The following is a 246931-nucleotide window of genomic DNA, read 5'->3' as shown; positions in this document are numbered from 1 at the left end:
TACCTGCTCCATCAGGAACCCTTCCCTCTGCCACGGCTTCTCTCCCTCTCTCTTTCTCTCCAGGCTGATGCAAAATACAAAATTTATGTTGAAATGCAAAATGTATCAGTGGATACATTTTGGATAAACAGAGTGGGGTCCACCTGTGCAGTGGAACATTATTCAGCCACACAAAGGAATGAAGCATCAATCAAGATGTGACTGTACCTCAAAGACATTATGCCAAGTGAAAGAAGCCAGATTCCAAAGGCCACCTGTTATATGATTCCATTTATATGAAATGTCAGCAATAGATAAATTCACAGAGAAAGAAAGCATGTTAGTGGTCATCAAGGAATGTGGGTGGGCTGGACTAAGGAGTGCTTACCTAAGGGTATGAGGTTTCCTTTCAGAGTGGTGAAAGTGTCTTGGAACTATGTAGACATGGTGGTTGCACAACACTGGGCATAAATTAAATGCCACTGAATTATGCATTTTAAAATGCTGAATAGTTAATGTTTTGTTCATAATTTAACATGAATCAGAAAAAAAAAAGAAAGAAGTACTGATCCATGCTACAAGATGATAAATCTCGAAAACATCAGGCCAAGCAAAAGAAGCCAGGCACAAGAGGTCACATACGTTGTGATTCTATTTATATAAAATATATACAACAGGCGAATGCAGGCTGGGGGAGGGGGACTGACTGCTACTGAGTGTGGGTTTCCTTTGGGGCTGATGAAAATATTTGAAAACTAGGTAGAGATGGTGGTTGCACAATGGTGTGAATGTACTTAATGCCAGTGAATCGTGCACTTTAATGAAATGGCTAAGTCTGCATTATGTGAATTTTATCTCAACTTTTTTAAAAGCACTCTGGACCTCCCTGAGGTCCCTGAGCCTCCCTGAGCCCTGCTCCACCTCTTCCTTTCACAACACTGTGTTCCCAGCCCAGCCTGTCCCCAGAAAGTGAGAGAACTTAAAGGTCTTAAAGGTCTTGAAGTGTTGAAGGCCAGCCAGAGCTGAGAGGGGGAGAGCCCATGGTGCCTCCTAGCTCAGCCTTCCTGCTTCTGAGGCTAAACCCAGGTATTTCTGAGAGCAGAGGGGGAGGCTCCTCAGGAAAGCTCTGCTCAGGGATGGGAGGCCCTACCTCTACACACAGACACTGGTGCCTACTGCACCCCCAAACATCTGCATCCATCTGCCTCCTCTCTCTACATGCTCAGGTACTGTAGGCTCTGTCACTAGCGCCAAACATACACATGACCTGCACGTGTCCCCACCGCTGTGCTCAAACCCAGGCCCTTACACGCCTTACAGAGGCAGAGACTCTGCCCACAGAGATGGACACACACGTGCAGAGGGTCCCGGAGGTGCACGCAGACATGCACACGCAGAGCACCACACAGTGGAAACGCGGCCGTGTCCCTCCCACTCAGCTTTCACTCTGCGACCTGTGGTGACAAGCACACAGTGATCCCAGGTGCAGACTTCAGCAAGGTAGAGCCATCCCTGAGGCTCAGTCCACCTCGGACATCATTTGGCCCCTTCTAGGTCCAAGATCCACCTCCAACATTCTGATTAGCCTTTCCCCAGACCCTGTGTCACCTCATCCAGGAAAGCAGCCTGAGGCACACACACCTCTCTTGAAAGCAGCAGGGACTGTCCTGAGAGGGGAGCAGAGGAAACAGGAGCCCCCTCACCCACACAGTGAGTTCAGAAGGTGGTGGGCAGCTGCACCTTTACTTTATCCCTGTCTTCTCCAGCAGCATGTTCCAAAGGAATCTCAGGGGACCTGATTGGTGCTGGACGCTGGTGGGGCCACCCTCAGGACCCAGAAGGTGGATGGGGGTCTCAAGGAGCCTTTAGGGGGGCCTTTGGGGAATGTCAGGATTCCCTGGAATCAGCCCATCTGTACAGGCACCCCCCAAACCTTCCCTCACAGTGCTCTATGCCCAAGTCAGACCTGGACCCTTCAGAGGTCCCAAAATGGACTGTTTAGTCCAGGTGGTGGGAATGACAGATTGTCCCTGGGAAGTCTGAACCAGAACTGGAATAGTCCCTAGGTCAGAATAGGATACAAAAGGAGGCTCATGCCCCTCCCCTTCTCTCCTAAACCTTCCCTTGCTGGGAGGGACTAGTGTGTAGACACCCCAAAACCCAAGCTCTAGTCACACTCCCCAGCAGCAAGCCCTGGACCATCCCTGGGAAGACAGCACAGGCTCCAGGAGCAGATGGAGACCCACTTGGATCGGAAGGGTCCCGCTACAGAAAGAGTCTATGAGAGTGGCAGGGACTAGTCTGGTGTACCTACCGTGCTAAGGAAGCTGAGAGATGGGGTCAGAGCTGGAGCCTCAAATGCAGCCCCTTCCCAAGACCCAGCTGTCCAGCTCTGAAGAACTGGATGGGGAAGAAGGAAACGGCATTAGACCCAGGCCTCTCAGCCTGAGGCTGGGGCAGAATTCCCAACTTGTCTGGCTTTGGGGTCAAAATGGAACTCAGAGGCCAGCCCGGCCCCCTACCTGTTTACTCCTCATCCCCTAAACCCCAGCCTGGTGCAGACACTTCTACCTTCTAACCTGGAAGACAACGTCAATCTCTGTATTAGTTTTCTGGGGTTGCCATGACAAACTAGGTATCTTACAAAAATCTTAAAAAAAAAACAGAAATTTTACTAGGTACAATGGCATGTACCTGTAGTCGCAGCTACAGGCTGGGACTCCAAAGGCTGAGGCAGAAGGATCCCTTGAGCCCAGGACTTTGTGGCCAACCTGAGAAACATAGGGAGACCCTCAACTCTAAAGAAAAAATAAACAGAAATTTATTTGTTGTGTTCCACAGGCCAGAAATAGGCGTTGGCAGGGTTTCTTGAGTCCAGAGACATTGAGGGGGAATTTGTTCCATTCCATTTCCCTGGATTTTGGTGGCCGGTGGCAGTCTTTGGCAGTTCCTTGGTGCGGGGACATGGTCCCTCTGTTTTCACATGGCCATCTTCTCTGTGTCTCTGCTGTCCTCTCTATTTCTAGCAGGGACATTAGTCATTGGTTTAGGGTAGCCCCCAAACCCAAGACGGTCTCAATGGATTACATCTGAAAAGACCACCTATTCAAATGACTTCACATTCTGAGGGTCCAGGTGGACACGAATTTCTGGGGTGACCCTATGACGCCCCCACTACTTCATCTCTCACCCGTGCGGTCTGTGTCCTACACAGCACCAGAAAGATCCTGCTGAACAAACCCGATTACATGCACCTCCCGCAGAGAACCACATGCCTTACTGAGACTTAGGAGTCTCTGTGAAGTCTGCTCCCGGTTATTTTCTCCAATCCCTTCTCTCAGCTCCTTCCCCCGCTTCCAAAGCCCTATTTTCCCTTTTAATCTCTAGGCTAAAACGAGACTGGGACATTTTAAGTATCTGGTATGTGCCAACCTCTCTCTCACCCCGGGTCCCTGCAAATCCCTCACTCCTCACTCCCATCTGACTCACCCAAACAGACCCTGATCTCATGTCACCTCTTCCAGGAAGCCTTCCATGACTGCCCAACCCTATACTGGTCCAAGTGTCTTTCTGGCTCTCAGCTTCCTCTGGGCCCGGCAGCACATGGTGTTGTCATTGCTCAGTTACAAGTCTCTGTCCCCTGCTAAACTGTCACATGCTGAGAACAAGGGCAGCATCTTGCTGCCAGCACCTGGAATGGCTCCTGCACACAGTGAATATTCAACAGATATACAGCGACAGAAATAATGAATGAGGGCATGCATGACGGCATGAGATCCTATAAGGCAGGTGAGCAAATGGGGGAGGTGGCATTTGCACTGAACTTTGGAAGGTGAGCAGGAGTCCCCAGGCACACAGAGCAAGACAGGGCACCCCAGGCAGAGGGGCCAGCATGAGCAGAGGCACTGAGGACAAGGGATAGGGGGAAGGAGCCCTGGGGCCAGCCTTTGAAAAGCTTTAAAGCAGTGGCTCTCAACCTTCCTAATGCCACGATCCTTTAATACAGTTCCTCCTGTTGTGGTGAACCCCAACCATAAAATTATTTTCATTGCTACTTCATAACTATAATTTTGCTACTTTTATGAATCATAATGTAAATATCTGATATGCAGGAAACCCCTAAAGGGGTGGCGACCCACAGGTTGAGAACTGCTGCTGTAGAGGCATCTTAGCACCGTTGCTTTGGGGCCCAGGGGTGGGAAGGGCTGGAAGGAGAGGCCAGAAAGGGGCTGGAGGCCTTTGGCCTGGAAGGGGCAGATGTCAGCCTGGATTGAGGGTCCAGCCAACACTTGCCTCTAAGCTCTAGCCTCCTGGAACAGCAGAAAACCCAGAATTTGGAGGAATTGGGCTGGACCCACAGATGTTCTCTCTTAAGACATTTCTTTGCCACAGCCTATACCAGGAAGGGACATCAGAGGGACAAATATTCAGACAATAGATGGAGCCAGGATTAGGAGAAAGATCTTTTATTGCTGCTTCTGGAAGCCCAGAGAGATAGGACACAGGGTTGGGTAAACAGGGAACGGGCTGCAGGGGCCTAGGGCATAAATACCATGGAGCATCTTGCCACTCTGCCTGATGACGGCGCTGTGGCCTGGAACCTGCACCTTGTCCTCTCTGGACCTCACTTTCTCTTTTGTAAAATGGGGCTGGATTATTGGGATGAGAGAGGAATTAACTGTGTGCCTCCTGGAGCAGAGTAGGTACTTGCTCCCAGTGAACTCCCTGCCCTCCTCTCATTTTAAATTTTTCTTGAACAATGTGCCAAGCAGTGTGTGGTCACTGGAGAAACACCAGCGAGTAGCCAAGTCCCTTTAACCACAGCCTCTTAGCTTTGCTCAGGGTTTCTCCCAGGCAGGACCCAAGACCCATATTTCTCGGTCCCCCAGTGGCCTTGGCCCAGAGATGACAGATAAATACGAGTTCACGTCATTTCATTCTCCAGACATGCACCAGCCCTAACTGTGTTCCAGATCCTGTGCGCACAGATGCAGGGAGGAGAGGGGTCACACACCAGCCCTCCCTCAGGGGAAAAATCTCTGCCTACTTCCCTTCACTGCACCTGCCCTTAAGCTAGGAAGTCTGTGGCAATTTCCCTGTTTCTTCATCCTGATCTTAAATATATGAAATCTGGCAGATACACTTTAGGGTTTGTTGTGATTTATTTGCAGATGAATTCTCTTTTTGGATCTTTTTACCTGGAGGAGTTTCAGAGAAGGAAAAAGGTCTTTAACCACCCCAGGAGCCTGTCCCATCTCCATGGTATTTATGTCCCAGTATCGGAATGACTTATGTGCCCATTTGTCATCTCCCTCCCTTGCCCAGGAGCTCTTAGAGGTGGATCCCACTGGAGATTGGAAGTTTGAGTTGGGTTGAAGGACTCTGCAATGCCTTGGTCAATCTCTTGTTTAAGAGGTCTCCTCCTTTTTCTGAGATCAGCAGCTGCCTGAAGATAAACAGGGGCAGGAAACCTCTGCCTGATTTGCTTTTTGGTAGCCGGGAGGCATCAGAACAGCTACACTAGCTGCTTATTATGATAATAGATGACCAGCCTTAGTACCTAAAGACTATGTACAGGATAACTCTTACCTCCAGCTTGGATGAAATCCAGCCCCAACTACCTGTTCAAAAAATGTATCCCAAGCATCTGAACCCATGGCTGAATCAGGATCTGGGGAGAACACAGTGGCAGGCACAGATGCGATACTGTCCTTGTGGGATTTACAGTGGAGGGAAGATGGATGATGGATAACTGAATTTAAGACAAGAATGTGAGGAGTATGAAGAAGTGATGGCAGGGGCCATGACAGTGGAAAAACCAATCCTTGGAAAACCAGGGAAGCTGATGGGGAGGGCTTGACGGAGGAGGTGACATTTCATTTGAGACTTTCTGCTCCAGGGGCAGAGGCAGAAGGAAGAGCATGTGCAAAGGACCTGAGGTGGGATGATGATTGGCCATCTGAAGAATGGGAAAGGTCCATATGAAGAGAGCTTGCACAGCAAGGGTTAGGGAGTAGCACATGGGGCCTAAGAATACAGCCAGGACCTCTCAGGACCTTCTTCCCTCATAATCCCAACAGCCTGAAATGACAGCCATCTACACTGGAGATACTGTCCCTGATACGTGCACAAGGACAGGTGAGTTCTAGTGATGTCAACCACATCTGAAAATGAATTCCGGGTAAATTAGGGAGTAGGCACACACAATTCAGAATATTTCAGAAGGATTTTGAAACTCCAAGGCTCTCCATAGTGTTGTCATGAGAGGGCCATTTGCTTGTTTTCTCAGCAAGTATTTATTAAGCGCCTATTAGGTACCAGACCAGGAGCACAAGGTTGAGTAAGCCCCCTGTGGTCCTATTCTCTTAGGAGAATTTAAGAGGGTTTAATGGGGAAAGAAGGTGGGTATTGAACAAGTAATTTAAATAACAGAGTGTGGCAAGTGTTAAAGATGGAGGATGTAGAAGCCTCGGCCTCCCTCAGAGCCCTGGAGACCTTCACCTCCACCTGTGCCAGCAGCATGGAGAGTTCACAGGCACCACACCCAGCACCAAGTGCTTTGCATTCCTTGGCTCTGTTGTCCATGATGCCATGGTCTGGTCTGCACTCAGAGGATTGGAGCTCTAGGACTCTTGTGTCTTAGGAAAAGAGAGGTCCACCTCCAGTTCCTACCTACACCTCTTGCTGATTTTCAATCACCTAAGTTTGACCTTGAGGCTAAGGGAAAAACTATCTGGGGACCATTCCTCCAGAGTGGGGTGAAACTGACTCTGCCTCCACCTTAGTTCTCAGTTGTGGATCAAGCCTCATCTGCCTGCAGCTCTGCAGCTAGTCCTAGAGGGACTCTGAAATTTACTCAGATGAAATGGAGATGGGAATTGAGTGTCAAATTTTAATGAGCCCCCAGGTGTCACTGAAAATCCCTTGGCTTTCTCACTAAAAAAAAACTTGGAATTGGCTTCCTGGGGACTATTATGGCCATAAAGTTCACCAGGTTGTGCAGGCAGGTGTCCCACTGGGCTCTTTAAGCCAGCCAAACTCTAATCCTGTTCTCTGATGTGCTCTTCAGGAAGGATGCCCGGAGGCTTTGTGTGAGGACACAGAGAACTTAGAAGCAGGACTGGAGGCGGTGAGTTCAGACAAATTCTACTAATTACCTACCTCAAAGACTCCATGACATCACTTTCATTGAATTCTCTGGGGGATTCTTGTTTTCCTCTTTAAACAGAGATCATTATCACTGGTGTAAGTGATCATTATCACTTGTTTCTCTTTGGGTTCTTGGCACAGATTACTAAGAGGAGACTTGTGGAGTATCCTGGAAAACTCCCTGCTGCAGAGCACGGATGAATATCAGATAGACTGTGGTTCAAATCCTGACTCAGTCAATTCCCGGCTATGACCTTGGTGAAGTGAAGTGTCCTCTCTGAGCCTCCATCTGCAAATACAGAGGAAAATAATAATAGCACCTGCCTTACAATGAGATGCTTATAAACTTGCTGGCACCTAGGAAATGCTCAGTAAGTGCTGGATAGTATCGTTCCATCACTCAGTGGAGTCCTATAGGTGCTTTCCCACCAGGTGCTTCATTTATCATATTTCATGCCTTTATCCATTTATTCATCATTCAATAAATAGTACTGAGCAATTTCTGTGTTCCAAGCTTTGGGAATTCAAGCATAGACCAGGCAAGGTGAAGTCTTCTGACCTGATATTTGCCTCCTAAAAGAAAGAAAATAATTCAAGAGAATATGAGTAAGTGAATAAAATAGCTGTACATATGTATTAGTGTCTCGAGGGAATAAAAGGGTGTGTAATTTTAAAATGAGGAAACCAATATTAGCAATAGTGAGCCCGGATATATTCTCAGAGAAGGTGCCAGTAAGAAAAGAGAGAGGGACACGGGTGTATGGAGAGCTGGACGAGAGTTATTCCAGGCAGAGAGGGCAGCAAAGTTAATAGTAGCAAAAATGATAATAAATAGGGTGTTCTAGGCATTGGACTAAACGTATGTCCTATTCATGAGATGTTTGCACTGCACACCTGGATGAGTGACTGTTTGAGACCTGGAAGTTCCATGAGTGAAAGAGTTTTCCCATGATTAGACACATCCAAAGAGGAAATGACCCAGGAACAAGGACAGTAGACTTTAAAAAGTGACCACACCTCCATATGATTGGAGCTATGGCTCCTAATTGGATGTGAAAGAGGTGACGAACTCCTAAGTTATGTGTTGCTTCGGTGGGAACTGTTTCAGTCCTCAGGGACAGAAATGTAAATTATAGGCTGAAAAAAGCCCTCATGAGAATCTAATGCCTCCTGTGCTAGGACATGAAGAAACTGGGGGAGATGGCCTCAGGGCCTCAAACTGTGTCCTCCAGGCTCTCTTATTGCTGCTTTTCCAACTTTATTGTATGCTTCGATCTCATGCTCCCTTTGTGCAGAAAAGTCGCATCTCAATCACCCTAGATGGTGAGCTCCACAGAGTGAAAAGAGCTCTCTCTCATGCTATCCATATTCAGAACCCTAGAGAAATTTTCAGATTGACCTGGGTTATGTCACACCATATATGGGCAAATCCTAGCAACACATTCCTATAATATTTGCATAGTTAAATTACAAAATAAAATGCACCTACAAATCACACAAAAATCCACCTAACTGGGAGTTTTGCCACGCACAGCCCGCCCTCATGACTCTTCTGATGTACATTCATGCAACATGTCAGGTAGGATTTGGAATGGGTGTGGAAGGGCTGCTGTGAACATAAACTTCAAGGTTCAGTGAACTGATTTAATGAATTAGCAAAGGATCCAAAATATTGGAAAGAAGATACCTGTCCTGGCCAGGTGCCTATAGCTCACCAGCTAAGGGTGTCAGCCACATACACTGAAGCTGGCGGGTTCAAACCCAGCCCTGGCCTGCCAAACAACAATGACAACTATAACCAAAAAATAGCTAGGCATTGTGGCGGGTGCCTGTAGTCCTGGCTACTTGGGAGGCTGAAGCAAGAGAATCACCTAAGCCCAAAAGCTGGAGGTTGCTGTGAGCTGTGACGCCATAGCACTCTACCAAGGATGACATAGTGAGACTCTGTCTCAAAAAAAAAAAGATACCTGTCCAGTGCAGAGCTAGATCACATAGTGCTATGTGATCACTCATAGCAGCTTCCCTCTGCCCTCAGCTGCTAGTGATGCTGTCATTGTGGCAGAGAGTGTCTAAAATGGCCCCAAATAATCCCCACACAAGATATTTGTGGCCTTGTGCAATCCCTTTCCCTTGCCTGTGGACAGGACCTGTGATTTACTTCTAACTTATGAAAGACAGGAAAAGTGACAAGGTGTCATTTTCCTGATTAGGTTCCACATGACCGTGACTTCCACCTTCTTAGCTGACCCCCCTATTGCCTCCATGGCTTGAACACTTTGATGAAACTGTTGCAGGAAAATGGCAAATTAAAACAGACAGACACTTCCAGCAACAAGATAGAGAAAGGAACCTTTAATTGCCGGTGAGAACTCAGGGCCTCAAGGCATGAAATGCTGAGTTCCAAGAAATGCACAGTTTCTTTCCAGGCTCTTTTATACCTTTTGTTTTTTTCTTCAGTTCAACATCAGCTATACAGTTATGGCTAGAGATGTTAGAAACCAGGGTATTGTTATTACAGAGTCTTTTTTTTTTTTCAAGGTTATTTTAGCTCAGTGTAAAGTTTGTTTTTATCTTTGGAGGAGGAGTTCTTCTGCAGCTGCCTGCTGCTTTCTCAGGATCACTAAGAACCATAACATGTATCTCTCCTTCCTCATTCCTCCCTTTGAGACCCCATCAATCAGGAATGGGGCCTCATCTCATTCATAATCGGTATCTCTAGCTACTTGATAATATCATTGAGCCATGACCTGCGTTCTCTTTTATCACAACTGCAGAGATTATGCCTTTGAGAAATTGAACACAGATAGGTAATAAACAGGCAAAAGCAAACGTCTTTTAATTATAAAAATAAAATTTATAATCATAGTTTTAAATCCTTCTATTTTCACATCACACTTTTGTCTTTTCAGTTTAAAAGCATAAACTGGAAAACTTAACAATTCTTCAGTCTTTTGGGACAGTAGGAAGAAGGAAGGTTTGATTATACCTATTACACAACTCCCATACCATCTGTCAGGAAGCTTAATTAGGCCCAGTGTCTGCAGATCCAGCAGAGACCTGGTGGAGCTGTCCGTTGATGCTGATCCCGGATAGTCCCACGCAGCTTTGAGCTTTGGGAATCTACTCAGGGGCGTTAGTTTAGTTAGGTCCTTGCTCCGCCAGGTAGTACTATTGGTACTTTCTTTACACATTTTTAGGCCTACACATGACAGCTTCCTTACCAGGATGGTGAAGTTGTTTTCTTCTCTGACTAAATAGCATTGACCTATAACACACATTTTTAGTGTCCACAAGCTTACTCCCACTACATGCTTATAGTGAGTGACATTAGGAGTAGGATCTGAGGGAATGACTGCTCTGGATTCCAGGGCCATTTGCTGCTCGTCATTATCCCACCACAGACAAAGTAAGGTCTTATATTTAAAGACTGAGCGATGTTTTCTGCCAGGTGGAGGAATACGCTTTTAGCTTTAGGAGGAAGGTCTGAAGCAGGTTGTTATAATTTATCATAGAAAGTCTAGTACATAGGCTTTGATTTTCTTTTGGTTATTTTACTTTTAATTGTTATACCTATGATAGGGTCTTTTTCATGTATATTTATTTCTGCCCATCTAGGGTCAGAAGAGTTGGTTATATTTAGTATATTTAGTATCAGTTTCCCCAGTTACAACTAGGGGAAGGAGACTTACCCTTAGATGAGTAACCATTTCCAGGGGTACAAGGAGAAGGAGCTTTCCCTTTTATTAAATGTACTGCATTACTGTCATTGGGATTAATCCATGTGGCCCAAATTATCCAAGGCCAGTACATACCTCCCGCACAGGTGCCTAACCTGTGGCATATGTACTTATCTCTTTTAGTATATTGTCTTTCCCAAGATGGATTCGTTCATGCTCTTTTAAACGTTATGTTATTAAAAATTTGGCGTGCGTCAAAAGTTAGTAATACTTGTTTAGGTATTTCTTCTCTTATAACTCAGGTTACTGTCTTTCTAGGGATATCAGTATATCACATAGCAAATTCAGTGGGCTCTGGGTGTTCAGAAGGATTGTAGCAAACAGCAGGCCCCTTGGGGGCACACATACCTGATATTGGGGATGATTATATAGGCAGATTTTCCTATACATTTATAATAAGAGTAAACTAATAACATTGTTTTGACAGTTTGTCTAGTTTGGGTTACTTCTTGGATACATTTTTCACAACCTTTACTATGTCTTACATCTAAGATTAAAGAAGGAAGGAAGGAAGAGAGGGAGGCGCCCATAGCTCAGTGACTAGGTCACGGGCCACATACACTGGGACTGGCGGGTTCAAACCCAGCCCGGGCCTGCTAAATAATAATGACAACAATCACAAAAAAAAAAGAAAAATAGCCAGGCATTGTGGTGGGCACCTGTAGTCCCAGCTACTTGGGAGACTGAGATAAGAGAATTGCTTGAGCCCAAGAGTTTGAGGTTGCTGTGAGCTGTGACGCCACGACACTCTACCAGGGGCGACATGGTAAGACTCTGTCTCAAAAAAATAAAAAAATAATAATAATAGTAAAGAAGGAAGGTGGAAAAAATGCAAAGCAAAGAATCAGTCCTGTGCCGCTGTTGCTTATCTTCAAGTTTCTGCCATGCATTGACCAGTCAGCGCCCAGTACATGATGGGGCAAGGCTACAGTCCTTTTTCTCAGGGTAAGGCGGTGGGGATGCTCTGGGTGTCATTGGACCGTCCACTCTTGGTCACTGGCTGGTTTTACATGCATCCAGGCTGGAATGCCGTTCACCTTCACTGCTGTTGGTGTGGACAGGATCACCAAGGAGGGGCCTTTTTACCGTGGTTTCAGTGGGCTCAGGCTTTAATCTCTATTCTACACCTGGTTACCTGGAGAATAAGGATGGATTGGGGGAGATAAACTATCTATGACATCTATTGTTCACCACTTCTGAAATCTTTTTTTTAAATTATTTTTCTCAGTGACATTAGTTGGTTAGTAAGTTAGTAAGTTCTGTTTCTCTCAGTTCTCTCAGGGCCCCTGGTAAATTTCTTAAAATGGGAGGGGGCCTGTGATACAGTTAACAATGCCAGTAGTAAAGCCTGGATCCACTGAAGTTTAGATTCTTGGCATATTTTTTCTATACTTGCCTTTAATGTTCTACTTATTCTTTCAACTTTTCCAGAACTCTGGCCTGTAGGCAGCATGCAGTTTCCAGTCAATTTCCAACATGGTAGCAGTTATTTGTTAAGAACATGTCCCATTACTATAAGAGCCAGACAGAGAAATGCCAATTCCAAAAGAAAAGCAGCTGCTGGTTCAAAAATAAAGAGGACTCTTTTTTTTTTCTTTAGTTTCAAATGAGACCCAACTGACCTTGGGTCTTTTGCTGAGTGCTGGTACCTTATCTCAAGGCTATTCATAACATAGTAACCAACATTTTTAGCAAGCAAAGAGATAGAGAAAGAATTTTTAACAAACTTTGTATTAACTCTATAATGGTAAATTGACCCTTTGAGTTCTGACTTCCGATGCTTTTTTCTTGTTACTTTAAGTATGTATACAAGAATAGAAATTTAAGAGGCTTTAAGAGTAAGTCTTATAAACTGAGAACAGATAACTTTGTGGTTTTAACTAGAGATTTCCTTTTCATTATAATTAACTTAATCACATACAAAATTCTTTCTAAATTCTTCTTTACAAACCTTTACAACTTACACGCACCATCTTTCAACATTTTAAAATTTCTCATTTTCATCTTAAATTTTCTTTTTTAAAACCATCAGTTACTTTAAGACAAAATATTTTCATACAAGATTCTTTCCTATATAAAATTATTCTCTTTTCTTTTATCCTTCCTTATCAAAAGTATTTCTTCATATCCATGTCTTTCTACACCAGCAGTTCTCAACTTGTGGGTCGCGACCCCTTTACGGGTTGAACAACCCTTTCACAGGGGTCTCCTAAGACCATCCTGCATATCAGATATTTACATTATGATTCATACCAGTAGCAAAATTATAGTTATGAAGTAGCAACAAAAATAATCTTATGGTTGGGGGTCACCACAACATGAGGAACTATATTAAAGGGTTGTGGCATTAGGAAGGTTGAGAACCACTGTTCTACACATTTCTCTTTCTTTCTTTCCTACTTACTGGTTGTTTTTATTATTTATTTATTTATTGCAGTTTTTGGCCTGGGGCTGGGTTTGAACCCACCACCTCCAGTATATGGGGCCCAGCGCCCAACTCCTTTGAGCCACAGGTGCCACCCCAGGTTCTTTTTATTTTTAATTCTAAACTTAGGAAAAGGAAAATTGTATATAAAGTCTTGGTCAAGCTTCCTTAAAAGCCTGCAATGTTAAAATAGCCAGATGTTTAACTTAACCTTAAGATTCTGTCCAAACAGTGGGGTAGAGCAATTAAACTCCAACTCTCAAGGGCAGAGAAGCTGTGGGGGTTCTTTACAGGGGGTTGTATTTTACCTTCTACTTCAGAAATGGAGCCACAAAAGCAGGTCTATCATCAAAGCCTATGTAAAGAGGCAGGCCATATTTAGGGATGATTTCCCTTAAGTAGAAAACGTGTGACATCTTTGACTTTTCCACTTCGAGTGGGAAAAGCTTTGACTCACCCTGAGTTGTATCAGCAGATATTTTTTCTTCTGCTTGGAGGCATTTCAGTAAGGTCCACTTGAAGGTTTTCAAAAGGTGTAGTTCTTACACTTAGAATGCCTGGTGGCAGATGGGGGCCTTATTTGACATTAAATTGGCTACAGGTAACACATCTTTGACTTATTGTTTTTGCCTGGCTTCCTAGATGTTTTATATAGAAATACTTCCCTATACAAAATCCCAAGACCAGAGATGTTGGCGTGGATGTGGAGAAAAGGGAACACTTCTACATTGCTGGCGGGAATGCAAATTATACATTCCTTTTGGAAAGAAGTTTGGAGAACACTTAAGAGATCTAAAACTAGATCTGCCATTCAATCCTATAATTCCTCTACTAGGCATATACCCAGAAGACCAAAAATCACATCATAACAAAGATATTTGTACCAGAATGTTTATTGCAGCCCAATTCATAATTGCTAAGTCATGGAAAAAGCCCAAGTGCCCATCTATCCATGAATGGATTAATAAATTGTGGTGTATGTACACCATGGAATATTATGCAGCCTTAAAGAAAGATGGAGACTTTACCTCTTTCATGTTTACATGGATGGAGCTGGAACATATTCTTCTTAGTAAAGTATCTCAAGAATGGAAGGAAAAGTATCCAATGTACTCAGTTCTACTGTGAAACTAATTTATGGTTTTCACATGAAAGCTATAACCCAGTTATAACTTAAGAATATGGGGAAGGGGGAAAGGGAGGGGAAGGAGGAGGGAGGTAAGTGGAGGGAGGGTGATTGGTGGGATTACACCTGCAGTGCATCTTACAAGGGTACATGTGAAACTTAGTAAATGTAGAATATAAATGTCTTAACACAATAACTAAAAAAGTGCCAGGAAGGCTATGTTAACCGGTGTGATGAAAATGTGTCAAACGGTCTATAAAACCAGTGTATGGTGCCCCATGATCACATTAATGTACACAGCTATGATTTAATAAATAAAAGAAGAAAGAAAGAAGAAATACTTCCCTAGTAGTTGGAGTGCAGTGTCCTAGATGGGTGGTTTCATGCACATCCTGCACTACAGTAGTTCCCAATAAGTCGAGCACAACTGTTCTTCCATCTGGTAAACACATCCAACCATCATCTATGGCAAATGTTTGCTCTTGTGCTATTTCAACTCTTTTCTTTGTTGTTTTTTTTTTTTTTTTTTGGATGTTTGTTTTTTCTTGTTTTTTCCTGTATACTGGTGTTACATTTGGGACCCAAGGTAGTAGGGCTGCAAATATACATTGGCTTGCCACTACCCAGGTGCATCTGTATCAGTTTTAGTATTCTTTAAAATAACATGTCCTTGCCTCTTTTGACGTCCTTCATAATGTATTACTGCTACTTTGCTAGGTTTTCACACAGTCTTCAATAAGCTTTATATTTCTTGGTGATACTTTACTTCTTTTCCAGCTGAGTTTAATAGTCCTTTTTCTCTATACAGTGGACCATGCATATACAGAATTAAAAAGGCATACTTTGAATCAGTATAAATGTTGACTGTCTTCTCGATACATAATTTCAGAGCTTTGGTGAGTGCTATACTTTCTGCCTTTGGGGCAGATATCCCAGGTCAGACTTCTTTTCTTTAATGGCTTGGAATGCTTTTTCCCGAGGCCTTTCACACTAGGGCCTCCTTACCACCCCCCCTTATAACTTCATACAAGGGCTTAGCAAGCACAACAAAATTTAGGATCCATAAGCAACAGAAGCCAGCTGCCACTAAAAATTTTCACAACTGCCACCTGGCCTTGGGAACAGGCAGGTTACAAATTACCTGTTTTATTTCAGGAAATTTTATGTCCACAGTTCTCTAAATGTTTTAACAACATTTCAGTTCCTTGAGCACATCCTTTCCTAGTCTCATGGCCTAATAGTAAATCACCACATATTGCAATAAGGTACACTGTAACTGCTGTGCAGGAAAGGTTGGCAGGTCCCTGGCCAGTGCTTCGTTAAAGATCATAGGGGAGTTTTTGAACCCTTGTGGCAACTGAGTCCAGGTATGTTGTCGAACAACTCTGTTTTGGGAGTTTTCCCACTGGAAGGCAAATAGCTTCTGACTTACTGGAGCCACTCGAAGAAAGAAATCATCTTTCAAATCCAAACAAGTGAACCAAGCAACCTCTGCTGATACCAAGCTAAGAAGAGTGTATGGGTTTAGCACCGTTGGCTGAAAAGTTACAGTAACTTGATTAGTCTTAAGTCCTGCACAGGGCAATACTCTGTGGTCCCGGCTTTGGTCCTGTCAAAAGAGGGTGTTCCATTGTGACTGGCAGGGGTGGATAATTCCATAAGCCCTAACCCTGTTCAAAGGGGCCTGAATTCCCTCCAGTGCCACCTTTGGCATTGGATACTGCCTTTGTCTGATAGGTTGTTGCCCTGTCTTTAGTTTCACATACACAGGTTCCTAGTTTATGGCCAGTCCAGGGGGGTTGTTTTCTGCCCATATCTTAGCCCGCTGAGCAATTAACTCTGACTCTAAGTTTTCTTGTTCTAGCCTCATGAAAAATCTCCATTCTTCTTCCTGGGGCACAGTTACAGTTAAAAATAGATGTGGTGTAGGATCCTTAAGATCAACAGTTCTCTTGTCGGTAACTTACTGTGGCCTTATTTGTATTTCAGGTGTGTCCTCTGGATTAGGATCTGCTAGAACATGGCCTTTTAGTTTGTCACCAGGTCTTTTAATCTTTTGTTCCTCTGCTTTAGCTACCATTGCAATTGCCGCCTGTCCTCTCAGACACAGGGGTGGCTCTAACACTAATGTCAGCCAAGGGTCTACGTATGGGAACTGATCGGGGTGTCCAGGCTTACCAGTCCCTACTCTCCATACCTCCTTTACTAGACCTACATCTAAACTCCCTTCTAGTGGCCAGCCTACTCCAAAGGATGGCCAATCTAGTTCACAAAGTTTTCTCAACCTTTTAGGGGTCATAGTAACTCCATAGTCCCCTACAAAGGCTTTTTTAAAATTCTGTACCATTAACCCTAGGGGAGTTTCCTTAAATACGGGACCTATCCCTGTGGCACAGACAGACAAGGGGGTGTGTTGAAGATCTCCCTGGCACCCGCCTGGCTGCACCTCTCCCAAGGCTTTAAGGAATCTTGCTAAGGTGCACCCATATAAACCACAGGCCTGGTTGCTGCTATGCCACAAGTCACTATTATGCCTATGCCTTTATGATGTCTCCACAGAACCGCAGGTTAGCTCCGTAACTGTGACCAGTCATGGAGTTGTACAAACAGTCACTCAGGGTGGCACCTGTGGCTGAGTGGGAAGGGCGCCTGCTCCATATACCAAGGGTGGTGGGTTCGAACCCGGCCCAGGCCAGCTAAAACAGCAATGGCAGGTGCCTGTAGTCCCAACTTCTCAGGAGGCTGAGGCAAGAGAATCACCGTAGCCCAAGAGCTGGAGGTTGCTGTGAGCTGTGATGCCATGGCACTCTACCGAGGGCAACAAAGTGAGACTTTGTCTCTAAAAAAAAAAAAAAAAGCAAAACAAACAGTCACTAACTCTTCAGATACCACTTATTCACTGAGGCTAAAACTTCTCTTAATCCCTTTTACTTTTGTTGAGGCCCTCTGCCTCCTCTCATTTCTTTTAATCCCTCTTTCTGAGGCCCACCGCCTCATGGAGGTCAATTCCTTTTCCAATTCCTTTCCTTTTTTACTGAGGCTCCTGCCTCAAGGAGGTGATCAAGCTCCTCTTCCACTCTCTGGGGTGGGCTTTACCAGTATTTTACTAGTAATAATACTAGTTCTTTTTAAATCCAATTCTTACCTAAGTCTGGACATGCTCTTCCCCCGTATGTTCATTCCTCCATCAGTGAGCTGCCGCCACAGAGGACCACCGTAGGAACTCCCCACCCTTCTGCCAAGGACCTCCATCCGTGTAATCTGCAGGGAGTACTCTTAGGGAATGGCGTCAGTCAGGGTGCCAGGGAATACCCCCAAAAGATGCTACACCCAGCATGGAGAAGCCCCCAGAGTCTCTTGGTTCTAATCTGCCTGCTTGTTTTCCCACTCCAGGAACCAAAATGTCGCAGGAAAATGGGGAATTGAAACAGATACTTAACACCAACAATACAGAGGATGGAACCTTTATTTATTTATTTATTTATTTTTGTGTAGCCTTAAAGAAGGAACCTTTAATTGCCTGTGAGAACTCAGGTGCCTCAAGGCATAAAATGCTGAGTTCTGAGGAACAGTTTTTTTCCAGGCTCTTTTATACCTTTTTTTTCTTCAATTCCATATCAACTATATAGTTATGGCTAGAGATGTTAGAAACAAGAGTATTGTTGCTAGTTCTGAAGTCTTTTTTTTTTTTCAAGGTTATTTCAGCTCAGTGTAAAGTTTGTTCTTATCTTTACAGGAAGCTGCCTGCTGCTTTTTCAAGATTACTAAGAAGTGTAAGATTTATTTCTCCTTCCTCAAAACAAGCTGGCCAGTGAAGATATCCACATGGCCAGAAACACAGTTAGGTTCCCATCTAGCAGCCAGCAAGGAACTGAGTCCTGCTAACACCTACGTGAGGGGGCACCAGACTTTCCCCAATTGAGCCATCACATGAGACCCCAGCCCTGGCTGATTCCTGGATTGCTGCCTTGTGAAGGACCCTGAAACAGAGGAACCAGCTGAGCTGTTCCTGGAATCCTGGTCCATGAAATGGTGAGACAACAAATGTATGTTGACTTTTTACTTATGGCAATTTTGATAGGGGTACAAAAGGAATTAAATCATGTCTTTTACAGCAACTTAGATGAAACTGACAAAACTGGAGACCATTATTCTTTTTTCTTTTTCTTTCTTTTTTTTTTTTTTCCGAGACAGACTCTTACTCTTTTGCCCTGGGTAGAGTGTTATGGTATCATCATAGCTCATAGTAACCTCAACTCTGGGCTCAAGTGATCCTCCTGCCTCAGCCTTCCAAGTAGCTGGGACTACAGGCACCTGCCATAATGCCCAGCTAGCTTTTCTATTTTTAGTAGAGACAGGGTTTCACTCTTGCTCAGGCTGGTCTTGAATTCCTCACTTTAAGCAACCTACTCTCCTCAGCTTCCCAGAGTGAGGTTGGCTATAGGTTGAGCCACTGTGCCCAGCTTGGAGACCATCATTCTTTTTTTTTTTATTTTATTTTATTATTAAATCATAGCTGTGTACATTAATGCAATCATGGGGCACCATACACTGGTTTTATAGACCATTTGACATATTTTCATCACACTGGTTAACATAGCCTTCCTGGCATTTTCTTAGTTATTGTGTTAAGACATTTATATTTTACATTTACTAAGTTTCACATGTACCCTTGTAAGATGCACCTTAGGCGTGATCCCACCAATCACCCTCCCTCCCCTCTCTCTCCCCTTTCCTCATATTCTTAGGTTATAACTGGGTTATAGCTTTCATATGAAAGCCATAAATTAGTTTCATAGTAGGGCTGAGTACATTGGATACTTTTTCTTCCATTCTTGAGATACTTTACTAAGAAGAAGTATGTTCCAGCTCCATCCATGTAAACATGAAAGAGGTAAAGTCTCCATCTTTCTTTAAGGCTGCATAATATTCCATGGTGTACATATACCACAATTTATTAATCCATTCGTGGATCAATGGGCACTTGGGCATTTTCCATGACTTAGCAATTATGAATTGGGCTGCAATAAACATTCTGGTACAAATATCTTTGTTATAATGTGATTTTTGGGCTTCTGGGTATATACTTAGTAGAGGAATTATAGGTTTGAAAGGCAGATCTATTTTTAGATCTCTAAGTGTTCTCCAAACAACTTTCCAAAAGGAATGTATTAATTTGCATTCCCACCAGCAGTATAGAAGTGTTCCCTTTTCTCCACATCCACGCCAACATCTCTGGTCTTGGGATTTTGTGATATGGGCTAATGTTACTGGAGTTAGATAATATCTCAAAGTAGTTTGGATTTGCATTTCTCTGATGATTAAGGATGATGAGAATTTTTTCATATTTCTGTAGGCCGTGTACCTGTCTTCTTCATAGACGTTTCTCTTCAAGTCCCTTGCCCAGCCTGCAATGGGATCACTTGTTCTTTTCTTGCTTATACATTTGAGTTCTCTGTGGATTCTGGTTATTAAACCTTTGTTGGAGACATAACCTGCAAATATCTTCTCCCATTCTGAGGGCTGTCTGCTTGCTTTACTTACTGTGTTCTTGGCTGTGCAGAAGCTTTTTAGTTTGACCAGGTCCCCAGAGTGTATTTTTGAAGCTGCTTCAATTGCCCGGGGTTCCTCCTCATAAAATATTCACCCAGACCAATTTCTTCAAGAGAAGACCATCATTCTAAAGTGAAGAATCTCAGAATCTCAGAAAACAGATACCAAATGTTCTCACTTATGAGTAAGAACTAAACAAAGGACATATATATGGTAATAAAGAAATATAGTGAACATTGGAAACTAATAAAGGGGAGGGTGGGCAGGTGAGGAATAAATATCTACTTATATCAGATACAGTGTACACTGCTCTGGTGATGGTTATACCACAAGCCCTGACTTCAGTTTTACATAATTCATCCATGTAACAAAACACTTGTACCCTGTACATTTGCTTTTTTTTGGAATAATATCAAAAAAAGTGCGTTCTTTTCAGCTGCTAAGTTTATGGTTTATTATGCAGTAATAAATAACTCACAAGGGTCTTTCCTCCTGACTATCCATTCATGACATACCATGGACCTTGAACACTGAGGCTGTGCACCACTATTCAGGAAGCATTTATACTAAAAGAAAATATAGGCCCTTACTAGAAAATATTTAGGGACATCTTAGACCCTTCTCTTCTTCCAGTCAAGTTCAGCACCAAAGAGACTCGCTCCTCGTGGGGGTGAGGACAGAGTCAGTGACTTCCTACTCCTTAACAAGTGCCAGAAATTGCCTTTTTCAAAGCCCACTCTCTGATCCTAATTTAATATCCATTTATCTGGGCTTGGCACCGTAGCACAGTGGTTAGGGCACCAGCCACATGCACCAGGGCTGGTGGGTTCGAACCTGGCCCAGACCCGCTAAACAAGCCGGGTATTGTGGCAGGCATCTGGAATCACAGCTACTTAGGAGGCTGAGGCAAGAGAATTCCTTAAGCCCAAGAGTTTGAGGTTGCTGTGAGCTGTGATCCCATGGCACACTACCAAGAGGTACATAGTGAGACTCTGTCTCAAAAAATATATATATATATATATGTATATATATATTCATTTAGCTGGGTGATTCTGATGCTGACTTCAGTCCAAGAAGACCCATGACATATCCTTTCTCTGAAATTAGTAATTATCTCACTAGTTGTTGAAGCCAGTTCCTGTAAGCACCCACTCACACTGCACTGTGAAGATACCCTGAGGGCAGGCAAGGTGTCAGGTTAGTTCCTTCTTAGGATAAAGAAGGGTTAAATATGAAAATGCATTTCAGAAAATATAGTAATCAAATTGCACATAAAAAAACCTGATACAAACATCATAATATTGTATCTAGTAAAATGCAAGGCAAAAATTATCTTAAGTCAAAAAGAGGGATTAATTAATAATACAAGGAAAATCTACCTATAAAATATCAAATAAATTACAACCATTATAAAAGTTATTCATGTAAGAAAAATATTTGTACCCTTTTTAATATTTTAAAATTTAAAAAAACTCAGATTGTTGTTTGACCACACCACACAAATCAAATTAGAACTTAAATAGCACAGCCTTTAAAAACTCCACATTTGGGGCCAACTATAGTGGCTTATGCCGATAATCCTAGCACTTTGGGAGGCCAAAGCAGGAAGATCACTTGAGGCCAGGAACGTGAGACCTCCTCTCCACTGAAAATACAAAAATTAGCCAGATGTGGTGACCTTGAGCCTATAGTCCTAGCTGCTCAGGAGGCTGAGGCAGGAGGATCACTTGAGCCCAGGAGTTTGAGGTTGCTGTGAGCTATGATGATGCTACTGTACTCTAGCCTGGGCAACAGAGTGAGACCTTGTCTCAAACAAACAAATAAATAAACAAATGAACTCCCTGACTTCTGAAAACTTAGTAAATGGTAATATAACTTTCTGAGGCTAGCGGAAAAGCAGGTTGGATAAAATTCAAAAATTTTAGCTTTCATGGTATAGCAAAAACCTATTGAAAAAAGCAGTGTGAATATTTTATAGGTGCATTGGGAGGAGAGGTACTGTCTTCTACATACCAGGTTTTCCAGCTGTACTGTTTTTCCTGCCTTTTACTAATTCTGATGTATTTTTGTGTCTTCTTTCACATAATGTTGGTAAGATTTACCATACTCGTATGACTAGCCATAATGTATTTATTTAATGTATTCATTTTTGAGCCTGTGTTGTATAATACTGAGTAAATTCATCATCCCTTACCTAATTTTATTTATTTATTTATTTATTTATTGTAGAGACAGAGTCTCACTTTGTTGCCCTTGGAAGAGTGCCATGACGTCACAGCTCACAGCAACCCCCAGCTCTTGGGCTTACGCGATTCTCTTGCCTCAGACTCCCGAGCAGCTGGGACTACAGGCGCCCGCCGTAACACCCAGCTATTTTTTGGTTGCAGTTTGGCTAGGGCAGGGTTTGAACTCACAGCCCTTGGTATATAGGGCTGGCGTCCTACTCACTGAGTCACAGGCGCAGCCCCCTAATTTCATTTTTTAAGACAAGGTTGCACTCTGGCTAGAGTGCAGTGGCATCATCATAGTTCACAGCAACCTCAAACTTCTGGGCTCAGGTGATCCTTTCTGCCTTAACCTTCCAAATAGCTGGGACTACACATGTGCACCACAACACCCAACTAATTGTTTTTCTATTTTTAGTAGAGACAGAGTCATACTGTTGTTCGGGCTGGTCTCAACAACTTATCTATTTTAATACTATGGATCTCTATTATTTCCTTTTGGCAGTTTCCAACAACGCTGCACTGAAAATTCACATACACCTTCCATTACACACATTTCCCTAAGGTGTGTGCCAGTGTGTGAAAGTCCAGGTTCTTGGGATACGTGCATTTTTACGTGTCCTAATTGATGCTGAGATCGCCTCTCATGTCACTGTGTGGGTTTACACTTCCACCCACGGTGTAGGAGAGTCCCTGAGACTCCACAGACGCCCCATGCTTTTTATGACCAACTGTTGAACTTTTCATCATCATCATCTCATTGCCCATTTATCCGATGGTATCTCATTCTGATTTTAATTTTAACTTCCCTAATGAGATTGGGTGTGTTTTCATTTTCGTATGTCTAGTGGTAGTTTGATATTATTTTGTGATGTGTGTATTCAAATTCTGTTCCCTGTTTCTCTCGTCCCTTTATAGGACACCAATTTCTTCTCATATAATGTGCTTCAAATATAATTTCCAAATCTTAAACTTATATTTTCACTGTCAAGGCTGGGGTGGCAGCTCACCACTGTAATCCTAGCAAGCTGGGAAGCCAAGGCGGGAGAATCGCTTGAGGTGAAGAGTTGGAGAACAGCCTCAACAAGAGCAAAACCCCATTTCTACTAAAAATAGAAAAATTAGCCAGGTGAGGTGGTCACAGCTCTTGTCCCAGCTACTCAGGAGGATAAGGTGGAGGGTCACCTCAGTCTAGGAGGATGAGGGTGCAGTGACCCATGATGATGCTACTCACTGTAGCCCAGGCAGCAGAGCGAGACACTATCTCAAACAAGCAAACAAAAAGACTGACCTTGAGTCACCTCAGCCTCTGAGTTGTATTTATTATGAAAAGGATGAAACTGTAGCTCGGTGAAATTAAGCATCTCACCCAAGTGTGTGGGAGCTAAACAAGGGACATGTATGGTACTAATGTTGTAAGAGGCAATACTAGGATGTGGACCAGCTCGCTCTGCCTGGCTCCAGCGCCTGAGTTCTTACCATCACAATACATTCCCCCAGGAGACTCCACTGTCCTGATGCTGCTCACAACTGGCTGTTTGTCAGGACAGCACTTAATGTTTACCGTTGAATCCTCCTCCTACTTCAGTTAACTAAACACTCAAGGTGCCTCCAAAGCTGGGGATAAAGAGAGAGACACAGCTTCCCTCTGCACCCCTCCAACCCCACTGCCTTCCCTCCTTCCCATCTCCATCCCAGCTCCATGAGAAGGGAATGAAGGGTCTTGGATCACTCTTATTCCCCCAAACCCTACCAAGCCATTCCTGCCCCCTGTCAGTATAATGCCAAGGAAAGTGAGTACCAGCAACAGCATCAGGTTCATTGTCAGGCAAAGAACTCCAGGGATTAAATGCTCATCCCCTCATCCTGGGGAGAAATTAGTTCAAGGGAGGTCAAGGGGTAGAGACCTCACCTAGATTCCAGATTCTAGGTTGAAGAAGCATGACTTAAATTGAGGATTTAAAATGCCTGACACACCTAGCTGAGCCTCCTGCACAGAGAAATGTTGGGCGTGGAGGCTAGCAAGGTCAAAGGAGAAGATAAACCACACCCCACCTTATCACAGTGAGTGAACAGCCCACCTTGCCCAACCCTTATCCATCTTACCCACTTCCCATGACCTGGGTGGAGGTTTGATCCCCAGGACTATGAACTTGTATGAAATTGTGTGGAGCCCTCCACCCCGCACCTGCCCTCTGACCAGTCTGCAGCTCACTCTGCTCTGAGCTGCCCTTACTCTGCGCAGATGTTTTCCAGACCTTGAAAAGAAACTGTTCCCTTCAACTTTCACATATTTGTCCTCCTTCTTTGCCCAGTACACTGAGCAAGGTCTCTCCATAGCTTATCATCAAAGACTGGGAGGGAGAAAACTCAGGCAGCGAGCACAGATAGGAGTGAGCAACAAGCTTCCTGTGCAAACATGACTCTCTGGACAGCCCCTGGACTCTTCCAGAACATGTGCCTCATGCTAGGCTTCCAATCACCTTAGCATCCAAGGTCTCCCATCTTCCTCCAGATGTATTAATACCCTATTTCCCCGAAAATAAGACGTCCCCTGAAAATAAGACCTAGCGCATCTTTGGGAGCATACCTTAAAATAAGACACTGTCTTATTTTCGGGAAAACAGGGTAGCTGTGGTCATTTCAGCTTCAGCAGTTGTGCTTGGGAATCTTCTCCAAAAACAATTGGCTTTACCCCCAACACTTATTTACTTTAATTTGTATTGTGAAATTAAACACTGGATTGAACAAGAAGACAGAGGAGAATCACAATTATTGAGAGGCTTCTAATTACAATTTCTCATGTAATTTATTATAGCACTGGGGTTATGAGAGCTCTAAATTCCTTTCTCAAGGTTCCTAACTAGTAAGTGCTTCTGCTACATTTGAAATATAATGTCATGGAGTTTACAGTGAGTTTTCTTTCCTGTATGCCACTCTACCTAGCTAATCTTAAAAATAATCTCTTTAAACTACCTGTGGGATTTACCTAACTACATTGTTCATAATGTCTTTCAATCCTTATATTTATTGTGCTAAATATTTTACACATTTATTACATAAGTATATAAATGACACATAAAGGCCCTATGTGCCTTCATGAACTTTATGAATTTACTGGCTACATAATATTGGATCATGCTTATAATCATTCACCCTCGATAGATCCAAAATATATGATAAAGGAGAATGAAAGAATTAAAAACCAAAGAAACTACCAATAGACAATCAGAATAGGCCTATAACTATTAAAAACTGAATCAATAATTAATAACCTTCCAAAACAGAAAGCCTTTGGCACAAATTGGTTCACTGATAAATTCAACAAAACATGTAAGGAATAAACTTCTAAATTTCTACTGTCTCTTTAGGAAGATAGAGCAGACAGAATATTTCTTATCTTATTATCTGAGGCCAGTAGGACTCTAATAACCATACAAATGTATTATAAGAAAAAAGAAAGAAGGAAAAAAAGGAAATTATACTGACCAAAAGCTCTCATGGGCATAGATGCAGTCATTAACAAAATGTTATGCAATTGAATTCAACAATGTATAAAAAGAATTATATATAAAAAATAAAAATAAATAAATAAAAAAGAATTATACACCACAACCAAATGGAATTTATCCCAGGTAGACAAGACAGATTCAGTTTTGTAAACCATCATATCACCAGGCTAAAAAAGAAAAACCACGTTATTTTATCAATAGATGCCAAAAAAATCATTTGGAAAATCAAACACCAATTCATGATTTTTTAAAAAGTCTCAGTAGAATAGGGGTGAAAGGGAGCACCCTCAATCTGAGAAAGAATATCTATAAAAAGCCTAGAGATAGCATCATACCTAATGGCGAGAAACTAAAAGCTTTCCTACTAAGATCAGCAACAAGGCAGATGTCCCTTTTGACCATTCCTTTTCAACATGGTGCTGGAAGTCATAGTGAATGCAATAAAAGAAGAGAAGAAAATAAAAGGTACACAAATTGAAAGGAAGAGACAAAAATGTCTTTGTTCACAGACAGCATAATTATCTATATTAAAAAGTCGAAAGAATCATCAGAAACACTCCTGGAACTTATCAGACTTTAGAGCAAAACACTGGAAGATATTGGCCTGGGGAAAGACTTCATGAAGAAGACTGCCATGGCAATTGCAACAACAACAAAAATAAACAAATGGGACTTCATTAAACTGAAAAGCTTCTGTACAGCTAAGGAGACAACAACCAAAGCAAAGAGACAACCTACACAATGGGAAAGGATATTTGCATAGTTTGAATCAGACAAAAGCTTGATAACTAGGATCTATGGAGAACTCAAATTAATCCACATGAAAAAAGCCAACAATCCCATATATCAATGGGCAAGAGACATGAATAGAACCTTCTCTAAAGAAGGCAGACGAATGGCTAACAAACATATGAAATATTGTTAATCATCCCTACCTATTAGAAAAATGCAAATCAAAACTACTCCGAGATACCATCTGATCCCAGCGAAAATGGCCCACATCACAAAATCTCAAAACTGCAGATGCTGGCGTGGATGTGGAGAGAAGGGAACACTTTTACACTGCTGGTGGGACTGCAAACTAGTACAACCTTTCTGGAAGGAAGTATGGAGAAACCTCAAAGCACTCAAGCTAGACCTCCCATTTGATCCTGCAATCCCATTACTGGGCATCTACCCAGAAGGAAAAGAATCTTTTTATCATAAGGACACTTGTACTAGACTGTTTATTGCAGCTCAATTTACAATCACCAAAATGTGGAAACCACCTAAATGCCCACCAACCCAGGAATGGATTAACAAGCTGTGGTATATGTATACCATGGAATACTATTCAGCTATTTAAAAAAAATGGAGACTTTACATCCTTCGTATTAACCTGGATGGAAGTGGAAGACATTATTCTTAGTAAAGCATCACAAGAATGGAGAAGCATGAATCCTATGTACTCAACTATGATATGAATACAATTAATGACAATTAAGATCATGGGGGGGGAGGAAAAGCAGAGAGAGGGAAGGAGGGAAAGGGGTGGGGCCTTGGTGTGTGCCACACCTTCTGGGGGCAAGACATGATTGCAAGAGGGACTTTACCTAATAAATGCTATCAGTGTAACCTGGCTTATTGTACCCTCAATGAATCCCCAACAATAAAAATAAATTAAAAAATAACAATAATAAATAAAAAAAAGACTTTAGGGCAAATTTGCAGGACACAGGTTAACATACAAAAGTCAATCACTTTCTTACGTGCCAGCACTAAACAAGTGGAATTTGAAATCAAAAATGTAATACTATTGACATTAGCACCCCCCAAAATGAGATATGTAAGTGTAAATCCAACAAGATATGTACAAGATCTATATGAGGAAACCTACAAAACTCTGATGAAAGAAATCCAAAAAGTAAATGAATGGAAAAAAATATTCCATGTTCATGGGTAGGAGAACAATACTGTCCATATGTCAGTACTTCCCAACCTGTTCTATAGATTCATTGCAATCCTAGTAAAAATTTTGGGAAGTTAATTTGTGGGTATCAAAATAGATTCAAAAAACTGAATCTAAAGTTTATATGGAGAGGAAAAATATTCAGAATAGCTATTAAAAGAGTAGAACAAAGTTGGAGGACTGACATATTCCACTTTAAAACTTACCATAAAGCTACAATAATCAAGACAGTATGAGATTGGTGAAGGAAAAGACAAAGGCCAATGGAATAAAAAAGAAAGCTTAGAAATAGATCCACACAAACATAGTCAACTTATGCAAAAATGCAGATTCAATACAATGAAGAAAAGATAGTTTTTTCAACCAATGCTGCTGAAATGACCAGACATCCACTCACAGATAAATGAATCGAGACACAGACCTTACACCTTTCATAAAGTTAACTCAAAATGGACCACAGAACTAAATGTAAAACACAAAATTATAAAATTCTTAAAAGATGAAATAGCCAGCACAGTGGCTCACACCTGTAATCCCAGCACTGTGGGAGACTGAGGTGGGAGAATTGCTTGAGCTAAGGAGTTTGAGACTTGTCTAAGCGAGAGTGAGACCCCAACTTATAAAAAAATGAAAAACCCAGCAAGACACCATGGTGAGCACCTGTAATTCCAGCAGCTTCCAGAGGCTGAGGCAGGATGCCCACAGCCCAAGTCTGAGGTTGCAGTGAGCTATGATGCCATTATACTCTGCTCAGGGCATAGGGTGGAACTCTGTCTCAACAAAAACATCAAAAAAAAAAAAAAAAGCAAGGAAATAAAAAGAAAAAAATTGAAAAAAACAAGGAAATAAAATGAAAAAAGAAACAAAAAGAAATCTTAAGAAAGATAAAATAAAAAATCTAAGATTTTGACTTTGGCAATTAATTTTTAGATATTATACCAAAAGCATAATTTATAAAAGAAAAAGTTGACAAGCTAGACCTCAATAAAATCTTTTCCTCTGCAAGAGATAGTCAAGAGAATAAAAATAGAAGCCACAGACTGAGAAAAAATATTTCCAAGAGACATATCTGATAAAGAATTGTTATTCAAAACACACAAAGAACTCTTTAAAACCAACCATAAAATTTTATGTTAAAAATAGGCAGAAGTCTGGGCAGTGCCTGTGGCTGAACGAGTAGGGTACCGGCCCCATATGCCAGAGGTGCTGGGTTCAAACCCAGCCCCGGCCAAAAACTGCAACCAAAAAAAAAAAAAAAAAAATAGGCGGAAGTCTGAATAAACACCTCATCAAAGAATAGGTGGCCACACCGTTTGGGGCAAGACACGATTGCAAGAGGGACTTTGCCTAACAAACGCAATCAGTGTAATCTGGTTTATTGTACCCTTAATGATTCCCCAACAATAAAAAAATAAATTAATTAAAAAAAACACTGCTATAGTTTTTTTCAGATGGGAAATAAGCATATGAAAAGATGCTCCATATCATATGTCATAAGGGAAATGAAAATTAAATTAACAATGAGAATACCACTACACACATTTTGGAATGGCCCAAATTCAGAAAACTTACAGCACCAAGTGTTGGAGAGGATGTGGAACAAAAGGAACTCTCACTCATTGCTGTGGGAATGCAAAATGATACAGCCACTTTGGAAGACAATTTGGCTATTTCTTAAAAAACCAAACACACACTTACCATACAACCCAGCATCATACTCCTTAATACACAGCCAATGGAGTTATTAACATATGTCCACACCCTGTTCTAAGCAGCACAGGATGTTTATAGCAATGTTTTTTTTTAATTAATTTATTTTTTTATTGTTGGGGAATCATTAAGGGTACAATAAACCAGATTACACTGATTGCGTTTGTTAGGCAAAGTCCCTCTTGCAATCCTGTCTTGCCCCCAAACGGTGTGGCACACACCAAGGCCCCACACCCCTTCCTCCTTCCCTCTCTCTGCTCTTCCTTTCTCTACCCCTCCCTCCTTATTTCTCTCTCTGCTCTCCCCTTCCCCCACCCCCACCGTGACCTTAATTGTCTTTAATTGTCCTCATATCAAAATTTAGTACATAGAATTCATGCTTCTCCATTCTTGTGATGCTTTACTAAGAATAATGTCTTCCACTTCCATCCAGGTTAATACAAAGGATGTAAAGTCTCCATTTTTTTAATGGCTGAATAGTATTCCATTGAAACCTTAGTCCACAGGCACGGAACTTAAAGAGCAAGAGGAACTGAAAGGAAAATTAGGGCAAGGAAACAGATAAAGGAAATCATTCATGAGGAAGAATCAGCAGAAAACTCCAGGCAACATGAAGAACCTGTCCAGAGCAACCCCTCCAAGGGACCATGAGATAGCTACTGCAGAGGATTTCACCTATAAAGAAATGTTAGGAATGACAGAAAGGGAATTTAGAATACACATGATGAAAACAATGAAAGAAATGATGGAAACAATGAAGGGAACTGCTAATAAAGTGGTAAATAACCAAAAGGAAATCCCAAAACAGAATCAAATAAGAGATGAACAATATGAAGAATATAGAAAGGATATAGCAGAGCTGAAGGAACTGAAACAGTCAATTAGGGAACTTAAAGATGCAATGGAAAGTATCAGCAACAGGTTAGACCATGCAGAAGAAAGAATGTCGGAGGTAGAGGACAAAGTGCTTGAGATAACTCAGATAGTAAAAGAGGCAGAAAAGAAGAGAGAGAAAACAGAACGTTCACTGTCAGAATTATGGGACTTTATGAAGCGTTCCAACATACGAGTTATAGGAATCCCAGTAGGGGAAGAAGAATGCCCCAGAGGAATGGAAGCCATACTAGAGGATATTATAAATGAAACTTTCCCAAATATCAGCAAAGATTCTGACACACTTCTTTCAGAGGGATATCAGACCCCAGGTCACCTCAACTCTAACCGAGCTTCTCCAAGACACATTGTGATGAACCTATCCAAAGTCAAGACAAAAGAAAAGATTCTTCAAGCTGCCAGCAGTAAGCGCCAGTTGACCTACAGGGGCAAATCCAATCAGAGTGATTGCTGGCTTCTCTAATGAAACTTTCCAAGCAAGAAGACAATGGTCATCTACCTTTAATCTACGTAAACAGAACAATTTCCAGCCCAGAATTCTGTACCCTGCTAAGCTAAGCTTTAAAATTGATGGAAAAACCAAATCATTTATGGATATAAAAACATTGAGGAAATTCACCACAACAAGACCAGCTCCACAGGAAATACGTCAACCTGTTCTACACACTGACCATCACAATGGATCAGCAGCAAAGTAAGAACTCAAAAATTAAAGGACAAAACCTAACCTCCACATTGATGCAAAAGATAAAACTAAGCAATGGACTCTCACAAAATAAGATGAATCGAATATTAACACACTTATCAATTATCTCAATAAATGTTAATGGCTTGAATTCCCCACTGAAGAGACATAGATTGGCTGACTGGATTAAAAAACACAAGCCTCCATTTGCTGTCTGCAGGAAACACGCCTGGCTTCAAAAGACGAATTAAAACTCTGAGTCAAGGGTTGGAAGACAATTTTTCAGGCAAATGGAATTCAGAAGAAAAGAGGAGTTGCAATCTTATTTTCAGATACATGTAGATTTAAAGCAACTAAGGTCAAAAAAGACAAAGATGGTCACTTTATATTGGTCAAGGGAAAAATACAACAAGAAGACTTTTCAATTCTAAATATTTATGCACCCAATTTAAGTGCTCCCAGATTCTTTAAACACACCTTACTCAGTCTGAGCAATATGATATCTGATAATACCATAATAACAGGGGACTTTAACACTCCTCTTCAGAGCTGGACAGATCCTCTAAACAGAAATTAAACAAAGATATAAGAGATTTAAATGAAACCCTAGAACAACTGTGCTTGATAGACACATATAGAACACTCCATCTCAAAGATAAAGAATATACATTCTTCTCATCACCCCTTGGAACATTCTCCAAAATTGATCATATCCTGGGACACAAAACAAATATCAACAGAATCAAAAGAATTGAAATTTTACCTTGTATCTTCTGAGACCATAAGGCACTAAAGGTGGAACTCAACTCTAACAAAAACGTTCAACCCCACGCAAAGCATGGAAATTAAACAACCTTCTGTTGAATGACAGATGGGTGCAGGAAGAAATAAAACAGGAAATCATTAACTTCCTAGAACATAACAACAATGAAGACACAAGCTACCAAAACCTGTGGGATACTGCAAAAGCAGTTTTGAGAGGAAAATTTATCACTTTAGATGCCTACATTCAAAAAACAGAGAGTGCATCAACGAACTCACAACCCATCTTATGGAATTGGAAAAAGAAGAACAATCTAAGCCTAAACCCAGTAGAAGAAAAGAAATATTCAAAATCAAATCAGAGATCAATGAAATTGAAAACAAAAGGATCATTCAGAAAATTAATGAAACAAGGAGTTGGTTTTTTGAAAAAATAAATAAAATAGATAAACCATTGACCACACTAACTAGAAATAGAAAAGTAAAATCTCTAGTAACCTCAATCAGAAATGATAAAGGGGAAATAACAATTGATCCCGCAGAGATACAAGAGATCATGTCTGAATACTACCAGAAACTCTATGCCCAGAAATTTGACAATGTGAAGGAAATGGATCAATATTTGGAATCACACCCTCTCCCTAGACTGAGCCAGGAAGATATAGAGCTCCTGAACAGACTGATTTCAAGCACTGAGATTAAAGAAACAATAAAACACTTTCAACCAAAAAATGCCCTTGTTCAGATGGCTTCACACCAGAATTCTATCAAACCTTCAAGGAAGAGCTTTTTCCTGTACTGCAGAAATTATTCCAAAAAACTGAGGAAGAAGGAATCTTCCCCAACACATTCTATGAAGCAAACATCACCCTGATACCAAAACCAGGAAAAGACCCAACCAAAAAGGAGAATTTCAGACCAATCTCACCCATGAATATAGATGCAAAAATTCTCATCAAAATTCTACCCAACAGATTATAGCTTATCATCAAAAAAAATCATACATCATGATCAAGTAGGTTTCATCCCAGGAATGCAAGGCCGGTTTAACATACACAAGTCCATAAACATTATCCAGCACATTAAGAGAGGCAAAAATAAAGATCATATGATTCTCTCAATAGATGCAGAAAAAGCATTCAAAAAAATCCAGCGTCCTTTTCTAATTAGAACACTGAAGAGTATAGGCATAGGTGGCACATTTCTAAAACTGATTGAAGCTATCTATGACAAACCCTTAGCTAATATTTTACTGAATGGAGTAAAACTGAAAGCTTTTCCTCTTAGAACTGGAACCAGACAAGGTTGTCCTCTGTCACCTTTACTATTCAACATAGTGCTGGAATTTCTAGCCAATACAATTAGGCAAGACAAGGAAATAAAGGGAATCCACATGGGAGCAGAGGAGGTCAAACTCTCCCTCTCTGCTGATGATATGATCTTATACTTAGAGAACTCCAAAGACACACCCACAAGACTCCTAGAAGTCATCAAAAAATACAGTAAGGTTTCAGGATATAAAATCAATGTCCACAAGTCAGTAGCCTTTGTATACGCCAATAACAGTCAAGATGAGAAGCTAATTAAGGACACAACTCCCTTCACCATAGTTTCAAAGAAAATGAAATACCTAGGAATATACCTAACGAAGGAGGTGAAGGACCTCTATAAAGAAAATTATGAAATCCTCAGAAAGGAAATAGCAGAGGATATTAACAAATGGAGGAACATGCCATGCTCATGGATTGGAAGAATCAACATTGTTAAAATGTCTATACTTCCCAAAGCAATCTACCTATTCAATGCCATTCCTATCAAAATACCAACATCGTACTTTCAAGATTTGGAGAAAATGATTCTGCGTTTTGTATGGAACCAGAAAAAACCCCGTATAGCTAAGGCAGTTCTTTGTAATAAAAATAAAGCTGGGGGCATCAGCATACCAGATTTTAGTCTGTACTACAAAGCCATAGTGGTCAAGACAGCATGGTACTGGCACAAAAATAGAGACATAGACACTGGGAATCGAATAGAAAAACAGGAAATGAAACTAACATCTTCCAACCACCTAATCTTTGATAAACCAAACAAGGACATACCTTGGGGGAAAGACTCCCTATTCAATAAATGGTATTGGGAGAACTGGATATGCACATGTAAAAGACTGAAACTGGACCCACACCTTTCCCCACTCACAAAAATTGATTCAAGATGGATAAAGGACTTAAATTTAAGGCATGAAACAATAAAAATCCTCAAAGAAAGCATAGGAAAAACACTGGAAGATATTGGCCTGGGGAAAGACTTCATGAAGAAGACTGCCATGGCAATTGCAACAACAACAAAAATAAACAAATGGGACTTCATTAAACTGAAAAGCTTCTGTACAGCTAAGGAGACAACAACCAAAGCAAAGAGACAACCCACACAATGGGAAAGGATATTTGCATATTTTGAATCAGACAAAAGCTTGATAACTAGAATCTATAGAGAACTCAAATTAATCCACATGATAAAAAGCCAACAATCCCATATATCAATGGGCCAGAGACATGAATAGAACCTTCTCTAAAGAAGACAGACGAATGGCTAACAAACATATGAAAAAATTTTCATCATCCCTATCTATTAGAGAAATGCAAATCAAAACCACCCTGAGATACCATCTAACCCCAGCAAGAATGGCCCACATCACAAAGTCTCAAAACTGCAGATGCTGGCGTGGATGTGGAGAGAAGGGAACACTTTTACACTGCTGGTGGGACTGCAAGCTAGTACAACCTTTCTGGAAGGAAGTATGGAGAAACCTCAAAGCACTCAAGCTAGACCTCCCATTTGATCCTGCAATCCCATTACTGGGCATCTACCCAGAAGGAAAAAAATCCTTTTATCCTTGTACTAGACTGTTTATTGCAGCTCAATTTACAATCACCAAAATGTGGAAACCGCCTAAATGCCCACCAACCCAGGAATGGATTAGCAAGCTGTGGTATATGTATACCGTGGAATACTATTCAGCTATTTAAAAAAATGGAGACTTTACATCCTTCATATTAACCTGGATGGAAGTGGAAGACATTATTCTTAGTAAAGCATCACAAGAATGGAGAAGCATGAATCCTATGTACTGAATTTTGATATGAGGACAATTAATGACAATTAAGGTCACGGGGGAATGGGGGTGGGGGAAGGAAAAGCAGAAAGAGGGAAGGAGGGAGTGGGTGGGGCCTTGGTGTGTGCCACACCTTCTGGGGGCAAGACATGATTGCAAGAGGGACTTTACCTAACAAATGCAATCACTGTAACCTGGCTTATTGTACCCTCAATGAATCCCCAACAATAAAAAAAAAAACCTCTTGGGGTGCTGGGTTGGGTGGTTCCCTTGAGGTCATCAGCTCTTTGCTAGCCTGATCAGATACAGTACCCCACATCCAGCAAGTAAAGAGGAAATATAAAAATGCTATAAATCAAACCAAAACAAGCAAACAGAAAATTTTATGGGATAAAATTGGGGGTAAAAACAAATAATAGGGGTAGAAACACTAGCAAAAATGAAGTTCTAATTATTGAAAATGGCAACAATGGGAAATTGTATTTAGAAAAATGGAGAAAAAGAAGAAAAATCTATAGGGAAAAGGTTGAAATTTAAAAACAACAACAACAACAACAACAAAAAAAGCAATATATATCTTGTTGAATATTGTCTGGGCACCAGGTGATCTTCTAGGGTATGAGATGTTAATCACAATGCTGATATGACTGGAGGCCGCTGCTGATTTCTCAAACCCCGCAGGGTGGAGACCCTAACTCTCTCCTCAGCCCGCTTAAAGGGCACTTTAAACTTCTAAACTTGGCTAAGCCGAAGCTTTCCCAGGAAAGCTCTTGTCGCTAGGATCACTGCTGAAGTGGCTATTCACTTACCCAGTGTGCCAAAACTGGTCTCACTTTGCCCCTTTGGTTAAGGCTGTAAGGTGGCTTGGTCCCCCACCTTTAGGCTGCTCAGTCACTAGATTACTAGCTCCCGTGTGATCCTTGCTCTGCGACCCTGAGGGCGGAGCTTGCCGGGGCAGTTCTCTCACAATGGCTCCACATGGCCCCCAGCAGAACATTATTAGCTCCGTCAGGCTCAGCAGCTCAGTCTGGGGCCCTAGACAATGCCAAAAGTTCTCCACGCTCCTGCCCAAGCTCTCCCAAGGCAGTTCAACTGATCCCGCCCAAGCTCTCCCAAGGCAGTTCAACTGAGTACCAAGTCCAAAAACACCAAAACAGCTCACAGTCTCTCCAGGATCCAGTCTCACTGCTGCTGTACTCACAGTTTCCAGCAGGATCAGACTGAACAAACACACACAACCACTTGCCAGTTTTCCACTGCTTTTGTCCTCCTCTTGGGGTCCTGAAAACTTTTGCTGACTCTCTGTGTCCTCAAAGGGATGATTATAGGCAGGTCGCACCAGCCAGAGATGCCTGGAGTCTCGTCTCCCCAGATTCACCGTGCCCAATTGCAAGGAAACTGTTACTCCTCCACCATCTTACTCGGATCACCCCTAGAGCACCTATCTTACAAAATTACACCTCTGCTAGGATTTGGATGTTTGTACCCTCCAAACCTCGTGTTGAAATTTCACTCTTTATAGCAGTTTTATTCATGATTACCCAGACTTGGAAGCAACCAACATGTCCTTCGATAGCTGAAGGGATAAATATCTGATATCTTGAGTCAATGGAATATTATAGAGCACTAATAAGAAATGAGCTATGAAGATATGAAAAGACATGGAGGAAACTTAAATGTACATTACCAACTGAAAGAAGCCAAACTGAAAAGGTTGCATACTGCGTGATTCCACCTAAATGGCGTTCTGGACAAGGAGAAACTATGGAGACAGTGGTGGCCTGGAGAAAGAGAGGAGAGAGAGAGGAACAGAGTAAGTAAAGCATAGGGGATTTTTAGGGCAATGAAGCTACTCTGTATGACACTATCATGGTGGATACATTTCATACATTTGTCCAAACCCACAGAATGTACAACACCATGAGTGAAGATTTGTGTGAAATAGGACTCTGAGTGATAATGATATCTCAGTGTAACTTCACTCATAGTAACAAATGAACGGCTTTGGCAAGGGATGTCAACATTGGAGAGGCTCTCATGTGGGGACAGGCAAGGGTAGATAGGAATTCTCTGTACTTCCTGGTCAATTTTGCTGTAAAATGCCCTAAAAAATAAAGTCTATTTTTTTTTTTTGAGACAGAGTCTCACTTGTCACCCTCAGTAGGGTGCTGTGGCATCACAGCTCACAACAATCTGAAACTCTTGGGCTCAAGCGATTCTCTTGCCTCAGCCTCCCAAGTAGCTGGGACTACAGGCACCTACCAAAATGCCCAGTTTTTTTTTTTTTTTTTTTTTGCAGTTTTTGGCCAGGGCTGGGTGTGAACTCGCTACCTCCAGTATATGGGACTGGTGCCCTACTCCTTTGAGCCACAGGTGCCGTCCAATGCCCAGCTATTTTTAGAGATGAGGTCTCCCTCTTGCTCAGGCTGGTCTCAAGCTCCTGAGCTCAAACAATCCACCTGCCTCAGCCTCCCAGAGTGCGAGGATTACAGGCATGAGCCCCCATGCCCAGCCTATAAAATCTATTTTCAATAATTTTTAATAGATGCAAGGAAAACACACATACACAAGAGACCAGATATCACAAAGTGATCTGTGAAAGCTAAATAACTTTTGTAAAACTAGAATCTCCAAGGACAACACCAAGGAAACCCTCAGAGCTTTATTACCAGTTTTCTTTCCCAGATACCCTGTACAATCTTCTTGTCCAGTACCAGGAATATCCTGATGGGATTTTTATTTGTCCTGCAACGAATCTGTAAATTAGTTCAGGCATCTTCCCATTTAATGTTGCATTTGTAATTTATGAAAACTCCTTGTTTTAATAACACTGTTTTCTTCTCTGGATGCACTGCCATTTCAATCCCTCTATAGAATTGTGAGGAATCCAGCTCCAGGTTAAAACCTCTATGTGATCTTTCAAGACTGACTATGAGCAATTAGTGGTTATTACCTGGCAGGGCTTATGAGGAAAACTGCCCTCCACACATCAGACTTGGTGCATAATCAATGCACCGCAGTCTCCCAGGAGAGTTGCAGGCAAGGACTGCCACTGTCTTACACTTATTTGCATTTCCTGCTCAGGCACTTGCGTTCAAAGTTCTCTTTATCAGGAGCCTTCAGCAAATGGCTTTCTTATGCATCTCTGCCAAGACCTCCTTAATCAAACAAAGAAAAAGAAAGGAAAGGTGAAGATGCTTTTCTCACACTATGACTCAGTACTTAGTATATAAATATTTCCGCCTCTAACCTTTCACCCATTTCCTCCCTCAAGACTGCAGGTCCATAAAACTGCAGGAGCCTTTTGTTGAGGGATTCCACAGTAGTGAGACAATCCCCACATCTGTATGATCCACCCAACCCTCAAATGGCAGGGGGAAAAGTGGATTAGGGGAGCTGGTACTCTCTGGTACAGTTCATGCTTACACTATCACAGTAAGTGATGAGAGTCTTGACTGTTACTGTAATTGGGACTTGTTATCTTACTTGGCTTCTTCAACCCTTGATAGAGAGTCCTCTCCTGCTCATCTGTGCTTGTGACAAATAGAAATGAGCAAATTCTTAGGCTGTTTTCTCTTTCTTCCATTGCATCTGTACCTTGTGGGTCAGTTCTATTTCATCTGGTTCTTTCTCTTTCATGCACTTAGGAAAATGCTGGGTGACTGTGGGTTGCCCTGTTAATGAGTGAGTGACTGTGTGGGTTATTGTTGCATTTGTTCTCTTTGTGTTTAGTTCACCTCCCCATCAGGCCCCTTTGTAGGCAGGAGGTGGGTCTTGATGGTATCAATAGTCATGGATGAAAGGGTGGGGTGACTGTCAATTTAAAAAACCCTTCCAATTTGCTCAGCATGGGAAGACTTTGCTTGAGGAGGCTGAGGGTCTAGTGAATTTCCTTTAGTGTCCTGCCCTTTCCATTTTCTCTCTATTGTGGAGATCTGGAGGAACCACAAGTTACAGGAGTCTCTCCCCAACCTCCAACACCCACTGGGATACACCATGTACACCCTTCTAGAAAGAAAGGGAGGAGAGAAAGAGGAAGAGGCAGAGGCAGAAGGTTGAGAGAGAGGAAGAGAAGCAGTATCTGTCCTTTCTGAGGGAATTCCTGGGCTGTGCCAGACAGATTCTGCAGATTTGTTTTTAAGGGGTGGAGCTAGATATTACAAAGGATGTCTCTATTAATTTCCTGATGGGCACCACACTGAACCTTCCTTTCCTCCCATGAGTTCACTTTAAGCTTTCAATTTCTGCAGGGCTCTAATTAGAATCATGACACCTAATTCTGTACCTAATTCAAATCCCACCTTCCGTTATGGGCTAGGCAACCTAGGCTTTGACTTCTATATTATGGTATGACTGATGCATAGTAGATGCTTAGTAAATGTTAATCACCTTGTTTTACCAACTCTATTTGCAAAACAGCCATGATTGGACTCTGTTGAAACTCTCAGCCACATTAGAATTTCAAATGCCTTTAGAAGTCCTACCAGAAATGTCTATTTACCTGTGCAAAACTCAAGAATTCCAAATATTTGTAACTGTGGATCCATACATTTTTTTCACAACAGCTTTTAATGTGTGGTTTTACATAACACTGCATGGCAGACTCTGCCCTGGAGACTTGTGAAATTTCTGTCCGACACTGAATCTCTTAATGAAGGTAAAAAAGGATTTCTGGGCCACTTGTCCAGTTCCATGCTTTGGGCCATCTGAGCACCAAAAGTCTTTGCAGTTTCTCCTAAATATCATTATAACTATTTTAACAATAGTAAATATTTCACATAATCAACAAACAAACAAGATCATTTCAGATGATGCCAAGACCTAAAAGGAAAATAAATGGAATAACAGAACAGAAATTACCAAGGTAGCTAGTACTTTGATAGCAAAGAAAGAACCTCTCATGCAAAGAAAAGAGATGAACATTGGTAGAAGGATTTTATTTTGAGATACTGGCTGTGAATTCTTTATTCTCTTACCCTCTTGCACTTCCAAGTGCCCCCACTGCTCTCAGACAATAATGATTCCTATATGCAAAGCCTTCTGTGGGAAGGGAGATGATTCAAGGAGCACAAATGTTAGTATCTTGCCTCTGAGTTCCAAGGCACACTGGTAAAACTCATGGCAGAAATAACTATCTTGAAAGGCAACATGCTTTAACAACAAGGCTTTCTGAGAGAGGAACTGATAATGGACATATTAGATCATTTCACTGTGCATCAGCCACAGCTCTAAATCCTTTACATTTAGTCCTCAAGACAATCCTGAGTTGGGTAGTGCTACTGTTTCCACGATTGTATTTGGGGAAACTGAGACACAGAGAGGCGAATCAACTTGCCTAAGTCCCCAAAAAGTTCCTACTGGAGCCCCAAGCAGTCTGCCTCCAGATCCCTTAGGGTTGGTGTCTGTGTCCAGTGGTCTCAAATCTCAAGAGTTGAACAGGATGGTACTCCATCCCAAGATGAGCCAGGGTGGGGTGAAGGAGGAACATGCAGGTTAAAAAAGGTGGGGGATGAGCCCTCCCCTAACCCTCTGGTGAGAGCTCCTGAGTGGCCTCAATCAGTATGTGATGTCCAGGCTTCCTGGGCAGCATCAAGGGACCAGAAGAGAAAAGGGAGGGATTCCTTGAAGGTAGGGCAAGAGGTCACAGATGGGACCACTGGGGGGTGGGGAGGTGGACGCAGAGGTGGGATGCTGACAAAAGCAGGAACGGAACTAAGGCTCCTTGACAGGCTGCCAGAGTGGAAGCTGTAAACCTCTTCCCCTGTGCTGTGGGCTGAGCAAGAGGCTCTGTCTTGAGGAGGAATGTTGCTGTCCACCAGCCCAATCAACAACACAGAGATATCACTGCAGACGGAATCATTTATTAAGGGAAAACTGAGGTTTACTCAGTCCTACAGCGATTGTTCATCTTTATTCATTGTATTATATATCCAAACTCATCAGATAAGAATAAGTAAGAATGAAAAACAAAAGCATTAATTGAGACTGCCATAAAAAGGTCCTCCTCAGCATAAATGTTGCAAAGCACGTACATGTCATTTCTAATTCTGGAGCATATAACTTACAGATAAACTACAAGGACACCAGGCTGTCTGTTTCTGTTCGCCCACCTCCCTGACAGGTTAAATGAAACTTTTGTGTAATTTGAAGTTAGGGAATGAAGAGCAACAGTTCAGCTCCAGGCAGGTGCTAAATCTCCAGCTATGACTTGGCAGGGATCTCAGGGGAACATTTCCCAAGACCTTTTCAGCTAGCAGGGAGGAATTAACCCCTGCGTCTCTGCTGTTTTAGCAAGCAGGGAGGAATTAACCCCCGAGTCTCGCTTATAGCCGAGAATGGAATTTTCCCGTCTTAGGTTCTGGTACCACAAGGAGCACATATGAGACAAAGCCACCTTTCTGGGGTGCTGAAAACCGTGCACCTTTAGAGGAATTTTCAGACAGACTAAGAGATCTGCCTCTGCTGTTGAACTCCCTGACTCAGAGCCTCAATCTTGCCCCTTGAATCCTTCCTAAACCTTGGCAACTGTCCTACTTAAACACGTTCAATGGCTCCTTATTCCCCACAGGAGGAAGTCTATACTTGGGCTCTGAGAGAACCCGGGATCTGCTGAGGGCCTTGTGCTCAGCCAGAGAGGCAGTCAGAATTGGGGGCTCAGGTCTCCAACCCCACCTCAACCCACCCACGCACACTCCCCGGGTCCCCGCAGTCCCCAAGCCTCCACCACCACCACCACCACCCCACCACCCCCTCTCTGGCTGTAGACAAGGCTCAGGCAGAGGGAACAGCACAGTTTTATACACGAGAATGTGCAAAGGCAGGTAGGTGGGATCACAATGGGTCTAAAGCCAGGCGGGAGTGAGTCACTGACGGCCGCTTAGCGGCTCCACCCGCAGCCAAAGTCCACCCTCAGCTCGCAAGACCAGCTCCGGCTTCCTGCGCGACTCGGTGTCTTCTCGCAGGACGCGGAAGCGCTGCAGCGTGAGCGCCAGGATCACCTTCATCTCGGTCATGGCGAAGGTCTGCCCGATGCAGTTCCTGGCGGCGGGGGTGGGGACTCTGACTGCACCCAGGACCCTCATCCAGGCCCCAGGGTGCCTGGAACTTGACCTAGAACCCCCATCCCAACCCTAATAAGCCTGAAGAGCAGAGGGGGGTATAACCAGGCGTGGGACCCTCATATAGGCTTACAGGTACCCCGGCCCTGGTTCACATTCCATCCCCCAACTCAAAGCAGCAAACGGGGGAAGAGTGTTCTGAGAGCACTCTGTCCTCTATTGGACCTACACAACCCCAGAGGACGGCTAGGAAAGAGGGAGAGAACTCTGACCACCTACAAGAAACTCCTTTTGCCCACTGCCACGCCCAGACTCCCACTTCCCTCACCTGGGCCCTGCCGAGAAGGGAACGAATGCCAGAGGTGACCTCTCCTTGATGTTGTCTGGGTCAAAGCGGGAGGGGTCATAGACCTGGAGGAGAAAGTGAGACAGACTGGCTGGGTGAGGTCTCCCAGGACAGCCAGCCTTGGAGAGACAGTTGAGTATATCTACTAGTGGGGGGAGAGAGACAACCTCCAATTTAACTGTCAAAGCCCTGACCCCTCCTCTAGGATCCATGGATGGATATAGAAGGGAGGGTAGTAGTCGGCACCTCAGGGTCTGGCCACACAGCTGGGTTGTGATGGATTCCAAAGATACTGATGAGGCAGATGACTCCTGTGGGGAGGAGGGGACAGTCAGGACAGGGCCCCACTGCCTGACTGGACCCTCTTCCTGCCCAGGAGCCTCCTCCCCCTGCCATTGTGGGCACCTTTGGGAATGACTCGGCCATCCGGGAGCTCAATGTTCTGGGTACAGTAGCGGGAGATCACTGGAACCGGGGGATGCATCCGCAGACTCTCCTTAATGCACATGGTCAGGAAGGGCAGCTGGGCCAGGTCATCCCTAAGGAAACAAAAAAATACAGTTGTGCAGGGAGCAAAGACAGAAACAGAATCCCCCAGCACTGTGTTTCCCAGTGAGATCTTTTATCCCCTATGACAAAGTAAGCTCCACGGGAATCAAATATTTGAGAATTAGTATAGCAGGAAAAAATCAGAAAAACAGAGAATTAGAAAAGTGCCAGAAAAAAAACAAATATTTTTTTTAAAAAAATGCCAAATGCCAACTGTAAAAAGTTAACAAATTTACATAAAAACAAAGAAAAAACACACAGATCCAATGTTTTACTCTTATTTATCATTGTACTTGAAATACTACAAATGCAATTAGATAGGAATAAAAGGAGAATAATACAATTTGATATGGGGGGGTAAAAATGTCATTTTGGCAGATAGTAATTTTATAATTAGAAAACACAAGAAGGGAGGTTGTGGCTCAGTGGGCCCTGGCCCCTGGCCAAACTGCAACAAAAAAATAGCCGGGCATTTTGGCAGGCAGGCGCCTGTAGTCCCAGCTACTCAGAGGCTGAGGCAAGAGAATCGCCTAAGCCCAGGAGTTGCAGGTTGCTGTGAGCCATGACACCATGGCACTCTACCAAGGGTGATAAAGTTAGACTGTGTCTCTAAAAAAAAAAAAGAAAAGAAAGAAAACACAAAAGATTACACTGGACAACTCTTACAAACATTGATGATCCATAAGGGAGCACAATTCTTTTCATTAATGTTTCTTCTTTTTGTTTGGCTATTTAAAACATTAATACTTGACACACTTAACTATTTTTAAATTTGAAAACTATACAATGTTACCCACTTACATGTCTCAAACCACCTATTTCCTATGTACACAAATGCAGGTTGCCTACGATTTTTTAATACATTCTTTAATCCATAGCTACTTTTCAATATAAAAAAAGCCTACTAGCAATATATATTAGCATACTGTATATTATATGTGCTATTTTGTGTCATTTCTAATTTATCAATCTATTCTTGTGTATCTCCTGGGACTTGTGTCAAAATAGGATTTTCCCTACTCTGGAGCTATAAAAAATTTTTCCCATTGTTTAGGGCTTTTAAGTTTCCTTGTTCTTAGCCAGGCATTGTGGTGGGCACCTGTAGTCTCAGCTATTTGGGAGGCTGAAGCAGGAGGATCATTTGAACTCAGGAATTTTAGGTTGCCGTGAGCTTGGCTGATGACACTGCACTCTAGCCTGGGAAACAGAGTGAGACTCTGTCTCAAAAAAAAAAATTAAACAGATTCCTTGTTTTATAAATTTCAAATAATTGATGTATTGTGGACATTATCTTTTTACAGGACAGGAGAAGAAGGTTAATTTGACTTTTTTCCAGGCAGTTCCCAGTTGTGCCAAGAGCTTTTATCAAATGACCTATAATTCTCCTATTGATATGAGACATCATATTAGGATTTACTACATTCATTGGGCACAAAAATTATATGTATAAATCATTTTTTTTTTTGGCAGTTTTGGCTGGGTCTGGGTTTAACTTGCCACCTCCAGTATATGGGGCCTGCGCCCTCCTCCTTTGAGCCACAGGTGCCACCCAATCATTAGTTTTTATGTAGACATACAACCAACTAGGAAAGATAATAAAAGATGCTAATAATAATACTATAAAATACTTACATTAAACTTAGCAAAAGACTCAGAGCAATGGCTCACACCTATAATCCTAGCACTCTGGGAGGCCAAGCTGGGTGGATCACTTGATCTCAGGAGTCTGAGACCAGCCTGAGCAAGAGCAAGACCCCATCTCTACTAAAAATAGACAAATTATCCAGGCATTGTGGTGGGTGCCTATAGTCCCAGCTACTTGGGAGGCTGAGGTACGATGATCACTTGAGCCTAAGAGTTTGAGGTTGCTTTGAGCTATGATGATGCCATGGCACTCAAGCTAGGGCCACAGAGTGAGACTCTGTATCAGGGGAAAAAAAAAAAGACTTAGCATAAAAACATGACATCTCTATATTTCAAATGAACTTATAAATTTCACTTAACACAAATAAAAGATACATTTCTCCATAGCAATGAAAGCATCTAAGGGTTAATTTAATGAAACATGCATAAGCTCTCAAGAAAATGAGAGCTTAAACTCCATCAAAAGACTAAAAGATTTTTTGGCTAGATTAGTATCACTTCTACACTTTAGGATAGTGTGTGTCAATATTATGCAGTAACCGATTTTTAATATCAACCAGATATTAAAATCAACCAATAAAATATATTTAATTCAAATTAAAACTTGCCTAATGTTTTTTAGGAACTTAATAAACTTACTCTAAAATTTTTCTGGAAGAATAAAAGACAATGAAGAGCTTAGTCAATATGAAAATACATGTAAATTTTAAAGAGGGAGAAGTCTCTCTATCAGATTTCAAGACATATTACAAAGTTCCAGTAATAAAAATGGTGTGGAACTGCTGCAAAAACAGAAAAAACAGACCCGTGGAATGCAATGGAAAGCTTAAAGACAGATATGTGAATAGTGAAAACTTCACATATGGCAAAAAAAAAAAAATCCCTGTAGGACATTATGCTAAGTGAATGGAAGCACAAAAAAGACAAATATTGCACAATCTTACTTATCTGTGGCATTTAAAGTAGTCAAACTTGTAGAAGTACCCTCACATATTGTCACTAATACTCTTAGCAGCCCAGATCTTTTTGTTCCCAAAGCTTGCAACCTTTGCCCCTGCTAAGGCAAGCTACATATCAAGCCCTACCTATGCTCTCTGCTTCTATTCCCCCTAGGCCATAGTAGCAAAATCAGCAAAAGCATCTTTCCCTTTTCCCACCTGGGGAACAGAGCCAATGAGACAGGCTCAGGAACAGGCCATGAGGACCTGCACTCACCATTCAATCTCTTTAGGCTCACGGTCCCTCAGAAGCTCTTGCACCTCCTGCCGGCAGCGCTCCTGATATTCTGGGTGCCTTGCAAGGTGGTATAGGACCCAGGAGAGACCACTGGCTGTGGTGTCATGGCCTGAGGGGGAGCCCAAAAAGTTTGAGTCTCTGGGCTGCTTCAGCACCAGGATGTGGACAGCACCCAGGAATTGAAGCCCTTAGCGAGGATGGGAGGAGGGACAAAAATGGGCAGAATGGGGTGATCCAGGGTCCATCCATCAAGTCCCTGGGATAGAAAGACCCCTGTCCCCACGTAGTCCCACACTGGGACACTCACCTTCAAACATGAAGGTGTCAGCTTCTGCTCTTATGTCCTCATCTGACAACTGCTTCCCATCTTCATCCTGGAGAAAAGGCAAGAACCCCCAAATCACACTAGCTCTGAGGGTTCCAATTCTAACTTGAGACAATTTCAAAGATTCATCCTCCTTCTAAAAACCCAAGCCTACCTTCCACTCCTAGACCTCTCTTGGTCCCCCTCACCAGAGCCTTCACCCCACAGGCTTCCTCCCTGGCTTGCTTGCCTCTTCTTTTGTCTTTAGTGGCAGGAATCACTGATATATTAATATTTTTATATTTCTGTATTGTGACAGCCTTCTGAGGAATAAAGTTACAGTAATCTGAGTTACAGGATGATTAAATGGTCATTTGCCTGGGAAGTCACAGATTAAGTACTGCTCCAAAGATATCTATCTGCTCACATTCTGGAGTAATCCAGAGAATCTTATCTCCCCTGGAAACATTTAGGTTGTAAACCCATAGACTTTGGCATCTCACTGGAGAGGATTTTTTTATGCTTTAGAGAATTAAAAAATGTTTCTCTCTCTCTCTCTGTCTCTCTCTCTCTAACTCAAAATTTGTTCATCCATCCTATGTAAGTACCAAGACATAGTGCAAACTATGGTGCAAACTCTGTTTCACATACTTAGAAGCACCATATCACCCTCGGAAGAGTTTGGGATTGGGGAGCCAGTGCTGCAGTCTAACTCTGGCTATTATTGCTGTGAATAAGAAGTGGGCTTCCCTGATCCAGGGTTTTCATCTGTCAGATTAGATATAGACATAGACGCAGAAAAAGACACAAAGACATAGAGAACCACACACACGCACATAGAGAAAGGTAGACATAGATGAAAACATAGGCAAGGACATAGAGACACTGACACAAAGGCAGTAGACACAGACACGTACACATAAACTAAGACACAGAGATACGAAGACATAGACACAGAGAAAGACTCAGAGACGTAGACAAACACAATGATGTATCATAGACAGACCTAGACATACACATAGACATAGACGAAAATGTAAACATAGATGTAGATGCTGATGTAGAGATAAAAATGTGGTGACTCACTTCTTAACTTGGAAATAGAGTAAAATCTCAGACAATTCACAGCTTCAGACACAGCAGTCTCTGCTGGCTGCATTTTAGACTGTCATCTCTAAAACCTACTTCTGACCTGTCCCTCCCATACTCAAAAAAATTTTCCATGGATACCCAGTACCCTCTGGATCAAGTCCACATTCTTTGATCTAAATCCATTCTAACTCTTTTTTCATTTGTTGGATTTTTTTAATAGATAATGTCTTGGTGTGATGCCCAGGCTGGAGTGAAGGAGCTACTCATGTGCACGATTGCAGTGCACCATAGCTTCAAACTACTGGGCTCAAGCAATCCTCTTTCCACCTTCCAAGTATCTAGGACAGCTGACATGCACCACTGCACCATTCATCATTCTAACACTTGAATTCATATCCCAGAGAAGCCCACCTTGCTCAGCAAGAGCACATCAATGAAGTCCAAAGTCTTGGTCTTGGCTTTGGTCTTGAGGAAGTCATCAATACCCTGACTTGGAAGGCTGCAGCGTCGCTCCTGGATGACAGCATCTGTGAAGTCATGTACCAGCTTACAGGCCTTGTGGAAGTGCCGCCCATCTGGAGTAAGACGGTACAGGAAGTCCGGATGAAGGAGAATTTGCTGATGCCTTTTTGCCACAAGGGCACTGAGCTCCAAGATGGCAGCAATATATTCACTGGGCCTCCTGCAGCATGAGGGAACAAGGAAGGAAAGAATATGTAACCCATTTGAAGGCCCAAGAGCACCTCCCACCAGCAGCCAGGATTTACCTCCCATCAAGAAACTGAGTATCTTGAAACCAATGGCACTATAGATACACAGAATGGATCGGCCGTGTGACTTGGCTCTTCGAGCCCTATTCTCACCTTGCATTCAACCTGTGTGAGCTGCCTATGTACCAGAAGGCTCCCAGAGCATAGTTTGGACATAATGTTTCTCTGCTTCTCTGTCTCCTATCCAGTATCCAGTCTAGCCCCTTCTTCTTTCTGAAACTGTGCATGGTGCTAAGACTTCATCCTCTTCCAACCGGTCCGTGATCCAGTCCCCCCCACCAAGCCTCCTGCATCCAGAGACAATTCCATCTAGTGTCTACATGACAGTTCTCCCCAGAGCTTAGCTCTGACCATGCCCATCATTAGCTCAATCATCTTCAATGGCTCCCTGGAAACCTCATGATAAAATTCATACCACTCTCCTAGGGTTTTCAATGCCCTGGAGATCTAGCCCCTGTCTACCTCTACAACCTCAATCCTAGTGTGCTGCACATGCTCTGCTTATCCTAGACTCCTTGCTTTACTCAAACAATTTCAACTACCTGTAAAAATGCTTTCACTCTTCCTTTCCCTGTCGTTCCAAGCAGAGCTATGACACAACTCTTCCAAGAAGGCTCTGGTTTCCCTGGTCTGTCCTCCTACCCCCACCTATACTCTTGGGTCCATGGCCAACATTCCCAGGCTGTGGGCAAAGACTCACTCCTGACAGTTGCTGTCAAAGCTGAAGACACATTTCTGCAGGCTGTCCAAGGTCATGAGGCTGATGTGCTCAAACATGTCCAGATAGCCACTGCCCTCTGAGACCAGGCGCTGCCATTTGGCCTAGACACATAAGAAGACAGAGCTATCATAGGACCCTGACTCCCTTGAGCTCTTTGTCAACCCTACCCATAAACAGCTTCTTGGTCCTCTGTCCCAAGAACCCATCCCCAGGGACAAAAAGCCTTGGGGAGAGGGGGAGCAGAAGCTGTTATTATTTGAAGATGAAGACTCAAGGCTGGGAGTCAGGATAGCTGGGTTCCTGTTCCAGCTGTGCATCCTGTGCTCTGAGTGCCCTTGGTCAACTCCTTGCCCTCCCCCAATTTCCACTTGTCAAATATTCAGTAACAGTTGAGTTGACCGGCTTTAGTGCCAGATAAACAAGCCAGGTTAGAATCCCCTCTCCACACTCCTAACTCACTTACTAGCTGGGTAGACTTGGGAAAACTCCCCAGTCTCTCTGACCCTTCATTTCATCATCTATATTGGGGCAAAAATAATTGCTCCTTCACAGAGTTGTTAAAATTGAATTATAAAATTTATGTTCATATCACGGAATTGGCAAATGACATTGTTTCTGGAATAAGGAGAGTTCAGAATAAATGTTTCAATTTCTTGGATGTATTTCTACAAATGTAATATAAAACTATCCCTATGTTGGGACAGGTAGTCTTCTATGGGCCCTGAGTATCCTTTCTGGGCAAGCCAAAGATGTGAGGCACTGATGTTCTTAGAAGTGTCTTTGCAGAGAATGACCTTGAGGGGTAAGGTAAGGACTCCCTCTGGACACATATCAGGCTTGTGTCTTCTTGCTAAGAAAATAGATTCCCTAAGCCTAATGCTCCTTCCATGTAATGCAATATACTCCATGAGCAGATATCAGGGCTCACCATGTCACTCCCCTGGGATTTGGGTGGCTTGAAGAAAGAATGCAAATAAACAAGAAGCACATGTTGCTTGCAGTGCCATGAGTAATAAACTACCCTTTGTCTCTAACCCTGGAGTCTCATGTCTTCTGGCAGAATCCATGAAATAGGAATCAATTAACTTATCAGCTTTCACATTAAAAACAAAAAACCCTAGACACTTCATGAAACCCACTTATTCCCAATTCTTCACTTCTGCCCATAGCCACACCCTTGGCAATGTTATTTCTCAGCAACGTCCATTAAGACATGGAGCGTATTTTACCCCTCTTTGATTGATTCTATCCTGAACTTTGGCTTCCTATGGCCAAATCCAATGTAGACAAAATGATCAGGTAATAAATAATATTTCTAAGATTCAAGAGGCATTGCAACCTCCTCTCACTCCCTAGAACCCTGTCTCCGCCATGTGAGCAGCACTGGGATTCCTTCCTGAGGGAGAGAACAAATGGAAGACAGTCTAGTTGTCCCAGTTAGGACCATCCTAGATCATCCTGAATATAGCCAAGCCCCACACATGACAGAACTGAGGCAGGATCAGCAATATTGCCTAATGGAACTCCATACATCCTATGACTCTCTACATCCTACCTACATAAAGAAGAATCAGCCAACTGTCCCATGTACATAGTAACCATCACAGACCCTTATTGCTTTAAACTAATAAACCCTTCTGTACTCAGAAATGGTTACTATGCAATCATCATCATTGTTCTCTTGAGTTTACAAAGATTCTGTGAGAAACTGACACCTCTGGGCATCTTTTATGTACTGGGATCATCACTCCACTACCACTTTTTAACTAGGGATTATTATCCCCATTTTACAGATGAGGAAACGAAGGCTCAGAGAGGAAGAGCAGTGGCCCTGAGCCACCCAGTAGACCTAAAATTCCAGACCAGAACTGTCTGAGGCCCCTTTGACTCCAAAGATTCAGTTGGGACCTTGGGCTGAAGGAACTCACATGCATGATGTTTGCGCTTTCATTGAAAATCTTCATATAGGGCTTCAGGATGTTGAAATGGAAGGCAGGTGTCAGCATGCGACGGTGGCGGCTCCACTTATCACCAGCACTCAGCAGGAGCCCATCCCCTAGTGAGGCAGCCAAGGGCAGTGGACATGGAAAGTGCCTTCCTGTGACCTGACCAGTTGTCCCTACCCTCTTCGTCTGCAGTTACTCACCCAGCCAGGGTTTCAGGAAGGTGTAGAAGACCAGGTCCTTCAGTGCAATGTTGGCTGGCCAGAACAAAGACCATAAGGGGATGGGCAGAGGGGCAGGGAAGGGACTTGGGGAAGGGGTGGAGGCTCCCAGTCTGGGGTTTGCACTTTTCCTCTCCAAGCCCAGCGTAGCAGGAAGGGAGGCTAGGGGTAAAGGAAGCATGGAGGTTGGAAGAGAGGAGGGTATCAGACACAGCTGCAGAAGCACAGTAGAGCAATGACACCTCCTAACAGGACATGCCCCAACACAACTTGACATACATCCTTAAGGGTGTAACATGTTCTGCAATACCCAAGCATAACTCAGCAATCTACAAAACACATTTACGGGGACTTAAGACATCCTCTCTGCACCAAAACTATCGACATCTGACATGGACCTGGGACATGTGATATGCCCCAGACATATAAATACATGACAACCCTGACCGTGACACAATGTGTTCTAACATGGACCTGAGATTGTCTCGCATGACCTAAGTGTGCCATATAGACAGTCCCCGCAGGGTTTAAACATGGTTGCTTTAATGTCCCAGAGGTGGCACAGGTGTGACCCAGACTATTCCTCAAGCATGACATGAACCTGCCCCCAAGACCTTCCTCAAACAATATTCAAAACATTTCTCAGACAGTTCAAAAAAGGACTCTGGTTCCCAGACTTTGAACAAAGCTCAAACATGTCCTAGACATGACCAGCAAGAGAAAAAGACTATCTCAGAAAAGTTCAGAAAATCACCAGAAGCATCTCGAGATAGCTGAAATGTCTTTCACTACACTTGAGGCCCAGACATGATCAGCTCATGTAATGCTAGGTGTAACCTGTACCCAGGTATAAATATAAATATTTACATATGTGGCCTTACAGCAGACATGACCCTATAGTAGATTTCACACAGACATGCCTCAAACATGAGCAGATAAGACCAGAGGCCAGACTGGAAGTCAAGGGGATACAGTGTCCTCTCCACCTCAGTCCCTCCTGTCTACATTCAGGTCACCAGACCAGGCAGAGGCAACACAGGGACCTCAGCAGCAGGCAAGCTGCAGACAGAGAATGTCTACCTGGAGCAAAGAGCATGGGCCTGATGAATGTAGGATGGAAGATGCTAATGACTGCATGCAAGGGGCCCACCTGTCAGAGGCACACAGCCCCAAAGGTGCTTGCCAGGCCCTGTGTGTACAGGATACCTTCCTCTGAGTTCTGAGTCTGCAGAAGAACAAACAAGACCCAAGTCATGCTCTTCTAGGCTTCCAGAGAGAAAAACCTTCGAGGTAGAGACTAGACTGGAGCCTTCATCGTGCAGCATCTCATCCTTGGCTCCCTCACCATGTCCTCCACATATGACACTCTGGGTCCTTCAGTTGCAGGAATAGAAAAGATAATTTCCCATTTGCATACAAATCACCATGTTCACCTGGGTTCTCCTCCCTCTCATTGAGTCCCTTAACTGTGGCCTCTTCCATAGTAAGGGCATCCCTGATCCCTCAGTCCATCTGTCTGAATCCAGGGCCTGAGTCCTTATCCGTCAGGCTCACTTGCACTACCAAAGTAATAACTCTGGAAGCTCCACATGTGCCAAGGCAATCAGAGTCACAGTGATTGGATGATAATTTAGACCTGTGGCTCAGGCCAGAAAAACTAAAGTGAATCACAGCCCATCTATGGGACTATGGGAGAAAGGAGAACTTTCCCAAGAACACTGAGCTTTAGGGACTCATCGTTGACACCAAAAGGAAAGGACTGCCTGAAAAGAAAAGTAATACAGAGAAAGGTAAAACTGAAAGGGGGCAGATTACCTATGACACAGAGGCCTGGATCCAGCTGTGCCTGAAGGCCACCTTCCCTGGAATATACACTAGATAGATTCCCTTTCTTTGCTTAGAATAGGTGGCATTGAGTTTCCATCTCTCAAAACTGAAAAAGACCTCAGAAGGCAGAGGAAGCCAGGACCTGTACAGAGCCACTCAATGTTCTGGAGTCTGAACCATGATATCTATTGCTCTGGGCCTGGAGATTGATGTTAGGCCAGGCAGCAGACCTTCAGTACTAACAGTGCCCACTTCCTCTCTCTATTTTCTTCTTTAAGAAAATTCCTGCTCATTGTTCCAGACCCAGCTCCAGAAACTCCTCTTCCAAGAAGTCTGCCAACCTGCCCCAAGGATTCTCTTCAAAGCTGTCACAGGTGGAGGACAGTCCCAGTTAGGACCATCCTAGATCATCCTGAATATAGCCGAGCCCCACACATGACAGAACTAGACAGGATCAGCAATATTGCCTAATGGAACTCCATAGCTGACTCTCTACATCCCATCTACATACAAAAGAATCAGCCAAATGTCCCATGTACTGGCCTATTCCTGACCAAGTGAAGTTGGGTATGTCTTCATCCACACACATTTCCTGAATGTTGATGTTTCCTCAGGGCAGGTCTTTGATTGAGAACTAGGACTCCAGAGGTGCCCAGAACACCAGGGAACAGGGAAAGATGGCAGTGCAGAGAGGGGACACTGAGGTGAAGGTTGATGAATATATGAAGGAAAAACAGTGATGGCTAAGAGAGGGGAAAGAAAGAAGGACTGGGGTGCTGCAGGGGATGTGAGGAAGCTCAGGGAGGAGGGCCTGGAAGCTCTGGATGTGCTTTGGCACCCACCATCAGGCATTCCAGATGAGTACCTGAGGCGTTGAGAACAGACCGGATAATGTCGGGGTGGCACAAATTGACGATGGGGAAGACAGGGCCCATCCAGGTTACAAAACCCTGGGGGTAGGTGGCCACCAGCTGAGTCAGTTCCCTCATTCCCTGCTCCGTGGGGTTTACCTGCAAGCAAGGCAGGGCTGTCACCTCCTATGATGGTTAATTTTAGGTGCCAACATGACTGGGCAAAGGGATGCCCAAATAGCTGGTAAACATTATTTCTGGAGAAGATATTAGCAATTGAATTGCTAAACTAAGGAAGGAAGATCCGCCCTTCCCATTCTCTTCATCCAATCCATTGAGGGACAGAAAGCAATAAGAAGACAGAGAAAGGGGGACTTGGCTCTGTCTTCTGGAGCTGGGATAGCCATCTTCTCCTGCCCTTGGACATCAGAACTCTGGCTTCCCAAGTCTTTGGATTCAGGCTGAATTATACCATCAGTGTCTCTGGTTCTCCAGCTTACAGATGGGATATTATTGGGTTTCTTGACATAACTATGCTAGCTTATTCCCATAATAAATTCTCTGCCTTGCTGTCATTGTCTCACTATGACTCTCTCTCACACATACACATATACATACATACATATATATGCATAAAAGATAATAGGGGCAATAACCTATTGGTTCAGCTTCTAAGGAGAACCCTAATACAGCAGGTCCCCCCCCCAACCTTGCACTGCACCAACGAAGTGTAGCCTCTACAGTGAATAGTGTGCTCTGATTCTGCAGATGGAGGGAATCTCTGCTTCCTCCTGCTCTTTCTCTTGGGGATGTCTCCAAGCCCCAAAGGTGTATCCCAGGACAGAGGGAGAAGATACCGCCTGCTCTGAGATTAGCCCACTTTAGCCCAGAGGATGGATTTTCTTATCCTGGGAGTAGTTGCAGACCAGGGGAAGCCATATGGGGTGAGCTACCTCTCTCACTTCTCAGCTTTCCACACTCCAGCCCACCCTCAACCCCCATCTCCCTGAGTCCACCCACCTTGATACTGCAGACCCATCCTGCTGCCACACTCACCAGGCCCTGGTGACCCCAAAACCAGCTTAGTTTGGGGGGCTGTGGGAAACAGCGGAGGTGACGGTAGTTGTCATAGAAGGTGTAAGTCCAGGCCAGGATGCGGGCCAAGAGCCATGACGCCCCAACCAGTAGCAGCAGCATCCATGGGGAGGCTGCCACCGGCCCCAGGCCCAGCCAGGATAGGTTCAGCTGTGACATCTATAGAACAGAGGGTTGAAAAGGGAAATCTGGAAGTCCAGGAGAGGCCAAGGAGGCTCCAAGGCCAGTGCAGAGGGGCAGGAACGGGGAGGGCTCAGAGATAAGTAAACAGTGCCTGAGAGCTAAAAGTCCAGAAAGTCCCAGCCAGAATCTGCAGCCAATTGGCCTCCAGTTGTCTAGTAAGCACACACTTTATGGACAGCACCTGGCACACAGTAAACAGAATTTATACACAGCACCTGGCATGCAGAGAGACGCTTATGATAGTCAGAAAAGCCTAGCCTGGAATCACTTCAAGGTCGCCAAAGGCTCAGTTACCAGGAAACCACCATTCCAGGGCCACATCCCTGGAGTTGCCCCAGCTTTGACAGCCCCTCCTCATCTCTGGCCAGAACCCTCCAGTCCCACCACCCCTAGCCACCACCTTTTCTCAGAAGCTGCTTGTCCACACAAGCTTCTCTCCCTTCTGCTGGGAGGTCTTTGTCCCAGCCCCTTATAAGGAGTGGCTTCAAGAGAGCTGGGCTGGGCTGGACCATGCCCAGGAGGGTAGCAAAAATACGGGGTAGGTAAACAGCTGGATGCACTGGAACAAGCTCAGGATGACACAGCATGGGCACTGGGTTGTCAAGGTTCAGCACCTCCCAGCAGTGGGGTGGAGGGTAAATTAGAGGTGATCAAAGGTGACTCTGAGCCACAAGGTTTACAGCCACCGCTGCTGTGCATTGAGACATGATTTCTATTAACAGGGACAAAGTGGGCAGCCTCAGGTCAAATTCTGGCAATGAACAGCCCAGATGCAAGGGCAAACGTGGAGGCTAGACTCAGTGTCAGAGGACAGAACAGAAAAATGAAGACTGAGAGGGGTCATGAGAAGATCGGATCCAGGGAAGGGAGGGCAGAACCAGGGGACCCTGCATGGAGTCCACATTCTACCCCATCATTGCTCTGACTATGGGCAGTGCCAGCCAACCTGGACTCAGTCTTCCCATCTGGGAAGTGGGACACCAGCTGAGAGACTTAGAGGGGGACAGTGAAGGGCCCCACAGACAAGGGATCCCCCAAAAGAGGGAATGAAGGGAAAGTGCTAAAAACAGCACTTGAGCTGATGTTGGCCATCATTCTACCCCGTGCAAAAAACTGTACCTAAAGTCCTTCTACTGTGTGCTGATACTCCCCATAAATAGTGCTTACTGTGTGTCAGGCACATTATATAAAGTACACTTACTCCGTACCAGGTAATCTATGTAAATCCTTTTATTTACCATGTGCCAAGCATTCTTCATAACGTGCATCTATTGTGTGATGAGCATTATACATGAAGTGTGCCTACAGTATGCCAGGTGCCTACTCTGTGTCAGATACTCTATAGAAATCCAGTTTACTACACCAGCGGTGCATCTTACAAGGGTATATGTGAAACTTGGTAAACGGTCTGTGAAGCTAGTGAATGATGCCCCATGATCATATCAATGTACACAGCTATGATTTAATAAAAAAAAAAAAAAGAAAGAAATCCAGTTTACTTTATGCAGGTGCTTTATATATATCGCACCTACTATGTGCCAGGTGCTCTACCTGAAGTAAGCATACAATGTGTTAGGTACTTGACATAAGGCATGCATACTATGTGGCAAGTATGCTGCATCATGTGCACCTACTATGTGCCATGTACTCTACATAAGTGAACATACTGTGCCAGGTCCTGTACATAACATGTGCCTACTCTCTGTACTTGACATAAAGCATGCCTACTGTGTGCCAGGTATGTTAAATAAAATGCAGCTACTGTGTGCCAGATATACTACATAACATACGACCACTGTGTGCCAAATATTCTACCTAAAGTTTGCCTACTACGTGCCAGGTGCTGTAGGTAAAGTTCACCTGTTTTGTGTCAGTTGTTCACATGCATCACAATACCCATATCCTTCCTATCACCCTTCCTTTAGCTTTCTAGGCCAAAGCCCTGTAGAGTGGATGGAGAGACCCAAGTGACAGCATCCATAGGAAGGATGATGCCCATTTAACAGACGAGCGAACTGAAGCTCTGAGAGGGCAAGTCTCTAGCTCAAGTTGCAGAGCTCAAAGGAACCCAGGTCTATCAGACCATCAAGAGAGAAGAGTTGGACCTGGGAGGATGGGGTCAGGGAGAATGCCCGGTCTCCATGTATGACCTTTGTCAAAAAGGGCCTCTGTGTGTCTCTTCTGATCATGGAGTAACCCTCAAGCTCATCTGTCCAGTGCCCTCCTGGGGACCTGGATCACTTTCTGGTCTTTTTACTCTTCTGGCTGGTTAAGGTCACATGCAGAGGCCAGGTTCTCTCTGACCCCAGGCTCGCCCGCCCACCCGCCCAGTGCCTCATGTTTGGGGATGCCTTCTTGTAGGCCTGTGCTCTGGCTGGTTCCCTAGCCTCACCCTTCTGATACCCTACTGTGGGCCTAGACCCCTCTGGCCCCAAACACAAGGCACAGGTAGGCAAGCCTGGCTTGCTGGGGTGGCCGGGGCTGAGATCAGGGAAGCAAGACCTCCACGTGTGAAACCAGCTAGAAAAAAATGGAAGAAAAGGAAGTAAGAGATCCAGAGATGGTGACAGAGGGAAAGAGGAAGTTAAGAGTAGAGGATGGGAAGAGAGCTTAAAAAAAAAAAAAAGTTAGAAAAGGAGTTTTAAACAAAAAAGCTCACCATTAAATGGATGAAGTTTAGGCAGGGTTGGAGAGGTTTTCCATTTTCTTTTCTCTCACCAGAAGGACGGTCTGTCTAGCTGGGTCCAATGGGATATACTTCAGCCCCCCCAAAGAGGCTTCTCCCCATTCCAGGTTCAGCACCAAATGAAAGATGAAAGATTATTCCGAGGCACAAGGTGAAAGGAAAACGGAGGCCTGGTTTGTGCAATTAAAATGGCTTATTCTTAGGTTGTAACTGGGTTATAGCTTTCATGTGAAAACCCTAAATTAGTTTCATAGTAGGGCTGAGTACATTGGGTACTTTTTCTTCCATTCTTGAGATACTTTACTAAGAAGAATATATTCCAGCTCCATCCATGTAAACATGAAAGAGGTAAAGTCTCCATCTTTCTTTAAGGCTGCATAGTATTCCATGGTGTACATATACCACAATTTATTAATCCATTCGTGGATCGATGGGCACTTGGGCTTTTTCCATGACTTAGCAATTATGTAAGAATAGGGGGAGGGGGAAAGTGAGGGAAGGGAGGGGGGAGGTGGGTAGAGGGAAGGGGATTGGTGGGATTACACCAGAGGTGCATCTTACAAGGGTATATGTGAAACTTGGTAAATGTGGAATGTAATTGTCTTGGCACAGTAACTGAGAGAATGCCAGGAAGGCTATGTTAACCAGTGTGATGAAAGTGTGTCAAACACTCTGTGAAGCTAGTGAATGATGCCCCATGATCATATCAATGTACACAGCTATGATTTAATAAAAAAAAATAAAATAAAATAAAATGGCTTTATTGCATGCAGGTGGGGAGGATCTCCAACCGGACCAGGAAGAAATCCACACGTGGGTAATGGCAAACAGGGATTTTAAAGGTCAGGAGGGTGGGGGTTTGGGACATTTTCTTTCCTGGGTTGGGCATCTGTTGTAAGAGTGGGGGTTGGCCCATTTACCTTTCCCAGGTGGGACATCCTGTGGAATAGGGTAGGGGTTCACTCATTCATCTATCTTAGTTGGGACATCCTGTGGGAGAGGGTAGGAGGTTGATTCTTTTAGGCAGATCCACCCTCTTTGGGTGGGGTTTGACCCTATCAGATATATGGGGGGCAGTTAGAGGTTCCTCAGAGGAGGGCGATCCAGGGTTCACAGTAAATTGAAATCCAGTTTGATCCCTCTAGCTTTGGGTAAAATGTTAGGATATACTCTTCATGAAATTGCCCAGGCCCAGGAAACTGGGGTCCCTTGTCCAGGCTTGAATAGGGGGACCCTGTATCATAGAAGGGTACAGTTAGGGTTTCTCCAGATGAACAGCGATTCAGGGGTCTGCAATAGAGTCAGGTTTGGGGCTGGAACTGTTTTCGCTGTTTGTGATCTGATGATCTCTTGCTGGCTTCTAAATAACTTCAAATCTTCTTTAGTCTCACAAGTGTAGGTGGACTGTGGTTGATTCTCTTCATGGTCTGCTTATGTAGAAGGTGGTGGGTTCTAGGATTTCACTTGTGAATGATGTATCCATGAATCTATTCTCATAACTTTAACAGCTATAGAAGAAGACAAGATAACAGGAAAGGGACCCTCCCAAGTTGGGGTAATTAGATCTCTTCTGAAAGTTAGTTTAATTGCCTCCGGGGTTAGGAGGACCACAGCTGCTACTACTCGCAGACAATGCGGCCATCCCTTGGCCATGGAGTCAATTTCTTTACTAAGATAAGCTACAGGTTTCAAAACTGAACCCCTGTGTTGGGTCAAGAGCCCTAGGGCAATTCCAGTTCACTCTGTAAAGTACAGATTATTGTTGTCCCATAGGAAGACCTAAAGCAGGGGCTTATAAAAAGGGTATTTTTTAGCTGTTGGAATGCCTTATCCGCCTCTGGTTCCCATTCTAGAGTGACCAGGCACTCTTTGGGGGCATTTTTAATTAAACAATGGAGTGGTCTAACTATTTCACTATATCCAGGAATCCACAGTCTGCAGAAGCCTGTAATTGCTAGGAAGCCTTGAAGCTGTCTGAGACTTCGAGTTTTAGGGTGAGCCAATATTGGTTCTATTCTTTCTTTACCCATGCATGGCTCTCTTTCCCTGTGAAAGTTGGAGACCCAAATAGGGCACTTCAGGTACATGTAATTGGGCTTTAGCCTTTGAAACTTTGTACCTGCTATCAACTAGAGCTTGGGTAGCTTTGTAGCATTCCTCAGCATCTGGTGCTCTCAAAAGAGGGTCATCTAATACTGAGTAAGAGTCGCTGTGGGATATGAGAAAGTACTCAAGTCCTCAAGTATGGGGCTAAGGCTAATTTCTGTCTCTAATAAGGGAAGGCTTTGTATAGGTTCCCGTCCCATACTTATATAAATGGTTGTTCCCTTGGCTCAGCACCCATAGCTCAGTGAGTAGGGCTCCAGCCACCTACACCAAAGCTGGCGGGTTCAAGCCCAGCCCCGGCCTGCTTAAACAACAATGACAACTGCAACCATAAAATAGCTGTGCATTGTGGTGGGCGCCTGCAGTCCCAGCTACTTGGAAGGCTGAGGCAAGAGAATCACTTAAGCCCAAGAGTTTGAGGTTGCTGTGAGCTGAGACGCCACCAGAGGGCCACATAGTGAGAATCTGTATCAAGAAAAAAATGGTTGCTCCCAGATTAGTTAGTATGTCCCTTCCCAAAGAAGGACTTTCAGACATGATCAGGAAGTCGTGAGAGAAGCCAGTCACCCCAGTGGCAGCTTAAAGCTGAGAGAAGAATTTGATAACTGGCAATCTAGACACCCCTGTATAGTTACAGATTTGGGGGATAGAAGACCATGGTTAGGGAGGAGTACAGAACAGGTTACTCCAATGTCCAGAAGAAATTCTGACTCCTGGCCTCCCACTATGAGGCAGACCTGGAGCTCTTGAGGAGTGATGACATAAGCTGGAGCCATGAAAATCTGTCCTGGGTACCTTCAGTCCAGTTCAGGGGCTGACGGGGGTCACTGTCCAAGGAGATGTTCACATCTGCGGACATGCTGCCCTCCAGTGGTCACCCTTGCATTCTGGACAGGGGCCCAGTGGCTTGTGGGCAGACAGTGCTGCCAGGGGCAATCTCTCTTGAATCAGCCAGTCTGACCACATTAGAAGCATTTGTCCTTAGCTCCTCTGGCTTCCCTCTGCCCCTGAATGGTGTCCATTTGTCAGAGTGCCATTACTGGGGATGTCATTCCTTTTTTATCTCTTCTTTCTTTTTTTCTCTTCTTCCTCCTGATCTTGATTATAAAAGACCACTGGGGCCAGTTTAAGAAGATTCTACCATTTGGGCCTAGAGCCAATTTCTAGAGTTTTCTTTGAATGTCTGGGGCTGCCTGAATGATAATTATCTTTTAAAATAATTTGGCTCTCTAAAGACTCGGGTGTCAACTTGGTGTGTTTTCTCATTGCCTCCCTAAGCCATTCAAGAAAGGCTGAGGGACTTCCATTTTGCCCCTGGCAAGTAGTAGACCACTTAAAATAATTCATAGGCTTTTTCTTGGATCAACATAAACCTTCCAGGATAAATATTAGGAAATGTTTACACAGCCAGTCACCTTATTTCTAAGGGCCCATTCAGGGTCCTCAAAGGGAACTGCCTGTCTTCTTGTGGGGTATCTGTCCCTTTCCTCAGAGGGAAAGTATTGGACATGAACCACAAATCACCACACTTTCTAGCCTCATCTAAGTCTTTGTTTTTCTCATTTAAAGTGATCACATTAATGTACACAGCTATAAAAATAAATAAATAAATAAAATAAAATAAAGTTTGTTCTAGTAGTAGAATTACATCTCTCCCAGAGAGGTCAAAGCTTTGTCCTAACCTTTGGAGAACATCTGTATACCTATCTGGGTCATCAGAAATTTTCCCTAAATCAACCTTGATTTGTTTTAAATCTGCCAGAGAAAATGGAGTGAATACTCATGCATTTCCAATCTCACCACCTGCAGTCTGAACCAAGGGACACAAAGGTTACAGTTGCTTTCTGCGGGTCCCAGTAGGACGGGAAGAAATTCTTGGAACAGAATTCTTGGGGTTTTCTAAATGCACAGAGAAAGGTGTGGGAGAAGTAGATGGCGCGTTTGAACTAGGTGGTGATGGCATCTCTCTCAGGAATGCTTGCTCATTTAGGGGAGTTACTACAGCCAGGAGAATCTATCTGACAGGTTTTACAAGTTGGGAGTTTTCTCTGAGAAGAAAGAAAGCTTGCACATAGGTAATTCAGACCATTTCCTCTCTTGTTTACCATAATTTAGAGTCCCATCTGGTGGGGTTATTGTTCACTATTGAAGACTCGATACTAAGGCCAGACTTGGGTGCAGAAGAAAACCATACTTTTTTTTTTTTTTTCAGTGTCTGGGGATCAAACATGTCCTAATATATCCCAACGCGGTGTTCTGGCAGCACAGGCTGTAAAATCAGGTATCTGGGAGCCTGGACCCACCTGATGAAAGTTCTCTTGGCTAGAGAACATGTACCTGGGTGTTCTTTTAGATAGAGAACATTACCCATCTGTGGGGAAGAACAAACATCCAGTTTCTTAATCAATACCACCCTGTGTTCCTGGGTTGTCAAAGCATCCTCTGACCAACCTATAAACCCTTCCAGCCAAACAAAAAAGAAGCATTCCTCCAATGCCTGGGGAAGAATCCCTGAGGAGAGTGGTCTCCTCAGCCCCTGCGCTTGTCTGGATTTAGCCACAGTGTAGTGCTTCATACCCACTGGCTCTCCTGTGCTTATTACTTGCTGACAGCACAGCTGGAGAAATCAGGTATCCATGAGCCTGGTCCCACCTGATGCAAGTTCTGCACCTTTCTGCATTTGTGAATGATTATATTCCTGTCAATCAAAGTGGCGATGAGCCCCACCCTGGAGAAAATGGCTACATGGTGCTTACACATTTAACCCTTTATCATTTTTTACAAGCTTTTTCAAAGACCCCAGTAACAAAAGAAAGCAGGCTTTCTATCATGAGTAGGTCTTAAATGCTATGTTTTCCAACCTCCTTTCTTCCCCAAAAATTGGATGGGCAACAATAATTAAACTCAGGGTTGAGAGACACTTTAAAATTATTACATTAGAATTAGCTACCACTAGGGGAAGTCTTAGAAAAACCTAGAATTATTTTGAACCTTTCCATTTATGCCAATAGGCCAGGAAAAAATCAAATATCCAGGATCATTTTCTTTGCCTTTCTTCATTTTTAAAGGTTTTCTTTCTTTCCTTTTTTCTTTTAAAGAGACTGAACTGTAGCCTAGGGCTTAGGGCCACACTTGCCACAGGGAATTGCCTCGGGCTTCCCTTTGCCATTTTGCCCTTTGTTTGGAGCTGGCTTCTTGGTCTCTAATCATTAGCGCAGTTCAACTTTTTCTCATACATGTGGCAAGCCAATTGAATTTAATCTTGGAGGAAAGGACCTTTTTGACTGGAAAATACCAGAAAGAGCCAGTACCAATCCTTTACCATAATTCCAACAAAGCATGCAAACCACAAGGAAAGAGAGAAAAAGTGGCAGGGGTCTGTAGAGATAAGTAGAAGAGGTTTGGGACCATGGGAAAAAGGAGCAGATAGTAAATGACCTGGGAGAGCACATTTTTTTCAGAAGGCCCTCCAGTGCCATGGGGTCAGAGCCATTGCTAGGTACCCCAGGACCTCTGGGCACTTCTTCTGTTTGCTCATCTCTCAAGCCTTCTAACATTCCCTTTCACTCCTCTCTTTGAAACCAAGGGGAATTAGAAAGTTTGTTCCCCAAAAGCCTCTCACCTGGAGATCAGCAGCCACACTATGCTGATAGCTTTTAGGGGCTGACAGGCATCCGAATTATTAGTTTCCATTTCATGATTATAGAGAAAACAAGATACAGGTAAGTAGTTCCATTGCTTACCACAGATCTTCAGTCCCAGACAAGCCCCCAAAATATGATACCAGAATTTCTTCTTCAGTAGGTCCTCGATCTTGGAGATTCAAAGAATGAACCCACAGACCACAGATCAGTGGTAAGACAGGATTTTATTAGACAGAAAGGAATACAAAAGTAGTAAAAAGTCACCAGAACCTCTGGAAAAGGGAAAGACCTAAGTTGGAAGTGTCTCCCAAAAATCACTCTTTACCTTCAAAAAGTAGGAAGACACAATTCAAATGAGAACAGAAACATAGAGATAAAAGTAACATAAATTATATATTCACTCTGGAGGCATTTTTCAAATTAGGAAAATGTGAATCTTGTTTCAATGTCCTCATGATGAGAAAAGGGGGAAAATCAAAGCCCTTGGATGATACAAGAAGGTGAATTTGGAAAAATACCTTTCTCACACAAGTGGAGCCTTCAAAAGGCTGTATCTCTCAGGGTGAGAATAAACTGAAGTGAAGGAGCCTGCAAGAGCAACTTCATCTTAAATTTAAACTGCCTTAGTAACCTTGAGCCCCACAGCCCCTGAACTTCATTTAACATGATCTTCAACAAACAGGATCCAAGGCCTCTTCTCTTCAAATTCTACAAATATTATTTCAAATATGACGATCAATGTGCAGGCAAAGATAACCAGGCAAGTGAAATCACTGACCCTGCGAGTGAAAACCAGCAGAAATGACAAGCAATATAATAGATACAGATACTGCCATGATCAGACACACTATAAAACAACCAGACTAATTTACTAACCATGGAAACACAGTGAAGAACCCCCAAATGTGAAAAGACAGGGTTTATTAGCAGATTGGAATCTAGGTCACGGCAGTGTAAGTGGAGTGCTTCTACGGGTTCACTTTTGTGACTCGTGTAAGTCTAAAGCTTCCCACTATGTCTCTTCTAAATCCTGATTCCCTATGCCGCTCAAACACTCCCCATGGCTCCCTATCACTCACAAAGAAAAATATCCATACTTGGGCTTTGGGACAACCTGCCATCAGCGTAGGGACCCTGTGGCCAGCCAGAGAGGCAGGCAGGTTCTTGGGCACATGGATGTACATCACATCGCCTCCACCCAGCCGTTCTCACCCCGCGTACTCCTACAGTCCTTGAGCGCCCCCCGCTGGCTCTGGGTGAGGCTCAAGCAGAGGTGACAGTTTTATTCTTAAGAACCTGAAAAGGTAGGTGGATGGCTGGGTTCCGAGTGGGTCTAAAGACAGGCAGCAGTGAATCACTACTGGCCCGCGCTCAGCGGCTCCACCCGCAGCCAAAGGCCGTCCTCCGTGCGCATGACCAGCTCCGGCTTCCTGCGCGGCTCTGTGTTGTCACACAGGACGCGGAAGCGCAGCAGCGTGAGCGCCAGGACCACCTTCATCTCGGCCATGGCAAAGGTCTGCCCGATGCAGTTCCTGGGAAAAGAGGGGGAACCGCGACTGCACCTAGCATTCCCCATCACGCCTGGAATCTGACCCGGGAACCCCACACCATCTAGTTCATATTTGATAAGAAGGCAGGATCTGAGCTCCCTGCGACAAACCCCCTCCCCCGCCATGTGGCCTAGCGTTTCCCCGGATCCTGCCTGGTCCAAATGCAGCTCCCTAACTCAGACCAGAAGATGAGAGAGGGGACTCTGAGCACAACTCTTTTCTGATCTTATTTAAGCCCCTGAAACACATTGCCCAGCAAGTCAAGTTCTGACCAGGTCGCCACCCGGACAACCCTCACCCCATCCCTGCCTCAGATCCCCACTGGTCTCACCTGGGCCCCGCCGAGAAGGGAATAAAAGCCAGAGGTGACCTGGTCTGAAGGTTTTCCGGGTCGAAACGGGAGGGGTCATAGACCTGGGGATGGGGTGAGACAGGGCTGCTGGATGGGATCACTCAAGACACCCAGCCACCCCGAGAAAAGACGAATGTGGACACAGTGGAGGGAAGAGTCTGGTTTCTCTGGTCAGAGCTCCTCCCCAGACCAGATCCCAGGATGGAGAACGGGAAGGAGCAGCACCTCGGGATCCGACCAGACTGACGGGTTGTGATGAATCCCAAAGATGCTGATGACACAGATGTTCCCTGTGAGGAGGAGAGGACAGTCAAGACAAGGTCCACTCTGCCTGATGGGACCGCCAACCTGCCCAGGAGTCTCCTCCCCCTGCCATTGTGGGTACCTTTGGGGATGACTCTGCCATCTGGGAGCACAATGTCCTGGTTACAGCAGCGGGACATGACAGTGACTGGGGGATGCAGCCGCAAACTCTCTTTGATGCACATGGTCAGGAAGGGCAGCTGGGCTAGGTCCTCCCTATGGAAACACCCCAACTGTTGTCCAGGGAGTAAACACAGCCATGCTGATGCCCCCATGAGACCCTCTCAGCACCTCCCTCTGACCTTCAGTCCTATAACAAAATTAATTCGAAGAATCAAGGTTGTAGGCATCAGAAAATCAAAGTCGCAAAAGTACTAGAAGAAAACTTGGCCTTCATTTTTCTATGCATTTCTGAGCAAAATACAACACTCAGAAGGTATCCTTTAACACATTGGCATGAAAAACTTTACAAACATTTTTTTATAATCAGCTAACAAAAACAAAAAGAAATCTCTTAAAGAGCTTATTAAGTTATTTTGATAAATAAGATTCAGTCCACACTGTAGGGTAGGATGACTTAATATTTTAAAAGTGTCAGTTATTTCTAAATTAATCAACATATTCAGTGAAATCCAATAAAAATCTAGCTAGGTTTTTGTTTTTTAAATGCCAGTATTGTTAGAAGAACAAAGTTCATCAAGACTAGGTTAATTTAAAAATAAAAGATCAAAAGTCATCTTAATCTTCCCCATAATGTTTAATTTCATGAAAAAAAGAAAAAATGCTCCCATGATTGATTTTATAATTCAGAATTAGTATTTCAAATCTTTATGTTGAAAACAATAAAAAGATCTTGAAACTATATTGTCATTGTGCCTGCCTGAGTACTCTGCATTCAGAAAAAGAGAGAATGAAAGAACATACAAGAAGAGAGAAACTATAAATAGATGAATGTAAATATAAAATAAACATTGCCTAGAAGCACACAGGAAGCCATCAAAGGTAGGAATGGGTTCAAAGTGCTGGCACAAAATAGAGGTTTATATTCATTGTAACCTTTTAAAATCTTACTGGGGGTATAATTTTTTGAAGTTGGAAGATACATAAAATCATCTCTCCACATCATAGGACTGCTATGCAAAGCCTTGAAGTTGAGGGTACTACCTGAGCTATGTCCCTCTACTTTGCCCACAGAGAGATACAGATCTAGCCTTGCACTCCCCTGCTCAAACATCTCCCATGGCTTCCCATTTCCTTCCTATGATAGCCATGGGCATTCCTTCAAGAAAGAACTTGCTTTCCAGCTGTAAGAGTGAAATGAGCTGCCAGTCCCCAGATATAGGGTCTTCAAGTTCTGCTGCACCGTTCAACCAAGTGCACACTTCAGGGCTGCCCCCAGCCAATGAATGAGCATGGTTGGGCCCTAGAGCCTCACCATTTCCCCTCAATGTCTGACTTCCCTAACAGCAGCCTCCCTCCTCACATTTAGCTCTGATATCACATCAGCTTCCCAAAGGACTTGAACTGGCATGCTTCCCAAAGCATTCCAAGAGGGGCTTCCGTCACCTGCTCTAGCCTCATTGGGAACTCCTACCTGTTCCACACATTGTGCATTTCACAAGGATACAGGCATTATTACTTCTCCTTATCCCCCAAGATACACCAAGATTTTTTGTGCATGCCTCCAACCTGAATTATGCATATCTTTCCCCTTCGGTGGAAGCACTGTCCTATAGTCACACCCAACACAGTGAATTTACATTCACTGTTTGACTTCCCACTCTTGTCTTCTTTTCCTTCTGCTCCAGCTTTGCTGACATAGGATTAATATAGGCCTGAACACTGAGCAGGGAAGGGGGCTCATGAGGCCACCAGTGTGGATGTGTTTACTAAACAAAGAGATCAATGATGTTTACTCACTAGGATTTTTGTTAATCTGTAGAATAGATGATAAAGTGAGAATTACATGGAAGAGCAAAAATGGAAGGAAATAAGTCTTGGAATATAATGCAACTTTATCCAGAAAAGCAAGGGCATGGAGGAACAGTTGCTTCACAGAATCCATGGTAGGAGACATCTGCTGTACATACATTGTCACCAATTTTTCAAGCATTCCTGGGGGCTACAGACTTCTCCCAATTTACAGAAGACAAAGTAGTTCAGAATAGGGAATTTATTTCTCTAAGGTCGCATAGCAAGTTAGCAAGGCAATAAATATGGATGTCTCAATGGTTCTGTTCCCTTGCTATTCAGGCTGAGTACAGGGCCTGCTTCTGGGCTCTACCCCTATTTCCACTAGGCAATAGTAGTTGCAAAATAAAAACAGAAAAACCATCTTACTCCTTTCTACCTGAGGAGCAGAGCCAATGAGAGAGCTCAGGAATAGACCATGAAGACCTGCACTCACCATTCAATCTCTTTAGGCTCCCGATCTCTTAAGAGCACTTGCACCTCCTCCCGGCAGCGCTCCTGGTATTCTGAGTGCCTTGCGAGGTGGTACAGGACCCAGGAGAGAGCACTGGCTGTTGTGTCATGGCCTGAGGAGCAGCGAGGCAGGCTTGACTCTCTGGGCTGCTTCAGCACCCAAGATATTCTCAGAGAGGATGAGGGGTGGAGGAGGATAGGCAGAATGGAGTGATCCAGGGTCCACCCACCACATCCCTGGAATAGAGGGACTACTCCCCGCACTGTAGTTCCACAGTGGGACCCTCACCTGCAAACATGAAGGTATCAGCCTCTGCTCGTATATCCTTGTCTGACAACTCCTTCCCATTTTCATCCTAGAGACAAGGCAAGATGTGAGTCACACTATCTTTGAGAGCACCTGAGTCTAACCTGAAACAATCCCTAAAGACTCATCATCCAAGAAGGATGCCTCCCTTGCCATCTCCAAACCTGCTTCTCAGGCTCCTACCTGCTCTGCTGCCTCCTCTTTTCCTCCCCCTAGGCCAGCTTCTACTGAGTCACCTCAAAAATTTATCTGTCTTGTCTCTGCCTTCTTCAAGCATCATCTATAGTTCCCCAGTGCCTTCTGAATAAAAACCAAGTTTCTCCAATATTTGAAATCAAGCTCCATTCTGACTCTTGGATTCAGATCCCAGAGATGCCCACCTTGGCCAGTAGTAACACATCAATGAAGTCCAAAGTCTTGGACTTGGCTTTGGCTTTGAGGAAATCATCAATACCCTGGCTCTCAAGGGTACGGCGCCTTTCCTGGATTACAGCATCTGTGAACTCGTGCACCAGGTCACAATCCCTGCGGAAGCGCTTTCCATCAGGAGTGAGGTAGTACAGGAAATCTGTATAAAGGAAGATCTGCCGATTTCGTTTCATTACAAGGGCACTGAGCTCCAAGATGGCAGCAATATATTCACTGGGATTCCTGCAGGGCCAGGGCAAAGAGAGGAGGCACATCCTTAACACACATGAAACCCTGAGAGCACCTTCCAGCACCAATCCAGGACCATATTCCATTCATAAAAGGGTGCCTCCAAGCCCGCTTCTCTCTCTGCCTCCCACTCTCTCTGAGCCACCTCATGCCCCAGGTAGAGCTTGGGTATCGTGCTTATTTTATCTCTTTCTTACTTGGGATCTGTTCCTACCTATTTTTCCTCATTTTTTCCTGAAATCTGCTCCATTTTCTCCACCAAACTCAGACCTCTTCTTCTCCAGGTCTCTCTACATCCTGTCTCTATATAACAGTCATTCCTCTACAGAGTTAAATGTCCAAGCTCAGCTCTGATCAAGCCCTTTGCCTGGCTTTCAGTGTACTTGAGATCTAGCCAGTGCTGACCCCTCCACCCTCATTGCCAAGGTGTCTAATGCCTGTTCCAAATGTTCTGCTCATCCTAGCTTCCTTACCTTCACTCACACACTTCCACCTACCTGAAAGAGCTGCTCTGTCTCTCTCACCTTCCCTATCCAATGCCCAGCTATGATCCACCTCCTCCAAAAAGGCTTTTCTAATTGCTCTGGCCAGTGCCCCTCCTCACATTTGCAATTGCAAGGACTCACTCCTGACAATTGCTGTTGAAGCCGAAGACACATTTCTGAAGACTGTCCAAGGTCATGAGGCTGACATGCTCAAACATGTCCAGATAGATACTGTCTTCCGAGGCCAGACGCTGCCACTTGTCCTGACCAAAGAAGGGGACAAAGCTAAGGTTGAACCCTGGATCCCTGAGCCCCTCCCCAAACCCAGATACCAGGATGGACTCTCCAGAACCAGCCTCCTGGTCCTCTGCCCCACGCACCCTTCCCCAGGGAGCACCAGGCTTGGGTGGGAGAGGAAGACCCAAAATCTGGGAGACAGGAGACCTCAGTTCAAGTTTCACCTCTGTCTCCTATGCTTGAAATGCCCTTGGTCAACTCATTAGCCTCCCCTAGGCCCCACCTGTCAAATCTTCATTACCACTTAAATTGACCTGCTTTAGTGCCAGATAAATAAAACCAGGACCCCTGCTCTACCACTCCTAACTCACTTATTAGCTGGACAATCTTGGTCAACCTCCATCATCTCCTTGGCCCCCAGTTTCATCATGCATAATGTGGTGATTGCAATCATCTCTACCTTATAGGGTTGTGAAAATTAAATTAGACAATGTTTACTATGGATTGGCACGTAGTCTTGTTTTTTACATAAGGTGAATGCTTAATAAATTAGCTTTCCTCATCTCTACTGATTACAAAAATATCCTTTTGTTGGAAGAGGTAGTTCCTCTATTGGCTCTAAACATCCTCGCTGTATGTGCTAAATATGTGAGTCCCTTATGTTCTTAACCTGGGCCATTTCTCAGACTTCTGTTTGCACAGAACAGCCTTGAGGGATAAAGTAATGAATCCCCCTTTACTGTCTTGAGCTTACAGGGATTCTGAGAGAGAAACACAGAAACTGACACCTTTTGGTGCCAAGGACAGGGCTCAATGACATCATCTTGACCTCCTTTTAAATAGGTATTATTACCCCCATTTTACAGATGAGGAAACCAAGGCTTGGAGAGGAAAGCAATGGTGCCAAAGCCAACCAGCAAAGCCAAAACTTCAGACCAAATCTGTCTGAGGCCACTTCCTTTCTGAGAGGCTTCAGCTGGGACCCAAGGCTCAAGGAACTCACATGCATGAAGTTTGCACTCTCATTGAAAACTTTCACATAGGGCTTCAGGATGTTGAAATGGAAGGCAGGTGTCAGCATGCGACGGTGATGGCTCCATTTGTCACCACCACTCAGCAGGAGCCCATCCCCTAGTAGTGAAGTCAAGGGCAGTGGGCAAGGAAAATGCCTTCCTGTGACCCAACAAGGTTGTCCACACCCTAGTCACCTGTAGTTACTCACCCAGCCAGGGCTTCAGGAAGCTACTGAAGATCACATCCTTGGATGCAATGGCGGCTGACATGAATGAGGACCATCAGAGGACATGGAAAGGTGGAAGGAAGAGGCTCAGGGAGGAGGTGGAGGCTCCCAACCAGGGTTTTGCACTTGCTCCCCTCCAAGCCCAGCATAGCAGGAGGGGAGCTGAGGGCAGAGGAAGCAGGGAGGAAAGGAAGAAGAGAGAGGGAGCCCAGAGCAGGCTGCAGAAGCACAGGAGAGCAATGAAATGTCCTAACAAGGCACAGCACACCCCATCATAGCTTGCCATGGCTCTTACATGGTCCAGCATGTCTTGCAATATGGGAGTATAGCTCAAAGCACTAAAAAATGCCTTTAGAGTAGCGGTTCTCAAACTGTGGGTCATGACCCACAGGAACTGTGTTAAAGGGTTGCAGCATTAGGAAGGTTGAGAATCACTGCTTTAGAGGAAGCCAGGACACCCTGTCTCCTCCAGAACTTTCTGACTTCTGACATGGCCCTGACATGTGTTGGCATATCCTGACAGGACTACTAAATACATGAATACCCCTTGCATCACAGAAGATGCTCAAAATAGACCTGAGATGATTTGACACAATCTCAACATACTGCAAAGATGGACCCCAAACAGGATGTAAATATGGTCCCTTTAATGTCCCAGACAGGGGCTAAGTGTGACCCAAATTGTTCCTCAAGCATGATAGGAACATACCCTCCATCAGCCACATGTTCTCCTTATTGCTCTGGGTCTGGAGACCAAGAAGGTTTATGCCAGCCCCGGCAGGAGACCTTGAATACCAATGATGCCTGCTGCATCACTGTGCTTTCTGCTTTAAAAAATCCCTACTCTTGGCTTGGCACCTGTAGCTTAGTGGCTAGGGTGCCAGCCACATACACTGGAGCTGGTGGGTTCAAACCAGCTCAGGCCTGCCAAACAACAATGATAACTACAACCAAAAACTAGCTAGGCGTTGTGGCAGGCACCTGTAGTCCCAGCTACTTGGGAGGCTGAGGCAAGAGAATCACTTGAACCCAAGAGTTTGAGGTTGCTGCGAGTTGTGATGACACACACTCTACCGAGGGTGACATAGTGAGACTCTGTCTCAAAAAAATAAAATAAAATAAACTCCCTATTCTTTATTTCAGACCCAGCTTCAATAACTCCTCCTCTCCTCTGCCTCAGCAAAGACCTTATTTCTCATTTGAGCTGTCACAGCCCATTCCTAACCACACAAAGTTGGGGGTCCTCTGTCCAGATCCATTCCTCTAGCTTGGGGATTCTTCGAGGACAGAGCCCTGGGTTGAGGCCTCCTGAGGCCCCTGCCCAAAGCACCAGGGAGGGCGTGAGGCAGATGGCAGAGCAGGGAGGACACACTGGGGGGGGGTGCTGGTGAGTACGCGAAGGGAAGAGAAAGTTGGATGAGGGTGGAGGGGGGGCTGGTGAATACGTGAAGGGAAGAGAAAGTTGGATGAGGGTGGAGAGGGAAGGAGGGATCGGGGTCCTGCAGGGGCCACCCAGGAACTTGAAGAAGGCATCAGATGTATCACAGTGACAACCACCACAAGCTCTGTATAGATACCTGAAGCATTGAGGACAGACCGGACGAAGTCAGGGTGGTACAAAGTGATGATGGGGACGATGGGACCCATCCACCTCTTAAAGCCCCAGGGGTAGGTGGCCACCAGGTGAGTCAGGTCCCTCATGCCCTCCTCCGTGGGGGGGATCTGCAAGCAAGGCAGGAGCTGTCACCTCCTATGGTGGTTAATTATAGGTGCCAACATGACCGGGCTAAGGGATGGCCAGAGGGGTGGCACGACATTACTTCTGGTGTATCCCTGAAAGTTTCTGGAAGAGATCAGCATTTGAATTGGTAATCTGAGGAAGGGAGATCCACCCTCCCCAGTGTGGGTGGGCACCATCCACTGAAGGGCATAATAGAACAAAAAAGCAGAGGATGGGGGCCTTGGCTCTGTCTTCAGAGCTGGGACACCTCCTGCCCTTGGACATCGGAACTCCAGTTTCTCAGGTCTTTGGACTCAGAATTACAGCATTGGCATCTGTGGTTCTCCAGCCTGCAGATAGGGTATCATGGAACTTCTAGGCCCCCATAAATACATGAGGCAATTCTTAATATAAATTCCCTCTTCTCTCAGTAGATAGGAAGATAGAAAAGTAGACAGGTAGGTAGACAATAATTAGATAGATGACTGGATGATAGATAGATGGTCGATAGATAGATCAATCCTACTGATTCTTTTTCTGTGGCAAACCCTGATTAATACATTTCCCCAAGAGAAGCCACAGCAGGTTTTCCTCGCAACCTGCAGAGGTGGGGAGGCCTCTGCAGTGAACGGTGTATCCAGATTCTGCACAGGAGGGAATATCTGCTTCCTCCTGCTCCTTCACTCAGAGCCATCTCAAAGTCCCCAAGGGTGCATTTCAAGGCACCGGGAGACGACATGTCATCTGCTCACAAAGAGGTACACTTTAGCTGAAGAGAAGGGATTTTTCTTGTTCTTGGAGCAGTTCCAGCCCAGAAGCAGCCATATGGGGAGTTTATAGGCAGCAGTGTGATCTCATAGCATATCCCTAGGGCTTGCTTCAACAAACTTGCGTGTCCTGGCTGGTCCATACAGGCTTCAGTTCCTTTCAAGAAGGATGAGCATAGCAGGAACATTCCAGCCTCAGCAGACACCAGAAGTGCAGAGATGAATTCTAACTATCTGTCAGGATGGTGAGTCCCACCTGTGAGCACCTTGGGCTCATGATAGACTCTGTGTATTGTTCATCCTCTTCACCCTCCTACTGAACCTATGGACACTCCCATCCCTCCTGCCATTGCAAATGAACAGACTGAAGCCTAGTCCCACAAAGGAGAGACCAGATCTAAGTCAGAGGGCAAAGACTAGGGGAGAAGGGTTAAGAAAGGCTCCTGAAAGGGGAAGCTAGTGGCCAACACTTATCCAGGTTGCACAGCAGGGCCCAATGTGTCATCTTTGTGGGGAAGAGCAGCATAAAAGGAAGGTGCCCCAGGAAGGGCAGGGGGTGGGACACTGCTCACACTTTTCTCCTGGCCCAGCTGTGCCCCTGTGTATTTGAGACGGGGTTCAGAGTGTGGTAGCTAATTCCTGTGGAAAGCAGCAGCCCAGGGAGGGGCAGACAGAGGAAATGGACCAGGCAGGAAGCAGACCTAAAACAGAGCCCCTCAGGAGGGCTCAAGTTCAACAGTGGAGACTATAGAAACACCAGGGGGTCCCTGGTCTGGGTAGCCTCCTAAGGAGCCCCTCAAGTGCGCCAGTGTAAGAAGATAGGCAGGGAAAGGATCCTAAGGGGGGTCAGGACAAGGGGGCGAGAGAGGCCTTGGGCATTTCAACAGAGCAATGAGGGGGTGAGCAGAGGAATGAGGGAGCTGTCTCCCTTGCTTCTCTGTCCTTCCAGACTCCAGACCACCTGGACTCCCAGCTCCCTGAGCCCCTTTTCTGACCCCAGGAAAAGTCCACCCACCCTGACACCACAGATTCATCCTGCTGCCACACTCACCAGGCCCAGGTGACCCCAAAACCAGCTCCGCATGGGAGGCTGTGGGAAACAGTAGAGGCGGCGGCAGTTGTCATAGAAGGTGTAGGTCCAGGCCAGGATGCGGGCCAACAGCCAGGAGGCCCCGACCAGCAACAGCAGCAGCCATGGGGAGGCTGCCACCGGCCCCAGGCCCAGCCAGAATAAGCTCAGCTGTGGCATTCTGCAGGACAGAGGGATGGAGGGGGAGTTCCTGAGGCTCAGGAGAGAGGAAGGTGTCGGGCCAGCGCAGAGGGACAGGGACAGGAAGGGCTCAGAGACAGGGAAGCAGGGACTGAGAGCAGAGGAGACTCAGGGACCCAAGGGGAAGAGGCAGAGTGAGAGAGAGGAAAAGAAATAAGAGGAGGAGGAGGGAAAAAGGGGGAGGGGAAAGAGGAGGAGGAAAGTAACAAGAGAGAAAGCTGATTACAGTCCAGTAAGGCCCAGTCTGAATCACTGACACATTGCCAGGGGCTCAGTTACCAGGAAGCCACCATTCCCAGGGCCACATCTCTGGAGCCAACCCAGCCTTGTGCAGCCCCTCCCCATTCCAGGCCAAGACCCTCCAGCACCATCTGCCCCACCCCCAGTACTTTCCACCTTCTCTCCAGAGCAACTTGCTTCACACAATCTGCTATCCCCCAGACCCCGCCTCTGTGTTGGGAAATCTTTGCCCCTGGCCCCTGATCCAGGAAACACTGCTGGGGGGATGAAGTGGACTGAAACTGGCTATTTCTTCCATGGCCAGGCAAGAGGCCAAAACATAGAGTATAGGAAAGTCTGGGTGCAGAGGAATGCACTTGGGTGACCTAGCATAGGCACCGGATCCCCAGGACTCGGCCTTACTCACATGGCGTGGGAGTAAGCTGGAGCTCCAAAGTTTATAGAAACCCTGCCCTTTCAGGGCCAGGGTGCAGCACATAAAAGCATGAAAGAACTTGAGAGTTTGGGTGGCAGATGAGCAGAGCCAGGCCAACCCTTGCCCCACATCAGCTCCTGAGCTCTTGTCCCAGCGTGGGCCAGGGTACCATTTCTTGGTGCAGAATTAGGAGGTTGAGAGACCAAAGCCTCTGATCACTGCTGCATAGCCTGTCAGGCTGCAGACATGACTGCTAGGAGGAGGAACAAAGAATTCAGCCTCCCTGAGGGTTACCTGGGTCAGATTCTGGCAATGAAAAGCCCAGCTGTAAGGGCAAACCCAGAGACTGGACTTAGTGTCCAAGGACAGAGGGGAGACATGGAGGGGTAAGACTGAGATGGGCCATGAACAGACAGGGTCCATGCAGGGGAGGGCAGAGCTAGGGGATGCTGAATGGAGTCTGCATACTGCCTTGTCTTTGCTCTGAGTGTATGCAGTGCTAGCCATCCTGGACTCTTCCAGGAAGAGCCTGACCTCATGTCAGATAAGGTCCTTAGTGGGGGACAGAGGAATACTGCAGAAAGGAGGGAGCCTCAAAAAGAGGTAGTGAAGTGGGGAGGCTAAAAACTAGCACTTGAGCTGCTGTGGACAATGCTGTACTCTGTACAAAAGGCTGCATCAAAGTATTTCTACTGTGTCTAAACACTTTCCATAAATTGGGCTTACTGTACACAAGGCTCACTCTATAAAGTGCATGTACTGTGTGCCAGGTGCTGTCCATTTAGTGTACCTACTGTGTGTCAGGTACTTTACATAAATGCTATATACTGAGTGCCTGATATTCTAAATAAAGCATGCCTACTGTGTGCCTGCTGTCCTATATCAAGCATACCTAGTGGGTGCTGGCTGCTCTATATAAAGTCTCCCTCTGTGTGTTGGCTGCTCAATGTAAAGTAAACCTACTCGGTGCAAAGTACTTCATATCAGCATGCTTACTGTATCTCAGGTTCACTACTTGAAGTGCACCTACTCCGCCAGATCCACTCCATGAAGTGTGCCTACTGTGTGCCAGGCATTCTACATGAAGTTCACCTGTTTTTTGTCAGATGTTCACATGCTTCACAATACCCACAGCCTTCCCACCACCCTCCCTTCAGCACCCTGAGACAGAGCCCTGTGGATTGGGTGGAGAGATCCAAGTGACAGCATCCAGAGGAGGAAAGATGCCCATTTACCAGAAGAACAGACTGAGGCTCAGAGAGGATATGCTTCTAGCCTGTTTCCCCGAAAATAAGACATCCTCCGAAAATAAGACCTACTTACAGGAAAGATAAGACGTCCCCTGAAAATAAGACCTAGCACATCTTTGAGAGCACAATTTAAAATAAGACACTGTCTTATTTTGGGGGGAACAGGGTAGTTGCAGAGCTCAACAGAACTTGGGTCTATCAGACCATCAAGCCCAGACGCTTTTCCTCTGCCACACTGTTCCATCACCATTGGTACAGACAATGCTATATTGATCCAGAGACATTTACAATAAGGGTGGAATCTCAGGTCTGGTGGTGACTGCAGAGAGGAAATATCACGAGGCCCTTTTATCACCACATGCCTCCTCCTCCCACAACTGGGATACTCCACCCAAGAATCCAATGCCCCCCTCTAGGGCCTCTCTGGATCCTGCCCAGAATTGTGCTGTGGGGTAATCTCAGGCGGGGGTGGGGAGACAGCTCTCCTGACACTGGTACAATGAGGGAGACCTCTCCCCAACCCTCTTTTCCACTGCCAGCTCAATTGGCTAAGAAATTCAAGCAGCTGGCCCTAGAGCCCTCAGTAGGGTGGGGTGCAAACCCTACCCCCGGAATCTCCTCACCACTACAAGGATAGACCCTACCTGCTGGAAGTTCCATCCACGCCAGGGGCAATTCCAGAGTCTGAGAAACCAGAGGGTCCTAGAGATACAGAAGAGAAAGCCCCCCAGTGGCCAGAGAGGCTCAACTCACTGTAGACCTACCATGTGCCTGGGACGGGCAGGCAGCTTAGAGCAGGAAGAGTGGCCACCAACATTTGCCAAATCCCTTCACCAGTTGACTGTGCTCTTCTTGTCTGTAAATGGGCATTTCAGTAGCACCCACCTCACAAGACTGTGTAACAAGTGAAGAAACAGTGCGTGTAAAATGCATAAGCAGAGTGAGGGCTCAATCAATGCTACCCATTGACTTTGCTGCTACCGTTGTCATTTGGTGGTCATCCAGCAGCCCTGCGGTATCACCCTCATGAGCCCATTTTTACAGAAGAGGAATCAGAGATTCAGAATCAGAGGATCAACAACTTGCTCCAGTCCCACAGCAAATTAGGTAAGTGTCATAGTACAGGTGACAGCAAAGCCTAGAACATGGTAGGTGATTATTAAATATCTGAAGAGGAAAGAGATGTTTGCAGCCATGAGCTCAAAGGCTCAGCTATTCAGGGTGGTTCACACACCTGCATCATCAGTGTCACCTAAGAGCTTGCAAGAATGTAAAATCTCACATCTCTGCACAAAAATGCCAACTCGTCATTGCATCCACAGGAGATTGGTATATATTCCTTCAAGTTTAAGGAGGTTTGCTTTAAGATTCCCAGCTTGAGGCTTTGCAGGGTGCTGGCAGGGGACCCTCTTAACAGCTCTAATTCTTTTTTTTTTTTAAAGGTCTTCCAAATTTTTATTATTTTAAACAATTAACATGCAGAGGTTTTGTTAGTTTTTTTCAATTCCTATGTTTCATATTCATTTTTTGGTTAGTTTTTTTCAATTCATATTATTTACTTTTTATTAAGTCATATAAGTCATATATACATAGATCATGAATACATTTATGCCTTTGTGGGATTCAATGTTGATTATATTTGTACAAATTGGAGTGCTTACATCCTACTAATTAACATAGCTTTCACCTCATTTACTTAACCACAGTGTTAAGACATTTGTGTTCTATACTTGATAGATTTGACTTGTACCCTTGCAATATGCTCCATAGGTGTGGTCCCACCATTAACCCTCCATCTATCAAACCACCCCCCCTCCCTTTCCATCCCCTTCCCCTTCCCTCCTTCATCCTGGGCTATAGTTGTGATTCATCTTTCATATGAAAGTGTGAGTGATTATAAATTGGTTTCACAGTAGTACTGACTACATTGGATTTTTTTTTCTATTTCTGAGATACTTTACTAAGAAGAATATTTTCCAGCTCCATCCATGTAAACATAAAAAAGGTAAAATCTCCATCTTTTTTAATGCTGCATAGTATTCCATGGTATACATATACCATAATTTATTAATCCATTCATGGGTTGATGGGCACTTGGGCTTTTTCCATGACTTGGCAATTATTACTTGAGCTGCAATGAACAATCTGGTGCAAATATCTTTTTTACAAAGTGATTTTTGGTCTTTTGGATATACACCTAGTAGAGGAATTGCAGAATCAAATGGTCTACTTTTAGATCCCTGAGTGTTCTCCAAACTTCTTTCCAAAAGGAAAGTACTAGCTGGCATTCCCACCAGCACTGCTGAAGTGTTCCCTTTTCTCCACATCCATGCAAACATCTGTAGTTTTGGGGTTTTGTGATGTGGGCTACTCTTACTGGAGTTAGATGATATCTCAAAGTAGTTTTGGTTTGCATTCTCTGATGATTAAAGATGAGGAGCATTTTGTCATGTGTCTGTAGACAGTGTGTCTGTCTTCTTCAGAGAAGCTTCTGTTCAAGTCTCTTTCCCACAATGAAATGAGATCACCTATTCTTTTCTTATTAAAAAGTTTGAGTTCTCTGTGGATTCTGGTTATTAGACCTTTGTCGGAAATGTAACCTGCAAAAATCCTCTCCCATTCTGAGGGCTGTCTGCTTGCTTTATTTACTGTGTTCTTGGCGGTGCAGAAGCTTTTTAGTTTGATCAAATCCCAGTAATGTATTTTTGATGTTGCGTCAATTGCCTCAGGGCTCCTCCTCATAAAGTATTCTCCCGGGCCAATTTTTTTCAAGTGTTTCCCCTGCACTATCTCCAAGAACTATGAAACTCTGAGAAAAGAAATAGCTGAAGATGTTAACAAATGGAAAAATATACCATGCTCATGGCTGGGAAGAATTAACATTGTTAAAATGTCTATACTACCCAAAGCAATCTACAGATTTAATGCAATCCCTATTAAAGAACCTCTGTCATATTTTAAATATCTGGAGAAATTAGTACTTTGTTTTATATGGAAACAGAGAAACCCTCGAATAGGCAAGACATTACTCAGAAATAAAAACAAAGCAGGAGGAATCATGCTATCAGACTTCAGACTATACTATAAATCGATAGTGATCAAAACTGCATGGTACTGGCACAAAAATAGAGGTAGATGTATGGAACAGAATTGAGAACCAAGAGATGAACCCAGACACTTATCATCATTTGATCTTTGATAAGCCTATCAAAAATATAAATGGGGGAAAAACTCCCTATTTAACAAATGGTGCTGGGCGAATTGGCTGGCAACTTGTAGAAGACTGAAACTGAACCCTCACCTTTCTCCTCTAACAAAAATTGACTCTCAGCGGTTAAAGGACTTAAACAGCTCTGATTCTTCAGGCTTTTTTCAGTTCTAAAATAAGGAGAAAAATCTGCACCCTTTATGGCTGTTCATGCAATGCCACATTTATTGAGCATCTATAATGCTGTCTGGCACTGCTTTTGGCCCCAGGGATGCAAAGGTGGGTACTCTTCTGTCAAAGGGATCACATCTCATGGAGAGATGGGTGATGATCCAAAAACAATAGTATGATCAAATAAACCAAACACTCAGGAAGAGTTTCCAGGAGGAGGTGATCTTTTAGCAGAGCCATGAGTGAAGAGGAAGAACCTTCAAGGGCAGCTGGGGGATGGGGTACCCAGGCTACACAAAAAGGCAAGAGATATCTCATTCCTTTGAAATTCATACTAAGATCACAAACATATGGGACCATACAATTTGTCCTTGGGAAGGCTGAGATGAGAAGCAAAATGGGGTCTGCTATTGAAGCTGTAAGATGTTGAACTTTCATTAGACACAAGGAAGAACTAATACCCCTGCTGGACTCTGCAGCCGGTACAATGAGGGAGGTAAGGTAAGGCAGGATTTATCACAGGGACTCTCAAATCCTGGATCTGGTGGGAGGAAGGAATCCTTAAGAGAAAACTCTCTGCTCCAGAAACTTTTTGCCTGAGGAGGTGGGAGATTCCCCAAAGGGGTCAAATTACACAAGCCTGGGTTATAGACCGGCCCCCAGAAAGTGTTGGAGGGAGAGAAGCCGCCATAAGAAGAGGGAAGCTGGTGCTTCTCTCTACGTGCTCTTCCACCCTCACCCAGAACATGGCAGTGGACAAGTGCATGGGACCACAGAATGACCAGCCTCAGGCACTACCCTCAACCTCTGAACCTCAGTCTTCACATCTCAAAATAGGTCTTGCCAGGGTTCTTTCAGACACAGGAAGAGAAGAGTAGGAAAGAGTAAGTTTCAAATGATAATGTGAGCAATGGTATCCATATATGAAACTTACGAGTATATATGTGTGTGTGTGCGTATTTCTATATACATTTGCATAAACAGCGAAATAAAATCCAGAAGACACTGTGTGAAAAAAACTTAATCGTGTTTTCCTCTACTCCCACACCACAAAAACAAACACACAGAAGAGCTTTGTAACCAGACGTATGCAGATTTCTCCCCACCAACAAGCAAGCAAGCAATTCTGCCACACACACCAGCTAGGTGTCTCCAATTCTGACAGTATCTACCTGGAGATATTGTCAGATCCCCAAGAATGAGGTCCCAACCCCCAACACTGCCCCCTTTCCAACACCAGATATAAGTCTAGACTTCTAGAATTTCTGGCCAAACAGCTTCAAGTTGGGGTTCTTACGACTTCCCCTTTGGGTCTGATTAATTTGCTAGAGCAGCTTACAAAACTCAGGAAAATGCTTACTTATCTTTTTCAGTTTATTATGAAGGATATTTTAAAGAATATAAACTGCCAGATGAAGAGATATACAGGGTGAGATCTGAGAGGGTCTAGAATGCAGGAGCTTCTGTCTCCACTGAGTTGGGCTGTGCCCTGCCCCTACATGTGGATGAGTTCTCTGCCTCCCATGTTCAGCAGCTACCTGAAAACTCCCCCAAACCTATCCTCTTACACCTGTTATGGGGACTGAAGCATTTACAATCAGGTTGAAATGTGATTGGACAAAAAGATAAGGCCTGTCTGTTCAGATTCCTCTTGTCCTCTCTGGACCGCATTCCTCCCTCCAGGGTGTAGAGCAGGACCCTCTCTGGAATGGGTCTTAGTACCCACAATCAGAAAGGTGGGGGAATATAAGAGTCCTGCCATGGGCAAGCAGAAAGAGGGCAGGAGAAAGTAGAGAGAGAGAGATTCTGTTTTCCAGGCCTGTTTCTGCTGTTGAAAATGCTCCCCAAATTATATTAAAAGTCTCTAACAAGGGCCATGGGAGTTATAAGCTGGGAACTGTGAATAAAAAACTGGTATAATACATTATGTATCTCATAAAATCACACAGTGGAATTGGGGGAAAGAGAATTGGAGCAAACACCCTTTTAACCTTTTACACATCTCTATTGCTTTGTTTTTCACATTGACATACTATAAATTTAATTATTACAACAAACCAGGCTGGTGCTGTGGTTCATGCCTGTAATACCATCACTCCAGGAGGGGGAGGTCTGAGGATTCCTTGAGGCCAGGAGTGTGAGACCAGCCTGGGCAACATAGTGAGACCTTGTCTCTATAAGAATAATAAGTAAATAATTTAGCCAGGCATGAGGTAGTCCCAGCTACTCAGAAGGCTGAGGTAGGAGGATCCCTTGAGCTCAGGAGTTTGAAGTTATAGTAAGCTATGATCAAAGCACTACATTCCGGCCTAGGCAATACAGTGACACCCTGTCTCTAAAAAAAAATTTTTTTTTTTTTAAGAAATAGGGGTTAAGATAGTGGGGGCACACTGCTGGTACACAACACTGGTGACCACCTCTTATTTTGAGTCACCATGAAGAAGATGAAGACACGTCTCCCAGGATCCACCTAAGGTCTCTCTAGACAAGCAGGAAGGCCGCCCACTAGCTGGAGTTTCACTTTTCTTTTGTTGAGTGTCAGGGAGAAACACATTCAGGATTTAGCAGAACTGAGTTTAATCCACACTCTGTCACTGGCCAGCTGTGCAACCCTGGGTAAGTTGCTTGCCGTCTCTGAACCTCACATCATCTTTGGCGAAATGGTAAGGTGGAGTTATACCTCTCAGGTAGTTGATTTACTTGAACACTAGGCATAGTGCTAAGGTCAGGGACACAGAATGACAAAACGGACAAGGTCTCTGGCATTGTGATGCTCATGTCAGATGGGGGAAACTCTCAGGCAATATGACCAAGTCACATTGATGGTGGTTATGAAAGAAATGACCAGAGTGAGACAAGCTAGAAAGTGATTGAGGAGATTGGTCTGGACACTGTAACCAGGGAGGGACTCCCCAAGAGGTGACACTTGAGCAGAAAAGTGACATGAAAGAGTGGGTCAGGTATAAGGACCCCCACTCTCCGGACCCATATTCAGAGCATAAAGACCCAGCAGCGCATGGGGCAACCAGATGACATAAAAGGTATGTTCATTCTTCCCGCCTTCCTCAGTCCTTCTAAGATCTAAGGCTATTTCACTCAGGGTTTTGGCAGGGGCGGGGGGTGGGGAGGGGAAACAGGGGCAGGAACCAGCCACACTGAGGACCCACAGTGGTAGGGAAATCTGGTCCAACATTCAAGCCAGAAGTAGTTGCTGCATTCCACTCACCACAATAGAGGTCAGGAATATAACCAGCTCTTGAAGGCACATTCAGGGCCAGATCAGCCATTTGGATATGCCAACATCTTGGCAGAGGTCCTAGGGAATCATATGTGCTAATTTGTGGGGAAAGGGCCTAAGATAAGCTTTGGAACAGTCCAGAGTGTCCACAATAGTTGATAAGAAACTCCCTGGGTGGGATCTACTGGCTGGGGCCAGTCCTGAGTGGTTGGCCCCCCACCGCCCTCACCAGTCCCAGCCCCAGAAGGGGAGGATAAAAAGTGGGGTCCACAGAGACCATCCCTATGGAGTGGGAAAGGGTATTTCTCATCCAAACTCCAGGGAAGAGACTCCAAGCACATCACTCAAAGGAGAAGCCAGGCATAGTGACACACTCCTGCAGTCCTAGCAGCTTGGGAGGCTGAGGCCAGAAGACCCCTTGAGCCCAGGAATTTGAGTCCAGCTGGGGCAACATAGGAGGTCTTGTTTCAATTTCATTAAAAAAGGAACAGAGGGGAGGTGGGTAGAGGGAAGGGGATTGGTGGGATTACACCAGCGGTGCATCTTACAAGGGTATATGTGAAACTTGGTAAACGGTCTGTAAAGCTAGTGAATGATGCCCCATGATCATATCAATGTACACAGCTATGATTTAATAAAAAAAATAAATAAATAAAAAATAAAAAAGGAACAGAGGAGGTCTGCATGTTAGTGTAGGTGACGGTCCAAGACATCGCCGCCAACCTGGGAACCAGGGAGATAGCCAAGACTGACCCCAAGATGGGGCAGAATCTGGCCTCAGTGGTGCAGACCCTCCTGCAGCAGATGCAAGATAAATTTCAGACCATGTCTGACCAGATTATTGGAAGAATTGATGATCTGAGTAGGTGCATTGATGATCTGGAGAAAAACATCGCAGACTTCATGACACAGGCTGGAGAGGAAGAACTGGAAGGTGAAAGCAAAATACCTGCCTCACAAAGGAGTTGAAGGTTGCTAACTTACACTGAAATCCGAAGCACCTTTCTTCCAAGCCAAGAGAAGACTGAATGGCTTTTTGCAACTAACTACCATGTGTAGACAGGTTTTATATTATAAAATGTGCATTCTTATCACATACTATATGGTTAGTTTTTAGAGTGATTTACCCCCTAGTTGCTTGAACATAGTATCTTCATATCCTGGACCCTGGTCAGTTGTGCTATTAATTATAAAACACTAAAACTTTGGCAGTTCCTGAAAAAAATAGAAATTGGCAAAATTTCAAAAAAAATAAATAAATAAAAGGAATAGAAGAACCCGTGGGGTAGGGAGTAGAGATAGAATTTTGCTCCTCAGTTGGGTATCTGAATGACCAGCAGACAAAGACCACCTAGGGCAGAGGTGCTGAGCGAACCCCTCTCTGCAAGGGCACGTGGAGCCAGTGCTGACCCACTGTGGGCAATGAGTTGCTATGGGAGTCTATGAACACCTGCTGCAGCCTCTCCACTCAGATCAGTAGGTGGGGGTTGTGGGGGTTTGTTGTTGTTGTTTTTGGTTTATCAGGCCCAAGTGAGGCTCAAACCCACCACTCCTGGTGTGCGGGGCTGGCACGCTATCCACTGACCTACAGTGGCCAGCTAGTAGGTGGTGATTTGATCAGTGGGTACATCCAGAGGAGATGAGAGGAAACAGGAGACTAATGTCTGTCCTCTGCCTTCCTCGATCAGCTGCGGATTTTGCCTCTAGGTTCTAGGAACAGCTGCTCTTTGGCCCCGCCAGCCTGGGGTGGTGAAAGCTCTCAGCTGACGCTACCCCCAGGGTGCTGCACCCTCCCTCATGACTTCCCTGGACCTTGCCACATCGTTGTTGCCACATCTGCTTTTTTAAACTCTCCCCTTTAGCCCATTTGAGGTCTTTGAGAGGACCCAACTGCTACATTCCCCCAAAGGGATGGGATGCCCCAACAAACCAGTTATGTGAGTGTTAATGTTTGTATAGGAACACAGAAGAAAACCACTATCAATTGTTGAAATGATATGAAAAGTCCTCATATATAAATGTCTATACTAACCAATTGTTTTCTTTTCTTAATGCAAAAGCTGTTTGATACTTTTGATTATAACTGCTAATCTATATAATTATAATTACATTTTTTAAGACAGAGTCTAACTCTATTGCCCCAGGCTACAGTGCCATGGCCTCAGCCTAGTTCACAGCAAACTCAAAGGCCTGGACGCAAATAATCCTCCTGTTTCAGCCTTCCAAGTAGCTGGGACTACAGACACGTGCCACCAGGCCCAGCTAATTTTTCTATTTTTAGTAGAGATGGGGGTCTCACTTTGCTCAGGCTGATCTCAAACTCCTGAACTCAAGCGATCCTCCCAACTTGGCCTCCCAGAGTGTTAGGATTACAGGTGCCCAGCCTTATAAATTACATTTTTTTAAATCTTTCTCCATTTATTTCTTTTTTTTTATTGTTTGGTATTCATTGAGGATACAAAGAATTAGGTCACACGGACTGCATTTGTTAGATTAAAGTCCCTCTTATAATTGTGTCCCACCCCCAAGAGGTTATAAATTACATTTTTAAAAGAAAGTGCTTAGTGCCACGCCTGACTCAATCTGTGTGACTGGTGACAAGCCAGAGAGCATCATAGGTAGACCCAGAATATCAGGTGCATACTGCTTGATTCAACCCATTCCATGAGCTCCTAAAAGGCGCTCAGTCATTGGACTCTGGGATGGGCCAGAGCCCCCCACCAACGACGGACAGTGGGGAGACTCTGACAGCTGCTGTCCCTGGTACTGAAAGGAGGGACACTCCTCCCCACTCCCACCCCATCTGCCTTCATCTCACTATTGAAAACTCATAAAACCTCCACTTCCTTTTAGGTCACTGTGCCCATCCTAAAATTCCACCTTTTTAAAAACAAGCCAGACATGCTGGTAGTCCCAGGAAAGCAAGAGGCTGAGGTGGAAAAATTGCTTGAGCAATACTACGATGAGCTGTGATTGTGTCACAAAACTTCAGGGGGAAAAACAATTCTCAAAACTGAATGTTTTCCCAAGTCCTTATATGAATAAATGACATGAAAGGAAAATTAAAAATTATAAAAACATAAATCACACGAAAATAGAATCTGAAATATATATAAATTATACTTTTACACTAGGGTAGTGGTTCTCAACCTGTGGGTTGCAACCCCTTTGTAACAATGAAAATACATCCTGCATATCAGGTATTTACATTACAGTTCATAACAGTAGCAAAATTACAGTTATGAAGTAGCAACAAAAATAATTTTATGGTTGGGGTTCACCACAACATGAGGAACTGTATTAAAGGGTCGCAGCATTAGGAGGCATTAAGAAGGCTGAGAACCACTGCACTAGGGGCATTTCTCAAATTAAGAAAAGGTGAAACTATTTTAAAGGCCTCATGGTGCAGGGGGGCAGGAATCAAAGCCAAAGGCTGGGCTGGGTGCAGTAGCTCACTCCTGTAATCTCAGCACTTTGGGAGCCTAAGGTGGGAGAGTCACTTGAGACCAGGAGTTTAAGACCAGCTTGAGCAAGAACAAGATGCTGTCTCTATTAAAAAAAAAAAAAAGGGGGCGGCGCCTGTAGCTCAAGGAGTAGGGCGCCAGTCCCATATGCCAGAGGTGGTGGGTTCAAACCCAGCCCCGGCCAAAAACCACAGAAAAAAAAAAAGGAAAATAGCCAAGTATGGTGGTGTGCACCTGTATAGTCCTAGCTAATGGAAGGGTGAGGCAAGAGGATCCCTTGAGCCCAGAAGCTTGAGGTTGCACTGAGCTATGATGGTGCCTCTGCACTGTAACCCAGGCAAAAGCGCAAACAAACAGACAAAGCCCAGGGGTGATACAAGGAGGGGAATTTAGAAGAAGTCCCTGGTCACATAAGTGGAGCCCTTGAAGGGTAACATCTCTTAGGGTGAGAGTAAACTAAAGTGAAAGAACCTGCAAGTGTCATTTCAGCTTAAATTTAAACTCCTTTAGCAACCTTGTGCCCAACAAGCCGTAAACTCATTTAACACAAATCAAATTTTACAAAATATTACTCAAAATACAACAGCCAATAACCAGGTGAAGGCAACCAGGCACACAAAAACACTGACCCCATGAGTGAAAATCAGCAAAGAAAAAAAAGCAGAAAATACGGTGGATACGAACACTGCAATGATCAGACACACTATAAAACAACTGGCCTTATTATGTTTAATGAACTAAGTATTTTAGTAACCATAGAAACACAGTGAAGAAACTTTAGGAGAGAAAAGGCTGGGTGTTGCAGATCAGAAAAGAGTTAGTTCACTGTAGCAGAAGTGGACTGCCTTTATGGGTTTGCCTCCCTGACTCAGCCCCTCAAATCTGCCTCCTAAATCCCTCCTTAATCCTGGTTCCTCTCCTGCTCAAACACCTCCCATGGCTCCTTCTCGCCCACAGAAGAAAAGACCATACCTGGGCTCTGGGACAAACTGCCATCAGCGTGGGGGCCCTGAAGTCAGCCAGAGAGGCAGTCAAGCTCTCAAGGTACATGGACACCACCCCGCCTCCACCCAGCCGCTCTCACCCTGCAAACTCCTGCAGTCCCCGTGCGCCCCCTACTGGTTCTCGGGCTCTGAGCGAGGCTCAGGCAGAGGACAGCAGTTTTATTCCTGAGAATATGAAAAGGCAGGGGGTGGGGGTGGATTGGGTCAAAGGCCAAGAGGGAGTGAATCACTGAGGGTCTGCACTCAGCGGCTCCACCCGCAGCCAAAGGCCTCCCTCAGCCCGGAGGATCAGCTCCGGCTTCCTGCGCGCCTCGGTGTTGTCAGGCAGGACGCGGAAGCGCAGCAGCGTGAGCGCCAGAACCACCTTCATCTCGGTCATCGCGAAGGTCTGCCCGATGCAGTTCCTGAGGAAAGAGGTGGGGACTGTAACTGTACCTAGGACTCCCATCACACCTGGAATCTGGCCGGGACCCTCGCCCTCACCCTGATCAGTTTGAGGAGCCGGTGGTGCCTGGAACTCCCGAGGGGGCTTGCATATTTCCAGAGCCTAGCTCGGACTCCAGCCCTCAACTCAGTCAATAGACAGGGGAGAAGGCGCTGAACCTTCATAGGATCTGCTTTAAGTCTCTGACTCCCTGAAACGAGCGTCCCACAATTTCAGACACGGGAGGTCTCGGACAAGGCCACTACCTGGACCACCCATCCAGCCTCAGACCCCCACTGGCCTCACCTGGGCCCTGCGGAGAAAGGAATAAATGCCAATGGTGACCTCTTCTGGGGATTTTCAGGATCAAAGCGGAAGGGGTCATAAACCTGGGGATAGGCAAGACAGGGTTGCTGGATAAGGTCTCTCAAGAATCACAGCCACCCCTAGAAAAGACAGATGTGGGAGCTGGAGCGGGGGAAGGAGAAGAGGAAAGGTGAAGGGAAGGGCTCTTTGCTAGTATCTCCATATCTAGAAGATGGTTTTAGATTATAACCATAGGTCTATACGTGCATTTTTAGTAAAGTATCTGTGTTTGTTGTGGACAGAGTTCATTATTTTGCAACATCAAAGCTTTGGAGATGTCCTGAGGTGACATTGTATGATAAAAAGTAGAATTAGTGAATTAGCCATTTTGTGAGTCTTTTTTTGTTATAATTGATAGAAAAGATGCATCTTGGACGTGGACTTGTTAAACCACCTCTGAGCTATGATAGGCTGGCAGCACAGGGGCAGAAGGAAGCCTGATAGGGGAGGTGTGTGCAGGTGTGTTCACATTACGTTTTGACGGTAGCCACCGATGCATGTGCATCCCTTTTGGCTATACTATAAAAATATATAGATTAAGTCATTCAGTGGAAACATGCCTTCTTGCTAATATTTTAATGGTATACATCTGATAATTATAAACATTATACTTAGTGTACTTTTGCTTTATGTTTCATTTTAAAGTGAGCATTAAGGGAATGCAGTAATTTTTTTTTTGGAATGCAGTATTTTAATCGGAACTCTGCCAGTACTTTTATCTAGAGGCTTGTTGCCATTTTTGTCTTCTATGAAATTTTCGTCCCAAGAAAGGCAGGATTACACTCTTTCCTAACAGATTGAGTTGGTGTAGTATATTCTTGGTTATCAAAATACTCTTAGAGCTTTGAGATTGGGATTGGTAAATATTCATGATGTGTGAAAAAGCATGACACATAATGTGCAATCTCAATCCCAGGAAATCGGGTATTGTGTGTGTACACTCGGGATCTGGAAGGATGTGTCAAATAAAACTGCTTGTGATTGTGGATGACTTTGTTCTTTGCTTCCTGTGTTTTTCAGTTTCCTATACTGCATATATTAACTTTAAGAAAATAAAAGTTATTGTAAAAACTAAAAAAAAAAAAAAAGACAGATGTGGGCACAGTAGACGGGGGTATCTTATTTCCCCAGACAGGACCGCTCTCTTTCACCAGGTCTTAGGGTGGAGAGGGGGCAGAGGAAGAACCTTGGGATCCAACCAGACTGACGGATTATGATGAATCCCGAAGATGCTGACCATACAGATGTTTCCTGTAGGGAGAACGGGACAGTCAGAATAAGGTCCACTCTGCCTGATGGGACCTCCAAGCTGCCCAGAAGCCTCCTCCCCCTGCCATTGTGGGTACCTTTGGGGATGACTCGACCATCTGGGAGCACAACATCCTGGGTACAGCAGCGGGACATGACAGTGACTGGGGGATGCAGCCGCAGACTCTCTTTGATGCACATGGTCAGGAAGGGCAGCTGGGCCAGATCCTCCCTAAGGATAGTTATTCAGGGAGCAAACAGCCCTATTGGTCCCCAGTGAGACTCTCTCAGTACCTCCCTCTAACCCTCAGCCCTATAACAAAATTAATTCCAGAAGAATCAAGGATGTAAACATCAGAAAATCAAAGTCACAAAAATACTAGAAGAAAATTTGGCCTGGTATTATTAGAAGCATTTCTGAACAAACAACAAGTAGAAAATATCCTTTAAAGTGTTAATGCATTTGCATGAGCATTAAAACATTTTAAAAACTATAAAATAGGGCGGTGCCTGTGGCTCAAGGAGTAGGGCGCCGGTCCCATATGCCAGAGGTGGAGGGTTCAAACCCAGCCCTGGCCAAAAACCAAAAAAAAAAAAAAAAAAACTATAAAATAAACTAACAAGGGCAGGAGGAAAATCTCCAAGAGGGCTTATAAGTTTAATTGAATAAGTAAAATCCACTTCACACTCCAGGGTGAAATGACCTATTATCATAAAGGTGTCAATTCTTTCTAAAGTAATCAATATATTCAACACAATCCAATATATATCTAGCTGAATTTTTTTTAGAATTTGACATCCTTATTCTGATTAGAAGAAATAAACTTTGGCTAGAGTTAGGTAAATTTAAAAATGAAAGAAAAAAATACAATCCACCAGATATTATGACCTATAACAAAGGCATAGTAATAAAAGTGACATAAAACAATATTTTATATCCATGGTACTGCTACAAGAACAAAAGAACAGGCCCATGAAGCAGGATAGGAAGCTTGCAGACAGGATGTCATAGGGAAAAACTTAGCATCTGATAAAGAAGGATCCACACATCCTTTGGCAATGGATACTTTGGTGGAAGGTGTTCAGACAATTAGCAAAATGGAGACAAAAAGACCCAGATCCTTGTCTACTCTATATACAGGGTGGAGTCTCTTCCTGGATGAGAAAGTTAAAACCACAAAGTGAAAAGAAGATAACATCCCAAAAGCACAAGCAGAAGGATTTTTTTTTTAAAGGAAATACATACATGAAAATTAAGAATTTCTGTGTAATAAAAGAAACAATTGGGGCGAAGCATAATGGCGGATGGGAAAGACATTTAGCCGAGCTCTCCTGTAGCAATAGGGGAGAGGAAGAGGGCTGGATCGTACCCAGAGTGGAATACTGTGAAGGAGTGATAGTTAGAAGTGTGCAGTGAGATGGTGGACTATGGGAGTTGGAGTGCAAGCCAGAGCTGAGGAAACCCAGCACATGGGAGACCCATGCAAATTTCTGCAAGCCTGCCCTGGCTGCAGGGGTAGCCAGCCCCCAACAGAGGTCTCAGAAGAAGCCTTTTGCAGTTTTTGGTTCTTGGAGGAAGCGAAGCACAAGATTGGAGAAGTGTGCACTCCTGAGCAGAATTTGGTAGCCAGACTGGGGTACTGTCTGGAGCCATTCTGTGGTGGTTTGGCAGTGGGTAAAACATCCATACTGGGGAAAGTTCCAGGACATGGGGCTACCATTGTCCTAAAGGTCGCCAGAAGGCTGTGAGGGTGGGCCTCTTGCTGGGAGGGTAAGGCATCCAGTCTGAGTTCCTTGTGCAGGAAGCAGTCCTAAACTCATGACAGGCCCAGGGACTCCCGCAGGCCACAGGAACTGTTGTAGGAGGAATCTGTAAGACCTGCCTCTGAAGAATTTTTGAGAGCTGTGGAATCCCAAATCAGGAGGGTCTGAACAATTAAGCTAGGAAACAGGTCTAAGCATAGGAACCAGAGAAAGGTTAACAGCTGTGTTGTTCATCCCCCAAATTCACTGCGCCCCCTGGTGTTCAGGAAATATATTGCAACATAAATATATTCCTGCTAAAGTTGGACCCCTATGTCATATATACGTGTGTATAGTTTTATACACATTTAAATATTTTTTGTTGTTGTTGTTTCTTTTTTCTTTTCTCCTTTTCTCTTTCTTGTAGTTGTCATTGTTAATTTTTTTCTCTTCTTTCCTTCCTCTATTGGTTGCTGAGATTGTTTACATCAGGCTATTTGAGCTTTTTTTTTTTTTAATCTTGTTTCAGTGTGTTTTGTTTTTTGCTAAGTTGTTTGGGTGGTTCTTACATTCAACAAGAGCAAGGTCTCCTGTATTTTTTTTTTTCTGCAGAATTTTAGCTTGATTTATTCTCTCTCCCTACTTCACTCCGTGGCATTCTCTCAGTTGATAGAGACTCTTCTACTCTTCTCATCTCTTCTCTGGTGCTTCTGCATCAGTGAAGATATTCTCCCCTTTTTTCTTTTTTTTTTTTTCTTTCTTCTTGGTGTGTTGTCTTTCTTCTTTATTTATTTCTTCCTTTTCCTGCCCTCTCCTTTATTTAATTCAATGGTACATTTAATTTCCTTTATCTATTCTTATTTTAATATTTTTTCTTTTTTTCCAATTTTGTATTTTGTATTTTTTTTCTTCTTTTTCCATCCTTTCTTTGCTGAGGGCGTATGTGACACAGCTATGGTCTGGCAGGTAGACAGCTGTAGTCTGGTTCAAGGAGGCCAGGAGAACTTTCTACCATTGGCCTCAGGAAGAAAGTATTAGGAAGATCACATTGCAGAACTTTTCTATTTTTCTTTCCTTTTTTGTTTTTTTTATCCTTACTCAATTTTTCCTTCCTGTTTTTGGTGTTTTCTCTTTTTCTTCTCTTTCTAATTTTGGCAGAGGACAAATCTGGCTGCGTAAAGGCTGGCAAGGAGTGCCTGATTTCAAGGAACCCACCCAGCTCAGCTCCTCAAAACCCTTGAGCTATAGGCATGGCCTTAGCACCATTCTGAACAATAACATTAACTCCTATCATTCTCATCCTTCCTTCCTGTCCTCCTTCTCTCCTGTTCTTCCCCCTTCCCCCTTTTTCTTTTATTTCATTTCTTTTTCTTTCTTTTTCTTTTCTCTTATTGTTTCCTTCTTTTTATTTTCTTCCTTTTTCTCTTTCCTCTTTGTTCTCCTTGCTTGCTCCAACCCTTTTCCACTTCTGACCCCATAGTCTCCAGGCATAGTCTCCAGTAGGGCTTCCATACCTTTGGACACTGAGCCACACTTTTCTGGCTTGGAAAGTTTCATCACCCAAACTCTGAGACAAGGCAATGTGAGGAAGTGAGAAGGAAAAATGTACGCAAAGAGGTGAACAAAAAGAAAGCACACATGAGAAGGAACAAAAAGAAAAGTTCATGTACTATGAAGAACCAAAATAGAGCAACTCCTCCAAGGGACTATGAGGCATCTTTTACAGAAGACTCATCCTATAAATAATTAATGGATGTGACAGAAAGGGAATTTAAAATATGGATGATTAATACAATAAAGGGAATGAATGAGAAAACAAAAAGACAGAACCAAAAGTCAGATAAGAGATGTGTAGAATATAGAAAAGATATGGATGAGCTTAATTAAATGAAGGAGACAATCAGGGAATGTAAAGAAGCAGTAGAAAGTATTGAAAATAGATTAGACCACAGAGAAGAAAGAACATCAGTGTTAACACAGGTAGTTACAGAGTCAGAAAAGAAGAGACGGAAAGCACACAGGCACTTAGAGAACTATGAGATACCATGAAGCATTCAAACACATGGATAATAGAAATCCCTGAAGGGGAAGAAGATTGTCCCAAAGGTATGGAAGCCCTACTGGAGACTATCTTAAATGAAAACTTCCCAAGTTTTACTAAAGATTCTGACACACTCTCCAAAGTCAAGATAAAGGAGAAAATTCTGCAAGCAGCTAGGAATAAGCACCAATTGACCTACAAGGGCAGAGCTATTAGGATGACAGCAGACTTTTCAACTGAAACTTTCCAAGCCAGAAGAGTATGGTCATCTACCTTCAACATCCTTAAACAAAATAATTTTCAGCCCAGAATCCTGTATCCTGCTAAACTTAGCCTCAAAATTGATGGAAAAATCAATCTTTTGCAGATATAGAAGCACTGAGGAGGAAATTCATCACAACAAGACCAGCTCTACAGGAAATACTTAGACCTATTTTCAATTCTGAACACCACAATGGACCACCACCAAAGTAAACACATACAAGACAAAAGTCAGAGCTTAGATTCCACAATGGCACAAAGGATAAAACTACACAACAATCTCATAATAAGATGAATAGAATTCCACCACACTCATTGATATTCTCAATAAATGTCAATGGACTGAATTCCCCACTGAAGAGGCACAGGCTGGCTGATTGTATAAAAAAAATCAGCCAGCTCAGCACCCATAGCACAGTGGTTATAGTGCCAGCTGGCCACATACACCGAGGCTGGTGGGTTCAAACCCAGCCCAGGCCAGCTAAACAACAATGACAACTGCAACAACAACAAAAAATAGCCAGACATTATGGTGGGTGCCTGTAGTCCAGCTACTTGGGAGGCTGAGGTAAGAGAATCACTTAAGCCCAAGAGTTTGAGGTTGCTGTGAGCTGTGACACCACAGCACTCTACCAAGGGTGACATAGTGAGACTCTGTCAAAATAAAAACACAAGCTATCCATATGCTGTCTCTAGGAGACACACCCATCCCTGAGGGACAAATCAAAACTCAGCGTTAAGGGATGGAAAACAGTGTTTCAAGAAAATGGAAATTAGAAGAAAGGAGGGGTAGCAATCTTATTCTCAGATACAATTCAGATACAGATACAGATTCAAAGCAACATTAGTTAAGAAAGACAAAGATAGACCCTTCATACTGGTCAAAGGAACAATACAACAAGAAAACATCTCAATTTTAAACATTTATGCACCCAACTTAAATGCTCCCAGATTTATGAAACAGACCTTGAGGAGTCTGAGCAATATGATTTCCCATAACACCTTAATAGTCGGGATCTTCAACACCCACTGACAGAACTGGAAAGATCCTCTAAACAGAACTAAACAAGGATACAAAGGACTTAACTGTGACCCTAGAACAAATGTGATTAATAGACATACACAGAACACACCATCTCAAAGCAAAAGAATATACTTTTTCTCATCAGCTCATGGAACATACTCCAAAATAGATCACATCCTAGTATACAAATCAAACCTCAGCAAAATTAAAGGAATAGAAATTATACCATGTCTCTTCTCAGACCACAAAGCTATAATGGCAAAGCTCAACTCCAACAAAAATGTTCACCCCACACAAAGTCTTGGAAACTAAACAACATTATGTTGAATGATAGTTGGATTCAGGAAGAGATAAAAGAGGAATTTTTTAATTTCCTCAAACATAACAACAATGAAGACAAAAGTTACCAAAACCTCTGGGATACAGCAGAAGCAGTCCTGAGAGGACAATTTATTGTGCTAGATGCCCACCATCAAAAAATAGAAAGTGAGTGCATCAGCACACTCACAAACCATTTTACAGAATTGGAAAAAGAAGAACAATCTAATCCTAAACCCAGCAGAAGAAAAGAAATAGCCAAAATTAAATCAGAGAATAATAAAATTAAAAACAAAAAAAAATTGACAAAAATTAATGAAACAAAAGTTGTTTTTTTGAAAAAGTAAATAAAATAGATAAATGTTTGGCCAGACTAGACACAGAAAAGCAAAATCTCTGGTAACCTCAATCAGGAACGATAAAGGGGAAATAACAACAGATGCCACAGAAATACAAGAGATTATCTCTGAATACTACAAGAAACTCTATGCCCAGAAATTTGACAATGTGGAGGAAATGAATCAATACTTGGAATCATACCCTCTCCCTAGACTTAATCAAGAAGAAATAGATCTGCTGAACAGACCAATTTCAAGCACTGAGATCAAAGAAACAATAAAAAACCTCCCCTCCAAAAACTGCCCTAGTCCAGATGACTTCACACCAGAATACTATCAAATCTTCAAAGGAGAACTTATATCCATACTGCAGAAATTATTCCAAAAAATTGAGGAGGAAAGAATCTTCCCCAACACATTCTATGAAACAAACATCACCCTGATACCAAAACCAGGAAAAGATCCAACTAAAAAAGAGAACTACAGACGAATTTCACTAATGAATACAGATGCAAAAATTCTCAATAAAATCCCAGCCAATAGATAACAGCTTATCATTAAAAAAATTATACATCATAATCAAGTAGGTTTTATCCCAGGGATGCAAGGCTGGTTTAACATATGCAAATCCATAAATGTAATTCACCATATCAACAGAAGCAAAAACAAAGACCATATGATCCTCTCAATAGATGCAGAAAAAGCATTCAATAAAATTCAACATCCTTTTCTAATTAGAACTCTGAAGAATACAGTCATTGGTGGCACGTGATCAAAGCCATTTATGACAAACCCACAGCTAATATTATACTAAATGGAACAAAACTGAAAGCTTTTCTACTCAGAACTGGAACAAGACAAGGTTGTTGTCTATCACCACTACTATTCAACATAGTTCTGGAAGTTCTAGCCAATACAATCAGACAAGAGAAGGAAATAAAGGGCATCCAAATAGGGGAGGAGGAAGTGAAACTCTTCCTCTTTGCCACTGATATGATCTTATACTTAGAGAACCCCCAAGATGCAACCATAAGACTCCTAGAAGTGATCAAAAAATATAGTAATGTCTCAGAATATAAAATGAATGTCCACAAATCAGTACCCTTTGTATACACCAGTAACAGCCAAGATGAGAAGGTAATCAAGGACACAATTCCCTTCTCAGTAGCTTCAAAGAAAATAAAATACCCAGCAATATACCTCATAAAAGAGGTGAAGGATCTCTATAAGGAAAACTATGAACCCCTAAGAAAAGAAGTATCAGAAGACATTAACAACTGGAAGAACATAACATGCTTGTGGCAGGGAAATATCAACATTGTTAAAATGTCTATACTTCCCAAAGCAATCTACTGATTCAATGCCATCCCTATTAAAGTACCAGCATCATACTTTCAAGACTTGGAAAAAACAATTCTTCATTTTGTATGGAACCAGAAAAAATCCTGGATAGCCAAGGCACTTCTTTGTAATAAAAACAAAGCTGGGAGCATTAGCCCGCCAGACTTTAGGCTGTACTACAAGTCCATAGTGATCAAAACAGCATGGATTGGCACAAAAATAGAGACACAGACAGCTGGAACCTAATAGAAAACCAGGAGATGAAATAACATCTTACAGCTACCTAATCTTTGATAAACCAAACAAGAATATACATTGGGGGAAAGACTCCCTATTCAATAAATGGTGCTGGGAGAACTGAATATCCACATGTAAGAGACTAAAACTGAACCCACACTTTTCTCCACTCACAGAAATTGATTCAAGATGGATAAAAGACCCAAATTTAAGGCACAAAACAATAAAAATCCTCAAAGAAAGAGTGGGGGAAACACTTGAAGCTATTGGCCTGGGGAACAACTTTATGAGGAAAACTTCCATGGCAATTGCAGCAACAACAAAATAAACAAATGGGACTTAATTAAACTGAAAAGCTTCTGTACAGCTAAGGAGACAACAACCAAAGCAAATAGACAACCTACACAATAGAAAAGGATATTTGCATATTTTGAATTGGACAAAACCTTGATAACTAGGGTCTACAGAGAACTCAAATTAATCAACATAAAAAGAGCCAACAATTCTTTATATCACTGGGCAAGAAAGATGAATAGAATCTTCTCTAAAGAAGACAGGCGAATAGCTAACAAACATATAAAAGAATGCTTCGTCCCTAATTATTAGAGAAATGCAAATAAAAAACACCCTGAGATAGCATCTAACCCCAGTGAGAATGGCCCACATCACAAAATCTCAAAACTGCAGATGCTGGCGTGGATGTGGAGAGAAGGGAACACTTTTACACTGCTGGTGGGACTGCAAACTAGTACAATGTTTTTGGAAGGAAGTATGGAGAACCCTCAAAGAACTCAAACTAGACCTCCCATTTGACCCTGCAATCCCATTACTGGGCATCCACCCAGAAGGAAAAAAAAAAAATCTTTTTACTGTAAGGACACTTGCACTAAACTATTTATTGCAGCTCAATTCACAATCACCAAACTGTGGAAACAGCCTAAATGCCCACCAATCCAGGAATGGATTAACAAGCTGTAGTATATGTATACCATGGAATACTATTCAGCCATTAAAAAAGATGGAGACTTTACATCTTTTGTATTAACCTGGATGGAAATGGAACACATTATTCTTAGGAAAGCATCACAAGAATGGAGAAGCAAAAATCCTATGTACTCAGTTCTGATATGAGGCAGATTGATGACCTAGTACATGGTGGGGGTGGGGGAAGGGGAGAGCAGAGAGAGAGAAGGAGGAAGGGAGTAGGGGATCATGGTGGGCGTAGAACTTTTGGGGGCAGGACACAATTATAAGAGGGTCTTTATCTAACAAATGAAAAATTATCTGATGAAAAATTAAGAAAGATATTTACCATAAATATATAGATTGAGAATAATGTCTTCAATAGGTAAGGTATTCCTGAAAATCAATAAGAAAAAGGACAGGTGAACCAACAGAAAAGATATGACCCAATAATTCACTGAATCTCAAATATAAGACATGCAAGAAGATGCTCAAAGTCACTTGTTATCAGAGGAATTAAAATTATCTAACAATGACATGTTAAGTCACATCTATTCAAGGCAAGAGTTAACAAGGAAGATAATGCTAAGGCCCACGGTTGAGGACAAGGGTGGAGGGACCTCATGTGCTGATAATGGTGGGGACAGGGGCTGCTATTCTGGGGGGCAACTGCCAGTACACGGTCAAGGAAAGATGATGTGTGTTTTGTGATCCAGCAAGCTGGTTCCCAAGTACAGATTCCAGAAAGATTTTTAGACATGGAAATAAAGACAGGTACAAAAATGTTCACTGCATTGGAGAGATGAAAGCAGTCAAAGGATCCAGAACTAAGGGATGGTAGAGGAAAGAACAAAACTACATAAGAATCTCCATAGTTGACCACTTCCCTACACTGACCACCTCCCTAAATTGACCTAATTTTTATAGACCAGACATGGACCACATGTACTCAATGGAAGTTCCTTAGCTGACCAACTCTGTATGTTGACAGTTTGTTACAGTTCCTTCGGTGGTCAACTTACAGAGGTTCTACCATATATGATGGTTTAAAGCAACAAACTAAATGTACTAAGAACCGTGAATGGCTAATAAAATCATAGTGCTATACTTCTAAAAACTGTAAGAACCAGCACAAGATCTGTAGTATAGCAATGTATTTAAAATATATCCACCCAGTATATGTGAATCCTAGTAAATGTGGAATGTAAAAGTCTTAGCAAAATAACTAAGAAAATGCTACAAAAGCTATGTTAACTAATGTGAAGAAAATGTGTCAAACGATATATGAACCAAGTGTATGGTGCCCCATGATCATACTAATGTACACAGCTATGGTTTAATAAAAAAAAATAAATAAATAAAAAAATAAAATATATCCACCCCAACAAAAAAATTTACAAATAAAAAAAAAGATCTATCTGGGTGGTGCCTGTGGCTCAAAGAAGTAGGGCGCCGGCCCCATATACCAGAAGTGGTGGGTTCAAATCCAGCCCCCGGCCAAAACCTGCAAAAAAAAAAAAAGTGTTTAAAAAAGATCTATCTCTCTAGAATCATATTGTTGGAGGGCTGGAATTTGAATGTTGGGATTAAATTGGAAGAAATAAGTATTGGGTCGAACTGAGAAGAACTGACCCTGAATAGAACTCTACTCTTGACAGCTGGGATCAAAAAATTAAGATTTTCAAGAATATTTTTCATACTATCAACCTGATTATAGAGCTCATATGAAAAAGTAAGAACTCAAAAAATATTGTAAAAAACAAACTGAGACAAGACCATCTTTATCAAATAAGAAAATGTTTCTAAAAGTATAATAATGAGGCCAGGTATTGTGGCTCATGCCTGTAATCCTAGCACTGTGGGTGGACTGCTTGAGCTCAGGAGTTTGAGACCAGCCTGAGCAAGAGCAAAACCCCTTTACAAAAAAAAAAACTAACTGGGCACTGTGGAGGGCACCTATAGTCCCAGCTACTCAGGAGGCTGAGATAAGAGGATTGCTTGAGCCCAAGAGTTTGAGGTTGCTATGAGCTATTATGTTATGCCACGGCACTCTACCAGGGCGACAGAGTGAGACTGTCTAAATAAATAAATAAATATTCATCAAAATAGCAAAGTCTTATATTGCACCTATTAGTTTGGCAAATGTTTTAAAGTTTCATAGGGCAGACTGCTGGGAAGGAAACAAGGAAATTGCCATTCTTAAAATCTGTGTATAGGAGCGGATATTCCAAGAGCTATTGAATTATAAAACTCAAGCAATCTTTGATTCAGCAATTGCACTTCTAGGGATTTGTTCTTCAAAGATGCTCACACGGGTAAGCAATGGTCAGTGTGCACAAATGTTCACTACATCACATTTGTTACAGTAAAAGCCTGGGAACTACACCAATGCCCATCAAGAGAGGGATATTTTGATAAATTATGGAATTCTGTGAGAAGTATAAATTCCATATGATGGAATCCTATACAGCTAGCACAGAGGAGGAAATAGAGATCACCAGTCCTATCACAAACTGGATCAGTACAGAGATACTAAAAGGTAATGTGGCAATATCTATTATAATTGGAAATGTTTACATAATATCCTCAACAGAAGGGTAAGCTGGGCGAACTGTGAGCTGGTACACAGCACTCAAAAGAAAGAGCCCTAAGACACATCGTTGAGTGAAAAGAATAAGTGACGGTACATATATATACAAACACACACATACCCATAGACAGTATTGCCAAGAGAAAGGTCTAGAAGAGGTAATGACAAACGTAAGAAGAGACTAGGTTTAAAGGAGAGGATAAGAATAGTGAACTTTTTTTTTTTTTTCTGCTTGTGTGTCACACTTTATGGGGGCAAGACACGATTGCAAGAGGGACTTTTACCTAACAATTGCAATCAGTGTAACCTGGCTTATTGTACCCTCAATGAATCCCCAACAATAAAAAAAAAAAAGAAAAGTGAACTTAATCTTCTGTGTAATGTTTTGTTTTATGAAAAAGGAAAAATATCTAATTCCTTCTATTGTCTTTTCAATTCAAAAGGAATTTTTTAAAACTTTCTATTGGGCTGGGTGCTGTGGCTCATGCCTGTAATCCTAACACTCTGGGAAGTTGAGGTGGGAGGATCGTTTGAGCCCAGGAGTTTGAGATTGCACCAAGCTATGAAATGCTACTGCACTCTTGTAGAGGCAACAGAGCGAGAGTCTATCTCAAAACAAACAAACAAACAAACTTGAGGGCAGCGCCTGTGGCTCAAAGGAGTATGGCGCCGACCCCATATGCCAGAAGTGATGTGTTCAAACCCAGCCCTGGCCAAAAACTGCAAAAAAAAAAAAAAACTTGATATTCAAAAAACTAAAAATATCTTAAGGCTATATAGTCAGTGTGCATACCTGAGCACTGTGTGTATAGGCCTAGCTGTGCAGAAACAGAATGAAAGAATAGGCTTGGCGCCTGTGGCTCAAGTGGCTAAGGCGCCAGCCACATACACCTGAGCTGGCGAGTTTGAATCCAGCCTGGGCCCGCCAAACAATGATGGCTGCAACAAAAAAAGCTGGGCATTGTGGCAGGTGCCTGTAGTCCCAGCTGCTTGGTAGGCAGAGGCAGGAGAATCTCTTGAGCCCAGGAGTTGGAGGTTGCTGTGAGCTGTGATGCCATAGCACTCTACCCAGGACAACAAAGTGAGGCTTTGTCTCAAAAAAAAGAAAAAAAAGAAGAAGAAGAAAAGAAAGAGAAAGAAAGAAAGAAAAGAAAGAGACTGAGCAGATGAATGTGGGTATAGATTGAACATCGTCTGGAAGGACACAGGAGCCACTAAAGACAGGAAGGGACTGAGATGCTGATACATGATGGAGGCTTAACCCTCTTGTGCTGCTTGAATACTTACCAGGTACGTAATTTTTTTGAATTTGAAGGTAGCACAAAAACAGGACTGCTGAGCAAAGCCTTGAAGTTCATGGCAATACCTCCAAAATGTCTGTACAATCCAACATCTCCTCTCTGTCCCGCAGTCCTTAGACCAGAATCTATTCCCTGGACCCACAGTTCCCAACTTATCCCCTCCATTTTGTCCTGATGTAGCCTCACAAAGATATTTCTGATACCCAGATCAGTTCTATACCTTCTCCATTCAAACATATCCCGTGGCTCCCCATTGCCCTCCTATTTTAATCATAGACCTTCCATTCCATAAAGAGAAAAATTGCTGTCCAGCTGCAAGAAGTGCAATGGGCTGCCAGTCCCCAAATATAGGGTTTCAAGTTCTGCTGCACCATTCAATCAAGGCCACACTTCAGGGCTGCCCCCAGCCAGTGAATGAGCATGGTTGGGCCTTAGAGCCTCACCATTTCCCCTCAATGTCTGACTTCCCTAACAGCAGCCTCCCTCCTCACATTTAGCTCTGATCTCACATCAGCTTCCCAAAGGACCTGAACTGGTACACCTTAGGTGAAAGTCCAATCTCTTTACAAAGTTCCAAAAGCATTCCAGGAGGAGCTTCCATTACCAGCTCCAGCCTCATTGGAAGCCTCTACCTATTCCTCACACTGCATTTCACAAGGATTCAGGCATCATTCCTTCCCCCACATCTCCCATACTTTCTAGAATGTCATGCACGCTTTCATGCTGGCCCTTGCACAGCTTTCCCCTTGAGTATAACCACTGTCCTGTACCTACACCCAATTTGGTGAATTTCTATTCACTTCTTCCCTCCCCAGTCTCGCCTCCGTTTCCTTCTGCCTCAGCTTAACCCACGTAGAATTAAGATGGGATTGGACACTGAGCTGGGAAAGGGCAGGCAGTATGGATGCGTTTCCTGAATGAAGAGATGGATGACGTTTATCCACTAAGATCTTTGTGAAGCCATGGAATAGGCTGTGAAGTAGGAATTAAAAGCAATAGCAAATAGTAAAGTCTTAGAGAAAAAACACAACTCTAGACAGAAAAGCAAGGGGGCAGAGGAGCAGTTTCTGTACGGAATACATGCAGGGTGGCCCATGCTTTATATACATTGTCACTAAAGCTATAAGAATACCTGGGGTAGAAATTTTGCTCATTTACAGAGAAGAAATGGGGTCACAGAAGAGGAAATCAATTGTACTAATGTTGCATAGCAGGCTAGTGAGATGATAAATATGGACTCCCAGAATTGCCTGCCATAAAGCATGCCAGCTTTCCCTTCTTAGCCAAGTGGGGTACCAGGCCCTGCTTCTGAGCTCTGATTCTATTCCCACTAGGCAATAATGGCAAAACCAGCAAGAGCATCTTCCCTCTCCCCAACCTGGGGAGCAGAGCCAACAAGAGAGGGTTCGGGAATAGGCCATAAGGACCTGTACTCACCATTCAATCTCTTTAGGCTCACGGTCCTTCAGAAGCTCTCTCACCTCCAGTCGGCAGCGGTCCTGGTATTCCGGGTGCCTTGCAAGGTTGTACAGGACCCAGGAGAGACCACTGGCTGTGGTGTCATGGCCTGAGGAGCAGCCAGGCAGGCTTGAGTCTCTGGGCTGCTTCAGCACCAGGGGGTGGACAGTTCCCAGATATTGAGGCCCTCAGGGAGGATGGGAGGAGGGAGAGGATGACAGAATGGAGTGATCCAGGGTCCACCCACCACATCCCTGGCATGGAGAGGCCCTCGATCCCACACCAGGACCCTCACCTGCAAACATGAAGGTATCAGCCTCTGCTCGTATATCCTTGTCTGACAACTCCTTCCCATTTTCATCCTAAAGACAAGGCAAAACTTCCAAATCATACCAGCTCTGAGGGCACCTGAGTCTAACCTGAAACTCTCTTGAAGACCCATCATCCAAGCAGGATGCCTCTCTTGTCATCTCCAGACCTGACTCACATGCTTTTAATTGATCTCAGGCCTCCTGCTTGCTCTTTCCAGGCAGCCTTCTACACAGTCACCTCTGCAACTTATCTCTCACTTATCCCTTGCTTCCTCAAGTACCTTTAATGGCTCCCCAGGGTCCTCAGATCAAGTCCAAGCACATGCATCTGATACTTGACATCAATGTCTATTCTACTTGTTGAATCCAGATTACAGAGAGGCCCACCTTGCTCAGCAGAAGTACATCAATGAAGTCCAAGGTTTTGGACTTGGTCTTGGCTTTGAGGATGTCATCAACACTCTGCCTCTGGAGGGTACGACGTCGTTCCTGGATGATGGTGTCTGTGAACTCATGCACTATGTTGCAGGCCTTACGGAAGCGCCGTCCATCTGGGGTGAGGTAGTACAGGAAGTCCAAGTGCAGGAAGATCTGCCGGTATCGTTTCACTATGAGGGCACTGAGCTCCAAGATGGCAGCAATATATTCACTGGGATTCCTGAAGGGCCAGGGCAAAGAGGGGAGGCACATCCTTAACACACATGAAACCCTAGGAGCACCTCCAGCCAGAATCCCAGAGCCATGTTCCATCCAGGAAAAGGTGTCTCCAAACCCACTTCTCTGTCTCACTCCCACTATCTGTGAGCTGCCTCATGCCCCAGATCCCCTTGGGTATCATGCCTGCCTCTATCTGTCTATCTATCTATCTATCTATCTATCTATCTGTCTATCTATCTATCTATCTCCCCCTCTCTCCCTCTCCATCTAGTTCTGCCCATTCTTCCTCAGTTTCTCCTAATTTTTCTAATTTTCTCCTTCCCCATTTTCTCCGAGCTCAAACTTCTTCCTCTCCATGGTCCTGATTCTCATGTCTCCATGACAGTCACTATTCTACAGAGCCAAATGTCCAAGATAAGCCCTGATCATGACTCTTACCTGTCAAATAGCTTCCATGGCTTCCCCCAGGATAAAGTTCATACCCCTTTGCCTGAATTTCAATGCCTCAGGACCTAGCTAATACTGACCACCCACCCCCCAACCCTCATTTCCAACGTGTCTCCTTTCTAACTACTGAACATGCTGTGCTCATCCTGGCCTGCCTCCTGACCTTTACTCACACAATTCTACCTACCTGGAAGAATTGCTTTTTCTATCTCCCCTTCCTTGTTTTTAATGCTTCCCATCTCTTCTGAGAAGGCTCTTCTGATTGTCCTGGTCAGTACTCCCTCCTCCACTTAACCACATGTTCCCAGGCCCTGGGCAAAGACTCACTCCTGGCAATTGCTATCGAAGCTGAAGACACATTTCTGAAGAATGTCCAAAGTCATGAGGCTGATGTGCTCAAACATGTCCAGACAGGCACAGCCCCCAGAGACCAGGCGCTGCCACTTGCCCTAACCAGAGAAGGGGACAAAGCTGAAATCAGTCTTGTTCCCTTGAGCCCCTCCCCAACTCCAACCACTAGGATAGACCCCCAAGAACCAGAAATCCCAGTCTTCTGCCCCACATCCCCTTCCTTAGGCTTGGGTGAAAGAAGAAGCTGTTACTATTCAGAGTTGGAGACCCCAAGGCTGGAACTCAGGAGATCTGAGTTCAAGTTTCAGCTCTGCCTCCTGTTCTTTGAGTGCCCTTGGTCAACGCATTGGCCTCCCCTAGGTCTCAACTGTCAAACCTTCAGTGTCACTTAAGTTGACCCACGTTAGTGCCAGATAAACAAACCAGGTTAGCTCACTTCCTAATTGAGTAAACTTGGACGGGCTCCCTAATCTCTCTGACCCTCAATTTCTTCATCTATAATGTAGCAATTATAATCATCTCTACCTCATAGGGTTCTGAAAATTAAATCAGAAAACATGTATCATGGAATTGGTATATAGTTTCTGTCATACAGGAAATGCCCAATAAATGTTAGCTTTCAAAGCTGGACACAATGGCTCATGCTTATAATCCTAGCACTTTGAGAGGCTGAGGTGGGAGAACTGCTTGAGGTCAGGCATTTGAGACCAACCTGTGCAAGAGTGAGACCCCCATCTTTACAAAAAAAATACAAAAATTAGCTGTGTATAGTGGCACACTCCTGTAGTACCAGCTACTCAGGAAACTGAGGCAGGAGGATTGCTTGAACCCCAGAGTTTGAGTTGCAGTGAGCTATGATGACCCCACTGCATTCCGACTGAGGCAATAGGTCAAGACGCTGTCTCTAAAAAGAAATTAATTAATTAATTTTTTAAGTTAGCTATTGTTACCATCTTCATCATTAGCATAGTGCTACATGATTGCAGAAATCTCTTCAATTTTTCATCCCTCACTCTTTGCAATGAGATTTTCAGCTCCTTCCATCAGGGGATGGAGACAGAGTCTTCATCCCTTGAATGTGAGCTGGTCTTGGACTTGATTTGGCCAGCAGAATGGTAAAAAAAAAAAAAAATTATAGTGTACTTAGTTCTGAAACTAAGCATCTTGCTATGAGCTGTGATACCACAGCACTCTACCCAGGGCGACAGCATGAGTCTCTGTCTCAAAAAAAAAAAAAAAAAGAAAGAAAGAAAAAAAGAAACTAAGCATCCAGGGGTACTAACTGTCTCTGATCCTTCATGCTAGCAAGCCCAGGCTAGCCTCTTGGAAAATAAGGGACAAATGGAAAAAGCCAGTTGGCCCACCCAGGCCAGTGAGTTTTAAAGTAGTTTGTTTTGCAAAAAGAGCTACTCTGCAACCTTTGTCATTACTGCCTTAAGTTTACAGGACTTCTGTGAGGGAAAGTAGAAAGTACTACCTTCCTTTTTTTGAGACAGAGTCTCACTGTGTCAACCTCAATAGAGTGCAATGGTGTCACAGCTCACAGTAACCTCAAACTCCTGGGCTTAAGCAATTCTCTTGGCTCAGCCTCCCAAGTAGCTAGGACTACAGGCACCCACCGCAATGCACAGCTATTTTTTTTTTTTTTTTTTAGAGACAAGGTCTCTCTCTGGCTCAGGCTGGTCTCGAATTCATGAGATCAGGAAATCCACCTGCCTCAGCCTCCCAGAGTGCTAGGATTACAGGTGTGAGCCACTGCGCCTAGCCGAGAGTACTGTCTTCTGAGCACCTACTCATAGCAAATACATAAGTCCATTACATCAGCTTGACCATTCCTTATGTGGCGATTATTATCCCCATTTCACAGATGAAGAAACCAAGGCTTGAAGAGGAAAAGCAATGGTCCCAAAGCCACCCAGCAGAACTGGAATTCTGGACCAGATCTGCCTGAGGTCCCTCCCCTTTTCCCAAAGCTCCGGCTGGAACCTTGGGCTCAAGGGACTCACATGCATGATGTCTGCACTCTTGTTGAAAATCTTCATATAAAGCTTCAGGATTTCAAAGTGGAAGGCAGGTGTCAGCAGACGGCGGTGGTGGCTCCACTTGTTACCAGCACTCAGCAAGAGCCCATCCCCTAATAGAAACAGCCAAGAACAGTGGGCCAGGGCAACACCTTCCCCTGCCCCCCTAGTGTGTCCCCAACCCCCTTCACCTGCATTACTCACCCAGCCAGGGTTTTAGGAAGCCATAGAAAGTCATATCCTTGGGTGTGACGGTAGCTGACGTGAATGAGGACAGTCAAGGGACAGAAAGAGGGGTAGGGAAGGGATTTAGGGTGAAGGTGGAGGCTCCCAGACAGGGGTCTGCAGTTCCCTCCTCCAAGCCCAGAATAGCAGGAAGTGGGCCAAGGTCAGAGGAAGCAGGGAGGTGGGGGAGGTGTGTGGGACCCAGACCAGGCTGCTGCAGACACTAGAGCAATGCCATACTCTGACGTGGCACAGCACATCCCATTGTGCCTTCACATGGCTACTACATGGCCCAACATGTTCTGCAACACCTGAGCACAGCCCAACACTCCACAAAATACCTTTAGAGGGACCTAGGACACTCTGACTGTCTTCTCACCCCCTGGCATTTCCTGACATAGTCCTGGGGCATGAGACATGGCCTGACAGTTTTTACCATGTTCCTGTCCATGGCCACAACATACATGACATGCTCTGAAATGGACCTGAAATGATCTGACATGACCAGACTCCAGAAAGGATTTAAATTTGGTCCTGTTAGTGTCCCAGGTGTGGCCCAGGCATAACACAGACTCCTCAGAGTTCTGTTCCATTCTATCCTAAGCTCTAAGTGCTTATGGTCAAGGGCTCTTCTATACTCAAAGAAACCAGAGGATACTGGTTAGTATACAGAGAGTATACTACCCTCTCAAATGCTGAGCTCTGCTCACTAAGATGAGCTGCCACAACTCCCTCCAGCCATTGGAGTAACCCCCAAGGCTGACCAGACACAGTTTATCAATCTGGGGGTTTAGTGGATCTTCCCCCACAATACTCCGAACATCTCTTCTCTCCAAAATCACCTTTCAGCTTAAGGGTCTCTCCCATCAGAGGAGCTGGGAGCTAACAGGGAAGCCTCAGTATGCTGTGTGACCTCGAGAAGTCATTGTGCCTCCCTAAGCTTCAGTTTCCTTACCCAGGAAATGGCCACCTCATAAGGAATCTGGTGGGTGGATGGCTATAGTGTCTCCCCATCCAGCAAACATCTTCCTTCTTTTCAAATCAGCAGCCCATCTTTACACCTCCCCTACTTGAAATCCAGGTAGTTGGGAGGGTGGACATTCAATGCCAGCCTCTGTTCCAGAGTTAAGTGTGTGATTCTAAGTCTTGGCAATTAAACTGCAGTGATTGGAGAAGGAATTAGGCCTGTGGGCAAGGCAATTTTAAAGGAATCTTATGACTTTTTCTGGAACTACAGGGATTTTTCCATGGAGGTTGAGATTCTGGGACCAGCATAAGAGTGAAGCCATCGCAGAAAAGTACAGAACCAAGAGACAAAGACAGATTCCTGATGGCATTGTTTAAACACCTGGACCCAGCCATGCCTGAAGGCTACTCTCCCTGGACTTTACAGTCAATAAATTCTCTTTCTTTGCTTAGACCACATGGGGTTGAGTTTCCATTACTCACAAGTGAAAGAGACCTCAGCAGCCAGAGAAAGAGCCAGGGACATGCCCAGACTCACCCAGCAGGTTAATGGCAGAGCCATAGTCTCTATTGGATATGCAAATTTCCCTGCTCAACCTACCCTGCCCAGTGGTGGGAAGGCCTGGGAGCAGAGGCAGGGAAGAGGCTAGGGGCAGGGAATAGGCTCCTGGGAGATATACCTGGGGCCTGGAGCAGAGGGGCAACGAACTTAGGGTGGACAAGTCGCAGGATGGGGCAGAAGGGGCCCATCCACCAGAGGTGGACATCACGGAAGTAGTGGCCCAGATCCTCCACAAGCCGCATGCCCTCTTCATTGCTCTGGACCTGGAAATGGTCAAGGTTGATGCCAGGCCTGGCAGGGAGCCTCAGAAATTACCACTGCCCACTGCGGCCTTCTGCCCACCATACACCCCCACCCCTCTTGACCCTTCTGCATGGATTATTGGTCTATACTCTTACTGAATCATTTTTTCTGTGCTAGTCTCACCCCCTTCTCTCTGTCTTCTCTAGAAGATCTGTAGTAATGAATTGAGGGATGTATGGATAGAGTGAGAAACAGGATAGATACATATGACAGACAAAAATGAGAGATAAAGATATAGAAATATAGAGATATGGGTACATAGATTATGAAAGAACAGATAAATATAGATAAAAGATAGGGAAATAGATATAGAGATATGGATATAAAATGGTAGATATAAATTGATAGGTGATAGATAAACAGGTTGATAGATTCAGGTGAGAAATAAAGACTTATATATAGAGTTATAGATACATAGATGATAGGTAGAGAGATAGGCAGATAAAGATAGGATGGATGAATAGAAACAAAAGATAAACATAGATACAACTAATGTCACCTCATCCAACTTTCCCTTTGTCCCCCAGTCCCAGCACAGCCTCCTGACACTAGCCACATCCATTCCCAGCTCTGCAGCAAGTAAGCGGGGAGCAGGTGTAGATATGCCTTTTCCCCAGACCCTGACTGCACCCCCAAGGACAGGCTCGACATCCTGGCAAGTAACCCCAGGCTGGAGTTCACAGGAGGATGCTCTGTCCCACCCTGAAGCTCCCATAACCCCTAGTGCCCAGGCTGGAAGCAGCTGGGAAAGACCTAAGGAGACACCCAGAAGGAACTGAGAAGGAAGAGGAAGAAATGGGGGGAAGCCAGCCAGGGAACAAAAGCAGAGAAGGATAAAGGGGCACTACCTTAGTGTGGCTCTCCAGAAGCAAAGCCTGAATTGTAGACACTTCTACAAGTGCTTTATTGAACAAAAGAGAAGGAAGCTGAATGGGGCAAGAGAAAAAAATCAGGCAGATGTAGGCTCAGTTAACATCTCTCCTCCCCTGCTCACACACCCTCCATGGCTCCCAGTGGCCCTCAAAATCCACTCCCTCTCCTATCTCCCCTATCCCTTTTTTCTGCCTCTGACCCTGATCACTCCAGCAGAACCAAACTTCTTCTCTTTGCTCAAAAGCCAGGTGCTCACTGTCACCTCCAGGCTGTGGAGTAGGCTATCCTTCCATACAGAATATTCTTTCTCTTCTTTGCTTAAAAACTTCCTACTCATCATTCTGGACCAACTCCAAAAACCTCTCTTCCAGAAAGCTCACGTGCCTGCCCCAATGGCAGAAACTTGATTCCCCTCATGGCTTCCCTAACCCCATCTCTTCCTGGAACCAGCCTTGACTACACAAGATGTGGGGGTGTCTTAGTCTATCTCTGTATCTACAAGTTTGGGGATGTCTCCCCAGGGACACCAGAATGGGGGAAATTGGCAAATAAATAAAAGAAAGAAAAAGATGACCAAGGGCACCCAGAGATACAGGGGCCTTGGATTCTGCAGGGGCCATATACAAGCTGGGCAGGGAGGGATTCCGAAGCTTCAGGCGGTGCCATGGTGCCCACAACCAAGTGTTCCAAGTGGGTTCTTGGGGCATTGGCAACAGGCCAGGCACCATTGGGTGGCACAAACGAATGAGGAGAAAGATAGGGCCCAGTGACCTCTTAAAGCCATAGAGATAAGTGGCCAGAAGCCAAGTCAGGACCCTCAAGCCCTCCTCTGTGGGGGTAAGCTGCAAGATGGTTGTCACCACCACAGAAGGAACCACAGTCCATCCCCCCTGCAGCCTCCAGAGGTGGTGCTGCCTCGGTAGTAAATAGTGTGTCTGGGCTCTGTGTGGATGGAAGGAATCTCTGCTTCCTCCTGTTCTTTCTCTCTTGGGTCATACATGCCAGGGTAGAGGGAAAAGACCTACTCTCTGCCCACAGGGAGGCCAAGGTAAGCTCAAGAAGGCAGATCTTCTTTGTTGGAGCTGGGATGCTAGGTCGCTGGCCCTGACCCATGAAAGTGCCAGCTGTACAAGCTTGCTCTGGGTATGGCTCCCATAGGCGCCACAGAGTCCATTGTCTCAGTCAGGTCAGAGGTGCCTAAGCAACTCAAAGGTGCAGCAGCCAGTCTTAGTAGGAGCCTAGTAGGAGCTCAACTAGCTTCTCCCATGGCTATTTATAGAAGTGATCCCATGGCTGTTTACACCACAGGTGTGGAGACTGCCAAGCAATGATGTATGTTCTCTCTTGCTCTTTAACGAGAGACCAATCCCTCCCCATTCCCTTATTACCAGGGTGTTTCTTTTCAAGTGTCTCCTACATATTCCCCCCTTTTATGTATTTTAAGATGGATGTAACTGGGGGACCATTCAACTGGTCTTCTATCTGAATTGCCATGATAGCACACTGACCTGCCTTTCTTTTCTCTGTTTTTTTCTGTCTGTTCTTTTGCTGAAGATCTCTCTGGCCTATCTTTGTGTTTTGCCGAATGTTTCTGACCTTTCTTTCTTTTTTCTCTGTCTGTCTCTGGCCTATTTTTTTACCAAAGGTCTTTCTGGCCAGCCTTTCTTTTTTACTGAAAGTCTTTCTGGCCTGCCTTTCTTTTTTGCTGAAGGTCTTTCTGGCCTGTCTTTATTTCTTTTTTTTTTTTTTGCTGTTCTTTTTTCTGTTGACTGCCTTAAAGGGACGGGGGCAACAACCGTTCTAAACTGCTTCCTGTTGACAATGGAAGATGGTATGGGGAAAGCAGTTAGAGGTTCTTTCCCTAACTGATGAGTTCTTACAACCTGTTCCCAAACTTCTTATCCTTTTCTTACATTTATCTTTTTCCCAAACTTCTTATCTCAAACTTCTTATGCTTCTTCTTTTTGCCAAAAGTTCTGCATTACTCTGAGTGATGCTTCTTTTTGTTCCCTTTCTTATTAATGGTCAAAGGTCCCCCTTACTCTGAGCGGTGCTTCCTCTTGTTTTCTTTTTTACTATTTACCAAAGTCCACTTACTACTTTGAGCTCCTCTTTGGCATAGGCAAAGTTCCACTTTCCTCACGCAGGTTCCCCATCAATTTGACTAAGGATGGAGTGCCAGAAGTAAACTGTTTACTTTGAGCAGAGTTTCCCTCAGTCTACAGATCTGTTAGAGGTTCCACACCACTCGAGCAGCGTCCCTCTTGTTTCTTTTTTGTCAAAGGTCCTGCTTTCTCGAATGGAGTTTTTCCTTTGGATTAGTTAGAGGTCCTGCATTACTGGAGCAGTGTCCCTCTTGTTTCTTAAACTTCTTATCTATTTCTTCTTCCCCTTGCTATTTTTGTTTGCCAAAGGCTTCTCTCACCCCCTAGTCTTATCCTTCTCTGTCCCTTTTGTTTCTTATATATTTCTCCTCTCTCCAAGGTGTTCCTTTTCAGGTGTCTTCTATACTTCTTTCCCTGGGATTGTTTCCAGCCCCAGGAAGAACCACAGGGGGAGGTCCCCATGGAGGAAGTTTGTGGGTAGCAATGTGACCTCATGATGTATCCCCAGGGCTGGTCTCCACATCTTTTCATGTCCTGGCTGGCTCACATGGCTCCAGGTGCATGCTGGGGACCTTCCATTCTTGGAAGACCCCAGGGGAGCAGAGGGGAACTCTAACTGTCCATCAGGACAGCAGCTCTCACCCATGAGCATCTTCTGCACACCAGGCTCTGTGCACAGTGCATCCTGTACAGCCTCCCTACGGGCACGTCCATTACCACTGCCATTACAAATGAGAAGACTGAAGCCACATCCCTCAAAGGGGAGGAGAAGATTGGTTGGCTCCTGAAAATAGGTCCTTGCTGGTCCCTTGAGATGCCCTTTCTGAGGCTGACCACCAACCTGCTCCGACACAATGAACAACAGACATTTTCACCTTTGTGATCTGCCTCCTGTGCCCTGGAGACTGAGATGAGAATCCAAGGCATGTGCTGAGAATAGCCTAGAGAGGGAGAGTAACTCAACCAAGGTCACACAGCAGGAGTGGGTGGAGGAGGAAAGAGTGACCCAAATCAGGTTCCATGGCCAGCCAAGCCCTCAGAGGGGGAGGTGGAACTGTAGTAACTTTATAACATTCCCACTGGCTCCAGGGCTTGCTGAGAACATTCTAAGACCTGGAATCTCAGAAAACTTTCACGATGAGCTTGGGATATCTCGTTCTGTGATGAGCAACAAGATTGCAAAAAGCCTCTCCACAAGCTGAAGTTCTCATCCAAGGAGGAAAGAGAAGCTGAACTTTGGAAGGGAAAAGCTGGATGCTCGGCTGTTTGGCATTGGCTGACCAAAGAGAGGTGACAGCAGGTTCACTCATACTTGGGACATGGCCTCAACCACTAAGTCATTAAATGCCTACTGTATGTGAATCCCTGGACCAGGCACTGTAGATATAGTGTACACACACACACAATGATGCCATAGAATGGGAGAGATGGATAACAAACAGATAATTGGACAATTGACTATTTAAGCGTGAGCAGGTTCAAGTCAAAGGCCAAGGTCTAGGGAATCAAGGAAAGCTTTTAGAAGGAAGTTACACTTGTGCTGAAAATGGAAGACCAGGTGTCCACAGGAAGGAAAGAGCTTCCAGGCATAAGAGCAGCATGAGCAGAGTTTCTGAGGCAGGAAGGGTTTGACTTGTTGAGGTAATAAAACAGAAATTTTTATTAGCACATCCAGTGGGCAGATGGAACTGGGAATTGCAGCAGGGCTTGGCCAGGCAACATTTAGTCTTCATCCTTAGAGTGACAGATTTCCACCCAAGCAGTGGCATGATCTAAACCAAATTTCAGAAAAGTCTCTCCAGGACTGAGGGAAAGTGGACAAAGGGAGCAGAGGGGCAACAAGGAGGCATCCAGGAGACAGATGGCAGTGGAGGAGTCTGTAGGTGGCAAGAGGATGCAAAGAGGGGACTAATGGAGAATTGTCCAGGCAGCACTACCAAACATGCTGAAGGATGGGATGTGTGAGCAAGAGAAAGAGAAGTGGACCCCACAGTGTGAGATCTGGGCAACTGGTGGACTAGACCAAGGGCAGGGGCAGAGTAGAAAGGGGGTCATGGGTTCAGGTTCTCATTTGTTGTGATGAGGTGTTTATGAGACCCCACACACACAGGGAAGGGAGGCATGGCCTCCTGAGATGTGAACTTGGAACTCCTCCAAGGAAGGAACCGATGGTCAGCTTAGCTGGAGCCATGGGTGAGGATGTGGCCTTGGGAGAGAGGGAGGAGGGGCTAGGGCCCTGAGGGACCTCCATATGAGGAGGGGAGACAACAGCAGAGACAGAGCACTGACGGTGAGGTCCAGTGGGACCAGAGGAAGGCAGCAGAACCAAGAGAAGAGGAAGTTCTGGGAAAGACAGGGCAGTCAGCGAGAGAGAGAGAGAGAAAAAAGAAAGAAAGAGAGAGAGAGAAAGAGAAAGGAAGAAAGAAAAAGAAGGAAGGAGGGAGAGAGGGAGAGTAGAGGGAGGGAGAAAGAAAAGGAAGAAAAAGGAAGAAAGGAAGAAAAGAAAGCCCATTTGGCAAGAGACTTCTGCCCATGAGCAAATGATAGGAATCTAAGCAAAGATGCGGCAATAGAAGGGTTGAAAATATGCTCTCGGAGAGTAGAAGGGACTGGAAGTCCTGGGGGGGGTAAGACGAGAAGTAAACAAGGAAGCTGGAAGGAGAGGGAGTTGTGGTCAGGGAATGCAATACTTGAATCAATAGCATAGGAGGTGACATTCTTACAGGTACAGAAAATTCTAAGTATGATTCTGGCAATAGGGAGCTAATGGTGAATGTAGGAAGAGCCTCTGGGGATGAGGCCAGGATGGTGTGTAAGGAGCCTCTCCCCAGGAAGTTTGGCTGTTAGAGCAGAGGCCAAAGCAATCCCTCCTGAAGGGGAAAGGAATCAGCTTTTACCCAAATTGGACAAGGGGCCTGTTGAGACATCTTGGGCATGGAAGGCAGGATAAGAAAAAGGAAGTGCCTGAGGAAAGGTAGGGAGGGAGAGCATGACCACAACACTCCTCTGGCCTAGCTGTGCCCTGTTGGTTGGGGATAAGAGGGTCACAGAGAATTCATATGGGGAGATGTAGGCACTGACCTGAACTTAACAGAGCTAAGCCAAGCAGGGAGTAGACCGCTGAGGAGGCCTCAAGTCCAGTGATGAAGACTGTGTACCAGCCAGAGAGTAGAAGGGAGGGTGGTCACTGCTCTGTGAGCCCTCTCCAGGCAGCCCTCAAGGAGCATCGGTGTAGGAAGACAGACAGGGAAAGTATCCTAAGCAGCCTTGGGGTCAGGGACAAAGAGGAGAGAGAGGCCTGGGGAGGCACAGAAGAGCAATGAGGGAGCCACCTCCCTGGCTTCTCTGCCCTCCCAGATGCCAGCACATCTCAACCCCCACCACCCTGAGCCCCCTTCCCACTCCTTGGGAAGTCCACACACCCTGATACGCCAGACCCATCCTGCTGCCACACTCACCAGGCCCAGGTGACCCCAAAACCAATTCCGTTTTGGAGGCTGCGGGAAACAGCGGAGGCGGCGACAGTTGTCATAGAAGGAGTAGGTCCAGGCCAGGACACAGGCCACAAGCCAGGAGGCCCCAATCAGCAGCAGCAGCAGCCACGGGGAAGCTGCAACTGGCCCCAGGCCCAGCCAGGACAGGCTCAGCTGCGGCATCCTGCAGGGCAGAGTGCTGGAGGCAGAGTTCCTGAGGCTCTGGAGAGGGGAAAGGAACTCCAGGCCAGTACAGAGGGGCAGGGCCGAGGAGGGCTTAGAGATGGGGGAATAGGAGTTGAAAGCAAGGAAGAAGACCCAGGGACCCCAGAGGAAGAGACAGAGTGAGAGTGGAAAGAAGAAGGAGGAGGAGAAAGGAGAAAGAAAGCTGATTACAACCCAGAAAGGCCCAGCTGGAATCACTGGGACATTGCCAAGAGCTCAGTTACCCGGAAACCACCAGTCCCCTGGGTTAGCAGCCTGAGCTGCCCCAGTCTCAGGCACCCTCTCTTTATCCTGGGCCAGGACCCTCCAGCCCCACCACCCTCCGCCTGCACTTCTCTCAGGATCAGTTGTCCACACCACTTCCTCTCTCCTCCTCCTGAGACTTCCTCCCTCACACCTTACCTAGAGGAGGTTGGGCTGGGCTGGATCAGCCAATCCCTGCAGGCCTAGCTGCCTCCCTGGGCATTTGGCCAAAGCAGGAGGGCGGGACCAGCTGGATTGTGCAGAGAGGAACCAGCTCAAAGTAACACACTGTGGGAGCTAGATGTTTAGGGTCAGCGCCTCCCGCTCAAACGAAGGGCAAAGGTTTCTAGGTTTCTCTGGGCCCCCAGGTTTACAGCTATCCCTGCCAGGAAAAGGATGAACTTCAGAGTTCAGGTGCCAAGTGGGCAGAGCCAGGATAAACTTTGCAACAAAACATCTGAGCTCCTCTCCAAGCATGGGCTATGAGGACATCGCGCACTGTTTCCCAAAGAAGAATTAGGAGATAAAGCCTCCGGCCCTGCTGCATAGGATGGCAGGAGTTCAAGTACTGCCTCCAGACAGCTCAGACCCTAGGTTGAAAGAAGACTGCCAAGAACAGAAACAAAGACCCCCATCATCACTGGGAATTAATCCAGGTCAGATTCTGACGATAAAGAGCCCAGAGGGAAGGGCAAGCTTGGAGACTGGGCTCAGCATCCAGGGACAGAGGGGAGCCAAGGGGGGTAAAGCTGAGAAGGGCTGTGAGCAGACAGAGTTCAGCACAGGAGAGCCAAGCCGGGAATCACTGAGTGGAGTCTTTGTGCTTCCCCTCCTTGCTCTGAGTGTGGGCAGTGGCAGCTGTCCCTGAGATCAGACCTCCCATCTAGGAAATGAGATATTAGCCTTCAAGGAAGCACATCTTGTGCAGATATGGTCTCAAATTCCCCTGGGAGGGGGGTTATCTTAGCCCCTCTGAGGTCAGGCTCCAAGACAAAGAGGTGTTTGAAGGATGGAACTCCTGAGTGAGAGAATGGGGATAAATGTTTCTCCTGTGGTTGACTAAATTTGGGAGACATGCCCAAACTTTCCCCTTACATTCACATGCCTTGTAGCCCTATCTGATCCAGCTTAACATCCTAGAGAGTCTTGGAAGACCCTGGAACTCCCTCCCAAAAACTTGAGGTGCATACCTCTACTGGGATGGATCCAGCAGCTGACAGGTTCATCCATCCAGAGAAGGACTGAGGTGGGGCCAGGTTTCCCTAATCCAGTGCAGTGAGGGGCAACAGGGCTGCCCAGATGGGCATGGGGACAAGCAGGAAGGAAAATGAGGAAACAGGATAGTACAATAACTTCCACCAGACACACAGTGAAGTAATTAAACATTAGCACAGGTAAAACGGAATTTTGGCACATAGTAGGTGCTCATTGAATGTTTAGGGCAGAAGGGGACTTTTGCAGCCATGAGCTCTAAGAACTAGATACTCAAAATGTGGTCTGCAGACAAGAGTAGCATCTTCATTACCAGCAGCACCTCAGAAATGCAGAATCTCAGGCTCTAACCCAGACCCTCAAAGGTGACTGCTTCAGATTCTAGTTATCAGCCTTTGTCAGACTTACAGCATGGAAATATCTTCTCCCACTCTGAAAGCTGCCTATTTGCTTTACTTGTGGTACCCTTAGCTGTGCAGAAGCTTTTTAGCTGGATCATGTCCCATTTATTTATTTTTGGTGCTCATATCAATTTGAAATTTAAAAAAAAAACTTCCCCCATCTCTTATCTTCCCATAAATATTTCCTTATTTGAAGTAAGAATCACGGCTACCAACGCGACTTACTAATCCTTCAGAAAGAGATTGTAAGGGCCCAATTCTTCAAGAAAACATCTTAAAATGTCAGTCTGGCTTATGGCAAAATTAGAAATTAGGGAAAGGACTTTATCTGGAACTTCGATACCACCTGAGGAGAAGGAGCTCTGGCCCCAGTCACTTAGGGTATCACAACCAGCCACCACCTATCAGTGTTCTCCTGTGTGCCAGTTACTCAGCACTGGCATCACAAGAGCATCATGTGATTATCCCCATTTTACAGACAATGAAACTAAGGCTTAGAGAGGTAACATAGCCTATAAAATGTCCTGCCACTTAAAAACAAAAGTGATGGCTTCAAAGTTTTTTTCATTATCCTCAACAAGATGAGGAGTCCATTTCCCTTTGCCTTGAATATAGACAGGCCTGGGACTGCTTAACAATGGTGCATGGTGGAGGTGGTGACATGACACCACATTTAACAGGGTGAAACATGCTAGAAAGTAACTGAGGTGGCTGTTCTGGACCCGGTGATCAATGAGGGACTCCTCATGAGGTGTTCTCTGAGTAGAAACACAAATGATATGGGGGAGTGTGCCGTGTATAAGGACCAGCTCTCAAAGCTACACCAAGAGTGTAAAGATCCAGCACACATGCTCATTCTTGCTTCTATCCTCAAATGTCATGAGTTAATCAAGACTCAAGGTGCATCAATCAAGAGACATGGGAGAAACAGGAAGTAGAGACACTGGAGACCAGGACAGTAATTGATGAAAGTTAACCCAATATTTACATCAGAAGCACCTGTTGAGGTTTCATTCATCAAGAACTTGAAACCCAGCAGGCCCCTTAGGCCACACTGAGGGCAAGATCAACTGGTGGAGCTGCCAAATTCCTGACCTGGGTGGCAGCAGACCACATGCACTGGATTGGGCGGCAGAAAGCATGGGGGGAAGCTCTGGGAAAGTTCAGAGCAGTGATTTTCAACTGGTGCGCCATGAAAATTTTTAAAGATCATTAATTAAATTATTTTTGAAAGAAGTTCAAAGATGAATAGAACCTTCTCTAAAGAAGACAGACCACTGGTTAACAAACATATGAAAAAATGCTCACCGGCTCAGTATAGTGGTTACGGCGCCAGCCACATACACCAAGGCTGGTGGGTTCAAAACCAGCCCAGGCCAGCTAAACAACAGTGACAACTGCAACCAGAATAGCCAGGCGTTGTGGCAGGCGCCTATAGTCCCAGCTACTTGGGAGGCTGAAACAAGAGAATCACTTAAACCCAAGAGTTTAAGGTTGCTGTGAGCTGTGATGCCATAGCACTCTACTGAGGGTGACATAGTGAGACTCTGTCTCAAAAAAAAAAAGAAAAGGAAAAATGCGCATCATCCCTAATTATCAGAGAAATTCAAATCAAAACTACTCTGAGACATCACCTAACCCCAGTAAGAATGGCCCACATCAAAAAATCTCAGAGCTGCAGATGCTGGCCTGGATGTGGAGAGAGGGGAACACTTTTACGATGCTGGTGGGACTGCAAACTAATACAACCTTTTTGGAAGGAAGTAATAGAGAATCCTCAAAGAACTCAAACTAGACCTCCCATGTGACCCTGCAATCCCATTACTGGGCATCTACCCAGAAGAAAATATCATCCTTTTATCATAAGGACATTTGCACCAGACTGTTTATTGCAGCTCAATTTACAATTGCCAAACTGTGGAAACAACCTAAATGCCCACCAACCCAGAAATGGATTAACAAGCTGTTAATGTTATATGTATACCATGGAATACAATTCAACCACTAAAAATGATGGTGACTTTGCATCTTTTGTATTAACCTGGATGGAGTTGAAACACATTCTTCTTAGTAAAGCATCACAAGAATAGAGAAACAAGAATCCAATGTACTTAATTCTGGTATGAGGACAATTGATGACCTAGTACATGGTGGGAGGTGAGGGAATAGGGGAGCAAAGAGAGGGAAGGAGGAATGGGGTAGGGGGTCACAGTGTGAGACACACCTCTTGGAGGCAAGACATAGTTATAAGAGGGACTTTACCTAACAAATGCAATCAGTATAACCTGGTTCAGAGCTAGGCTGCCTAAGAGCTAGACTGAGGCCACAGCACTGTAGCCTGAGCAACGGAGTGAGACTCTGTCTCAAAAAAAAAGGTTTTTATATGCAATTTTTTAAAACTGAAAGAAATCATATCAAACTGTTGAGTTGGGGATGGAGAGCAAAAGTAAAAAGTGGGAGTATTTCCTTTTTAAGTTTCTACCCTTACAACTTGTTCCCTGTTCATTCCATGTCCCTTAGCTGAGAGTACACAAACACACACCTCAGAGTCAAAAAACCCCTGGCCAAAGCTGGACTCGTCCACTGTTCAGCTATGTAACCTTAGGCAGGTGACTTGCCCTCTCTGAGCCTCATGTCCCTCCTCAGTAAAAAGGTCACAATGAGAGGAGAGAACCAACACGTGTGTCTTTGGGTTCCCTGGAAGTAGACTCTGATGCAAGGGATTTGGGTGCAAATACTTTATTTGGAGGTGATCCTAAGACAAAATTTTAACTGCCAGTTTCTTTGGGAGGTGATCCAAGGATATAACAGCAGGGTGGTGGGGAGCTGAGACTGGAAGGAAAACATAGCAGTTAAGCTGAGGTGGGAGGACCGCTTGGGCAGAGCTCAGGAGTTTGAGACCAGCCTGGGCAAGAGCAAGACTCCCTCTCTACTAAAAATAAAAAAAAAAAAATTAGCTGGGCATTGTGGCAGATGTCTGAAATCCCATCTGTTCAAGAGGCTAAGGCAGGAGGATTGCTTGAGCCTAAGAATTTAAGGTTTCTGTCAGCTATGACGATGCTATGGCACTCTACCCATGACGACAGAGTGAGACTGTCTCAAAGGAAGGAAGGAAGGAAGGAAGGAAGGAAGGAAGGAAGGAAGGAAGGAAGGAAGGAAGGAAGGAAGGAAGGAAGGAAGGAAGGAAGGAAGGAAGGAAGGAAGGAAGGAAGGAATAGCACAGCAGTTAAGGGAACTTATTTGAGGACATTTCCACTGTGGGCAACTGAGGCTAAGCCTTGCCTGGTACCTCCAGGAATCAGCACAGAACATGCACCTCAAAGTGATCCCAGAGTGAGCAAATAGGTGTATTTATCTGCTGATACCCACCTATAATTACTCAGAGATGCTTCCAAGGGCACCATTTCTCCAGAATATTCTGCCAGTACTTCCGAGGTCACACTTGGAGATCGGGCAGGGGGCTCTGACAGTGGCTCCAGCAATGAGCAGGAACACAGCCCAGTGTGGACAGTTACCCCACATGTGGGCAAACTTATATACATTCACATGAATGCACATGCATGCATTGTCAGTCACACCCACATATATTACATACACATGCATGCATACACTCGAACACACGCACGCACAGGCACTCAAATTCACATGCAGTCACACAGTCACACTCAAACACCAGTGCATATGCTGAACTAATCAAAAAAGAAATCCTTAGAGCCTGTTGTCTCCAAACCATCCAGTAGAGGGAACATCCTTCACACTCAGAAGAGAAAAGAGGTTCTCACAGCAGCTCAGTGAAAAGGACCAGGCCTGGGTGTGTTTTGAGATTGACTCCCACAGGTGTAGCAGAGTCCTGGGAACCACAGACCACATGCTCCCTCCCCTTACTCTCATTCATTAACCCTCAGGGCCCTTAGCAGAAACTCAATGCACACTACAAGCATGATAATCCTGGAAAATCCACACAGTAAGGGAAAACTCGGGTGCAGAGAAGGGCAGTCCCGTGCCCAGAGCTACCATTCTGGGGTCTCAGTTTCCATCTCTGTTAAGTAAAATAATAGGCTGTGTGTGGTGGCTCATGCCTGTAACAGAACCCACATATGTCACTTCTCAAAACCAAGATTTTTTGCTGGCATATGGCAGTTGCAACGAGAAGAGGCAGGAGGTGTTTGACACATGATGTGTTCTTGAAGCCCTAAAGCCAGTTGGCGCTCATACATTTCCCATTCAGCCCAGGAGTGCCTTGACAGGCAATCCCAGCAGGTGCTACCTCCTTCAGTGTTCTTCCCCTTGACCTCCACAGCTAATCACCTCAATCCACAACTTTCCTGTCTTGACCTCAGCGTCCCTCTTTTCCAGGATCAAAACCTCCAATCCTCCCCCTCACAAAAGCCACCTCCATGCCAGCCCTGCTCACACATCCCTCATGGTTCCCTATTGCCCTCAGTAAAAAGCCTGTGAATTTGGCCCATGTCCACCACCCTTCCTCCACTCTGCCTCAGCTCCCCAGATCCAAACACTCCAGGTCCTTGCGAGTTCCTTGAGCACTATGTGCTCTCCCTCAACTCAGAGCATCTGCAGATACCCTTCCTTCTACCTGGAATGCTCTTCCCTCCCCTTGTCACCCACTCAACTTCTCCTACTCCAGTACCAAAAGAGTTCTGACCCATCTCCCATTTCCCTTTTATGTTCACCCTCCTCCAGCAATGAGCAGGAGCACAGCCCAGGGCCATGATTTGAAGCACTTGTCATGGCTTGTAAATAAACATTTACATGCAGAATTTGTTCAGAGTACGTCTCCAACCCTCTGCTAAGGCAGGAATTGGTCTTAGAGGCACTCCTGGCCCAGCTCCAGCAGACAATTAATAAGTGTTCTGTTGAGGAAATAATGAAATGCATGACTGTCCCCAAAAATGAGTTTATGCCCTAAGACAAATGGCTTCCCAGCCTCCTAACCCACAGCTTCCCTCAGTTACTTCTCAACTGTAAGGAACCCTTCATATCCGTGTAGGGCTACAGGTATAAGAGGCTGGCTGAGCTGGGGTTGGGATGGGGGGCCGGCAAGGTCTGTATCCCCTGCTTTTATTCTACAAAAATCAGAACATTCACCAAAGGTCTTTTGTACAAAGGAGGAAGGAAGGAGCTTGCAAGGGTCTGGGTTTACAAAACAACAAAAAAGCAAACAAGCCAAGTCCTGGGATGCAACCTGCCACCCCTATGAGCTGAGCACCTCAGGTGGGTGATGTCACCGGTTCAGGCTCTGACCTCAGGCTCCAGCTTCCAAGTCCTCAATTTAGAAGTCACCCTGGTAGGTCCTGAGTCAGAGAGGTGGGTCTCGGGTTCTCATCCTCAGAAGGTTCAGTAGGCATAGCCTGAGCACCTGGAGCCTCAGGACCGAGGCCCAGGAAAACCGCAGAATTCTAGCGGTGGGACTGAGTCTGGTGTAGGGTGGCCAAGTGTGGTGCCTCAGGCAGGACAGGTGCAGGAACTCAGGGGGTGGTGCCTAAACCTCAAGGGGCCGGTTCGAACTCTCAGTGGGCGGAGCCTCTCCTTGAGCAGGGTGGCAAGCGCCATCAAGCTGCTAGACTGCAGAATCCGGTCCCACAGGAGCTGAGCCTGCACTTCCAAGGGAGTGGTCTATGCCCCCAGGGTGTTGAGGGCGGGGCCTGGGCCTTTCTGGCTGGTGCCTGGATCCCCAGGATTCGCAGAAGCACCCCTTGCTCAGGCTCGCGGAGATAGCGGCTCCACATTGAGCCAGATGCCACTCTCCGTGCGCAGGATGAGCTCCGGCTTCCGCCGCACCTTTCGCGTTCGGTCCACGCTCAGGCGGAAGCGTAGCAGCGTTAGCGCTACCACCACGCGCATCTCGGCCATGGCGAAGCTCTGTCCGATGCAGTTCCTGCAGGAAAGGGGACAGGGCTCAGGCCCAGCTGCAGTGTGAATGGGACAGGGGAAGGGCAGATCTTCGGCCTCATAGGCCTCTCTAAAATAAGGCAGGCATCCTGGGCAGCCTGGGATAAGGGTTAAAGTGAGACCACAAGAATCCCTAAAATTAATGTGACTTTGGGGTCGAACGTGGTTGAATCCTGGCGCAGCCTCTTACTAGCTGTGTTTCCTGGGTTAATGGACCTCCCCAATCTGTAAAATCGGGGACAATGATGTGGTAGAGACATTGGGAACACTGAAGCCCAGAACTCTGAGTCTGGCACACAGTAGGTGCCCAATACCCAGCGATGCCATGGCAGAGTCTGCTTTTAGGGGGGCTTCTTGGTGGACTGGGGGGATGCAGAGAGGATGCTGGGCTGGTGAGTGAGATGTGGACTCTGCTCCTGACGGAAACATCCCTGATCTTCCACTTGCTCTCTTCCGCCCACACCTGGTTTGGACTGGGGGAAATCCATGAGTTACCTGGGTCCTGCAGAGAAGGGTACGTAAGCCAGTGGGGAGCGCTGCTGTGGGTTTTCTGGGTCAAAGCGGTAGGGGTTGTACACCTAGACAGGAGTAGACTGGGGGTGAGTCTGGGGACTGGCCCAGCCATCCCAGCCTGGCTCCCTCCCTCAGCCTCTGGAGAGCAGCTCAGGTGGCTGGAGAGCACCTCAAGACCTTCTCTTCCTTTCCACCCCACACTCACTACAGTGCAACCGCATCTGCATCCTTCTGTTGTTCAAAGCACACTCAGCCCATTCCCACCTCAGGAACTTTGCACTTGCTGTTTCTTCTGCCTGGAACACACTTCTCCCTGTTCTCTACACCTTTGAGTCCCAGCTCAAACATCTCTTTCTCTACAACCAACCACCTGAGCTAAACCACCCACCCCCATGAGTTTTTCTTTCTTTCATGCATTTATCAATATACAAAATAATTTTTTTTCTGAGACAGTGTCTCACTCTGTCCCCCAGGCTAGAGTGTCATGGCATCAGCCTCACTCACAGCAACCTCAAACTCCTGGGCTCAAGCGATGCTCCTGCCTCAGCCTCCCCAGTAGCTGGGACTATAGGCCCCTGCCACAAAACCTGGGTAATTTTTCTATATTTAGCAGAGACAGAGTCTTCTTCTGGCTCAAGCTGGTCTCAAACTCTTGAGCTCAAGCAATCCACCCACTGGAGCCTCCTAGAATGCTAGGATTATAGGCATGAGCTACTGTAACTAGCCCCAAAATGAGCTTATTTGCTATTTCCTCTCCCTGAACTTCACTGTGAGCTCCATGAGGGCAAAGGCAGTATCATCTTCTGTCTTCACTGTCCATCACAGGCCCAGCACACAGTAGGTGCTCAGTATATATTTGTCAACCTAATCAAATAATGAACAGATGAATATATGGGGGGATGTTCAGTCACTGTAAGAGCCCTGGTGTCTGGCTCCCTGACTGGCAGTGGGGAGGCCCTCCTGCTCCAGGGGCTGCCCCTTCTGGGGAGGAATGAGCTGAGAGGGCAGGGAGGGTTGGTGGGGCAGGAGCTCACCTTGGAGTCAGGCCACACTGTGGGGTTGTGGTGGGTTCCATAGATGCTGACCAAGCAGATGATTCCTGTGAGGAGAATTAGGGTCAGCAGGCCAAGTGAAACCAGAGCTTCTTCCATAAATCTCCCCTTCCCTGTGTCTCCCTGAAGCCATGGCATTCCCATATGCCATCTGCCATCATTGCCTATCCAGCCTTCCCTGAAAAAATTCTGCTGTCCAATCCACTCCCCCATCTTTCTCTAAGAGGACCACATCATTATCTTTCTGTCTGCCACGCTACAGAGGGATCCTTCTCACACACAGATCTGACATTGCTCCTCCTCAGCTCAAACACCTCCCTTGGCTCCCTACTGCCCTCAGGATTGAGTTCAAGCACCACCATCTGGCAGTCAAGCTGCACCCTGAGGCTCTGCTCCATAAAGAATACTTACTCTTACCTCCCCAACCTCCAAGGATCACCTCCTCCATTCTCTCATCCAGGTAGCCCTCCCTGCTTTACTCCCTAGACAGAGCTATCTCTCTGCATATTTGAGCTGCGTCTAGGGGTGGAGAACCTGCAGCCTTGGGACCACATGTGGCCTTCTGTATCCTTAAGTGAAGTCTTTTGATTGAATCCAAATTTTATGGAACAAATCCTTTTTTGTTTTTTTGGTTTTTTTGTTTTTGAGACAGAGCCTCACTTTGTCACTCTCAGTAGAATGCAGTGGCATCACAGCTCACAGCAACATCAAACTCTTGGGCTCAAACAATCCTCTTGCCTCAGCCTTCCAAGTAGCTAGGACTATAGGTGCCTGCTGCAATGCCTAGCTAGAGTTTCTATTTTTGGTAGAGACAGGATCTCACTCTTGCTCAGGTCAGTCTCCAACTCCTGAGCTCAGGCAATCCACTGGCCTCAGCCTCCCAGAGTCTTAGTATTACAGGCATGAGCCACTGCACCCAACCAGAACAAATCCTTTTAATAAAGGAATTTGTTCTGTGAAGTTTGGATTTGGTCAAGTGCCACACTTGGGGATCTGGAGGGCCACATGTGGCCTTGAGGCTATAGGTTCCCCACCTTTGAAGGGACCTGGGGATGAAGCCACTTTAGATGTCCAGCATCACCCAGGACAGGGCTGATCTCCAAAGGATATTTAGCAAGTGAATGAAAGTGATCCTCCCCTACCTGCACCCTCACAGTGCCAACCCTGCCATACTGCCTTCCTGCCTTTCCACCAGGACTCACGCATGTCAATCACACACACACAACTGGGTTTCCCCTAACTCCCCAAAAGCAACAGGCACGTAGAAAGCTGCCCCATCTATAGGGATAGTGCACATGGGGCAGGCATGGTCAGGCCCCCGTGGACGACAAAGCAACCACATCATCAGGGACAGAGCACCAGCATCAGAGGGCACATGGTGGGCACCTTTGGGTATGATGCGCCCGTCTGGGAGCTTGATGTCCTCCGTGCAGCGACGAGAGACAAGAGTCACGGGTGGGTACTGACGCAGGCTTTCCTTGATGCACATAGTTGTGAAGGGCAACTGAGTCAGGTCATCCCTGGAAAGAATGAAACTGTGACTTGAGGCCAGGCCACAGTGACCCTCCCACAAACACACACACACACTCAAGAGCAGCTGGGCAGGTTCTCTTTTAAAGAAACTTTATAGCTGGATGCAGTGGCTCATGCCTGTAATCCTGGAACTCAGGTAGACCGAGGCAGGAGGATTGCTTGAGGTCAGGCATTCAAGACCAACCTGAGCAAGAGTGAGATCCCATCTTCACCAAAAATAGAAGAGAAAAAAATTAACTGAGTGTGGTGGTGTGCACCTGTGGTCTCATTTACTCAGGAGGCTGAGGCAGGAGAGTCACATGAGCCCAGGAGTTTGAAGTTGCAGTGAGCTATGATTGTGCTCCTGCATTCTAGCCTGGGTGACAGAGAAAGACTTTATCTCATAAATAAATAAATACTTTATATTGCTATCACAAAGGGCAAACAGTAACCCTACTGTAAAGCTTCCATACATACAAATACCATTGCAAAAACAGAAAAGTGTTATTAAATTGTAGCGAGATAACATCTCCTGCTCAACTCTTCAAACTTGAGGCATCTTCTCCCTTTATTACAAAGGCAGATTTGCTGGGCAAGGTGGCTCATGTCTTTAATCCCAGATACTCAGAAACTGAGGTAAGAGGATTGCTTGAGGCCAGGAGACTGAGACCAGCCTGGGCAACATAGCAAGACTCCCTTCTCCAAAAAAAATTTTTTTAAATACCTGGGTATGGAAGCACACCTGTAGTCCCAGCTTCTTGGGAGGATCAAGCAATATAGCAAGACCCTATCCCACAAAATTAAAAAAAAAAAAGGCAGATTAACAAAGTGTATGGATACAGTGGCACCAAACTGAGAGTGTCTTTTTGAGGTCATAATGCAAAAGGTTGAAAGAGAACAGAAAAGAACTTTCTCACTGTGCAAGTTGATGCTATTAAATGCTGTGTTTTCCCTGCATCACCCAGAATCAGCTCTGACAGCAGACATCTAAAAGAGACTGGATTATTGTTGCTCATTCTCCACTTCCCCTCGGCATTAGAACCAGGCACTTGTGCTCTTTGCTATATGATTCTGCAGAGACTTTTGCTTGGTGAATGGTGTATATTCTCTGCCCTATTCATATTGGCCTTGGATATGTGACTTGCTTTAGTCAATGCCATGGTATGTTTTTAAAGAGCTTTTAAATTGTGAGGCTTTTTTGTGCTTCTCGAACCTGCCTTGAGAAGAATGTGACTAGCATAGCTGTGGGTCCAAGAACAGACCCAAACCCAACCCTTAGTTTGGAAGCAACTCCACTTTGATCAGCCAAGCCCAGCAGCAACAAGAGTAATGTGCAAACAAAAGAAAGAAACAGCCTTGGTGCCCATAGCTCAATAGTTAGGGCACTGGCCACATACACCAGGGCTGGTGGGTTTGAACCCAGCCCAGGCCTGTTAAACAATAATGACAACTATAAAAAAAAAAAGAAAGAGAGAGAGAGAGAGGGAGGGAGGGAGTGAGGGAGGGAGGGAGGCAGGAAGAAAAAAAGCTTGATGCAAACCCCTAGATGCAAACTCGAGTTTGGGGGATGTTTGTTATGCAGCATTATTGCAATAATTGTAACTAGAACACTCTGAGAAATCCTGCATTAGGAGGTGGGCATAGGCCTTATTATCAGCACCATTTTACTGTGGAAGACACTGGAATTCAGGAAGCTTAAATGATTTGTCTAAGGTCACACATCAAGTAAATTAGAGAGCAAAGACTCGCACGCACCCAAGACTCTGGCCTCAACCTGCCCCCATCATTCCCCCACCCAAAACTGACCATTCCAGCTCCTCTAGCTCCCGGCCTTTCATGACTTCCTGAATCTCTTCCCGGCACTTCTCCTGGTATTCTGGGTGCTTTGCCAAGTTGAACAGCACCCAGGATAGCCCACTGGATGTTGTGTCGTGACCTGAAGGCAGATGAAGTCGTCTGAATGGAGGCCGCCTGAAGACAGGTACAGATGCTATCTGCAGACAATGGTGCACCTCCCTGCCCTCCCTTGGCTTTGCCCTATTCCTCACCTTCGAACATGAAGGTGTCCGCCTCAGCTCGGATGTCCTCGTCCGACAGTTCCTTTCCATCTTCATCCTGGAATGGGCAGTAGAGGATGCTCAGCCCACTCATCCCACTTTCTGCATCCCAGGAGCTCCTCAAAAGTCAGATATCTCCCCCTCTCCTAACCCAAGCTGTGGGGGAAAGTATTCCACACAGAGGGAAATATGCAACTTGTCTAAGAAAGGTGAAAAGAGGGAAGGAGAGTCAAAAGTGAGCTCATTAAGTTGAGAAGCTTCTCCTAGAGGCGCAACAACAATCTTGTGATCAAGTTTTATGATCACCCTGGTATAAATGAGGAAACTGAAGCAGAAAGAGTTGAGTAATACAACCAAAGTCAAACTTCCACTAAGTAGACAGGGTGTGGTGACTCACACCAATAATCCCAGCACTTTGGGAGGCTAGGGTGGGAAGATCACTTGAGGCCAGGAGTTCATGACCAGCCTGGCCAACATAGCTAGACCCCATCTCTACCAAAAATTTTAAAATTAGCTAGATGTGTTGGTTCATGCCTATAGTACCAGCTACTCAGGAGGCTGAGGCAGGAGGATCACTTGAGCCCTGGAGTTCGAGGTTACAGTGAGCTATGACCACTGCACTCCAGCCTAAGTGAAGGAGCAAGACCCTGTCTGTCTCTAAAAGAGGCAGGGGCAGGACTGGAATTCACTCTCTGAATCCAGAACTCACGTACTGCTCAGAACTTCCACAAAAACGTTATACATGGGTGTCCATACACCTCTGCATGTGTCACCTCTCTTCCATCATTGTTATTGTTTTGGGCTGAATGGTACCCCGTCGCCTAGAATTCACAAGTCCTAACCCTCAGTACTGCAGGATGTGACCATGTTTTTAAAGAAGGTCTTTTCAGAGGCAATCAAGTTGAAAATGAGCTTGTTAGGGTGGTTCCTAATCTAATATGTCTGGCATAATTATAAGAAAAGATTAGGACAAAGATTATGCACAAAGAAAAAATGATGTACAGACATAGGGAAAAGATGGTCATCTACAAACCAAGGAGAGGGGCCTAGTACAGATTCATCCCTCATAGCCCTTAAAAGAAATCAATCTGAAAATGCTTTGATCTTGGCCTTCTAGCTTCCAGAACTATGGCAGAATAAATTTCTCTTGTTTAAAGCTACCCCATCTGGGGTGAGTTTGTATGGCAGCCTGAGCAAACTGATACAATAAGTCTTTTTATTTATTTATTTTCTTAGAGACAGGGTCTCATTATGTTGCCAAGACTGGAGTGAAGGCATGATCTTACCTCACTGCAACCTCAGAATCCAGGTTCAAGCCATCCTCCTTCCTCAGCCTCCTGAGTAGCTGAGACTACTGCATCACCATGCCCAGATAATTTTTCTATGTTTTGTAGAGATGAGGTCTCACTATGTTGCTCCAGGTGATCTCAAACTCCTGGCCTCAAGCAATCCTCTTGCCTTGACCTCCCAAAGTGCTGTGATTGCAGGCATCAGCCCCCAAGCCAGACCCTATGTGAGTTTTAACATTTATCATTTCACAGAGTTGGTGCCATTCATAGGGAGGCTGTCCTGGGCAGGGCTCCACCTCCAAGGGATCATCCTCACCTTGGCCAGGAGCAGCACATCAATGAAGTCCAAGGTCTTGCCCTGCTTGGCCTTCAGCCAGGCCTCAGCCCCCTGCTGGTGCAGTGCCCAGCGCCTCTCCTGGATGACCTCAGTGGTGAAGTGGTGCACAGTGTCACAGGCCTGCCTGAAACGCCACCCATCCGCCGTGCGGTAGTAGATGAAGTCCACGTAGTGGTGCAGGTGATATTGCCGTTTGACAGCCAGCGCACTCAACTCGATGATGGCTGAGATATAATCACTCATCTTCCTGCCACAGAGAAGAAGAACCATGAGCTTGCGTCCAGCCCCTAGCCCAGCCCAACCAGACCCACAGCTTGGCTAAGATAAGCCTCCTCTCTTGGCTCAGCACCCGTAACATTGTGGTTATGGCGCCAGCCACATACACCAAGGATGGAGGGTTCGAACCTGGCCCGAGGCCAGCTAAAAAATAATGACAACTGCAACAGAAAATAGCCTGGTATTGTGCCGGGCGCCTGCAGTCCCAGCTACTTGGGAGGCCGAGGCAAGAGAATCACTTAAGCCCAAGAATTTGAGGTTGCTGTGAGCTGTGATGCCACAGCACCCTACCAAGAGTGACATAGTGAGACTCTTTCTCAAAAAAAAAAAAAAAGCCTCCTCTCCCCCTTAGGCCATTGGGTAGATAACAAACAGAAGCCCTGTATTAACTCTTTGAGGGTGCAGGTGTGTGAAGGAGGTTGGGTTTTGGGGGGGTTGGTTGGTTTATTTTGGAGACAGGGTTTCACTCTGTTGCCCACACTAGGGTGCAGAGGCATCATTATGGCTTACTGCAGCCTGAAATTCCTGGGCTCAAGTGATCCTCCTGCCTTAGCCTCCCCAGTAGATGGCGCATGCCACCACACCTAGCTAATTTTTCTTTTTTAATGCTAGCTCCCTATTTTGTCTAGACTGGCCTAAGGAACTTATGGCCTTAAGCAATACTCCTGCCTCAGTCTACCAAAGTGCTGGGATTACTGGCATAAGCCACTGTGCCTGATCTATTTTCCTTTTTAATATTTTTATTTGAGATCTATGTATTTATTTATTTAGTCATTTGTGCTAGAGACAGGTCTCATTTCACCCAGGCTGGTCTTGAACTCATGGGCTGGAGCAATCCTCTTGCCTCGGCCTTCAGAATCACTGGGACTATAGGCACAAGTCACTATGCCTGGCTATGTTTTGTTTGTTTTTTGTATTCTTGATGCTCTGGTATCTTGGATATTGCTAACTGGGGAGAGATGCTCCTTGAAGGACTAGCCAGTTCTTAAAGAGAGTGAAAAACTCATCCTGGCTGGGCTTGGTGGCTCATACCTATTATACTAGCACTCTGGGAGGCTGAGGTAGGAGGATCAGTTGATGTCAGAAGTTCAATACCACCCCGAGCAAGAGCAAGACCCCTTCTCTATTAAAAATAGACAAAATTAGCTGGGTATGGTGGTTCATTCCTGTAGTCCCAACTGCTCAGGAGGGTGAGGCAGGAGGATCCCTTGAGTCTAGGCATTGGGGGTTGCAGCAAGCTATGATGATGTCACTTAACTCTTGCCCAAGTGACAGAACAAGACTCTGTCATTAAAAAAAAAAAAAAACTCATCCAAGATCATGCCTTTCATACAGAAACTAACCAGGGCTGAACACATACTCTAGCCTTAATCAGGCCGAGTCACTATCCTCCTTACCATCCCAGGGCTGGGTACCAGACAACTAAAGGCAGCTCCCACGTACCACAGAGCCTATTATTCAAACTGCCCAATCCTAAGCCTGCTTACTCTGCCCCACCCATTCATTCTCATGGAAACTGCACAAAAAGGCTTTTGCCCATGTTTTCTCATGACTAATTCGTGTGGCCTTGCATGCTATAATATGCCTCCTTTTCTTGAGAACAATAAAAAAAAAAAAACTAGCTTTTAAACATCAATCATTTCCTGATCTGCAGGCCTCAGTACCTGAATAAAACCAAAATCTCAGGCCCAAAGAGTGATAGGGACATAGCAATTATAGCATCACTAAAACCAAATGGCTAAAACCCTCAGAGTGGGAGAAAATATTTGCAAACCACATGTGTGATAAGGTAATGGTACCTAAACTAGATAAAGAACTCTTAAAACTTAATAATAAAAATGAAAATAATCCAATTTAAAAATGGGCAAAGGATCTGAATAGGCATTCTTCCAAACAAGATAAACAAATGACCAATAACCATGTGAAAAGATGCTTCACATCATTAATCATCAGGGAAATGCAAATCAAAACCACCATGAGATGTCACTTTACCCCAGCAGGATGGCCAGAATCAAAAAGACAAATAAAAACAAGTGGTCATGAGAGTGTGGAGAAGTTGGAACCCTCTGCCTCAAATTTAGGATTATGATGATGAAGCGCGGTGAGGATGAGGAAGAGGAGGAGGAGAAGAACTTGGAACCCTCATACACCACTGGTTGGAAAAGCGAAATGGTACAATCACTCTGTGAAAAAAAGTCTGGAATCCCTCAAAAGGTTAAAGATGAATTTACCATATGACCCAGCAGTTCCACTTCTAGGTATTAAGAGAAAATTAACAATATATGTTCACACATAACCTTATATAAGAATGTTTACAGCAGCATTATTCTTAATAGTCAAAAAATGAAAATAATGTTTATCAATGGGTGAATGGTGAAACAATTTGAGGTATTATGTGATAAATGAAATATTATTCATCAATGAAAAGAAATAAATTGCAGATGCGTGCTGCAACATGGATGAACCTTAGAAATTTCATGCTGAGTGAAACAAGCCAGAGAAAGTCTTTATGATTCCATCTATGTGAAAAATCTATGATAGGAAAATCTATGGAGGCAGAAAGTAAATGGATGATCACCTAGCAACAAGAAAAAGGAAGGCAGAGACTGCTAAAGTGTCTGGTGTTTCTTTGGGGAATGATGAAAATATTCTAAAGTTGATTATGGCAATGGTTGCACAACTCTGAATATACTAAAACTAATTCAATTGTGTACTTTGAGAAACTCTAACCAGCCTGGGCAACATAGAGAGAGATCCTATCTCTACAAAAAATTAAAAACCTTAGCCAGCGTAGTGGTGCATTTCTGTACTTAGCCTGTGTAACTGAGTGAGACCCTGTGTCTATAAAATAAATAAATAAATATTAAATTAAATTGTTAAATAAAATTAAGTGAAGCAGGTTTTCAAGGAGCTGTCCTTAGTCCTGACTGGAGCATGTTTACATGCATATAGTATAGTCTGTCATTTTCTCATTTTTTTATTTGTTCCTGGTTAACTGTTTGTCTTCCTGCCAAAATTTAAGTTCCAGAAGAGCAAAGCTTTGTCTGTCTTGTTGACTACTATATCCTCAATACCTAATCCAGAATTGGCACATAGTATGCATTCAGTAAATATCTCTTGGATTAATTAATTAATTAATTAATTACTAAGGTCATCTCTGCCTCATCCAACCAAAATATACCCCCAAAGAAACAAAGTCATCAGCTTGTTACTGAGAACCTACTGTTTGTTATAGACTTTACTTTCATTATCTACCTTATTCTTTATATCCCCACTTAGACTATAAGCCCCATGAAACTGTGACTGTCTGTTGCTCATAGCTATATCCTCAGCAGTTCTCATAGTGCTAGGCACATAGTAGGTACACAACGAATATTTGATGTATGAATGAACCAGGGGGATACTTACTTTATTTAATCACTCAACAAATATTCCCTGAGCATCTAACATATGCCAAGTCAGTGCAACAAATATTCACTCTTAAAGCATCCCTCAAAGAGTCAGACATTATCATCTTTGTTTTACAAACAAGGAAACTGAAGCTCAGAAAATGAGGGTGGAGGAGACACTGTGGAAAGATCACACACTCTTCATGAAAGAATGAAAAAAAAACTAACATTTCCTGAGCTCCTACTATATGTCAAGCTAGTGACTCACATAATCTCATTTAAGTCTCCCATGATGACTATAGAAAAGGAATTATGCTGTCCATTTTTTGAATAAGGAAACTAAGGCTCAAAGAGGTGATGTCCATTTCTTAGAACCACACATGGCCTGTTGTGGCAGAGCTTCTGCAGCCTAGGGTTGCCTAACACCCAGGAGTCCCCTTTCTCCTACTACCGCCTTGCCCCTGAAGCAGGGGGTTCCATCTTCCCCAGGAAGGTCACACTCACTCTTGGCAGTTGCTGTTGTGGCTGAAGACACACTTCTGAAGACTGTCCAGGGTCATGAGGCTGACATGCTCAAACATGTCGAGAGAGACCACCGAGCCCTCCACCAAACGCTGCCATTTAGCCTGGGGAAAAGGCACATGGTAAGTGGGTGTGGAGACCACTAATAGGGAGCTGGCCTAACAAGGATCTGGCTGCCCATTTTATAAAGAAGTGAGGTATTCTGACATCATATGACTTGCATGCGAGTTGCAGCCCAGACCAGTCTCACTCCCGGGACTCACATGCATAACATCCGTGCACTGGTTGAAGATCTTCATGTATGGTTTCAGGATGTCGAAGTGGAAGGCAGGTGTCAGCAGGCGGCGGTGCCGGCTCCACTTGTCACCCTTGCTGAGCAGCAGCCCATCCCCTGGGCCCAGAAGACTGAGGTTAAAGGCCTTGCCTGTTACTCTAAAACCCTCCAAGGAACCCCACACCCAGCTCTCTTCCCTGAAGCCCCAGCCCCAGTCTGCCCATTTGGCACTTACCTAGCCAAGGTTTTAGGAAGCCATAGAAAAGGTCATCCTTGGGGGCAATGGCAGCTGTGGAGAGGGAAGTTGCAATGATGACTCAAAACAAATTTCTGACCACTGACTTTTGATTATGACTTCCTGGGGCCTCCTTTCTGGGTTCTGACATTCCACCTCACCCTGCCAATTCATCCTCCACATCTGCCCCGGAAAGATCCCTATAACACACTGATCTGAACATGAACTTCCCCTGTTCAAATACCTCCCGTGGCTCCCCATTACTCTTGTAAGAAACGTTCAAGTTCAGCCCAGCATTAAAGGCCCTGACCCACCAGGCCCTTGTGTGTCTCTCCCATGTCATCCTCCAACATACACCGGATAACCCCATTCCCATGGCATGTTATCACGCCCCTCTAAACCTCTGGCCACGTTGTGCTCTCTATCCAGAGTAGCTTTCTTTATTTGAATCTCCCTCACATCCACCCTCCTTTATTCAGCTAGCTCAGGCCATCTGAATCACACCTTCTGTGCTCCCAGCCTCTAGCCTCATCCTCTCTAGTCTGTCCTTCATGCTGGCTCCATGGAGATCTTATCTGACCATGTGTTCCTGCTCACACACCCATCACCCTCACACACCAGCCACTCATCCCATTTTCAAAGCCCTGAATGATCTGCCCTTATCCAGACCTCTCTCATGACACCTCTATCCTCCACCACCTCCCTTTCAACATCACAGAACTAACATCAGAATTTTTCTCAGCTCCTCCCGAAGGTTTTGTGCTCTCTCTGCTCTAAATCTTTCCACTAGCTGCTCTCTTGGTCCCAAACATCTCTTCCCTCATGCTCTCAACTTGGATGCCCCTCTCTCTACCAATCACTCTTTGTTGCACCCACCGTGTTACAAGCCCCTTGTGGGGAGAGGCCATATTGATCACTGATATATGTTGGTGCTAAAAAATTTTTATCGACTGTAATCCTAGCACACCGGGAGACTAAGGCAAGAGAATTGCTTGAGGTCAGGAGTTTGAGAACAGCTTGAGCAAGAGCAAGACCCCTTCTCTAATAAAAATAAAAAAAATTAGTGGGGCATCATGGCACATGCCATAGTCCCAGCTATTTGGGAGGCTGAAGCAGGAGGATTGCTTGAGCCCAGGAGTTTGAGGTTGCAGTGAGCTTTGATGATGCAACTGCACTTTATTCAAGGTGACAAAGTAAGACTCTGTCTCAAAAAAAATTTTTTTATTGAACAAGTGGATCAATTAATCAGGGAATAGATGAATGAAAGAATAAATGGATGGATGGATGGATGGATGGATCCTCTTCTATAAATTGAACAAATTCAGGATTGAAAGGGCAGGGCCCAAGAAGGAAATACCTAAAACTCAGGCAATATCACTTTTACCTGAATGTGACTCAGCCACCTAAATACACGCACCCGAAGAATTTGCCAGTTGCTTGCCTACTCATCTGTCTTCTCCTTCTCTCACACAACACACCTCTTCTGCTGCCTTCCTGTGCCCAACCCATGCTGGGTGAAGCTGGGGACCCAATGATGGCTCAGTGCCACACCCTGACTAAAGGAGGAGCTCCCAGGTAGGGTGAGAAAGGAAAGCAGAGACAGATCATGCAATTATCAAGAAAGTAAAAATTGTGCCAGGTGCTAAACAAGGCAGAGAGAAAGGGCTGTTGGAAGTCAGGGCAGGATTCCTGGAAAGGAAGGTAAGCCTTGAAGGTCAATGGCTTCCCTGCTCAAACATCTCCTGTGGTTCCCTGTCACCCAGGATAAAGTACAAGCTCATTCACTTTGAAATCCAGTGTCTGCTTAACTCTGGGTCTCTCTTTCTACTACCCTTGACATATCACCTGGACTCCATTCATCACAGGCCACCGGAATTCCCTTGGAACTTTCATACACCTGCCCTCTTTTCACTAGCAGGACCCTCCATTTGGGACTCCTCACCTGGCAATTCCTATGCATCCTTCAAGGCCCAACTTCAAGAAACCTTCAAGATGCCTTCTTTAAGCCCTTTTCCCTGCTGAATCCTGGCTCTCCCATCCTCAGGTCCCTCCTCCACTCCAATCCTGACCATTTGTTGCCAGGAGAGTCTATGCCCAGGTTTCCTCTCACATTAGTTCCCCCTCCAGCACAAAGGGGAAGGAATGAAGGGGAGGGAGGGGGGAGGATGGAATTGGTGGGATTATACCTGCGGTGCATCTTACAAGAGTACATGTGAAACTTAGTAAATGTAGAATATAAATGTCTTAACACAATAACTAAGAAAATGCCAGGAAGGCTACCTTAACCAGTGTGATGAAAATGTGTCAAACAGTCTATAAAACCAGTGTATGGTGCCCCATGATCGCATTAATGTACACAGCTATGATTTAATAATAAGAAAAGAAAACAAAGGGGAAGGAATGCCTATTTTGGAGAAGACTGTAAGAAAAGCCTCCATCTGGTTCCCAGGGTGGAACACTTCTTGAATAGGAAGCTGTGGTTGAGCACTTAGGTTCTGGGACAGCTAGGTCTAGGTTCAAATCCCAGCCCTGCAACTAACTAGATATGTGAGTCTGGACATGTTATTACCACCAAAAGAGGAAATCAAACAATCCTCCCTCATGGCATCTCTATGTGACTCGATTAGCTACTGTTCCTGGCACAGGGTGGGTGCTCATTGAAGATGTGGGTACATAAATGAATAAATGACAAACTGTTGGCTATTTTTATTACTGTAATTGCAATGAGTCCTTATTGCCTCAAGAACTTGTGATATGAATACTTAGGTGCCCAACTGGTGAAAAAAAAAACGCACAGCCACTGTGAAAACAGCAAAATGGTTCCTTAAAAAGTTAAACATAGAATTACCATATGACCTGACAGGTCATGGCTGACAGGGTGATGTTAGTTCTGTTCTACTTCTAGGTATCTACCTAAGAGAAATGAAAACATATCATCACACAAAAACTCCAACAAGTATGCTCATAGTAGCATGGTTCACAGCAGCCAAAATGTGGATATCACCACCCCAGTGCCCGTCAATGGATGGATGGATAAACAAAATGTGGCCCATCCATCCAGTGCAGTATTATTCATCCATAAAGAGGAATGACATTCTGAGCAACCCCTACAAAACAATAAGAAAAATTAGTTGGCCACAGTGGTGTGAGCCTATAGTTCCACCTTCTTGGCAGGCTGAGGCAGGAGGATCACTTGAGCCCATGAGTTTGAGGTTATACTGAGCTATAATAACACCATGGCATACTAGCTGGGCAACAGAATGTCAAAAAAAAAAAAGCACTGACACCTGCTACAACGTGAATGAACCTCAATGCTGAGTGGAAGACACCAGACACAAAGGGCCACATTTTATATGCTTCCTCGACAGAATAGACAAATCCAAAGAGAGAACATAAATGTGAGGTTATCACAGGGTAGGAGGGAGGAAGAAATGGAAAGTGATTACTTCATGAGAATAGGGATTTTATGGGGCAATTAAAAATTTTGAAACTAGAAAGAGCTGGTGGTTGCACAATGTTAGGGGTACACTAAATACCACTGATTGTTCACTTAAAATGGTTAATTGCATGATATATATTTTTTGCTTAGATACAAAAGAGTATATAAAAGCAAGCTATAATTATATGCCTATTATGTCATGAATCATCCTCTACAAAGCATTTTTACCTACTTTCTTTTATTAATATTCCCTATTCTGAAGATTCATAAGATGATGAGGAAACAGAGGCTCCAAAAGGAGCTGTGCCTGCCTCCTGGCCCAAGGGCTGTGTGGATCCAAGCCCAGAGCAGCAAGTCTCCCCTCCCATGAGGGATGGATTTTGTGACTTGGGGACGGGCCTGTCCGATGCTAGGCAGAAGCACCCGAGGGCAAGGAGGCCTTACCTCAGGCTGACTCAACAGTCCCACCCTCTCCATCCTTGAGTTCCCTATCCAGAGGATGCCCTACCTGTCCTGAAGGAGGGAAGGGCAGGGGAGGAGAAATCAAGAGCCTGAGCATCTACTAAGTGCAAGGCCCATGCTGGAGGCTCTACTCCTTAGTCAACTTGGAGACTAATGGCTATACAGAATGGTGCTCAAGAAGCTGATGCTCTAAGAAGGGAGGAGGGAGAGGGGGGAGGAGAAAGATAAAGAAGAAAAAAGGGGAAACAGAACATATTCTTCTTAGCAAAGTATCTCAAGAATGGAAGAAAAAGTATCCAACATACTTTCATATGAAAGCTATAACACAATTATAGCCCAAGAATATGGGGGAAAGCGGGGGGGGGAGGCTGGATGGAGGGAGGGTAATTGGTGGGACCACACCTACAGTGCATCTTACAAAGGTGCATGTGAAATTTACTAAATGTAGAATATAAATGTCTTAATAACTAAGAAAATGCTATGAAGGCTATGTTAACCAGTTTGATGAAAATACTTCAAATTGTATATAAAACCAGCACATTATACCCCATGATTGAATTGATGTACACAGCTATGATTTAATTTTTAAAAAGGGGGGGAAGAAAGAGAGAAAGAAAAATAAAAAATGTATGTAACTGGGCACAGAGGCTCATGCCTGCAACCTCAGCACTTTGGGAGGCCAAGGTGGGAGGATCACTTGAGGCCAGGAGCTCAAGACTAGCCTGACCAACATAGCAAGACCCCATTTCTACAAAAAAATATTTTTTGAAAAATCAGCCAGTTGGACCAGGCATGGTGGCTTACGCCTATAATCCTAGCATTCTGGGAGGCTGAAATGGGTGGATTGCTGGAAGTCAGAAGTTCGAGACCAGCCTAATCCAGAGCAAGACCCCCTCTCTAAAAACTAGAGGGATATTGTGGTGGGTGCCTGTTGTGTCAGCTACTTGGGAGGCTGAGACAAGAGGCTCACTTGGGCCCAGGATTTGGACGTTGCTGTGAGCTACGATGTTACAGCGCTCTACAGAGGCAACATAGTAAGACTCTGTCTCAAAAAAAAAAAAAATCAGCTGGCCATGGTGGCACACACCTGTACTCCTAGCTACTTGGGAGGCTGAGATGGAAAGACCACCTGAGGTCAAGAGTTCAAGGCTGCACTGAGCCATGATCACACCACTGCACTCCAGCCTTGGTGACAGACCAAGATCCTGTCTCTAAAAAAATAAGAAAAAAGAAGAACAAGTATATTAAAAAGGCAGAAGTGGAAACTCTTACTAGTACCTAGCCACATTATATTATTCAGTCCTCACAATTGCCCCCAGTTTGCAGTTCAAAAATAGTGTCCCTGAGAAGTTAGATGAATGTGTGTAAGATAGAATTCAAACTCTGCCCACCTGAGTCCTGGTCCAGGGCTCTTTCCATCCCATGGAAGAACCACTTCTCCCAGGGTCTGGGATTTCCCCTTAGCTTGGTAAGGACTGTCGTCTTTTCATAAACACAGTAACAGGGGACAAAGAGTTATGGGCAAGGGAAGAATAACAGCCCCATCCTCCTTCACAGCTCCCAGGGGTAAGCCCTGGAAACAGTCTCCAGATGTGCATTTGTAGAGGCCCAAGATGGGGCCAGAAATCCTAAAGTTCCTGGAGCTCTTCTCTTCCCATCCATTCTCTCTCAAATGCCCCCCAGTGCCTCTGGAGAAGCCCAGATGTATGCAGGTCTAGGCTATAGATCTAGAGCCACACTTATTAGGAAAATAGAGCTGGACACAGACAAACCTAGCCCTGAAGAGCTAGGACTAAGAACAGGAAAGTCCAGAAGAGAGAGCTATAGTCTATTTGGGGAGTCAGGGAAGGATTTCTGGGGAAAGAGGCCACTGGAGTGAGTGTTGAAGGCAGAGCAAGAGCTTGCCACACTTGGGAAACCCACACTTTGGGAGGGGTGTAGACTGCAGAAGGAAAGAGCAATCCTTCCACTTCTCCCTCCCTAACAATCAGAGCCAACCCAGGTGATGAAAGGAGGCCACAGACCGGCCATGGTGAGTGTCAGAACCCAAATGATGGGAGTGCCACGGCATGGAATTAAGCAACACCTACTTAACAAAACCTTAAGTGAGTAACTGCCCATCTGAACATGCCTGGCTCTGACTTCCAGATAGGAGTACAATCCTTTACAGTTTCTGGGACTCTTAGTCATTGTGACATCTTTGTTCATGCTGCTCCCACCATCTGGACTGCCATTCCTATGAACTCCTATTCATCCTTCAAAGCCCTGTTCAAATGACCCTTCCATTGGATAGCCTACCTGCCTTACATCCCCAAGTGGGCTCTAAGAGTTGAAGGCTCACCCATTGTTCAGAAGCCCAGTCCACCTACCTGAGGCACCTACCACAGGCTTAATGTAATCAGGGTGGACCAGAACCAACAGTGGCAAGATGGGCCCCATCCACACCAAAATCACATGGTGCATGTTGTCCAGCACTTTCTTCTCATCTTGAAGGCCTGTCTCATTGGGAAGGTACTGTAAGAGGTAAGAGAGAGACAGTGAGGAGGTGCTCAGCCTCAGCTTCCCCCCATCTCTCCCTCTTAGGGTAGTTGAGAGGATTCATGAAATAAGAAAGCAAGAGCCCCCACAAAGACCTGATGCATGGCTGGTGTTTATGAAATAAAAATAGGTGCTGGGTACAGTGGCAACATAGCAAGACCCCATTTCTAAAAAAAAATTAAAAGGAAGCTGGGCATGGTGGTGCACACCTATGGTCCCAGCTACTGTGTATGCCAAGATGGGAGGATCACTTGAGGCCCGGAGTTCCAGGCAAGTATGGGAACATAGCAAGACCCCATCTCTAAAAAAATAAAATAAAAATCTTGGCTAAGTGTAATGATGCACACCTATAGTTCCAGCCATTCAGAAGGCTGAGGTGGGAGATCACTTGAGTCTAGGAGTTCAAGGCTACAGTTATCAAATCCCTGCACTCCAGCCTGAGTGACAGAGCAAAACCCTGCCTCAAAAAAAAAATAAAGGAAAATAAAAGAAGGAAGAAGGAAGGAAAAAAGGAAGGAAGAAGGGCAAACACAATGATGATAGTAGTTGGCATTGATCAAGTGCTTGCTATGTAAATAATATTAGTACTATTGTTACCTTTAACACACACAGGCTTGTATTGTGGGAACTTCTCATATATTGACACATTCAACCTGCACAAGAACCCTGTGAGGGCATTGCTATTATTTTTCTCATTTTACTTTTCTCAAGCAAGAAGGTCAAATGGTTTGTCTGAAGTTACAAATGAGTAAGTGACTGTCCTGGTTTGGACTGTCCCAGGAGCAGGTCCTAAAACAATGGTTCTAGGGTAAGTAGTTTATTGGGAATTGATCAGAAAAAAAAAAAAAAAAACACATAGTCAGGGTTCTGGGATAGAGAGACACAGAGGGACGGTAACCTGTAAAGTGTGGGTTGTCAAGGAAGTTACCATCACAGGTAACTGGAGCTTAGTCCCCCCACTGGGTGAGTCTTTGACTCTCAGAGCCCATCTGGGATTCTAGGCAGGTGGGCTATCCAGAGGTAGGGTCATTTGAATAGGGCTTTGAAAGATAAATAGGAGCTCATAGAAATGGAAATCCAGATTATAGGAATAGCATGGGCAAAGATCTGACAATGACTAAGAGTCCCATGAACCCTGATGGAATGTCCATCTACCTGGAAATCAAGAGTCAAACACGTTCAGATAGGAAGTTGTTTGTCTAGAGTTTGGGAGTTTTGGAGGATGATGTAGAGCAGGGTACTTCACAGTCATCCCACCCCAGAGCAAGGGAGCTGGGATGCTTACCCATCAACATCCATTAGTAATTATTTGAGGGCTGCTCCCGGGGGGGGGGGGGCATTAATTCCCAGGTTCACAGTAAACATAGGCAAAGTGGACTACAGCAACCAGAGTAAGCCCTAGTGTGGCAGCAGAATTCAAGCCATTGCATCATGAAATGGGTTTAGAAAACATGGGGTAGGGGGCTGACATCATTTACTACAATGGCAAAGCCAGTATCTGAACACAAGCCACTCAGCTACTGTACTACTCTTCATCAACCTGCCCTATGAGGCAGAAACTCTTCAGACTCAATGTCAGATGGATCTGAGTTCAAACCCACCTTCAGCAGCTATGTGCTTTGGGCAAGTCACTTAACCTCTCTAAGCTTGAATCCACACAAGAGCAATTCATCCTGATTTCACCTATCATGAGAATTAGGGGAGAGCTTTGATATAAGGGAGCCTACCCCAGTGTCTGGCCAGCAACATGACCCAGCAATTGTCAAAGCAATGAATGAACAAATGACTCCTGTCTAAGTTCTGTGTCTCCTTTTCTGTCAGGCTCAGCCTTGAGCCTGTCCACATGTAAAGGAAATTGTGGCTCACCCAGCCCCCATGGGCCCAGAATGTTGTCTGAACCCACAATGTCTAGGCTGGGCTTCAGAGCTAGGCTTGGCCAACAGCCTCTAAGACAACTCTCAAGTCCAGAGAGAGCTTCCTAGAGTAAGAGCATTAGAGATGCAGCATGATAAATGAATAGAAGTGTATCTAGCAGAGAAGAACATTCTGGACAGAGGGCACAGTTTTAGCAAAAGCCAAGCAGGTGGGAAGTCCTCGTTATAGAAGCGGGAAGTCCTCGTTATAGAAACAGGAAGTCATTTCTTAGGACTAGCAGGGAATGCTATCTAAATGGCTTTGAACACCAGCCTTTTCCTGAATGGCAATAGGGAGCCATGGATGGTGTGTGAGCAGGGAAGGGACGTGGCTGGATTCAAGAATCACTCTGTGGGCAGCACCTGTGGCTCAGTGAGCAGGGCGCCGGCCCCATATACCGAGGGTGGCGGGTTCAAACCCAGCCCTGGCCAAACTGCAACAAAAAAATAGCCGGGCATTGTGGCGGGCACCTGTAGTCCCAGCTACTAGGGAGGCTGAGGCAGGAGAATTGCCTAAGCCCAGGAGTTGGAGGTTTCTGTGAGCTGTGTGACGCCACGGCACTCTACTGAGGGCAATAAAGTGGAACTCTGTCTCTACAAAAAAAAAAAAAAAAAAATCACTCTGCAGCCAATATGGGGGGTAAGCTGGAGGGTTGAGACAGAAGGCAGCTGGGCCATGGCTCAGAAGGAGAGGTAAGGCCTGAGCAAGTCACTTAACTCTTGGGAAAGAGAGGAGATTCTGGCACAAACCGGTAAAACTTGGTGAGTCATGTCCCCGGAGGTAGGAAGGGCTAGGAAACTCTCTTCCTTCTAGGCTCTTCACTCTGAGATAATTCCAAAAACTAAATACAGTGTTCTTTGAGCTATTAAGTGGAAATGTGTCGCCTCATTCTTTCTTCAGAAACACTCAGTTCAAGCACTACCTAAATTATTTCTAAACTCACTTGATATTTCCAGTCTGGGCAGGACCAAGCAGTTGAGCACACACATCCACCACTCTGCCCCTGATGTGTACCAGGCCTGGTGCCAAGCACATCATGATTACAACTCCAAGGAATCCTCCCCCCAAAAAATCTCATCAGATTGTTAAGAATTAGTGTAGTCTCAGACCAGGCGAAGTGGCTCATGCTTTTAATCCTAGCACTCTGGGAAGCCAAGGCAGGAGGATGGCTTGAGTTCAGGAATTCAAGACCAGCCTGAGCAAGAGCGAGACCCCATCTCTACTAAAAATAGAAAAATTAGCTAGTTGTGTGGCAGGTGCCCATAGTGCCAGCTACTTGGGAGGCTGAAGCAGGAGGATCACTGGAACCCCGGAGTTTGAGGTCGCAATGAGCTATAGTGACAGAACTGTACTTTAGCCTAGGCAATAGAGCAAGACTCTGTCTCAAAAAAAAAAATAAAGAATTAGTATAGTCTTTATATTGCAGATGGGGAAACTGAGGCGCAAGTCCATTAAGTACCTTGCTCAAGATCACATAGGCAGGACATGGTAGAGGTGGGCCTTGAACCCAGGACTCCAAAGTCCACACTGGTAACCACTTCCCAAGTCTGCCTCTCCAAAGTGCACCTCCAAGCTTGGGATGAAGCCTAGTCTGGAAAGATGACCAGCAACTGCCCTTCAAATTCTTGGAAGCCCAGAAGGCAGGCAGGTGAGCCCAGCAGACAAGGAGGGCCTGGACTCTAGGGCCCCACTAGAAGCTCATCACTCTTAGGGGTCTGGATTTCTCTCTTCTGATCTCTGAAGCCTTTTTATAAAAGTACAGGCTGTCTCATCCAGAAACAAGAGGCCACAGAGGGTAGAACTAAGAGCAGGGATGCTAGAACCAGACAGCCTGTGTTTGAACCCTGGCTCTGCCACTTACAGGCTGTGTGAGTTAGAGCCAGCTACTTAACTTCTCTGTGCCTCAGTAATCTCAGGTGCAAACTGGGGGTAGTCATGGGACTTACTTCCTAGAATTGTCGAGAGGACTAAATGAGTTAATCTTGGTCTGGAAAAATACTTAGCATGTATACATAAAATAAAAAATAAAATGCAAGGAACAGGTGAGAGTCTTGACTTGGGACTACAGCATTCAAGGGAGAGAGAGTGGAAAGACACTGTTGGTAGGACTAGAGTAACGAACTCTACAGAAATGCCCCTCTTCTCCCTGCCCCAGGGTTCTATATTCCACACGTGAAATACTTGTTGCTGTAGCAATAGCTATAAAATTATAAAGAGAACTCCTCTTTAAAATCAGTTCTGCCTCATTCTAGCTGTGTGACCTTGGGGTAAAGGCTTGCCTACTCTAAGCTTCAGTGTCATGCTCCTAAAATAAATCTGTTCACAGCCCCAGCAAGACTCTTGGGAGATGTGGGAGGGCAGCAGCCCCCCATCCTTACTGAATACCTTACACCTGCCTCACCCCAACCCTGCCCAGCTGCACTCACCATGCCCAGGTGACCCAGCAGCCAATTGCGCCGGGGTGGCTGAGGGAAGAAGCGCAGCCGGCGGCAGGTGATGTAGAAGCTCCAGCAGAGCCTCAGGAACTGCAGCAGCAGACGGAAGAAAAAGAAGAGCAGGAAGAGGAGCAGGGCAGACACAGTGTATATGCGGAACGTCGTCTTCTCCAGCCTCAGCAGGTGTAGCAGGTGGTCGGTGATGGGTAGCATCCTGGGGAAACACAGAAGGTGGGGAGGATTCGGGTCAGTGCTGGTGGGGACCACTCTCCAACCATACATATGTGTGCCACACACACAACGACCTGTGGGGTGTGTGTGACACACACAGCAAGTGCAGCCCAGACACTAGTGTTACCTCTTCATCCACCAGGCATTGACCTCCAGCCAGCCAGCTGGACAGATACACCTGACTCCCCACTTCTATGCCCTCGGCCTTGACTCTTGCAAGGGCATGCCTCTTAACTTCTCTACCATAAGGTTGCCCATGCACAGCTGGGCAGAGTCCTCAGAAACTAAGACACACACACACACCCCACCACCACACAAAGGAGCGACAATCAACCAATGACTGGTGAGCATTGGTGGGTAAATAGCCCAACTCCCACTTCCCTCGGGCTAGATAGGGTAAGTTCCACACTCCATCAGAACTTCCCCAGTGGAGTTAAACTCCAGTAACCTACAGTAGAAACTTTCTCTATTAGCTGCCTCCCTTCACTCTGTTTCTTCTTGTTTTGTTTTTTTCAATTGAGGTGAGATCCTCATAACACAAAATTAACCATTTTAAATGGAATAATTCAGTGGCATTTAGGACATTCATAGTGTTGTGCAACCACCACCTCTACCTAGTTTCAGAACATTTTCATCACCCCAACAAAAAAACCCGTCCCCATTAGCAGTCACTCCCCCTTCTCCCCTCCCCACAGGCCCTCACCACCACCAATCTACTTTCTGCCTTTATGGATTTAACGATTTTGATATTTTGTGTAAGTCAATTGTATTCTACGTGGTTTCCTATGTCTGGCTTCTTTCACTTAGCATCATGGTTTGTGTTTGTTTGGTTTGGGGGGGATTTTGTTTTTTGTGTTTTGTGGCCCAGGCTGGAGTGCAGTGGTGCAATCACACAGTTCACTGCAGCCTTGAACTCCTGGGCTCAAGAGACTCCTGCTTCAGCCTCTTGTAGCTGGGACTACAGGTGAGCATCACCGTGCCAGCTAGTTTTTCTTATGTTTTGGAGAGATGGGATCTCTCTATGTTACTCAGGATGATCTCAAATTCCTGGCCTTAAGCGATCCTCCTAACTCAGCCTCCCAAAGTGCTGGGATTACAGGTGTGAGCCACTGCACCTGGCCTAAGCATAATGTTTTTGAGGTTCATCCACAAGTATCAAGTTTCAGTCCTTCATTTCTTCTATTGCTGAATAATATTTCATTGGATGGATCTATCCCATTGTGTTTACCCTTTCACCTGCTGATTTGGGCTATTTCTGTCTTCTGGTTATTGTGAAATACACTAATCTGGACATGTGTGTACGTTTGGTTGTTTGAGTACCTGTTTTCAATTCCTTGAGTTTCAGTTTCTTCTTCCTTACTGGTATTTTCTGTGATTACTTCCCAAATAGACTTCTTGCATTCAAATCCTTGCCTTAGGGTCAGGCCCTGAAGGAACAAAAACAAAGTGAGTAGGTGACAATAATATGAATGAAACCAGAAGTTTATCCTCTGCCACACACCCCTCTCGGAGCCACGCAAGCCTCAAGTCACGGGATCGCACACAAGTCCTCAGACGTAGGTTCTATTATTCTCTCCAGTTTCTTTTGTGTGTGTAGTTTTTTTTCCATACTAGCAAAATACTTTTATTATTCAATAGGACAAGGAAAGTTTTTGGATTTGGGGGTTTTTTTTTTTTTTGTTTTTTTGAGACAGAGTCTCACTTTGTCACCCTTGGTAGAGTGCCACGTTGTCATAGCTCACAGCAACCTCAAACTCTTGGGCTCAAGTGATTCTCTTGCCTCAGCCTCTGGAGTAGCTGGAACTATAGGCACCTGCTACAATGCCTGGCTATTTTTAGAGACAAGGTCTCACTCTGGCTCAGATTGGCCTCAAACCGGTGAGCTCAGGCAATCCACCCCCCTCAGCCTCCCAGAGTGCTAGGATTACAGGCATGAGCCATGGCACCTGGCCAGAAAGATTTTTTGGTGCATACCAAAGTTAAGGGCAGTAGAAGAATAAGGGGATTAACAGGATTTCTATGCACTTTTGATGACAATAAAAAGTTAACAATACCAACTGTTTGCCATAAAACTTATAAATTATAACTCCCCAGAAACACATATATAAATGATCATAGTTTTAAAATCTATAAAAGTAAAAAGTACACAGTTGGAAGCTCTAATGCCTACTCCATCTTTAATATAAAATTGTAAACATTTATTTTCACAAAGCAAATGTGTATAATAAATGTCCAAGCACCCTTCTTTTCTAAGTCGTGACTCCTGGAAGACAGGGCTGTGCACAGAAGCAGCCATCTCCTCCCCTGACTCCCAAAGCCAGATTTGTAAATAAAGCCATGGGCAGCTCCTGGGGGACCCCAAGAATCACATTTTATTGCTATGACATTGCAGCAAGCGAGGAGCCCCAGGAAGTGTGGCCAGCCCAGGACTAAAGCACAGTGCAGGGACCTGTGAGTGCCCCATGCCCAGGGGACAGAGGCAGGAGGCAGGAGGCAGGCAGCAGTCAGAGGGAGACAGGAGAGGAAAAGGATCCACACAAAGCTGTCAGCCCTATTTTTTGCAGAAAACCCCCTGAAGTCATCCTCTTCCAATTGGGGAACTCACTCAGAGGGTAGAGTCTTCACTGGCTTTATGATTCATCTCCTCTGAGAGCTAGACTAAACATATGGGAAGACAGGGAAGGTGTTTTAAGGGGAAATGGCCCATACACAACCCAAGGGGGCACTTGGCTATTAGAAAAGAAAATCTGAGGGTCTAAGGAACCTCAGTGAGAAAGACATGGCTGGTGAAAAATAATCACCAATGTGTGTACAACCTTCTCAGCCCCTTAAAGTGACTTGGGCTTGTCGTGTGAATACTTTTCTTGGCTCAATTCTTCGCATATTATGCTCCTTGAATGATCCATTTTTGCCGCACCCCCGGCATCAAGCCGTGGCGGGATGGCTCTGTCCGCGTTGTAAAAACTGTGGTAAGGCGGTGGGTGCTCCTCGGAGCGTTGCCCCCAGTCCCCCTGGTTTGCGACAGCAGCGCATAAGTTGCCTAGCATGCCTTTTAGTGAACGTAGGAAGTCATGAGGTGCGGCATAAAAGCCTAAGAAACTTTTACCCTGAAACCTGTCTGTTCAGTTGAATGACTGATTATTGCCTGATTGTTTTGAGAAACTAAGAATAAACACAGTGACTTACTGATCCACAATTAAACACAGCAAGTATGGCTGTGCCGGACTCAGTGGCTCCAAGAGAGCCTATACAACAGCACGTCCCCACCATAAATGTCAGTGAATTGAAATAGTACATCGAGAGAATGCAGACACGGCAAACAGGATGTTCCAACATGACACCTCCAGCAGTAGAACTTTACTTAGAAAAATGTCTTACTTCACTAATTTTCATATGTAACACAAATCAATAGAGTAGTTTAATGCCTAACAAGCAATTAACTATAAATCAAAATATAGTTACTAATTAGAGTAAAAATATATAGAAGTAGTCAAACATTATACATAAAAGAATATGTTCAGCTGTTTTTAAGAGAGATCATAAGAAACTGAGACCAATTAAAGAACTAAGAGAAGTTACAAGCCTTGACATTCCTAGATAAGGAGAAGCAACCAGGTGTTACTAATGAAACCACTTCTTTAGAACAAAAACCTTAAAAATATACAGTACATCAAAAGAATATCCACCCACCCTTTCCCCCTATCTCTAACCTTGTCTTTCCTAACCTCACTTTCAATATAGTTTAGTTTTCATACAATATCCTTTTATTTCTCATGTTTCCTTCACACTTTAATCACTTATATGATTCATAATAAACCTCTAATCATAACAACTATATATAATCATGAAACTAAAACTATGAAAGAAAGTAGTGTTATATATTAAAAAACACATTTCAACTTTAGATAAAAGGAGCTAAGAAGTAACTGCTGCTTATCAGCTACCTCACAGCTGCCATTTGTTCCCCCTTGCAGGCAAAACACTGTGAAAGATAGATGGTTGAATGCCTGCGTTTGTAAGACAAGATAAGAACTTGTGACCATCTGCAAGTCATAAAAATGTCTTTTGTGATTTGTAATGCTTTGTCAAAAATGTATAAAAGACACTCTTAAAAATCAGTAAAGTTACAGCTACTTTGTAGTCTGTCAAAAACCATCCTGCGTCGACCTTTTCAATCAACCTGTAACGTTCCGCCCTGAAAAGCCCTCAGACTGAGACTCATTCGACTGGCGTGCCGCGACAGCTGGCGCCCTCGAACAGGGACCTGAAGGACAGGTGATCTTTCTTTTTCTTTCTTTCCTCTCTTTTCAGATTGAAGGCGACTCTCACCAGGGAGCTCGAGTCCCGCCGGTAAAGGCTGACCGGTTAAGTGTGAGTAATCAACAGGTACCATGAGGCACGCATTGATCAAAGAGGAACGTATATTCAGTGTCATGTTACAGCATTTGTTAGTTAAAAATGGGTTCAATGTGTCCCTCAAACGGTTGGAGGAGCTTATACATTTTCTTATTAAGCAAGGTGCGGAGGAGCCGTACCAAGACTTTATTTCAAGGCTGGAAGAAGCCATTAACAGAATGCTCCCCCCGTCTGAGGGCACATCACTGTTGCTCAAACAGTTAGAAACATGCATGGATGCCTCACCAGCTATAGCCCAGGGTATGGCTTATGCTGCAGCAATGCAAGGGCAGAAATTTAGCTCATACGTGAAAAACTCCTTCAATAAAGGAGGCAAGGGGCCAACAGCTCCTACCAACACTTGCTACAATTGTGGCAAGCCAGGACGCATGCAGAAGGACTGTAAACAGTCCCATGCCAATAAGCCGAGGGGGGACCCACCCGGCTTATGCCCTCGCTGTAAGAAGGGCAGACATTGGAAAAATAAATGTAAATCAAAATTTCATAAGGATGGAACCCCCTTGAATGACAAGGGAGACACTGATCCTGAGGATCAGGACGTACGGAGATCAAAAAACTAGTAAAAGGGGCATTCTCCCAGCCCAGGCCCCAAGGGAGAGCAGGCTGTAGCTTGTAAAACACAGCCCTCATCTACTTTGAATCCTCAAGCCCCTGAATTTACTATTCATGACCTTTCACGGGGCACTCCTGGGAGTGCAGGTTTAAATTTAGCAAGTGAAAAGAATGTCTTATTATCCAAATGGGATGGTGTTACTTTAATCCCCACTGCAGTAAAAGGACAACTCTTGCCGGGGACAGTTGAAATTATAATTGGTAAAAGTTCAAATTATACTAAAAACTTTGAAGTTATTCCAGGAGTAGTTAACTCAGATTCAGAAAAGACAACGCAGAAGAAGACGCCAGCGGCTGCTGCAAGATCTCACCCGCCGCTTGGAGAAAATGAAAGTACACTCGCCGATAGCAAACAAAACCACCGGCACCGGGCACATTTCCACTGACTCCAAGACGGCTGAAAAGACCCAGCGGGGAAGGAAGCTGAGGGCCCCCCTGCCCTTCGTGGGGCGGGCCTGCCTCCCAAGTGTTACAGCCCCCAGACAACAGCACTGACGAAATCCCAAGGGTGAGGTTTAGAACCTTTATTATTGACTCTTTGCCACTAGTAATTTATATAAATAAGAAAAATATTTTTACAAACTGAATCTTTGTCAACGGATAAAATTCTTGTCTTTTAAACCTTCTAATTATCAGTTTAGCTGAGTGAATAAGTAACTTCATGGTAAACTAGAATCCTGTTTGATGGAAAGTGAGTTTTTGAGAGTAAGAGAAATTAAACAGAAAGGAGAATGGCATTGTATAAAGAAAGAATCTTGTGTGATAAATTTTGTCCTGAAACAGAATAGTTATGTAAGAAAGTAAAAGGCAGAACAAAAGTTCAAGAAAGTTTAGAATGTTTGTAGATGGTCTGTGCAAGTTAAATGAAACTTATAAAAGAGAATTTGTGAAAGAATTTACATGTGATCCAGTTAACTATGTATTTCCTTTAAAATCTTTTAACTTGTAAAAATAACCAATTGTATTGCTTCTTCTGGTATATTTCATGTAAATAATAGATTGCTGAATGTTATGTTAATTGTAAAAAAAAACCTTCTTATGTACTATTACCTGTTAATTTACAGAATAATCCTTGGTATGATAACTCTGCCTTACAAGTTTTACATACTGTTAATGAATTAATTAGACCTAAGAGATTTATAACAACATTAATTTTAGGAATTTTAGCTTTAATTTCTATAGTCACTACATTTGCAGTGACTACAACTGCCTTGGTACAAGAAATACATACGACTCACTTTGTCAACTCTTTAAGCAGCAACATTACTCTAACTTTAATGACTCAGGCTAGCATAGATAATAAACTTGAAGCCAAACTTAACATCTTAGAAGAAGTAGTTTTAGCTCTAGGACAAGATATAAAGTTCATACAACATAAACTTCAAACTAGATGTCACTCTGCTTTTCCAGCTATCTGTGTCACTCCTCTACCTTATAACCTCTCCACCTCTTGGGACAAAACAAAGGCACATTTGCAAGGTGTGTGGAAGGATAATGATATTACACATGACTTACATACCCTCCAAAAGGATATCACTGCCATCAGTGAAGCTCATCTACCTAGTACATCTCTCGATGCTCTGGCTCAATCACTCTCTGACAATCTTAAGTCTTTTAATCCTATATCTTGGATTCAGTACATTGTGTTTATTGTTATTATTGGATGCCTGATATTCTGTGTTGTTTTACTGTTACCATGTCTTCTTCGTTGTGTCTTTTCCTCCTTAAAGGCTGTTCGCCAAGACCTCTTTGAACTACGTTTCATTAACAAAAAAGGGGGAAATGCCGCACCCCCGGCATCAAGCCGTGGCGGGATGGCTCTGTCCGCGTTGTAAAAACTGTGGTAAGGCGGTGGGTGCTCCTCGGAGCGTTGCCCCCAGTCCCCCTGGTTTGCGACAGCAGCGCATAAGTTGCCTAGCATGCCTTTTAGTGAACGTAGGAAGTCATGAGGTGCGGCATAAAAGCCTAAGAAACTTTTACCCTGAAACCTGTCTGTTCAGTTGAATGACTGATTATTGCCTGATTGTTTTGAGAAACTAAGAATAAACACAGTGACTTACTGATCCACAATTAAACACAGCAAGTATGGCTGTGCCGGACTCAGTGGCTCCAAGAGAGCCTATACAACAGCACGTCCCCACCATAAATGTCAGTGAATTGAAATAGTACATCGAGAGAATGCAGACACGGCAAACAGGATGTTCCAACATGACACCTCCAGCAGTAGAACTTTACTTAGAAAAATGTCTTACTTCACTAATTTTCATATGTAACACAAATCAATAGAGTAGTTTAATGCCTAACAAGCAATTAACTATAAATCAAAATATAGTTACTAATTAGAGTAAAAATATATAGAAGTAGTCAAACATTATACATAAAAGAATATGTTCAGCTGTTTTTAAGAGAGATCATAAGAAACTGAGACCAATTAAAGAACTAAGAGAAGTTACAAGCCTTGACATTCCTAGATAAGGAGAAGCAACCAGGTGTTACTAATGAAACCACTTCTTTAGAACAAAAACCTTAAAAATATACAGTACATCAAAAGAATATCCACCCACCCTTTCCCCCTATCTCTAACCTTGTCTTTCCTAACCTCACTTTCAATATAGTTTAGTTTTCATACAATATCCTTTTATTTCTCATGTTTCCTTCACACTTTAATCACTTATATGATTCATAATAAACCTCTAATCATAACAACTATATATAATCATGAAACTAAAACTATGAAAGAAAGTAGTGTTATATATTAAAAAACACATTTCAACTTTAGATAAAAGGAGCTAAGAAGTAACTGCTGCTTATCAGCTACCTCACAGCTGCCATTTGTTCCCCCTTGCAGGCAAAACACTGTGAAAGATAGATGGTTGAATGCCTGCGTTTGTAAGACAAGATAAGAACTTGTGACCATCTGCAAGTCATAAAAATGTCTTTTGTGATTTGTAATGCTTTGTCAAAAATGTATAAAAGACACTCTTAAAAATCAGTAAAGTTACAGCTACTTTGTAGTCTGTCAAAAACCATCCTGCGTCGACCTTTTCAATCAACCTGTAACGTTCCGCCCTGAAAAGCCCTCAGACTGAGACTCATTCGACTGGCGGTCCGCGACACATTTTGAGAATCCAGGAAAATAAAAATGGGGCTGTGGATTCTCACAGACCACCCTGTGTAGAAGCCACTCTTCAGTGCACTCCTCTCTCCACCGCCCTGTGCAGGGTCTTGGCCTGCGCTCACCACTGTGCGTCCACTATGGGGAACTGCCCTCCCCATCTTCCCACAAATTCTATCTTGTGGACTCTCTAGTTTAGTCAGTCCACCTGAATCTTTAGAAAGGCTATTTTAGTGTTATAAAGTAATCTCTTTAAAAAGTGTTAAGTCGTCCGATTTGGGAGGTAGACGTCATCAAGAAAAGTGAAGCTCCTTCCTCTGAGCTAGCCTGCAGCCTCCTTCCCCAAAACTTCTGCAATGGTTCTCCCATTATCCCAGGGATTCTAGTGACTCCTTCATCCCCCACCCACCCTGCAATGTCATAAATCATTGTTTTTCACTTTGGCTGGAGAGAGGAAGAAGAGGAGGCAGAAAGAAAGCTCATAGGAACTGCAGACAGGTAAATGAAAGACATCTATGCACAACCCCACCCACAGTCACCACACTCCCACTGCATTCAGCATGAGTGTTCAGAGGAATTTTAGAAGGCGAGATGGCGTGGCAGAGGACACAGGAACCCCAAATTTCTACCTGCAGCATTTACCTGGGCTTCTGTTGCCAGAGCATGACAGTAAGAGATTCCTGAAGGCCCAGGAAGGAGGAGCTGCTAGGACAACCCTATCTGTGTCACCAGATCTGCTATCCCAAGGCATCCTATTCCTTTTTGTGATACGTAGTCACAGCCTGTATTTATGGAAATGATTTTCCAATTGCCCTCCTTCTCCCTTGAAAGTGGACAAAGAGCAGAAACAAAAAGCCTCTTAATCAAAAGGGAACCCAGGGGTTTCCAATGCCACTTGATCGATTGAAACCACTACCTATCCTAATCTGCTTAAAAACTCTTTTTTTAAAATTTAATTTTTTTCTATGCTACAAATTGCAAATAATTCTGCTATGTAAAGTTTCAATAAAAACTTGTCCCCAACACTGGGGCAAGTGGGGAAATCTTGGATAAAGTCAAGATGACAGCACAGGTTTTTATAAGTCTGGCACTATGGGGTTTCACTGTTGTTACTGTTGGGGGTTTTTTGGTCATTTGGATGGAATACCACCTTCAGAATTCTATCCTGCTGTCCCAGTGCCAGTCGATGATGCCAGCAGATGGGCTGGGGCCAGCCCGACAGACCACAACTTCTGGCCTGGAAGTCACATGCTCACAGACCCTGATCAGGCCAGGCCCCAGCCAGGGATCAGGCTCTGCCTCCCCAGCACCTTGGGCCATAAGCTTTTGGTCCAAAGTAGTTGCTTTTTCTTAAATCCGACAACAAAATGCAGAATATATGAATACAAAAACCACCACAAATCCCTCTACTGCTGAGACCCTAAAAGGTCATCCAAATCATCCATCCACGGCTCTGAAGTCCTGTTCTTCAGCAGGAGTCAATCAGGTCAGTGTGCCCAGCCACGCTGGACAGCCCACTGCTGCCTGGCTGCCCACTGTAGACAAAGGACAGTTCCTGGACCATGTTCAACCATCTACAAGGTTGAACTCTGGCTGAAGGCCCCCAGCTCAGGTCCCCCTGGCCTTGGGCTGGGCAGGCCCTGCTGCAGGGCTGCCTGGGGAGGTGTGGAGGCGAGAGCACTGCTCCTCTGATCATTACTGGGGGTAACAAAGACCCCATCACAGTTCCTGAGCTCATGGGAGCCACAGGCCTCCTGGGCATCGCCTGGGAGAATTGTAGACTGGACATTTTCAGATGGGCCTGTGGCATGTGGAAACTGGAGGCTGCAGTGAAGGGGCTTACACTGCTATTCCCTGGGGCCTGGCCACTCAGGTTTGGCAGTCTCTGATGTTGCTATGAGGGATTCTGGTCTCCATGGGCTGCTGAAACTCTTGGGACCTGTGGCTTAGTTAAACCAGAGTTAAGGGTCCCCTTGTCATGTTGCTGGGAGAGGCCAGAGCTTCCTAAAGGGTTCTGCCCATAGGCAGCTGAAACTGAGGCGGTCTGGCCCATACTGGTCTGCCATGGAATGTGGGCATGTCTATTGGGGGGGAAGGGGCGGCGGGCAACTATCCAGGTTATGCCAGAGACCATGCCTTAGAGGCAGGTTTGAGGCATGCTTTGGGAACTGAGCCAGACCCCCATTCTCTCTCCATTTTCCAGAGGAGGGAGCTGAGTCTCAGCTCAGTTTCTTCAATGCAAGGGAGACAAGAGGTGACAGAGGTCCCCCCACTCCCCTTTGGACCCCAGCAAGGAAAGTTCAACTTCAATCACCCTCATTTGGGGATACCATGAATCTCAGATAACCCCCAAAAGTCTCCTGAGTTGGGTCCTGCTCTCTCCCTTCCTTTCTCTCTGTACTTTTACCTTTGGGGGCAACACCTGTTCTCCAGGTATTCACCTGAGCCCTCAAACCCTACCCACTCCTGCCAATGGTGCCCCCACTAAGGGTTCAGATTTACTGGCTTTTCTATCAGGCAAACCACATAATCCATGCAGAAGAAGTGAAATTCCTATTAGTTACCACATCTTGGGAAAACAGCGAGATGGGTCATCACCAAATTCAGAAAGCCCCGTTAGGAGAGACAGTATGACTTAAAATGCAGACCACATGACCACTCATTAGGATGGCCACTATCAAAAAAACAAAAACCAAAAAAGAACAAGTGTTGGCAAGGATATGGAGAAATGGGAGACTTGTGCACTGTTGTGGGAAGATAAAATGAAATGGTGCAGCCCCTGCAGAAAACAGTATGGCTGTTCCTCAAGAAATCAAAATTTAGAATTACCAAATTACCATATGATCCAACAATTCTACTTCTGCATGCATACCCATGAAAAGTGAAAGCAGACTCTTGAAGAGATATTTGTTCACTTGTGTTTATAGAAGTGTTATTCATAATAGACAAAAAGTGGAAGCAACCCAGATATATGTTGATGGATCATCATATAAACAAAATGTGATCTATACACACAATAGAATATTATTCAGCCTTAAAAAGTGATAAAATTCTGACATAAGCAGCAATGTGAATGAAACTTGAAGACATTATATGTCAAGTAAGCCAATCACAAAAGGACAAAGACTGTCTGATTCTACTCACAACATATGCGGTCCTTGGAGTAGTGAAATCCACACGAACATAAAGTAAATGATGGGGCTGGGGGCTAGGGAGGAGGATAGGGAGTTAGCGTTTAATGGGGACAGAGTTTCAGTTTGAGAGGATGGAAAAGTTCTGGGGATAGGTGGTGGCGATACTTTCCCAACACTGTGAGTGTGCCTAATGCCACTGAACTGTACTTTTAAAAATAAGTAAGGCCAGGCACGGTGGCTCACATCTGTAATCCTAGCACTCTGGCAGATCGAGAAGGGTGGATTGCCTGAGCTCAGGAGTTCAAGACCAGCCTGAGCAAGAGCAAGACCCCATCTCTAAAAAAATAGCTGGGCATTGTGACAGGCACCTGTAGTCTCAGCTACTTGGAAAGTTGAGGCAAGAGAATCGCTTGAGCCCAAGAGTTTGAGGTTGCTAAGAGCTATGATGCCACGGCACTCTACTGAGGGCAACAAAGTGAGACTCTATCTCAAAAATAAATAAGTAAATAAATATGGTTAGGCTGGTAAATTTTATGTCATATATATTAGTATTTTACCACCATTAAATTATCTTTTTTTCAAAAATTACGGAGCCTGGCATGATAGTTTGTACCTATATTCCACTTACTTGGGAGGCTGAGGCAGGAGCATCATTTCAGCTTTGACTTCAAGGCTGCAGTGAAGTATGATGACACCACTGCCCTCCAGCCTGAGCAACAGAGTGAGACCCTGTCTTTAAAAAAACAAAAAACAATGGCTTGTTGCCTGTAGCTCAGTGGCTAGGGCGCCAGCCACATACACCGGGCCTGGTGGGTTAGAACCCAGCCTGGGACTGCTAAACAACAATGACAACTACAACAAAAAAAATAGCTGGGCATTGTGGTAGGTGCCTGTGGTCCCAGCTACTTGGGAGGCTGAGGCAAGAGAATCACTTAAGCCCAAGAGTTTGAGGTTGCTGTGAGCTGTGATGCCATGGCAGTCTATCCAGGGTGACATAGTGAGACTCTGTCTCAAAAAAAAAAAAAAAGACTACTTGATGTAGGTGATATTTCCTTTGGGAAGCCCAGGGTAGAGGTAGGAGTGGGGAATAAGCACTCTCTCAACCAAACCAAAGCACAAGGAGCTCCAAGTCCCGGGTAAAAGCTGTGAACTGGGGATGCTGATGTGCACCTGGGATGCTTCTCACACAGCCAGATCCAGGTGATGTACTCCATAGGGAGTAGCCCTGGGAATTTATTTCCTCACCAATTTAATGATGGATAATGATTCTCTCTAGAAATGTCAGGGAAAGCAACTAGTGATGATTGCTACTAATTGTGACCTTTCTCATAGTGCCAGGCCTCTCATTAAGTGCTTTACATGAATTTCTCTGGCATTGAGTTGGGAGTCAGGAAATATCTTCTGAGTCCCAGCTATGTATCTGATTCAGTTCTAGGCATTGGGGATACCTTGGTGAGCAGGACAAACATGACCCTGGTTCTCAAGAAAGAAGACCTGATATAACATTATACAAAGTATATATGCAGGAGGTAAGGCAAAAGGTGGTAGGCTGAATAACATCCCCTCAAAACATACGACTTCTAGCCAGGCATGGTGGCTTCTGCCTGTAATCCCAACATTTTGGGAGGCCAAGGAGAGAGAATTCCTTAAGGCTAGGACCTTTAGGTTTCAACACCAGCCTGGCCAACATAGCAAGAAAAATTTTTTAAATATAGACGGGCATAGTGGTACACACCTAAGGTTAGGCTGGTAAATTTTCCCTACTCAGAAGCTGAGATGGGAGGATTGTCTGAACCCAGAAGTTCAAGGTTACAGTGAGCTATGATTGTGCCACTGCACTTCCACCTGGGTGACAGAGCCAGACCCTATCTCTAAGAAAAAACAAAAGATTCTACTTCCTAGTGTCCCTGAAACCCATGAATGTGACCCTATGTGCCGAAGTCTTTATAAATGTGATTAAGTCAAGGATCTTGAGAAGGGGAGATGATCCTGTATTATCCAAATGGGACTTAAATGTGATCACAAGCGTCCTTATAAAAGAAGAGGGAGATGTGACACACCAAAGACAGAGAAGACCGTGTGAAGACAGAGGAAGAGATTAGAGTGATGCAGCCACAAACGAAGGAGCCACGAGAAGCTGGGAGAGACAATGAACAGATCCTCCCCCAGAGCTTGCAGAGAAATCATGGCCCTGACAAAACGTGGATTTCAGACTTCTGGCCTCCGAAACTGTAACAAAATAAATTTGTGTTGTTTTTAAGCCACTGAGGTCATTTGTTATAGCAACCATCCCCAGGAAACACACCCAGGGTAAAGGAATGGAGAACAATCTTTTTTAGACAAGGTGGTCCAGGAGGGCTCCTGGGAGGAGGGAGTATCTGAGCAGAGGTTTGAGTGAACTGAAGAACTTACATGAAGAGAGATTTCTGTTTTGTTTTCTTTGAGACAGACTCTTACTTTGTCAGTGGAGTGTGATGGCATCATACCTCACAGCAACCTCAAACTCTTGGGATTTTTTGTTAAATCCATGCATGTATACACACGTGCGCACACACCACAAACACCTGAGTTTTATTGCTAACTCCTTCAGAGACTGGTTATGTGGCCTGGGTCTCAGTTTCCCCATATGCACCTGGGGTGACTGTAAAAAGATGATCTGGGCCCACCCTCATATGACCTTTTTGGAGTGTGACCCAGTGAGGGTGAGGGGAGATATCACCATCTTGGCAGGCCCAAGAAGCCTGAGAAGTCAACATACTCAGCCAAAGGGGGACACATGCATCACCTCCACCTGCCCCCAGGCCACCTGGCTGCAGTCTGGCTCCCATCCTAGCCACCACAGTCACCTGTCTAAAGGCCTGCCACTCCCAGGCACCAAAACGCTTCATGGCTCCCTACTCCCCTCAGCCTGGCATCCGAAGCCCTTCAGGATCTCACCCATGCTCATTCTCCACTTCAGACTCAAGAATCCCTCTTTTTGGTCTGCTTTGGACTCTTCTTTCTTTACCTGATTTGTAAATGTTGGGGTTCCTTGGAGCTGCATTTATCTCCCCTTCCCTCTACACACATCTTCTGGGGATCTCACCCCTTCTGTGGCTTCAGCAATCCCTTCTCTGACATGATTCTCATGTCTTGGTGTCAAACACTCACTGATAAGTCCAGCCACCTCCTGGACATTCCCCCGGGGGCATCTCCCAGACCTTCAGATTCACCTCACCTCCTTCCTTCCACTTTCTCCCCACATTCCATCTGTTGCCAGGTGCTATCAGTTGTCTATGCTAAATATCTTTCACATCTGCCCATTCTTCTCATCCCCATCATCCCAACTCACATCAGGCCACCATTGTGGTAGCCTCTTCCCACTGGTCTCCAGAGTTCCATCCTTGCCCCCCCACCAAAGAAGTCCATTCTCCACATGGCGGCCTGAGGAATCGTCCTAAAAATCAAATCAGATTATAAACCTTGCCTGGTCAAAATCCTCTCCTGGCTCCCTACTATGCTGTAAGTAAAATTTAGACTCTTCGTCGTGGACCACACCATGCTTCCTGGCTCAGTCCACATGGATCCCTATAGTTGTGTCTCCCACCACTCTCCTCACTCTCTCAACTCCAGCCACTCCAGCTCACTCTGGCCATAGACAAGCTCATTCCCACCTCAGAACCTTTGCACATGCTGTTCCCTCTGCCTACATGCCTTTCCCCCAGTTCTGCCCATGACAGCTCTTCATTCTCCAAGCCCAACTCTGCCTCAATGGGCCATTCCTTTTTGACTGCCATAATCAGTCAAGTCCTCTTTCTCACTCTCAAAAGAATGACTGAGCTCCTGCTGTATACAGTGACTTTTACAGACATTTGTTTCATCTTCTGAGTAACTCTGAAAAGGAGCTGGAAGACTTCTGAGTGGAGTCACAGCAAGAGGGCTTGCCCTCACCTAGGAAAAACTCTAGCTGAAATCACAAAAAAGGAAATGTCTTCCTGAAGGGTTGAAATGGGGAGGAATTGGGCTGAGAGAAAGCAGCACTATGGAGTGGTCCCTGCTTTGTGTGGCTGTGTACATGCAGAAGCATGTGCATGGGGAGGGTTAGAGTAAGGAGTTTGAAGCTCTCTGCCCACCTGGTCCCCCCACTACACCCCAACAATCCAGGCATAGGCTGCAGTCCAGGCTCTGCTCCTTGCAGAGAGAGCATATGCTGTGAGTACCCAGATGAGATGCTCCCTGGAAGCCTCAAGTTTCTCAGCTACAAAATGGGAATAGCAAGAAGTCTATCTGATGTCCACAGGAGGAGCTCCATGAAAGGTACATTGGGTTCCTCCCACCTTCCCAGACAAGACCACTTCTGTCTGACCCCCTCAAAAGAAGGTGTTGCATAGAAAACATTTTGAGGCTCCACGCCCGGAGCTCAGTGAGTAAGGCACTGGCCATATACACCAAGGCTGGCAGGTTTGAGCCCGGCCCAGGCCTGCTAAAACAACAATGATAACTGCAACCAAAAATAGCTGGGCATTGTGGCAGGTGCCCATAGCCCCAGCTACTCAGGAGGCTGAGGCAAGAGAATCCCTAAGCCCAAGAGTTTGAGGTTGCTGTTAGCTGTGATGCCACAGCACTCTACTGAGGGCAACATAGTGAGATTCTGTCTCAAAAAAAAAAAGAAAGAGAGAGAGAGAGAAAGAAAATATTTTGAGATGATACAGCCACTGTGAGAAACAGTTTGTTCCTCAAAAAGTTAACCATAGAATTGTCACATGACCCAGCAATTCCACTCCTAGGTGTATACCCAAACAGGCGTTCAAATACTGTGCTTGTAAATAAAAGCTCATAGCACCACTAATCACAATAGCCAAAAGGTGGAAGCAACCCAAGTGTCCATCAACAAATGAATGGATAAATAAAACATGGCATATCAAACAATGGAATATTATTCTGCTCCCATTAAAAGGAACGAAGCACTGATAAATACCACGATGTGGATGAACCTATAAAAGATCATGCTAAGTGAAAGAAAGCAGACACCAAACACAAAAAGCCACGTACTATACAGTCCTATGTATATGAAATGTCCAGAACAGGTAAATCCATAGACAAAGAAAGCAGGGGCTGGGGAAAGGGGAATGGGAAGTGACTGCTAATGGGTTTTGTTTGAGGGTGATGAAAATGTGCTGGAGCTAGATAGAGCATAAATTATTAATGTACTAAATATTGCTGAATTGTATGCTTAAAATGGTTAACTTTATATTAGGAGAATTTGCCTAAATAAAAAAAATACCAGAAGGAAGGAAGACGCTCACACATGTAATCCTAGCACTCTGGGAGGCCAAGGTGGGAGGATCACTTGAGGTCAAGATTTTGAGAATAGCCTGAGCAAAAGTCAGAAAGAACTTTCTACAAAGTTCTACAAAGAACAGAAAAATTAGCTGGGGCGATGGCATGTGTACCTGGACTCAGGAGGCTGAGACCAGAGGATCACATGAGCCCAGGAGTTTAAGGCTGCAGTGAGCTATTATGATGCTTCTGCACTCTAACCAGGGCAACAGAGTATGACCCAGTCTCAAATAAAAAAAGTGAGAGAGAGAGAGAAATTGATAAGGTGGCTGCCTTTGGAAGGGCCCTAAATAAACTAGGGCCAAGGCTCAGCGTCCGTGGCTCAGTGAGTAGGGCTCCAGCCACATACACCAAAGGTGGCAGGTTCGAGCCCAGCCTGGACCTGCTAAACAACAATGACAACTGCAACCAAAAAATAGGTGGGCATTGTGGCAGATGCCTGTAGTCCCAGCTACTTGGGAGGCTGAGACAAGAGAATTGCTTAAGCCCAAGAGTTTGAGGTTGCTGTGAGCTGTGACGCCACAGCACTCTACCGCGGGTGACGTAGTAAGACTCTGTCTCAAAAAAAAAAAAGAAAGAACTAGGGCCAAGACAAAAGGGAAACTTAACTTCTCTCTGCACCTTTCTGGGTCTTTTGATAGCCTATACCATGAACACAAGTCACCCATACAGAAACATTTTATCACCGTGCATGGCACACCTCTTGGGGGCAGGACACAATTATAAGAGGGACTTTATCTAACAAATCAGTGTAACCTAATTCTTTGTACCCTCAATGAATCCCAAATAAATAAATAGGTAAAAAAATAATTTTAATCAATCATAATTTAATTAATTACAAAGATTCATTACTTGGCCCCACAACCCAAAAAGTGAATCCTAATGCAAACTACAGAGTTTATTTGCTGATAAAAAGTATGAATATTGTTCGTTAATTGTAACATATGCATCATACTAATGCAAAATGCTAATAATAAGAGAAACTGGAGGCTGGGCATGGTGGCCCACACCCTTAGTCTCAGCCACTTAGGAGTCTGAGGAAGGAGGATTGCTTCAGGCCAGGAGTTTGAGGCTTCAGTGAGCTATGATGCTGCTGCTGCCCTGTAGCCCAAAACACAGGAAGAAAAGGGGTTTTATGGGACTCTCTGTACTTTCTATCCAACTTTTCCATAAGTCAAACCCTACTCTAAGAAAGTCTGTGTAAAAATGAGTCAAGGGAGGCTATGCATGGTGGCTCACCCCTGTTATCTGAGCACTCTGAGAGGACAAGGAGAGAGGATCATATGAGCGTAGGGGTTCAAGACCAGCCTGAGCAAGAACAAGACTCCCTCTCTACCAAAAATAGAAAAAAATAGCTGGGCATCGTGGTGTGGGCCTGTCCTAACTATTCGGGAGGTTAAGCTCAGAAGATAACTTGAGTGCAAACATTTGAGGTTGCAATGAGCTATGATGATTCACTGCACTCTAGGTGGAGTGACAGAGCGAAACTCTCGTCTCAAAAAAAAAAAAAATTTAAAAATGAGGGCAGCGCCTGTGGCTCAGTCAGCAGGGCGCCAGCCACATACACAAAGGGTGGTGGGTTCAAACCCAGCCCAGGCCAGCTAAATAACAATGACAACTGCAACCAAAAAAAAAAAAAATAACCGGGCATTGTGGCAGCCACCTGTAGTCCCAGCTACTTGGGAAACTGAAGCAAGAGAATCACTTAAGCCCAAGAGTTTGAGGTTGCTGTGAGCTGTGATGCCACAGCACTCTACCCAGCGTGACAGCTTGAGACTCTGTCTCAAAAAGAAAAAAAATTAAAAGTGAGTTAAAATTAATTTAAGTCCATTAAAATTAGCTGAAATTAATTTAAAATGAAATAAGATGCTTCAATGGTGAGGAAGGAGATGTTCTGAGATACTGGTTGTTCTCTTTCTTGATCTGGGTGCTGATGACATGGGTGAATTCAATTTGTGAACATTCCTGAACAGTCCAGTTCTTTTTTTTTTTTTTTTTTTTTGAGACAGAGCCTCAAGCTGTCGCCCTGGGTAGAGTGCTGTGGCATCTCAGCTCACAGCAACCTCCAACTCCTGGGCTCAAGCGATTCTCCTGCCTCTGCCTCCCAAGTAGCTGGGACTACAGGCACCTGTTACAATGCCTGGCTATTTTTTGGTTGCAGCCATCATTGTTGTTTGGCGGGCCCAGGCTGGATTTGAACCCACCAGCTCAGGTGTATGTGCCTGGCACCTTAGCTACTTGAGCCACAGGCGCTGAGCCAACTGTCCAGTTCTGAGATGTACACTTTCCTGGACAGCTATTACACTTCACCTTTAAAAACTACAGATCAGGCCTGGGCACAGTGGCTCACACTATAATCCTAGCATTTGAGGAGGCTGAAGCCAGGAAGATGTCTCCAGCTCAGGAGTTCAAGACCAACTTGAGCCCTAACCAAGAGCAAGACTTCATCTCTAATAAAAAATAGGAAAAATTAGGTGGTGCATATGTGCAGTCCCAGCTACTCAGAAGGCTGAGGTGGGAGGATAGTTTGAGCCCAGGATTTTGAGGGTATAGAAAGCCAAGCTGACACCATAGTACACTAGCCTGGGCAACAGAGCAAGACTGTGCCTCCAAAAAAAATTACAAATCAGATAAAAAGTTGCTTTGGCATCCTTTAAAATGGGAGCTTTTGACTCCAACAGACCTGAGTTCCAATTACAGTTCCTCAGACAAGCAGCCTTGGACGAGTCTTATTTCTGTCTTCAGCCTCCCTTTTCCAATCTGTTAAATGAGTTAATATAATAATAGTAAGACTTATCTCCAAAGATTGTTTGAGATAAAGTATGGAAAGAGCTTGTCAGGTGGTCCACAAATGTTACCCATTATTACTATTCCTAATATTACTATTCTGTAGTAGTGAGAGCAATTCAGAGAGGATGCCTTCAGAACGCTGTGGGTGGCTTACATGCCTACTCCTTCTCTGCATCAGCCCCCAGTCTCACCCTAGACGCAGGACAAGACACTCAGCAGCTCTGCCCTGGCAGAGGGGGCCCCGCCCTGCTGAAGCCGATGTTATCTGGCAATGGAAGTGCCAGTGACTAGCTCCAAGGCCTACCCCACGCCCAGGGAATGCTGGTTTGTCAAGTTGGCCCAGCCAGCCACCGGTTGCGGACTTGTTATACAAGGCGTGTGGGCTCCCAAGAAGGAAGGCAGGACATGGACCCAAGCTGCCAGCTACCACATAACATAATCCTTCTTGAATAGCTGGAGTTGGGGCCATCTGAGAGCCTGACAGAGAAGCACCCCAATACTGGCCCCATCACCCCACATCCCTGTCCTCCTTTCCAGTCTGTCCCTCTCTCAGCCTGTAGTCAAGTCAGCCTACCTCTTGTTCCAACTCATTGCACCCACTTCACTTACTCAACACCAAAGAGCTTGCTTACCCCAAGATTTATATTCTCCCCAAAGTGCCAGGTCCCAAAAGCTCTGAGTTAAGAGGCAAGTTCTAGATCTGACATCTCTGCTCTGCATCCCCCAAATTTGGGAGGTTCTGAGAGAGATCTTCAGGGTAAGTAATGACTAAAGAAGACAGGACCAAGTTGGAAAATATGGTGGGGAATAACCCCACCATGGATTTGATTATATTTCAACCCTTTGCCTTCAGTTTCCTTGGCCCAAAAGGAAACCTGGGAGAAAAAGAAGTTTTAAAACCACTAGTCGAAAAAAAAAAAAAAAGCCACTAGTCATTACAGATTATTCCAGAGCCACAATTGTGTCTGCCTACCATGTGGTGTAACCATGCCTAGATATGAACCCTAGATAGAATCAGAAAGGAATCTAATAAGCTGTACTTCTCAGCTGTGTGACCCTGGGCAAGTATCTGCACCTCTGTGAGCCTCACTTTCTTCATTCATAAAACAGGATTCCTATTTACTCTCTTCGTGGAGTTGTGATGACAACGCAGCATTTCTAAGGTATTCAGCTCACTGCTAGGTACTCTCAACCTCTCATTGCTATTGATCTTGCCATCACATTTTTTATTGTTATTTGGCCACCTGGAATTTGGAGAATCAGGTCCAAAGTTTATCAAGGAGAAGTGGGATCCTGTTCTCTGAATGTCTCCCAAGTCATCCAAGTCTCCCTGCAGATACCAACCCAGGTCACAACTGTACATTAGCCCAGAGCTAATGTTACTGCTCAGAAACCCAAGCTGGGCTATACTGGTGATGCTGGGGCCATTAGAAAGGTGACCCGGGATTTGGAGGTCAGGTAGGGCTTGTTTGTTCAAATCCCATCTCCCCCATAGGGTGCTTCCCCTCTCTGAGCCTCAGTTTCCTCACCTATAAAATGAGGGTGATTGGGAGGATTTGGGGGGTCCCTTCTCTTCAGGGCTAGCCAGCAGCTTGGAGGTACTCAGGGAGGAGTGTGATGCTGTCGGCTCTGCCTGGGATCAGCTCCAATATCCAAAAATGGGAGGGGGTAGGAGTGCAGGGAACGAGGATTTCCAGGCTTCCAGCCGGCCCTGGAAATCCCCTTTACCTGTGGGGTGATGAGTGACGCATGGTGTGTGAGGGGTGAGTGGGCAGATGAACCAGGGGAGGTACCCTGAGCACAGGCACCTCCAGCCAGCCCTCATGGAGGCCAGGGACAGCCTTGCTTTGCTCTTGGCCCCTTCTTCCCTGTGTCCCTCCCATCTCCACCCAAAACTTCAAGTGGCAAGACTCAGCCACCTTGCATGGCTCGGGCTGTCCAGCCACACCCTGGGCCAAGGCCTACTGGGACACTGAAAAGCATTGTCCTTCCAGCATCTATAGGACAAACATCACCTGGGACTAACTGCAGGAACTCACATAACCCTCGCAACCAATGTTGGAGGATAGAGGAGCACTTGGAAGCTCCGTGTCTGACGTTGATGGGCAGTAGGTCCCTGATGGCAGCTGGACCACAAGCATAAATCCCATTGGTTGAAAGTATGGCCAGGCCTTCAAGAACGTGTGCAGTGGTCCCTAGTCAACTTCAAGGAGAAGTCACAGGGCAGGGCTTGGACCCATCTGGGATGTCCTGATCAGGGGTCTTCTTGAGGCCCCTCCCCATCACAGGCACCCGAAGAAAAGAATACACCCAAGTCTACCAGGCGCACGCAGAAAATTAAAAACAAAAAATGCGCAAGGATGCAGCAACCGTCGGGGACACACCCACTTCTCCCAGCACACCTCCCTCCCGCGTGTCCCGGACACCTCCCTCCGGAGTGTCCTGGGTCCTGGGGGTCTCCGGAGCCCGCTGCACGCGCGCGCACACACACCCGCCGCTGCACTCAGACCTTTGCGCTCGTCCCGCCAGCCACCAAGCCTGCAAAGCCTCGGGTTACGGCTCAGGGCCCAGGCGCGCTCAAGTTTCATCCCCGCGCGCACTCACCCGCGGGTCTTAGTCTTCGGACTTCAATCGGGATCTACAAGCTCGTCTGTGACCGCGCTGTCCCGCGGTCCAGCCGTTTAACCTCTCCCGGACACGCCCCCGGTCCCCCGCCCCGCCTCGGCCCCCCTGTCTCTGGGCGGCGACACAAGCTCCGGCACCCAGAGATGTGGAGAGTGGGAAAGAGGCGTGGAAGGGTGGAGAGGGACAGAAAGGGAAGAGACTGAGACTGAGGTGGAGTGACAGATGGAGAAATGGAAACAGATCTGGACAACTAGAAACCTCAAACCACCAGGCTCCCGGCTCTCCTGCCCCTGTTTGGCGTCTTTAGCGCCCAGTTCCGGTGTGGACCACCTTTCTCCACCTTAGTACCCCCTCTCCGTGGCCCCCACCTCAGAGCTTGTTCACAAGCTTGGAGAGAGGGCCCTAAGCCATCACTCCAGGGGTCTCACAAGCCCCAGGAGCCTCCTCTGGGACCCACAGGAATTCCCAATCTCCACCAGCCTTTGGGAAACATCCCTGCCACTCTGGACCCTAGGCCTAATCCACCTGGCCTGAGACTCAGCAGCCAACAGGAGTCTCTCCCTCTGGGAAGACCTCCAGCCTTAACAAGCAACACCAGACTGGTTCTGCTCCCCCCCACCCCAACAGCCTGTCACAGTGACCATCCAGCCCAGATGTTGTCCTTGGCCAGCCCATATGCTCCAGATGTGTCCTAACAGAATCAGCCTTCCTCTGGATGTGTCGTCCTGGGTTGGAGGGTGGGTGGCGGCTGACCTCAGCAAGTGGGCAAACAGATGGAAAAACAAGTGTAAGAAACTCCACTGTCCCAGCAGGTGGTAAACTTAGAAGATTTCTCTATCTCGCTTTATTTTAATACGTAGTAATGCTTTCTCATTGCTGGGCCTTCCTGGGGGCGGTGTAGAAAGAGGACATGTTCCTAGGTGAAGAAGATGTGGTACAAATAATTGAAGCTTTGCTGCTTGGAGGAGGGAGAAGGGAGGTCAAGGAAGATGACGTGAAGGATGTGACATTTGAGCTGGGGCTTCAGGGAGAGGTTGGATTTCAACAGGTGTGGGAGAAGGGGTGGGGTCCAGGCACAGAGAAACTGGAGGGTGTGGCTTGGCAGGTGGCTTTCCCTGGCCTTGGGGTGTGAGAGGTGAGGAGGCTGAAGGGGTGAGTGAAGGAGCGAAGGGCTTTGAAGGCCAGCTTGAGTGGCCAGGAGTTGATCTGATAGGAAGCCATGGATGGTGCTTGAGTAGCAGAGATGCTCCCTGTTGGTTGGTTTATTTTAAAGCTCATTAGAGGTTTTTGTTTTGTTTTTTTTTTGATTAGTTAATTTTTTAACTTATAATTGACACATCATTAGAGTTTTTTATTTTTTATGGATGTAGATCTACCAATGACACTGACAAAGGGAGCTCGTTAGAGACACTTCGGAAAATGTAAAAATTTACAAAGAGCAAAGACTTGAAAGGGACCCTTCTGATGGCTGAAAAGGGGCAGGGGGCAAAGGGTAGGATAACTGAGACCTAAGTGGGACTGGAGCTGAGGGCCAGCAGTTCACTGCTTTGGTCACCAGCTAAATGAGGGGTTCTAGAGAACAGAGGAGGAGGAGGAGATAGGGGCATCCACATGGCTTCTCTGCTTTCAGAGAGATAGAGACCAGGAGGGAAGGCCTGGGCATGGGGATACACTGAAAGTGGGCTTCCTGGTCGTGGGACCTTAAATAAGTCACATGACTGCTTTGAGCCTCCCTCCCCTCTAGATAAGACCACAGGATCAGAGTGTCTGTAGGATGCTTAGCCTTATGTCTGGCAGAGAGCACAGATTAGACAAATATCAGCCCTTTGAGTTTGCAGTTTGATTTGGACTACCCAGAAGTCCTCAGCCAGAGCTGATTTTCCCCCAAGAGCACATTTGGCAATGTCCAGAAATACTTTCAGTTGTCACACTGGTTGGGGGTGGGCGGCGCTACTGACATCAAGTGGGTGGAGGCCAGAGACGCTGCTCAACACCCTACAATGCACAGGACAGTGGCCACCACAAAGAATGAGCCAGCCCCAAATGTCAACAGTACTGAGATTGGGAAACCCTGGGTCACCTTCAGTCTTAAAGGCCTGTGGGTTGTTGAGGGAGACACCCAGGAGGCACCTGGGCTCAGCATAAGCATACATCGTGAGTCACCTGCATTGATAAGACTGTGGTGGAGAGCCAGAGAGGTCACTTGGAGAGGGAAGAGGACAGAGAAGTGGAGGAATAGACAGAAATGTTGGTCACAGCTGCATTTAGAAAGAGGACAGGCAGAGGCACAGAACTGGAGAGGGAGATTGTGGGAGAGTGGTAATAGGTACCATCAGCCATACCTAGAGGCCAAGAAACCTGAACTCTGGGAAAGGACAGAGGTGTGTAGTTGCCATGTCACCAGAGTCCTCAGCTGAGCTCATCCCAGGTGTTAGTGGACTGAGGTCAGAGTGGAGGGGAGGAAATGGAGGAAGTGGCTGGACTTGGGACGTGGTAGTAGAAAGCCATCCAGAGGTGATGCAGCAGAATGCAGCAGGGATCCAGCAAAAGATCTCTTCCTGGGGCTCCAAAAGCTCACAGCAGAGATAGAAAGTAGAGGGATCTCCTTGCACACTGCCCGTCTGGCGTTGTAAAATGGTTCAGCCACTGCGGAAAGTTTGGTAGTTCCTCAAAAAGCTAAGCATAGACTTAACCATATGACTCAGAAATTCCACTCCTAGGTACAGACCCAAAATAATTGAAAATAGGTTCTTTCAAATATACTTGTGTGCTGTATGTTTATAACAGCTCTATTCATAATCACCAAAAGGTAGAAACAACCCAAATGTCCACACGAATGAATGGGTAAAGAAATTGTGGTTAATCTTTACAATGGAATATCATTCAGTCAAAAAAGAATCAGTTCTGGCTCGGCACCCATAGCACAGTTGGTTACAGTACCAGCCACATACATCGAGGCTGGCAGGTTCAAACCTGGCCCGGGCCAGCTAAATAACAATGACAACTGCAACAAGAAAACAGCTGGGCATTGTGGCAGGCACCTGTAATCCCAGCTACTTGGGAGGCTGAGGCAAGAGAATCGCTTAAGCCCAGGAGTTTAAGGTTGCTGTGAGCTGTGATGCCACAGCACTCTACCAAGCATGACATAATGAGACTCTGTCTCAAAAAAAAAAGAATTAGTTCTGACCCATGGCACATTAGATAAATGAGCCTCACAAACATTGTTCTGGATGAAAGAAGCTAGACATAAAAGGTCACACACCACTTTATTCCATTTATACAAAATACCCAGAATAGGCAAATCCATACACAGAAAATGGAGTAATGGTTTCCCTTTTACCAAACCCACCAAGAGTATCTCTCCCACTTGAAACCCTTCATATATGCTCTTTCCTCTGCTTGGAATTCTCTGCCAGTCTCCCACCCAACTAACTTATCCTTCGGATCTCAGCTGAAAGGTCATTTTCTCTGGGGGCTTCCCCAGTGACTGGGTCCAGTGCAAGCCCATCTTCTGCAGCCACACCCCCTATGTGTCCCGGAAAAATCACTCTTGGAATAATTTTTGTGTCTACTGTCTCCCTGGAGGGGAGCTCCATGCACGTGGACAGGGTCTTCCTCATTCCCTGCCTTTTCTACAGCACCAGCTGGCACATCGCATGTATTCATTCAACAAATGCCAAGTTCCCACACAGTACCAGGTATTTGTCTACAGTGAACAAATAGAAGCACATAATCTAAATGGATATATTCTGTGTGATACATGCTATGGAGGAAAATCCACAAGGTAAGGAGATGGGGAAGACATCTCTGAGGAGATAATATTTGAGCAGAGACCTTAAGGGAGGGAAGAAAGGCACTTGAGGCAGAGGACACAGCTTCTGAAAAGGCCCTAAAGCTGGACTGTGCCTTAAAGAATAGCCAAGAAACCAGTGAAGCTGGACCAGAGTGAGCAAAGGGGAGAGTGAGAGAAGATGAGAACAGGGAAGTTACAAAACAGATTATGTAGGACCTGGGGAACCACTAGGAGGACTAAGGTTATTACTCTGAGGAAGGTGGGAGCCACAGAGGATTCTGAGCAGAAAAGGTAGTGACCTGACTTGGGTTTTTCTCTGTAGGCTCACCCTGGCTGCAGTATTATGGATAGACTAAAGGGGGAGCAAGAGCTTCCTCAGCACCCAGCACTGGAGGGACAGAGACATGCAAAAAGTGGTGGATTTGTTTTAAAGGTGGAGCTGAAAGGTTGGTGACAGATTGGATGTGACTCCCAAAGATTTGGACCTGGAAAACATTTAGGCTGGAATTTTTTTTTTGTTTTTTTAGAGACAGAGTCTCACTTTTTTTTTTTTTTTTTCAGAGACAGAGTCTCACTTTCTCGCCCTCCGTAGAGTGCTGTGGCATCACAGCTCACAGCAACCTCCAGCTCTTGGGCTTAGGCGATTCTCTTGCCTCAGCCTCCAGAGTAGCTGGGACTACAGGTGCCCGCCACAATGCCTGGCTATTTTTCTGTTGCAGTTTGGCCAGGGCCGGGTTTGAAGTTGCCACCCTCAGTATATAGGACTTGCGCCCTACCCACTGAGCCACAGGTGCCACCCTGGGCTGGAATTTTTAAAGGAGTGAATAGAGGAGTGGTGAAGAGGAAAGAGAGAAAGACAGGCAAACAGAAAGATAGGGGTGAAAGGAAGGAGGGAGAGAAGTTCAGGTGGAAATTCGGGGACTGATTGCTTTATTGTCAGATAGCAACAAAGACCCAGGTGGGTGCAGGAAGATGCCTTGGGGCAGGTGGAAAGAGGCGAGTGCCTTGTCCTCAGAGACTGGAGAGATGGAGAACAAGGTCTTCTAGAAAGGGGGCGAGTGGGAATAAAGGGTGTGACTTAGAAGAGGACCTCTCCTTCTGCCCCGGTACCTCTCCTTCTGCCCCGGTACCTCTCCCTTCTAGGCCAGAAATCCTAGTGATCAGGTTACTCTGGAGGAAGCCTGATGGGAGGTAGGGAACAAGACGCTCACCAGGTATGGCTGGGAAAGTGTCCTCTCTGGCCTTTGTCTGGAGTGACCTAGCCACCTCCCTTCCTCCACACACACCTGTCTCTATGTCCCCAGTTCATGGGGATTAATCACCACCTTCTTCTCCCAGGGCCCCAGGATTAGTGAAAGAAAGAGAAAATGATGCAGCTAACACCAAACGAACAGGTCTTGCCGAACTTCCCTCAGCTAATCAGAGTCCACCTCCTACACCTCAGCCAATCAATCTTCAACCACCTTTTTCTCACTTTATTAGATTCCCCCTTCTGCCCCTCTGTCAATCTCCTCAGTCTCCTACCCCTCAGCCAATCAGACTCTGCCTTAGCTAATTAAACTATGTTTCTAACTCTCAGCCAATCAGACATTCATATCTTACTTCCCAGCTAATCAGATATTACCTATCTGCCCACCTAACCTACTACTTCCACTTTCCAGTTGCTCAGCCCATCAAGTTCTGCCTCCTCCCTCCCCAGCCTATGAGAAACAACCCTCTCATCCTTCAGCTAATAAGAATGCCCCTTTAGGAAAAGCCGGCAGATGTACTGGTCTGACTGTGCAACTTGCCAGCTCTCTGACCTTGGGTACATCTCTTCTGTGCTGCTTTTTTTGTCAACTTTAAAATCACCTTCCTAAAACTGAAAAAATAAAATGAAACAACCTTCCTTCTCCCTTAAGTTAGTGGTCCTAAGGCTCTAACAGGCAGGTGAGTGTGAAAAGTTGTCTATTCCCCCAGGAAAATATTGTATAAATTTTCCTTATTTCTTCTCCTTCCCCCAAATCCCCTAAAATTGTTCCCTCTGCTGGAATGCTCTTCTCTGTGGGATCAACACCTATTCATCTTTGAAAGCCCCTGCAGCAGCCCCTCATCCAGAAACTTTTCTGTTCTCTCTTCCCTGGCTTTACCCTCGCTTTCCCACTTGAGTTCTCTCAGCTAGCCCAGTCATGACCACATGGAGCTGAGGGTGGCTGTCTGCATTTAAGACCAAGATGGAAACTTAAGAGCCCAGAGGTGGGGACTTTCAGGGCCTCAGAATCTCCCAGCATGAAGACATTAAAACAGTTGCTGACCAACTGAGCCAATAAAAAAAATTGATTTTCATACTGATCAACTAGAAAGAAGTCCAAAATTGGACTTTTGAGGAGGAGGTCATTAAGCCCCTTAAAATCATGTACAAAATCATGAGGGTTTTTTTCCCAGAGGAGACTAAGAGCCACAGATTTCTCTCGATTTTGAAAAAAATAGGTTAATAATTTTGTTTTGTAAGTGGGAGGCCCAGAGAGGGTAATGACTTGCCCAAGGTCACACAGCCTGGTGGGGACAGAGTCAGGACTTGAACTCCTGTGGTCCATCAGAAGAACATCCCTAGATTCCAGTGCTGAGCATGGAAAAGGCCTTCAACCTCAGGAGCCTGTTTAGGAGAAAAGAAAATTCATATCTATAATGATAAGTCCAACAGTCAGCCAGTCAACAGATGTGTCCTGAACACTGTATGCCAGGTACTGGTATCAGCTCTGGGGATACAGCACTGATCAGGATGGATCTCAGCCCTCCTGGAGTTTCCATCCAACTCAGGGAGGCAGCGATAAACAAGCAAATGAATAACATAACATGAGATAGGATCTGAATACACAGGAGGAGGTCATAGAGGACTGAGCACCTAGTATAGATAAGGGTGTTAGAGACGGCTTCGAGGAGGAAGTGGTGATTTTTTGTTTGTTTAATTGTTATTTTTAAGTATCATGGGTACATATAGTTGTATATCTTTATAGGGTATATAGGATGTATGCCTATAGCATACAATGTGAATTAATCAAATCAGGGCAAGTGGGGCATCCGTTGCCTCAGGCATTTAACATTTCTTTGCAATAAGAACATTCCAGTTCCACCCTTTTATTTATTTTAAAGTATTCCCTTGTTGATTATAGTCACTTTGTTGTGTTATCAAACATTATTCATTCTATCTAACTATATTTTTGCACCAATTAGTCATCCCCACTTTATCCCTCCCTCCCCACTACCCTTCCCAACCTGTAGTAACCATCATTCTACTTTCTCTCTTTATGAGGTCAATTGTTTTCAATATGTAGCGCCCATATATGAGTGAGAACATATGAGATTTGTCTTTCTGTGCTTAGCTTATTTTACTAAATATAATGTTTCTCCAGTTTCATCCATGTTGCTGCAAATGGCAGGATTTCATTCTTTTTCTGACTACATAATATTCCATTGTGTATGTGTGCCACAATTTCTTTATCGATTCATCAGTTGATGAACACTTAAGTTGATTGCATATCTTGGCTATTGTGGATAAAGCTGCAGTAAACTTGGGAGTGCAGGTATCTTTCTGATATGCTGAATTCCCCTCCTTTGGATGTATACCCAGCAATGAGTTTACGGGATCATACAGTAGTTCTATTTTTAGGTTTTGAGGAACCTTCACATTGTTCTTTATAGTGGTTGCACTAATTTACATTCCCAACCACAGCGTATGAGGGTTCCCTTTCTCTACATCTTAGTCAGTATTCGTCAATGCCTGTCTTTTTGATAAAAAGCCATTTTAACTGGGGTGAGACAATATCTCATCCTAGCTTTATTTGCATTTGTCTAATGATGAGCATTTTTTCATATGCCTGCTCACCATTTTGTATGTCTTTTTTTTTTTTTTTTTTTTTTGGCCGGTGCTGGGTTTGAACCCATATATGGGGACAGCGCCCTCCCCCTTTGAGCCACAGGCACCACCCTGTATGTCTTCTTTTGAGAAGTGCCTATTCAGTTTTTATGTCCCTTTTTTAAACCAGATTATTTGGTTTTTTTTCCTGTTGAGTTGTTGGAACTCCTTATGTATTCTAGTTATTAATCCTTCGTCAGAAGGGTAGTTTGCACATATTTTCTCCCATTCTGTAGGTTGCCTTTTCACTTTGTTGATTTTTATTTTGTTTCATTTTTTGCTGTGCAGAAGCTTTTTAGCTTGATGTGGTCCCATTTGTCCAATTTTGCTTTGGTTGCCGGTGATTTGGGGGTATTACTCAAGAATTCTTTGCCCAGACCAATGTTCTGAGGTATTTTCCCCATGTTTTCTTTTAGTAGTTTCATAATTTGGGTCTTAGATTTAAGTCTTTAATCCTTTTTGATTTGACTTTTGTATATGGTGAGAGATAAAGGTCTAGTTTCATTCTTCTATATATGGATATTCAGCTTTCCCAGCACCATTTATTGATGAGACTGTCCTTTTCCCTGTATGTTCTTGGTACCTATGTTGAAGATAAGTTTACTATAAATGTGTGGATTTGTTTCTAGTTTCTTCATTCCATTGGTCTACATGTCTGATTTTATGCCAATATCATGCTGTTTGGAGATATGACAGCTCTGTAGTATAATTTGAGGTCAGGTAATGTGATTCCTAGGAAGAAGGAATATTTCAGTGACACCTGAATGATATAAGACATGAATGTGAGCATTCTAAGCAAAGCATGCAGTAAGTGCCCCTGGGAGGCACTGGAATGAGTGTGGCATCCTCTAGAACCCTGAGGCCAGTAGACTGGGGGACACAGTAGGAGAGATTGGAGGTGTTGGTAGAAGTGGTATCGTGAAAATTCAGAAGCTAAGAGTGAGGAAGTAACTCACACAGTGGGATTCTACTGTGTGCCAGACAGAAAGGAGAGGGAAAGGGGAGGAGCAGGGAAACCAGCAGCAGCCCATGGCTGAAGGCAGGGAGGTGCCTGGCATGCCACCTCATTTGAGGCACCAGAAATCACCCTTCCTATGGCTGTGCTGATATAAACAGCAGAGCAGAGTGGTTTAGGTGAGGGCAAGGGTGGCTTAGCCACCTCCACCAGAGAACCAGTTGCTGTTGTTCATGACCACAGGCCACCACTGAAGGCTGACTCAGCAAGCTTTTGTATTGCAAAGGTCAGCTCCCCAAAGAGCAAAACAAGACAGCAACAAACTCCCTCCCTAGAGAACCTGTCTTTGGAATCTCTCTTCTTTGGCTTCTGGAAGGGTTAGGAAGCTTCAAGAAACTTGTCAAAACTGCTTGCAGACTGAAAATGGAAAAGCAAACACTACATGTACTCAATATTAATTGGAACTAGTTAATCAACACTTATGTACACATATGGAAGCAAACCTCAAGGGAATTCAAGCAGGTGGGACAGGGAGGAAGGGAAGGGTACAGTCACACCTAATAGGTTCACCACACACTTTCTGGGTGAAGGGCACACATATACCTCTGACTTAAAAATACACAAAAGCAAATTATGTAACCAAAACGTACGTACCCCTATAATATTCTGAAATAAAAAATAAATAAATAAAGATGTTTCTCCAGCAATTAAAAAAAAATGCTTGCAGGCTAGATTGAGTTCTCCCCAATTGCTGTGTGACTTTCAGCAAGTTACTTCACTCCTCTGAGCCCCAGCTGACCTCATTTTGTTTTTTTGATACATTTGTAAATTAAATGCTTAATATGGGCTCCATCCTCTGCCTACATTATCAAATTCATTCTCCATGAGAAGACTGTGAAAATTATGATCATTGAATTATGATCATTTACAGGTAGAGAAACTAAGAGTGAGGAAGTAACTTGCCCAAGTTGGGAGTTAAACACAGATCTGTCAGATTCCACGGATTGTGAGGCTATTTGATGGTCAATCCTAAGACCCTCCTTAGCAAGTGGGTGGCATCCAATGGGCACTTAGCAGATGGGAGATATTCTGATAGTCATTAACCTCAGACTGGCATAGGACCACCTCTCTTAGCCTCAGTTTCCTTGTCTGAAAAACGGGATGTTTAACTAGTCTCCAGTTAGAATTCTCTCCTTGATGGCTTTGGAAGGCACCAGAGATATATGAAGTGTGTAAAAATAAATGGTGGGGATTGGTAGTTCCTCAAAAAGTTAAACGTAGATCTAAGGGATGCAAGGTTGGTTTAACATACCCAAATCTATAAATGTAATACACCACATCAACAGAAGCAAAAACAAAGACCATATGATCCTTTCAATAGATGCAGAAAAAGCACTTGATGAAATTCAGCATCCTCTTCTAACACGAACAGTTAAGAAAATAGACATAGGTAGCACATCCCTTAAGCTGATTGAAGTCTTCTACAACAAATCCACAGCTAACATCATACTGAATGCTGTAAACTGAAAGCTTTTCCACTTAGAACTGGAACCAGATAAGGATGTCCACTATCACCACTATTATTCAACATAGTTCTGGAAGTTCTAGCCAATGCAATCAGGCAAGAGAATGATATAAAGGGCATCCAAATGGGAACAGAGGAGGTCAAACTGTCCCTCTTTGTTGATGATAGGATCTTATACTTAGAAAACTCCAGAGACTCAACCACAAAACTCCTGGAAGTCATTAGGAAATACAGTAATATCTCAGAGTATAAAATCAATGTACACAAATCAGTAGCCTTTGTATATGCCAATAACCACAAAGTTGAGAAGGAGATCTAAGACACAATTCCCTTCAAAGTCACTTCAAAGAAAATGAAATACTTACAAACCACCTAACAAAAGAGGTAAAATATCTTTTCAAAGCGAATTATGAAACCCTAAGAAAAGAAATTGCAGAAGACAATAATAAATGGAAGAACATACCATGCTCTTGGCTGGAAAGAATCAACACTGTCAAAATGTCCATTCTACCCAAAGCAATCTAGAGATTCAATGCAATCCCCATTAAAATACCATCATATTTTGAAGAACTGGAAAAAATAGTGCTTTGTTTTCTATGGAACCAGAAAAAAAACCCATATAACTAAGGCTATTCTTAGCGATAAAAACAAAGTTGGAGGCATCACCCTACCAAACTTAAACCTATAATACAAATCCACAGTAATCAATACAGCATGATATTGGCACAAAAACAGAGACATAGACATATGGAACAAAATAGAAAACCAAGATACGAAACCGGTCTCTACTTGCCATCTGATCTTTGATAAACCAAACAAAAGCATACAGTGGGGAAAAGAATCCCTATTCAACAAATGGTGCTGGGAGAACTGGAAAACCACATGTAAAGACTGAAACTCCTTTCAACCCACACCTTTCACCCCTTACAAAAATTGACTCAAGATGGATAAGAGGGTCAGCACCTGTGGCTCAGAAGAGTAGGGCGCCGGCCCCATATGCCAGAGGTGGTAGGTTCAAACCCAGCCCCAGCCAGAAACTGCAAAAAAAAAAAAAAAGGATAAGAGACTTAAATCTAAGACTTGAAGTGGTAAAAATCTTAGAAGAAAGTGTGGGGAAAACTCTTGATGATGTTGAACTGGGGAAAGATTTTATAACAAAGACTTCAGCAACAAAAATTAACAAATGGGACTTAATTAAACTGAAAAGCTTTTGCACAGCTAAGGACACAACAAGTAAAGCAGAAAGACAACCTTCAGAATGGGAAAAGATATTGGCAGGATATCAATCTGACAAAGGGTTGATAACTAGAATCTACAGAGAACTCAAATTAATCAACAGAAAAAGAGTAAACAATCCCATCTACCTCTGGGCAAGATATATGAACAGAACTTTATAATGACCAAGACAGATGAATGGCTAACATTTGAAAAACTGCTCATCATCCCTGATCATCAGAGAAATGTAAATCAAAACCACCCTGAGATATCACCTAACCCCAGTGAGAATGGCCCGTATCACAAAGTCTCAAAGCTGCAGGTGCTGGTGTGAATGGGAGAGAGAAGGGAACACCTTTACACTACTGGTGCGACTGCAAACTAATACAACCTTTTTGGAAGGAAGTATGGAAAATCCTCAAAGAACTCAAATTAGACTTCCTATTTGATCCTGCAATCCCATAACTAGGCATCTACTCAGAAGAAAAAAAATCCATTTATCATAAGGACGTTAGACTGTTTATCACAGCTCAATTTACAATCGCCAAAATGTGGAAGCAACCTAAATGCCCACTAACCCAGGAATGCATTAAGAAGCTGGTATATGCATATACCAGCTATGGTATATGCATACCATGGAATACTATTCAGCCATTGACTTTACATCTTTTGTATTAACCTGGATGGAGGTGGAACACACATTTCTTAGTGAAGCATCACAAGAATAGAGAAGCAAGAATCCAATGTACTCAATTCTAATATGAAGGCAATAGATGATCTTATTCAAGGGGAGGGAGTAGGGGAATGAGGGATCGGGGAAAGGGGAAGAAGGAGGGGGTGAGGGGTTATGGTGTGTGGTACACCTTTTGGGGGCTGAACAAAATTACAAGAGGGACTTTACCTAGCAACCACAATCAGTGTAACCTAATTCTTTGTACCCTCAATGAATCCCAAACAATTAAAAAAAATTAAACATGGAGTTACCACATGACCCGGCAATACCATTTCTAGGTATATACTCTAAATTATTGAAGACAAGGACATGTACACAAATGCCGATAGCAGAACTCTTCTCAATGGCCCAAGGTGGAAACGGTCCACATAACCATCAAATGATGAGTGGATAAACAAAATATGTTCACCCATACAATGGACTATTATCCAGCCATGAAGAGGAATGAAGACTGACTGACACCTGCTACAAAGTGGATGAATCTCAAAAAAATCATGCTGAGTGAAAGATGCTAAACACAAAAGGTCATACAGCATATAATTTCATTTATATGAAATGCCCAGAATGATAAGTCCACAGGCAAAAAGCACATTTGTAGTTCTTGGGGGCTAGTGGAAGGACAGGCAACGGGAAATGATTGCTCAATGTGTACACCAGGGTTTCTGTCTGGGGTGATGCAAACATTTTGGAACCAGATAAAGGTGATGATTGCACAACATTGTGAATGTTCTAAGCCACTGAATTGTACACTTCAAAATGATTAATTTTGTGTTATGTGAATGTCATCTCAATAAGTAAACAAACAAACAAGTGATGGGAAGTTGGTTGATATGCTTTTATTTCTGATTCCTTTGCCACAACTAGGAGATTTAAGAAAAAATATGATTATTTCCATTTCAGACATGGAAAAATCAGGCACAGTAAGGAGAGGTGCTCCACCCAGGGAGTGGGGAAGCCTGGACTGGTTCTGGGGTCTGCTTGATCTCAGACAGATTCCACTCCTCTGGCCGAGAATGATGCAGCTGAGAGACACACAGTTAAGTCTCCACCCTTGAGCACAGGTGGCTCAGCAAGAGGGCAGAGAGATGGGCTAGCAGGACCTGGTACTTTTTCCCTGGCCAGGGAGGCTGAAAGCTAAAGGATTGTCATTTATTCAGGCAGAAAACTTTCCAGAACTTTTGCCTTTCCATACCAGTCTTCTGCTGACTGCTCCAAGAAGATTCAGCCCTCGGGCTGGCTGTCAAGGAGTTTCCAGTCTAGAAAGTATTGTTTTGGGGCGGCGCCTGTGGCTCAGTGAGTAGGGCGCCAGCCCCATATGCCAAGGGTGGCAGGTTCAAACCAGCCCCGGCCAAACTGCAACAAAAAAATAGCCGGGCGTTGTGGCGGGCGCCTGTAGTCCCAGCTACTCGGGAGGCTGAGGCAAGAGAATCGCGTAAGCCCAAGAGTTAGAGGTTGCTGTGAGCTGTTTGACGCCGCAGCACTCTACCGGGGGCGGTACACTGAGACTCTGTCTCTACAAAAAAAGAAAGAAAGAAAGTATTGTTTTGGAGTTGGGGATGAGCCAGGAAAAGGAACTTGGAACTGGGAACACCAAAAGGAGGAAGCTAGAGGGGAAGAAAAGGCTTCCTGGAAAAGGGAACGTTAGCGATGGGTTTTGAAAAATGTATAGGAGTCCACCAGATCAAATGAAGAGGATTGGGAGTATTTTACACACTCATGGACTTTACTAGTGGGGATACAAAGTGGTGTTATCCCTGGGGAAGGAAAATTGGTAATATCTGGCAAAATTATGCAGGAAATGATCCGCTTACAGGAAAGTGAAATAAGCATATGACAAAGGCAAATATTGTATGATTCCTCTTAGACTGGGTACCTAGAGTCCTTGAATTCATAGAGACAGAAGGTAGGACAGTGGGTGCCAGGGGATGGGGGAGAGGGGGAAATGGGAACTTAGTATTTGATAGGGACAGAGTTTCAGTTGGAGAAAATGAAAAAGTTCTGGGATGGATGGTGTTGATGGTTGTACAACATGAAATATACTTAAGGTCATACAACTGTACAATTAAAAATGATCCAAATGGGCTGGATTTAGGGGATCATGTCTGCAATTCTAGCACGATGGGAGGCCAAGACAGGAGAATCGCTTGAAGTCAGGAGTTGGAGACCAGCTTGAGCAAGAGCAAGACCAAGACCCAACACAATAGAAAAATTAGCCAGGTGTGGTGATGTGTACCTGTAGTCCCAGCTACACAGGAGACTGAGGCAGGAGGATTGCGTGAACTCGGGAATTTGAGGTTGCAGTGAGCTGTGACAACACCATTGCACTCCTGACTGGGAAACAGAGTGAGACCCTGCCTCAAAAAAAAGTGGTTTAAACAGTAAATTTGATGATATGTGTATTTTACCACAATAAAAAAAAAGTAGTATGAGGCAGCACCTGTGGCACAAGGAGTAGGACGCTGGCCCCATAAGCTGGAGGTGGTGGGTTCAAACCCGGCCCCGGCCAAAAAAAAAAAAGGAGTAAGGTATTACCTCATTTGAATGATCCAGTACCTCTCTTTTTTTTCAATCCAAACATCACACTATTTAATTCCCCAATAAAACATTGGGAAAAGGACTGTCAGTCCAGTACCTCTCAGTTGCATGTGATATAGTACTACACTTAGTTGTGGTGCTATTTTTTTTTTTTTTTTGAGACAGAGTCTCATTTTGTATCCCTCAGTAGAGTGCTGTGATGTCATAGCTCACAGCAACCTCAAACTCTTGAGCTCAAGCAATTTTCTTGCCTCAGCCTCCCAAGTTGCTGGGACCACAAGCACCTGCCACAATGTCTGGGTATTTTTAGAGATGAGATCTCGCTCTGGCTCGGGCTGGTCTCCAACCTGTAAGCTCGGGCAACCCACCCAACTCAGACTCCAAAAGTGCTAGGATTACAGGTGTGGTTCTATTTTTTTTTTTCAGCCTCAAAAAGTATAATCTTATTATCCTAATAATATATTTACTTTTTATTTAAAATTGTTGATAATTTTGAATATCAACAATTCAATTAGAATTGGAAATTAGAAATGGAAAAGGTGCTATTACATGAAATCATCTAATAAAAATCAGAATGCATTTTTTCAGCTACTTTATTTAGGTGATTCTGGAATTTATCATTTTGTGAAAGGCTGGTTGATGAAATGACAGCTTTTTCAGTCCCCTCTGCCTATGTCAAAACTAATTTATAAATATGTAGGCATATGAGTCCATTTCATCAAGCTAACGTCTCATTTACTCTCATATGTGATTTTGTGCTTCAGTTTGGACATTCCTTTTTTTTAATTATTTTTTATTAAATCATAACTTTGTACATTGATGCATGTATGGGGTTCAGGGTACTGCTTCGATATACAATATGAAATGTTTACATTGAACTAAGTAACACATCCATCACAATTATACTCATTTCTTAATAGTTTTGAAATGTACCATTGCATCATGCACATTAGGTGAGGTCCCCCCAAATACCCTCCCTCCCCTCATTTCCCCCCTCCCTTTCCCTCTCTCTCCTCTTCCCTTCCACTTTCTGGACTATAGTTATGTTTTGCCATTCGTATGAGTGTGTAGGTGGTTATATATTGATTTCACAGTAGTATTGAATACATTGGATACTTTTTTTCCTCTTGAGATACTATACTAAGAAGGATATGTTCCAGCTCCATCCAAGTAAACATAAAAGATGTGAAGTCTCCATCTTTTTATGGCTGCATAGTATTCTATGGTGTACATATACCACAATTTGTTAATCCATTCATGGGTCGATGGGCACTTGGGCTATTTCCATGTCTTGGCTATTATGAATTGGGCTGCAATAAACATTTGGTTCTATTTTTAAATGGGGGATGTAATAGTGAGGTGAACTTTGCAATAATAATAGATTAATAATCATCATCACTATTATTATAATGATATTAGTTCTTTTATTTGAGCTAATTTTTAATTGTACAGTATTTCTAGTTGCACAATAGCAATACACAATCTTATATGAGGTTTTGTTTTTAATGTTTTATTGCTTTTTTTTTTTTCTTAGACAGAGCCTCAAGCTGTTGCCCTGGGTAGAGTGCCGTGCTACACAGCTCACAGCAATCTCCAACTCCTGGGCTCAAGCGATACTCCTGCCTCCGCCTCCCAAGTAGCTGGGACTACAGGCACCCGCCACAACGCCCAGCTATTTTTTTGTTTGTTTGTTTTTGATTGCAGCCATCATTGTTGTTTGGCGGGTCTAGGCTAGATTGGAACCTGCCAGCTCAGGTGTATGTGGCTGGCGCCTTAGCCACTTGAGCCACAGGTGCCAAGCCTTATTGCTATTTTGAAAAGTAAAAAACTTTCTATACTCAAAAAAAAAATCCCTAAAAATCAAATATTTCGGGTTAGTGCAATAACCATACAAAAAGAAACTATGTTAGGTGATTTTACACCACAGTGTTTTCTTTTTTTAAATTTTTAAGAGACAGGGTCCCACTCTGCCCATTGCCCAGGCTAGAGTACAGGGCAGGTTCTCCCTTGAACTCCCAGGAGAATGGTTCAAGCCATTCTTTCCCTTCAGCCTCAGAGGAACAAGACTACTAGTGATTCAACACCTGGCCAATTTTTTAATTTTTATGAAGAGATAAGGTCTCATTATGTTATCAAGGCAGGTCTGGAACTCTTGGCCTCAAGTGATCCTCTTGCTTCAGCCTCCCAAAGTGCCTGGGATTATACGTGTGAGCCACTGTGCCCAGCCAGCAAAGTAATTTGATGGCATATCCCTGGTGAGATATACCAAAATGACAACAAGAATGGAGAAAAATACCTTAAACTGTTTTCTGGTAGAGGACACAAACTCCAGCGTGCTAATCCAATCAAACTACTGCCAAGGTTCCATTCCACACCCAACCAAAAAGAGGGCATATGCAGCTCTCTTTGGTGCAGGCAATAGAGTTACCAAAGAATAACAGGGTGCCAGGGCACTCATTTCTTGCCTCTGTGACCAGCTTGTACCTCCAGGGGTCTCTCCTAGGGTCTTCCTTCCTTCCCAGGTTTTGACATCAGAAATGGTAGGGGGCTCCGGGACCATACCCCTATTTGGGTTTTGTCTGGGTGCCACTAGCAAGTGGTCCCCAGAAACCAAAAGCACTTTGACTCAGCTGGCACAAAAACCAATTCAGGCAGCAGTAGCAGCCAGACAGCAAAACTTATTTGTAAGCAGATCGTTCCACTCCTAAGAGAGGAGTGGATCTCTTCCTCAAGAATGAGGAAGGACTTCTTATAATTTTCCTCTGGACTATTTATTTTCCCAGGCTGAGCTTTGATCTGCTTATTTCTAATGTTTATATATTTTTAGCTCATGTTTATGTATTTTTGCTCATGTTCATGCATTTCTAATGTTATATATAACTTCCATCCCAAAACAGTTCCCACAGTTCCTTTTTTTTTTTTTTTTTTTGGTAGAGACAGAGTCTCACTTTATCACCCTCGGTAGAGTGCCGTGGCATCACACAGCTCACAGCAACCTCCAACTCCTGGGCCTAGGTGATTCTCTTGCCTCAGCCTCCTGAGTAGCTGGGACTACAGGCACCTGCCACAACGCCCGGCTATTTTTTTTGTTGTTGTTGCAGTTTGGCCGGGACCAGGTTTGAACCAGCCACCCTTGGTACATGGGGCCGGCACTTTACTGACTAAGCCACAGGCGCCACCCCACAGTTTCATTTTTAATTATATACATGGGCAGTGGCAAATGTAAAGGATATTGCAATAAAGGCTCATGTCAAAAGGTCAGTTTCAGGCTGGCTTCTTAGAACTGGGCATGCTTGTCATCACAAACTACAGACGCCTTCATGGCTTGACATTTAGCTCCTATGGACTAACAGGTCCCCATTTCAGAGACTCCAGTTGTCCAATGGGATCTCTTTTAGCTAAAACTAAGAATCTTTGGTTGGGCATCTTCCTCCATCTTAGGAACCATCTGCATTTTTTCTTACCCTGTTTGTCTGTCCCTAATGTTTTCAATAACCATATTATTTAAGGTCTTGTTGCTGTGTTCTTCTGAGATTGATGTGTCTGTATAGTAGAATAAAGCAGATAAGTGATTTTGTTGGTGTCATTGAAAATTTAGATTTTCAGCAAGGAGAACAAAAATGGATGTATAAGATTGATCAGGTTAAATAAAAGCCATGTTATCTTGAATACAAATTGGAAGCACTGACATGAACTCATGATGTATTTTATTAAAAAAAAAAAAAAAAAAAGAAAAGATGTAGGAGATTTCCTCTTTGTGTCCAATTAAAAGTCTGAGAATCAAGAATGAACCCAGTAGCCACAAGCACCCCTCACAGCTCAAGTGTGGTCTGTAGGTACCATTTTCTTTTCTTTACTTTTCTTTTTGTTTTGTTTTGTTTTTGAGACAGAGTCTCACTATGAAACCCTTGGTAGTGTGGCATCATAGCTCACAGCAACCTCAAAGCCATGGTCTCAAGCAATTCTCTTGCTTCAGCCTTCCAAGTAGTTAGTTCTACAGGTGTCTGCCACAATGTCCTTTTATTTTTTAGCGACAGGGTCTTTTTCAGGCTAGTCTTGAACTCCTGAGCTTAAGCAATCCACCTGTCTCAGCCTCCCAGAGTGCTAGGATTACAGGCATGAGCCACTGCACCCAGCCTATAGGTACCATTTTCTAATCAAAGGAACAAGGGCATCTAGGAGAAATGGCTGGCCCAGGAAACGAACAAGATGTTCCCAAAACATTTTATTGGAACATCTTGTTACATCATAAAGCAAGAAAGCTACCTGAGACTTCAAACCATGTTGAAAGAACTCAAGAATCAACATAAAAACACTCCCACTACCTGAAGAAGGAAGACAATTTGGTTATCACTAATTATAAAAACTATAAGTATTGTTGTTGATATAGTTCAACAGCTTAAATTTATGTTATCATAAATATGTTGGGGGGGAATCTCATTGTTTCCTTTCAAGGATGTTAACAAACCCAATATTTATTTAGAAAACTAGGAAAGAAAAAGAATCTTGCCTTTCCCATCTGAATTGTGCCACTGGGTAACCAAATGGTAGAGAAGAGACTGTTTCTCTTTATAGCAGTATTCCAGGCTGGGTACAGTGACGAATGCCTGTAATCCTAGCACTCTGGAAGGCTGAAGTGGGAAGATTGCTTGAGGTCAGGAGTTTGGGACCAGCTTGAGCAAATTGAGAACCCATCTGTACTAAAAAAATAGAAAAGTTAGCCGGGCATGGTGGCAGGTGCCTTTAGTCCCAGCTCCTCAGGGGGCTGATGCAGGAGGATCGCTTGAGCCCAGAAGTTTGAGGTTGCTGTGAGTGTGAGCTATGATGATGCCCCTGTGCTCTAGCCTGGGTGACAGAGTAAGACTCTCTCAAAAAAAAAAAAGAAAGAAAGAAGTATTACAGTTAATAAATGGAGGAGGGCTAATATTGTGTAGCTAGTGATACGTTGTAGCTGCTAATGAATTAGCAGATTGTGGCACTGATCATTAACAGTAGATAATATCACTGAAGAGAGACAGTGGGTGGAATGTCAAAGAAATAAATGGATAGTGATGTGATATATATTGTCATTTGGGTGATGGATATACATAGGGGTTCATTATACAATTCTCTCTGCCTTTTTAAAGTGTTTGGAATTCTTTATATTTTAAAAAAAAATGTTAAAAAGCACTCTGTCCTGTGTTATTCTCTTGAGCAGGGTGATGACAGCTAGGAACCCATGACTGCTCAGTAAATACTTCCCCAGGAAGTGCCAACTGGCCCATTCACCCCACATTCATTCTTGGCCCCTTGCATACTGCCAAGGGCTAAGCTCACCCTATCACTGCAATATCCCATGTTCTCAGTTACAAAAGTCCCTCCTCCCCAGTTCCAGGGTCAGGTGCCTTAGAGATTAAATCTCACCTCTGCTCTTCTAGAAAGAGGCAACTGAAGTCAACATCGGCCCACTGGGGACAGCAGAAAAGCCCCAGCTGGAGGCTGTGGGATCAGTGGCTTGCATCACAACTTGCTTTTCCCTTTGGTGAATTGGGTTCAACCAATTTGGGGGCTGGCCAACCCTGGCTTTTACGATGTGGTTGTAGTTCCAGACTGGCATGTGGCCAGGCCCTAAGGCTCAGCTGGTGGGGGCTGAACGGAAGGGAGGGGTCAGGGACCAGCAGGGAATCCATGGGCTTGGACAGGTGCCCCAGACACAAAAATAATGTCCAGTCTGGACTCCTCTAGGATGTGGGAGTCCAACTATAATAATCATCGAATGGGACTGAACCTGTGCTGAGGAGGCTGGGGCAGGCAAGGAAACTCAGGCTGCCACTGTCCCCATTCCCTACTCATTCAATGCTTTCCTCATGCTGGGCACTGTCCTAAGCACTTTACAAGAATCACCTCATTTTAAGCTTCACATTTCCTGTAACCGTATGAGGTTGGGACTATTCTTCTATTTTACAGATGGATCAAACGAAGGCTAGAGATAAAGCCACTTGTTTGAGCTAGTGAGCAGTGTATGAATTTGAATCCAGGTGAGCTGGTTCAGCAGGAGTCACCAAACTTCTGTGTATGTGTCTCACAAGCTAGAGTGTAGTGGCATTATCATAGCTCACTGCAACCTCAAACTCCTGGGCTCAAGGGATCCTCCTGTCTCAGCCTCCCAAGTATCTGAGACTACAAGCATTTGCCACCAGGCCTCTTTTCAGTAAAGATGGTAGTCTTGCCCATACTCGGGCTAATCTTGAACTCCTGACCACAAGTGATCATCCACCTCAGCCTCCCAGAATACTAAGATTACAGGCATGAGGGCAGTGCCTGTGGCTAGTGAGTAGGGCGCCAACCCCATATACCAAGAGTGGCCGTGGCCATATACCAAGAGTTCGAACCCAGCCCCAGCCAAACTGCGACAAATAAATAGCCGGGCATTATGGTAGGCACCTATAGTCCCAGCTACTTGGGAGACTGAGGCAGGAGAATCACCTGGGCCCAAGAGCTGGAGGTTGCTGTGAGCTGTGACACCACAGCACTCTACTGAGAAAAAAAAAAATTACAGGCATGAGCCACTGTGCCCAGTGAGCAAACTTTGTATTAGAAGGCCAGACAGTCGGCCTGGCGTCTGTGGCTCAAGCGGCTAAGGCGCCAGCCACATACACCAGAGCTGGAGGGTTCGAATCCAGCCCAGGCCTGCCAAACAACAATGACAACTACTACCAAAAAATAGCTGGGCATTGTGGCAGGCGCCTATAGTCCCAGCTACTTGGGAGGCTGAGGCAAGAGAATCACTTAAGCCCAGAAGTTGGAGGTTGCTGTGAGCTATAATGCCACAGCATTCTACCCAGGGTGACAGCTTGAAACTCTGTCTCAGAAAAAAAAAAAAAGCCAGATAGTAAACATTTTAAGCTTAGTGACTCACCTCTGTTGTTATAGCACAAAACAGCCATCAATGATATGTTAACAAAATGGAAGGGAATGTATTTCAATAAACCTTCCATCACACAATTTGTGTTCCTTCATACAATGGAATATTGTGCAGCTGTAGAAAGGAATGAAGCAGTGATCCATGGTACAGGATAGATGATAGATGAGCCTTGAAAACATGATGCTAAGTGGGGGAAAAAACTGGACACAAAATGTATGTATTATATGATTCCATTGATAAGAAATGTCCAGAATAGTTAAATTTATAAAGAAAGCAGATTGGTGGTTAGCAGGGGGAATGCGGGATAACAGCTGATGGGAACAAGAGTTTCCTTTTCAGGTAATGCAGATGTTTTGAAACTAGGTAGAAGTGATGGTTGTACAGCTTTTTTCTGTTTGTTTGTTTTGAGACAAGGTCTCACTCTGTCACCCAGGCTGGAATGCAGTGATGTGATCATAACTAACTGCAACTTCAAATTTGTGGGCTCAAGGGATCTTCCTGCCTCCTGAATATCTGGTACTACAGGTGCATGCCATCATGCCTGGCTAATTTTTGTTAATTTTTTGTAGAAACAGGGTCTCATTATGTTGCTCAGGCTGTTCTCAAAGTCCCAGCCTCAAGCATTCCTCCTTTATTGGCCCTCCAAAGTGCTAGGATTATAGGAATGAGCCACTGAACCCAGTCTGAACATTTTGAGTACACAATTTAAATGCTATTAAATTGTACAATTTTTTGACTTGTTTTTTTGTTTTGTTTTTTTGGCTGGAGCCAGGTTTGAACCCACCACCTCTGATATATGGGGCCAGTGCCCTACTCCTTTGAGCCACAGGTGCCACCCTAAAATTGTACAATTTTTAAATGGTGAATTTTGTGTTAGGTAAATTTCACCTCCAAAAAAATAGGTTTGGAATGTGTTAAAACAAAACAAAACATTGTTTATTAAAATAGTCAGACACCTGATAGGTTGTGGTTTGCTGACTCCTTCTCTGTGACATCTGTTGACAAAACCCAGAGCTAGGCTGGGCGCAGTGGCTTAGGCTTGTAATCCCAGCATTTTGGGAGGCCAAGGCAGGAAGATCTCTTGGGCAACAGAGCAAGACCGTGTTTCTAAAATTAAAAACTCAGAGCTGAATAAGAAAAAACACAGCACATAAAATCTTAGCTCAGAGCCCCACAAACAGTAGTTTTAATTATTATTTTCAGGGTCTTCATTAGTCACAGTAGTGCTACCACAGTGAATCAACTCTGACCTTTGGCCCAAGCCCGCCCTGCACCAGGTTCCTTCTCCTCTGGCCTGATTACACCCTCACTCGAGATCCAGGGCCCAAGGCTCTGCCTGTCTGTGCCAACAGTGCTTCCACTAGAGCTGGCCCCACATCCTAGTCACTGGCTATTTTCGTGAGACCCCTGGTCTGGCTACAATATGCAGGGGCCTCGCCCTACCCTGACAAGTGGGAGGGAAACTGGGTAAGGGGTGATTCATCATGGGATTTCCAGCCTTCCTGCTGCCTCCCAGGCTCAGCCCAGCCCAGGTGTGTTGGTGTGTGGGTGCGTGAATCTGTGTGCATGTGTTTCAGAGCCCAACCCAAACTGACCCCACTCTCAGCAGGCTTTTCATATACTTAGCAATCCCTCTCTGAAACACACTTTGTCTCTGAGCCTGTTCTGGGCACTTCTCAGCACCCCAAAAGGATGTGGCAACAATTGATGGAGAAACTCCTATCCCTGTATGCACAAGCCTTGGTCAAAGGAAGGAACTCCAAGCCATGGATCTGGGAGGAAGAAAGGGGAGCAAGGAGTAATCAGGAACTCTTCTTGAAGGAGGAGTTCTGCACTAGAAAGTCACACAACCCAGATAGACCTTATGGAAAATGCCTGCCATCTGGAACATATCTTTGGCTCAACACAACCATAGCCTCACCCAATTTTAAGCTTTAAAGGACAACTCCAAGCTTTAAAAGAAAATCAACACTCTCCAGCTAATTGGCCCATGAATTCCTAGTTGTGAAGTTGCTCTAAGGCCAGTCTTCAAATATGTCCCCTGCATGAAGGGTGTCATAATTACTCTGGTCCACACCCAAGCTTGGGCTTGTGCCCTAAAAGCTTCAGCCCGTGATAATGAAAAATATGCACTGGGTTTGGAGCCCCACCCCCTTTCCTGGGTTCTAGCTGTGTGACCCTGAGCAAGTTACCTAACCTCTCTGAGCTCAACCTACCTCTGAGTGAAATGAAGATAAATGGGGGAGATTAAATTAAACCACAAGGACTCCCCGACAGCCCCAGCCACTAGAGGGAACAGAGGGTCCACGATGCTGAATCAAGGTCATTCCCACACCAACAGGACAAGTGGGGATCTCAAATAAGAGGCACCCCTTAGCATCCTGAGGGCTCCACCTTGGTGGACACAGGACCAGGACTAGGGCAAAACTAGTGAAGTAAAAAGACAACATCAGAATTTCTGATTTTCCCTTTTGCCTCTGGCTCCAAAATGCCCCAGCACAGCACTGCTGCTGATCCTGTCTTTATTTAAAATCTTAATATTTTATTCATCATTGATATTTTGCATTCACTTTGATTTTTTAAGACATTGCATTAAAAAATTATTTATCTCAAGAGACTAAAAGCCACCAACTAGGAGAAAATACTAGCAAAAGACCATCTGATAAAAGACTGGTACCCAAAAAAATACAAAAAAGAAAAACCTCTTAAAACGCAACAATAAGAAAACAACCTGTTAAATGCCATGAAGACTATATGTTAACCAGTTCGGTGAAAATATTTCAGACTGTATATGGAACCAGCACATTGTACCTCGTGATTGCATTATTGTACCCAGCTATGATTTAATTTAAAAAAATGAAAAAAGGAAAAAGAAAGAAATAAAAAGACAAATGGTACCTCAGTGTCCAGAAAAAAAAAGAAAACAACCTGTTTAAAAAGTGAGCCAAAGACCTGAACAGACTGGCTCGGTGCCTGTAGCACCGTGGTTACGGCGCCAACCACATACACCAAGGCTGGCAGGTTCAAACCCAGCTTGGACCAGCTAAACAACAGCGACAACTGCAACCAAAAAATAGCCAGGCATTGTGGCAGGCACCTGTAGTCCCAGCTACTTGGGAGGCTGAGGTAAGAGAATCGTTTAAGCCCAAGAGTTCGAGGTTGCTGTGACCTGTAATGCCACGGCACTCTACCAAGGGCAACAAAGTGAGACTCTTTGAGACAAGAGACAAAAAATAAATAAATAAAAATTAAAAGAAAATACCTGAGGGGTGGCGCCTGTGGCTCAAGGAGTAGGGCGCTGGTCCCATATGCCGAAGGTGGCGGGTTCAAACCCAACCCCGGCCAAAAACCACAAAAAAAAAAAGAAAAAAGAAAAGAAAATACCTGAACAGACCCCTACCAAAGAAAATATACAGATGGCAAATAAGCATGTGAAAAGATGCTCCATATCATATGTTATCAGGTTAAAGCACCAAGTGCTGGAGAGGATCTAGAACAATAGGAACTCTCATTCATTGCTATGAGAATGGAAAGTGGCATTTTGGAAGACAGGTTGGCAGTTTCTTACAAAACTAAACATATTCTTTTTTTTTTTTTTTTTCAGACAGAGTCTTATTATGTCACCCTCGGTAGAGTGCTGTGGCGTCACAGCTTTCAGCAATCTCAAATTCCTGGGCTTAAGTGATTCTCTTGTCTCAGCTTCCGAAGTAGCTGGGACTACAGGCACCTGCCACAAGGCCCAGCTATTTTTTTGATATAGTTGTCATTGTTTGGCAGGCCTGGGCCAGGTTTGAACCCACTCGCTCCAGTGTATGTGGCCAGCACTGTAACCACTGTGCTATGGGCACTGAGCCAAAAACAAAACATATTCATACCATATCATCAGCGATTGTACTTCTTGGTGTTTATCCACAGAAGTTGAAAACATAAGTCCATGCAAAAACCTTCACATAAATGTTTATAGAAGCTTTATTCATAATTGCCAAAACTTGGAAGAAACCAAAATGTCCTTCAGAAGGAGAAGGGATACATAAACTATGGTGCATCCAGACGATGGAATATTATTCAGCATTCAGAAGAAATGAGCTATCAAGCCAGGAAAAGACACGGAGGAAATTAAATGTGTATTACTAAGTGAAAGAAGCCCATCTGAAAAGGCTACATACTGTGTGATTCCAACTATAGGACATTCTGGAAAAGGCAGAACTATGGAGACAATGAAAAGATCAAGGGTTACCAAGGGCTAGGGAGGACAGAGGGGGACATATGTGAAGTACAGAGGAGTTGTAGGAGAGTGAAAGTACAGTTGACCTTTGAACAACTCCCGGCTTAGGGGCACCAACCCCCTGCTCACAGTCAAACCTCTGTGTCTAACTTCTGACTCCTCCAAAACTTAACTATTAATAGGCTATCATTGATCAGAAGATTTACAACAACAAACAGCCAAACAAACATGTTTTGTATGTGTATCATACACTATATTCTTACTAGAAAGTAAGCTAGAGAAAACATAATTTTATTAAGAAAACTATAAGGAAAATACACAGTGTTCCAAAGATGGCCTATAAAGTCACCATACATAGGGAAAAATGGAAAATCATAGCCAAATGTGCCTTTGGTTCTGAAATATTCATTTCTTGGCTCGGCACCTGTAGCTCAGCAGCTAGGGTGCCAGCCACATACACCAGAGCTGGTGGGTTTGAATCCAGCCCAGGCCTGCCAAACAATGACAACTACAACCAAAAAATGGCCAGGCATTGTGGCGGGTGCCAATAGTCCCAGCTACTTGGGAGGCTGAGGCAAGAGAATTGCTTGAGCACAGAAGTTTGAGATTGCTGTGAGCTGTGATGCTACAGCACTCTACCCCGGGCGACACAGTGAGATTCTGTCTCAAAAAATAAAAAAAAATTCATTACAAAACTTTATAAAATATTTATAAAATATTCTCTACATATGGGCCCCCCTTTGTAAAATTTTGTCCACATTCTCCATGTGATTCTACCAAGCAAAGCCCCATCCCGCAGGCTTGGAGGAGGATATTTGTCTCTGACTCCCCTGAGGACACTATCCATCAAGTTCCTACTTCCTGAGCCTCCACTGTGTGTCCACCTTTGTTTTGGGCAATGAAAGAGGACAGAAAGAGGACCACTGATATTTGAACAGGCCCCAGTGGTGGCCCCTGGGGAATCCCAGGCCTGCCACAATTTGGGCATTCCTAGGCTAGCCAGGGCCCCGCCCAATGGCTGTGTCTCCAGCCAAAGTCCCAGAAACTCCCCTAGCTGGTTTTGTGGTGGGAGGACCACAGGGAAGCAATTTACATACACGGTGGCCCAACCACTCAGCCCAGCCCCACCTGACTCTGGAATAAAGGGGAGACAGACCCACTGTGCAGGACTCAGCCACTGATACCTGGGAAAGAAAAAGGACACCTCTCTGTCAACACAGGTGAGCCCAGAAGCTAGCTCCCAGAACAAAGCCAGGATTCTGAACCCCTAACCCAAACCCTGCTCTCAGCTATCTCTGGTGGCTCGGGATCAGGGCCTGGAACTGGATGAGAGGTGATATCTCCTGGTCCCTGTGGGCTCAAAGCAGGCCTCAGTGAAAACAATCCTTGGCCCTGCACCTTTGCCTGAGCCTGAAGTGTTGGCTGCAATGAAAGCAGAAGGCAGCGCCAACTTCAGGGCCCCCTTTCCACCCCCTCCCCCAGTGAACCTGGTCTTACCAGTCAAGTGGGCAGGCAGCAGAGTCCTCTCTGGTGGTCAGCAGCAGCTACAGAGCTGTCACTGTAGGGAAGCTGCAGGGATTGCTGGATTGGCCTCAGTCTACCTCAAGAATGGGCAGTATTTGTTGGAGTCTGAACTCTCTGGCCTCCAGAATCCTACTAGGATGGGCCTGGCTTACTGACCATTGACCTCAGCCTGGGAGAGACAGGATAGGCCGGGGGAGACTTTAAGTCTCAGATGACCTTGACCCAAGGTGCCCTGCCCCATACCCCTGCTCCCTCCCACCCACAGCTCTGCTAAATGCAGCTGTGCCATTCACCATTGGACTTTGACAGTGGCCAGAAGCTCTGCTCTGTCCTCCATGCCTGTCTTCTTCCTGAATTACCAAGGTGCTTCACTGAGGTCAAGCGGGTATATACCCTGAAAGCTGGAACCACTCAACGATGGTCCAAGGTGTCCTCTGGATTCTGCTTGGATTGCTGCTGTGGCCAGAGTCAGAGACAGGTGAGTCAGAAGTCAGGGGCCAGGATTCTCGCCCAGGATTCACTGCTCCCTCTGTGTCCGGCTGTGTATGGGGTGAGGCCAGAGACTTAGGAAGCCCCAGCTGTCAAGTAACCTCCCATCTGGGAACAAAATGTTTCCCATAAGGTCATAGCAGGGGATGGGGGAAAGGACCTGGAGCCTGGGGACCAAAAATAGGCAAGGTTTCCTGGAGTAGGAGACACAGACAGGATCTAGGACAGAAAGGAGAATGGTGTTCAGGGGAGAAGCAGGAAGGGGCATTTTAGGCAAAGAAGAACAAAGCTATAGAGGAATTTCAGTGTGGACTATCTGGAGAAGAACCTGGATTCTAAACAGCACAGTGTGGAGATAAAGAATTCCTGGGATCAAATCCTGCCTCTGCTGCTTCTTTGCTATTTGACTTTAGGCAGGTAACTTAACTTTCCTGTGCTTCAGGTGCCTTATCTATAAAAATGGACTTGTCTTAGTCCATTCGTGCTGCTGTACCAGAATACCTGAGGCTAAGTAATTTGTAAAGAACAGTCACTTATTTCTGTATAATTCTGAAGGGTGCAAAGTTCCAGATGCCAGTGCCTTGATCCTGGAGTTCCCAGCCTCCAAAACTGGGAGGAATAAATTTTTGATCTTTACAAACTACCCACTCTGTTACAGCAGCACAAGTAGACTAAGACAGCAGCTAAGAGGCCCTACCTCACAGGGGTTGTAAAGATTAAGCAAGTTGTTATATAAGTCACCTAAAGTGGTACTTGGAATGTAGTAAATGTTTACTGAATGTTAGCTATTATTTAACTACCCATCCTGGATCTGGCTCTGAGCCAGGTGACCTAGCACTTCTAGGTTCCAGGTTCAGCCACTGACATTTCTCCCATATGGCACAAGCTCATGCTTCTTCTCCCACTAGGCATTCTAGAAGGTACCTTTCTTACTAACATCCCCCCATTCCAAATCCAACACCGAAAACTGTTCATCTTTCCCCCTCAAGGTCTGGGTACTCTCCCCCAATTTCTCTACTACACCACCACCACCTGCCTTCAGCCACCATCATCGCTCACCTACCCACTATCTCCCCTTCTCTACCTTAACGCTCTGAAAATCTGCTTCCATTTGGCAGCCAAAGAAACGATCTTAAATGCCAGCCTGGCCATGTCCCTCTCCTGCTCATAAACCTGCTTTGGCCCCCCAGTGCTCACAAACAGCCCAAACCACTTAAGCAACAGGAAACGATCTGTGTGTCTTACTTTTCTCACCTATACAAGGACAGTGATGGGGGTCTTGGGGTTATAAGACGAAGATCTGGGAACGTAGGGAAGATGTGGAATCAGACAAGGAGGTTCAGGAGTGGGTGAGACTGGGCTTCTGGGCTAACACATTCTCTCTTCCTACAGCTTCTATGCCCTTCCTTATGGACTCTGTCATCCAGGCCCTGGCTGAGCTTGAGCAGAAGGCACCAGCAACCGACAGTAGCTATGTCACCTCTGCAAGGCTGCTGTCAGCCCAGAACTCTGGCCCCCACAACCACCTCCATCACATCCTGCTTGGAGCACGAAGCCTCAACGCTGACAAGCTGGATCCCTACACACTAAGCCCAGAGCTTCAAGTCCTGACCAAGGAGGTAGCCCAACATGCTGTACGGGGTGGACAGGAATATGGGGTGGTGCTGGCACCAGATGGCTCAACTGTGGCTGTGGAGCCCCTGTTGGTGGGGCTGGAGGCAGGGCTGCAGGGACACAGGGTCATAAACTTGCCCTTGGACAGCACAGAAGCCCCTCAGGATATTGAAGCCACTGATCCAAGTGTTGAACCCAACACTCCAGATGTAATGGCCATCTCCCCAGGACTTGGGGATTCCTCTCCAGGTGTCACCTCTACAGATGTTGAAGCCAACCCTCTAGATGCTATAACTGGTTTTCTAGATGTCCCAACATCCTTGTCAAATGCCAAAGCCAAGTCTCCAACCACTATAGACAGCCTCCTAGCAGTCACCATGGCTGAAAACCTAGGCATGACCTTCATCCAAGGTCCCCAGATCCAGATCCATCCAGGTCTGGGGGCTGAGGGTTGCTGGGACCAGCTCTCTGCCCCACGGACCTTTACACTCCTGGACCCCAAGGCATCAGTGCTTACCATGGCCTTCCTCAATGGTGCCCTGGATGGGGCCCTCCTTGGATACTACCTGAGCCAGACCCCCGAGCCCCGGCCACCTCTCAGCAGCTTGCTGAGCCAGTACTATGGAGCTGGGGTGGTTGGACACCCAGGGCTCCGCAGTAACTTCCGACGGCAGAATGGAGCTGCTCTAACTTCAGCCACCACCCTGGCCCAGCAGGTGTGGAGGGCCCTTGCCATGCTACAGAAGTTGGGGCCAGTACATCCCCAACTGCAAGACATGAGCCAAGAACAGCTGTCTCAGGTGGCCACCTATGCTACCCAGGAGTTCACTGAGGCCTTCCTAGGTGAGAAGGTCCACCATCCCCTCTGACTCTCTCTCTCACAGATTCATATACTTCCAGCCCCATGTATTTAAGGGAATTCAAGACTAGGGAAGTTCCAAAGGGGCAATAAAGGCTATGGTAGGGTGGCGCCTGTGGCTCAGTGAGCAGGGCGCCGGCCCCATATGCCGAAGGTGGTGGGTTCAAACCCAGCCCCGGCCAAACTGCAACAAAAAAATAGCCGGGCGTTGTGGCGGGCGCCTGTAGTCCCAGCTCCCCGGGAGGCTGAGACAAGAGAATCGTGTAAGCCCAAGAGTTAGAGGTTGCTGTGAGCCGTGTGACGCCACAGCACTCTACCGAGGGCGGTACAGTGAGACTCTGTCTCTACAAAAAAAAAAAAAAAGGCTACGGTAGGGGAATGGGGTGGGGCATGACAGCTGCGAAGATGAGGAAAAGCTAGAGTTGGGCCTTGAAGGATGAAAAGGAGTTCATCTGAAAAAAAATTTTTAAACAGTTTCACTCTGTCACCTAGGCTGGAGTGTAGTGGTGCAACTGTAGCTCACTGGAGCCTCAAACTCCTAGGCTCAAGTGATTATCCCACCTCAGACTTCTGCCCAGCTAATTCTAATTTATTGTTTTTTTAGGGATGGGGTCTTGCTATGAGGCCCAGGCTGATCTCAAAACTCCCGGCCTCAAACAATCCTCCCATCCCAGTCTCTCAAAGTGCTGGGATTACAAGGCTCAGCCACTGAGCCTTTTTTTTTTTTTTTAAGTGAGGAAGATGGTCTTCCAGGCAGTGGGCTCAGCATATGCAAAGGCACAGAAGTCCAAATGAAAGTTCAGCCAGTTATTCCTGTGCACCTTTAGCCATTTTGCTTCACTTCTCTGAAACTTGTGTTCTTCAGCAAAGCCAGATAAGTCATTGCCATCTTTTGGATTTGCTATAAGGTTTAAAAAGATGAAGCACATGAAGCAAGTAGCACACAGTTGGACTTCCTTCTCTGTGCCTTTCCATCTTAATGTGGCAGCTGGAAAGAGCATTGGGCCCTCGGTTGTAAAGGGCCTTGAAGTCTGGGACAAAATTCTTGGGCTTTATCCTGAAGGGAATAGGAGACAACAAAACTGGGATGCTGTTGGATTTAGTTTAGTCAGTCCGTCCCTAATAGGGATCTGTGTGGGAAGAGAGACGACTCCTCTCAAATTTAGGAGAAGGCTGGAGGATGATCCATATGTGTCCTTTGATGGGGATGCTGGCAGTAGGCAGAGAAATGCTTGCTGACCCCAGCCTTGGACCCCTTTGTCCGTAGGATGCCCAGCCATCCACCCCCGCTGCCGCTGGGGAGCGGAGCCATATCGGGGCAGCCCAACGCCGCTGAAGCTGCCGCTCGGGTTCCTGTATGTGCATCACACGTACATTCCTGCATCTCCCTGCACAGACTTGGCGCGCTGCGTAGCCAGCATGCGCTCCATGCAGCGCTTCCACCAGAACACTCGCGGCTGGGATGACATCGGCTACAGGTGGGTGGAACCCGACAGAGTAGGGGGCGTGTTCGATGAGAAGGGGTGAAGTCTTACTGGGCGGGGCATGAGGCAGGGAGACTAGGCTTGAACCCGAGAAAAGCAGGCAAGATGGAGGAGGAGTTTGTGATGGGTGGAGTCAAGTTGAAGAGGTGGCTTGGCCTATGCTGGAGTCCGAGCCTTAGTAGGGCCCATGAATAGCGAACCGGTGGGAATCTTGGATCAGGGTAGAGAACTAGGACTGGAGGCTGGACCTGGGAGAGGAGTAGGGCTTGTGGCAGGGGTTGAGTCTGGGCCGGGGCCGTGATTGCCTAAGACAGAAAAGGACTCTGAATTAGATGAGAGCTGGACTTGAGAAAAGGCAAAAGGGGAGGAGGTCAGGACAAAAGGGGTGTGCCCAATGCTGAGGGACGGATCCAGAGAGACAGGACACTTCTAGGGTGGCAGTTGGTGTGAGAGTGGGACGGAGCTGACTTGATAGGGCGGTGCGATTAAGCAGGACTCGGGTTCATTGACCCTTGCCACAAGGGCCGAATCAGCGAGAAAGCAGGATAAGGGGAGGAGCATTCATCAAACCTTGAGTGGTACCTCCTTCCTGGTCCCCTCTGCAGCTTCGTGGTGGGCTCCGACGGCTATGTGTACGAGGGCCGCGGCTGGCACTGGGTAGGCGCACACACGCGCGGCCACAACTCCCGCGGCTTCGGCGTGGCCTTCGTGGGCAACTACACGGCTGCGCTGCCCACCGAGGCCGCGCTGCGCACGGCGCGCGATCTGCTCCCCAGGTGCGCCGTGCGCGCCGGCCTGCTGCGGCCTGACTACGCGCTGCTGGGCCACCGCCAGCTGGTGCACACCCACTGTCCTGGCGACGCTCTCTTCCGCCTGTTGAGCACCTGGCCGCACTTCTCTGCAGTGAGTCTCTGCTGCCTGCATTACCACGGCCCACACTCCCTTCCTCTGTCTGCTTAGGGCCCCCGACCCCTACCTATAACCCTGGCACTGCACAGGCTCAGCCAGGCTCCAAATCAGCCAATTTATCCTTTGCTGGGCGCCTAACACTTCTGCCCTCCCAACTAGTACATGGGCCTGCCACCTGCCCTCACAACTTCAGCCTGGCCTTCATGACCTATACCCAAGTAACAACCCTTCTACCTGCACAACTTCATCCCAGTCCACCCAACCTTGGCCTCATCTCTGCCGCCTACACAAAGGCTCGCTGTCCATTTACAACACTAACCTATCCCATGACCCTTTGCCCACACAACTCTGTCCAGCCCCTAACCCTGTGTTGCAATCCTCTGCTTGGACAATGTCAGCCCTAAAGATGATTGTTCAGTTCCTGAATCCCTGACACCTGATGACAACTCTTATTGCTTAAGCAATCTAGGCCCAGCCAGCACAACTTTGGCCTGATGACATCATCCAAGCCCCTGACCTCCATCACTAAAACACCTCTATAATCACACATGGATAATCTCATGCTACTTGCCTCTTCATTTCATCAACTATTCATTGATCTGCCTGTCCTAGCCTGCCCACAATCAGCTTTGTCCCCACTCCTTAACTTTGGGTCCCTGTTCCCTCCCTGATCCAGGGTTTTATTGTAAGGAGGGCAGACCTAGCCACCTCCTACACCAAGCCTCACACTCCCTTGTCTTTTCTAGACTGTGAATCCAAGAACTGAAGGATGAATCTCAGAGGTCCAGGAGGGAGCCGCCCATGATGATCCTAGAAGCCACACACCTCTAATAAAGAGACGGTGGAAACAAAGTTTCTGTTCATGCATCATGTGCGTTTGCACACATTGTCTTAGTTTGGGTTTGTCCAGAAGCAGACCTTGATACAAGGATTCTAGTACAGGTAGTTTATCAAGAAGTGATCTCAGAATGTATCAGCTGGAAAATGAGGTACCAAGGAAGGGAAGGGAAAGCAGTGAGGAAATGATGTGTTACCAAGCAAGTTTTCATTGTGAGCAACCATGGCTCAGTTCCATTGGAGCGCTCTGAGGAAGAACATAGGACATATACTTCAGAGCCATCTCACTCAAAGGATGGGATAGCTGGAGTATTTATATACTAACTCCCATCAATTAGTTGAGGGCTACTCTCAAGGACATGTTAATTCATTGGCACTTTGGAGCTGCTTGTTATGTGGGCAAATGATTGCAAAGTTCACCTCCTTGGGAAAGCCCTCCCTGATTTTTCCTTCTCAAAGAGAAGCACTTCTGCTGAAACTGTACTCCAGTCTGTCCAAGTCCTCCAAGTCCTCTTCACCAGGTAGAAATGTCCCATGCTTGAGTTTAGGATCTCTTTTCCTCTGTATGTGAGCTCTAGGGAGAGGCATCCAGCCCCGAGCACCTAGTAGGAACTCTGGAAATACTTGTTTACTAGACAAAGCCTCACATTGTGAACTTTAGGAAACTGATATTATCATCTTATACATGGAAACATGGAAACCAAGGCTCAGAGAGAAGTGACATGTGAGGTCATACAGTGAAAACGGGCCAACTGGTACTCAAACCCAATCTGTCTTCTTCTGGCTTCTGGGACAGAATTATGCTGAATCATTTATTCCTCAGAACAGCATTTACCTGTCTATCTATCTATCCATCTATCTGTCTTCTTTTGAGAGACAAGGTCTCTGTCTGTGTGTGCAATCCTGGAATGCAGCAGCACTATCACAGCTCACTGCAGCCTTGAACTCGACAAGTGATCCTCCCACCTGAGCCACTCAAATAGCTGGGACTATGGGCTCAAAACCCTGTGTATGACTTCCACCCCATTTTTCAAGATTTATTGCAGCATAACAGAAAAACAAGGAAAATCCACCAAAATGTACACTTTGATGGCTTCTTACAACAGAATACACCCATGAAACCAGTACCCAGCTCAAGAAATAGAATGTATTCAGTATATATTATGTAAATTTCACTTCAGTAAAAATATTATTATTAAATAATAAACATGGCCAGCTCCCAGTAACTAGCACCTCTAAAGGAAACCAATATCCTGACTTGTTAAGCATAGTTTTACCTGCTGTGAAACTTTCTATAAATGGAATCACACAGTGTGTACTCTCTGTTGTTGTTTTTTTATTGTGGGGGGGTGCTCAACATTGTGATTTATCCAAGTTCAATTATCCAGTAGTTTGTTCATTGTCATTACTGCATTTCTGCTAGGACCACAATTTATTCACTCTACTATCAATGGATACTTTGCTTTTTTCTAGTTTGGGACTATCACAGATAGTGCTTATGGGCACACCTATGGGGTATCTATCCAGCAATGGAATTGCTGGGTTGGAGGACACCCAGCTAATAGTGCTAGTAGATCACAGGTGAGTCAATGTACACCCTGGCCATCAAAAGGTGAGAGTTCTAGGTGCTCCATATTATCACCAGTATTTATACAGCATGTGCCTATTTTGCAGAGAAGGCAACTAAGACTCAGTGAGAGGGGCATTTGCTGCCTCTTGGTCAGTGAGGGATTCAGGGTCCTTCTTGCCAGAAGCCTGCTCTGCCACCTCTTCAGCTCACCTACTCTGCCCTCCCAGCCTGGCTGTGGGGTGGGGTGAGACAGACAGGGTCACGTGGAGTTGAGTTCAGCGGGAGGAAGCTGGGCAGGGTGCAGACAGCCAGTGATTCTGGGGTTGGCCAGGAAATCAAGGTAAGGGAGGGAGTGCGTATGATCTCTTGAGGGGCTCCCGGGAGGCAGAGGTGAGAGTGGGGAGGAGGCCAAGATGAGGGCAAGATGTGAGCAGACACTGAATTGTCACTCTCTCATCCCCCAGGTAAACCCCCACCATGGACCCACCGTCACCAAGCCAGGCCTCCCAAACCCAGCACACGGCCCCCTCTCCCTTGACTTCCTACCGCTGGCACACAGGGGGCACTGGAGAGAAGGGGACTGGGGGATTCCGCTGGGGCCGCCTTCCTGGCTGGAGCAGGGCACTGAGCCATCAGGAGCCCATGGTCAGCAGCCAACCAGCCCCTCGTTCGCTGTTCCGTCGGGTCCTCTCTGCACCCCCCAAGGAGTCACGCACCAGTCGCCTGCGACTATCCAAGACCCTCTGGGGGAGGCATAAGAACCCACCGCTGGAGCCAGAGCCAGAACCAGAGGCCCCAGGTACATGGCTCCCCCACTCTGAGCTTGGGCCTGGGCTGGGAAACCGGATGCTTGGGTTTCGTCCGCCTCATCTGCCTCCACAGCATCAGCCCTGCAGACACAGGAAGTTGTGGGGAGTGCAAAAGCCCAGCAGGAAGTGGCTGGGGCCCTGCTGCCCTCTTCCCTCTTTCCATGTAAGGGGTGGGAGGAGTTGCCAGGGACCTGTGGGTAGGGGAGTCCAGACTAAGGAAGGGACAGGGAATAGACCCATAATTGTGCTGTCCAGATGGCTTGCCCCCAATGGCTCTTGTTGAATCCAGTGGACCAGGCCCATCCTCTCATACCCAGGTATCCATCTCCACTACCTCCTGCTTCTCCTGTCTTCTAGCTTCCTAGTCTTAGTTTCTCACCTCCTTGAGCCTCAGCTTCCCCATCAGTTAAATGGAAGTAATAATCCCTATCTTGAAGGTATAATCATTTCATTTGCTTTTATTTATTCATTTATTCCTTCATTTAAGCAGACATTTCTTGAGCATGTATTATATGCTGGGCCCTGATTTAGGCACTGAGGACGCAGCAGTGAATAAGACAGATGGCGCCCCATTGAACTTGTAGTATAATGGAGGTGACAGACAATAAATAAGTCAGGAAGAAAATGACAGATGGTGCTAAGTGTCACACAGAGGAATCTAGAAGAGTAATGGATATCCTGATGATTAGAATTTAGGAATGTAGCACTGGCTCAGGGCTAAGGATATTTTAAGTGATTCATTAATAAGTGGAAGTTATTATTTATTGCACTTGGTGGTAAAATAAGGAAATAGGTAATCTGGAAGGATTACCTTCCATTTCCTGGAAATTCATTTCATTCTCACCCCTCATATTTCCAGTTTGCAAAGGCATCTCTTCAACCCCCTCCAGGGTGTCAGGTGTTGCCCATTCTATAGAAAGATCTTTAACCAGCAGACCTGCTCTTCACCTGCTCAAATACTTCCCATGGCTCCCCAGTGCCACCAGGATAAAACCCCAGTTCCTCCAAATAGTGCCCAAGGCCCTCCACCAATCTCTTCCCAAACCTTCCCCTCCAGCCTTTAAGCCCTTAAGCCTCTTTTGTCCTTTCATTTCCCTGGACCTCCCTGCCTCCCAGTCTTCACTTAAGCAATTCCTGCCCCTCCCTTGATTGTCATAATCCCACCTGCTGTTCAAGACCAAGTGCAGACTCACTCTCTAGAAGGCCTTCCCTAACCTACCAACACCACCTCCTCTCCCCTAAGTAAGATACCTCTCCCTGGGGCGGCACCTGTGGCTCAAAGGAGTAGGGCGCTGGCCCCATATGCCAGAGGCAGCAGGTTAAAACCCAGACCCAGCAAAAAACTGCAAAAAAAAAAAAAAAGAAAGATACATCTCCCTACCCTGAATTTTTTCTGTTCTGTTCTCAAGCTTTGAAAACTTTCCACCTTAGGTTAGTTATTTATGTCAGGAACCAAGGCTCCTGTCCTGTTATTTAACTTCTTGGACCAACCTACTGTCTTGATTAAGAGGATTGCTTGTGTCTGAAGCCAGCTCCACCACTCACAAACTGAGTGACACTAGGCAAGTTACTCGATCTCTCTGGGTCTCAGTTATAATAGCACTTTCAGTGGCTTTTGGAGGATTAAATAAGCCTTAATAAATGGACAGGGTATCGTCAGGAAGAGGAAAAGATACTTAGGTTCCCCAGCACCTTCTCCTCTTTCCAGAGCCAGAGCCAGAGCCAGAGCCAGAGCCCCTTGCCCCACAGATCCCTGAGGCCCCTACATCTGATGTGCCTGTCTGGGACATTGGGAGCTTCACCCTGCTTGATGGGAAACTGGTGCTGCTTGGGAGTGAGGAGGAGGTAATGAGTAGGCACATGGGCAAGGGGAGGGAAGGAAGAAAAGGGAAGGGTACAGGACAGAGGCAGGGGTGGGAGGGAGGATAATGGGGGAGGTATCTGCCTCCCCTCTCTTACTGCTCACTACTGTGGGAGAATAGGGTCCTCGAAGGCCACGAATGGGAAGTGCTACCTCTGAGGGCAGCATCCACATGACCATGGGGAACTTCAAGGATCCAGGTAAGCAGGAGAAGTGTAAAGGGATCCAGGTAAGCAGGAGAAGTGTAAAGGGATGGAGCCTCTTAAGGTGAGACAGAGTTTAAGATGATTCCAACTTCTCACCTCTTATTGCCCACAGATCGGATTCCTGGGAAGACTGAACCAGAGGGTGCTGGTCCCAACCAAGTCCACAATGTTCGGGTGAGACAACCAGTGGGGGATGGGGAGAGCAGAGATCACCCATCTCTGAGGATTTGTGGGCTGGCAGGTTGCTGACCTTCTCTGGGCCTCAGAGTCTTTTTCCATCAAATGGCAATAAAAAGAGAACTTTCCTCTTGGGCTGTTTATGAGAAATCAGGAGAGAATGCAAGAAAGCATGAAACACCTTCTTTAGAAATGGGAGGTATTGGGCGGTGCCTGTGGCTCAATGAGTAGGGCACCGGCCCCATACACTGGGGGTGGTGGGTTCAAACCCAGCCCCAGCCAAAAAAAAAAAAAAGAGAGAGTGACCATAAACAAAGAAAGAAATGGGAGGTATTGTCTGCCCTTATTATTCCTGCTAATGCAGACTGGGGTGGATCTTGGTCCCCAAGACCAGAAGATTCTCTGGGACACCCCAGGAGAGAAAAATGTGAGGAGGGAACTCAGGGTTTTGCCCAGCTGACATCTCCCTCCCCCACAGGGGTTGCTCAAGAGGCTGAAAGAGAAGAAAAAGGCCAGGGCAGAGCTAGGAGCCAATGCCCCCCGGGATGGGTAAGGGTCTCCAAGACTCTGGAGCTGAGAGTCAACCTTGCACTTTCCTCTTCCTGCTTATCACTCTGACCTTCACCGAACACCCTCTGTGGTCTCCTCTGTGTTCTGCCCCTTTGTCAGGTGATGTTAGGGCCACTGAAAGACCCTAGCATGAGTCAACCCATAGTTGAAGGGTGGAGGCCAAAGCTGACTCAATAACTCTAAAAAGGGATGGGAGCTAAGTCAACATCTTGGTCTGGGAGAGTGAAGGAATGGACCCTTTGAGCTGAGATCTGAAGCCTGGACAGAAATTAACTAGATCAAGAAGGGGTGGGAAAAGCATTCCAGGCATAGGGAACAGCAAGTGCAATGGCCAAGAGGCAAAAACATCAATGAAAACAGAGTCCTAGTCGCACTGCAGTGATTGGAGCTCAGAAAATGAGAGATTAAGTGGAGGGAAACGAGGTCAAAGGTGACGTAGGCTGGACTATGCAAAGTGATAGGAGCCACCATAAAGAGTTGAGTTTACTCTAAAAGTGATAAGATGCCACAGAGGGGAGTTCTGGAGACAGGGTTGGGACAAAATCCGATTTAGGTTCAAATCCATCTTGGCCTTCCTTTGCCCTCCCTTCAGGCTGTAAGGGGTGGGGAAGAAGAGGGAGGAATGACTGCTTACTCACCTGGCCCCTCCTCAGACCCCCCAGTGCTCTGGGCTCCAGGGAATCACTGGCCACACTGTCTGAGCTAGACCTGGATGCTGAGCGGGATGTGCAGGTCTGGCCACTGCACCCCAGTCTCCTGGGGGAGCCCTACTGCTTCCAGGTAAATACAGGCCACTCTCCACCTCATTGTCACCTCCAACCCTTTGGCTCCAGGCTAGGACTCAACTACACTCTTGGATTCACCGCCCCAACAGGTAACGTGGGCGGGTGGAAGCCGCTGCTTCTCTTGTCGCTCAGCCGCTGAAAGAGACCGCTGGATTGAGGACCTTCGTCGCCACTTCCAACCCACCCAGGTCATTGCCCTAGAAAAATGGGACGCGGAGACCCAGCCCACAGGACTGGCCTGCCCCTTCCACTCTACCCAGACCGGCTGGCTGTATAACCACCACCAACACACCGCCCCTCCTACGCCTTTGCAACCGCTTCAAGAATCTCCTTCTGTTACCAGAGCCACTCTTATTCACTCCCTTCGCTATTTGTACCCAAAGTTCTCACTATTTTTTTCATATCCTGGAGCCCGGATCTTTCTCCAGGAGATTGCAGAAAAGCTAGAAGGCTTCCGCTTGGCCACCTCGGGACTACCCTGCCCCATCCTTTTCCCTGGGCCCAGCGATGTCCCTGAGGACCTTGTGCACCAGGGTCAACGCCTCACGGTTCACCTGGGGTGCCCTCTTTGGAGCGCCAGCTCCTCTGAATCCCTTCTCCTACCCAACTCCCATCTGCAGGACAACGTGGAGCGCAAAGAGACGTGGTTGAGTGTGTGGGTGCACGAGGCGAAAGGGCTTCCCCGGGCCGCGGCGGGGCCACCTGGCGTGCGTGTCGAACTGTGGCTAGATGGCTCACTACTGGCGCGCACTGCACCGCGGGCCGGCCCAGGGCAGCTCTTCTGGGCCGAGCGCTTCCACTTCGAGGCGCTGCCACCGGCGCGTCGCCTGTCGCTGCGGCTGCGGGTGCTCGGTTCAGGCCGGGGAGTCCCGGTGATGGGCCGCGTGGCGCTGGCACTGGAGGAGCTGGATATCCCACGCGCGCCTGCCGCCGGCCTAGAGCGCTGGTTTCCCCTGCTCGGGCCGCCAGCAGGCGCAGCGCTGCGAGCGCGGATCCGGGCCCGACGCCTGCGCGTGCTGCCGTCCGACCGCTATAAGGAGCTGGCGGAATTCCTCACCTTCCACTACGGGCGCCTCTGCCGGGCTCTCGAGCCTGCGCTACCTGCGCAGGCCAAGGAGGAGCTGGCAGCCGCCATGGTGCGCGTGCTGCGGGCCACCGGCCGAGCGCAGGTGTGGCGCCGCAACGGAGAGGAGCGGGGTGACCAAGTGTGGATGGATGGAGGGCTCTGGGCGGGAGCTGGGGCACTGGACCTCAGCCTCACCTGAAAGGGGCGGGGCACTCTGAAGAGCGGGACCTGAGTTGCACCTGTAAGGGTCTGGGCCTAAGTAGTCCTGCTAAAAGCTTAAGTTTCTATTGTGAGGGGTAGAGAGGTTCCGGCCTCAGTTATGAGTCCCAGCAGTAAGGGAGCTGAAGCCTGAGCCTCACCTGCAAAGGGCGAGATCTGCACCCCTGGTGTGAGTGATGGGATGGGCGGGCTAAGGGTCAGAATTTCTTCTGGGTCAGTCTGCACCTGGTGCAACTGGACCCTTGCCTTGCTCAGGCACTTGTGACAGACCTGGGCACTGCTGAGTTGGCACGCTGTGGAGGCCGTGAGGCGCTGCTCTTCCGGGAAAATACCTTGGCCACCAAAGCCATCGACGAGTATATGAAGCTGGTGGCGCAAGATTACCTTCAGCAGACCCTGGGTGAGTTGAAGGAGGGGAAGGTCAGTGTCAGAGTCCTGCTGGGTGGGCGAGGGGACCTGGGAGGAGTGTTAGGAGTCCTTAGGTAACCTGGATTCTGGTGGTGGGTGGTTCTTTGGAGGTTCTAGGATCCTAGTGGAATTGGGAGCTCTCTGAGATGTTAGATGCCTCTGTAGTAAGTTGGAGATAGGGTTAAAGGTTGGGTTTGGTGGGTTTTGGTGGTGATGCCCCAGCTTCTATCTGGCTATCCTGGGCTGCAGGGCAGGTTGTGCGGCGTCTCTGTGGCTCCACTGAGGACTGTGAGGTGGACCCCAGCAAATGCCCAGTCTCAGAGCTGCCTGAGCACCAAGCCAGACTTCGAAACATCTGTGAGGAGGTCTTCGAAACCATCATCCACTCCTACGAGTGAGAATCAGGGTCCCAGCACCTGAGCCCACTCCTGCCTACCATGCTAACCCAGACTCCCAATTAGGGTTGCCAGATAAAACATAGAATGATCACTTAAATTTGATGCAATATTTAGGATATATCAAATAAAGCTTATTTGGTATGTCCCAAATATAAATAAAAATTCTGATAAATTAAATTATAAATATATAATAGACACATATATAAATTACTTATCTGAAATTTAAGTTTATCTGGGTGTCCCAAAGTTTTATTAACTACATCAGGCAACCTATCCCCAATGATATGCCACCGACCTGAGTTCTATGACTTCTGATTCCAGATAATGCCATACTCCTAATCTTATGACTCCTGACTTAAGTGACCCAATACCTCAAACTCCACACAACTGATCACAGGAAACCTGGGATCCAGTCCCTTGACCTCTGACCCTAGGTTAAACTGGATGCCTAATCTCTGACTTCAGTCCAGTGAATTTCTGACCCTATAACCCTAATCTTTCATAATATTATGCATTCTGGCACCTCAATCTCATGTCAAATAATAACTGCATCCTAAGCTTATGACTTCTGTTTCCACGTGTCCCTGTATCCACAACTCTAAGAATATTGTCTCTAGGCTTGGCGCCAATAATACAGTGGTTACAGTGCCAGCCACATACTCCCAGGCTGGCGGGTTCAAACCCAGCCCAGGCCAGCTAAACAATGACAACAGCAACAAAAAATAGCCAGGCGTTGTGGTGGGTGCCTGTAGTCCCAGCTACACAGGAGGCTGAGGCAAGAGAATCACTTAAGCCCAAGAGTTTGAGGTTGCTGTGAGCTGTGATGCCATAGCACCTACTGAGGGTGACATAGTGAGACTCTGTCTCAAAAAGAAAAAATAAAAAAGAAAGAAAGAATATTGTCCCCAGAGAGCACCATAACTATATGGTGAGTCATGACCCCAAACAGATCCATAACCCATGCATTATTACCTCAGATGTCAGATCCTAGATCCCCGGTTCAGTGAGAAGGAGGCCTGCATTTCTTCTGGGTCAGTCTGCACCCAGTGCAACTGGACCCTTGCCTTGCTCAGCTTCATAAATAGCTTCCTAAAGGATCATGGACTGGGCAGCACCTGTGGCTCAAAGGGATAGGGCACTGGCCCCATATGCCAGAGGTGGAGGGTTCAAACCCAGCCCCGGCAAAAAAGTGCAAAAAAAAAAAAAAAAAGAAAAGAAAAAAGGATCATGGACCAATAATGAATTACTTTGGGAACTCCTGACCCCTGACCTTACAAACTTAACCTTTATGTCCATAGCCTCCCCTTCTGACCATTCCTTCTTCTGTCCTAGATGGTTCCCTGCAGAGCTGGGCATTGTGTTCTCAGCCTGGCGAGAAGCATGCAAAGCACGTGGCTCTGAAGCACTAGGCCCCCGACTGGTGTGTGCCTCCCTCTTCCTGCGGCTCCTGTGCCCTGCCATCCTGGCACCCAGCCTCTTTGGTCTGGCACCAGAACACCCAGCACCCAGCCCAGCACGCACCCTCACACTGATTGCCAAGGTTATCCAGAACCTTGCCAACCATGCCCCGTAGGTGCCGGGAGGATGGGAGCCATGCTGGGGGTATGGGGGTGGTAGGTGCCTGACGTGATCCACCCAGCCTACCTTGACTCAGGTTTGGTGAGAAGGAGGCCTACATGGGCTTCATGAATAGCTTCCTGGAGAAACACGGACCAGCCATGCAACACTTCCTGGACCAGGTGGCCATGGTGGATTTGGATGTCGCACCCAGTAGTTACCAGGGCAGCAGCAACTTGGCTCTCCAGTTGGCAGTCCTGCATGCCCAGCTCTGTACAATCTTTGCTGAACTTGATCAGGTGTGGCTTGAACCCAAGAAACAGGGTAAGGGAGGCAAGGAGGTTGGGAGCTCTGGCCCTGGAGAGCTTGCTCAGCATCCTTCCTGCATGCCTCACCAGACAACCTGTGACAGCCTGGAACCGCTGCCCACCATCCTGGGAGCCATTGAGGAGGGCCGGCCTGTTCCTGTGTCAGTGCCAATGTGTCTCCCAAAGCCCCCAGCCCAGGTTCACACCAGGTAACCTCAAATCTGGTCAAGGTTCTAAACAGTGGAAGCAGGAGCAGCTCAGACTGAGGTTCAGGTGAGGGTGGATCATGTAAGCAGAAGTCAAGGGCAGGGTCAGACTGGAATCAAAGCTTATAGAAAGGGTTGGGTAAAAGGTCACATTGTGTTAGAGGTGAAGGGTAAGACTAGAGGTTAGATTGGAGTCAAGTCCAAGGTCATAGAGAAGACAGGGTCTCATCAGGGTCAGAGGTCAAAAGTAATCCCATCAAGAACAGGATCAAAGGGCCAGGGAATTATGGCCCATGCCTTTAATCCTAGCTCTCCAGGAGGTTAAGGAAGGTGAATCACCTGAATTTAGGTGATTCAAGACCCCCCTCAGCAAAAAGTAAGATTGCAGTCTCTACTAAAGATAGCAAAACTGGGTGTGTGTGGTGGCTCATGTCTGTAATCTGAACACTCTGGGAGGCGAAGGTGGGTGGATTGTTGGAGCTCAGGAGTTCAAGAACAGCATGAGCAAAAGCAAGACCCCATCTCTACCAAAAATAGAAAAACTAGCCAGGCATCATGGCAAACACCTATAATCCCAGCTGCTAGGGATGCTGAGGTGAGGATTACTCCAGCCCAAGAGCTTGAGTTTGCTGTGAGCTATAACACCAGGGCAACAGTATGAGGTTTTGTCTAAAAAAAATAAAATAAAATAAAAATAAAACGGGATCAGGGATCACATAGATGGAAATAAATGGGGGTGAGGTCACACTACTTCTGGTCAGAGATCAGGATAGGTCATCATGGGGCAAAGTGAAGGTCTGAGCTCCCACATCCCACCCCCAGCTTCTTTGCAGGGGAGAAACCCGGCTTCTTGGCCCCCCGGGACCTTCCCAAGCACACCCCTCTCATCTCCAAGAGCCAGTCCCTGCGCAGTGTTCACCGCACAGGCAGTTGGGCCCGGCCGCGGCCGGACGAAGAGCAGCCCCAGAGGGGGCCCCGGACAGTGCAGCGCACACAGAGCGTCCCTGCCGGACGCCCTGCTCGCCGCCGCCGGTCTGTGGGGCCTCGGCCGCGACCCAAAGGCTCTTTGAGCACCGGTCCTGCGCCCGGCAGCCGGCTCTGGACCGGGGCCTTTTCTTCGCTGCCTCGGAAGCCGTCGGTGCCCTGGCAGCGTCACTTTGATCAGCCGCGGGACCGAGACCAGGCAGTGGGCACGCACCGACCCTTAAGCAAGGTGAGGTCAAGCCCAGGCCCGCCCCTGGGGGAGGACAGAGGGGCGAAGGAGCGAGCAGAGACCGGACTGGGAAAAGACAGAAGGGCCAGGCAAGTCTGGGCTCAAGTATTGAGCTCGCTGCGCTGTGACCCCTGGCCTAGCCTGACCTTCTCTGAACTTGTTTCTTCCTCCGCACAACAGCAGCGATTGTTCCCCAACAGGAAAGAGCAGTGGTAGATCATCGACTGGGTCTGGGAAGTCTGGGTCTCCAGAGAGACGAAGGCGCGTACCAAGGATCAGGTTAACAGTTGCTCTCCCTCCACAGATAGCAGAGCTGCAGTGCGAGGTGGCTGCGCTGCGCAAGGAGCAGAAAGTGCTGTCCTGTCTCGTGGAGTCGCTGAGCACCCACATCCAGGCTCTCACCGAGCAGCAGGAGCAGCTGCGAGGCCAACTGCGAGATCTGGACCCCCGGCACAGTAGAGGGTGAGCCCCGCCCTCTCCACCAGCTCCGCCTCCAGGTGGGCCTGCTCCAATTAGATATGCTCAGGCCCCACCTTTCAGACCCCCCCCCGGCCCCGCCTCCCAGTTAGTTTCGCCCAAAGCATGCCTGGCACGACCACGCCCCTTCGTCTCCCGCACTTCTATATGCGTTCCAGGCCCCTCTTCTTAGTAAGCACCCCCCCAGATGGTCCCACCCATTTAGGCCTTCTCACGACCCTGGCAGGTCCTCTCATCCAGGCCCCATCCCTCAATAAACCCCATCTCAACCTGCCTGGGAGGGCATTCACATATCCCAATCTGCATGTTCCTTCGTGACTCCACCCAGGATTGGCCAAACCCCGCCTTCAATGATCGACTGATTGGTTTTTTCATCCCAACCGTCCCAGGCTCTGATCCTACCCTGCTTGAGGCAAATTTAGGCCCCGCCCCCCCCAGTTGAAACAAACGCCTTCGCTCCTGCTCAGTTTTCTGAATCCCTTGCTCTTTCAGAGCTAGAAGGGACTTCTCAGCTTCTGTCTTTCCCTGCCTTGTCCCTGACACCCACAGGACCTCAAAGTTGGATCCGGAGAGTGGCCTTCCAAGCAGTGAAGGGCACAGTCTAAAAAGTCTGGTGAGACTCCTGTCCGAGGGCTAGGTCTGAATGTTGGGGGAGCCACGGTTGGGGTGCAATTTTCTGGCTCTGAGCCCACCGCCGCTGCCTCCCCAGGAGCGCCGTCTAACTGAGATGGAGAATTCGCAAGCCTGGCTGAAGGATGCTGTACAGACCCTGCAGGTTTTGCCAAGGACGCTGGGATCCCAGAGCCAGCCTCTGCCCATCAAAACACCCTGCGTCAATGGAGACACCACTTGAGCTGTTCATCTCACCCACACGTGGTCTGGAAGCAGAGAGATAGCTGTCTCGAGGAGGGTGTCTGAACTTGCCTTTGTCCTACATGGCCTACAATGAGGAGTGCTGCTGTGGGTGCCAACCACTCTGGCGCTATGAACCTGCCCAGTAAATCTTGATTTCAGTGAAATTGGTGGTTTCTTTGCCCCCTAAGCATCGGCAATTCTTAGAACTTTGTCCCCCAACCTCCATTCAGCTCTCCTAAATTCTCCCCTAATTAAAAGTCTCATGGAGGGGGTGATGTGAGCAGATTCTCACCAGGTATGTGACATTAGACTTTCACTCTCTATGAGGCTCTGTTTTCTCACCTGTAAAATGGATCTATAGTTCTCTGCACAGGTATTCATCACTGTTACGGGCAGCACCTGCTTCTCAATGAAGCATGGATTCCCTTTCCACTCCCACCCAACTCACACCCCCATGCCCTCCCAACCTACTCTGCCAACTTCAGGCCCCAGATAAAAGAATCTCCCTAGCCTCCCAAATCCCAACCAGGTCCCTCATGGGAGGGAGAGCTTGAGTGTGGGAGGTAGATAAAGGAAGTGTGGGCAGGTATGGAGATGGTTGGGCTCTGGGTGAACAGTTGGGTAAATGAATCATTTGAATCATGGGTGAGGAGTAGGGTGGTTGGAGCAAGAGGCAGATGGACAGATTAGCATTTGCTGAATGTTTGACCTGGTACATGAGTATCTAACTGGGTGGTTACCCAGGATGGATATGTCTGGCTAGCAAAGACCTGCCTCATAAATAAATATTTGAATTGAGTAAGTGATTTTATATATGTCATCCATACATTTATTGAGGGCTCTTGAGACTCTGAGTTGGGCAGTAGGAAAACAAGAACTAGACAGACAGGATTCCTCTCCTCATAGAGCATACACTCTAGTGGACAGGTCAAAATGGAGAGGACAAACATGTAATTGGTAGATGGATGTTTGAGTGGCTGGATAGAAGAATGTGTGTAAGGATGTTGCTTGGTTGTATGAATAAAGGGATATTTGCTTGGGTGGTGAGTGAATGGGCAGGTAGATGGGAAGTGGATGGGTGGATTGAGTGGGTACTAGGACGGATGAATAAACAGGTGGCTAGACGGGTGGATGGATAGGAGATTAGTTGATTGGATGGGCAGATCAACGGTTGATTGAGCACATGAATGAGATGGGTGGAGAGATGGTTGGGTAGTTGGACATATGGATGTGCAGTGGATACAAGAAAGCAGGCTTGTGATGTGTCTATGTATGATGGGGTCGTTCTGGGAGCTGTGATCTGGAGACTGCGTGGAGACCTGGGTCTTAGCACTGGGGACCCCTAAGATAGTTCTAGGGATATGGAGGTACTTAAGTCCAGTTTGGATGATGGGGAAGGAAGGAGCTCGCTCGCGGTGGAAGGTAATTGATGAGGGGCAGGGACTGGAGTCCTCTACTACCTATTAGTGACCCATCGGGGAACTTCTCGACCCCCTCCCCACTCTACCACTACTTTTGACGAGCCTAGCGTGAGAAGAACCAGTGGGTTGGTGAGGAGCCATTGGGGGCGGGAGGACAAAGGTGTTGTCATAGTAACAGAGCTTCTCCCTGGACTCTCCGGCCGCGCGGGCCCTTTAAGGGTGACCTGCCTAGCCACTCCCAACATGGCGGCGCGCCCGCTGGCCGACCCCCCACCCCGGGGCGCCGCGGGGGGGCGGGGGGGGCCGGACCTCCCCATCATGGCGGCGCGGCGGGGCTGTCGCGCTGAGGTCACGGCGGCGCGCCGGGGGGGCGGGGCGGCGGGGGGAGCGATTTAAAGGGACAATGTCCCCCAAGCGGTGGAGGCGGCGGCGGCTGCGGAGGCCGCGGCACCGGCACGGAGAGCTGCAGCGGCGGTAGCAGCAGCGACGGCGGCACCGAGGAGGGGAGCTCTGAGCCTCGGCACCTGGCCGGCGGCGCCGCCTCCCCGGTGAGGCCCGGCCTGGGCCTGGGAGCCCGCGGGCGGGGCGGAGCCGGAGCGGGGAGTGGGAGGCCCGGGCCAGGCCGGGTCAGGCGGGACCCCCTAGGGCGGGGGCGGGGCTGGGCCTGGACGGGGCGGGGCCTGGACGGGGGCGGGGCCGCGCAGGTGGGGGAGGGGCGGGGGTCTTGGGGCAGGTGTACCCCCTACCTCCGAGCGTCCCGCGGGGTCTCCTGCCCCGAGGTGCACGGGCGTAGAGCGCATTCCCTAGACCCTGGACCTTAGAGGGGTGCGCTGGCCCGGCGCAGCCCCCACCTCTGCGACCCCCGGGGGCCGTCTGGGTGGAAGCCCCCTCCCCAAGCTGCCAAAGTGCTCCGAAGTTGCGGTCCCGCCGGTTCCCCTCCGGCAGTGCCCACCCGGTGGGCAACGGCAGGTGCTTCCTTCGGGCCTGGGCAGAGACCCTCACCAAGACTGCCAGCCCACGGACGAACCCCCTGGGGTCCCCAGGCCCCCGAGGGCAGCGCTTGCAACCAGGCCTGGAGCCCTGGCCCCGCCCCGGTTGCCTGGGCCCGGCCTCCCCACCATCTCCCTCGGGAGGGCGCCTCATTCCTGCCCTTCACTTTCTGCTGTTACCTTGAAGGTATTTATAAGTGAAGAGGACAGCCCCCCATCCCTAGGGTCCTCATATCTGGACCAGGAGTCCAGCCACATCGGTCCCTTTTACCTGAGGACTAGACCAATCTTGGTTGGGGTTGGTGGGGGTGGGAATGCAACCTTAGCTGGGTATGCATGAGGGTTAATGTTGGGGAGAAGCGAAAGGGTTAATGCTGGGGTCACTTGAGGCTGTGTGTGAGGGTAAACGGGTTAATGCTGGGAACCTGAAAGTCCTGTAGGGCAGTGTAGGGGGGTGGAGTGTGGGAAAAGTGCAGGGGTGATTGATATGGGAAACTGAATACAGAAAAGTGAAGGGAGGGTGATGATGGTGGGACGGCAGACAACGTATAGGATATGAGGTGTAGAAGTGTCTGGGATTCGTGCAGAGGAAAAAGGCATGGCTGTAGGATGTGCATGTGCATGGAAGCGAAGGCACAATTGGGGAAAGTGCAGCTGTGTGTGAATGAAGGAAGGCATATCTAGGAGAAGCTGTAGGATTGATGATGGAAGAAAACAAGGTAGCTGAATGTGCAAGTACAAAAATGGGATAAACTAGGCAGTGCAACATCTGTGTAAAGACAGAAATTATCGATGGAGAGACTGAAGCATGCTAAGGGTAGAAGCCATTGGGATATAATGTGCATAGATAGGGCCACAGCACCATTTACTTAGCTTATCTGAGCTGGGAGATAAACTGAGGCAGACAGCTACAAGGGTGAGGACTGAGAATTTGAGGAGGGGAAAACTGAGGCAGAGTGCCTTTCCTACATCCCCTAAGTACTTCCCTCTCTCTACCTGTCCTCCCCTCAGACTCACAATGCCTCGCTGAGCACCTGAGTGGAACCCATCAGAGGATATCCATGGAGGGGTCCCTGGCAGGTGGCCTGGCTGCACCGGATCATCCTCGAGGCCCAGAGAGATTGCATGGCCCAGTGCCAAGGGAGGACATCGAGGGTGGGGCCAAAGCTGCTGAGGGGGAAGGTGGCATCTTCCGGTCTACCCATTACCTGCCTGTCACCAAGGAGGACATTCTGGATGGCAGAGGTGGCATTTCTGGTAAGAAGGTGGGCCCTGTGGCCCTGAGGGAGCATCTGGCCCCATCCCCAAGGCTCAAAGAGAGCCAAGTCACCTAGCCCAGCAGGGGCTAAGTTGAGCTACTGATTTTGCTTGGGTCCAGAGCTTTCTCTTTGCACTTTGCTTAGCTTCTCATGTGACACTTGTGAAAATAGATGCCCTGGGAGCCAATGACCAAACCAAGTCCCCCCAGTGGTGGCAAAGAGTTGGGACTTGAACTCAGGTCAGCCTTGCATTCTCCTCTGAGCACAGTAATTGGGTACAGATGCCCATCTCAGCACCTCAAGCTCCCACCCCAAAGCCACCTGTTCCCCAGGTATATCTCACTTCCATCAGTCTATCACCAGTTCCCTCTTACTGTATTGGTGAATCTGGCTCCAGGGCCATAGACTGAAACAGCTTGTGCCCTCTAGTGGCTGGGGAAAGACTGGGTAGTTGAGGATGCCTCCCACCCATTTGTGCCTCAGTTTGCCCAGCAAAAAGATATCTCCACACTCTCCCCACCTCAAGATTTGTTATACATTCATTAAATGCCAAGCACCTAATGTGTGCTAGGCTCTGTTCTAGATCCTGGGAATACAACTGTAAACAAAAGAGGCAAGAGAGCCTACCCTCAAAGGACTGATGTTCTGATAGATGGACAACAGCAAGTAAACAAATGTCATAAGGGCAGCTAGAAACAGATGCTGTACTGAGATTAAACAAAGTGCCAGGATTGTTTCTGGGGGCCCTGGGAAAACCTTTGTGAGAGGGTAGCATTTGAGGAAAGCATGGAATGAATGGTGGAGAGGGAACAGCAAGTGCAAAGGCCTTAGGGTGGGAAGAGTCTGGTGTGGCTGGAGAATAGTGGGCTTATGCATCAGACCTCTCCTTCCATTTCCTTGGCCTGCTCCAATCACTTCCTGAGAGGTTTCCCATCTGCCAAGCATCTCATATTCTCAGAAGAATCCTGTGCTCTAGATTTGGTTATTGACCATGTTAGAGATGGGATAACTGAGACCCTGAGGGGTAAAGTAAGTTGCCCAAGGTGACACAGCCCAGAAGTAAAGTAGTTTGAAAAGTCCTCATCTTTAACCACCATGCTGCATCCTTGAAGATCCTTGTGCTGTGACAGCCTACTTTTACCACTCATGATGCTCAGATATTTCTAGAGTGCCTTCTTGGGGCTGGGCACTGGAGGATAGCAGTGATCAAGCACACCCCACCTCTGCTCTCATGGACTCCACCATCAAAGACTGGGGAGACAGACATGCCACCAAGTGTAATGACACAGTTGCTGGGGCTGTGATGGGGAAAGCACTTGGCCCAAGCTAGCAGGGAGTCCAGAAGTCCTGCACAAAGTGAAGGAAGTAGAATGAAAGACAATAAGCCAAAGGGAGCAGCAAATGTTTGGGCAGGAGGCTTCACACATGCAAAGGCTTGGAGGTGGCTGGTGACACCTGAAGGTGTTAAGCAGGGGAATGGCAAGGGGACACGCCTGAGGGCAGAGGGTTAGCCCAACACCCTCTAACAGTACTCAGGGAACCTGAGCAATCCTCTCCTCCAAACCATTAGTAACTGAGGCTCACTGAGAGGCATACCTTGTTCCAGGTCACTTAGCTGGCCAGAGCCGGGCCAGGACCTTGACTTTGTGGAAGCGTGAAGGCACAGTCTCTGGGATCCAGGGGCTTGTTCTGAGGGATTGAGTATCTCTTCTCTACCTGGTAAATAGAGGGGAAAAGGTAGGAAGGTGGGTGCATCCTCACTCCCCCGGGGGAATCAACAAGGGTCTTGTGCATGTATTCATTTTACAGCCTGGGGTGAGAGCGTGACTGTGGAGGGGGTGCTAGGCCCACTCTGAACTAATTCCCTCAGCATATGGGGACAGGGATAGGAATGGCTTGACTTGGAGTGGGCTTATGGCCTGAAACTTGGAGGAATGCCTGAGTTGGGAAACTGTCTCCTACTCCCCCTTCGCCCTGCTTGAGCCCCCCCCCCCAATATGGGCACCTGCCCTAGGAGTCTTGTGATGTCTATAAATAAGAAAAGCCCCTGGGGCTGTTGTTCTGGGTTCTCCCTTATCCCCACTCAGCCCGCAGTGAACCCTGGCGTGGTTACCTCCAAACTTCTCTGCCTGGACATAAATGTGTCTATTGCCTCCTCTGTCTTCCATTCTGGCTATTGGCCTGGAGCCCCCAATTCCTCCAAAAGCTTCCGCCCAGTACTCCTCTCCAGTCAGACCTCTCAGGTGCTGCAAAGGTTCAGGGGGCTGAGCTGGTCCACACAGACAGAGAAGAGTGTGCTACATGTCCAGCGTTGTATGGGAGACAGGACACCCAAGAACAAATGTCACGTCATTTCTGCCCTTGTGGGGTCCCAGTGCTGGGGAGAAAATCAGAGTATGGAGTGAATGGGCCTAAGGCTCTGGGTCCAGCTACCACCAGCTTCTACCCTGGGACATCGCTGAGCCAGCCTCGATCCCCCTCCAGTGCTCCCACTACCCTTACTTCCCTCCGTCACAGCTTCTCTGGATCAAACATTTCCTATGATGTCATTGGCACCTATTGCTGGCCCTGTGAGACTGGGTTTGTAGCTGTTTTCATTGAAGAAAGGAGCAAATGAAGGCTCAGAGTGGGAAAGGCATGCCATTCAGGACACCACTGGGGTCTTAAACTTGGATCTGTCTGGCTCCAAAATCTGAGTTCTTGGCCATTCTGTCTGCTTATAGATGCCCCTTACTGCCAGCATTTACAAACCCTCCTGTGGGACCCCAGATGGCAGGAGCCACTAACAGCACCTTCACACAGATAGTGCCTGAGGACTTTGTCCCAGGCACCTCTTCTGACCCCTAGGGGCTCCTGGATCCCCCATCAGCAAACCTCCACCCCAGGGTATCTTGGACCTGGGTTCCTGCTTGGCCTGCTTCCTCCAAAGTCGCTGCCACTAAAAATAGGCGCCTCACTGGAGCTGCTCAAACAAAGAGGCCAGTGCAGCCCCCTGGCTCGTGGAATTCTTAGACAGTGGCAATCTCAGAATCATCAAATCTGGGACACATGGAATCTTGGGAGCTGGGTGGGGACAGAATCTCAGAAGTAGGATGCCCAGGACTCTCAGACCCACACCCCTAGCCCTGGGTTGCGCTAGGGCTGGTTATATCCACACCAATCGCCCTTTCCTGAAAAAGTTGCATCTGTGACTCATGTGTTCTCTAGAGACCCTGCTTCTCGGGGTCTTGTTCCATTGGCTGGTCTATGTCTTGCTGCCTTCATTTTGTACCCTTCCTACACTCCCACCCTAAAACCAGCCCTTGTACCAAACCACAGCCCTGCTCCATGTCAGGTTACTCCAGTGGTTCTCAAATGGGGGCAATCCTGCCCTCTATCCAAGGGACACTTTGGTGGTGTTTGGAGACATTCTTGGTTGTCATGACCATGGGGTGGGGAGATACTGGCATCTGGTGTTGGAGGCCCAGGATGCTGCTCAACACCTCACAATGCATCCACTACAGACAGTAATCCAGCCTGAGGTATCAACAATGCCAGGGCTAAGAAACCCCCCACTGTTGACAGTGCACATTTCTGTACCCTCACCACCACCCACAGCTTCCAGAGTCCATGCAACAGTCTCAGCCCTTTTCCTGTGCTCAGGAGAAAGACCCTTAGGCAGTAATCATACCTTTCTGACCAATCTGGCTGTCCAATTTTTAATTCTTTGACTCTTAACAGTCAGCTTTCAATTTCTTGGGCAAATTAGATGGTGAGGGAGTGGAAAAAGAATTAACCCCAACTCCAGCCCTCTTTCTGGACCATCCTCAAATTGAGGCTAATCCAGCAATTGCATCTGTTGGGCTCTGGACAGGGCACAAGTTCCCCCAGTGTGTTAACTTTGGCTCAGGCAATTGGCCTGCTCCCCGATTGGCATGCTCGCCTGCATCAGGCAAGCGTGGCAGACAGAGGAGACGCAGGCCAGGATTCCTGTGGTCACTCCAGGCATTGGCTCCACAGGCAGATAATGGAGAGTTGGCTCTGTGTTTTGGTGGGGCAGGGGCTGGGGATCCTGGGAGGGGATTTGATTCCAGAACTTAGGGGGTCCAGAAAGTAGGGATGGGCCCTCTGCAGCTCAGGGTAGAACAGGCTCCTCATTCATCACCTGGCAAGGATTTATTGAGCACTTGCTGTATGCCAGGCACTGGGATGCTGCAGTGAACCAGACTGACAAAGTCCCACAGCTCTCATGGCATTTATGTGCTAGCAGGGGACCTAGACAAGCAGCCATCCAGAGAGAGAACCAGGTAATTTCAGGGAGTGCTAAGAAAGAAATAAAACAGGTTCTTAGAAAATCATAGGGGTTTACTTGAGTAGGCAGCCAGGGAAGGGTGTTCTGGGCAGAGGGAATAGCAAACTCAAAGGCCCTGATGCTAGAAAGTTAGGTTGTCTTGAAGCTTTACAAAGAGGTCCATGCAGTCAGAGCAGAGGCAGTGGATGGGAGGGGCGAGGAGATTGAGGAGATCTGCAGAGGTCTGACCTCTTAGGGCCTTTGTAGGTGGAGGTTGGGAATCTGGCTTTTGTTGTAGGTATAATGACAAGCCAGGTGAGTTTTTACTAGGGTATGACTTTAAAAATATCATCCTGGCTGCCAGATTTGGGGAAAGAGAGGAGCGTTGAAAGGCAGCAAGCCCCTGGAGTCTGATCCTCCAGGAGAGCCCAGGGGACTCTTCCAAAGTAACCCCTTCTGGTGCTCAGAAATGTGGAGGCCAAAAGCCTCTCAGAGAAATGAGTTAGGAGCCAGCAAGTCCCTTCGAAGGTGCCCGGTGGGGTTCCTGGAGCTGGGGTGCAGAGGACCCCAGCCAGGGGAACCCCAGCCCCTCAGGGTCTCCCCTCTCTGTTGCAGACGGGCAGCCCCATCCCGGCCTCAGCGAAGCCCTCCCCCGTGCCACCTCCGCCACCCATCGGATCAGCAGCTGGTGAGTGCCATGCTGGCCCTGACCTCAGGGAGGGCAGGGGGGCAAGCAGGATGTGCCCAGGCCTGAGACAAGCCCCTAGGGAACAAGAAGGGTACAGGAGGGAATCAGGAAGCCAGGCAGGAAGAGCAGTGACTCCCAGCAGGCAAGCCTCCCAGGTGTGTGCCAGGGTTTGGGGGAGGTCCCGGGATGAACACAGACGGTCAACTCTCATTATCCCTGCCAGGAGCAGGGCCACAGGGGTAAGAGCCTGGAGTTTGGATCCTTGGAGTCCTCTCTCTGTCAGGTGACCCTTAGAATGATGCTAGGCCTCTCTGAGTCTCAGTTTCTCATCTACAAAATGGAGTCCATAAGGGTGGCGCCTGTGGCTCAAAGGAGTAGGGTGCTGGCCCCATAAGCCGGAGGTGGTGGGTTCAAACCCAGCCCCAGCCAAAAACTGCAACAACAACAAAAAAATGGAGTCCATAAGATGCATCTCACAAATTTGCCTTGAGGATCCAAGGGGCATTGGGTGAGAGTGGAATCAAAATCTATGCTGATGGCTGCCACATTTCATTAAACAGCTTGGCTGGTGCTAATAGGTCATAATAATCTCATCAGGATTAATAATAGCTGCTATAGGCAGGGCTCCCAGCAGGTGTTTCCCCCAGTCACAGCCCTGGGAGGATGGTCTCCTTAGTATAGAATATCATACATGGAGGTTAGGGAGGTAAACCCATGGTCTCTGCTCAACATCTGGGTGAGCCCATTTCTTCATCTCTTCCACGGGCATGATCAATATCCCCTCATGGTCTTGACAATGAAATGAGATTTGATCGAGACAGTTATAATAAGAACTCGTTGTGAGCCAGGCATCTGGTGAAGAGAAACATTTCCTGAGCACTGAGTTGTGTCATCTTTACCCTATCCCTTCAGGGGTTATTGTCCCCATTCCAGAGGCTTTGGTTTTGAGCATTTAAATAAGCACCTGCTGTGCATGATGTTTTTGTTGAAAATGGCTATGAGAAAGCTCCACAGCAGATGTTGTATAAGGACAAGAGAGTAGTTTCAGGTTCTTGGAAATAACCCCCATTTTTAGGATTGGAAAACTGAGGCCCAGAGAAAAAAGTTGCCTCACCTCACCCATCCCCATCTGTTGCCTGAAAAGGATAAGATCACTGGGGCCAGGGACTAAGCAGGGACCTTTAACCTTTCCTGCCTCTGCCCTTCCAAAAGGGAAGATGCAGGGAAAAGTTACGTTCTTTGAACCATTCTGTCACAAAGTTAACTTTTACCAAATTGGGGGGGGGGACTAAAACTAAATTAACAAAATCACTCTGATTTGGAGAGGACCAAAACAGAATCAGCCTTGAGCACAGTTTGGATACTTGGGTCCTTCTCAGGGAGAGATGAGAGTTGACTGTGCTACCCAATGCGAGGACACTCTGTGGAGGTGTGGTCTCTGTACATTCTTCTGTGCTGCATTGGGGCTGGGCTCTGTGGACAGGTGCATACTGGGAGCTGTACCTGGCTTTTGTCCCAGCAGTTTTGGTAGGGTCCGTATGGACTGCCCCCACCTGCTCACCCCCATTCCATACTCCCAGCCCCTTTGTCACTCTTGGGCTGGATCTCTGGGGCCTGCCTCAGACTGCCTGGGAGGACCCCCATCACTACTCTAGGAAGAGAAACTGAGGCCTCTGGCTAACCTGTCCCCATTGGCACTTCCTTGCAGCTGCTGGGATGGAGGCAGCCTGGACTTCCAACTGGGCTCCCCGCCACCCCATCTCCTGGGCCACTTCCCTGGCCCCCCTGATGGCCAGGGACCCTGGGAGCACCCCATGGTTCAGGAGGCTGGGGAGGGCATCCTACCTGAGCGAAGGTTCGAGGACTCAGTCATTGTGAGAACCATGAAACCCCATACTAAGCTTGAGGGCTCTAGAAAGTTCTTGTACCATCGGGGTGAACCAAAGCTCTTGGAGAAAGCCCCCCAGGGCTGCCCCAGGTTCGAATGGCTCCTGAATGAGGATGAGCAGGGTCCCCACCAGGAAGCAGGGCTGCACTTGGACCTGCCTCCCCAGCCACCACCTCCACCACTTGCCCCCTTCAGGAGGGTGTTTGTGCCTGTGGAAGACAATCCCAAGGCTTTGGACTTGGCAGTGGTGGACACCAGAGAAGATCTGGAGGATCTCGAAGGACTGGCCCAGCCATCTGAGTGGGGCCTGCCCACATCAGCCTCAGAAGTGGCCACACAGACCTGGACAGTGAACTCAGAGGCATCTGTGGAGCGGCTGCAGCCACTGCTGCCCCCTATTCGGACCAGACCCTACCTGTGCGAGCTATTAGAGGAGGTGGCTAAGGGGGTGACCAGCCCCGACGAGGAGGAGGATGAGGAGCCAGCTGTGTTCCCGTGCATTGAATGCAGCATCTACTTCAAGCAGAAGGAACACCTCCTGGAACATATGAGCCAGCACCGCCGAGCCCCAGGCCAGGAGCCTCCCACTGACATCACCCCACTGGCCTGTGGTGAATGTGGCTGGGCCTTCTCGGACCCTGCCACCCTTGAGCAGCACCGGCAGCTGCACCAGGCCTCCCGGGAGAAGATCATTGAGGAGATCCAGAAGCTCAAGCAAGTCCCAGGTGACAAGGGCCGGGAGGCACGCCTACAGTGTCCCAACTGTGTCTTTGGCACCAATTCCTCCAGGGCCTTTGTGCAGCATGCCAAGTTGCATATGAGGGAACCACCAGGCCGTGCCACCAAGGAGCCTTTTGGGGGTGGCAGCAGAGCTGGCAGTCCAGGTCCTGAGGCCAGCACCCTCATCTATCAACCCTACGGAGCCACCTCGGGCTTCAGTGCCTGCATCTTCTGTGGTTTCCCAGCGCCCAGTGAGAGCCTGCTCAGAGAGCACGTGAGGCTGGCCCATGCCCGTCCCCACTGGGAAGAGGATAGTGAGGCTTTTGAGGAGGACCCTGCCAGCCAGCCAGGCACTAGCCAGGATGTGTACTTCCCTGACGCCACTGAGGACTACTTTGGCAAAGCTCAGCCACGCTTGGCCCCCACATGGCAGGAGAGCCCTGCTGGATATGACCCCAGCCTGTCCTTTGGCCCAGGCTGCCAGCAGCTGGGCATGAGGGATTTTCCGCTACCAAAGCCACTCCCGCATGGCTCTGGCCAGAGGCCTCTTGGAAGGCTGGTCTTTCCCTCCCCGCTAGCATCCACTCCCTACTCCTTACAACTTAGTAGGAAGAAAAGCACCATCCACTCACAGGGCCTGGGAGATCAGAGGCACCCTTGGAGTGAAGAGGAGGAGGAAGAGGAGGAGAACGATGACATAGTGCTGACCTCTGAGATGGATTTTTCCCCCGAAAATGGGGACTTGGCACCCCCTGCACCCTCCAGCCTCATCCCTCAACCAGCCCTAGAGCTGAAGCAGACATTTCGGGAAGCCCTGCGGACAGCCAAGGCCTCACAGGCCCAGCAGTGGCAGCTCCAAGGGATGGTGCCCATCGTGCTGGTGGCAAAGCTTGGGCCACAAGTCATGGCAGCCGCAGCAGCCAGGGTGACCCCGAGGCTGCAGCCTGAGGAGCTAGGTCTAATAGGCACCCACCCACTGGACTTCCTACTCCTGGATGCACCACTGGGCAGCCAGCTGGGGCTGGACACACTCCTGGATGGGGATCCAGCAGTGGGGCTGAAGCACGAAGAGCGGAAATGCCCCTATTGCCCTGATCGCTTCCACAATGGCATCGGCTTGGCCAACCATGTCCGGGGCCACCTGAACCGCGTAGGTGTCAGCTACAACGTGCGGCATTTCATCTCTGCTGAAGAGGTGAAAGCCATTGAGCGCAGATTCTCCTTCCAGAAGAAGAAGAAAAAAGGTAGGGTAGCTTTGCTTCGGCACCACCTCCCTCCAAGACCTAGAAGACACACAGTTGCGTGCCCACCCACAATTTAGAAAGCTCTAAATTCTACCTTAGCACCAAGCAGGGGAAAGGTGGGGCCACTGCTCCTGAGACACCTATGAGCCCTGGCAAAGGCCACCCTGTTGGTGAATATATGGGGATGCCCTCAATGCCCTGGCTATTCCAGCAACTGGAGGAAGGAGTATGGGCAGAGGAGTGAGCCCAAGGGCAGAGAATTTCATTTATTCCTTCATTCAACAAATATTTATTGAGTGAGGTCTCCTCTGTTCTGGATGCTTGAGGACAGAGCAGTAAACAGAACAGCAGTTTTTGCTTTCCTGCAGTTCATGGCCTGGTCCAGGAGTGGTGGGACCTATGGCTGGCTTTAGAACCCTCTGGGACTGCCTGTGATGTATGCAGATTCCCAGATGACAAGGTTCTGATTCCAAAGGTCTGTCTCCAGTGGGAGCACCCGGGCTAGTTCTGACATTGGTAGACATGGACCCCACTTATGGAGGTGCTGGCATGGTGTATGAGTGCGTGTGTATGTCTGTATGTATGTATACTCTGGGTGTGAAGGGTAAGGGGTAGACAACTGGGTCCTGAGATACAGGGAAATCCAGGGGAACTAGGAGGCTGGAGAAGCTGAGAGGAAATCCCCAACTCCACTTGGGGGGCTCAGAGGAGGCTCCCAACAAAGGGCATTACATTCATCTGTTCAGTTCTTCATCCAACACATATTTAATTTAAAGCACTGGGGCAATCCTGAGCAAAAATTGACAGGACAGGATAGGCACAGTGGCTCATGCCTGTAATCTCAGCACTTTGGGAGGCCAAATTGGGAAGACTGCTTGAGGCCAGGAGTTCAAGGCCAGCCTGGGCAACATAGCAAGAACACATCTCTACAAAAAATGAGAAAAATTAGCCAGATGTGGTAGCATGCATCTATAGTCCTAGCTACTTGGAAGGCTGAGGTAGAAGGATTGCTTGAGCCCAGGGGTTCAAGAATGCAGTGAGCTATACTTGCACCACTGCACTCCAGCCTGGGTGACAGAGCAAGACCCTGTCACTAAAAATTAAAATTAAAATAGACATGAGAAGGGTATCAACCAAATACTCAGATGCTTTGCAAATCTACAACTGAAGAAGTGATTCTCAGGGAGAGATGCTTGATGCTGCCAGATGTAGGAAGGGTAACCTGGGAGGGTCAAGCTTCCTAGAATGGGAGATGGGGCTGAGAACTTAGGAGCAGTCAGGAGCATAACAAACAGCCACAGGGAAGGAAAGCAGTCCAGGGTGAAGCCCTGGGAACCGGGAGAGGTTGGGGCTGGAGAGTAGCCCCCTCCCCATCTCAGGCAGTCCATGTCCTCTCTCTGCAGTGGCCAACTTTGACCCAGCCACCTTCAGCCTGATGCGCTGTGACTTCTGCGGGGCTGGCTTTGACACACGGGCTGGTCTCTCCAGCCACGCCCGGGCCCACCTGCGTGATTTCGGCATCACCAACTGGGAGCTCACCGTCTCACCCATCAACATCTTGCAGGAACTGCTGGCCACTTCTGCCACTGAGCGATCTCCCAGCCCCCTAAGCCGGGAGCCTGGCGGTCCACCTGGCAGCTTCCTGACCTCCCATCGGCCTCGCTTACCTCTCACAGTGTCCTTTCCACCTACCTGGGCTGAGGACCCTGGGCCAGCCTACGGAGATGGTAAGGGGAGAGGATGGGCCAAGCACGAGTCCTGACCTTTTTGAGGGGCCCAGAGGGATGAAGGGCTGGGGTTCAAGAGGCAGCCACTTTGCTCTTCTAGAAGCACACTTTACTAAGTGTGTTGACAACTCTCCTTACAACCACCTCGTCACTTAGGAGTCATTTCTGTTTTACTTAGGGGATGGACTGAGGCACTTGCTGGATCGGGTTTATCCTTGCCCCTCCAGAGGTGACATTAACAAATGCTCATGGAACTCTTACTAGGAGCCAAACATTGTTTTAAGCACTTTACAAACATGAGCTCATCTATATCCTCACAACAACCCTATAAGACAGGTGTTATTATCACTCCTATTTTACAGATGAGGAAACTGAGGCACACAGCTGGTAGAGCTAGAGTTGGGATTTGAAACTCAGACAGTTGGACTCCAGATTCTTTGTTCTTAATAACATCTTTTATTTTGATAATGGCTGTTGGATAGAACTTACTAAAATGATAGATAAAAATGTTCTCTAGATATCTGCACTGTCCTATAGGCTCACCCCTGGCCATATGTGACTGTTGAGCTCTTGAAATGTAGTTAGAACCAGTACAGTGGCAATCCTACTGGATAGTCCAGATCTAGAATCTAGATTACCAATGTTTGCTTTGTCTGACAGCACTGAAACACTCTTCCCATCATCTCCCAAGTGCTTACTATGTACTATGGTTTTAATCAGAATCGTCTCATTTCTCATTAATGACTCATAACAAGTCTGTGAGGCTAAGATTATTGTGTACCCATTTTATGGTTAAGGAAACATGTGCCATCTGCAGATGTAGCAGAGCTGGACTTCTGATTACCTTATTTGGTGGTGTCTCCAGTGGAGGATGGTTCAAGAAATCCAGAAGTAGTATTTGGTGAAGGAGCCCAGGATTGGGTACTGCAGAGGAAGTGGAAAAGTGAAGGACCCAGGCTTGCAAACCCTGACTGCAAAGCCTGATTTTATGGGAGCTTTTACAAGGCAGAGAACTTGGCTGTGAAGAGTAGCTGGGCTTTGAGGATTGGACCATGTCTGAACAGGGAGAATGGTCCTGAGGCTGGCTTGGGGGCAGGGCTTCATTCTGTTTCTCTTACTTGCAACTTCCAGGGTCCAACCTAGGTCTTATTCTGGTCTTGGTCAGACCCCATTCACAAGCCAACTTAGGCACAGGACACTCAGGAATCTGCAAAGAGGAGGGTGGAGAGGCACAGAGGGGATAGTGGCTGGTTAAGATGCACTTCTGAAACAGGCAAAGTGGGGACTTGACCCCATGCTGCTTGCTTCTGCTAAAGGTTGTTCCCAGGCATTCAGCTCACTTACCTGGCTTGTTTTGTAGTGTCTCAGGTGTGGCCGTGAGGCAGAGCAGACTCTGAAAATACCTAGGGGTGAAAGAGGCAGTTTGCAGCCACTGAGATGTGAGGAGTCAGCTTAAGGATGGGAGGAGGTGGATTTAGCACTGCCCTGTCCTTGCCTTTGAGAAAGTTGTGACCAGTCTTTCAGTGAACATTTGGGTGTAGGGGTATGGAAGCTTTGACTTGAGTAAGGGTGTCCGTGATTAGGGCTAGATCTGGACACTGGGCCTGCATGGGTGTCCTTAGAAGCCTCTCCCCATGCGGGCTGGCGGAGGGGGTGGGTGCCAGGTTGGGGCACGGCAACGGTTAGATTCTGGCCCCACCCAGATATCAAGGAACAGCTGGGGACAATCGGTTTGGTATTGGGGATGGAGAAGCCGACAGTGCTGGAACTGTGGTATTGGCTGTAGGTGTTTCCTAGGATGCGGGACAGCACTGTCGGGGGATAAGACAGGATACCAGGGAAATGTTGGGGGAATCTTCGTGGTTGGGTATCAGGTGTCTTGCAGGATCCCAGACTCGGAGTGGGAGGCTTCCTGCCTGGGGCAGGTCCTGCCTCGGCACGTCGGGGCACTAAGAGTCTGCATGCTGTTAGGGGAGAATGCAGTAGCTAGAGATTTCCAGGATGTCCAGGGCTCGGGATGGGGCGGGAGTTGGAAGCTGTCGCCGCTCAGTATGCACGCATCTGCAAGCCGGAGCGTGCTGGCTGCAAACTGAGGTTGTAGCCGCCTGCCTGCAGGGCCCAGAAGAACGTTTCGCTAGTGGCGCTCGGCGCTCGGTAGGTCACCCTGGGCTCTCCCCGAGGGGCGGGGCGGAGCGGGCTCGGCGGCGGCGGGGCTCGGCGCTCGGCACTCGGCTGCTCCCGCCTGGGGCGGCTGCCCCGCGTGCGCCGGAGCCAAGATGGCCGCCTCCACCGCCCAGTGCCGACTGACAAAAGCGGAGAGCAAGGCGGCGGCGGGGCCGCGCGCGGGGGGCGCCCGGGAGCGCGCGCCCGCGGGGGCGTCCCCACCTGGCCCCCCGAGCCCAGGCCCCACGACCTCCGTCGCGTCGCCGCCGCCGCCCCCACCCCCGCCGCCGCCGCCGCTGCCGTCGCCTCGGGACGGGCCCAAGGCCGAGCCGGACCCGGGGCCCGGACCTGGGCCCGCACCCGCGCCGGGTAAGAACCCGCGCTGGGGAGGGTGTGGAGAGGGGAAGGTCGGCGTCTTGCCAGCCCGTGCCGCCTCCCCCGAACCCAGCGGTCCAGTCTCCGGAACCCCTCCCCCCCTTTAGTCGCGCGGGCCCGGGCCTTCTGTAGCAGCTCGCAAGGTTCCGGGCCTCAGAAATACTTCGCTGCCGCTCCTCTGGACCCTCGACCCATCTGACAGATGTCCCCTGCCCCCTCGGAGCCCCGGGAGCGCCCCTTGCCACGGTTCCGGTCCCCCTGGTGCCGAAACCCACTTTGGTCCTGCCCTATCTGACAGACGCGCCCACCGCATCTGGAAACTTGGACAAACTTCTCGGTGTCCCAGCCCCGGTGGGCTCCCAGCCAGCCTACTTCTTGCCTCTGTGGAACTCAACCTGAACAGGGACCTACCTGGCTCCCTGCCCATCACATCTCCTGAGCGCCTCCATGGCCCCATCTGACACACAGTCCCTTCATTTTCAGAGCCCTCCCCAGGCTCTGGATTCTAAATTTGGGATTCAACAGGCCTCCCAGGTCCTTATCTGTGAAAAATCAGACTGTGAAAATTCACTGTTGATTCCCTCACCCAGGGAAGCTTCCTGACCTGATACTTCAGAAACTTAACACAAAGTTCTGTAATTCCCACTTTTCCCATCCCAGTTGGATCATTGCCTCTGTGTCGACTGTCTAGTCTCCGGACACTGGTCTTTTTTGTCAAATTCTCCTGACAGCACCCATCCTCACGTACAAGACAGACAGATATTCCCTCCCACAAGCTCTGCCCAGAAAGATGTTTTCTCTGAGATCCCCCAGTGTAAGAGTCTTGGCTCAGACTTGCACTGCATCCCTTAACCTGTCCAAATTCTGGTGGGTGGAAGCAGCTGCTGCTCTCTGCTGTTAGTGGGCAGCCTCAGTGTCCCTGCCTCATACTGTTGCCTGGGGGTAAAGGGTAGAGCCTCAGCTTTCATGGGGTGAGCTGCCTTCCAGAATGAGAGCAGGATAAGGAGGGGCCATCCTCTCAGTCCTTCTAGGATGGCCTAAGAATGGCCTGAACCTTGCCTGGGCTGAGCATGTCTCCCCAACTCCACAGGCCTAGGTTCTGAGGAAAATGCAATGGTGGCCATGGACTTGGGCTCCCCCCCACTTCTTAAGAAGACCCTACCTGTCCCTGGGGTCCTGGAGCAGGTGGCTAGTCGGCTGAGCAGCAAAGTGGCTGCAGAGGTTCCTCATGGCAGCAAACAGGAGCTGCCTGACCTCAAGGGTGAGTTGCCCAGGTGATGTGGCAAGGGATGTTGGCCAGTCTGGTCACACACAGAAGTTCTCGGGCCTGGGGATTATTATGGCCACAGCTTTCTTTCTGGCACCTTGAGACACCAAAGGGACACCTAGTTGTCTTCTTTCTTGAGCTTCTGCTGCCCCAAGTATGCGTGGCCCTGACTTGTACCCTCATTGGGTGAGGGAAAGGCATCCAGAGAAGCAGTAGGCATGGTGCTTGAGAGCTCACACTCAGACATAGGTCATTTGACTGTGACCCTCACTAGCTGTGTGATCTCCTATATGGCATCAGTTCATATGTCTATAGATCCTAAGGTCATTATTGAATCCAAGTAATAGGTTACTGGGGTAGCCCCTAGGGATGTCACAGGAGTAAGGTGAACCTCGCTTTTGCCCTTGGGGTGAAGAGGCAGATAAGCAGAGATAAGGACTATACAGAAGAGGGTACTTAGGACCACAGAGACCATGGCCAGGGGGTCCATCCCAGCATTTGGGGCATGAATTGAGCCACTGAGGATAGCTAAAACTTAGTTCAGTTAAGCAGGTGGCTGACAGGTCAGCATTTGTATGAGTTTGTTGCTGGGGCACCCTAGTTTATCAGAATCCTGAAAGGTATCCTACTGGCTGGACCACAGAAGGGCTCTGCCGACTGCTGTGTGCCCTTGGAGACCCTCTCTGAGCCTCAGTTTTCTTATTTGCAAACCAGACAGCCTGATCCCATGTCATTAGGGTCATTGTGAGGATGGGGGGAGGGTTTGACAGACTCTTCCACAGAGCCAGGGTGAGCGGGACCCCAGAGGGAGGAGAAGCAGAAGAGCCAGACCACAGGCCTCATAGCCTGTTTTCTCCTGGCCTGCTTGTTGCCCTCCAGCCCAGAGCCTGACCACCTGCGAGGTCTGTGGTGCCTGCTTTGAGACCCGCAAGGGACTGTCTAGCCACGCTCGATCCCACCTACGACAGCTAGGAGTGGCAGAGTCGGAGAGCAGCGGCGCGCCCATCGACCTCCTCTACGAGCTTGTGAAGCAGAAGGGCCTACCTGACACGCACCTTGGGCTGCCCCCAGGCCTGGCTAAGAAATCCAGCTCACTGAAGGAAGTGGTTGCTGGGGTCCCCCGGCCTGGCCTGCTCAATCTGGCCAAGCCCCTGGATGCCCCAGCTGTCAACAAAGCCATCAAGTCACCTCCTGGCTTCTCGGCCAAGGGCCTGGCCCACCCACCAAGCTCTCCACTACTCAAGAAGGCACCGCTGGCCTTGGCAGGCTCCCCTACTCCCAAGAATCCTGAGGACAAGAGCCCCCAGCTGTCCCTGAGCCCCCGGCCGGCCTCCCCAAAGGCACAGTGGCCTCAGTCTGAGGACGAGGGGCCCCTAAACCTCAGTGAGTGCGGTTCCCGGGAGCTGAGGGAGGTCCCAACACCGGGAGGGAAGGAGCCTCAGGTTGGGCTCCTGGACCCAGGGTGGGGTCAACAGGGACCACAGCTCCTATGTCCTGGGTCAGCCATGTGTGAGCGTTGGTTGAAGCGGTGTCTCCTGTTGGGCTGCCCCACACAGGATCATCTGTCTCCCACTTTACTTTGCTGATCTTCCCCCAAGAGGCCTGGCTACAGCTGCTGAGTCCGTCAGGGTCATCCTAACCACGTAGAGGGTGTTCTTGGCCTTCTATGGGCCAGAGGCTAGGGGCAGTGAAGGCAACCAGGGCCTCCTGTGGGCCTGGCTTCCCTAGCAGGAGTTTAAGACAACTTGGGTCCTGCAGGTAGACAAGTGGTCCACCTGACAGAAGATCCCTATAGTTGGCCAGGTCTTCACTTCTTTCTGACTGTCCTTACAGAGGTGGCACTCTCCATCTGTCTGGGGATAGAGTCCCACTTCCTGGGTTGCCTGTGGGCTTAGCACGTAGGGTTTGGGAGGAAACTCTACAGGTACAGTGAGTAGGTTTAACAAAAACATCCCTTAGAACATTAGGTTTTCCCATATATTTGTGGGCATTAGAGTATAGGAGTGACCCCAGGGTCTGGCCCCTTGTGCAGAGGAAGATTCTAGCTGGTACCTCATGTTCCTTTGAAGTTGTTGTAACTTAGTTTGCTGTACATCCAGGAGCAGGTCCCTGAGCCGGCCATGGTGGTGGCTGTGAACCCCCCCACCCCCACCCTATGCCCTTGTCTGCATGGTGCTTGGCAGTCACCATCCACCCGGCAGAGCTCCCATAGAAAGGGTCCTAGGGAAGAGGGCCTGGGCACATCCAATTTGACCATTACCTGTCCACCTACATCCTTACACTGTCCACACTCACCTTGATGCCAAAGGGCTAGACCATTTTGTTTCCCAAAACCTCTCTAAAGAAATACGCAGCATGGGTCTTGGATCCTGAGCTACCTGGGCAGCCAAGAATCACATCAGACCCTCCTGCCTCAGTCCTTCAGAGCCGGCCATGGTGGTGGCCGTGAACCCCCCCCCCCCTGTGTTTTGTCTCCGCAGCTTTAGATAGTGACGGGGGCAGAGAGCTGGACTGCCAGCTGTGCGGTGCCTGGTTTGAGACCCGAAAGGGCCTGTCCAGCCACGCCCGCGCCCACCTGCGCCACCTGGGCGTCAGCGATCCGGACGCCAAGGGATCCCCCATAGACGTGCTCCACGGGCTCATCAGGAGGGACGGCGTCCAGATCCGCCTCCCACCCGGGCGTGGAGCCCTGGCCCAGCTGGGGCGGCCTCCTCCCGCCTCTGCGGGCCTCTCCTTGCTCCCCCCCCCACCGCCGGCCAAGAAGGCCAAGCTGAAGGCCTCGGGTATGGCCAGCCCCTGGGGGAAGCAGGACCTCTCGGCCGCCGGCATTTTCTGGGCCTCTGATGTGGAGCCGTCTCCTCTCAACCTCTGTAGGTTCTCGCTTCAGCTGCCCCCTCCTCCCTGCGGGCCCTGGAGCCCCTCCTGGGGGAGGGGGGTCACAGTCCCCTCCCTACTCTCTCCCTGCTGGGGCAGGGAGTAGACAGGGGCCCTTGTTAAGGGCCTGTTCTACCTGGAGATCTTGTTGGCAATGGGCTGCTAGGCCCTATCTCTTTGACCTCCATGACCATGACCCTCTCTGAAAACGAAGGCCAAGGGGGGGAATCTGCCTTTTGATGTGGAAGGTGCTCAGGTCCACCCCCGTCTGGCTGGCATATGGCACTGAGGCTGCCACTTCCTGCCCTCCTTGTTGGAACTTAGAGAGCTGTGGAGTCTTGTTTCCATTCTCCACTGCCAGGGGTCAGGGCCCATTTGCTCTCTGGAGCCTTCCTCGCTTTTGCTGAATATCTGGTCCCCCTGCCCTGCTACTCAGCTCCCTCGCTTGCACCTGTCCTCTACCACCACCCTAGCCTGTGGGCATGCTGCTGCCCATGCCCAGCTGACCAGGACACTCCTGCAGGTGACTATGCTAGTGATTCCATGACACTAACAGCCCCTTTCTCCTCCTGCCTCAGCCTCAGGCCCAGAGCCAGCACGAGACATCCGCTGTGAGTTCTGCGGCGAGTTCTTCGAGAATCGCAAGGGCCTATCAAGCCATGCACGCTCCCACCTGCGGCAGATGGGTGTGACTGAGTGGTACGTCAATGGCTCACCCATTGACACGCTACGGGAGATCCTGAAGAGACGGACCCAATCTCGGTCTGGCGGACCCCCCAACCCACCAGGGCCCAGCCCAAAAGGCCTGGCCAAGGTGATAGGCAGCGGAGGTCCTGGCAGCTCACTGGAAGCCCGCAGCCCCTCGGACCTTCATATCTCTCCCCTGGCCAAGAAGTTGCCACCGCCACCAGGCAGCCCCTTAGGCCACTCACCAACTGCCTCTCCTCCCACGGCCAGGAAGATGTTCCCAGGCTTGGCCTCACCCTCCCTGCCCAAGAAGCTGAAGCCTGAACAAATGCGGGTGGAGATCAAACGGGAGATGCTGCCGGGGGCCCTTCATGGGGAGCCACACCCATCTGAGGGTCCCTGGGGGGCGCCGCGGGAAGACATGACACCCTTGAATCTGTGTAAGTGTGACCCTGCAGCAGGGCAGGGAGAACAGCTGGAGGGGCCTCTTTCCTGCCTCCTCTTGGGGGTATCCAGAGTGCCCACGGTTGCAGTGGAAGGGAAGATACACAGGTCCAGAGGACACAGGCTAGCTATGCGTTCTTGTTATACAAACCCCTACAGCTGAGCTGCTTTTTGATTCTCCTTCATTCTTACGGGGTAGCAGAATTGTGTCACTAAGTGATGGCAAAAAGTGATTCTATTTCTTGTGCCATCTTCAGTCGACTGGTAGTGACTGCCAGCCAGCCTCCTTGAGAGAAAGACTACAAGGATCAATTAGTGATGTCTGCAGAAGTGTGGGAACTGGCAGTGGATACATAAATTCTGTCTTTCTGACATTCCTGGTAATTAAGTGCTTGACATTTGGAGTCTGAGTCAAGATCTCCATTTCTCCACAATCTAGCAATATATGACCTTTGGCAAGTTTCCTCGTTTGGAAGATGGAGATCAGTATACTCCCAACTTCATATGGTTTTCTTGAGGATTAAGTGGGATAAAGCACTTAGCACAGTGCCTGGTTAGCAAAGCTCTCTGTACGCAGTGGTCGTAATATCACTGTTGCCAGTTTCCCTGTTGCACCATTGCTCTGTTCATTGTGCTCAGGTTGATTAAATGCCTGCTGTATGCTAAGCAGGTAAGGATGGTCTAGGCACTGCCTTAGAGTTCATGTGTGTTACATGCTGGCTCTGTGCCATGTGCTCTGAAGAGTTCCCATTTTAGACCCTCCTGGTCACACTGGGAGGTAGGAGTTTTCATCTCCATTTTGTAGAGGAGGAAACTGAGGCTCATAGAGGGGAAGTAGCTTGCCCAGGATCACACAAGTAGAGACCATGAAGCCAGCTAGAATTTGAGGTGATGGAACAAGCAGCAGCTAGATGTTACACACAGGCATCTGGAGGCCCAAGATGAGGGGGCAGGTCCTTGGGGTTTGGTGGGGGGTTGTGGATAGGGGCAGCTAGGCAGCTGGCACTGATAGGGGTTTTGAGCTTGGAGGCTTCCTGCCCGCAGCCGCCGCCTCCTTCTCCTCCTCCTCCCCCTACCCCGGACCCCCTGCAGCGTCCCGGGCAGAGCCGGTGCGCGACATCCGCTGTGAGTTCTGTGGTGAGTTCTTCGAGAACCGCAAGGGTCTGTCAAGCCACGCTCGCTCCCACCTGCGACAGATGGGTGTGACAGAGTGGTCCGTCAATGGCTCTCCCATCGACACGCTACGGGAGATCCTCAAGAAGAAGTCCAAGCCATGCCTCATCAAGAAGGAGCCACCTGCTGGAGACCTGGCCCCTGCCTTGGCTGAGGATGGCCCCCCAACAGTGGCCCCTGGGCCCATGCAGTCCCCACTGCCACTGTCGCCCCTGGCTGTCCGACCAGGCAAACCAGGAGTGGGGCCAGCCCAGGTTCCCCGAGAGCTCAGCCTGACACCCATCACTGGGTCCAAGCCCTCAGCTACCAGCTACCTGGGCTCAGTGGCAGCCAAGCGGCCTCTGCAGGAGGACCGCCTCCTCCCAGCAGAGGTCAAGGCCAAGACCTACATCCAGACTGAGTTGCCCTTCAAGGCAAAGACCCTCCACGAGAAGACTTCCCACTCCTGTAAGCAGCGGGCAGCTGGGTCACGGGAGGGTATATCATCTGGGGTCTACAGAGCCAGGGCAAGTGCTCATATTGACCCCAAGTGGGGCCCCTGAGGCAGGGCACCAGTGGGAGGTGGGATTGGCTTCTGGCCTGGGCAGGGCCATCTGGGTCTATCTGCCCTGTTCAGGCTGTGGCTCAGCAGCATCCCCTCCACCCTGCAGCCACTGAAGCCTGCTGTGAGCTGTGTGGCCTTTACTTTGAAAACCGCAAGGCCCTGGCTAGCCATGCACGGGCGCACCTGCGACAATTTGGTGTGACCGAATGGTGCGTGAACGGCTCACCCATCGAGACTCTGAGCGAGTGGATCAAGCATCGCCCACAGAAGGTGGGCGCTTACCGCAGCTACATCCAGGGTGGCCGCCCCTTCACAAAGAAGTTTCGTAGTGCTGGCCATGGCCGTGATGGCGACAAGCGGCCACCCCTGGGGCTGGCACCTGGGGGCCTGACCATTTTGGGCCGCAGTGCCGGGGGGGAGCCAGGGCCTGAGGCTGGCCGGGCAGCTGACAGTGGTGAGCGGCCTCTAGCAGCCAGTCCCCCAGGCACAGTGAAGGCTGAGGAGCACCAGCGGCAGAACATTAACAGTGAGTGCTGGTGGAGGGGGGATAGGTGGGCTGCAGGCACCTGTGGGCCTACCTGGCCACCCAGTGGGCTCTCTGCTATGTGTTGCCCTTTAGTCCCTTCCCCACTTGCTCACCCATTCACTGGTCTTGTCTGTTATCCTGCTCATCCAGGCAGTAACCAGTCTCCAGCTGTCCTGTCTTACGAGACCCCACAGTGTTCACCCCTTGCTTGCTGAAGGCAGGAATATTCCCTGGTCATGGCCTTCCTGCTCATCTCCCATCCCTCTCCCCATCTTAGAATTTGAGCGCCGACAAGCCCGCCCTCCAGATGCCTCTGCATCCCGGGGGGGTGAGGAGGCTAATGACCTGCAGCAGAAGCTGGAGGAGGTGCGGCAACCCCCGCCCCGTGTCCGGCCGGTTCCCTCTCTAGTGCCCCGGCCCCCCCAGACATCACTTGTCAAGTTTGTTGGCAACATCTATACCCTCAAATGCAGGTACATTGTCCCCGGGAGAGGGAGGGGGGAGACCACCTGGGTAGGTCTTGGCCACCTGGTGGAGCCTCAGAATTGTCTGGGTCTGATAGGCTGTGAGGTATTACTGCAGGGGTATAGTAGGAAATGGTGGAGCCCAAGCTAAGGCCTCTTCACAGAAAGCAGAATCTGGAAGCATTAATAAAAAAAAAAATCTTAGCTCTAACACTTAGCAGCTCAGTGACCTCAGGCAAGGGCTTACCTACTCCATGCCTCAATTTCCCCTCCATAAAATGGAATGGATAAAGCTGGGTGAGGTGGCTCACACCTGTAATCCTAGCACTCTGGGAGGCCTAGGAGAGTGGATTGCCTGAGCTTATATGTCCTGAGACCAGCCTGAGCCAGAGCGAGACCTCATCTCTAAAAATAGGCAGGCATTGTGGCAGGTGCCTGTAGTTCTGGCTACTTGGGAGACTGAGGCAAAAGAATCCATGTGAGCCCAAGAATTTGAGGTTGCTATGAGCTGTGATGCCACAGTACTCTACCCAGGACTACAATGCGAGACTGTCTCAAAAACAAACAAAAAAAAATGGGGTGAAAAAGAAATAGGATGGATAGGGCGGCGCCTGTGGCTCAGTGGGTAAGGCGCCGGCCCCATATACCGAGGGTGGCGGGTTCAAACCCGGCCCCGGCCAAACTGCAACCAAAAATTAGCCGGGCGTTGTGGCAGGCGCCTGTAGTCCCAGCTGCTTCGGAGGCTGAGGCAAGAGAATCGCTTAAGCCCAGGAGTTGGAGGTTGCTGTGAGCTGTGTGAGGCCACGGCACTCTATAGAGGGCCATAAAGTGAGACTCTGTCTCTACAAAAAAAAAAAAGAAATAGGATGGATAATAGACCCACCTAATAGATTTGTTATGAGGAATAAGTGAGTTTAATATTTATAAAGCGCTCAGAATTCAGCCTGGGCTGGGCACAGTGGCTCATGCCTGTAATCTTAACACTCTGGGAGGCCGAGGCAGGTAGATTGCCTGAGCTCACAGGTTTGAGACCAGCCTGAGCCAGAGCAAGACCCTGTCTCAAAAAATAGCTGGGTGTTGTGGGAGGCACCTGTAGTCCCAGCTACTTGGGAGGCTGAGGCAAGAGAATCACTTGAACCCAAGAGTTTGAGGTTGCCGTCAGCTGTGATGCCATGGCACTCTACCAGTGGGGACAAAGTGACAGTCTGTCTCAGAAAAAAAAAAAGAACTCAGCCTGGCACATGGTAAGCCTGAACAAGTGTCTGGCGGATTAAGAAAAAAATAGGGGCTCGGCATCTGTTGCTCAGTGACTAGGGTGCCAGCCACATACACTGGAGCTGGCAGGTTCAAACTGAGCCTGGGCCTGCCAAACGTGACAACTACAAAAAAAAAAAAAAAAAGAAAGGGTGGCGCCTGTGGCTCAAGGGGTAGAGTGCCGGTCCCATATGCCGGAGGTGGCGGGTTCATACCCAGCCCCGGCCAAAACAAAACAAAACAAAAAAAACAACCCAGGCATTGTGGTGAGCACCTATAGTCCCAGCTACTTGGGAGGCTGAGGCAAGAGACTCGCTTGAGCCCAAGAGTTTGAGGTTGCTGTGAGCTGTGATGCCATGGTATTCTATCAAGGGTGACATACACTCTGTCTCAAAAAAAAATAAAAAAGAAAAAAACAGGTTTTAGTTAATTCCTACCAAAGTCCTAGAGTACATCGGAGACCAGGAAACTAGACTCTGAGATGTAAGATGATTTGTCTCAGGCCATGTCAGAAGTAAAATTCAAACTCAAGTCTGTGGAGCCATGGAGCTCATCAGGCTCTGGGCCCTTGAGTTTTGAATCCTCTTTTGGGGGCAGGAAAAGAGAGGCCTGGTGAGTTGGGTAGGGTCTGCTTCCCTGTGCCCTCTACCATCTGAGATCACATGCATCAGATGGTAAGGTGATTAAGAAAGACCTCCTTGAGACAAAGAAGTCTCCATGAGACCCTGCTGTGACCCTATGGTGGGTGGAAGTGACTGTCCATGGAGGAACATCTGGATTCTGAGCCCCCATTCCCTCACATCCTGGACTTGCTCTGTCCACACAGAGCAGCCATAGGTATGCACCGGGGAGGTGGGCAAGGCTATGTTTCTACCTCTTCTCACAGTAGTGGCCACTCTCTCTCTTTGTTCCTATGTAGGTTCTGTGAAGTGGAATTCCAGGGCCCCCTCTCCATCCAGGAAGAGTGGGTACGGCACTTACAGCGGCACATCCTGGAGATGAATTTCTCCAAAGCAGACCCCCAGCCTGAGGAGTCCCAGGCCCCACAGGCACAGACAGCAGCGGCAGAGGCTCCCTAACACAAAAGCATTCCAGATCCCCTCTTGTGCCACCTCTGTCTCTCCTCCTTTTCCTCATCTTTCTCTTTTTCCTCCTCCTCTATGTCCTCTTCCCTCTTCTCCCTTTTTCTTTTCCGTTTCCAAAGGAGCAAGCCAAAACCTCAAACCGGCACCCCTTGGGGGGCCAGGCACACTACAGTGGGGACACCCATCCCCCAGCCCAAGGACTCTGGGGCCACAGGGTGTCTTCCTTCAGCCCTAGACTATCTGGTCTGGCACCGGCAGCAGCCACATCTTTGGTGGCAGCCAATCTGATCACAGGGGAGGATAGTACCCCCCTGAGTCTAGCAGCCAGGCAGGGCATGTCTGCCACCTGTGGCCATTTGCAAAGACCCCAAAGACCCCTGTTTTGGATCCCTCTCATCCCCATGAATATCCTCTTAGACGCATATACATGTGAACACTCACCTCGTGAGACCGGGATCTGCCCTAGCCCCCCAGTTCCCGAGTTGAACGAGCATGTCATGCCACGGTGCTTGCTCAGGGGAAGCCATGCTCCCTCTGTGGGGCCCACTACAGCCTAGAGGCGCCCCCCCCCCAGGCCACAATGCCACGGAAATCCTTGTTGGCTGCCCCCAGAGCTAAGAGCTGACAGCTGCCTCCTGCCATGTCAAGGCTCCCCAAGAGCCTCAGGGGCTCCAGGGCCCTGGGAGGGTGGGGTGGAGGGTGGGACACTCCTCCTGCACACCTGCCTCCCTCTCTCTTTTCACTGTTGCTTTCTATGTATAGGTCCCTAGACCTCTCACTTTTTTAAAAAGGCGTTTTGTGTAGAGATTAAGGAACGTGGATCTTTTTATTTTGCAATCCTGGGCCAGCTAGAAACCCGGAGCTGATTTGACCTTTTGACTTTTTTCAGTGGCCACGTTTTGGTTATCGATGTACCTAGAAGTATGTAAATTAGATTAAATTTCTCTTCTGGAAACACCCTGGGGCAGGCAGCCAGCGTGTGTTTTTCTGTCGAGTGGACAGGCTGGCATTGGCTGGCAGCTGGGGCTGGGATCAGGTTCTCCTCCATCCAGAGCCCTGGGGTTCCTGGCTTTTCCCGTTGGCCACCAAGCCCAGCAGACAGCTGGAGATGAGCCAAAGTTCACAGCTGTTGGCCCTCAAAGCAGTGGCTTGCAGTAGTGGGCAGGGGGTGGGAGGCCTCTGGCTGGCTGATAAAGCAGAGAAATCAGGGCTCTGTGTGGCCAGTCTAGGAAGGGAGCCAGGATCAAGAAGTGATGGAGGCTAGAGAAGAGCTTACTGAGGGCAGGAGCTGACCAGTGAGGTTGTTGGGGCCTCACGGGGGAAGGAACTGCTGGGAGCATTTGGGGGCCAGCAAGGGTGCAGACAGCAGGGACTTGTGTGCCTTTAGTATTCAAGATGTGTGACTTCAGTTACATGCCCCCCTGAACCCAAGTAACACAAGGAGAACAAAAAAAAAAGAGGAACCACTGACTCCATTATGATGTTATTTGTTATTTTCTCACTCTGCAAATGTTTATTGAACATTTCTGAGATTTTAAGAGATTTTCTTGTCTGTTCCTCCTTGATTACATGTGGTTTTTCAGCTCTTTCCATTTCCACTAAGTGGCTAAGTGCTAGAAAGTGGGAATGACTTCATAGGGTGAGAACAGAAGGGGCCTTCTCTACCCCCACCCGTTTTCCTGAGCCCTTCACTATGCTCCTGCCTGGGAGGGTGTTGCACACCCACAAGTGGACTGCACACTTGGCTTTTCTGCTCCTGTGGGATTGACACCCATCTCACCTGGTGACAAAAGACCTTAACCCCAGTTCCATCCATCTGTAGCTCTGGCTGGGTATTTCCAAGACTTAGGAAGTAGAGAGGGTAGCTTGTGAGATGAGAACAGACCCAAAGGTGCTTCTTTCAACTTTTTATAAATCATTTTTGAAAATACAAAGGTGAGGTCAGGCTTAGTGTCTTACTAGCACTCTGGAAGGCTGAGACGGGTAGATTGCCTGAGCTCACTGGTTCAAGACCAGCTGAGCCGGAGCAAGACCTTGTCTCTAAAAATAGCCAGGTTTTGTGGCGGGCACCTGTCGTCCTAGCTACTTGGGAGGCTGAGGCAAGAATCTCAAGCGGAAGAGTTTGAGGCTGTGAGTTGTGAGACCACAGCACTCTACTGAGGGCTACAAAATGAGACTCTCAAAATTATATATATATATATTATATATATATAATTTTATATATGATGAGTCAGGCATAGTGGCTCAAGCCTATAATCCCAATACTTCAGTAAGTCAAGGTGGGAGGATCATTTGAAGCCAGGAGTTTGGGACCAGCCTAAACAACATTGTGAGAACCTGTCAATACCCAAAAAAGAAAGAAAAAAATAGCTGACCTAGCTTCTTGGGAGGCTGAGGCAATTGGGTCACATGAGCCTAGGAGTTTGAAGTTGCTGTGAGCTGTGATCACTCCACTGCCTTCCATCTAGTGATAAAGGCTAGATGTAACGAAAAACCCCAAATGACTCAAGAGTTTATAAAGTCAATTGGAAAGCCCATCATGCAGTGAAGTGATGGCCATGTCTGTCCTTGCAGGCTTTTACCACAGAGGGATCTTTTCCTAAATCTTACAAGTATGGCTCTTCTTGGTTTAAGGCATTCATTCTACCATCTCAGGCAACACAGTTTCAGCCTTTGACAAACTCACTCTGTGAAGGCATTGGATGTTCACAAAAATTATCAATCAGGGTGAAATGATGGCTATGGCAAGTGTCACGAAGGAACCTACCAGACATGAGAGGGGTCCTGGGGCCCTGACTTAGTTGGGAGGGCAAGACCTTAACTTTAAGAATGGCAGGGAGAGGGCGGCGCCTATGGCTCAGTCGGTAAGGCGCTGGTCCCATATACCGAGGGTGGTGGGTTCAAACCCGGCCCCGGCTAAACTGCAACCAAAAAATAGCCGGGCGTTGTGGCGGGTGCCTGTAGTCCCAGCTACTCGGGAGGCTGAGGCAAGAGAATTGCTTAGGCCCAGGAGTTGGAGGTTGCTGTGAGCTGTGTGAAGCCACGGCACTCTACCGAGGGCCATAAAGTGAGACTCTGTCTCTACAAAAAAAAAAAAAGAATGGCAGGGAGATGAACCCCAAAGCCAGGATGCACATCAATCTGAGTATGTGCTTCACAGTATTTCTCACTGAACACCTCATAAATGCATTTGTTCCACATAGCAGCAAATTGTACATTATCCCAATTTGGGGAAAAGTGTGTTTTGTTGTTTTTGTTTGTTTTAGACTCTTACTTTGTCTCCCTTGGTAGAGTGCTGTTGTGTCATAGGTCACAGCAACCTCAAACTTTTGGGTTCAAGTGATTCTCTTGCCTCAGGCTCCCAACTAGCTGAGACTACAGATGCCCAAAACAGCACCCACCCAGCGATTTTTAGAGGCGGGGTCCTGCTCTTGCTCAAGCTGGTCTCCAACTCCTGAGCTCAGGCAATCCACCCACCTCAGCTTCCCAGAGTACTAGGATTACAGGTGTGAGTCACTGCGCCCCGCCTGAGAAAAGTGTTTTGTTTTGGAGACAGAGTCTCACTACGTAGCTCTCTGTAGAGTACTGTTACATCACAGCTCACAGCAACCTCCAACTCTTGGGCCTAAGTGATTTTGCCTCAGCTCCCCAAGTAGCTGGGGCTACAGGCGCCTGCCACAATGCCCAGCTATTTTTTTGTTGCAGTTGTTTAGTTTGCTTGAGTCAGGTTCGAACCCACCACCGTTGGTGTATGTGGCTGGCACTCTAACCACTGTACTACGAGTGCCAAGTCAGAAAAGTGTTATTAAAACTTTTTTTTTTTTTGTAGAGACAAGAGTTTCACTTTATTGCCCTTGGTAGAGTGCCATGGCGTCACACAGCTCACAGCAACCTCCAACTCCTGGGCTTAGGCAATTCTGCCTCAGCCTCCCGAGTAGCTGGGACTACAGGTGCTTACCGCAACGCCCAGCTAGTTATTAAAACATTTTATCCTAGAGAATTCCCACTGTAGAAAAGTAGAGCGAATAGTAAAATGAACGCTTCCCTATTCCTCAATTATCAACTCATGACCAATCTCTTCAGCTGTTAATTCCTCCCTTAGCTGCAACTTCTTCCCTTTCTTGTCTGAATTACATAAAGTACATCCTGGTTATCAGATCAATTAATTTCTTAATATTTCAGTGTTTCTTTGAAGGAAATAAACTTTTAAATGTCACTATTACTCCTAAAGAAATTGACAACATTAATATTTTTTTGAGACAGAGTGTCACTATGTTGTCCTCAGTAGAGTGCTGTGCTGTCATAGCTTACAGTAACCTCAAACTCTTGGGCTTAAGCTAGTATCTTGCCTCAGCCTCCCAAGTAGCTGGGACTACAAGCACCCACCACAATGCCCAGCTATGTTTTTGTTATTTTTGTCATCGTTTTAGCAGCCCCTGGCCAGGTTCGAACCCACAAACCCCTGTGCATGTGACCAGTGCCCTAACCACTTAGCTACAGGCCCCAAGCTGACAACATTAATATTTAAAAGTCAGCAATAGTATACTTTTAAAAAACTTTTATAAACATAATAATGCAAACAGATGTATAAGTCATAATTGATGAGTTTTCTCATACATGTGTGTTAAGTACCATTTTAACACAATGGTGTCTGTCACTCAAGTTATCTCTTAAAAATGTGGCTCAGTGAGTAGGGCGCCGGCCCCATATGCCGAGGGTGGCAGGTTCGGACCCAGCCCCGGCCAAACTGCAACAGAAAAATAGCCGGGCGTTGTGGCGCGCGTCTGTAGTCCCAGCTGCTCGGGAGGCTGAGGCAAGAGAATCGCGTAAGCCCAAGAGTTAGAGGTTGCTGTGAGCCGTGTGACGCCACGGCACTCTACCCGAGGGAGGTACAGTGAGACTCTGTCTCTACAAAAAAAAAATTATGAGATGTCCCTGATAGTGGTTTCCCCATATTCAGGTAGAGTGCTGAGGCCTCCTTCCTAAGGCTGGGGCCAAGCCATACTATTGCAAAAAAAATTTTTTTTTTTTTTTTTTTTGAGACAGAGCCTCAAGCTGTCGTCCTGGGTAGAGAGCCATAGCATCACAGCTCACAGCAACCTCCAACTCCTGGGCTCAAGTGAGTCTCCTGTCTCCGCCTCCCAAGTAGCTGGGACCACAGGCGCCCGCCACAATGCTATTTGGCTATTTTTTTTTTTTTTGGTTGCAGCTGTCATTGTTGTTTGGCGGGCCCGGGCTAGATTCCAACCGGCCAGCTCAGGTGTATGTGGCTGAGGCCTTAGCCGCTTGAGCCACAGGCGCCGAGCCGCAAAATTCTTGAAGACTAGTATGAACCAAAAGTGCTTTAGAAGCAAAGTTCCAGTTTTAGTGGGTGTCAAGGACTTTGAGCAAATCATGGATGCCAAGCCTCAGTTTTCTTTTTTTGGGGGGGGAGGGAGGGACAGAGCCTCAAGCTGTTGCCCCCGGTAGAGTGCTGTGGCATCACAGCTCATAGCAACCTCAAACTACTGGGCTCCAGCGATTCTCTGGCCTCAGCCTCACAGGTAGCTGGGACTACAGGCGCCCGCCACAACGCCCAGCCATTTTTTGGTTGTAGCAGTCATTGTAGTTTGGCAGGCCTGGGCTGCCTTTGAACCTGCCAGCTCTGCTGTATGTGGCTGGCGTCTTAGCCGCTTGAGCTACAGGAGCCGAGCCAGTTTTCTTATCTTTTAAATAAGCAAACATTTGAATGATACTTGATACAAACAGACTTACATAATATAAACATGCTATGTAAATATAAAAGTATATTATCGTTAGGTTGCCATTAATAACAAAACATAACATTCGGTGCACTGGCACCAGACTGATTGCTGTACATACATTTTCT

General features: G+C 46.5%; 8 protein-coding genes across 34 annotated transcripts; 4 read left to right on the top strand and 4 right to left on the bottom strand.

Annotated features, from left to right (window-relative positions):
- Window positions 1-41593: 41593 nt before the first annotated feature.
- Window positions 41594-55182, bottom strand: LOC128582210 (cytochrome P450 4F2). Of its 2 annotated transcripts, none has more exons than XM_053585898.1 (13): window positions 55059-55182; window positions 54436-54633; window positions 53394-53538; window positions 50684-50863; window positions 50466-50593; window positions 48517-48638; window positions 47458-47728; window positions 45958-46024; window positions 45630-45759; window positions 42627-42760; window positions 42468-42532; window positions 42204-42286; window positions 41594-41855 (listed from the first exon to the last, which is right to left on the bottom strand). In XM_053585898.1, exons 1-13 carry the CDS (start codon window positions 55167-55169, stop codon window positions 41681-41683), a joined length of 1809 nt encoding a protein of 602 aa, XP_053441873.1. In that variant the 5' UTR covers window positions 55170-55182; the 3' UTR covers window positions 41594-41680. The 2 variants fall into 2 exon arrangements, with proteins under 2 accessions (XP_053441873.1, XP_053441874.1); XM_053585899.1 differs by having other exon boundaries at window positions 50684-50737; window positions 55059-55181.
- A 9008-nt stretch (window positions 55183-64190) lies between these two features.
- LOC128582209 (cytochrome P450 4F2-like) lies at window positions 64191-74384 on the bottom strand. The gene is made up of 12 exons (XM_053585897.1): window positions 74187-74384; window positions 72226-72370; window positions 70631-70684; window positions 70412-70539; window positions 69313-69434; window positions 68410-68680; window positions 68012-68078; window positions 67706-67835; window positions 65381-65514; window positions 65221-65285; window positions 64975-65057; window positions 64191-64625 (listed from the first exon to the last, which is right to left on the bottom strand). Exons 1-12 carry the CDS (start codon window positions 74382-74384, stop codon window positions 64451-64453), a joined length of 1572 nt encoding a protein of 523 aa, XP_053441872.1. The 3' UTR covers window positions 64191-64450.
- A 5792-nt stretch (window positions 74385-80176) lies between these two features.
- Window positions 80177-83896, top strand: LOC128581007 (heat shock factor-binding protein 1-like). The gene is made up of 2 exons (XM_053583470.1): window positions 80177-80190; window positions 83662-83896. The coding sequence occupies exons 1-2, from the start codon at window positions 80177-80179 to the stop codon at window positions 83894-83896; spliced, it is 249 nt and encodes an 82-aa protein (XP_053439445.1).
- Window positions 83897-87539: 3643 nt separating this feature from the next.
- Window positions 87540-115942, bottom strand: LOC128582208 (cytochrome P450 4F3-like). 6 transcript variants are annotated; one of them, XM_053585891.1, is made up of 13 exons: window positions 115792-115942; window positions 115328-115526; window positions 108707-108851; window positions 107040-107093; window positions 106821-106948; window positions 104791-104912; window positions 103747-104017; window positions 103344-103410; window positions 103028-103235; window positions 89532-89665; window positions 89372-89436; window positions 88126-88208; window positions 87540-87799 (listed from the first exon to the last, which is right to left on the bottom strand). In XM_053585891.1, exons 2-13 carry the CDS (start codon window positions 115523-115525, stop codon window positions 87622-87624), a joined length of 1653 nt encoding a protein of 550 aa, XP_053441866.1. In that variant the 5' UTR covers window position 115526; window positions 115792-115942; the 3' UTR covers window positions 87540-87621. The 6 variants fall into 6 exon arrangements, with proteins under 6 accessions (XP_053441866.1, XP_053441870.1, XP_053441869.1 ...); XM_053585895.1 differs by lacking the exon at window positions 115792-115942 and adding an exon at window positions 114951-115167 and having other exon boundaries at window positions 115328-115464; XM_053585894.1 differs by having other exon boundaries at window positions 89394-89436; window positions 115328-115942.
- Window positions 115943-119313: 3371 nt separating this feature from the next.
- LOC128581490 (ultra-long-chain fatty acid omega-hydroxylase) lies at window positions 119314-195555 on the bottom strand. Of its 6 annotated transcripts, XM_053584408.1 has the most exons (17): window positions 195417-195555; window positions 195097-195292; window positions 174129-174247; window positions 154594-154770; window positions 147129-147235; window positions 145569-145791; window positions 141060-141204; window positions 134790-134843; window positions 134544-134671; window positions 134263-134384; window positions 130073-130340; window positions 128459-128525; window positions 128217-128346; window positions 126285-126418; window positions 124881-124945; window positions 123829-123911; window positions 119314-123319 (listed from the first exon to the last, which is right to left on the bottom strand). In XM_053584408.1, the coding sequence occupies exons 6-17, from the start codon at window positions 145788-145790 to the stop codon at window positions 123142-123144; spliced, it is 1596 nt and encodes a 531-aa protein (XP_053440383.1). In that variant the 5' UTR covers window position 145791; window positions 147129-147235; window positions 154594-154770; window positions 174129-174247; window positions 195097-195292; window positions 195417-195555; the 3' UTR covers window positions 119314-123141. The 6 variants fall into 6 exon arrangements, with proteins under 6 accessions (XP_053440383.1, XP_053440385.1, XP_053440386.1 ...); XM_053584410.1 differs by lacking the exon at window positions 154594-154770 and having other exon boundaries at window positions 174133-174247; XM_053584411.1 differs by lacking the exon at window positions 174129-174247 and having other exon boundaries at window positions 154594-154774.
- PGLYRP2 (peptidoglycan recognition protein 2) lies at window positions 194688-202629 on the top strand. Of its 2 annotated transcripts, XM_053584406.1 has the most exons (6): window positions 194688-194819; window positions 195487-195601; window positions 197005-198069; window positions 199353-199563; window positions 200175-200472; window positions 201225-202629. In XM_053584406.1, exons 2-6 carry the CDS (start codon window positions 195541-195543, stop codon window positions 201249-201251), a joined length of 1662 nt encoding a protein of 553 aa, XP_053440381.1. In that variant the 5' UTR covers window positions 194688-194819; window positions 195487-195540; the 3' UTR covers window positions 201252-202629. The 2 variants fall into 2 exon arrangements, with proteins under 2 accessions (XP_053440381.1, XP_053440380.1); XM_053584405.1 differs by lacking the exon at window positions 194688-194819 and having other exon boundaries at window positions 195463-195601.
- Window positions 201286-214800, top strand: RASAL3 (RAS protein activator like 3). Of its 7 annotated transcripts, XM_053584393.1 has the most exons (19): window positions 201286-201420; window positions 202789-202896; window positions 203350-203684; window positions 205403-205539; window positions 205677-205755; window positions 205874-205935; window positions 206417-206487; window positions 207162-207288; window positions 207383-207481; window positions 207914-208462; window positions 208834-208978; window positions 209236-209380; window positions 210717-210953; window positions 211039-211240; window positions 211340-211458; window positions 212278-212668; window positions 212973-213130; window positions 213638-213758; window positions 213855-214800. In XM_053584393.1, exons 3-19 carry the CDS (start codon window positions 203363-203365, stop codon window positions 213996-213998), a joined length of 3108 nt encoding a protein of 1035 aa, XP_053440368.1. In that variant the 5' UTR covers window positions 201286-201420; window positions 202789-202896; window positions 203350-203362; the 3' UTR covers window positions 213999-214800. The 7 variants fall into 7 exon arrangements, with proteins under 7 accessions (XP_053440368.1, XP_053440366.1, XP_053440365.1 ...); XM_053584391.1 differs by having other exon boundaries at window positions 202789-203684; XM_053584390.1 differs by lacking the exon at window positions 201286-201420 and having other exon boundaries at window positions 202761-202896.
- A 517-nt stretch (window positions 214801-215317) lies between these two features.
- WIZ (WIZ zinc finger) lies at window positions 215318-242026 on the top strand. Of its 9 annotated transcripts, none has more exons than XM_053584379.1 (14): window positions 215319-215422; window positions 215837-215969; window positions 217422-217667; window positions 222555-222627; window positions 224336-226479; window positions 227883-228206; window positions 231835-232005; window positions 232891-233394; window positions 234492-234881; window positions 235464-236012; window positions 237109-237636; window positions 237840-238259; window positions 238537-238732; window positions 240897-242026. In XM_053584379.1, exons 3-14 carry the CDS (start codon window positions 217472-217474, stop codon window positions 241054-241056), a joined length of 5655 nt encoding a protein of 1884 aa, XP_053440354.1. In that variant the 5' UTR covers window positions 215319-215422; window positions 215837-215969; window positions 217422-217471; the 3' UTR covers window positions 241057-242026. The 9 variants fall into 9 exon arrangements, with proteins under 9 accessions (XP_053440360.1, XP_053440354.1, XP_053440356.1 ...); XM_053584383.1 differs by having other exon boundaries at window positions 215321-215422; window positions 224711-226479; XM_053584385.1 differs by lacking the exon at window positions 234492-234881 and having other exon boundaries at window positions 215318-215422.
- Window positions 242027-246931: the final 4905 nt, after the last annotated feature.

The sequence above is a fragment of the Nycticebus coucang genome, chromosome 3 (assembly GCF_027406575.1).
Source record: "Nycticebus coucang isolate mNycCou1 chromosome 3, mNycCou1.pri, whole genome shotgun sequence".
Taxonomy (NCBI): domain Eukaryota; kingdom Metazoa; phylum Chordata; class Mammalia; order Primates; family Lorisidae; genus Nycticebus; species Nycticebus coucang.
Note: the sequence above shows the minus strand (reverse complement) of the source record. Positions and strands in the feature narration are given on the sequence as shown.

What these genes read in the sequence shown, in the direction of transcription:
- LOC128582210 (XM_053585898.1), bottom strand. Translation starts at nt 55,169, where the DNA reads ATGGTCCAGCCCAGCCCAGCTCTCTTGAAGCCACTCCTTATAAGGGGC. An exon ending in TTTGACAGCAACTGTCAGGA is followed by an intron (nt 47,729 to 48,516) that starts GTGAGTCTTTGC and finishes CTCATGCTGCAG; the next exon opens with GAGGCCCAGTGAATATATTG. An exon ending in CTGTGTGGCCAGACCCTGAG is followed by an intron (nt 42,287 to 42,467) that starts GTGCCGACTACT and finishes TTTCTCCTCCAG; the next exon opens with GTCTATGACCCCTCCCGCTT.
- LOC128582209 (XM_053585897.1), bottom strand. Translation starts at nt 74,384, where the DNA reads ATGCCACAGCTGAGCTTATTCTGGCTGGGCCTGGGGCCGGTGGCAGCC. An exon ending in AGAGTGCAAACTTCATGCAT is followed by an intron (nt 69,435 to 70,411) that starts GTGAGTTCCTTG and finishes TTCTTTGGTCAG; the next exon opens with GACAAGTGGCAGCGTCTGGC. An exon ending in CCCTTCTCGGCGGGGCCCAG is followed by an intron (nt 64,626 to 64,974) that starts GTGAGACCAGTG and finishes CTCTTTTCCCAG; the next exon opens with GAACTGCATCGGGCAGACCT.
- LOC128582208 (XM_053585891.1), bottom strand. Translation starts at nt 115,525, where the DNA reads ATGCCGCAGCTGAGCCTGTCCTGGCTGGGCCTGGGGCCAGTTGCAGCT. An exon ending in AGAGTGCAGACATCATGCAT is followed by an intron (nt 104,913 to 106,820) that starts GTGAGTCCCTTG and finishes TTCTCTGGTTAG; the next exon opens with GGCAAGTGGCAGCGCCTGGT. An exon ending in TGATACCTTCATGTTTGCAG is followed by an intron (nt 103,236 to 103,343) that starts GTGAGGGTCCTG and finishes ATCCTCCCTGAG; the next exon opens with GGCCTCAATATCTGGGAACT.
- LOC128581490 (XM_053584408.1), bottom strand. Translation starts at nt 145,790, where the DNA reads ATGCTACCCATCACCGACCACCTGCTACACCTGCTGAGGCTGGAGAAG. An exon ending in AGTGCACGGATGTTATGCAT is followed by an intron (nt 134,385 to 134,543) that starts GTGAGTCCCGGG and finishes CCTTTTCCCCAG; the next exon opens with GCTAAATGGCAGCGTTTGGT. An exon ending in ATGTGCTGCTCCTGGCCAAG is followed by an intron (nt 128,526 to 130,072) that starts GTGAGGATGATC and finishes TGCCCATTCCAG; the next exon opens with GATGAAGATGGAAAGGAACT.
- PGLYRP2 (XM_053584406.1), top strand. Translation starts at nt 195,541, where the DNA reads ATGGTCCAAGGTGTCCTCTGGATTCTGCTTGGATTGCTGCTGTGGCCA. An exon ending in GTGGCCAGAGTCAGAGACAG is followed by an intron (nt 195,602 to 197,004) that starts GTGAGTCAGAAG and finishes CTCTTCCTACAG; the next exon opens with CTTCTATGCCCTTCCTTATG. An exon ending in TGGGATGACATCGGCTACAG is followed by an intron (nt 199,564 to 200,174) that starts GTGGGTGGAACC and finishes TCCCCTCTGCAG; the next exon opens with CTTCGTGGTGGGCTCCGACG.
- RASAL3 (XM_053584393.1), top strand. Translation starts at nt 203,363, where the DNA reads ATGGACCCACCGTCACCAAGCCAGGCCTCCCAAACCCAGCACACGGCC. An exon ending in GCCACTTCCAACCCACCCAG is followed by an intron (nt 207,482 to 207,913) that starts GTCATTGCCCTA and finishes TCCCATCTGCAG; the next exon opens with GACAACGTGGAGCGCAAAGA. An exon ending in AACCTTGCCAACCATGCCCC is followed by an intron (nt 210,954 to 211,038) that starts GTAGGTGCCGGG and finishes ACCTTGACTCAG; the next exon opens with GTTTGGTGAGAAGGAGGCCT.
- WIZ (XM_053584379.1), top strand. Translation starts at nt 217,472, where the DNA reads ATGGAGGGGTCCCTGGCAGGTGGCCTGGCTGCACCGGATCATCCTCGA. An exon ending in CGAGGGGCCCCTAAACCTCA is followed by an intron (nt 233,395 to 234,491) that starts GTGAGTGCGGTT and finishes TTGTCTCCGCAG; the next exon opens with CTTTAGATAGTGACGGGGGC. An exon ending in ATCTATACCCTCAAATGCAG is followed by an intron (nt 238,733 to 240,896) that starts GTACATTGTCCC and finishes GTTCCTATGTAG; the next exon opens with GTTCTGTGAAGTGGAATTCC.